At 38.8% G+C, this 247,858-nt stretch overlaps 1 protein-coding gene across 1 annotated transcript; it reads right to left on the bottom strand.

The window, feature by feature from the left end:
- Positions 1–6,316: 6,316 nt before the first annotated feature.
- On the bottom strand, positions 6,317–217,501 carry Ets65A (DNA-binding protein D-ETS-3). Its single transcript, XM_067792498.1, is given in 9 exon segments — positions 6,317–9,162; positions 9,304–9,512; positions 51,934–52,123; positions 88,353–88,400; positions 100,331–100,414; positions 111,072–111,122; positions 193,207–193,299; positions 216,831–217,168; positions 217,241–217,501. Coding segments are annotated over 9 exon segments (2,211 nt in total). The 5' UTR covers positions 217,474–217,501; the 3' UTR covers positions 6,317–8,197.
- Between the last annotated feature and the right edge of the window lie 30,357 nt (positions 217,502–247,858).

Here is a 247,858-nt window from a genome sequence, read left to right as displayed (position 1 = left end):
CTTATCTAATGATGCACGCAATTTTTTATTTCATTATATTAGATGCAGATTAATGATTACTGTTTTGAAATTATTTTGATCATACATTTATTTTTCAATATTGACAAATATACATTAATTAAATTTAAGTTTAAAATTGATTTTTTAGCTGCTAATAATAACTGCGCATACACCCACACATACATTCATAACTCTACGACTAGCAACTTTCTTGTTATTATTTTTTTTAAATTTATTATACAATAAGATATGAACAGACATTTAAAAACACACAAAAATATAATTTTGTTTTTCTTTTTTAGCTTACATTAAGCGCTCTCTGTATTATTTTACATTTCTTATGATTTATTAAAACCAATAAAATTCTTTATTTTTATATATATGTATATATTAATGGATGTCATATATTACACATATTCGTCTATCACAGTCCACCACTTTAAGATAAACATACTAAATATTAGCTGTGTTTTTTTTTTTTACATGTATATACATATGCAGTTAAACCTTATATGTACTGCTAAGTGCATAACTTTATCTACACTTATGAAATAGTTGCGCAGAAAATTAGTACTGCTCAGTTTCAGTATGCATTATACTCAGTTGCAATTGAAATGTCTCTCTTCATGTTATCTTTGCATTATTCCTCATTTCTATGATCAATTTTATGATCACTGCCGCGAGTCTTCAAAAATTGCCACTAGATGGATCATCTAATTATTATCTAAGTGATGATAAGCGTTTTTTTACCCGCAAATGTAGATGTATATACATGTAAAAAACACGGATATTTTTTATTTATTTATTATTTTTAATTCTAATTTAAAATTATAGACAGTGATACAAAAGTATAACAAACAAGTAAGGAAGGCTAAGTTCGGGTGTAACCGAACATTACATACTCAGTTGAGAGCTGCGGAGACAAAGTAAGGGAAAATCACCATTTAGCAAAATGAACCTAGGGTAGATCTGGAATGGGTTTGTATGACATGGGTATCAAATGGAAGGTATTAAAGAGTATTTTAAGAGGAAGTGGGCCATAGTTCTATAGATAGACGCCATTTAGGCATATCGCCATAAAGGTCGACCAGGCCTGACTCTAGAATTTGTGTGTACGATATGGGTATCAAACGAAAGGTGTTAATAAGTGTTTTAAAAGGGAGTGGGCCTTAGTTCTATAGGTGGACGCCTTTTCGGAATATCGTTATAAAAGTGGACCAGGGGTGCCTCTGGAATGTGTTTGTATGACATGGGTATCAAATGGAAGGTATTAAAGAGTATTTTAAGAGGAAGTGGGCCATAGTTCTATAGATGAACGCCATTTAGGGATATCGCCATAAACGTGGACCAGGCCTGACTCTAGAATTTGTTTGTACGATATGGGTATCAAATGAAAGGTGTTAATGAGTATTTTAAAAAGAAGTGGGCCTTAGTTCTATATGTGGACGCCTTTTTGAGATATCGCCATAAACGTGGACCAGGGGTGACTCTAGAATGTGTTTGTACGATATGGGTATCAAATTAAAGGTATTAATGAGGGTTTTAAAAGGGAGTGGCCCTTAGTTATATATGTGAAGGCGTTTTCGCGATATCGTCCAAAATGTGGACCAGGGTGATCCAGAACATCATCTGTCGGGTACCGCTAATTTATTTATATATGTAATACCACGAACATTATTCCTTCCAAGATTCCAAGGGCTTTTGATTTCGCCCTGCAAACTTTTTCGTTTCCTTCTACTTAATATGGTAGGTGTCACACCCTTTTTACCAAGTTTTTTTCTAAAGTTATATTTTGCGTCAATATACCAATATAATTACCATGTTTCATCCCTTTTTTCGTATTTGGCATATAATTATGGCATTTTTTTCATTTTTCGTAATTTTCGATATCGAAAAAGTGGGCGTGGTCATAGTCGGATTTCGGCCATTTTTTACACCAATACAAAGTGAGTTCAGATAAGTACGTGAACTGAGTTTAGTAAATATATATCGATTTTTGTTCAAGTTATCGTGTTAGCGGCCGAGCGGAAGGACAGACGGTCGACTGTGTATAAAAACTGTGCGTGGCTTCAACCGATTTCGCCCTTTTTTACAAAAAATAGTTATCGTCCTAGAATCTAAGCGTCTACCAAATTTCACAAGGATTGGTAAATTTTTGTGCGACTTATGGCATTAAAAGTATCCTAGACAAATTAAATGAAAAAGGGCGGAGCCACGCCCATTTTGAAATTTTCTTTTATTTTTGTATTTTGTTGCACCATATCATTACTGGAGTTGAATGTTGACATAATTTACTTATATACTGTAAAGATATTAACTTTTCTTTTAAAATTTGAATTTAAAAAAAAATTTTTTTAAAAAGTGGGCGTTGTCGTTCTGCGATTTGCTAATTTTTATTAAGCAGACATATAGTAATAAGAGTAACGTTCCTGCCAAATTTCATCATGATATCTTCAACGACTGCCAAATTACAGCTTGCAAAACTTCTAAATTACCTTCTTTTAAAAGTGGGCGGTGCCACGCCCATTGTCCAAAATTTTACTAGTTTTCTATTCTGCGTCATAAGTGCAACTCACCTACCAAGTTGCATCGCTTAATTTATATTTGGTAATGAATTATCGCACTTTTTCGATTTTTAGAAATTTTCGATATCGAAAAAGTGGGCGTGGTTATTGTCCGATATCGTTCATTTTAAATATCGATCTGAGATGAGTGCCCAGGAACCTACATACCAAATTTCATCAAGATACCTCAAAATTTACTCAAGTTATCGTGTTAACGGACAGACGGACGGACATGGCTCAATCGAATTTTTTTTTCGATTCTGATGATTTTGATTTATGGAAGTCTATATCTATCTCGATTCCTTTATACCTGTACAACCAACCGTTATCCAATCAAAGTTGAGCTCTGCTCAACTGAGTATAAAAACAACATAAGGTAATTGCAGAAGCATATGAAGCATTTTGAAGAGATTTATCTCAAAATCCACTCAATCAAATCTCCAAAACAAAATAAGTCAATCCACTCTTTCTTAGTATATCATCTTGCTTATTACCTTTTTTAAATTAAGGATGAATTAAATGTTTCAATAACAACTGCCTCTTTTTATCGGCCTGTTGATAAAGGAATTAAGGTTCGAACTCGAGCTCAAGGCCTATAACAATATTTTTTATGATAATTATTGTTTCTTAATTTTTCTATTGATGATGAAGGCTTAGCAACCTTTGAAATGTATATATCCACGTAGCTATGCAAGGCATCTTCTGTTCCAAATTAGGAAAATTATTTTTCAATTCTAGAAAAATTAAAAAACAATAATTATCATAAAAAATATTGTTATAGACAGAGTTGTTCAAAAAATTTTATATTGAAGTGCAAATCACAACACATATAAAAAATTATATACACACTGAAGCGTTCTTAAATTGAAAAAAAAAAAAAATATTATTTTAAATGTTTAAAGAATTTTGATGGTCTTCTTAGTGAATAAATTTTGAAATAAAATACCGAAGTGCTTTGGCTTCATATGGAAGTGCTTTTTCTGTACACTTTCATATGCAATTCAGACACTTTTATATGAATAGAATTTATATGTGAGGGCACATGGGGTGCTAAGACATTTAAAAAGTTAAGACTGATAAATATTTTTGTAATTATTGTATTTTGGTTCGAAATCATTTGGAATTATTGCGTTTTGGCTTGGAACTTATTCGATTCAATGAATTTTGTTGTGAATAGAACAGGTGGTTTGTTACCATTATTTCTGCGACCTTGAAAAAAATGTTTGGACCATGTGTACCATATAAGCACGCCAAAATGAATTGTATGGTTCTGCTCTAACTTTGCTTATGAGTGGTTCATTATGTAATTTTTGGAAAGTTTTCTGGCGTAGATGTTCCAGAAAGAATATTCCGAGCTGAGGTATGTGATCCTGGCCTAGGATATCGCGGTGTAAATTAAGCCATATATTTTGTGCGTATGATGATCAGTTGTAGGGTACCCGTATGTTCCTTAAGTACTCCTAAAATCGGCGTTAAGGAGTATACGTGTACTCCACTCCTAAGGTACTCCTTAAATCGACGTTAAGGAGTATACGAGTACTCCACAACTTATGCTCATTCATATATCGAGCTATCCTAATAGAAAACTTGTAACTTACAAGTTTTGCTAAGAAGGACGTATCTAATAAGCGAGCGAAGTCGTTAATAAAGTCGTATCTCAGGAGACCTGTTAAAAAAGTTGTAATGAAAAAAAAACTTATTTGTATTTAAATAACGAGACATGCTCATATTGCTTTATACAATTGTTTTTGTTATTGATATTAGAGAAAAATTGCAAAGTTTACAAACGGCGATGGTTACTAGGACATGCTTTTGAATTTTACGTCTTCACCAGCTAGCTTCTCGGGAGCTGAGTATTGAACTCGAAATCTCCAACATTCATACATAGTACTAGTGTAAAGGCACTTAGCCATGTGAATGCCCCGCTGCTAGCTTTGCAATTGGTCTCTAAGTATTGTTCTTTTGTTGCTATTCCTTTATTCGCCATTTAGGTGGATACTAATTAGTTATGCTTTTTAATCCGAATTGTGTGGAATAATTATAGGCGCGCTCAAGAGCGCAGTAATATTGGATTTATGGTGTACTGTACAGTACTTCCGCTGTTCACTATTCAGGATTACCCCGGGCCGGGCCGGGGTTTCTGAGGGGGCCCGCGGCTATGAGGTACTAAGACATTTTTTCTAATTCAGCAGAGTCTTCAGTTGTACCATGTGCAATTTTTAAGCCGAATTTCAAAAGCAACGAATATCTGCATTTCGTTTTAATATTATAGAGAAGTGTGAAAAATAAAAATCTATATATGTAAAAAGAAAGGCTAAAATGTGTGTTAGTTGGTCGCTGGTGTTTGAAGAGACGCGTCGGTCGATTTCGTTCAAGCTTTCACACAAGTTGCGTATACCTCACGCGGTGGTTACTACATAGCTTTGATTGCGATCGGCGTACAGGATCTAGAGATATAAGCCGAAAAATAGACCCGGGTACCCCTAGAATGTGTGGGTAATACGGATATCAAATGAAAGCCGTTGATAAGAGCTCTAAAGTAATTTTCATTGTGATATTCGATTTAGTCGCGTCGACCTGGCAAAACTGATAAACCTGCATGCGAATCCGAAATAAGGACATGAATTAATACCCACATACCTATTTTACCTACGTCCTATGCGATTTGCCTGAAATTTGGTATATAAATTTGCCTATGTTAATATTTACGACCCTTTTTTCCGGGAAGTAGACGGGAAACGGACAGGGACTGAGACTCGGAGTGGGACTGGGACTGTGACTAGAACAAAATGCATACCACCCTCTGGGACAGGGAATAAGGGATGAAGAAGATGAGAAGAACTTGAGACAAGGAGGAGACTGAGAAAGAGATAGAAAGAGACGAAGATGGAGATAGATGAAGCGAAAAATACGGAGGGAGTAGTGAATAAAAGGATTAAGAAAAAGAGAAGAGGGGGAGGGTAGAGTTAGACGGAAAAAAGATTATTAATATGTATGCATATAGGCCAAATTTAGGGCAGAATAACGTCTGCCGGGTCTGCTAGTACTTTATAGAAAGTGAAGTTAAGTCCCATCCATTACTCAAAAAATATTTGGGTTGCACTTATTGCGTTTTGCTTTGGAACACCTATTTATTGTGGTTTAGTTAAAATACTTTGCTAAATTTTAAGCAAACACAATGACACCTTAAATATGCTGTACGTTTTCAGCGTGTCCGGACAGGTTGTCATAGTGTTTGAGGAACTGTTACTCATGCTACACTGCTCAACAACTTCGGCGAGTATTTGGCATCCACACAAAAAGAAAACAAACATATTATTTGAGTTTAAAGTTATTTTACTCGCCCGTACAGAGTCGGATTTTTACGTTATCACCCATAAGCGCTGAAGAGCCCTACATTCTATCTTGAAAACTTTTTGAAGACCGTCCAATGACAGAAGAAATTTAAAATAGGGCATATTTATGAAAAAGTAGTTTGCGAACCAACAGCCGGGAAAAGGTTATCTTTTACTTAGCGCTCAATTCATAATGTGGGAACATTGGCCTGTTCCAAAATAATTTTACAGTCAATCGGTAAAAAATAGCGTACCAAAGTTTTATATATATATATATATATATGTATGTATATATAAAAAAAATATTGCTTAACCATTTATAACATTTTGGAATTTGGCTTAAAAAATTTAATAACTGTTAAAAAAGCACATCTTGTACAAATTAACGTAAATACTGAATGTGGAAATGGGGTAAAATTTAAATTAGCAAAGATATGTAGCAAATACAACACAGTGTTGTTGTTGTTGTGTTAACAATGCTTTACCCCATTCAATGTACATGACCACTCACAAATTGTCATCAAAGTCCTCTAACGGGAGTGTAAAGAAACTGGCTGTTTCAACAGGGGCGGACTTAAGGGAGATTGGTGTTAGAGGTGTACGTTCCACATTACAATTAAATAGCTGGTTGGTGTCATGTGGGAACACATCGCATGCAGGACATACAGTACGTATGTCGGGGTTGATTGTGGACAAGGAAGAGTTTAACCTGTTTCAGTATCCAGAACGAAGTTGGGCGCCGCCCTTGGTAGTGTGCTTTCTTCTTCTGCAAGGATGGGATATTGCATATTAATAACAAGGCTCACTGGCTCGTCCTGCTTTACCGATTCTGTGTAGATTTGACTTGGGGCCTACTTATGCTTGTCTGGATCAAACGTCTGAGTTGGCAGGTGCCGGATCTCGTCATAGTGGTTATGGATATGTTCCCTTAACCCACGTGGAGGCGGGGCTAAATCAAGCACAGTAACCAAAGCTTAGTGTTAGTGCATATGTCCATACTTTTTTGAAATAAAAATTCCTACAGCAACAAAATATTTCAGTTGACAATTCAAACTTTTTTGATTTGCATTGATTAAAATTTAAAATTATGTATCATACGAGTTTATCAGCAGCAACATTGCGTAACTGGAAATTTATTTTCGTCTCGGTTCCTTAGTTTGTGAACTAGAAATAGATACAATAGAGAAGTGAATGTAGCTAACATAAGAAGATGTCGCTCAAGTTATAATTTTTGCCTTTTGTTTTTTTTTTTCTAATCGAAGGTTTTACAACTTTTGCGCTGATAGCCACATCACGATTGATTGTAATATACATTCATAAATATATACAATCTTTTATTAGTAATAAATAATTTAACTATTACAATGTGCCAAACTTATAACTATCACTATAGATTTAGATTTAAAGGCGTCATTAGCGCAAAATATTCTTAAAATTACTTTTAATAATCTCTTAATTTTGTTAATAAAATTACGCACTAAAAAATTGTGCGCTCGATATTAATAAACTAATATTGCTGAAAATACACGAAGCACATACAAACATACATACATTCTTATGTACACAGATATACATATATATTTTTCAGTTAAACCTAAAACACTTGTTAAAATTCGATAACATAAACGCTTGCTGCTAATCTTAGCTGAAGCGGCCACAGTGGCAAAGTTAAACTCTAGTCAACCTTAACTGGAGTTTAAACTTGCACTGAAAAACCGGGCATTAGTGTTCCAAGTAAAATATGATGATAATTCAAATTAAAATCAGTACTTAATTTGCTGATAAAAGAATCTGCTTTACTTACCATAAATACTTTATATTTTCATTTACAATGCTTACTTTATCTTTTTTCCAGGAAAATCAATACTTTTAGTTATTATTGATCACAAGCATAAAACATTCATACATACTTACTACTAAGCTGATGACTCTTAAAAATTACTTTTTCTTCTTCTATTTTACTTTCATTCCTTGATTTTTACATTTACCGCTATCCACTAATCTAACCATGAACAATGTTTGTTTTGTACTCAAAATGAATATAAAATGGTGTAATACGTGAGTAATCGTTGAAATGGGGGCGGGAGTTTTAGCCTTTAGTCTTCAGCACACGAGACACAAATGAACGAATAAAATGGGGTTGCTGTTCGATTACTCCAACAAATTGCAACTGTTCATTTGTTGTTGTTGTGTGGCATGAAACAATGTTTGGTTGGCTGGTTACTCCCGCATTTGCTTGCTTGCTTTCATACATTTTTTTCCTCATCGTTATGCAAAGTCTTCAACATTGAAATGGCATCATTTCAATATCGACGGCAATCCTGTATTCATTAATCTATTGCCAACAACAATTGAATTGATATTACCACCACCCATACCCATACCCATGCCAACGCCCACGCCAACACCCACACCCAAACTACCCAAACTGCCAAAACCACTGCCTGCGCCAACGCCATGTGTTGGTGTTGCTGTTAGGGTTGCTGTTGCTAAATTCAAATTAGTATTAGCACTACTACCAATGCCACCAATAACACTATTATGATGATGATGATGGTGATGATGATGATGGTTATGTTGGTTTGTGCCACCACCACCACCACCACTACCACTTGAAGTGCTACTGCCACCGCTGCTGCCTAATGAAAGACTGCTGGTGCCACTACCGAAAGCGCTTAGACCACTTCCGCCGCCACCGCTGCCACCACCACCACACTCCAATGTCATGCCCATTGCAGAGAGTCCGAGTCCTGCATGTATGCCAATACCAATGCTATTGCTGCCACCACTGCCAAGACTACTGCCAACGCCACCGCCGCTACTGCCACTTCTGCCACTGCTGTTAATACTACCGCCGCCTCCACCACTACCACTGTTATGAACACCACTACCACCCACTGAGGTGAGACAATGCAGTGTTGCGGCGGGGTTAAGTGCAGCAGCACTGCTATTGCTACTGCTACCGCTGCCGCTACTCAAGCCGACGCTGAGTCCACTTCCTCCACCACCCATTGAACCAAGACTGTTAGCTGCGGCGGCTGCATGTGCAGCATGAGCAGCGTGTGCACTGCTGCCGTTGACGATGGCGTTACTCTCATATTAGAAGCCACCGCCAGACGATGATGGTCATGCATAATGCGGATATGAGCTGAGATGAGGCGCAACATGCGACGGTGTGACATGACCCATCGAATGTGGTTGATAGAGATTCGTAGTTGGATTGCCCCAATTACCCCATGAGGCGGCCGATGGGAATAACGAAGCTGTAATGAAAAAGCACAACGATAGAAAAATTAGAATATTTTAATTTAAAAAATAGAAAAAAGCAAACTAAAAGAAACAAAGAAACGTCTTTAAAATAAAATGAAACTAAAATAAAATTTGAAAAGAACTTTGTAAAATACCTGATGACGATGTCATACCATGGTGTGGGCTCATGAATGAACTCAGCTTGGCGCTATGATGATATGGTGACATAAACAAATCGCTTTGGTATTTGTAGGTGGGATCGCTGGCGGCGGGTTGTGTGGCTGCTGCCAAACCTTGGAAATCGAACTTATACGCATAACGTTTTCCATGGACTTTCGTCATTATATTCTTGTCATAGTAATATCTATCGGGTTAAATAAAGAGATATCGAAAGATTTAGAATATTTTTCGGTTAACAAATTTCTGCAGATTAAACTGGATTTAAAAAAGTGTTGAATCAATAAATTATCAATAATACTAAAATGAATTTGCATAAGTAATAAAAATGGATCTTAATTATTCTTAAACAGCTAACGAATTTATTATTTAAACATCAACACTATGAACCGGATAAATGAGAAGAAGCATAATAATTTATCATAAGCATTTGCTACGCTGGTTTCACAATTCCTGCAGACATCTAAATCTGGTTCAGTTTATACCCATATCATCATTCAACTGCAACAGTGAGAATTTTTGCGTTTATCAACTCATACCTCTCGGGCTTCAATTGGCCAGTGACCCGTCAAAATACTTCTCACCATTCATAGATGAGCTTTTGTGAACAAAAAAAAAAACCGCCTCCAATCAAAAGAGTTTCGCTTTTCTAAAAAAAACTTAAATTCGCCCAGCGTTTTCTCGACTTATTCGGGGTCTATCTCTCTGGAACAGACCACAGCGAAACAACGTATCCATCTGCGCCTGGTTCAAAGGTAACCATTTAGGATAAGAGATCAGCAAGACCTTTGTGGCCTGGCATTCAGACGTTCTTATTCTTAAAGCTGTTCCATTTAATGACAAGCGTCGACAGACATTTCTAGAACTACCTGGACTACCCCTAAACCGCACTCAAGATTTCACGAGGCGCTTGGTTGTCTCCTAACTTGGTAGGACTTCAAAGCAGGGACGCAAACTGTTATTCCTTTTATAATATAATTCCTTGCAAATGTATTAATTTAGGACTGTTAATATATTTGGATCAAGATAAAAATTATTTTCGGATTTTTATTACCTGGGTCCAATAGAACAAGTTAAACTCGGACTTTTAAAAATAAAAGTCCGGCTTGATAAAAAGAAACGGCTTATTTGAAAAAAAAATAATAATTTTAATTCGATAAGCCGTTTCTTTGTTATCAAGCCGGACTTTTATTTTGGCCTCAAAAAATAAAAGTCCGGATATAACTTTTATTTCCGGACTTTTATTTTTAAAAGTACGAGCTTAACTAGTTCTACCGGACTCAAAAAGTAAAAATACAGATTTTACTTTTATATGTGGTTTTTTATGGAAAATGTTCGAAAAATAAAAAGGATACATGATTCGACATTATATTGCTATAGGGATACCTGGGAACTCAAACATTTTCACCTAGGGCAACTTTTTGACCAGAACTTTTTCGACTCCGAAAAAAAAAATATTATTTTCCATCCCTGCTTGAAAGCATCCCACCGTATCCGTAATCACGGTAACTTCCGGTATAGAGAAAAGCATATATCGGTATTGGGTGCCACGGCATATGGGAATAGATGGGATTGAAACAGCGGATAAACTAGCCGAGAAGGATGCATCCCTCGCAGCTTACTCAGTAGATGTCCCAATTAGATTGGGCCAGATAAAGAGAAGATGGGGAGTGCGTGTGATCCACCAAGCGAGAAAGGCGTAGACCCAAGCGCGGGGCTGCAAAATGTCGAAAATTATGTGTATGATTTAAAACCTAAGACCAACAAAGTTACTCCTATTATTAAAAAGAGAGAGGGCTGTAGACTCAAGACGGCTATTCTGACCAGACGTTTCCTTCTGGCGTTACACGCCTTTAAATTATTCTTGGTCAGTGATATCAGATGTAGGAAGTGTGGTTTGGAGGAGGAAATGATAGAGCACGTTTCGTGCTCGTGCCCGCGCTTGCCAAGATAAGACTCCGGCTATTAGGAGTGATACAGCTACCAGCCCTAGAAGCAGCAAGTGGCATAGGTCCTAGAAAGCTTCTAGTATTTGCTTAGAGGACGGATTTATTTATAATATAAGTTATGGTTTTTGATAGGGCTTTTCAGTTCGATTGTTAAGCAAACTTCTGGTAAAACTACAGACTTATTCAGTCTATGTGACATCCTCATGGATGGACTGGTTCAATCAAACATAACCTGCGGTTGAAAGACACAGATGAGTCCAACTCCTCAGGTCACTCTTTCCAGTCCACTATCCAGTGAAAAAGTGCACGGCACTCTATGTCTGTCCTGACCTAGACCAGTACAGATTTGGTAAGTTTGCTGGAGTAGTACAAAGCTACGCTACTTTAAAGCCGATAGCTTATCAAAGACAATGCCGCTGATATAAGTTCAGCATGACAATCAACGCTAAGGTAGTTAATAAAACCCAGTGACGCCCGTTTAAAAAATAAATATATGTAAGGCGCGATAACCTCCGAAGAGATTTGACGCCGAGCTGCTTTTCCAATTTTCATAGTGCTCCTATTAATTTTTCGTACAAATTGGCGGGACGGGACCTACATGTTTTATGCTGACTCCAAACGGCATCTGCAAGCGAGATGAGTTTTCACCTATTTCTAAATTTTCGATGTTGCTTTGCCCCGGGCGTTAATCCAGAATCTTTGGCGTGATAGGCGTAGAACACTGCCACCAGACTACGAGGGCCAGCCGTTGTACTAACACTAATATTTTGGTGATTCTTGGCCTAATTAATGCGTTTCAGCAGATCATAACATCGTTGAACAGAATCGGCTTGGCTTCCTCTCGTAAAGCCAGTTAACCGCCTTTGTTTAGAATCCTCAACCATTGCAGATGATCCCCCTGAAATAGTGCCAGGCAATCGCGGCCTACCTAGTGCTATCCTGCAGATTGCCCCTCCAGCAAAAATTCATGTCCCAAATAGTTACTAAATACCTCCGTTTTCCCCATTACCGAAGAATAACAGCCAGTCCCATGACTCCTCTCACCCACCCACTTTCTCAATCTTGCAAAACATTGCATATCGTGTCCAGAAATTCGATATTTAGCCCAATGAAAGGCAATTAGTGTGGAGGATGGCCACATCAGCGGCAGGGGCTTTTCAAAGAAATTTGACGCTGCTGTTTCAACTCCGGCGTATATAATTCGTTCTAGTTATAATGCTGTAGCAATGCGTGAATATTCCCATCAATTTAGCTGTGAGCTGCTTATAATATAGTCTTCTTTGACATAAGTCGTCAACAGCAATTTTATAGATTTCACTGAATGCTTCTCTTTCCACTATCCAAAGAGACCATCTCATATAGTTCTATCTATGTACATCCATTTTTGTTCTTTGCTTGAGCTTTATTTCTCAACTTCATCCTCAGTCCAAACTATCATCGATTGGTAGAATATTAGTCTTCTGCCACAGAATTACGATATTCCGGCTGGCCCATCTTCTTACCTAGTTAACCTCGCTTACCATTCATACACAGGTCGATGTATAGCACGAGACTCGCTAATGGAGTAACGTATTAAAAATTATTTCCGACACATACTTCCTTTTCAATGAGAGCAAGGGTTTGCTCTCTTTGAACGAAATACGGTTCACGCTCAAATACAGTATCTAATCAAAATTTGCTATAAAATTATCAAATTACAAAAACAATTTGTGCCTTGAATATACTAAATTTTTCTCACACTCGCATTATTACATCAAACATATGCAATTATTTACATTTGTTCATCGGCCTGTTCATATATAAATATGTAAGGACCACAGATACAGACCTAACAGCACTATGGACCATAACATCGCCACATGATTTCAAAATCAAACCATTTTAACCCTCGCGTACATTTACATATACATAGATATGCATTGTATTTTGTTTTTGTGACGGCATTCTCTCATTGTTATTTTCAGATTGATTTATATGACTTTTTGTGAAGTAATTAAGTCACCGAGATTACTATTATGCATACAATCAATCACACTCACGTACATATTTATGCAACAACACAAATACACCCACGTTCAAATTTCTATTTGCTATGTAAATGTTGTTTCTGTAAATACGAAATGTAATAAAAATCGCCTGTAATTGCTAGAGGGTGTTACAATGCAATCAAATTACGTCTGTATGTACAAATGTGTATGTGGGTGAGTTTAGCAAAAGCAATAAGGAATGAAATAAATAGAAAAATTATTTTTGATTTGTATTTAACTTTTGAATGTAATTATTGTAATGGCAAACAGTTTACTTTTTGGACTTAAAGCAATATAGAATTATGATCTAATTATATAATTAAATTCCAGAAACTATTTACGACGAAAAATGCAGCTCCACAGGAGTTCAAATTCCCGGCGAAAAAGGGTCTGAAAATTATGTGTGCGTGACCTAAAATCGAATGCATTTTTATTAAAAATCAACCTAAAATTAGTTCAAGGAAAGTTTTACTGTTACTTCACACAACAAAAGAAATAAATATAATATAAAAAGACCTCGAATGATCCCAAAATAATCCCGAAAACAACGATTATGAAAACAATCCCGCAATGGCTTCAATTGTTTCGACACTCATCTCGACGCTCTGCCACATTAGTCGCAAAACAATCACCAAAATTATGCTGAAAACAATCCCGAAGCAGTCACTAAAGGTTCTCAAAATATTTCTAAACGGTTTTTCAAATAATACCAAAACAAATCCCAAAAGTTATACCGCTTTGATATAGAAATTATTCGAAAACAGCCTTGAAATTGTCCCTAAAACCATTCTGAAATGATCTTTGTAAAATGAAAAGAAATATAACTTGCAACCCGAAGGCATTTTACGGGTTCGAAAACTCTAAACGCAAGGTGAAAGGGTTTCCATTATCCCTGAAATTCCAAGATAATATTTCCAGCGATGATCAAGAGCTCGTCGGCTTCTTTGCGGAATTTTTCAAATCAAATTACTCTATTGAGACCAACGTTTCGCCTAATGAATACCCATACCATATTGATTCGTGTTATTCAATCAGAGCTCATTTATATCTTCAGAAGATGTATTATCTTATTTAAAAACTTTAAAAGTATCATATACATACGGTCCTGACAGGATCCCGACACACTTTCTTAAAAAATGTGCTGAAAACATTCATCAGCCGCTAACAGGTTTATTTAACTTATCTTTAATTTCCGGCGTTTTCCCAACAATGTGGAAGGAATCTTTTCTTACCCCGCTTCATAAAAATGGAAGCAGGGCTTCAATAGAAAACTACCGGGGCATAGCAAATTAATCCGCTTTCCCCAAGTTATTTGAGGATATTGTTACCCACCACCTGACATTCTCTATTTCGCCCATAATTGCAAGCTCGAAACATGGGTTCTGTAAGGGCAAATCACCTATAAACAATTTACTAGAATTTACCACCCACGTTTCTAATGGATTTAGAAAAGGCCCTCACACTGATGTAATTTACACCGATTTCAACAAAGCTTTCGACAAAGTATCATACCCATTACTTATTCATAAGCTCGGTCAACTTGGTTTTCAAGCCCGTCTTATATGTTGGATTACTTCGTACTTTGGTAATCGTACGCAAAAAGTAATCTTTAAAAATACACTTTCTGGGGTCATCAATGTTTCTCCTGGTGTTCATCGGGGCAGCCACCTTGGCCCAATTCTGTTCTTGTTGTTCATAAACGATATATCTAATACAATTAAATACTCAAAAATCTCGATGTACGCAAACGATGCACATAGGTAGATTATCAATTTTTGGGCAGCCAAAAATATTTTATTGCCTATATCTTCTTAAAACTGTTTAATAAATGAAAAATTATAATAATTTGTGTAATCAATCGGTTACATTAAAAAAATAGATATTACACTGTGTAACACTAAAAAATACCTGCGCAGTGAGGCTATTTTTCTTGTTGTACAGCAAGAAGTGTAATAACTTAGTTCTGTCTTTATCTAGGGTAAATTTTTAGTCGGTTTTATGAAAAATTATAATAATTTATGTAACTAATCGGTTATATTAGAATAAAAAATGCCTGCGCATTGAGTTAATTTTTTTTTGTTGTACTGCAACAAGGGTGTATGAAACCCTCTCTAACCCCCTATCTGCAAGTATCTGCAGCTAAATTTAATGCAGTTGGCAAGCTAATTGTGCCAAGTCCCATGTTCAAAACTAATTTTCACTTGGACGGACTTGGAAATATAACAAAACTGGTTTCGAACACCAAAATAAAAATAAAAATTTTTTTTTAACATCCTAAATAAAATAGGTTCTTTATCAATTTATAACTTTTAAAAATCACAAACATCATTAATAATGTTAGTATTTACCTGAAATATCAGAATCCATCACAATTACTCATGGCGATTCACGTTAAGACATGCGATTTCACGTAGGTTAAAAAAGAAACTATAACACGCGTTTCAGAAATAGCTAAATTCCGATTACTTGACAGCTAATACCAGGTATGCGATGGCTGGGAAGGGGTAGAATTATTGTTCCCCTGTCTATTCTTAAGCTGTGGGAGTGCTCTTTTTGTAATTCTGGCAACTTTTAGAAATTCAATTATGGCCGCCTAAATGTCTAAAATCTACCTATGTGCGATGTAAAACTTTTCAAATCATGTGCCTCGGTTGAGGAACATTCATTGCTTCAAATGGATTTAAATCACTTGGTTATCTGGTGCAATGTAAATTATATGCCGCTTAATCTCAAAAAATGTAAATTCATGTGTTTTTCTCGGAGAATTTCGCCACCAGCTTCATATAAAATTAACAACTATAGTCTAGAAACTGTAAATAATTTTATCGACTTGGGAGTAATGATGGATTCCAAACTGAGTTTCAATCTTCACATTAATGCTAAAGTGAATAAAGGCAAAGGTGTTTTTGCATTTGTTAAACGGTGGTCAAAATATTTTAACGAACCTTACATAACTAAAGCACTTTTTACAACATTAGTTAAGCCAATATTAGAATATGACTCAGCAATTTGGAATCTGCGTTATCAAGTCCATGCAGACAGTCTCGAATCAATACAAAAAGCAATTTTTACTATTTGCCTTGAGAAATTTTCAATGGGACTCTTTAACTAATCTTCCACCTTATACTAATCGATTAAAGCTTATAAATTTTCCAACTCTTGCTAGTCGAAGGGAAATGCTTGGTGTAATATTTATGACAAAACTTTTAAATGGATCAATCTCTAGCCCATTCCTTCTGAATGAAGTGAACTTTTGCGTTCCCTCTCGGACATCGAGACACTTCAAACCTCTTCCGCTGAAACAATGTAGAACGAATTTCGAACAAAATGAACCTTTTTGGCGTTTATGCCAAGATTATAACTCTCACTCAAACACATTTGATAGCTCGGACTCCATTTTTTCTATGCAAAAAGAGTGTTCTCATCTCTCTTAATAATTCATGTATAATATGTTTGCTTCTGTTCTCTTCAAGTATTACGCTTGGCTGATGAAATCTCTTCTGTAGCTGAGCAGTCTCAGATCGCGACGCATGACAAACCGCTGCCCATCAAAGACTCAGCAAGAAATAAATAAAAAATTATAGAAAGTTATTTTATCTATATATAAAGCGATCGCGTGAACAGGATTAGCCTGGTTTCATTGGACCACTTGAGGGCAGAGCGCTGCAACAACGTCCATTAAAAAAAAACTGTCAATTTATTTCCAAATTCATCCCGAAATGGTAATTAATATTACGGAAATCAAGTTCTTAGTGAAATCTCACCTTATATTGGCTACCAGTTCGGAAACGCTCTATCTTAGAATATTTTGGCGAATATTGCAGTTCGATACGTCACTATGCTGCTAGTTAATAAATGCACAACAGCATCAACAGCAAAGCTAAGAAGCGAAGAAGAAAGAGAAATAAACACACGTACATGTAATCAACTAAGATCGAAGATGACATTACTCACACATATTCACGCATGCAGCTAAATAACCAACTATGTGATACAAAATTGAGAAATAAAGAAGAAAGTGTTCGTGACGACTGTTCGCAAAAGGTGTGAGTCCGAGGACAAAGAGATGAACGAGGTAACCGAGGGTATAAAAGGAAGAGAAACATTGAATCACTTTGATTTAACACGTTTTAATTGAAGTATGCGAGTAATTAATTTGTGAAATAATACTAGCCTATTGGTGTTACAAATAAAGAACATTTTGTTATACTGAATATTTAAGTTGTTTGTTCGACAGTTTAGCGATTCAAACGTTAGGAGAATAATCAAGAAATCCTTAAATTTCCAACAATATTATTCAAAATCTCAGAATAAGTCTGAAGTACGACCTCTCTCAGAACTTTTTCATATATATGATGTTCTTTTAAAGATTCATCAGTCCTGAAATAGTTCCACAACAATCCGAAAATCAATCAGGAAACAAATTCGTATAGTGTATTAAATACTCCCAAAACGATCTCGCTATATTCACGTATATAGTCCCGCAATTATACCAATTGAGTGGCAACTTGTCAAATAGTTTTTAGTAAGTTAGCTTTACCTCAATCTCCTATCTAGCATAAAAAGATAAAGGAGGTACGACATTTTTTTTTTCTTTTTTATTAGTGAAAAGCAAGCTTAGATTTGGGACACCTCAAACTCCTATTACAACAATCAAAACAATAGCATTGGCCCCTTTTGTTCCTAACTCTGAGCTAGTATGTTCTTCAGTCATCATTTTTAATCAGGTAAATTTCATTTGCACCTCAATTTGCCTGCTTTTCTGACTGTGTTTGGTTTTTTTTTCCCTTTTCTCTTCAGCGTTTTTGTCCTTGACTTTTCCTTTTTCTCTTTCCCTTTTCTTTAATTTTCCTTTTCAGCTCCCTTTCCGTCTATCTCTATTTTCCTTCTTCGCCTCTTTCTTTTTCTTACTCTCCTTCTCCATCTCCCTCCATCTCTTTATCCCTCTATTCCTTCCTCTCTCTTCACTCACTCTCACCCTTTCCGTTCTCCTTTCTTTTTTCCCTTTTCCAAAACATTTTCAACTCTCTTTTCCGTTCCATTCCTCTTTCCGTTTACCTTTCGTTTTCCCTAACCCTTACCCATTTCTTCAACCTAACCATTCCCTCTTACTTTCTCTAACACTTTCCTTTATCCTTTCCACTTGCCTCTTCCCTCCTTTTTCTTTTTATCTTCCCCTTTCCCTTCCTTAGGCTGGCGAAAATCCTTGGGATGAACCCTCATCGAGGGTGCTGGCTGGTAATAATCACTAAAGTACACCGCTACGGGAGTGCTAGGTAAGTTCAGTGCCATTAGTGCCTTAGCTCCTCAATAGCTCTGGCATATGATAGTGGCTCTTGAACGTGGCCTCAAGGTGGGAGCCGGACCGGCGGTGTTGTGCGTTGCCGTGCCGATGGTCAGCCTGGCTGGGGGCCCCCTCAAATAGCCCAGTCGCTAACGGAGCCCTCTGGGAACCTGGCTACATCCAGTTGTAGTTAGGCCTTACTCCAGGTACGGCGGATCTCTGCCTGGGGTGGAAGACCCCATTCTCCACAAATCGTGGTATTACTTATGGATTTTAAAAACAAAAACAATTGCAACGAGGCCGGAACTCATAAAAAGCCGGAAGGGGTAACACACATCAATCTGGGAGCTCGTGCGATGCAGGGCCCCTCTACCATCCGCGGCGCGGCTATCGCGGGTGGTGTGCAAAGACTTCAGGTGGCGCCGGAGTCTTTCACATCGCCCATCGATTTCTCTAGGGGTGCTTTGGGGGCGGCGACTGAACCCTCTGCCTCTGCTAGTAACCTTCTCGGTAGGCAGTGTTCTGCCGGGGGATCTGCTAGCACGGGGGAGCGGCCCGCCCGCCTGCCTCCGGCTACGCCAACGGCGTACACCCAAAAGAGGGATAGGCCACTTCCCTCACAGATGCGCAGTAGGCATAGGCAGGTAGCTATACGAATCCTGAAAAGGATGGCAAACGTCCCTAATCTGCTCTCTATAGCGTTGCCTGGAGATGTTGATGAGTTAGGGGCGGAAATCGAGTGGGCGAAATCTATAGTGCCCGATTTTAAGAAGTCTGCTCCGGTGACGAATCAAGCCTCCGGTTCGATGGAGTTAGCGCAGAACGCTCCCAAGAGGTTTAGAGTCAAAGGCCCCTTATTCGCTGTTGTTGCTAAAAGTAACATCCTTGTGGGGGTCTTTGAATATACTCTTGAGAAGAAGCAGGTCTTCAAAGGCAAATGGGGCTGGATAAGGACCAAAATTTGCAGTCGCCTTGGTAAATGAGAACGCTGGACCTCCACCTGCTTGCAAAGAGGTGGGTTGGTACCAGGGGCAAGTTAAGTTGGTGGCCTGCGATGACCAGAAGTCGGCCGACTTATATAAAAAGGCGGTGGCTAGGTTGGGTCAGTTCTACCCTGGTGCGATGCTCAGGGCTGTAGACTTTAAGGACATCCCATCTAGGCTGAGAGATAGGGTCTGGATTCCATCGAAGCCGGATGATTGAGAGGGAGTCCTTGAGGTCATAAGGACCTTCAACCCGGAGCTATCTTGCTCTGGTTGGAGAGTCCTGAAGCTGGAGCATATCACCAAGGCGACGCGTCAGGAGATACTCCTGCTCAACAAGGAATCACACTCCGGATGGCGCTATTAAATTTGGTTTGACACAGTGAAGGTCAAGGTGTACTTCAATGATTTAAAGGTGGCCTATGATCCGGAGCTGGAGATAGAGCCTGAAAAAGCAGAGAGCGAGGAGGAAGAGGACGCAAAACCTAACAGGGTCAGTCCGGCGGATGACACGCTGGGCGGGGACGCGTCTTCGCTTTCCTCAAAAACGCTGGACAGACTCAGTGCTTATACTGGAGAGGAGCCAATGTCTGATGAACACGGCGATTCGACAGTTGTGGAGGTGGTCGGTGCTCGGCTTAGTGCGAGTCCTACAAATATACCTCCATCACTGTAAAGCAGCATCTGCTACGTTGCTGCTCCAGTTTTCCAGTGGGGCGGCTGACATAGCTTTGGGTAGTAGGGCAAAAGATATGCGGACTGAAGGCAGCAGGATTGACGTTGGTAAGTGGTGACACACGTGGGAAACCGAGAGCTTGCATCTTGGTAAGATCTAATATAAATTTTCTTTTCCTTCCTCAGTTTTGGAATGAGGATGCTACAACCTTGATGTTGACGGTCGGTGATACGGATGTTACACTGACGTCTTTCTACTTCTCCCATGATATGTCGGCTCCGACGTAGCTAGTCTGCAGGTCGGGAAGCGAAGGACCCGAACGAGTTATTTATCATAACTTTAAGATTTGCAATAGGGTTCGGTACCCACGTTTGTTACTAGAAGCAGACAGCAGGTTCTGGACGTCTCCCTGATCTCGGAGAGCGGGGAATCCTTAATAAAAAACTGGATGGTGCTTGAAGACCACTCCTTTTCGGATCATAAATTTGTCCGCTTCGACCTTGGCGGGGTGGCGCTCAGAACTGACTGGCACAGAACCCTAAAAAACACCAATTGGCATATCTATGGTGAGGAGCCTCAAACGAGGCTCTCGGGATCTAGTGTTCATATTCCCCAGAACTCTGCAGAGCTGGATAATATCGTTCACTTGTATACGAAGGCTTGCGGGGAGGCTCTTAATAAGGCCTGCCCTAGGAAGAAATCTAGGGGTAAAACCAAACCACCATGGTGGAACGCGGACCTAGACAATCTACGCAAGGCTTGTCGGAAAGCATTCAATCTTTCTAAAGCCTCCAGGGAGGCTGAAAAATGGGATGCATACAAAATGATGCTTGTGGATTATAAGAAACTGCTAAGGTCGTCGAAGAGGACCTCCTGGCGGAAGTTTTGTAGCGAAATGGAGACGGTGTCTGAGGAATTCAGGCTCAGAAAGGTGCTCTCTGGTGCTCCAAAAAGTGTCCCTGGATGCCTGCAAGGATCTGATGGGACATGGACGGATTCGGCAGAGAGCATCCTTCGCCAACTCCTGAGTACTCACTTTCTGTGCGCTAGTGATGAAGAAATAAACTGGAGGGAAACTCATACTGGCGAACCGTTTGAGGAGAAGTTCATTACTATGGCTAAAGTTAAATTGGCTATAATGTCGTTCAAGCCCTTGAAAGTACCAGGGCCAGATGGATTGGCTCCGGTACAACTCCAGCAAACAATCGAGATGAGCTCTTTGTGGTTGTATAACATCTTCAAAAGAGTTTGTGCTCCTAACCATATTCACCTTTATACCAAAATCTGGAAGGACTGGTCACGCGACCCCTAAAGAAATCAGACCGATATGTCTGACATCCTTGCAGCTGAAGACACTCGAGAGGTTAATGGACTCCACATTAAGGGAGTCCTTGGAGGAAAAGTTGTCTACATCCCAGCATGCGTATATGAAGGAGAAGTCCACGGAGACAGCCTTGCATGCAGTTGTCTCCCAGGTCGAGAAATCCTTGGTATTCAAGGAATTCACACTCATGGCCTTCCTCGACATTGAGGGAGCTTTTAACAGCGTTACTCCCTATGTGATAACTGATGCACTATCCGGCTTGAGGGCCGATTCGGGGCTAATGAAACTTGTTCAGCAGTTGCTGTTGCGAAGAAAGGTTCATGCCAACTTAGCTGGTTCAACGGTGGTCAAACACATGCGGAGAGGCACCCCGCAGGGGGGGGGGGGGGTACTTCGTTCACTTCTATGGGTTGCCACACTTAATGAACTCTTGGTTCTTCTTGAGAAGTACGGATGCAGCAAGGTATTCGCATATGCAGATGACCTCGCGCTGTTAGTTAGCGGGAAGTTTCCGCAGACACTATGCGATCTAATGTTTATAGTTTAGTTTATAGTTTATTTATTTGCCCAAACTAATATAATATTTACAGATTTCTTAGGATTTAGTTTAGTGTTATCCTAACATACCTTAGTATTTATCTAGGAGTTTAAAATTTTACATATTATTTTGTGTATATAACAATGACTTAATTGTATACAACAAAAGCTTAGCTTATGTAAATTTAAAATTAATGTTTTCCAAAAAAGGGCTAAAAAGAAATATCATTATCTGCTATTAAATGTAAAAATTGTTAGTGATTGACTATTTTATTTATGTTATTGTGTTGTTGCCACAAATTGTGCAACATTATATACAAGGTTTTGCTGGTTAACATTATACGTATTGTATCTCCTATGGTAGTAAACAACTTTGCTGTTATGATATGTAATGTTGTTTTGTTTTAATATTTTTATATACAAAGGTGATAGGTATTTTTCTCTTAGTGGTAATACTATATCATTTTGTTTCAGTACATAGTTTTGTATTAGTTCATTATCTACATATGACAAGTTGTTAACAAAGCGTTCAGATGTTTTGATCAAGAAGCTATCAATTCGCGCTATTTTGCAAGCTTTATACAAATATTTATTTGAGAATCTTTTCCTGAATGTACCCCCCGAGTACGGGTGTCGATTGATTCCACTACATATTCTTAGCATATACCTTTCAAATACGCGTAGCCTTTCCATTTGGCTGGAAGAAATATTAAACCAAATGGGATGAGCGTACGATAATATAGGCCTAATTATTTGTTTATAAATGTTAAGTTTAATATTGTTTTTTAAGCCAGCTGGACGTCTTAGCAAGTTTGCATAGCTAAAAAACATTTTTTTTTTTTGCTTTTGCAAGGATGTAGTCTAGATGTTTTTTAAAGGTAAATCTATCATCTATTACCACTCCTAAATATTTAATTTGAGTTTTTACTCTAACATTTTCTTCACCTATTTTGACTTGAGGAACATATTTTCGTGCATTTGGGTACAAGTTTTTTCGCAATCCCTTAATAATCGTGCATTCACTCTTGCGTGTGTTGATCTTTGCTTTAGCTATTTGCCTCTGAGATCCCAAAACTAAAATGTCATCTGCGTATATAAGGACTTTTATATAACAGGAATCGGGGTGAGCTTTTGTTGGTGGGCCTGGAAAGTCTGCAAGAAAGATGTTGTACAACATTGGCCCGAGCAAAGAGCCTTGTGGCACACCTGCACTTACATCTCGTATGATAGAGTTGTTGTCGTCAATGGCAACGTAGAATGATCGTTCTCTAAGATAGGTATATATCATTCTACATAAATTTTTATCAAAATTGAATTTTTTGTACATCTTATAAATTATACCTTCTATCCAAGCGGTATCAAAAGCTTTTTCAAGATCCAAACTAACGGCAATATTTGCTTGACGCCTATTCAGATTTGTACATACAAAATCAGATAGTATTGTCAAAGCATGACATGTGGAATGCGAGGGACGAAAGCCAAACTGATATTCCTTTAATATCTTTTGTTCTTCAACATGAGATTTGATTTTGTCTAGTAAGTATTCCTCCATTAGTTTGCTAATCTAATCTAATATATATTATAAATGGGAAAGTTTGGATGTTAAGATGTTTGGATGTTTGGATGTTTAGATGTTTGGATGTTTGGATGTTTGGATGTTTGGATGTTTGGATGTTTGTCCAGACGTTTGTCTTTGTGACTCAATAACGCAAGAACGGCTGGACCGATTTGGATGAAATTTTGCACACATATAGCCAATAGTCTAGAAGGATCTACTAGCTATATATTTTTCAAAAGGGGCGTGGTCCCCGCCCCCTAGGAACAGTTATATTTTAATTATTATATTTTTTCGTCTTTGCGACTGAATCACGCCAGAATGGCTACACGGATTTTGATGAAATTTGGGACACAGACAGTAGTCTACTAGCGAAATTTTTTTCGAACATGGAAAGAGGGGTGGGGGTCCCACGACCCTTCGAGAAATTATTTTTCATAATTTTTACACATTATAACTTTGCGTATACTGGCCTTCACCAATATCACAGACTCAAGGGGTCAAATAAGTCGAGGGCTTACAAAGTAAGCAGTGACACCCTCCGCCCGCCCCCCTTTATCTCCCCCTCTGGTGTAAAATCCATAAATTGTTATAACTCAATCTAAATTTTCTCCTAAATCAATAATTTTTGGTATCTGGTACATACAGAACGAGATCTAGACAATTTTGGAGGAACGATCAGTGGTCCTCTCCTCTACTCCCGCCATCCGCCCTCCATCAATTGTTTTTATTAGCACGCTTTTATTAGCTTTACCTGTATGTTTCTATCTAACTTTTTATTCGCTCCAATGCGCCTGCTGCCTTATTAACATGGTTTTATAATTAGCTTCACCTTATTTGTAATCCCGTAAGGGTCATATCGAGACCCTTCCGGGATCATTTCTGGACGGTTTTCGGGATCGGTCCGGGATTACGCCGGGGTAATTTCGGGACTTTTTCGGGACTATTTCGGGATCATTTTGGGACCCTTCCGGGATCATTTCTGTATAGTTTACGGGATCCGTCCGGGATCCCGTCGGGGTTATTTTGGAACATTTTCGGGACTATTCCGGAATCATTTCGGGACTATTTCGCGATCATTTGGGGACCCTTCCGGCATCATTTCTGGATGGTTTTCGGGATCCGTGCGGGTTCTCGTCGGGGTCATATGGGGACTTTTTCGGGATCATTTGAGGGCTCTTCCGGCATCATTTCTGGATGGTTTTCGGGATCTGTCCGGGATATCGTCGGGGTCATTTGGGGACTTTTTCGGGATCATTTGGGGGCTCTTCCGGCACCATTTCTGGATGGTTTCGGGATCCGTCCGGGATCTCGTCGGGGTCATTTGGGGACTTTTTCGGGATCATTTTGGGGCTCATCCGGCATCATTTCTGGATGGTTTTCGGGATCCGTCCGGGATCCCGTCGGGGTAATTTCGGGACTTTTTCGCGACTAATACGGGATCATTTGGGAACCCTTTCGGCATCATTTCTGGATGGTTTTCGGGATCCGTCCGGCATCCCGTCGGGGTCATTTCGGGACTTTTTCGCGAATAATACGGGATCATTTGGGAACCCTTTCGGCATCATTTCTGGATGGTTTTCGGGATCCGTCCGGGATCCCATTAGGGTAATTTCGGGACTATTAGGGGATCATTTGGGAACCTTTCCGGCATCATTTCTGGATAATTTTCGGGATCCGTCCGGGATGCCGACGAGGTCATTTCGGGACTATTTCGGGATCATTTGGGATACCTACCGGCATCATTTCTGGATGGTTTTTGGGATTCGTCCGGGATCCCGTCGTGGTCCTTTCGGGACTTTTTTTCGACTAATACGGGATCATTTGCGGACCCTTTCGGCATCATTTTTGGATAGTTGTCGGGATCCCGTCACGGTCATTTCGGGACTATTAGGGGATCATTTGAGGACCTTTCCGGCATCATTTCTGTATTGTTTTCGGAATCCTTTCGGGATCCCGTCAGGGTCATTTTGGGACTTTTTTGGGGCCAATACGGGATCATTTGGGGATCCTCTAGGGGTCGTTTCGTGACTTTTTCTGTTTTATTTCGGGATCATTTGGGGACCCTTCCGGCATAATTTCTTGATGGTTTGCCGGATCCATCAGGGTCATTTCGGGACCATTTTGGGATCATTTGGGGACCCTTCCGAGATCATTTCTGGATCCGTCCGGGATGCCGTAGGAGCCATTTCGGGATTTTTTGTTGACTTTTCCGGGATAGTTTTTGGACCCTTCCGGGATCATTTCTGGATCTGTGCGGGATCCCATCTGGGTCATTTCCGGACTATTTCGGGATCATTTTGGGATCCTTCCGGAATCATTTCTGTATGGTTTTCGCGATCCGTCGTTGATTCCCTCGGAGCCATTTCGGAACCTTTTCTGGAGTATGTCGGGGTCATTTGGGGACTTTTTCGGGATCATTTGGGGCTCTTCCGGCATCATTTCTGGATGGTTTTCGGGATCCGTGCGGGATCTCGTCGGGGTCATTTGGGGACTTTTTCGGGATCATTTGGGGGCTCTTCCGGCATCATTTCTGGATGGTTTTCGGGATCCGTCCGGGATATCGTCGGGGTCATTTGGGGACTTTTTCTGGATCATTTGGGGGCTCTTCCGGCATCATTTCTGGATGGTTTTCGGGATCCGTCCGGGATCCCATCAGGGTAATTTCGGGACTATTAGGGGATCATTTGTGGACCTTTCCGGCATCATTTCTGGATAATTTTCGGTATCCGTCCGGGATGCCGACGAGGTCATTTCGAGATTATTTCGGGATTATTTAGGATACCTACCGGCATCATTTCTGGATGGTTTTTGGGATTCGTCCGGGATCCCGTCGGGGTCATTTCGGGACTTTTTCTCGACTAATACGGGATCATTTGCGGGCCCTTTCGGCATCATTTCTAGATAGTTGTCGGGATCCGTTCGGGATCCCGTCAGGGTCTTTTCGGAACTATTGGGAGATCATTTGAGGACCTTTCCGGCATCATTTCTGGTTAGTTTTCGGGATGCTTTCCGGGTCCCATCAGGGTCATTTCGGGACTTTTTCGGCATCATTTAAGATTGGTTTTCAGGATTCGTCCGGTATCCGTCAGGGTAATTTCTGAACTTTTCCCAGACTATTTCGGGATAATTTCGGGACCCTCCCAAGATCATTTCTGGATGGATTTCGGGATCTGTCCGGGATGCCGTAAGGTCATTTTGGGACTATTAGGTGATCATTTGAGGACCTTTTCGGCATCACTTCTGGATGGTTTTCGGTATCCGCTCAGGATCCCGGCGGAATTATTGCGGGACTTTTTCGGGATCATTTGGTGTCCCTTCCGGCATCATTTCTAGCTGGTTTTTGGGATTCGTCCGGCATCCCGTCGGGTTCATTTCGGGACTTTTTCTCGACTAATACGGGATCATTTGCGGGCCCTTTCGGCATCATTTCTAGATAATTGTCGGGATCCGTTCGGGATCCCGTCAGGGTCTTTTCGGAACTATTGGGAGATCATTTGAGGACCTTTCCGGCATCATTTCTGGTTAGTTTTCGGGATGCTTTCCGGGTCCCATCAGGGTCATTTCGGGACTTTTTCGGCATCATTTAAGATTGGTTTTCAGGATTCGTCCGGTATCCGTCAGGGTAATTTCTGAACTTTTCCCAGACTATTTCGGGATAATTTCGGGACCCTCCCAAGATCATTTCTGGATGGATTTCGGGATCTGTCCGGGATGCCGTAAGGTCATTTTGGGACTATTAGGTGATCATTTGAGGACCTTTTCGGCATCACTTCTGGATGGTTTTCGGTATCCGCTCAGGATCCCGGCGGAATTATTGCGGGACTTTTTCGGGATCATTTGGTGTCCCTTCCGGCATCATTTCTAGCTGGTTTTTGGGATTCGTCCGGCATCCCGTCGGGTTCATTTCGGGACTTTTTCTCGACTAATACGGGATCATTTGCGGGCCCTTTCGGCATCATTTCTAGATAATTGTCGGGATCCGTTCGGGATCCCGTCAGGGTCTTTTCGGAACTATTAGGTGATCATTTGAGGACATTTCCGGCATCATTTCTGGATAGTTTTCGGGATCCTTTCGGGGTCCAGTCAGGGTCATTTCGGGACTTTTTCGGGATCATTTAGAGATGGCTTTCAGGATTCGTCCGGGAACCCGTCAGGGTAATTTCTGAACTTTTCCGAGACTATTTCGGGATAATTTTGGGACCTTCCCAAGATCATTTCTGGATAGATTTTGGGATCAGTCCGGGATGCCGTCAGGGTCATTTTGGTATTAGGTGATCATTTGAGGACCTTTCCGGCATCACTTCTGGATGGTTATCGGTATCCGATCAGGATCCCCTCGGAATCATTGCGGGACTTTTTCGGGATCATTTGGGGTCCCTCCCAAGATCATTTCTGGATGGATTTCGGGATCTGTCCGGGATCCCGTCAGGGTCATTTCGGGACTTCTTCGGGAATATATCGGGATCATTTCTGGATGGTTTATGGGATCCGTCCATGACCCCTTAAGGGTCATTTCGGGACTATTAAGTGATCATTTGAGGACCTTTCCGGCGTCACTTCTGGATGATTTTCGGTATCCGTTCGGGATCCCGTCGGAATCAATGCGGGACTTTTACGGAATCATTTGGGATTCCTTTCGGCATCATTTCTGGATGGTTTTCGGGATTTGTCCGGGATCCCGTCGGGGTTATTTCGGGACCTTTTCGGGGCTAATACGGGATCATTTGGGGATCCTCTAGGGGTCGTTTCGTTACTTTTTCTGTATTATTTCGGGATCATTTTGGGACCCTTTCGGCATAATTTCTTGATGGTTTGCCGGATCCATCAGGGTCATTTCGGGACTATTTTGGGATCATTTGGGGACCCTTCCGAGATCATTTCTGGATCCGTCCGGGATGCCGTAGGAACCATTTCGGAATTTTTTGTTACTTTTCCGGGATAGTTTTTGCACCCTTCCGGGATCATTTCTGGATCTGTGCGGGATCCCATCTTGGTCAATTCCGGACTATTTCGGGATCATTTTGGAATCCTTCCGGAATCATTTCTGTATGGTTTTCGCGATCCATCGTGGATCCCCTCGGAGCCATTTCGGAACTTTTTCTGGAGTTAGTCGGGATAATTTAGGGACCCTTCCTGGATATTTTCTGGATGGTTTCTGAGATCCGTCCGGGAGCCCGTCAGGGTAATTTCGGAACTTTTTCGGGACTATTTCGGGATCAATTTGGTACCCTTCAGGCATCATTTCTGTGTGGTTATCTGGATAAGTCTAGAATCGTGTCGTTGTCATTTCGGGCTTTTTTGGGACTACTTCGGGAACTTTTGGAAACACTTCCGGGGCGTTTCTGGATGGTTTTCGGGATCCGTCCGCGATAGCGTCGGGGTCATTTCGTGGCTTTTTCTGGATAATTTCGTTATCATTTTGGGATCCTATCAGGTTATCAGCTCATAAAGTTCTTTTTTTTACTCAATTACAAAAATAAAATGCATAAGACAGAAAAAAAATTTTAAACAGATAACTTTATAAGCAGGCTAACGTGAATAGCCCACATATTTCATTTTCTCCTTGCGGACGGGGCCGCGGGTAAAGGCTAGTATTGGATAAAAGTGATATTGGGCGATAGTTAGTTATAGATTTAGGGTCGGAGTTCGGCTTTGGCACACACATAATCTTAGCTGTTTTCCATTCTTTAGAAAAATACCCTATATTGTAAGATTGGTTGATTACCAAGGCAACATATTTCCAGAAAAAAGGAGGAGTTTTCTTTAGGAGAAAATTTGACACGCCATCCTCGCCGGAGCTTTTTTTATTATTTTTAAAACGCAGGCAACAGCCAATGTCATCCGCTTTTATGAACATATTGAGGTCTACATTGGACACTTGTATATTATCATGATGGGGGATTTCACCATCGGCAGTTAAATTGTTGTCGAACGTAACAATTGGGATATTACACCCACATAGTTCACTTATAGAGGTTTTAATATGTGATGCAAACTCAGCCCCACCTATGTGTTCATTTTGTTTATGAACTTTTTCAAAGAAGTGGGCAAAAATATTGACTTAATGAAAATTTTCATGTACGAGGATGGTGTCACTGTTTCCAAAATTAGGTATATCAAAATCGATATCATTGTCACAACTTATTGTTAAATCTGGAATTTGCTGTTTGGCATTTAAACCACACAGACCTTTTATTTTTCTGTAAGTTTGGCTATTCATCCGTATTTTCGCAAAATAGTTAGACCAGTATTTGTTTTCGTTCAGTTGTATTTGTTCTTTAATAATTTTAGTTAGGTTTCGAACTATAGCTGCGAGTGTGGTTTTACGTTGCGGATCAACGCATCTATGAATAGCACGGCGCAAACGCTTTTTTTTCGCAACAAGATCGAGATTATTCTGTGACAGGTTTATGAGACCAAGGTTGCGAACTTTCACCTTTGGTATCGTCCAGAGTTTATGGACGCATCCATTGCAGAATTTAAATTTGTGATACTAAAATCGATTTTTTTTCTGTGGCATTACGATTAATTGGTAAATTATATTCGATAAGTTTTTTTGAAAGCACATCATTGAATCTTTTAACATCAATTTTGTCATAATTAAACCTCTCAGCTAATTGACAATTGAGTACGTTATGATCTGACATTATATTTAATTCAATTGCGCTGTGAATGCGATCTAATGCAAACTAAGCTGAGACTGGTGGCGGACTGGACCAGGAGTAAAGCTCTTTCGGTCAATTCAGCCAAAACTGAACTGGTTTTGTTCACTAAGAAATATAAAATTCATGTGTTGCAGCTGCAGGTGCTAGTGGGTACGACCCTGGGCTTAGAGACTCTGCCAAATACCTAAGAGTAATTTTGGATAGGAAACTATCCTGGACGGAAAACGCTCACGAGCGTGCGTGGAAAGCAACGGTGGCACTGTACAGCTGTAGCGAAGCTATTGCACAAAGATGGGGACTATCGCCGGATATTAACCTAGGGCTCTATACTGCTGTGGTTTGACCAATTCTTCTGTACGGGGCTTTGTTCTGGTGGACGAGCTTAGATACAAAATCGAACCTACGAGTATTCCAAAGGGTACAAAGAAGTGCTCTAGTCTGGTGGCGGGCGCTCTACGCACCATCCCTGCGGAGGCGCTGGATACTCTTTTTGATGTGTTGACAATAGATTTAATGGCCAAGCAATGTGCGGCCTTTTCTGCTCTACGGCTGCGGGAATTATCTGGCTGGAGAGATAATGTGCTTGGCCATGCAGCCATCCTTAAGAATTTGGATTCGCCTTCGTCGGACTATTGCGCTCCGACTGCATTTTTCGATATGAAGTACGAGGTTGTTATCCCGGATAAGGATTATTGGCCGAAGGAGCCGCCGGACCTGAACGATAGGCTGCAGATATATACTGACGGCTCCAAACTGGATAAAAGGGTGGGCAGCGTGGTCTTTGCACATCAACTAGGGTGGAACATATCCTTTAGCCTACCCGATCACTGCAGCGTCTTTCAGGCGGAGGTGGATGCTATAAATGAGGCCGTTGATTACCTGAGGAATGCTGTTCACGGCTATAATAAAATTTGTAATTACTCTGACAGCCAGGCTGCACTAAAAGCGCTTGGATCGGTCACATGTTAGTCCAGGACAGTGGAGAAGTGCTGCAAATCTCTTAACGCGATCGCTGAGCAAACTTCTCTCAGTCTGGTATGGGTGCCTGGACACTCGAATATACCGGGTAATGAGATGGCTGACGAACTTGCAAGAGGGGGCACATCCGTTCGGCTTTCGTCATCCTGGAAGGGACTGCGCAAGCCGCTCGCTATCTGTAAGCTCATTTTGAAAGGGATTTTCCTTAGGGAAGCGGGTGTGAGATGGAGCAATCTTGAATCCTGCTACCATACTAAGCTCGTGCGGCCTGAAGGGAGATGCACAAGAAGTCTCCTTCTTCTTGGGAGGGGGGCATATCTCTGGTGGCTGGACCTTATAACCGGCCACATAGCAATCGGGAAGCATGCACAACGGCTGGGTCCTCCTTATAATGACTACTGCCGAAGCTGCAAAGACGAAGAGGAGATAGAAACAGTCAAGCATTTTCTGTGCGACTGTCCTGCGCTTTGCCGCAAGAGGAAGAAATCTCTCGGATCTCCCTTCTTTGACGATCTTTGTGATCTGGGTAAGTTGGAACCTAAGAAATTCGTGACGTTTGCTGAATCGACCTGTTGGTTTGAGTAGGGGAGAGATCCATGTGGTATCACAATGGCATCTTTTGGGCTTAAGAGTACTGGGGTTCGCACCGGTGGCCACTCTAACCTAACCTTCCCTTCCTTTCCTTTCTTATTACTCTTCCCCTCATCCTTCCATTTTCCAATTCACTTCCATTTTTACCATTCACTTCTTCTATACCTTTCTCTTTTTATCTCCCTCTCCTTCCCTTCTTTCCCTTGCTTTTTACGAGTTTTACCAATCTTGTCTTCTTATTGCTGTAGTTGTGAGAGTTTTTCGCACTGACTAGTCGTCCCACCCACTCTTAACCTAACAATCCGTCGTATCGTATAACTAACTTTCGCCAAAGTGTCTACTAATTCTTTCATAGCAGACTTATTTTGTTTTCTTGATTTTCCGACAGGATGGATAAATGATGTATATTTGACAAGGGATGGCGGAAAATCGTTTCAATAGACATCTTTCATAGCACTTTTATTTTCCTTAGCTTTTTAATCGTCCGCATGTCCCTTCGATTTCTGACTCTCTTCCTTTTGCCTTCGCTGTCGCTCTCCGTCTAAATATAGTCCGATCCCCTTCCCATAATTACACTCAGCTGAGCAGAGCTGACAGAGTATATTAATTTTGTTCGCATAACGGTACCCCGCAACGGCATAAAATAATCGAGATAGATATATACTTCTATGTATCAAAATGATCTGGGCGAAAAAGAAATTCATTTAGCCATGTCTGTCCGTCCGTCTGACCGTAAACACGATAACTTGAATAAATGTTGAGGTATTTTAATGAAATTTGGTATGTAAGTTCCTGGGAACTCATCTCAGGTCGCTATTTAAAATGAACGAAATTGGACTATAACCACACCCACTTTTTAGATAACAAAAATTTCGAAAAACCGGAAAATTGCGATAATTCATTACCAAATACGGATAAAGCGATGAAACTTGGTACGTGGGTTGACCTTATGACGCAGAATAGAAAATTAGTAAAATTTTGGACAATGGGCGTGGCACCACCCACTTTTAAAAGAAGGTAATTTAAAAGTTTTGCAAGCTGTGAATTGGGAGCTGAGTATGTAATGTTCCGCTACACCCGAGCTTATCCTTCCTTAATTGTTTTATTTGTTTTTCACCCATAGTAAATATCGGACTTGTCATATGTGTAATATATAGGAACCGGCGATATATCATGAGTCGAAATTTCGGAGTTAACGCAAAACTGAGTACTTAGAAAATGGCTGTTGTCTTACCATGGAAATTGCAAGGCCTTTTGGCAATCAGATTGGGTGAGATTAAAAGAAGGCAAGAGCTTCACATGATCGACCAATCAGAAAAGGCATAGAACCAAGCGCGGGTCTGCAAAGTGTCGAAGATCATGTTCAGGCCTTACAACCGTTACAGTGATAGCAGATGTAGGAGGTGCAAGCTAGAGGAGAAAACAATCGCACATCGCTTGTGCTTGTGTCCTGCTCTCGCAAAGCTATGACTCCAGCTATAAGCAGTGACACAGTTTTCCGATTTAGAAGCAAGAAATAACACAGATCCTGGAAAGCTTCTAGTATTTGTCAAGAGTACGGAGTTTTATAAAACAGGCCCTGGTTTCTGATAGAGTTTTTCAGTTTCGTTGTTGAACAAGTTTCTGGAAATACCATAGACTCATTCAGTCTATGTGAGGTCCTCACGGACCTGCCAGTTCAACCTAATCTACAAAGTGGAACTAAAAGTTTTTGTAAGCCATGCGAAGGTAGAGCTTTTCTAAGGTAATGTACATACGACTATCTGAAGCTCGTGCAAAGATTTTTATTGACAAGATTTAGTCGCTTTTGCAGACTTGTGATTTAGCGTACTATGTTAGAGGAGGTCCGAGACCAAGTGGGACTTTATAACTTGAGTTAAAATTTCAAATGTTAAAAGTCTAAAAATTGCAAACAAATGCTTGAAATAAAACCTCAGGACTACATGTTATAACAAATCCAGCTAGCAATTTCCAAAGGCACAATAATTGCGACCGAGTAGCTACGCATCGAGAAACAAAGAGCATCCAACAACAAAAATAGATGCACAAAAACTATGCAAAATGAATGAAAATGTGAATAGAATGCATTTTCAAGAAGAAAGGGAATCGTCGCAAATTGAAAAGTCTGGCAAACGATGGAGAGTACAGAAATCAATTACAAAAGCAGAGAGAAGAGAGGCAACGACAACACAAAACAGCAATTGTGTTTCGAACTTCAATCGAGTGGGACGGCCATTGAATGGACAACAAAACAAAGAATAACTGAAATGTTGCGAGTAATATTTTTTTTTTTTTTTTTTGGAAAAATGTTAACGAAATGGAGACAGCAGTGAAAAAAGAAAAACTTTTTGAACATGTATGAATAGTGTATGTCTTTCAATATTAAGGTGGTCCTAAAAAATTGTTCCATAGGATACGAAATAAAATACTGGTAAATTAATGCTTATCCGTAGTGCCTCATTCCACATTACGAAACGAACTTTCGTTTCACCTGAAAGACGAATCGTTCGTGCATTAGCAAAATATAAAAGAAGGCATGATACTATTTGATATTATTTCGCCTTCCTGTTTGATATAATCTAAAGCGGGAGTCATTGGTGCCGTATGTCGTATCGCTGTAGTCGTATCCCTAACGTAATCAGCTGTTTATCGTTACGACGGTAAACCAAAAACCAATTGGTTGGCTACGATACTGTTACGACCTTAGCGGCACCAATAATCGATTGCATTGATTCCCATAAGGTAGTCGAATCAGCTGTTATAAGGTTACCGACACGGTTACCGATAAAGCACCAATGTCTGTAGCTTAAGAAAGGCCGTACGTAAATGATAGAGAACGCCATCACTAAGAGCCTGATTATCAAGGGACACCATAATATATATGTATTTACACAGTTTGGTTGGTAACAAGTTGATTGCTCCTATATACTTGCATCCTCGTAAGTATATATATATATAAGTAATTATGTGTGTGGGGAGGTAGCCAAATTCCGGTCGAAATGAATGAACAAAATGTTGACTACAAGCACTCAGCTGAAATGCAAGCGCTACTCTCGTTATTTATTAAAAACAACAACAATAGAGGACAATGATAAAACTCTGTCAATAGTGTCGAAATCAATGAAATTCCAATAACTGGAGCTTTATTTTTCTTTTCTTTTTTTTCTTTTTAATAAAAGCATTCAATAGCTATTGGCACGAATTTAACTCCAGAACAAAAAAAAAAACAATTTTTTTTTGCAATTTCTTCCACTACCTTTATGTGCGCTGTTTCTGCTTTACTTGTAAATAGTTTTTTAAAACTTTTTTTGGTTTTTTATTTCAACGACCATCAAGCAGTCATAATAAAATTCGGCTGGCGGCGCATTCAGTTGTCATTTTATTGAGCAAAATACAATAAAAGACAAAAAACAATGAAAAGGTAGCATTAAGTAATTAAAAATAATACAAATAATGAATGTAAAATGACAGTTGGCAAATAAGAAAAAAGTCATTTTTCTCATTATGTCATTTTAACTTAATTCAGCTTCGAATAAATACATAAATCAATAAAATAATTAAAAAAAAATTTTGGTTAAACGGGTTTATTGAAAACAATATTTACATGAAGTAATAATAATACTAAAAGCTAGAAAATAATTAGTTAAGTCCTAGGTACTAGTCATCACACTCCTCATCAATCTAGGGCGTTGATCAGACAATTAAATAAAAGTGTTGGGCGCGTGAAATTTCTAAAAATGTGAGGCGTAGCATATCCTGATTAAGGTTCAGTTGGTCTTAGCTATGACTATCAATAAAAATTTTGTCTGATCAACGCCCTAGATTGATGGTGAGTGTAATGACCTACCTAATTATTTCCTAGCTTCTAATATTATTATTACTTCATGTAAGTATTGTTTTCAATAAAACCGTTTAACTAAAAATTTTTTTTTAATCTGATATTTTCAATTTTTTGTTTTTATTTAATTGCCTGTTATTTCTCATTCTATTTAGTTCATTTAGTGACTCATTATTGCAAGGACTCTTTCCTGACAATTTGTTACAATCTAAGCCCTCAATACATAATCCTTCCAAAGACTTTACTCGACTCTGCGGCCACGGATGCTTGCCCCTTCTCGAACCCCAAAATATTTTGATGTCACCTCTACAGGACTGTAGGTAATATTTGTTCCAAATATGAACCAAATCGGACCACAAGTACGATTTTTTTTAATACCTCGATCCGTGCGCCACTAGCGGCGATTTTTTCCACAGGCCGTTTTCTATTCGTGTATGTATTATGTGTTCCAAATATGAGCCAAAGCGGAACACAAATACGATTTTTTTGAATATCTCGATCCTTGCGCCGCCTAGCGGCGATTTTTTCATAGGTCGCTTTCTATTCATGTGTGAATTATGTGTTCCAAATATGATCCAAATCGGACCACATTTACGATTTTTTGAAATATTTCGATCCTTGCGCCACCTATCGGAGTTTTTTCTTCTTATAATTGCATTGTCATCGGGTTCTGAACTATATCCCAAGTTTCAAGCTTGTAGTTTATCGGAAAGTTACTTAAATTTCAGTTACAAAATTCGTACCGGCCGGCCGTCCACCCTGTCAAGTCAAGCTAAATAAAACCGTTTAAGAATAAAATTTTTAGTAATCGTTAAATTGTGCAATCAAATATTAAAATACATGATCAAGATCAAGAAAGGGTCCCTATTGGACCCCCTGAACCCAAATCAGTAGTTTTTTCAAGTTTTTTCTGTCTGTGTGTTTCGCATCAGTCAGAAACCCATGCCTAGTGTTGAGTGCAACTTTCACTACATCAGACGTGGTCTAACTTAAATTTTAGTATGTATGTTAAGCACCTAGATCTCTAGAGTCTTGAAATCCAAAACACAAATTAAAAGCCGCGATTAAGAGTTTTAACACATATTTTAAAAATTTTTGATAACTTAACCCGTCTCAATTACTTGGCCATCGTATCCACCAACGAAAAACATATTAATGAATTTATGGGGTACATTTGAGGATCGACTAGAAGTTATTTAAATTATAAAAACCTAAGATAATGTTTAAAAGATCCTAGTCGTTCCACATTCTGGATTACTAAAATCAAGGCCAAGAAGTTAGCTCGAACTACTCTTTACAAGGACATACGATCCTAAAACTATATACCATAAGCAGGGCACAATTTGTAGATGTAAACTGTGTGTGAGAATTTTAAGCTGCCCTGCCTAACATCCGTCAGGTTTTAAGATCCCAAGTAGAAAGAACTGGTTAGTGGCTTACCATATAGTCAATATAAGCTATTTGCAGCAACTCATTTCCTCTTTTTATGGTAAACATGACACAATTCTTGGTTGTGTCAGTAGTACTTCGGTAGTTTACGTAATGGAACACGTTTTAAATGGACATATCTTTGAAATATTGTCATAGATGCGAGCCTTCATTCCAGACGTAACCACAACCCAAGCAAAGATCCTATTTACATGTGAGGAGTTTTCGGTGATCGTATATTACATGCCCACCGTTATATAGATATGAAAATTTCTTTGTAGTTTGCAGTGTTGCATATATGAATGGTTTAGTCAACCAAAATGTAAGTCTTTGGCCAGACTTCGTTATATGGGCTATGGTCTTTCTGACTTCAGACAAACTAGCCTTCCTACCAGGTTCGTACGAGAGGATGAACCATTATGTGCCAATAACTGCTTCATGTGTAACTTTCACCCCAGCCATTCCTTCGTGAGAAGAATGAGGAACGGGACTTATCAGGGGCAGGGAACGGGTAAAGTGGTTCATGGATTGGTTGAAGGTCGACAGAAAGTTTGGTGGAGGGTCTATTGTGAAGACCTAAATATAAGCCGAAAGTTTTAGTTGGTTGACCACTCTAGCGCCTTCCAAGCGGAAGCTGCTGCGATTAAGGTTGCGGTGGATGAAATACTATCTAGTGCTACTACGGTTATGGAATTTAACATCTACTCTGATAGTTAAGCGATTATCAGGGTCTTGAGTTCAACTATAGTGCGATCGAGGGTGGTCTGTGAGTGATTGACCTCGCTTGCGATTGTATCGAACTATTTTATTATTAAGATTATCTGCGTCCCGGGCCTTAGTGATGTCCTGGGCAAACGGATCTCTTAACTCGCATCAGTTCAAATGAACCGGATGAAGACAGCTGTAGGTATTCTCTGGCCACTTGTGGTTTGCTACTGCATAGATGGGCCTCGAGTCAACTCAGAAAGCTCCTGCTGTACCTGTATTAGGATGATGAGGTGAAATCATCGAATCACTTTATGCTTGATTGCCCAGCCTTTGCGAGAACAAGGAGAAAGTATTTCGGTCGCGACTCACTTGCATCTCCGGAGGATTAATCCAAGGTTGAGCTCAGTCTCATTCGAAACTATATCGTTGCTACACAACTATTCTTTAAGTAGCCATACCTATGTCATCGTTATTTTATTTTATGTGCTATCACAACAGATCTGCTTCTTCAAGTGAGCTTCCCCTACCAGGGCAGCTAGCACCTAACCTAGCCTAACTTTGTACGTACTCCATAATACTTCAGAATAATTTTCTACGTTAACCTAAAATAATCCCTAAAAATTTGCAGACTTTACTTCATTTTCAAAATGTTAATTTCGCATTAAGTGATTATAAATTAACACGAGAAATAACGTTATACGAGCCTGACCCGTGCGCATCTTGCGCAACCAATATAAAAGTCTCTTATCAAATATCAACAGAAATCAGCTGTTCTGTCTTGAAGCTTGCGCTACCGTCTAGCGTATAATAGCAACTGCCGGCAATGCAGTGCAAATATACACAATAGTCCCATAGTACAAATAGTACTTCAGTTTTTTTTTAACAAATTATTTTAATAAAATATAGCTAAGCAAACGCACTACGACCAAAATTACCCAAAACTCGCTAATAGCCCGAATCTGCATCTTTACAACCAAAACTTTATTTATAGATTTGGACTCCAAATATGAGTGACACATAAAAACAGCAATTAGAAGTAATATACATGATATGATGATATGATATTATTATTATGAAGCATGACTATGATTGCTTTAAAGTATGTATTTAAATCTGCTGATATGGGGATTAACGCGACTAAGAAAAATCCTCAGGAAACTGCTTTAATGCTGTAAAATCAGCTTATTTTTTAATATTTGCTCAAAATTATCGAAATCAATATCACAATTGACCAGTTCCACAGCCAATTTGTTGAATACACAAATAAACAAAAAAACAAAAAACTATGCACCCAATTCCCTTTAAAAGCTTTGCAAATGATAAAAATCTTACCCAATTTACCCCTTTTAGAGTATCTTTTTGAAAAGAGAACGAGTGAAAAAAATCCTACCAATTGAGCTGTCATTTGCAATCAGTAAAAAGTAAAGCGCAGTCATACACACTTAAGCTGTGATTTGCACAAAAAAGTTGCATACAATAATCTGCACACACATGCAACAACACCAACAACAAACAAATGTAAAGTGAAAGTCCTTGCTTGCTATTCTTGTTGTCATTTCTCATACGCAAATACGCAAATAAGCCAAAGTGAGGCGCAACTGAAATTCCTGCCAATTCAAGTAGAAAAGTGCCCGAGAAAGGATGTGCAAACAAAGTGAAAAAAAATTGGTTGGAAAAGAAATTATCGTAACTTTAAAGCCAATTTGGTTGCTGTAATTTTTTGCGTTTTCTATAGTCAATTTTGCTCTTATTTTTTTCTTTTCCGTACTTAACGAAACAGCAACAATAAAGTTTTTTTTTTTTGCAAAAATCAGAATTGTCAATAATATATGCAAATGTGGTGAAGTGAAATTCTTGCTGCCAATGATTTTCAGTCAACAATCACTTTGATGTCGGAGCCAATGCCGCCCCACCTACACTAAATGCCAACAACAAGGATGCGATGACAACAATAAAGATACATCTACTACATTAATGGTGATAATGTTGCTCTTGATGATTACTCTCGGCAGATTTGATGAAGACTTTCATATATGAAAGCATGAACAGCGTTGTGCAATGCAATGCCAACATGGAATATCAAAGAGTTTGTGTTATTATTTGAAAAACCTACAGAGTTCGGGTTATTTCAAGGCTATTTCGTGGCCATATCGATAACATTTCACTATCTTCGGATTGTGACGGTATTTTTCTTGATCTAGTTTTGGATAACTTTGGGATAATTTGGGGATTATTTTCGGAACAATTTCGATATTTTTACATTTATAAGGGTTCATTTAGGCTCTAATTAGGAATTGTTTTGTGATTTTGTTGGGATGATTCAAAGACTATTGAAATGCGTTTCGAAATTTTTAATTTGTTCAATAATCGGGGACTATTTTGGGATTGTTTTTGGAACTATTTCAGGATTATTTGAAGTATGATGTTCGGACTATTCTAAGATCATTTCGGAGTTGTGTTAGGAATAATTTAAAAATGAATGATTTTAGGATAGTTTTTAATATTATTTCGAGACTATGTTTAGATTACTTGGTTATTGTTTTCAGGACTATTTTGAAATCATTTTGGGCTAGTGTAAGGATTATTTTCAAAATAATTTCGGGGCTTTTAGATGTATAAGTCTTCATTTAGGCTCTATTTCGGATCTGTTTGGGATTTCTTTGGGTTGATTCAAAGACTATTGAAACGAGTTCCAGTATTTTTATTATTATTATTATTATTTTTTTTTTTTTGAATAGTCGGGGAGTATTTTGAAATTGTTTCTGGAAATATTTTAGGATTGTGTTAAGGATGATGTTTTGACTATTCTGACAAAATTTTAGAGTTGTATTCGGAATCATTAAAGGAATAACAATTTCGGGATAATTTTCGATATTATTCCGGGACTATGTTCAGATTACTTCGGGACTGTTTTCAGGGCTGTTTTGGAATCACTTTGGGATAGTTTAAGGATTGTTTTTTAAACAAATTTGAGACTATGGGATTGTTTACGGGATCATTTCGGCTCTATTTCGGAACCCTTTCGGGACTATGTTTGGAATGATCCATCGACTATTGAGCGAAATTTCGGTTTTATTTTTGTGAATGGTTAGGACGATTTAGGGACTTTTTCGGAAACATGTCGGACCTATTGCAGAATTGTTTTAAGGATGATGTTCGAACTATTTCAGGATCATTTCGGAATTATTTTGAAATAAGTTGATTTTGAACTATTTCAGAAGAATTCTCGGCATTATTTTAGGATTAATTTCGAAACCAGGAGAACTTCGGTGTAATTTAAAGCAGCGACGAAAACTATTATTCCTTTTATAATATAATTCCTTGCAAAACTATTAATTTTGGACTTTTAATATATTTTGATTAAGATAAAAATTATTTTCCGATTATTATTACCTGAGTCCGATAGAACTAGGTAAACTCGGACTTTTAAAAATAAAAGTCCGGAAATAAAAGTTAACTAGTTCGATCGGACTCAAAAAATAAAGGTACAGATTTTACTCTTATATGTGGACTTTGATGGAAAAAGTTCGAAAATTAAAGAGGATGCATGATTCGACATGATATTGCAATAGTGATACCTGAGAACTCAAACATTTTCACCTAGGACAATTTTTGACCCGAACTTTTTCGACTCCGAAAAAAAAAAAATAATTATTATTTTCTGTCTGTAATTTAAAGGGCCATTTTCAAGTTTGTTTTGTGGTTTATATAAGGACTGTGCAGGGGCTATTCCAGAAATATCTCAGAAATGTTTTATGATTACATACGGAATCTTTTGAAACTGTTAGCGCTAGTTTCGAAATTGTTCTCGAATTCACTTTGAAATTTTTCTTCGGATATTGGAATTATTTTGATATACTTTTGGATCGCTGTACCCTACGACAATTTATTTAATAATTTAAACTCAACCTTGACCAATTGTTTTTTGTAATTGATATTAGAGAAAAATTGTAAGTTTACAAACGGCGATGGTTACTAGGACATGTTTCTGAATTTCACTTCTTCATCAGCTAGCTTTTCGGGAGCTGAGCGTTGAACTCGAATCTCCAACATTCATATCAGTGTAAACCTTTAGCTGCTAAGCCATATGAATGTCCCGTTGTTCGCTGTACAATTGGTTTCTAAGAGTTGCCTTTTTGTTTATATTCCTTTTGATCACCATGTAGGCACATACACTCTGTATGTAGTTTATTCCTAATGGTGTGGATATGATTTTTAGGCGCGTTTTTGAAAGCTTAGTAACATTTGTTCGGATTTTTATAGTATTTGTTTTTAATACTTCCGCTGTTACTATTATATCAATATGATCATATGTATTTAATTTAGCGAGCTTTGCTCATATTGCTTTATACAATGATTTTTGTAATTGATATTAGAGAAAAATTGTAAGTTTACAAACGGCGATGGTTACTAGGACATGTTTCTCAATTTCACTTCTTCGTCAGCTAGCTTTTCGGGAGCTGAGCGTTGAACTCGAATCTCCAACATTCATATCAGTGTAAACCTTTAGCTGCTAAGCCATATGAATGTCCCGTTGTTCGCTGTACAATTGGTTTCTAAGAGTTGCCTTTTTGTTTATATTCCTTTTGATCACCATGTAGGCACATACACTCTGTATGTAGTTTATTCCTAATGGTGTGGATACGATTTTTAGGCGCGTTTTTGAAAGCTTAGTAACATTTGTTCGGATTTTTATAGTATTTGTTTTTAATACTTCCGCTGTTACTATTATATCAATATGATCATATGTATTTAATTTAGCGAGCTTTGCTCATATTGCTTTATACAATGGTTTTTGTAATTGATATTACAGAAAAATTGTAAGTTTACAAACGGCGATGTTACTAGGACATGTCTCTGAATTTCACTTCTTCATCAGCTAACTTTTCGGGAGCTGAGCGTTGAACTCGAATCTCCAACATTCATATCAGTGTAAGCCTTTAGCTACTAAGTCATATGAATGTCTGGTTGTTCGCTGTACAATTGATCTCTAAGAGTTGCCTTTTTGTTTATATTCCTTTTGATCACCATGTAATTATCTGTGGTAAATAGGTCATATACATAAATCGAGGTCTAAGTAATTTCATATTTTGTATTTCTTAGGCTTGGCCCTTTAGACCTGTGTTTATATAAAAATTAGCTCACTTGACCAGAAACCCAACAGTCTAAGAATTCTTGAAAAAATGGCTGCGACCTTCGCTACAATACATTGGGTAGCTTCGCCTTAAAGCCGAACATGATTTCTTGATGGAGTATGCTCCCAAATCCCACATCCGGGCATTTGTAAAACGTAGGTAAAGAAGTTTGTCTATGTAACAAGAGGGTGGTGATTGGTAGAAATAATTTGAGTTGTAAAATATGAAGCTACAGAAGGGGTTTGCGAAGAGGGATAGTGCTCACTAGAATGGATTAATCCCCATAGGTTATGTTGAGTTAGGTTGAAGCAGGAGGAGCTCAATTGTACAACTTGAAGGTCCGTTTTGATACCACATAAAATAACGGTGACGTAAACGATAGCAAGCAAGATGTAGTGTCTAAAAAAAGATTTGTTATATTCTGAATATGAACCGCAATTTTCCAAATTTAAATCACAAATTCTTATACTTCAAGACAAATGTGATATTTTCAGCACAGATGTAAAAGTCATCAATAGAACCAATCACCTGATTTTTAAATTGACTATATATGTCTCATCTTGTAACTATTTCTATCACCCGCTGAAGATACCCGACCGTATGCACCACCATATTGAACATCCTGTTAAAACGCTGCCGAAACGTGTAATATTATCTTAAACATGCTGTCAGGCAGTTGACGGATAAGATGTCATAGTGGTTTTATACACTATGATTCTGAACTTCAATTATTATTTTCTAAATCTAAATTGGATATTAACTGCAATTCTCTGAATTTTAATTAAAAATTCTGAAACTTAATCATAAAATTCTGAATAAAAACTGAGATTTTCATAATATGAGCTGAAATTTTCTGAATAAAAATTTCTTAATATAAATTGCAATATGAACTGCTATTTTCTGAATTCAATTTTGAGGTTCTGAACTTGCATTGTAATTTTCTTAATTTAAATTGGAAAAGGTATAACGTATTGTATGGAAATTCACAACACTGTAGTTGCATCGAAGTTAAAACCAAATGTTGTCAAATCCTTGCACTGCTGTGTGTTTAGTGTTTGTAGTCAAGTAGCATATGTGAAGGAAACGATTGAGACATTAATGCATCCAACTAAGCACACAAACACATAATTACAAATATGTATGTATGCTTAAATAACTAGAAGAGAGTGAATTCAGACACTCAATTTAACTTTGATGTTTACCAAGAAATTCAAACCATCAACACTTGGTTTATATGCATGTAAATGTACTCTGAAACGTTTATGCGCCCTAAAGCATGCTTTGATTTTTTTCGCTATCATACAAAATTAACTATAGAAGCTATAACACTTGTCATCTGTTAAGCTATGCGTCTTGTCTTAAATTATGTATATCCTTCAACGTTTGTTGTTTGAGTATGTATGTGCTTCACAAAAGTGTTCGTGATTAACACTAGCACAATCAACATAACAACAATAACAAACAAAAGCTATGTTGTCATCAACTTCAGGCACACAGCATCCTTTAAAGTAAAAAAGAAAAGCCGTCAAAGTGTCTGGTCGTCGTCTTAATGCCTCATTTGAGTTGTGTAGTCATGTGTTAATGTTTGATATTAACCCTAAATCGAGACGGGCACTTTTTGTGTGCCAGGGGGTAGAAAATATTTTCTTCGCATGCCCGTGTACATATGTTTGTTTGTTTATCTTTTCAGTTTTGTTTGATTATTGGACACTTGAATGTGTCACTAAATGGCTTACTTTAATCCTTTTTTCCGCTCCTCTTTCTGTTTACTTACCAATCAATATTTCTCTTTGGGGCACTATTAGATGAATTAGCTTGCTTGCTTAGTTTTTGGTGTTCAATTTCTGTTTTCTCTTTATAACAAGTTCAGCTGTCTTTTTTGTCGCAGATTTCAGAAAATTTGAAATTTTGCAGAAATATTTATACGAAACAAAATTTTAGCATATATACGTGGCAAAACGGTTTGAAGCTTCCCACAGTAATGTCAAGTTTGATTAGGGAGAGAATTTCATTCGTATAGGTATTAATTCTTAAGACAGATTTTAAATGGACCCCAGCTTGCAAAAACAACCATATCAGCCAAAGAACACAATGAATGCTGGAAAATAGGATAATGCACGCTAATTTATAACTACCCGCTACGACGGCAGAAGTGCTTCTAAGGAGAGAGAAGTGCCACTAAACGATATCCTGCTAGAGCTTAATAAAAATGGAGTCAAAAATATAAGCATACACAGGGGTTTACTTTCCTCAATATTAAATAAAATACTTTAAAGAAGGCGGCTTCAGAGCTGTTACTGGTTAATAAAAAGAACAAAATATCATAGTTTGGACTGCTCTTTCACTTTAAAGTAGAATTAGGTGTGTGGGCATCGAGATAAACAGTAAGTTTGGCTCAATTTCCAACGGAGAATACAAAAGGCTTATATTTTACTCATGTTAAGAAACGTCAGCAGAAAATGGCGATGTTGTTGTTGTTGTATTAATGACAAAGACATTCCCCGCAGGTTTTGGGGAGTGTTATCGATGTTGATGGTCCTTTGCCGGATACAGATCCGGTACGTTCCGGTAACAAAGCACCATCACACCCTCTAGTGTCATGAGGAATTTGGGGTGGCCAGAGCCTCGCCTGCTAAACATGTGTATGATACATTCATATTTGTAACAGGATTCCCCTCACGTAGGTAAGGTTGACAATTGCATTGCGGAAGCTTTGAAGTTATAAAGCTTTGTATTCGCTAATCAACCCCTTGAATCCTCAGAAAATCGTGTTCTAAGCCCAAGAACACCACGGCTTTATGTTGTGGCCAGCCATGGACAAAAAATAATACAATATTTAAAATCATAATTCACTACATCGAGCAGCCTACAGAGGAGTAATAGGGGTACTAAGGATGTTTCCAACAGATGTAATAAACATGTTCCTTAACTAGTGTCCTTATACTCTCATGTACATGAAACTTCAGCTTGTTTGTCAATTTTTGATCAGATTATCATATGCTCCGACAAGTTTTTGACGTGATGTTCCCTGGGGACTGTAAAGTTGTAGAGGAAACAGATGAGAGCGAGATTTTGGACGAGTCCTAAATGGACTGCCGCGTGGGAGTTAGTGTCCTTTCTGAGCAACTTGAGGAGTCGCTTTAAGCCCGTCTGCCCGACTCAGATAGTAAATTCCACGCGGGAGTTCTGGATATATGGAGAGCTTACAGTCAAGCAGTGCTCAGTACACTGAACTCCCCAGTCGCAACGTCTAATACCGCCCGAAAATGCAAGAAGACACCACGCGCATATGCTCACAAGAGCATTGAGGGAAGGGAGAAAGCAGGACGCTGTTGAGGCGATAGAGATGTATCATTCATTCACATCAATAAAAAAAAAAACACTCCAAGAAATAGGGGTCTACTATTGGTACTCCTCGTACACCTGTAGCACAACCAAACAAAGATGGCTAATCCATTATAATAAGAGAACAGGAGACATAAAAAATAGGGTAAAGAAAGAGATCTTTAAACCTACTACCACAATCACGGAGTCCTGGCCGCTTGGCCTTCACGCTGAAATAAAGAAACAGTCAAGCAATACATTTGCAAATTCCCAGCTCTAGCATATATTAGGTGCTAAAATCTGGGCTCTAGATATTGTTGCAAATTCAGAAAGTTGAAAGATAACCCACTAAAGAATACTTTTTTCCAATAAGCCCCAACTCGGAAGAAGCATGGAAAATTGCAACAAATAATGAGGCGACTCTGGGAGCGATCAAAGACTCTTAAATTGTCGAGCACCAACAAAGTGGGTATCTAGATAGCTCGGAAGGTAATTTACGTTTTTTTTTTTTAAATTTTTTTTTTTTTTTAAATATTGTGGCGAATGTTGACATCACTTGGCTGTTAGTAAATAATTACGCAACAACAAAAACATGAAGCAGCCACTCTTATATACATGCCCACATTAAAGCTAGCAGCACTTATGTAGAAGGCGACGAAGAGATATCTCACACACAGACATGTGATCATCAGCCAAAGTTCTTACTCACACATATAACTAAATAACCAAGCAGGAGATACAAGAGTTCTAGAAGGTGAAATGTCTAGACCTTTGGAGAAATATTCGGACGGGGCAACAGAGAGTATAAAAGCAGCGCAAGCTGAGTAATCAGTAATCAGTTTTGATTGAGCACGATATTGGTTGTGAAATATAATTGTGAAGTACTACTCCGAAAGTAATCTAAATAAAAACCAGTTTGCAATACTGAATATTGGAGTGATTTCTTTTCGATTCGAACGTTAGCAGAAGGTGAATAAATATCACAAATTTTCAGAATTCGTTACAATATTACTTGTTTAGGAGGTTTTGTTAACCTTACTCTATCAAAATTATTCCAAGAACTTTCTAGATTGTTTTGGGATCGTTTCGGAAGTACCTTTGGACTCATTTGCCGTAAAGAACTCTCTCAGGGTTAATTTGGGCCTATTTTGCGAACACTTCAGGATCATTTCGAAGTAGATTTAGGACTATTTCATGTTCTTTCGGCATCGATTCTGGATGTGTTGAAATCATTTCCGAACCGTTTTCGAGATCGTTTTGGGACTTTTTCGGAATATTTGTGAATTTTTTTCATTTTGAGTTGGTTGGTTTTTTGTGTTCATTTTTGACTAAGAACTGTTTCGAGGTCCTTTACGACAAGTTTACGATCACTTCGTGATCCTTTTGAAATAGGAGAGCAACAGGTTAATTTCGGGGTCGTCTCGGAATTATTTTTGTGCTCATACGGGAATCATTTTGGACTTTTAAAATGCTCCCTGCCGTTTAATAATTTTATTTTTTGTTTACATAATCTCAGATACCTTGAAGTTTATCAACTTTCCCTTATATTCCTTTTTCCTCCCCTTCGAAATGACATTTTCAAACGCAATTACGCTGCACAGTGGGCATTTCGAATGCAATAAAATTTTCATATTAGTTTGAAATATTGTTTTTGTTATTATTACATTCTTTAAAACTTTATCAATGAAACTAAAACACCACAATTTTGATTTAGTAGTCGATTTCAATTCAAAAATAATGTTTCGATGAGTAATTGGATTTTTGATAGAGGGAAAACTAATGCAGTGTGTTCATACATTTGTACTGTCCATGTGTGGGTTTATTCTTTACTATTTTTATGTGCAGCAAACACAATAAGGCAAATTCTTCCATATTTTTATGACTGCAAAGGCGGAGCAGTACTTTAATGGCAATTTAGGCACTTATACTCCCCATAAATGTTTAGTAATAAAAAACTGATATATTTAGTCAGAATATAGCTATTTTGTAAGATTTTTTCCCGATTTTTTCACATTTTGTTTTTTTTTACGACTGCAGGAACTTTTGCTATTTGACCTGCCTACCAGCCCAAAATCAATCATACTAATCAGTGCTCAATTACCCAGATAAATGATGGTAAATTGGGCACATGTTAGCATTTTGACAAATACGAATAATGTACCAACAACATACTACTTTTGCTTCATGCATATTTATAAACATAAAGCTTGAACACAGCCAAAAGGTAAAAGCAATGAACATGGCATAGCAGATTTTCGAATAACTCATGCTTCAAGACGACATTATTCAGTTAAATATTCCAATCACAAACATTGATTATAATAATGTTGCTCATCACTAAGTGCTCTAATGACCGACCTTAATAAAGTGGTTGAAGCTTAGCTTTAGCTTAGCTCATTACATGCAGTACGCAGTACGTGGCCACTTGTGCGGCACAGTGATTGTTAATTAAGCACCAAAATGACAAACGAAGGAAGAAAGTGGGGTGAGTATGCACATTCGTGTGTGTGTGTGTTAGTGTGTGCAGATAGATATGCGACCGACCCCTCTGTTGAATCATTAAAAATCAACAAAGCATTAACATTTAATTTGTTCTACTTAAACCACAATAACAAATGTCTTTTTTTTAACAGGCGCATCCTTCTCATTTTCGTCTTTCACACACAAATGGGATTAGTCACAGTTGATTGCTGAGGCTTTGTGTCTTTCGAAGGACGGAGAAAAGCTTTGGTAATAAAAAATGAACAAGCTCTTGAACTTTGATGCTTTCCAACAAAATCTTCTACTCGATAAACAGCGAAATTCTCAAAGGTTAGAGAAAATTCTTAAATGGAAATGAAGCCTGTAGAAGAGGACGGAGTTGAGTCGAGTACAAGAAAATTTGTTGAGGCTGCAAGCTGCATGGGAAGGTAGGGAACGTTTGCTTCCGGTTCCTATTTTCTTTCCCGTTCATATTTCTTTTCCGGTTCCTGTTTCTTTTCCCGTTCCTATTTCTTTTTGTATTTTTTTTAATCCCCATTTCTTTTGCGGATCTGATCTCTTTATGATTCCGGCTTCTTTTCCTGTTTAGTTTTTTTTTTTTTTCTGATTCCGTCTTTATTTCCGGTTCCGGTTCCGATTTCTTTACAATTCTTTTTCCGTTTTTTCCGATTCCGGCTTCTTTTCCGGGTCCGATATCATTCCGATTCGACCTTCTTTTCAGGTTCAGATTTCCTATCCGATTCTGGTTTTCTTACCAGGTCCCGTGCCGGTTATTTTCTGATATCGATTTCTTTTCCAGTTCCAATTTCTTTTCTATTCCGGCTTCTTTTCCGGTTCCGAATTCTTTCCGGTCCCGGTTCCAAATTCTTTCTAATCCGTTTCTCTTATCTGTTACAGCTTTCACGTACCTATTTCAAGTTCTCATCCGGTACCCATCTTTTTCGGGTGTGTTTTTCAAACACTCATCATCCCGCACGGCGGTTTCCGGTTCAGTTTGTAAATTTATATCCGGTTTCAGTTTATTTTCCGGTTTCAATTTCTTTCTGATTCTGTTTCCAAAATTCTATCTGGTATCCGGTTCCTTTTGCAAACTCTTCTCCGCATATAATTTCATTTCCGGTTCCATTTCTAATTTAATAATTTTAGTTATGATTTATTTTCTGGAAACAGTTTATCTTGCGGTTATAGTTTCTTTCCCGGTTTCGTTTTCGATTTTGTTTTTTTTTTTTTTTTGATCATGAATTATTTTTCGATTCCGATATCTTTTCGGTTCTTTCCGGTTCAATTTACGATTTGTTTCCTATTATGACTTCATTTCTTATTCTGATTTCAATAACTCTTTTGGCTATGATTATTTCCCGTTCTGGTTCCAATTTCTTTTTTATACCCAGCTGTAATTGTACACAGGGTATTATAACTTTGATTGGATAACGGTTGCTTTTACAGGTATAAAAGAATCGAGATAAATATAGACTTGCATATATCAAAATCATCAGTATGGAAAAGAAATTTGATTGAGCCATGTCCGTCCGTCCGTCTGACCGTTCTTCGATCTCTCCGTTAACACGGTAACGAGATATCTTCATCAAATTTGGTACACGAGCTTATCTGCACCCAGAATAGATTGGCATTGAAAATGAGCGAAATCGGATGATAACCACGCCCACTTTTTATATATACCCCATTTTGGAAAACACAAAAACCTGATTATTTAGCAAATAATACACTTAGAATGTTGAAATTTGACGCGAGGACATTTAAAAAAAAAATCGTTTAATGGGCGCGGCACCGCCCACTTGTGATAAAATCAATTCTACAAATATTATTAATCATAAATCAAAAATCGTTAAACCTATCGTAACAAAATTCGGCAAAGAGGTTGCCTTTACTATAGGGAATGCTTTGAAGAAGAATTAACGAAATCGGTTAAGGACCACGCCCACTTTTATATAAAAGATTTTTTAAAAGGGTCGTGGACGAATAAAATAAGCTATATCGTTGCAAAAAAGAGCTTTATATCAATAAATAGGAAAAACTTAAAATTTTAGAAAATGGGCGTGGTACCGCCCCCTTTATGACTAAGCAATTTTCTATGTTTCGGGAGACATAACTCGAAGAAAAATTAGTTCGGAATAGAACCATATGTATATGTATTATTGCGCAGCCTTGTAACACTATTAAGCACACAAAACAAACAACAACAGCATTTCAAGTGTACAGCTGGGTATGTAATGCTCGGTTTCACCCGAGCTTAAACTTCCTTACTTGTTGGTTATGAACTTAATTTTCTTTTCTGATTTCGTTTTCGCTTCCGGTTCCAATTTCTTTTCCAGTTATGATATCGTTTCCTGTTCTGGATAGCGAATGCAATTAGGGAATTTCACAAATATTCAGATATCAGTCGACGAAAATATATATTAAAGTATAAATTTGTTCCATTATAGAAAGGGCCTATGGGATATAACATAGATTTTCTGCAGCTATAGCAAAGCAGCAATTGAAACTTGAACCTCTTTCATATACTGTGTCCTGTTATATCACCTAGCGGGTTATGAGGCTTTGAATACGCCCGAGGTAAGTATGCCTGTCGAAAGAGGCGACTAAAATATCCAAATGATTCAAAGAGTTATGTAGCGCAACCTTCTTCCGAGCTTCTCCAACCCAATTGTCAATCTCACCTACCCGTAGCGAATCCTGTTTCTTTAGCAGCCGAGGCTCTGGCGATCATCATGGAAGTAGGGGGGTGGGGGCTGGACGATCTAGAAGGTTTAATCGTATAAATCGTTCTCGAGATGGTCGGGCTTGTACCTTAATAATGCTTGTTACGAGAACGTATGAGATATATATATGGCAAAAGACCATAGACATCGATAACATCCCCCTAAAAGTTGTATCGCTGCAACAACAGCAACATATCACAATGGAACTTTTTGGTAACCCAACTAATATATTTTAGAGGTTTGGTTTGAGCCATGGTAAGTTGGAGCCCTTTATCATAACGCCAACTTTCTTACAACAATAGTTAATTTATATGTTTCTATTAATTTGCCTTTCTGTGCAATCCATAATCAAAGAGTAATATTCCCATATCATAATATGATGTTATTGCTCATTCAACTCACCTTAACGCACGACTCAGCTTATCATAATTCATATTCGGTTTTGATTTGCGTTCACCCCAACGTCTGGCCACCTCATCCGGATCGGTTAATTTGAATTCACCATTCGTTCCTTCCCAGGTAATACAAGCAGCATTAGTGGAATCGGAAAGTAATTCTAACAAAAATTGCCATAATTGTATTTGTCCTGAACCTGATTGAGGAAGATTGCAAAAATAAGAAAATAAAGTTATTTAATTTTGAATACGGCATCATCAAACTTATTATCCACATATGTATACGAGAACATAATAAAGTGTAGATTACAAAGATCAAAGTAAAAGAAGAGTAATGAATGAAACCGCTCAAGACCAGTACTCGACAAGTCTAAGCTTAAAAGCTTCCTTTTAGGCTTTGCCGCGTACACGGCTTTCATCGCGAATTGGGCTGTTTTTTTTTAAAGCTTCCACACCATATGTAAATTCTATTTTACCACAATTCGCCAGCCTATTTATGATTCTAATTCACGAGAAGTAAACAAATATTACAAAGTAGTTACCATTTTCGCCTACTTTTTGCAGTATTTACTTTATGCATGCTAACTCAGCATAAGCCATTTCCGTTTCCACCAACAAATGTTTTGGGGTAATTTACTTATTTTTTATTCATGTTTACAAGGATTTCGGATATCCTTTATTTAACGTACCTTTACATTATATACATACTTTCTTATACATGCATTAGGGCGTGCCTTAAATTTCAATTGTTCCCAACAAGGTAAGACTTCTTCCAGGAGTGTTCGTAAATTTTTGTTTTTTATCGGATAAAAGAAAGACATATAGCTGGAATCCCTAAGCTACGTGAATTCGCGAAACATTCCACATGAAACATGAAAGGTAAGTACATATTTCTTATATTTTCTGGGAACCTGATTACTTACTTACTTAATTGGCGCTTAACCGTCTAAACGGTTATGGCCGTCCAACAAGGCGCGCCAGTCGCTCCTTCGCTCCGCCAACCGGCGCCAATTGGTCAAACCAAGGGAGTTTAAATCGTTTTCCACCTGGTCCTTCCAACGGAGTGGGGGCCGCCCTCTACCTCTGCTTCCATAGGCGGGTTCCGATTGAAACACTTTCTTGGCCGGAGCATCATCTTTCATTCGCATAACATGGCCTAGCCAGCGCAGCCGCTGCGTTTTAATTCGCTGGCCTATGTTGATGTCTGCGTAAAGCTCGTACAGTTCATCATTAAACCTTCTTCGGTACTCGCCATCGCCAATGCGTAGAGGTCCATAAATTTTTCGAAGAACTTTTCTCTCGAACACTCCCAAAGCCGCTTCATTTGCTGTTGTCATGGTCCATGCTTCTGCCCCATATAGCAGCACGGGTACGATAAGTGCCTTGTAGAGTATGATTTTCGTTCGCCGAGAGAGGACTTTACTTTTCAATTGCGTACCTAGTCCAAAGTAGCATTTATTGGGAACCTGATTCCTTATTCTATAAAATCAAAGTTCTTTTAGAGCAAGAGTAGAGTAATCATAGCAGGTAGCACAAACGTAATCACTGTTGAAAGCACAGAAAGTGTTAAAAATTTACCGTGAGTTGGTTTTGAATTGTTCAGCAGCATACAGGAGTAATCCTTTATCTTTTGAAGTTACCTTTCTTCGTACTTAAACCTAAATATCAGAAGACGTCAACTGCGAAAGATGAAGTCTCTTAAGAATATTGCGAAGGTAGAAAAGAAGAATAACGAAGCACTGATGTGCTCTGTAGATGGGAGAATGGAGACGTTACCTGAATTTTCGACAGATATCGAGAGGTTGTTCATTTAGCAAACACAGACTCACCCATGTAATACATTGAGATTCAAGTACTTCAAATAGTTCAGTCTCGCGCCTTAAAATGCTCATACCAATCAAATATTTCACATATACATAAGTTTTGGTGTTGATTGTAGGCGTTTAGGGCTTGCGCACAGGGGTAAAAATTCTGAATATCTTTTTTGCTTTCTTTCTGCAGTTTCTTTATTTCTCCTTTTCTCTATTTTCCTTCTCCCTGTTTTTTCTTCCTCTCCATGTTTTTGTACCGCTCGACCATTCTGCCAGTCTATCCTTCATCTCTTGGCGCGATTCTTCTTCATCTCCTTCCCCCTCAATATCTATGCGCTCTCTCTTTTTTACTTGCCCCAGTTCCACTCTTCTTTTACATTTCTCCCCCTGGCTATGCCTGCCTTTTCCAATTACTCAACCTCCAGTTTTATCTCTACCCAACATCCTAGGGCAGGGTTTTTTGGAAAAGGGCTGTCCATAGGTCAATTTCACAATCAATAAGTCATTCAATGTGATTTTTTGAAAAGCATCGCATGATATAAATATGTCACATAATTGATATTAGAGAGAAATTACAAAAATTGTGATGGCTACATGCACATGCTTCCAAACTCCATTTCTTCATTCCAACTCGAAATCTAGTACATTCATACGGATGTAAAAGCAGATGCCTCTATCCATTCATACGAATGACCCTTTCCAACATTACTAGTCAAATTCTGTTGAACCCGCCTAAAAATATTCCACATAATTTGGATTAAAACATATAGTGTACATATGTACCTGATTGTGTATTAAATTAATAGCAACAAAAAAGAAAATACCTAGAGACAAATTACTAAGCATGCAGCGGGGAATTCATATGGGTGAGTGGATGGAGGCATTTGCCTTTACACCAGTATGAATGAAGGAATTTCGAGTTCAAAACTCAGCTTCCAAAAAGCTAGCTGTTGAAAAAGCCTTTCTCGCTAATTAAATACATATGCTACATAATAAAATATTTGTAGGTGGATTACTCACTCAGGCAAACATTTATATATTTATATATCTACATTGTAAATAGAAAAATAAGAAGATAAAGAGAGAACCGATCATAGTTGACAAGTGAATACAAATCCATAATGATGGTTCACTATAGACTTGGATTCAGGAACCAGCATTGCCTTTAAAACAACAATATCGGTAGTGAATTCCTTATTTTTAAACCGTTTTATTTAGCTTGACTCTGTGTAGCGACTGGCCGATTAGTACATATTTTGGAGTTCGAGGAGGGACAAGCAGGGGGGACGTGGCGCTGAGTCGAGTAAAGTGTTTGGAAGGATTATGTATTAAGGACTTAGATTGTAACAAATTGTCAGGAAAGAGTCCTTGTAATAATGAGTCACTAAATCAACTAAATAGAATGATAAATAATAGGTATGAATTTAAATAAAGACTAAAAATTGAAAATAAAATAATTTAAAAAAAATTTTTAAGTTAAACGGTTTTATTGAAAACAATACTAATATTAAGTAATAATAATAATACTAAAATCTAGAAAATAATTGGTAGGTACTAGGTACAAGTCATCACACTCCTCATCAATCTAGGGCATTGATCAGACAACTAAATAAAAGCGTTGGGCGCGTTTTTAGATTTTGGTGTGCCAATTTCATTCATTAAAAAATTCTACTTCAGCATAATAAGGTAGTTTAAATATCACCGACTTTTTTTTGTTTTTTTTTTCTTTATTAACAACTTTGATTAACAATATATAGATACATCAATTTTCTCAAAAAATATAAAATTTTGTGCGAGAAGATAATGAATACATTTTTCTCATTTTGCATCAATCAGTTGTGGCAAGAGGAAATATTCCTAATTAGAGGAGAAAATAATTTAGATTGTTCCATAAATATTTTAAGTATGTGGTTATATATATGTTTATGTACAAGGATATTTTTTATTAATTTATTTTGTAGCCTTTGTAATTCAATCAATCTTTCTTCTGAACAGCTATTCCAAATTGGGTTTAGATAATTTATTTTCGAGAGAAAGAAGGAATTGTATAGAAGCCATAGCTGCTTCTTTGGAATATTGTTACGGTTTCTATAAATGAAAAAGTTTAAGGGTATCACTTTCGTTTTTATTTTTTGAATCTGTTCATTCCAATTCAAATTTTCGCGAACCAAATATCCAGGTATTTTAATTTGTCTACTCTTGAAATAAAGTTACCGTGGTATATTATCCCAGGAAGTTCACTTTTATCAGGAATTTTTCTAAAATTGTTGAAAATGATAAACTTGGTTTTCGTCAAATTTATTTGGAGGAGGTTTCTGGCAAACCACTTTGAAATTTCTTGCAAATCTGCTTTGATATTACTTATTAATTCTTCCAGAGTATCTGTAGCATATATGAAACTACCATCATCAGCATAGAACTGTGGGACTCCGTACAGACCAAATTTTCAATACATTATTTATATAGATTATAAATAATGTTGCAGCAAGTTTGGAACCTTGTGGTACCTCTACTTTTACCACTTTTAATGTACCTTTGATCTTTCCTACTTGAATGATTTGCTTCCTATCTAGGAGAAAGTCTTGGAAGGAGCTTATAGCAGTTATGTCAAATTTAAGTTCATGGAGCTTTTGTACCACGATGTTTAAGTTTACGGGGTCAAAGGCTTTACTCAGGTCTATAGCCAGCATAGCGACATATTTTTTTAATTATCTAAATTTTCATATATGAATTCGGTGCAGTTAATGCATGCCGATAAAGTATTGGATTTTTCTACAAATCCAAATTGATATTTATCAATTATATTGTTATACCTCAGGAATGTTTTTAATCGTACTAGAACAATACTTTCAAAAATTTTGTCGATTGTCCTAAGTTTGTTAAGCCATGTGCATACCAATAAACAATCCTGTATAAGTTACTTCATATGTGCACTTATACATACACAAATGCATATCATAAGCAAATCTAAAGTTTTCTCTAACAAAAATTGCACTTTAATTCAGTTTTATGTGCTAATGCAACATTTCCTGCAATTTATGTTCCTTTTTTCTTGATTATTCTTTTTTTTTCGTATTTCTAAAACATCAAAGCGTATATTAAAATGTCAACCATTTCTCTTAAACTTGCACAACAATTTTGCAGCGGAAAATAATTTTGCAATAGAAATTCGTGCGCTAATATTTTAATTACCACCAAGTCAGGCTATTACGTGACAGGAGCATGATATAGTTATGTATGTACGTATGTACATGTGAAGGACTTACAAACAAACATAAATTTACCAAGAAAGTAGTTATTATTCACACAAATAAAGATGAATATTAGTTAGGGTAGTCCTTATACGGGTGAAATATTTTTTTATTTCTTTTTTTTTGCAGCGCACCATTTCAATTGGTTATCTATACTGAGAGACTATTTTAGTATTTTTCTGAATTTTTTAATTAATATTTAGAGTTCGCTAGCGAAGATTGAATTTTGTATGGCGCATGGTCCTTTTACGGTTCTAGTTACTATTTTACCTTTTCTAGTAACTTGCAACGATTTTGTTGTCCGAAAATAACTTAGATAAACTTTAAGGTTATAAGCAGACCTTTTGGAAAACCTACTAGAAAATTGAGTTTTCGGTTTTTTCCCTGTTTTATCACTATATCATTACGATCAGTTTTTTTTAAGTTTGACCTTCGGTAGCGACCTCTAAAAACCTTATAAAAAACGTCATCAGCATTTTTGAGTAAACAATGATTTTACGGGGTGCCCCGTTCATTTTTAAAAGTTGAGTAATAAGGACCACCCTAATGTATGCATATAAATCAAATACATATATACTTTTTTGTATAAAAATATGAAAAGAATTCCAAGAAAACATAAGTAAGTATATTTAGAAGTTCAACGGTGCGGTCATAAATTAAAAAAAAAATACTCATCAACACTTTTGAATCCTAAAAACGGTTGTGGTTGCGCTTTTGGGTTCAAATGCGCTTTTTTGAGGTGCTTTAGAGTTTGCATGTATGCTTGTGTAAATTTGCGTTAGTTTTAGAGCTCTCTTTTGCGCCAACGGTGTTTCTAAGTAGCAAAGGCCAAAAACTATTTTTTCTAGAAACAAATTATTGTGATGCAATTTATTTTAATTCCAAAGTACCTACGTTGTTTGCATCAAAGCAAAGCTTTCATAGCCCCAGTCAAATATGTTAATTTAATAATAAAACGGAAATAATTAGTTGAATTAGTTTTACTTTGATTTGTATATAATCTCATTCCAGCTATTTTACATACATACTGTAACGAATATTAGCAGCACTAAGGGATACTATCATCTCTAAGCCGATGCTAAGCAGTGACTTGATGCACATTAATAATTCAATCATTATGTTTACACATATGTACGTACACGCAGCGGAGAAGCAACGCACAAACAGATGCAGATATCTTATCTGAGATGCTCCCAAAAGAATGCAATTATAATTGGGGAAGTGTCGCCCACAAATACACGTGCATATGAGAAGCTATACACGTGCATCTGTAGTTATAATTTTATAGCAATAACTAAGTAAATTCTGGAAGCGCCTAGTAGATGCAACGAGGAAATCAAAGAGTATAAAAGGTAGCAACAGTAGAGGCGCTACAATCAGTTTGATTAATAAGCCACCTGGCGAGCAATAGTAGTGTTGTGAAGTACGTTATATTGTGAAGAACTTTAATAAAGGCCATTTTGCATTATTGAATAGTGGAGTTATTTATTCAACAGTTCAGTGATTCGAACGTTAGCAGAAGATTGCAAATAAGGGAAATTGCAGTAAATTCATTACAATACCATTGGTTGCATAAACAAATAAGCATATGTAAGGCTGTTTCAAAAGAACTAAAGCTGCTCATATTTTCAGTATACCTCAATATTTCGTTTTTTTCGATAAAATATAAGGGTCCACTTTAGAAAAGCTGGAAAAAATAACAAATCCAAGTATTTCATCGACTCGGCAAACAAAACTTACAAGTCCGTGCGTCATGCGGATGCGCCCCTAACATTTTCACTCTCATTTAAGGAAAACTTGCAGAACTACGGGCTACGTACACAAACACTAATATTTGACTTTCGGTGAGTAACATAAGTTGTGAAACGCACATATAAAAATTCAGCTTTTCATACCAAAAATATTAACTTAACCTTTATTACGATATTCCTATGCACTCTCGTACTTCACTCTCTCGCAGGTAATACGTTTATTGCTGCATATGTGCAAATAAAGTTTTTCGTTACTATATTTGAGTGAATAGTGGCTCTCATTTGTATACATATAAACTAACAGACCCGGCAGACGTTGTTCTGTTTATCTGCATAAATTTTAAGAAATTCTTACCTCTTACTCGAATTCATTCGAACAGATCGGTATCTGGTCCATTTCCCGAAAAAAAAGATTCGTAACTACTAATCTCGTCAAAGTGCGTGGGATAACTATTTATAAAATTTCAGGCAAGTGAATAGAATTTGTTCACATAAATCGGTCCCAGTTCCACTTCCAAATCGAACCGTGAATAGAATTTCTTCGTAAAGATCGTTCTCTGGTCCACTTCCCGGGAGCATTTTTTCTCTCCGTAAGAACCATCGTAATACCTCAAGGAGTCTTCTAAAGAAAAAAGAATTACCGAAATCGGTTAACCGTTCTCAATTTTTGCTCTTAAAGCACATAAACTATGGACACGTTCAGTCTTTGTGAGGTCTTTATTGACCGGCCAGTTTAAACTGACCTAGTTATATATTTAAATATTTTTCACAATTTTCTATATTATAATTGCTAACCAAATCGTACAGTCATTTCTTCAGCTACACCTTTCGGGAAATTTGACGAACGAGTAACGAATTGCTTTGCCTACATTTGAAATGGTGTTCGCTTCCCTCTATAACTTTCTTTGCTACCCTCGTCTACTCCTTCTTCCATATCTTCTTATCATTCCTGTTCTTCCCTTATTTACTTTACCCCCATTTCCTTCTCATTCTTTTTTTCAAAGCTCTATACACAATATCTAGAAGAAAATTTAATTTCACCGAGATGATAAAAAAAAAAAATAAATGTAAGGCGCGATAACCTCCGAAGAGATCTAAGGCCGAGCCTCTCTTCCAATTTGCGTCGTGCTTCTCTTGATTTTCTCTACAAATTGGCTGGACGGGACCTACATGTTTTATGCCGACTCCGAACGGCATCTGCAAGGCAGATGAGTTTTCACTGAGAGCTTTTCATGGCAGAAATACACTCGGAGCGCTTGCCAAACACTGCCGAGGGGCGACCCCGCTCAGATAAATTTTCTTCTAATTGAAAAACCTTATTTCTAAAATTTTGATGTTGCTTTGCCCGGAGTGCGAACCCATGGCATACGATGTGGCAGGCGAGCACGCTACCGTCACACCACGGTGGCCGCCACCGAGATGATTTGTTGATAGTTTTATTAGATAGTTCGTTATCATTACTGGTAAAACTGTGGTTTCTTCCGTGGGTCTTTTCCTACAAAATAATGCAGAAAACTGTTCATAAAGAACTTCCCAAAAACAAAAAGCATAGCAAACAAAGTCATTTGCGAAATATACAAAAATAAAGGACATACAAGTTTCGTTTTTGGGCTTGAAATAATTGATAAGCTCAGAAAAATTTACTATGAGTTAACTTTCTAGAATATTACGCGGGCTCTTAAGGTCGGCTTACTTTGGCGAGCGATTCACTTTTGCTCGATTCTATATGGCTTTGGCCGCGTATGTTTGTTAACGGGTCGATCTTCAAAGGAGTGCCGGCCTGAACCCTCTCCGGGAAAAGATTTATAAAGTACTAAATTCCCGGGTAGTCTTTGTTCTACCCGTGAACTGGTTTGCCTACTTTTATAAAGTAAGCCTCGCTTCCACTCTTCACTCTCTATCCATTCTTTTTTAATTTGCTTCTGAATTTCGAAACGTTTCAGGACCGTTTCTCCACTCTGATGATTTACTTAAATACTTTTTAAAGAAAGTATCGCGTACTATAGCTAGATACTACTTAACATTTTAGCTATAAAATTTCAATGCATTGCTCTTCATTTTAATATGTGAATAGATTTTTTATTCTTTTATCGTTATGGCTTCCAGCTCGTATCATGATTTGCAATTAACGCAACATTCATGATATTTGTTGGCATTATCACACATGAGTGGTGTTAAAAAGGCATGAAAGACTTAACACAAAAGCGAGTTTTCATAGATATATATATATATATATATACATACGTATTTATGTATGTGTCTATTTTTTTTATGTTCATAAACACACCCACACAGAATAGACAATATAAGATTTACACCACAATCCGCTTTCTTTTATGCTCTGCCCTTAATGTCAATGGATTTTCGGTTCATCCCTCAATGGTGCGCAAACGCAATAAAAAGCGGGGGCATGCCATGTAGGAAAGATTTGAAATGTTTGGAAATTAACAATTTGTAGATTTATTCTTGGCCCGTATCGTGTCATCTGAGATCGAGATAATCGAAAGTTGTCCAAGTCAAAAAAATTTATTAATAAGCGTAGTGTGAAAACTTTTTGTAAATATTATAGTTTTGTTAAAAAAAGTATACAGAAAACCAAACGAAGACCATATCTCAAAACATTAATTAATATTCGGTGGGATATATCTGTCATGGCGCCGTAGGGACATACGCATGGTTCACGTCTCGAAATATTGGTATACATATGTGACCCGGCCTATGAAAATGTGGCTTATGACTCAAAAAAGAAATTGCGAGAAACAGCTGTTAAAGACAAACAATGCATTTCTTCAGTTCCTTAGTAATTTTCTTCTTTTTTTTTTAGTCATCAGCCACCTTTTCATAGGCCGGGTCACATATGTATATTAGAGCGGGTCAAATTTATTGTTGAAAAGGCACATGCAGTTTCTGAATCTATGGGTCATACTGAGTAATATTGTTAATGGGACCATAGGTGTGAAATTAATTTCGAGCCTCCCTAATTTTGAAGTTTAGCATCTATCGTGACTCCCAAGTCCACAAAATAGTTTACTGATAGAAGACAAAAATTACTAATTACGCAAGAAGCTGCTGGCAAAGATCTTCGAGAGAGGGACATGAATTTGCATTTATTAAGGTTCAGCGGCATTGAATTTACGTTGCACCAATTAACTAGGCAGTTTAAATCCGCTTGCAGCAAAGGACGTTCTTCGATAGACGCATAAGACCTAAAAATTTTACATCATCAGCATACATTAAGATTTCGGAATATTTTATACTGGTACAAGTATCATTAATCAATAGCAAGAACAGAATTGGACCAAGGTGACTGCCCTGTGGGACGCCAGAGAGAACATGGATGACATTTGAAAGAGTATTTTTAAAAATAACTTTTTACGTTCGACCGCAGAGATACGACGAGATCCACTGGGTGAAACCAGGTTGCAAGCCAAGCCGATCCAGCTCGTAGATAAGTAAGGAGTGGGATACTTTGTCAAATGGGATACTTTGAAATCAGTATAAATAACATCGGTGTGAAGATTTTCTCTAAATTCATTAGAAACATGAAATGTGAATTCAAGTAGTTTTTTAATGGTAGATTTACCTTTACAGAATCCGTTTTGCGGTTCTGCAATTAAAGTAGAATGGGAAATTTTAGCTCATTGGTAACGATAGCTTCAAACAACTTTAGAATGGCCGACAAATTTGCTATTCCTCTATAGTTTTGTACACACGATCTACTACCACTTTTGGTCAGGGGTATGAGAAAAGATTCCTTCCAAGCAGAAGGAAAGATTCCACGTTTTAGGGACAGATTAAATAAATCAGTTAGAGGCGGATAAACGTGTTTAGCGCATTTTTTAAGAAAACAAGTGGGAATTAAATCAGGACCGTACTTGTAAGATTCCTTCAAAGGCTTTAAATATGAAAAAACTTGATCAGGAGATATTGCTGAAATATCAATTGTGTTAAGTGAGTTAATTTGAAATTGATATTCATTTGAAAAAGGATTAAATTCAGTGGAATAGTTGGACTTGAAAAATTGTGCGAAGAAGTTAGCAATATTTTCATCGTCGCTAGACAAATAATCCTGGTTTTTAAAGCAGAGGGAAACCCTTTAACCCTACGTTTAGAGTTCACGAAATCATAGAAGGCTTTCGGATTGCAAGTTATTTTCCATTTTATCTTACAGATATACGTATTATAGCACTTTTTGTATAATTCAAAATATTTATGACGCAAAATAGAGTACTGCAAGTAATCGGAGTGAGAGCCTGGCTTTTGAGTAATTTGAGGAAGCGCGATTTTCTGTTTTTTAAAGACTTCAACTTTTTAGTGAATCATATTTGGATTGGTTCGGTAGACATACGTTTTCGTTTAGGTACGTGCTTTTCCAAAATACCGTAAATGATGGAATAAAAGTCAGAAACATTTTTGTCAATATCTACACCGTATTTGGGCCAAGCTACTATAGATAAAATTTGATTAAGCTTCCTAAAATTAGGCTTCGCAAAGTCAAATATGAAACTAGAGTCGTATTTAGTAGCAATGCTACTCGGAGAGTTTCTTTCAAATTCGTATGCTATTTCCAGGGAAGGATGGTAAGGGTCTTCAGGTACAGTAAGAGGTTCACCTCGGCTTAGAGTACATTTTGATGTATCGTCAACAAATACCAAGTCAAGGATCCTCCCGAACATGTTAGGAATTATATTTACCTGTTTAAGGTAAAGTGTACACAAGTACTTTTCCAAAAACTTAACATGTTTTGCAATGTGAACAAGGCCTCTTATATGCCCGATCTCTTAAGGAAAACGGTGGATATTCATCTAAAATCGCCATCATCAGTGCACCACTTTTCCATTTAAAAATTATTATTTATTTAAAAAATTATTTTCTCAACTAATATTATAAATATATAAAATATATAAAGGTCATTTATTTTCAATATTTCTATCACAATTTGCTGGAAAATGTATTACACTCTGTAACAAATTACGATGTGATCCGTAACGTAAACCTTGTTTGTGATAGTTAAATAATTGTCAACTTACCTTCTTGATGATGACGCAAATATGCGTCGAAACGCGTACAAGATAAAATAAACGACTGTTTTATTTCAAAATTCGGCCGAGGAGCTCCATAACTCAATAATTAAAACTTTACAACCTGGCCCAATATAAAATAAGTAAAAATTTTCCATTCAATTGCCGATTCGATCACGGAAAACACGATATAGGCCCTGGTATCATAATTCAGGGAAAGTGGAACTATTTTCTATGATTGAATATTAGCACTTGTTAGGTATTATTCCTGCAGGGTACAAGCGCAAGAAAATGGTTATACATTCAATTTGATACCCTTTTCATCGCATTTACTTGACGTTACAAAACACTTAATTGCCAAATGATTAAGCGATTTTTGAATGAGCATACTTTAACGGGCTTGGCGTAAATAATTATGTTAGATACTCTTATGTCATTAAAGCTATTGTAACTCTTACTCAGTGATACCTCTAGTATCTCCTGAAGAAACGTATCATTAGTGTAAATCGTTTTCAAACCTCGTGAAACAACTTGAAGACTGGAGGACTTGAACTTTTTTGATTAAGTTCAGTCTCATATACTTAGTAATGGTCGGCATCGTCTGTCGAAGAAATAACATATATTATCTCCTACCTTTCGAAATAGAGATGCAAAACACAACAAACTTCGTTCTTCATACGATATCTGTCAATACTAACAAAGCAGAAAAGGGATCACACACTAAACTAAATTCGATCTGCTATAACCGTTTATAGTATGCACAATAAAAATCAAACCAAAAGAGAAAAGTACCATTGGTTTTGCATGCAACAAACACCAACATACCTTTTAATAGGAGGTGTTGTGAGCCACGCGCCTCTGGAAGGGTTTTAGCCCACTTTCACATAGTGTCTCTGCCTGATTGTTTCTATAGGGTTTGCCGGCAAAGAAAGCTCTTGGACTGATAAAAGAACGATTTCATAACTTACCTTACAGTTTTGAAACATCGAGGAATTCACTGTCAAGCAACGAAATCCCTGTGGATCAAACAGGATAATTGCAAGGCCTCATACATTTTATTGCAATATATGGATAGAAAAATAACGCGCTTCCTTCTCAGCCGAAACAAAACCGTAGTGAAGCTACTTACAGGCATATGTCACAATATTTCAGGATGAAAGGAAAAAATCGCCATTCTTCCCCTTAACTTCTGACGTCATGAATAGTGAACAAGACTACACATATTTCTGAGATAAAAATTTTTCGACAGTGTGACCAAATAGAAGTGGTTTTTGCTCTTCTACTTTCATATGAAACAAAGGATGTAGCATATTGAAGATTTATTAGGAGGTGTTTTGTTGGACATTTGTGACCCAACCCTGCTCTCACCAAGGTCAAATACAGTGACCCAAAAACTCTTCGAGTGGAGTTGTGGAAAGTTCCCATGTACGTCCTCTAACAAACACAACAAACACCAACAAACTAGCAAATATTTACAGAATACCGAATCTTCCCATTAAATTTAAGTACCGTTATTTTGGAATTTTTTTATAAAATTTGCTCAGAAGTGTGTGATCTCAGTTCAAAATAATCAAAATTAAACTCTGAGGTATACATAGAATTATTTTAGCAGAATTTTCTAGCTTGGGAAGAATATAGCTCTTATTTCTTAGTTTTTAACTTTAACAGCTATATTTTCATCTAAAGGAATTTTAGCTTCTCAGGGTTAGACGATTCCAGTTTTAGTCACCGAGATAGGTCAAAGCAAATTGGCGATGGAACTACTTTCCAGGCCGAACATCTTCGATGATCTTTTTTTTCCAGACGATAAAGCATCAAAAGCCTCAAAGTCAGCGTGGGACTTTAACGTGCACTAAAACTCATACCTTCTGTAAACCACTTCCGTCCGGTACTATCGTCAAGTAATCCATCGGGAAGTGGGTAGTAAATTGTTTAGTAAACTTAAATTTCATATCATCCCTAAGATAGAACTATATTTGTCTGTTGTAATAGCACTTGTTTCTGAACTGACAATGTCTTTGGTGAAGACGATAGTTCCCAAATAAGGAGACGAGTACTCGACTGCTTGGAATCTGCACCTATGAACATCGACCTGGCCGCTTAAGCGTGAATGAGGGGGTTTATTGTTTGAAGTCTACTTCGCCATGGGCATACTAACTGGGCACTGCTTATAAGTTAGGCCTCGTCATTAACATCGTGTGTAAGAAGTGCGAGCTGTAGGAAGAAACAATTAAGCACGTTCTTTGTTCGTGCCCTGCGCTCGCCAGATCAAGGCTCCAGCTATTAGGGCGGCAGAGTTGGCAGATCTCGAGGCGGCAGTTAAGTTATTCAGGAAAACTTCCAACATTTGCCAAGAACTCCTAGCACCTGATTGGGGCTATTCCGTTTTGTTCTCAAACAAATTCTGGTAACACTATGGACACATTCAGTCTATGTGAGGTTTTTTTGACAGGCGAGTGCAACTTAACCTAACCAATCTTTTTTTTTTTTTTTTTTTGTTATAACAATTTTCGGTCGACGCCACCAAATTCGAGTCCCGCGTCATTAAGCTTTCGTTACGTTTCGCCTTTTGTTCCTTAAATTCAATTTATATTTTTTATTTTTTTCAAAACATTGCCTTTAAAAAAATCTATATTTTCCGTCGTCATCCTGACGCAATAAAACGAGACAGGTGAAGACAGTAGTACAACAACAAAAATTTGACGGCGCTCATAATTCGGCATTGAATTTTAAAGTGGTAGGGAGGGAAAATGTTGGGTACTATTTTGCTACTTTTTTAATGACTTAGTAATGTAGTGTGCGGAAAAAAGCCAAACTCTATATATTACCTCATTGGAAACCAGTACATGAAAGAAAAAAGAGAGAAAACGAAAGAAATGGGAAGAAAAAGTGGAGGAGGTTGGATGGAAGTCGGAGAAGTGAAAGAAACAAGAGAAAGATTTAGGGTAAAAGTAAAGTAAGATCAAGAGAAACGGTTTAAGACATAGTAGTAAAAAGAATTTGACAGAAAAATTAAAAATTAGGATAAAATTAAGAGTAATAGTGACAGAAAGACTTGTATAAGAGCAAAATCGAGGAGAGTAAGAGGAAAAGCGGGAAGATTTACGAAAGAATGAAACGGAAAAGCTGAGGGGAGAGAAAATAAGAGGATGGCAATAGGAAGAGGGTTGACAGAGGAGAGGCAGTTGGAAAGATAGAGAAAGTCAGAGCAATATCTCTCGGGTTTGGTCATACGGCTGGAAGTATTTCAGTTTTGGATAAACGTTTCCAGGATTAGCTAGAGCATTAAAAAAATGTTCTGATAAGCCAAAGTTTTTTTTTGCTATAAGGTAAATCTATAAGCTCTAATTTGTTAAAGCATCGTTGGTGTAAAATCTCTGCCGTCAGCAGTATGTTTCCATATTCCTTAGTTGTGGACAATGTGATACTCTGAAGATGGATCTATTCAGTTCCAATGACAAAATATTTTTTATTTCTTTTCAGGAAAAGCAAATAAACCCTCCCACAAAAGGAAATACAGAACGCAGGAGCTATTTTTCTGCACGTGACTTCATATTTCAGAAAGGCATTAATGTAGTACTTTTTTATGATACCGAAAAAATCGATGCTGCAGCTAAGTCAGGAAGCAACACTTAAATTTATGAGGGCGAGTTTGGGTTTGTTACCCAGCCGGTTAGGGGCTTAGAATGTACCCGCGGTAGGTATGGTTGTGGTAAGAGGCGACTAAAATACAAAATTGATTCAAGCGATTTTGTAGCGCAACCCTCTCAAGGGGTTTCCAGCGCAATATATAGCTTCTCCAGCCCAATTGTCAACCTCACCTACCCGTGGCAAATCCTGATTCATTAACAGCCGAAGCTCTAGCGACCCCCAACTCCTGTTGGATCTAGGTGGTGGGAAGGGCCTAGAAGGTTTCATGTCATCATACCAAATCGTTCCCGAAATAGCGGGCTAGTACCTTTATGGTGCTTGTTACCGGAACTTACCTGATCTGCATCCGGCAAAGGGCCATCAAATTCGATAACACTCCGCAAGGCACTCCCCGCAGGCCTTATTGCTACAACAACAACAACAGCGCGACTTTTGTCAACTGTGACTCCATTTTGTAATTTGAATTCACCTGTCTGGTTTTATTGGTCTACGTAGTTAAAGTCCAACGACGTTTAGGTTTATTGTTATTCAAATAATCAAAATCATTCCTTTTCTCTTTTCCCCTATAAATTTAAGTTTCAACCATGTATATACAAAAATATAAATATCACACCAAAAACTCAAAACGTAAGTCCCCATATGCGCCGTAAGTAACGCCCATAATTTCTTTATCTCGCCCATACACTTAGTGCAATGCACTAACATACATGAATGCAGAAATAAAATTTAAATATATATTCACTTAGAAAATAAATTTAAGAAAATACATAGAATTTCATATATCACAAAAGTAAATCTGAAGAAAAGCAAGTTGCAATAATTTTCATGTTGCATGCTTAAGTGCATTTAAGTTTAATTTCAAAAAAACCAGCAACTTGCCCGAACGACAGCTTTATCTAAAGGCAAACACCAAAGCGCCTAACGGTATATGAGCTAAGCAAATGCCAAAAGCAAAGGATAGCAAACCCGAACCGGACTTTCGGTAACAAAGCGGTTCCGTGTAAAAAGGAAGCTATAATTAATCAAAAACAGCATTTTTGCCACCATCAGAACGAAAGCGCACGGCACTTAAACTCCGGAGCTGAAAATGACTTTTCACAATATAGAATTTTCATGATTATTTTGTATACATTTTTTTCACAACGAGTACTATTTTATGTGGAATGCTTTAAAAAAGGAGGCAAACTAAAATCAAGTAACACAAAACAAAAAACTTAGAGCAACTTGTAGGTCCGCTGAAGGAAGAAATGGCTCGCCATGAAAGGTAAGTCAGTTGAGCTTTCAACGGCGTGAAAAAATATAAAACTTATACAACTCTATATATGCACTTACAAGTATTGTTGTAATAGCAACAACTCTAAAAGAAGTCACGATATCTTAAAGAAACAACGACACGAATAGTTTTAGTAAGCACTACAAAAAGAAAATTGAATGTGAATAAACATAAAAGGCGAAATCGCGACATGACCACCCACTCATGCTGTCGTTCCTTCCGCACCGACAAGACAGACTGTATGTAGATCTATCAGCGTGCTTACATGAAACAACTGCGCTCAAATGAAACTATCACATATAATAAAGCTGCCTTGCAATTAAACCAACTAGTTCTAGATTGCCTAACAACTAGCTGAGCCTAGCTCAACTAGTCCCCCCAGCGGATTAGGGGGCTTAGAGTATATCGGCGGTAGGTATGCCTGTCGTAAGAGGCGACTAAAATACCAAATTGATTCAAGGGGTTGCCAGTGTAATATATAGGTTCTACAACCCAATTTTCAACCTGTATTGTTTTTTGAACAGCCGAGGCTCTGGCGACCCCAAACTCCTCATGGATCGAGGGGGTGGGAGGGCGGTTTCATGTGGTAATACCAAATTTTTCCCGAGATGGTCGGGCTAGTGGTATTGATGAGATAGCATACGAAGTGCTGTTATTTAGTTTCCCATCCAAAAGATAAAGAGTCGATGGGCGAAACCCGCAGATCTCAGCGTTCATCACTAATAACCATATCTATTGCTGTTCACCAATAGCACCTAAAACCAGTAGCCCCAAGTGAAGGACTGCCTTCACCTTTCACTTTTTCAGGAGGCTATCCCATTTAGCCTAACCTTGCCACTCCCATGTAATTTACCTTAGACTGTATTTCACATTACTTCCGATACGGAAAGGTACTACGTGTGCTCTGTGGCTACTCGCAAGCATATTATCTATGCAACTATCTTCTCATTTGGGAAGTAATATCATAAGTATCTGCCTACCATATCCCATCTTTCACTTTTTTCAACAATGTTTTGTTTACATTTGCCCGGGAATAGCTCGCCAAGCATATTCAAGTGATTTCCAGATAAATTTATAACTTCTGCAACTCGATTGTCAGCCTTCCTTTTGAATATTGTTTATTTAGCAGATAATGCTCTGGCGTCCCCAGGCTTGTCTTGGAAGGACCGGGTTGGATGACGTAGAAAGTTCAACGTGTTCATATGAAATTGTTGGCGCGATGGTCGAGCTAGTTCCTTAATGGTACCGATTTTTGGAACATACTGCATTAATATTGGGGAGTCTCCTTATCACTGCCAAGTGCCTCTTCTAGCCTCCTTCTCCGTTGAGCGAAGTGTTCGCATTAGTTAAGGGTTAGGAGTACGCTTTCGATATTTCCCATTCTGTGGGGATTGTTTTGGAAGTAACCGTGTCGGGTTAAACATTGTGTCAAATATAAATCGACGGAATTAACTACCTGGTGAATTACCCTGAAGTACTGCTGCACCACGGTCGAGGCTTTCTCAAAAAAATACCTCTATTGCTTCTAAATGGAAACGTGTGAGAACGATTCGACACTTTTCGTGTTTCAAAGCATCCGCCCAAGTTACTGAATTACGTCAAAAGAGGTTGAAATTCAAAAATCATGCGATGTCACTTTTTCCTCATGCCTTTGGTCATAAATCGACTCAGATCAGCTATAGGCAGCCTTCATTTGAAGTTGTGAGCAGTCATACAGACAACACTGCCCATCACCTGCTAAATCAATGCTGAGCCAGCTCACACTTACGTAATGCTTTTATGACAGCAGCTCCATCGACTGGGAAGCAACATGTTTTGTGGCATGGCAAACGAAGGAGACTATCGGAAATAACATTCTTAGTACCAAACTCTGAGCTACTCTGTCTGTTATGTTCACATTATTACATACGTTAAATACCGGTCTCTCAGGTAGTCTAGCGGAAACTGGAAGGAACGTTCTGATCCCTCTCGCATTTCATCTCATGTGGCTGATTTAAAAACACTTTTGACATCCACCGAGATCAATAAGGCTATCCTTGATTACGCCTGTCACTTGTGCAATGGCATATTTCATGGAGTGCCTCCTCCGGACTTCATGCTAACCTCTTATAATGCAGTGAGGCGCTGCTTCAGAAGGGTCTCCTTTACTTACCGGCTGCAGTGTTCAGTTTTTACAGTTCGCAGAGAGATGACGGATATAATTTTTTCTTCGGAATGAGAACTGCCCATTTAGTGAAAAACATGTTTGCTACCCTGATTGCTTCCACGAGTATTCTGTCAAGCCCTGGGGCCATTTTATATTTCATGCTACACAAGGCTGTATTAAGCTATTGTTTATGGGATGGTTCCTCTTTCCCGCCAAGTGCTTTCTATTGCGTGCACTACTTTGCTTGATGGTAGCACCGACAGCTTTCTTCTCTCCTATATGCTCCGGACTTTTCGGAAGCCTCATTCTTTCCATGCTCGCTTGTTGCTTGTTTTTACATCCAAGTGGCATAACTTCAGCCAGCCGTTCCACCGCTATACTTATTTCTTTTCTTTCCGCGTGCCAAGAGGATGGAGTTATTTAAAAGTCCTTGCATCTGATTGCGGTTCTTCCGTTTGGTCGTCAAACAATATCTGGTAACATTATGGACTCAGCCTATTAGAGGTCTTTATTAACCGGCCAGTTCAACCTAACCTTCCATTCCGTGTAGACATTGCAAGCGTGTCGATATAGGTTAAACATCAGGGATCCCCTAGTACAGATGCGGAATAGAACCATTTACCTGCTATGAATCCAATATTCGTGCTTTCGACATCTGTGGGATAGTTGGTAAAAGCTGATGTTATTTGATTCACTGCCACAGAAAGACTCTCAAAGCAGCAGCGTTTGTCAATAAGCTATATAGGAAATTAAAACCTTAATTCCGGTCATTGATATTCTACGCTCTGACGCTCTCAACTAAATTATGGCGTAACCAAAATAGCTGGCGCTACTTGTTAACAAACCGCCCAAATCACTTAGGCGGTTAAACGCCAATTAATGATGTGACGATATCAAAAGAAATGGAATGCATAGGTTCCGTTAAAGTCCTTGATACAAAAAAATAGGTTAATTTTGACTACATCGAACGCATAGATAGATGGTAAGCTACTTCAGCGGGAAAAAATCTCTAGGTCTTGGAGATATTCTTGATACTATAATATTTTACAAAGTATTTGACACATATTTGAACATTTTGGAACTAGTCTCATCTCAGTTGACACATTCCAGCTGTAAACTAGTATTCCTTCTAGCCCGTTTGTTGCTTCCAATGAAGAGTACGCACTCAACGTCCATGTACCCACATTAAACCACAAGCACATAGACGTATCCAGCGCTTCACATGGTTACAATTTAACTGTCGCGCCGGAAAATGGTGGGCGCGATAGGACATTTTTATGCTAATTTCACTTGCTGCGGGAAGAGAAATTTACAACAATTTTACATACATACAAACAAAAATGGCGTTTGTCATACATTTATTACACTTGGCTGGTGAAAGTATGGATTTTTCGTAAACAATCTGACATACATATCTGCATAAGAACATTCGACTTTACAGCTCAAGCACGAATGACTAACGGTGTGGTGTTGTGTATTTGGCGTCGACGCCAAAGCTTTTGCTCAGTAGTTTGGTTAGGTGGCTGGGGGTCAGCCATTTGCAGTTGTGGTTCATGGTTGTAAAGGTTATGCAAAATAAGGTCAACATATGCCAAGCAGTCAGCCAGTTTATTTTCTTACCTATAAATATTTAACATTTTATTTATATATTTTTTTTGTTGTTGGTGTCGACTGTTGGATAAAAAACGAAATAAAAGTGGGGCATTTGAATTCTTTAAGTTTTTTTTTTATGCTTAAATTTCAAGCTTTGTCTAACTCTTTTCTGCTTGAGCACTTCATTTTGGCGATGACAGGCTAATTTGAAGAGAAAAAAGAACACGATTTTCTTTTACCAATTTTTGTAGAGCAAGGGGGTGCATTATTTTTCCTCGATCTCGTTCCGAGCCGATTCGGATTCTAAGTACGTATTATGATGTACAAAAACCAAACGTCTAAAGTCGCTTACGCCTCAAGTCACTTTTGAACCTGCAAACACGATTCACTATAAATTAACCTACTTAAAGAATCTTCCTAATATTTCGCACAAATACAAAAATAGCTTCTAGGGTGCAGAAATATACATCGGATATCGCTCCAGTCTGCAATAGTACTCAAACAACTATTCGTTTTTTTGAACAATTCCTCTATGAGAAAAGAACATTGTAAGCAGGGCCGTGGAGAGAAAATCCGGGCCCGATACTAAACAATTTACGGGCCCCCTTTAAAAAATCGGTGCAGTGAAATAACTCCAAAATGCAATAAAAAAAAAAAAAAAAAAATTAAATAACTCCCAAATATTTTCCAAACAAATTGGGACTTATTTCATTATGAAATAGCTCCCAATTCATTGGGACTTATTTCATAATTTTTGCTGGTATTTATTTCATAATGAAATAACTCCCAAATGAAATAATCCCCAATAAAATTTCTTTGGGAGTTATTTCATAATTTTTTGAGATTGGGAGTTATTTCATTTTTGTTGGGAGTTATTTCATTTTCTTAAAAATACAATTTTATCAAACTTTGACGTTCTTCTAACAGTTTCTATGGGTCGGCTATACAGTAAGGGACCAATTGGTTTTATTCGTAAACCAAAGGGGTTTGAACTTTGAAATTTTGCACATAGGTTCTCAGTGAGTTCCCCAACGAGAATCAGTAAGTAATTTTTAATTGTTATTAACAATATTTAACTAGTAATTAGTAGTTAAAGTTACCATGGTATAACTATCACTTTCTATCTACATACGCACAATTTCACAAGAATTTTATACATAAGTACACTTTATAATGTTTATAAAATCACAATCAACTATTTTCATTTGTTTAAATTTGCGTATTTTTGTAAAATTTAATGATTTATTTGTTTACTTTCCGCGAGCACAAGCATAGAGCCATTTTATCTAATTCACTGCTTGCTTGGTGGTACCAGATGCTTCTAATTGTTCCAACGAATGAAACATTTTTAAATAGTACCAACGAGGAAAATGGACCTTTTTCATTCAACTCTATTTATTTATTTTACAAAAAAATAGAAAATTTGGAATAAAAAATCGCGCGACGCACAGTAATTATGCGTAGAACACCTTTCTGCATAAGCGGCCTTCGGCCGCGCTTATAAAAAATAACCCTGTGCTACGCCATGCCAAGTCCGGATGTGTGGTATAACCGCGGCTACCGCCACGGTGATGTCCTTCTGCGTAGTACAGCCTTCTGCCACGGTTATCCCACACACCCGGACTTGCCATGGCATAGCCCAGGGTTATTTTTTATAATCGCGGCCGAAGGCCGCGTATGCAGAAAGGTGTTTATGCAGACTTGTTCCTTTTATTTTTTACTTTTAATAAATTATGTTAATTTCATAAAAAAATTCGATTTTTTAAAATAAATTACGTTTACTTCGACACTATTTCAAGTTTCATTTCAAATTTTGATTTGGGATTTATTTCATTTTTTTTTTTGACTTGTGGTTTCATTATGAAATAACTAGCAAATATTGGGAGTTATTTCATTTCCTTCTTTGGGAGTTAATTCATTTATTAAAGTTGGGAGTTATTTCATTTTTATTGGGAGTTATTTTACTGCACCTGCAAAATCCACCAATACATTTGATTATTTTGGATTACATCAAAAAAAAAATTTACAACATCAACTAAATGATTTTTGGACTAAGAGCTGAAAATAAAATTAGCAGAGAATATTTACTATTTATACTGCTTTATTGTAACGTAGAAATAAAATTCTCTTTTAACAGCCACATATTGCTTCAAATAATCTTTTCTAGTTATTTGGTAATATTTTACTACATTTCTGATAAATTTAATGATGATTATAAATTTTAATTACTCAATATAGAAGGTTCGGATATCAAAGGGAGGGTTTTCTTGCTTTTTTCGCTGCAAAATTTTTTATAACATCAAAATTTAACTGTCCTGCCAAAACAGATTCAACACAAAGCGTGACAAGTCCTGAAACTCGCTCTTGAGATAAACACGATCTATGAAAGCTTTTGATTCTTGCGAAGCGAGACGCCTTTTCAGGAAGAAAAAAGCAGAAGCAGAAAGGCGTGAGTGCGAGGAGTTTGAGCTGCTAACCACCAGGAATAACGTCCGAAAATTTTACCAAAAAATACGGCAACAGACGGAAGGTTTTAAGACCGGGGCAAACTCCTGTAGGAACGAAAAGGGCGACCTTGTAACTGATGTCCAGAGAGTGCTTAGATTACGGAGGGAACACTTCTCTGTTCTCCTAAATGGAGGCAGCAATTCACCGCGCAAAGATGAAGAAGCCGATGCCGCAATCGATGATGATGGAATATGTGTCCCCCGCCCGATTATGACGAAGTTAGAATAGCAATAACCAGATTGAAAAACAACAAGACCGTGGGCGCTGATGGATTGCCTGCGGAGCTATTCAAGTACGGCGGCGAGGAGTTGGTAAGGCGCATGCAGCAGCTTCTTAGCAAAATATGGGCGGAAGAGTGCATGCGCGACGGTTGGAATCTAAGTTTTCTTTGCCCAGTCCACAAGAAGGGGGATACTGCAAAATTCACCAACTATCGTGGAATCAGCCTTCTGAATATCGCATATAAGGTCCTTTCAAGTGTATTGTGCGAAAGATTGAAGCCCACCGTGAACCGGCTGATTGGATCTTATCAGTGCGGCTTGAGACCTGGTAAATCTACCATCGACCAGATTTTCACAATGCGCCAAATCTTGGAAAAAACCTGTGAAAAAAGAATCGACACACATCACCTCTTCGTCGACTGTAAAGCCGCCTTCGACAGCAGGAAAAGGAGCTACCCATATGCCGCTATGTCTGAATTTGGTTTCCCCGCAAAACTTATACGGCTGTGCAAAATGACGTTGAGCAACACCATCAGCTCAGTCAGAAATGGGAAGGACCTCTCCGAGCCGTTCGAAACTAAACGAGGTTTCAGACAGGGTCGCCCCCTATCGTGCGATTTCTTTAGTTTGATGCTGGAGAAAATTATACTAGCTGAAGAACTTAACCGCACTGGAACAATATACTATAAAAGCGCGCAATTACTGGAATATGCTGATGACATTGATATCATCGGCCTAGACACCCGCGCTGTTAGTTCTGCTTACTCCAAACTGGAAAAAGAAGCGGTAAAGATGGGTTTGGTGGTGAATGAGGACAAAACGAAGTACCTGCTGTCATCGAGCATAGAGTCGGCGCATATGCGCCTTGGCAACCACGCTACTGTTGGCAGCCATAATTTCGAAATAGAAAAAGACTTCGTTTATTTGGGAAACAGCATCAACACTAGCAACAACTTCAGCACTGAAATCCAGCGAAGAATCAATCTTGCCAATAAATGCTACTTTGGACTAGGTGGGAAAAAGAAAAGTAAAGTCCTCTCTCGGAGAACGAAAATCATACTCTACAAGTCACTTATCGTACCCGTCCTGCTATATGGGGCAGAAGCATGAACCATGACAACAGCAGATGAAGCGGCTTTGGGAGCGTTCGAAAGAAAAGTTCTTCGAAAGATTTATGGACCACGCGTTGGCGATGGCGAGTACCGAAGAAGATTTAATGATGAGCTGTACGAGCTATACGCAGACATCAACATTGTCCGGCGAATTAAACCGCAGCGGCTGCGCTGGCTAGGCCATGTTATGCGAATGAAAGATGATGTTCCGGCCAAGAAAGTGTTTCTATCGGAACCCGCCTATGGAAGCAGAGGTAGAGGGCGGCCCCCACTCCATTGGAAGGACCAGGTGGAAAACGATTTAAACTCCCTTGGTGTGACCAATTGGCGCCGGTTGGCGGAGCGAAGGAGCGACTGGTGCGCCTTGTTTGACGGCCATAACCATTTAGACGGTTAAGCGCCAATTAAGTAAGTAAGTAAGTAAGGTATGCCTATCGTAAGAGGCGGCTAAAATACCAGATTCAAGGGGTTGTGCAGCGCAACCTTTTCAGGTTGCCACCGCAATATATAGCCTCTCCAAACCCAATTGTCAAACTCACCTTCGAGCGCCGAATCCCGTTTCACTAACAGACGAGGCTCTGCCGACCCCAAACTCCTCATGGAACTTGGGGGTGGGGAGGGAGGGATGGCCTGAAGGTTTAATGTGGCCATATGAAACGTTCCCGAGATGGTCGGGCTAGCACTTTAATGGAGCTGTGTTACCGGAGCGTACTGGATCTGTATCCGACAGGAGACCATCACATCGATAAAACTCCCCAAAGCCTTCGGGGGGTAACCTTATCGCTACAACAACAACAACAGGTATAGTGCAAAAGATACGTAAAGCAACATAAATGTTGGAGAAAATTGTATACAGATTTGGAACATAGATGGCATTTAGCAAATCCAATGGCGACAGACCTTTATCAAAATTTGCTTCGTTAATGTGTTTCAAGTGAATTATTTCGCATTCTTGAGAAACGTCCGACTTGTATTTTTCGACTAACTTTGCTGCGCTCGCCCGAACTGTAGTTTCATCCATGTCTTCAAATTACCACAAAAAGGAAAACTTCTCGTTCAAATTTCTCATAGCTGCAAATCGTTCAGCAATGCCAGCGATTACCGAATCAACGATCACCAATAATGTATTGTTCTTAAAATCAGACTATGGATCATCCGTAATCATCTCATTTCCATTATCTTCAAAACGTCTTTTGGGTTTTCTCTTTCGAATGTCCGGAAACTTTGGCGAGATGTTCAATTGAATAGCACCTGTTTTGCATTTGTCTAAAATTGTTTCCCACTGGTTCCTGATCAACTTCAAATCAGCTAATAAGGCATCTAGATGTCGGACCTCAACATCTATGGTGGCGTCTCCAGCTTGCTTTTATTGCGCTTATTGCTTGCTGATTGCCTCAATTCTAGCCGACGAGTGTCTCAAATACTGTGAAGAGAGCTCGGTACATTTTTTTTGAGGATGCCCCATCGTTGTGGACTGGTGCTGAAAATAGTAAAACATTTTTGCACAATTCAAAAGAAAGTAATTGCAGCCGTACAACATTCTGCAGCATCAATACCACATAAATTGAGACTATGGGTTGCACAAGGCGAGTAATCAGCTTTCGAGTTTTTGTCGAGAATGTGACGTTGTGCTCCGTTGTAAGCTCCTTTCATATTGGCGCCGTTATCGTACCCTAGTGCACGACCATCTTTTAATGGGATTTCATGTTTACTTAGAGTATGGCAAATTAAATCAGCGATTTCCTGACCAGTTTTTTTGCGTTGATCTAATATAGTTTCTATTAACTCGTTCTAAATGCCTGGGGAAAGATAGTGAACTTGTAAACGTTTGTGCTGCTGTTGTGAAATCCTAATTTTCTCCAAATGATCTCTAACTATCGAATAATAATGGCTTGTGAGTTCTAAGATGCCCAAAAAAAGTCCATTGTTTCGTTCACCAAGATATATACTTTCGCCTCTGAAAGCTAGGCCTCTTTCAGCCACAAATAAAATAGCGTTTAAAATTCTATATAAAATTTCTTTCCACTTTTGAGTTTCAGTGATTAGCTGTTCACTGATAAGTGTATCAATTGTAGCCTCCTTTTGAATTAGATTTTGCAAAGATCGCCATTGAATATAACATTTAATGTGATCTTGAGTATTTTCGTGTGCTGGCAGTTTATCATATAGCTTCTTCCACGCCTGGAATTTCGAATATCCGCCAGGACAACAAATTTTAAGTCGATTTGAAGTATTGGTGCTTAACAGATGACATGGCAGGCAATAAAAAGCATTGATACTGGCATTCCACACCAACCGGTCACGCTCCACTTTCTCTCCATTTGGCAAGATTCTGTTTAACAACGAGGTAGGAAATGTCTAGTCATGACGACAACGTGGAAAAATAACAGGACACTTTTGATGATCTCGACGAATTATTTCGTTGACTTCTTCAGATCGCAAAAACTCATTATTCACGGTACCGATGTCGAAGTCGTTTAAATAATCTGGACTTTGATACAGAGTTGCTGGTATTGTTGGAAGACTTTTTGAAGATGAAACTTCATCAGTGTCACCACGAAACATTACGATTTCGAATTCATATAAACATACAATTTTGTTTGATGTTTTTATTGTCTCCTCAGGCCCAGAAAAAAAATCATTATCAATATTCGTTGCTTTTGAAATTCGGCTTAAAATTTGCACATGGAATAACTAAAGACTGACCTGAATTAAAAAAAAAATGTCTTAGTACCTCCAAATCGCGGGCCTCCTGAGAAACCCCGGGCCCGGGGGGAATCCCCCCATCACCCCCCTCTTGACGGGCATGATTGTAAGCCATTATCATCATCATTAATTGACGAAAATATTGCCAGCTATCCCTGTTTCACGATATCTGACGCCAATTGGGAGCACCGAAAGGAGTCTGCCTCCATCAGCCTCTCCCAACTCAGCGGAAGCATCACCCTTCTTTGTTTCAAAACTGCGATGACGATTGGAATATTTCCATTCCCGGAGCGTCTTGGTCCACACGGATACAACGTGACCTAGAAAGCGAAGCCTGTGTGCTTTTTTTCATACAGTTTATCATTATACCTCTTTTGGTTCTCGACGTTGACATCAACGACAGCACCATAAATCTTCAGGAAAATTTTTCCCTAAAACACACCAGGAGATGATCATTTCATATTCTCTCGACTCCGAGTCATACATCAGGACAGATATGATGTGCGAGTTGTAGAGGATGAGTTTTGCTCGTCGAGGGTGGACTTAACTTTTCAATTGGTTCCTCAACCAAAGTACCACCTGCTGGAAAGAGTTTTTCTTTGTTTGATTTTTAAGCTGACATTGTCTTCGCTGGTAATGCTGCAGATAAACGAAGTCCTTTACAGTTTCGAATTGATATCCGTCAACAGTGACGCAAGTATTTCGTCTTGTTCTCGTTTAACGCTAGACCTACATTTTGTTGCCTCTTTATCTATTAGAAAGACCAACAGTTGTACGCTCTTAAAATAGATTGTGCCATCATGGTGCCATTCTGCTTCTGGAATTACGTTCTCCAGTATAAGGTTAAATAGATCGCAGGAGAGGGAGTCGCCTTGTCTGAAGACTCGAATGGTTTGAAAGTCTCGAAGGAGTCCTTCCCAATCTTTACGGAGCTGGTAGCGTTGCTAAACTTTATTTGGCAGAGCCCAATTGATTTTGCAACGAGCCTAAAATCAGGCAAAGCAGCATACAAGCAACTTCCTTTCGTGCTGTAAAAGGCTTCTTTGAAGCAAGCAAAAATATGGTGGGTGTCGTCATTGCAGCATTTTAAAGAGCCGATCTATGGTAGATTTAACTAGACTGAAGCCGCACTGAAACGGTCTAATCAGTTCGTTTACTTCAGGTTTGTGTTCCGCACAGTACGGTAGACACGGCTTGCGGGACCACCTTTCATGTGGGTTGGGCGGTGCAAACTAAAATCCAATTTGGATAGATACGTTCATCCAACCTTATTTTGCATGGTCTTTACCAAATCTTCGCCTCCGTGCTCTAAGAGCTCCGCGGGTATTAAGTAATTTCATGGTACCTTGTTATTCTTTAGCAGGGATATTGCCATTCTCACTTTGTCAAAGTCAGGTGCCTGACCATGTTTTCCGGTATCGGACCTTAAAGTATCGGATTCAGCGCCTCCCTAGTTAGAAATTAACAAAAGTGTTCTCTTTAGGGTCAATAACTCAAGTAAAAGGATTTTTCTGTTGAAATTAAGGCAGTATGCTGCTAGCTTGAAGGGAATTCAGTAGCTAGCTATACAAAGTTCTGGTTCGGAATTAGACTAAAGTTCTGAATAAGTAATAGCTCGTTAGTAACTGGATTTTCTCCAGTTATAAAATCGACAGTTTGGATTTCTATATTTTATATTTAACATATATTCGAGAAATAGGCCACCAACAAAAAAACTCCCACCAGCTTTAGGGACCTTCGCCATTTGCCTATGAGTATGCTTTTTTTTCTCACACTTTCCCATCGGTTTGAAACTCTCGAAAAAGGGGATAACATCGTACTAGAAGCAACATGCATGTAGAATTTCGGTCCTGCACGGAACCAACGAAATAGTACCAAGAAAAAAACTAGGTCATAGCTGCAAATTTTAATGCTTGTTCCGAACTATCGAAAAAGTGCCAATGTACGACTAGCTCTAAAGTGAAAATTTCTATCTAGAAAAAGAAAAGGTAATGCAGCGGGGCAATTTCCCCCACGTAGGAAATCCCCATGTAAAATTCGCTAGTTGAAAGCTTGTAAAAAAGATAGATAGCGAACTAGTAGTGGCTCCGAATGCATTAGAAGCTCCCTACAGGGTATATTTTAAGAACATTCGACGTTTATTTGCTAGGAAATACATTCCACTGTTGGTGGAACTTAATGATGCATAGTTTAAGAGAGTACGTCTTACACAACAGAAATGCACTTATAGAATTATGTGAGCGGATTCTATCATAGAACTTAATTTTTCAGGGTTTAAGCGTGTCAGAGTCAAACATTTCATACAAATCGCTTTAACTAACCACTACCTGACTGCGAATGATGTGCAAGATTAATGTTTTACATGGTACCACGCCCTATGCAACCACGCTCACAAGTTATTACATTTATTATTTCCAAAATAAAAAGGCATACGTTATGAATTTATAATGAACTTAAAATATATAACATTAACACTTTATTTCAATCACAAAATACAATTAGCTGATGACAGCAACAATACGATACACAACGTAATCAGCTATAGCTAAAAAACCATTAAATAATAAACGTAAGTAAGATTTAACCCCTTTCATGTAATATACCGAACTTCTGCCCAATGTTCATTGGTGTATGAAAACTAAAAGCAAAAGAATTGAAAACAACACTTTCTCACAAAAGTCAAATGATAAATTTCTAGATCACGTGCGCTAGATTTGTGCAAAATCAAAAAAAGAAAAACACAGGCAAGCAATAAAAATATGATAATTTCTCAAATGCGGAAGAATGACAAGAAGCGAATGTGGCACAGACATAAGCAAGCAAACTATTCGGGATACACCCCTTTTGCAATATAAATGTACATATATAAAGCGGCTAAATAGGGATCGCACACCGCTATAAAGGACTATTAGAGGCATACTTTAAGGTAAAACCAGGGATTGCAAATAGCTGTTTTTTAAAAATTTGAATGAAATTATAATGCAATATACATATTTACATAAGAACAACACCAATTCGTTCCATATTAGTTTTGTTGGATTAGTTTTTTATAAAAAACTTTATTTAAGTTCTTTGCTTTGCTCGGAAAAATTTTTTTTTATTGAGTATTTTTGTTTCGCTGGGAAAATAACAAATCGTTTACTGAGTGGAATATCAACCTATATATATATTGATGATTAGCTGTTGTGTTCAGAAAAAATTCGGAGATTGTGGGTTATTAAACCGCATTCTGAAATCGGGTGTTTTCGAAACAAATTCTGAAATATGACGTTATTGAAACGTTTGTTGAGATAGCAATTTTTGAAAAAAAACTCCAAAATAGGGCGTTATACAAAAGTTTTACCAGAGAGCGCGTTTTTGAGAAGACAGCCGATATAGGTTGATATTCCACTCAGCAGTCGAAATACTTTTGGAGTTTTTTATTTCTCTAGAAAAGTAATTGTTAGTTTTTGAGTTTAATTATTTTGTTTGAAAAGTAACAGTTATAATTGAGATCCCTATTTTAGTCGAAAAATAAGTGTTTTCGATTTTTTTGTTTCGCTTAGGAAAAATAATAATTTTCGATAAAATTTTTTGAAAAAAGTATTAATTTTTGATTAATTTTTTATTGCGCTCCCAAATTCGTGTTTGTTTAATGTTGTTGTTGTTGTAGCAATGCTTCGCCCCACCTAACAGCCGCGACCGATCACAAATTGATTGATGACAATCCTCTAACGGGAGTCCAAGGAAACTTGCTGTTTCTACAGGGATGGACTATAGGGAAAGGGGTGTTAGAGGCGTTGGTTCCACATTATAATTAAAAAGATGGTTGGTGTCATGTGGGGACACATTGCAAGCGGGGCATACATTTTGTATGTCGGGGTTGATTCTGGATAGGTAAGAGTTTAAACTGTTACAGTATCCAGAACGAAGTTGAGCAAGAGTGACACGCGTTTCCCTGGGCAGTATGCGTTCCTCTTCCGCAAGTTTTGGATACTTTTCTTTGAGTACTGGATTCACCGGGCAATTCCCGGCATAAAGGTCCGACGCCTGTTTATAGAGTTCACCAAGGACTTTCTTGTGTTTTTTCGCTTCATACGGCTGAGTTCTCAGGTGCCGTATTTCCTCAAAATGCTTGCGGAGATGACTTGTTAAGCCTATAGGCGGTGCAGGTTCATCAATCAGATGTCTGTTGGGATGCTCAGGTTTCTGGGTATTCAACAGGAACTGTTTGGTCAGCATCTCATTTCTCTGTCTGATGGGGAGTATTCTCGCCTCATTATGCAGATGGTGTTCTGGGGACATAAGAAGAAAGCACGTGGCAATTCTGAGAGCAGTATTTTGGCAGGCCTGTAGCTTCTTCCAGTGGGTAATTTTTAGGCTTGGCGACCATATGGGTGACGCGTAGCACGTAATCGGCTGGCTAATTGCTTTGTATGTAGTCATGAGCGTTTCTTTATCTTTTCCCCAGGTACTGCCAGCGCGGGATTTGAGGATTTTGTTACGGCTCTGAATTCTCGGAACAATTGCGGCTGCGTGCTCACCAAAATGTAGATCCTGATCAATCGCCACACCCAAGATTTTGGGGTGTAGGACAGTCGGTAGCGTAGTGCCATCGACGTGGATGTTCAAAATGGTCGACATTTGGGACGTCCATGTTGTAAATAAGGTCGCGGAAGATTTAGTCATGAGATAATGCCAGGTTTCGCGAGGCGAAAAAACTGGAGAGATCAGGGAGGTAGCCGTTTATTTTAATGCATAGATCATCGATCTTTGGGCCTGGGCCTGTGGCTATTAATGTGCAGTCATCGGCGTAGGATTATGACTCCTTCCGGTGGTGAAGATAGCTTAGATATGTAGAAATTAAACAAAAGTGGGGATAGGGCACCACCCTGTGGCACCCCTTGTTTAATTCTCCTTGGTTTTGATGTTTTGTTTCTAAATTGCACCGATGCCTGCCGACCACCCAGATAATTTGCGGTCCACCTTTTAAGACATGGGGGAAGGATAGACCCTTCCAGGTCTTGCAGTAACGAGCCATGGTTGACCGTATCAAAAGCTTTTGATAGGTCTAGCGCTACGAGTACTGTTCTATGGTGGGGGTATTGATTTAAACCGCAATTTATCTGGGTGCTAATGGCATTTAGCGCGGTGGTAGTGCTATGGAGTTTTCTGAAGCCATGCTGATGAGAGGCTAGCTGCAAATTTGCTTGGGAATAAGGGAGCAAAATGGCTTCAAGCGTCTTTGCCACTGGCGATAGGAGAGATATCGGACGATACGACTCTCCTATGTTAGCTGGTTTCCCAGGCTTTAGTAGCGGGACCACCTTGGCCATTTTCCATTTCTCGGGTATGACAAAGGTGGAAGGAGACAGGTTGAAGACATGCGCTTAATATTTGAAACCCTCTTCCCCTAGGCTTTTAAGCATCGGCATGGCTATGCCGTCTGGGCCCACTGCTTTGGATGGTTTAGCGCGACCAATGGCGTCCTCAACCTCTTTTGCGGTGATGGTGATTGGTGACGCGCTCAATTTGTGTTTATATGCGTGTCTATTGGCCCTCCATCTATCTTTGTCGACCATAGAATGCATTATATATTGTCGGCAGAAAGCGCTCGCGCATTTTTTTCGCATCCGACAGCACTTTGTCGTCAAAGGCGATGGAAACTTTGTCTTTGTGCTTATTCGGATTCGATAGGGACTTTACGGTGGACCAAAGTTTACCCACACCGGTAGGTGCTCCTCCCATTTCGCCCGCTTGTGTTCGTCCACAAGCAATCTGATGCGTTGGTTTATATCCCTTATTTGGGGGTCGCCTGGATCAAGCTGTCTTATAAGGTCACGTTCTCTCGCTAAGTTTGCGGCCTCCGCCGGGAAGTGGGGCCGATTTCGGGAATTATCCCGGCGGGAATGAAACGTGCCGAGGCGGATTCAATGACCTTACGGAAGGCACGCTCCCCTTGGCTGGCGTCAGTCGGGATAGGGAGGGCAGCAAAGAGGTTGTCTGTAAAAGATTTATATTCTTCCCACTTTCCTTTTTTGAAGTTTATGAAAGTGCGTTTTTCGGTGACGATGAAGTCGGCGATGCACTCGAGCGAAATAAGTATAGGCAGGTGGTCGGATGCCAATGTTACCATCGGCTGCCAGTTGACGCAGTTTACGAGTTCTGCGCTCACGATTGAGATATCTGGCGAACTGTGACAGCTTCCTACCATACGTGTGGGGGCGTCTCCGTTTATTGTGCAGAACGTCGTTTCTTCTATTTAATCCGCCAACAACTCACCCCTACTGTCCGCCCGCAAGTTTGAGTGCCATAGATCGTGATAGGCATTGAAATCGCCTGAGATAATGCGATTGTTGCCAGTGAGTAAGGCTCTGATATTAGGGCGGTATCCACTGGGGCAACAGGTGGCAGGAGGGATGTAGATGTTGATGATTTCTAGGTTTGCATCGCCTGACCGGAGAGATAGGCCTTGACGTTCTAAGACATTGTCCCTGCGGTCGATGCCAGGATCAAATATATAATATTGCACGGAGTGGTGTATGATAAACGCAAGGCCGCCTCCATTTCCGCTCTCGCGGTCTTTCCTGTGGACATTATACCCAGAGCAGGTCTGCAATGCAGATCTTGCTGTGAGTTTAGTCTCTTGAATCGCAGCAATGCGGATGTTGTGCCGCTTCATGAAATCGACTATCTCCGTAATCTTCCTAGTTAGTCCATTACAGTTTAACTGCAGAATTCGGAAGTGCAAAAGGGGAGACGCCGCCACTCTGGGGGTAAGTGACGGGTGACTGCGCCTGGGTTGTGGAAGGCCAGGACGCAATTGCTGTTGTGGCCCTGGGACTGGGCGTCCTTGGGCAAAGATTGGGGTACTCGGATGATTTGGGTTTGCGACCTTTGCAACATGGCGCGATGAAACCCGTCGGGGGGTTGCCGTCGCGGAGACCAGAACATCTAGGAAATTGGCACCACCCAAGGCAGGAGCTGCATTGGGCGGATGTCGCAAACATATATATTCTGTGATGGCAAACGGTGCAAACGGAGGTAGGAACTAAGAGTCTGTTTCCCTGACTTACACGATTGCTGCCGGAAAAAAAAAAGGGGGGGGGGGGGGAGAAGACGGGGGCAGGGGCTGATGCTCAGCATTGCTACCGATTCTACTACGAAGGTAGTAGTTGTGAGTGGTAGCAGCTGTTTGACTTGTTGGCGCCGTGGGACGCGAGCAGCAGCGGGTACTTGTTGTAGCTTGCCGAGCAGCGGGGCTGCTGGAAGGTAGTGGGGGTGCGCTTAGGCGTAGACTACGGGACGCCCTTGGGCATGAACAGCAAGGAGCCACAAAAGATTTATAAAAGTTACGTGGACGTCGGGTTTTGGGATCAAGCCCAGAACAACCTGTCCGATGTAACCATCCCTTACACGAGACACACTGAACAGAGTATGACCGTCCTAAAAAGATTCTTTTCCGGCAGATGCAGCAAAACCAATTCTCAGGACCGGGGTCAGGAGACGGACCCGGATTGGATTCGATGCCTTCCCGGAGTAAGAGAATATGGAGCAGTCCTGCTGCAAGGAGCTGCTGGGGGGATGACAATTTGTGGGAGGGCCGCAACAAATTAAATGGGGTTACACTGAAATGACAGTCCTTGGTCGGGAAAAATCCCGAGTCGCTCCGGTACATGTCGAAAATTACAACTTTTTTTTGAGTTTCTAGTTCGCTCGAAAAATAAGCGTCATACTTCAAGTTCTTCTATTTGGCTCGGAAAATAACAGTTATTTTTCGAAATAATGGTTTTTTTGGAGTTTTTCTTTCTATCAGAAAATAAGAAGTTTTTTTTGGAATTTTTAAAATTTTTTATTTTGCTCGAAAAATTATCAATAATTTTTGAACTTTTTACTTCACTCGGAAAATAAGAGTGAGTTCTCGAATCCTATTATTAGAGTGAGTATCTCTTCGAGTTCTATTCTTTGGATAGGAAAATAAGAGTTATATTTCAAGCTGTTTATGTCGCTCGGAAAACGAGAGCAGTTTTTCCAGGTTTTCTTAGTTTTTTTTTCTTACGGAGAATAATAATAATTTTTCAGTACATTTTGATTTTTATTATTTCGCTCAAAAAACAAGAGTTATCTGTAAAATATTTCTTTCTCTCGAAAAATAACACCCTTTTATTTTATTATTTCGCTCGGGATAGGTATTTGTCGATTTTTTCCTCAGAAAATTTCATTTTCATTAGCAAACATTTATACTTCATATACCGGTCTTTTTATCCAAGATACTTAAATTAGAGCGAAAAAAAAAAAAAGACTCGAAAGTCAATTTTTATATTCCGAGTGGGAAAAGATAATCATAAAATAATTATTAAGGCTCACTTGCAGAACTGTTTGAAACAGGGCTTAACCCCTTATAAGAGCTAACTCAGCGTTAAAAAGAAAACTTGCTGTTCTGCAAGTGTCCTATAAAGCAGATTTTATAATAAAACTATTATCTGTTGTGTTCCCTGAGATAAACACCTTGGCAGGACGGCCAGCATGCGCTACAATACGAACACACACACACACGCATTTATGCACAACAAGCGCACAATTCCAAACTACAAGGGTAACTCGCATAATTTGTAGCTGCGCCAAGCTATAATTAATTCAAAAGTTTTCAAAGGCACAAGGATTTCTACCTACACCAGATAGAGAGACAGACAGCAGGGGGCGCTTACCGTAAGACAATAACTTTTGAGTGATAAAAATCACACATTCGCTTTGGTTGCACCTAACATAAACGGGATTTGCATTCTGTTTTTTTTTTTTTTTGTTTTTGTTTTGAGGCTGGTTTCTGTTTTCAGCTGCAAAGTTTAATTTACTTGACTTCAATGCATTTTCATTATCTTGGCTCATGTATGTATGCATATGTATATATGTACTCATTACACGTGTATGAGCAAAAATATATGCATATGTAAATGAGCAGGTATCGCACGAATTTTTCATAATAATATGTTGCAAGTGAATTTTAAGTAGCTTTTCCAAAAACTTTATTACTCATACACAACGCAAAGTCAAACGCAGCGACCTGCTTCATGTGGGGGTTTAAACTCCCCTTTTGAATCGAGCTACTGTAATATAGTGGTGCACTTGCGAGTAACTTTTTCAAAAAGTTGCTGCGCACGTGCACACTTGACAGCCGCTTGACATTTTAAGTTGTCATTTTGAAGTGTGTTCAAAATTGTTGTTGAGCGTGCGTGCGCCAATTTAATCTCAACACCTGCATCTTTATGCTTAAATGATTCGAAAAGAAATATTAGAAATACTATTAAAAAGCAGTCGGCTAATAATATCGGGTTATTTGTATGCATATCTTTGTTAACGCTTAAATATATTTAGAGTAGTTTCTATGTGCTCTAAAGCCACTTACCAGAGCTGGCGAGTCGACTGCTGGTTGGTCCAAACATTTGATATGGATCTGTAAAGAAATAAATTTATAAATATAGTGAACATTTCATTTGCATATTTTGTGGACACTAACAAAGAGAGTATTGTATAAATAAAATTTGTATTCCAAATTCCAAACTACTATTTAGATACTGTGGTGAACGTTTTCATCACTAGGCTGTTAGTAAATAATCATGCAACAACAAAAACATTAAAGCAATCCACACTTGTGTACATGAACACATCAATCATCATTTATAGACGTACATAGAAGGCGACGAAGAGATAACTCACTCACATACATGTAGTCATCAGCCGAAGTTTTTATTCACACATACACAAGCATATAGCTCAATTACAAAGCAGGAGATACAAGAGTTCTAGAAGACGAAACGTCTAGGCCTTAGTAGAAATATGCGGACGAGGCCACAGAGAGTATAAAAGCAGCGCAGGCTGGCGAATGATTAATCAGTTTTGATTTAAGCACGCTATTGGTTGTGAAGTATAATTGTGAAGTACTACTCCCAAAGTAACTTAAATAAAGATCAGTTTGCACTACTGAATATTGGAGTTATTTATTCGACAGTTCAGCGATTCGAACATTAGCAGAAGGTTTCAAATAAGCGGAATTTTCCCTAACTTCGTTACAATATAAACATTAAAATAAGTATCTACCATTTATAAAGCAACTAACCGATATTTACATATCGCAGACTTAGATCAAAACAGCGATCAACTCAAAAGGTGACGTCGAACTAGCGTCAATTGAAATTAATCCGCTGAAATTCAAAAGAAAATTAACGTCAGAATCATGCAAGAATCAAAGTCATAGACATTAGTTCTCTTTACAAAAGCGTATTAATGTCAGAAAAATTGTTTCTCTGATTTGACATTAATTCTTTCTGCAAAAGCGAATCAATGTCAAAACTTATTATGGATACCACCACGGATCTTTAGAATAAATGTCACACAAATTTTAATTCCAAATATTTGTTGTCTATAACAATAAGATCAAACCTTTTTTTTAACATTAATTATTAAAATAAAAAAGTGCCGCAATTAAAATTTGAAGTAAAAAATCGTGCCATTTTTAATTCCAAACTTTCTTCTCATATTACGATACCATATTAAGATATTTTTTGAAAAAATTCCACAAATTAAAAATCGCGCGATTTATTATTACAATTTTCTACTGCGGCGCTTTTCATAAAGTATGGAGATTAAAGCAAATAAATAATTGTATAAATTAAAAATTGCTCAAACTAAATGTTTTCATACATTTAAAGGAATAAGGGCAACACCCCCTTAACTCATACAAATAGACAACATTGGTTAATTCGTTGTAGTTCTTTAAATAGAACAAAAGCAACAATACCGGTTTCTTTGAAACCGCCTTATCAACGAACAACTTAAACACATGATTACATACGAAGTATATACTGTGCAAAAAGAAGAGAATTTGCAAAGAAGGCAATTGGGATAGAGTTTACAACAACTAAGGCATGACGTGGCTGAATGCGTTTTGTAACACTTCAACCATCGTAGGAGTGCGGGTTCAAATCCCACTCCCGGGAGAAAAGGCTTTGAAGAGATTTACAAGGTATAATCGTAGGAGCTGTCGCCTTGTCCGTCCTGATGTCACGTTATTTAAACTTTTCCCAAATAATTAAAAAAAAAATAAATTTTCCCAGCTCAACGCCAGATTTGGACTTACAACCGCAACGTAAGTTTTTGCGTGGGCGGCGTTTAATAGTCCCAAAGCGTACTTAAGTAAATTGACATTACTTCTCTTTCGGATTAGGAATTAGTATCATTGAAATTAATTCTCTTTCAAAAGCGCCTTAATGTCAATATACGTTAGTTCCATTGAAACTATTACACGTCACCACTCAAAATATTGCAATGTTCAGAAAACGCGAACATCTTGCTGCCTTCCCCATATGCGCCCATGCGGTTTTATTTTTTATCCAGTCTTTTTTCGCTATATTTTCTCGGTAGGTATTGAATTGTGAAGCCCGGTGCTACTCATAAATTAAAAATTTTAGATTTTTGAGTTAGATCCCTTTTTATCTAGTTGTACGATAGATGCATTAAAACTTCGCAATGTGCGAATCAACTAAGCATGGATAACACTACGCGAACCAATTCTGTCAAGAAAAGAAATGCGCTCGAACAAAATGAGAAAAAGTGCCAAGAATAACAGTGTACTGATAAGACACCGCTGTGCTGCCTTTATAAAACACCAAAAAGTGGCCAAGGGGCCTAGTCATAAGATTTCACTATAATCCAGAGGCCCGGAGGATAGAGGAGTCAAAAACCACTCTACTGGCAGTCGGACCAGTACCAGAAGGATTTAACGCATCGTGTTTTTTGGTCTCAAAATTACCCAGTGCCAAAACTGATAACAATATGTGTTATTCGAAAACGGGGTGTTATATATGTCGGCTTGTGCTAGAGCACCAGCACCATAAAAATTTAGTTATTACCAGAGATTTTGAAAGAAAAGGAAGACCGAAACCGTCAAAAAGTTTTAAAATAAATTATCCCCTCTATTTTTCTTCTTCTCTCTGTCGTCCAATTTTCCTTCGATTTTATATATCGCCCAACTCATTTTTTATCCTGCACATTATTTAGAGTTTTATAACTTTGACTGGATAACGGTATTACGTAATGGCATTAAGGCATCGAGATACATATTAAAATTATCAGCATCGAAAAAAGTTTTGATTGAGCCGTGTCCATTCTCCTTATGAAATTTAACAAAATCGGTTGGCAACTTCGCCCACTGTTCACAAAAATCGATATCGAATTTTCGAAACATGGAGAAAATGCTACAATGCACTACCGATAAAGTGACGAAAATTTATACGTGGGTTGACTTTATGACAAAAAATAGAAATTTGTTAAAATTTTGGATAACGGACGTGGCACCGCTCTTATTTAGTAAAAGAAAACTTAAAATGTATGCAAGCCGTAAATTAAAAGTACTTGAAGATAAAATACAAATTGCTTCAAATAAATGATTTCGTACATTTAAAAGCAATGAGGGCAATCCCCGCTTAATTCATACAGATATCCTGTTGAAATTTGCCATGGAGGTTTTCGTTGTTGTTACACATATACTGTGTTAATATTAACAACATCAGTTTGGCGACCATGCCCTTATGGTAACATAAAATACAATACCTTTAGGGTATATAATTTAAGTTCTGTTCTGCCATTACTCTGGTCTATCTGCATGACTTCTAAGAAGTTTTTAACCCTTACTCTCCCTTCCCGTTTCTTCCCCTTATCCTTGTCATTTGATTCACTCCTCCATCTGCCTTCTATTTCTCTGCGTCACTTTCGCCCTCTTCGTCTTTTTCCACGCCATCTGTCCCTGTCCCTATATTTTCGTCTAACTCTATCTCTTTCCCAGTCTCTCTCTTCTTCCCTCTTTTCTCTTCTCTATACATATTCTTCTTCTACATCTCTTATCCCAGTCCCAGTCCCAATCGGTTCCTGGTCCACTTCCCGAAAAAAAATGCCGTAAATACTAATCTAGGCAAAGGGCTACTTGCTTACTTACCTAATTGCCGCTTAACCGTCTAAACAGTTATGGCCGTCCAAAAAGGGCTACTTATATGGCAAATTTCAGGCAAATCGGAGCGTGAATAGAGTTTGTTCCATAGATTTGTCCCTTGTCCAAACTTCACAGGAACACTCCGGGTGCTAATATCGTTTAATACTCGTAACATTTCTCTTTAAATGTAACCTTAATATATATTAGAGGGAACAGAGCTGGGTATATAATATGTGGCGTCGCCTGAACCTGGTTTATATATTTATTGACTTATATATTTTGATTTCCCTTAGGTGACAGGGGTGCGGCATGTAACATAAATTTATTAGCCGCCAAGTAATCTTTTAATGCTCTAAGCTTGAGACGTTTTCGGCCTAATGATGTTTAAGGCAAAATTCTTTAAAAAAAAAATATCTAGGACTATTTACAATTAATTTGTGCAAAATAATCGATTAATTTAAACAAGTGCTTACTCGTTGCAATCATTGTACAAGACTGATTGAAGAGAGAGAAATAGGAAAAGGGGCTGAAGATAGACTTAGTAAGACTTAGTTTACATAACGAGATTATTTTCATTTTCGTACTTAACTCCTAAACGTTAATTATATAACAAGATATCCCATAAAATGTTTCCCCTCGATAATCGGTAGTTACAGAACAAATTTTAGAGATGTGGATTTTTTTCATAGAAAAAGTTCCACCTGTAGAGTGTAATCTCTAATTGGCAGCACAAAGAATCGTGAAATTCTACAAAAATAATCTAGTTCCCAGGGATGGAAAACATGTAAACCCATAGATTATATATGGACGATTTATTTTAGATTAAGGCATTCGTAAGCGTTGTAAAAGGCCTTTAATATAACGCAACTGCACGCTCCTTAGTCTATAGTTTTCTAAACTTTGATATTGTTGAGTCCATGGAAATGTTAGAATTATGCTCAACGACTGTAAAACATAATTTTACTCTCCTCACTTCACGGACCCATTGTTGCCTCTATATGCCGGTACTGCAATAATATCTCAGTAGAGTTGTTTATTTGTTTGTTTTTTTTTTCTGAAAAATTATTATACCTTTCATGAACATGAAATGGTATATTAACTTTGGTTCGACGTTTGTAACATTGAGAAATATAGAAGATAGACTCACCATTAAGTATACCATTAAGTACACGATTTTGGTCATTCCTGCCGCAATTTAGAAAGCATAAACGTGAAACTCGGCGATATATGTTTTAATATATCATAGAAGATTTCATGAAAAAATCACTTTGATCGGAGCTATATAGAGTATATATCCCATACAACCGATCGTTCAGATAGAAATACTTTTGGCAATTTCTCCCTCAATTTCCAATATAAAAACGTTAAACTTGGTGATATATATTCTAATATATCATATATATTTCTTATCTTATACATCCGATTATTTGGAGATTACGAACGGGATAAGTTTATTGTTCAGCCCTATTCATGAAAGGTATGAAGTCTACGGCACAGCCGAAGACAGTCCCGTCCTTACTTGTTTTTTACTTACCACCATTCCGGTGTGGGCGGTAAACTCTTCCGATTTGTTTTAACAAAATATAAAAGCCCTTGCAAGCATTTGGCACGTGTATAAGTGTACTTATGTGTGCTTGGAATAGCACAATATTGATACGAATTCTGAGAGTTTTGTAATGCTGGAATGCTGGATGGACACTCGGTAGTTACCTAAATGTATTTTTAAAATTCAAAACTTAAGTGTCATATGCCATACTTATGGGTGCTTGAAAGTTTTTAGTGCCTTATGTAATAATATGAGGGAACATTTTTCGAGAGTTTACGTAACGGTCGTTTGATGAATATGCATGTAAATTTGTAACTGCTTAGATTTTTTAGGTGGCATAAAATCGTTGAGTATTTATATATTACATATCCTGTTGTAACCACTCTCAAGTAAACAAAAGGCACTCATTTGCGGAAAGTTGCCCAAAGACTTCATTAAGCTTACATTACCGTTGCGACGACAGACGTTTTGGAAATATGCATATGCCAGTGATGTATTTAGGCTGTTACATAAATACCGGAAAACAACTGCATTTATTAAGTAAATGCAATAATGACAAAACCAACCAACAATTCGTTAATGCCTGCAACTTATGTACATACATATGTTACCCAACATAAAAGTTACGAGGTACATACAAGATGATGAAGTTCCACAGCTTCAGGAAGGTTACATTTCCTGGTTGCTTATGCGCTGAGATGTTATACATTTACTTCTATTTATTATAATATTTAACCACATATATGTAGCTTCAGTTTTACTCAACTTGAGCAGCTTTTTTTAGCAGACACGTTTCTGCCTATTAGAGGCGGCCTGTCAATCTTACGCCCTATCAGAATACAATGCATTTTATTTGTTCCTGTATCCATATCTGTCTAGTCGTGCGTAATGAATCGCTAATATCATATACATTTTTATGAACACATTCCCAACCTCAGTGCCTTCAATCTTGTTGGCTAGAATACTGTGCACTATTCTTAGCAATGGTTTTATTGTATCCTTTTTTTCATAAGGAAATGTGATTATTAGACAGGGTCTCGGAAAATTTTATTAAATTTTTTTATCTTTGGCAGTGCACTCGAAATTACTGGTTTTTATAACATCCAATTTAAAGAGTTTATATGTCATTATTTTGGTCTTAAAAAGCTCAGCATCTCCTTCTTCTTATGACCCTTTGGTTACTGTACTCGACTTCGTAAATGCCGATACGAGAAGCTTACTTAAAGAGTTTGAAACTAGTTTAAAAGCATACGGCTTCTAATATCAAATAATCAAGCTACAAAAAAACTTTTTACAAGGATCAAAAGAAACGCCTATTTCAAAAACAGTTTTCCGAGACCTTCTCAACATAAGCTTTAAGTTTCGACCAAGTCTAATGTGTATTCAGCCTTATGGTTCAGTAGCGGTTTCAGCTCGTTGGAAGGTCAGCAATTACTATTGGCCACTTATAACTGTCCTACATTTATGTATTTTGTTTTTTACTCAGCTGAGCAGAGCTCACAGAGTATATTCATTTTGTTCGCATAACGGTAATCCCTAACGGCATAAACTAATAGAGATAGATATAGACTTCACCACGCGCACTTTTTCGATATCGAAAATTAGGGAAAATTAAAAAATGCCATAATTCTATACCAAATACGAAAAGGGATGAAATATGGTGATTGGATTGGTTTTTTGACGCAAAATATAACTTTGGAAAAAACTTTTTAAAATGGGTGTGACACCTACCATATTAATTAGAAGAAAATGAAAAAGTTCTGCAGGGAGAAATCAGAAGCCCTTGGAATCATCCAATACTGGCCGTGGTATTAGATATATAAATAAATTAGCGGTACCCGACAGATGATGTTCTGGGTCACCCTGGTCCACATTTTGGTCGATATCTCGAAGACGCCTTCACATATACAATTAAGGGCCACTGCCTTTTAAAAGCCTCATTAATACCTTTAATTTGATACCCATATCGTACAAGCATATTCTAGAGTCACCCCTGGTCCACTTTTATGGCGATGTCTCGAAAATGCGCCCACCTATTGAACTATGGCCCACTCCCTTCTAAAATACTCTTTATTACCTTCCATTTGATACCAATGTCATAGAAGCACATTCCAGGATTACCTTAGGTTCATTTTCCTACTTGTTCATTTTCCCTTATTTTGTCTCCAAAGCTCTCTGCTGAGTATGTAATGTTCGGTTACACCCGAACTTAGCCTTCCTTACTTGTTAATTTTTAAAGCTTTCAACCTTGCGCCTTGTGTTTTCTTAGTGAAGCTGTAAGTATAATATCACCAAAGTAAGGTGTTCTTCTGTCTTTTCAGCTATATTTTGAAGGATATTTTCCATAAGCTAAGGCAACACTAAAGCCCGACTGAATTTGGAATCGCTAATGATATTCCAAATTTAAGCAAACTGCTTGTAGTTTGAATGCAAGATTCTTTCATCGGCGAGCAGCATGACGAGAATTTGAAGAGTAGCTCGACCTAGATCTACTCGGAGACAAATCGCGCCAAGTATTTATTTTATAAATTTAAGATTCTTTCATTTTAAAAGAAATTCTCTAAATATCTGCATTCGAGTGCCTTTTGCGCTTTTTTCGCAATGATTATTGTCACCGAGCTCTCAGCTGTGCTGTGCGGTTTGAGTATTTTTCTTACCGACAACCTACTTCAAATTCGATTGCGAGTCCCATTCATGGTTCAAATATTCAAAATATCTCGATCCGTGCACAAGCAAGCGTAGTTTTTCCAACGTAATTCTGCAGAGTCACCGAGCTTTGAAATATTCTCAAAGTTTTAAGTATCTTACTTACGGGGATGTTTCCTTAAAGTCGTTCGCATCGATTTTAAGTGCGACGAGTGGTCATTGTTTGGAGTATAATCCGCCGACAGCCGTGGTGTTGTGGTATCGTGCTCCGCCTACCACACCGAAGATCCTGGGTTCGCGCCCCGGACAAAGCAGCATCAAAAATTTACAAACAAGCTTTTTCAACTGGAAGAAAATGTGTCCAAGTTTCGCCCCTTGGCAGTGATTTGGCAAGCACGCCGAGTCTATTTCTGCCATGAAAAACTTCTCATCTGACATGCATATGCCGTTCGGAGTCGGCATAAAATATGTAGGTCCCGTCCCGCCAATTTACAGGAAAAATTAAAAGGAGCACGACGCAAATATAAATGTGCTGAACCTTCGCAGTCAGAAAAAATCACGGAATTTCATAAGATATTACAACCCCAACCTTCCGTCTTATAAGTGGAGGGTCCTCATGGCAGAGTACTCCGTAGATGCCCGTCGATAAGTACTGATTGCACTTGTTGTAGAGTTCCATTGGCGCCTCTGTTGTTGTTGTTGTAGAGTAAATTAAAAATGTAAGGCATTCTTGCCTTCATTGCCAATCTCTCAGCATGCCTTCATATCTCTCAGGTATTCAGTGGATCAGAAAACCTCGAAAGCATCATCCTAAGCCTGGCGGACTCATACACCGTTTTAAGTTTTTGCTCATAACTACGGCCACCTCTCATGAAACCCTTAGAAATCGTTACAACCTTAATCCGCCACTGGTACCCTCACATACACTCTCATGTCTCAGTTGTCGCGCTTTTAGTTTACTTACTAGCTTTTAGCGCGTGTGTCATATTGGCATCCTCGACACGCGTACGTCTTTAAAGCATTTCAACACATGCAATATATGTATGTATGATTTTTTTTTTTCTTATTCATATTTGTTACAAAAAAATCAAAATGCATTGAACGTCAATTTTGACATGCCCGCCACCACAAATGAATACATAACCACACATACATAAATAGTATATGTAACTTTTTATAACTCGCTTTTTGTAGCGATTTCAAAATCACTTCATTGCGCTTGCCACGCTTTGATAACCAGCTTCCCTTAGTTTTAATAATATGGCCAGCTAACTGGTATTTACTCGACAGCTAGTCGCACAGTAGTCAAAACAGCATACAAAATATAAACTTTAGTTGGGAGTTATAGACCCCATGTAAAAAAGGCGAGCAGTCGCTCGGACTTACGACGTGAAGTCACTTAAACTCGCAGTTGCCTAATCACCACAGATAGTTCGCAAATTAACGATTTTCCCTATTTCTTAGCAGGATTTATGTGGTCTATGAGGTTTGCAAGCATCAATTCGCCTTAAACTTCCAAGTAAAATAAGCCTTGGCAAAAGCTCCTTTTTTATGCGTGGGTCCCAATATCTTTAGTCTAGAAACCAAACCACAATATTTTACGTTTGATAGCTACGGCAATGAAACGTTCGATCAATATATCATAAAATATACAACCTATATCTTGCCTCGATGTCCAAGCATTATCGCCGTAATATTATACTGTTGTACCCAATTTTCAAACAACGGTTGGTGCTATGCTGCCGCACCGGAAATTTCGAACCCTAGTGGCACTCTACCGGCATTTTAATGCACTTCCTCTTGAAATAAATTATTTGGGTATTACAATTTTGGTAATATTATGGACACATTCAATATATGTGTGGTCCTTATGGAGGGACAATTCAATCTAAACTTGTCCAGTATTCGCACCCGAATTTAAGCAGGAAGTAATGGATATTGTCGATGGGATGGCCGACAACTATCCCCTCTGACAGTAGTAGACTGAAGGGAAGTACTCATTTGGGCAGTGAACTCGGTAACAGATTCACGGTTGAGTCGAAGCTGGAAAGGAAGTTTGCTTTGGGGGTTTCGGTTGGTCAAGCTACGCAATGATAGTACAATATTTCAAAGGTAGTTGGCGTGATAAAGATTGCAGAGGTGGGACTGTGTCCAAAGATACCTTACTTACTTACTTTAGTGGTGCTTAGCGACTTAAACGGCTATGGCCGTCTAACAACTCACGCCACTCGCTCCTTCTTTGAGTTAACTGGTGCTAATTGGTCACACCCAGGAAATTCAAATCGTTTCCCACCCGGTCCTTCCAGCGGAGCGGGTTCCGATAAAAAATAATTTGTTAGCTGGAACATCATCTTTCATTTGTATATCATGGCCTAGCCAGCGTAGCCGCTGCATTTTAATTCGCTAAGAGTGATTCTTCGCAGGATTTAAGAGTTGATGTTGTTGCGTGTATTAATGCTGGTTCCCATATAAACGAAGTCTATCACTATTTCGAAATTATGGTTGCCAACAGCAGCGTGGTTACCAAGGTGCAAATGTGCAAATGCGCTGGCCCTTTGCTCGATGACAACAGGTACTTTGTTTTATCCTAATTCACCCTCAAACCCATCTTTTCCGCTTCTTTTTCCAGTTTGCTGTACGCAGATGGGGCGATGATATTATTGAATTAGCACCGACATGTATAAGTGAAAGCATTCGCAACTCTAGAGGATATAAGAAACGCACGTTACTGTGATCGCAAAAATTGATCTCCAGTTTTAACCTCCAGCGGGTTGGAGGGCTTAGAATATACCCGCGTTAGGCATGCCTGTCGTAAGAGACGGCTAATGGATCTAGGAGTGGGATGGCGATATGGCGTAGAAGGTTTTATGTTTCATGTTTCTTCATTACTAAATCGTTCCCAAGATGGTCGGGCTAGTACATTAATGGTGAAATGTACCGGATTTGCATCCGGCAAAGGATCATCAACATCGATAACACTCCCCAAAGCCTTCGGGTAGTGCCCTTATCGATACAACAACAACAACATTTCCAGTATTAATAAAATGACCGGAAGGTTTTCAAACTTAAGAGTTTTTGGCTTCTGTCGATTTGGATTTCGCTTTGAACAGAAGTACGCCGAACTTTGGCACAATATTTCTCTTATTGTGTTCTTGGTTAATGAAACAATTTTGTCTTGTCCAATTAAGGGCCATTTTTCCAAGGGAAATCGATGTAATACAAATCAACGTTCAACCCTGTCTGAAAATCAATTCCACACAACGCGCTTATCAGTGGTTTTTGGACCTCAAAATATGAAGAACTGAACTGAATTTTTGAGGGAAAGTTCTCTATTCATGAGATGGTAGGTGCATATATTTGGATATTAGAAATTCTAAAATTCGCCACTATATCCATATTTTATCCACTCCAATACCACTGTTCTCCGTCTCTTCACATATTACATTCAAAGCTTCGGACACACTAATTGAGAACGTTTTATGGCGTTTCAATTGTTTAATTTCAGGATTCCTGCGACGTTTTCTTTTATTATTTGATTTCTGTTTTCAAAATATCGCATTGTATATTTCATTTTGTTTGCGCTTTAAATGCTTGTGAAGTAGCGAATTTTGGCTTGATTCGTTACTACGCCAGCCTCAAAACGGTCGCTTTTATTGCTTACACAATGGAAGTTTCATTGTTTTTGTACGAGTTTAGTATTTGTTTCTATATATTTTTTACATTTTCGAGTATTTGGGCACACTTTAAAGTGAAGTGTTTTACCTTGCGCACAATTGAACACATCCAAATACAATAGTTACCCAATGTGCGTATGTGGTAAAGTGTTGTTGTCGTCCTGTCGCTGGTTTTTTTTGTTCGTTTCATTACTTCTCTCTATGTCAATGTCGTTTTGATTTCGCGTACATTGAAGCGAAAACACACGCGTCACAAATGGACTTTGTTCGTTTTGTACAGCTTTTAAAGTATTTTTTAAAGTACCACGTATTTGTTTCTGTTGCTTTTTTTGTTTTTTACCACTGAGTGCCACTCGTAGTATTTGTATGCCTCAATGCGTAATAAGGAGTTCGCTTAAAGTAATACCACAGCATAACAAAGAATGTTTCAGGGTAGTTTATGTCATATTTTAAAGGGTTTCATTCGTCACAGCTTTGCCGTGAATTATTGCAAAGGAATTCATTCGTAATAATGGTTTTATTTTTTTACTCACCAGGCTGTCTGAGATGTGAGTGCGGATCAAGTGATGACTTTCCAACGCTTACGCCTACACTACTTAACGCATTTGAGCCGTAGCCTGAAAAATAAAGGAAATTACAAATTATTTGTTTCGGTTTTAATTGTCTATTAATATTATACATTTTGAAGTGGGCTTAGAAAACACAGTAGTTTTGACCAAAATTTACAATTTTTTTTTAAGTTTAATTCATTTTATTTAATTTTATTATATTAATTAATGTTAGTTGATGTACTTTTAAAAGACTATTGTCTTACATGTACAACAGCTGTTTGTTGTTAAATAAATAAATAGATAAATAAATAATATACAACGTAGCCAGTGTAAAGGCCAAGCCACAATGAAGTTTTTCATACGTTTCAACGTAATCGTATGCATGTTAGTAACTTAGCAGTAATCACGCAAGATGTTGCGTTTGTAAATATTGTGGCGAATATTTGCATTTCTAACATCACTATGCTGTTAGTAAACAAACACAACAACAGTAAGCGATTTACACACATACATAGAAGGCAATGAAGAACAGCTTGAAGCGAAGATATTATTTCACATACACATATGCAGTCAGCAGATAAGAGCGAAGATGAAAGAGAAACACTCCGTGATGTGTATCATCAGCTAAGAGCAGACGCTGTTACTCACACATGTACATGCATATAGCTAGAAGAAAGCCACAAACTACAGATATACATGTATATAGCTTAATAACCAAGTTTGCACACAAACCAACAAAAAGGTTAGAAAACGATTAGAAGACGAATCGAATTCTAATGTGTTTCTCTAAGGTAGAAGGTTAGAGGACGATTTACGAAACTGTCGCGAATTATAGCGTTCTCGACAAAAAGGACACTTCGTTCTCGATATCGAGAAAATGGTTAGAATTCTGAACGAATTCTAACATCAATTGCTAATGAGTTTCTAATGAGAATTTTTAAGTGATGCGCACTTAAGTTCAGTTATTTAAAATCAGCGAAATTTTCATATTTTCATTATATCAGATACTTTTATTTGGTTATAAGCTTATAAATAAAAATAAAATAGAATAATTCAAAATCCTATCGTATGTTTCACAGTTTTCAGTACTTGTTATTGTGTTGGAATTTTCGCTTCCACTTATTTCCTCAGGATTGAGCTCGGCATTGGTTTGAGGTACGGATGAGGAAGCGTTTTCTTCATGCCATTCAAATAGCCCTTCAATAATGGGCTCGCTTTCCCTTTTTAACTTTCTTGGAATCATTTTCACTTACTAGTATTTATTATTATAAATAAAAAAAACTTATTTCTCAGCTTATAATATTTCCACAAAACGTTTCACTATTTAAATTTTTTTTTTTTTTGTATAACACTATGATTGATCATGTCGTGCGAATAATCTATAACTGTGACAATAATCATAATATCGCATTTCTAGTGTTATTCGAATCGTTTCACAGTCGAATTCTAATCTAGTTGTCTACCCTAGTTTTCGATTCGAAATGCATTAGAGAACTACATTAGAATTCTAATGTAAAACTACAATATTTCTCTAACGTTAGAAACTGTGTTTGCTGGGAACTGTTCCAGAAGGCAAAATCGTGAAAAGTCTAGACCTTAGGGAAAATAGATGAACGAGGCTAGCTAAGAATATGAAAGCAGCGCGGTGCAGGTGATAATCAATCAGTTTTTATTTTAACATGCTGTCGTGAAATACGCTATAATTGTAATTGTGAAGTACTACTCCCAAAGTAGTCTGCATAAAGAACGTTTTGTTATACTGATTATTTGAGTTATTTATTCGACTGTTCAGGGATTCGAACGTTAACAGAAGCTGCAAAATAGTTATCAGGAATTTCCCAAAACTCGTTACCATATTAAGGAATTTCAGATTTGGCAATTGAATTTTATTACAAGAAAAATACTTGCTAATATATTTTGTTTCTTATTCTTTTGTTAAAATGCTGTTTTTAATTGTGAAAAACGTTAGAGAAGTACCCAAGGTGGGAAAAATGATTTTATTTATTAAGTATGAAAAATGATTTTATTTATATGATGAAAAAGTTGAAGATTACAAAAATTTTTTTATGCCTAATGGCGCTAGAGTGGCTCGATCTGACGTTCTCCATAAAAATACGTACAATCTACTCATCACGCATAAGAATGCGTTATACGTGTCTATATAAAAAACTGCTGTAACTGTAACTGTAATGAGGCTTTAAGCGCGGCAAAAGCTGTGTTTTTTTACATGTATATACATATGCACATAAAATTTGTTTGGCCTGCTAAGTGTGTAACTTCATCTATAGTTGTGAAATTACTGCGCAGAAAATTATGACTGCTAAATTTCAGTATGCATTATACTCAGTTGCATCTGAAATGGTTTAGCGAGTTATTTAACTATTGCTGCTAGTCTATAATAATAATTGCCGCTAGACGGATTTCCTAAACATTATCTAAGTGTAGATCAGCGTTTTTTACCCGCAAATGTAGATGTATATACAAGTAAAAAAAGCACGGCCAATGTTTGCTGGGTTGGCGCTACACGGCTAATATTACCCTCGTAACAAAACGAATGAAAATTTTCGCTCAAACGAGCTAAAAAAATTTATCCGAAATATACCCAAATACTAAGAACTTGGAGCTTTTATAACTCTTTTTTTCATGAACCTACGAACTGCTACAACTCAAACGACAACTTGAGCCCAAGATAACGAAAGCTACATATACACTTGTATGAAGGAACCAAGATAACAACGAAAGTGTCACTGAATATGAGGTATAGAGGTGTAGATGAATGGAAGACAACTAGGCAACCAAGGATGTAGGAAATACAGACATCATCCAATCCATTCCCATATATAGACTATAATTGAATTTGGAGTTCTTCCGCTCCCTCTGCTTCTTAATACGGGTGAATCGAAAGTAATACTTACACGGCCAGAGCATATTCATCAATGCATATATAGCCTATTATTGAACCTCCTTCGATGGACACAGTTGTCGTCACGGTGGTGATCAAGGGAAATTGCCAAAGCTTTTGCTAAAATACCTTTTGACTAAAAGTGTGCGTTTCCGTCGAGTTTTGGTGTATCATGAAATTCTGGAAGTTTATTTATCAGGAATAAATCGGCATTGATAGGATCCCATTCGTCCGTAGACTTTTGAATTCTTTAAGAAGGCTGATTCCAGGTTAATAAACTTGACTTGCGTATTGGTACTACGATTTGGCAGAGCATACCAAAACTCCAATTTGTTCTCGGCCGACCATACTTTTGTTAGGCTTCGGTGTACATTCTGTATGAACTTTCCACAAGCTGGATAGGTGGTCCTGTTTCTGCGGATTTTTTATATTTTTTAGCGGGGATATATCTTTTCCCAATTCGTCATATCTGGGCGGTGGAATGTATTTTCCGTCATCGAGGAGTTCGATAACGGGATTGTCGTCTTCCCCGCTATCTAGCTATGAAAGGAAGTGTTCTCTCCATAACACTTTGGGTTTTTTGGTTACCAGTTCCTCATTATGAGTAGTGCAGATTATCTAGAAATGCAGACCCAAGAAAGCGGTGCCGTGTGCCACTTAGTGCCACGCAGTTGCAGATGAGGTGAACCACCGTTTCCTCCTCCTCATTCTTTTATATCGACGATAAGGGGCTCCTAATCTTTATGCATGCCTACCAATAAGACAATGACCAGTCAGTGTCCCTAAAAGTGTGGAAAATGTATCCCTACTTAAGCTGCGCACATGATGGGATCTTTTAGGATCCCATTTTGGCCAGTTTTTTTCCGGCAATGGCAAGAGGCATACCTGAACGTTCTTGGCTAAGACGAATCTAGAAGTTTCCCTCGTTTCCTATTGTCCAGGGACCCATGTGAGGTGTACACGGTTTTGTTGAACCATCTCTTGAAGATATCTGCGACAGTTTATTGTTAGTTTAGAATTAGACAAGTAGGAGCCAAGAGATTTTATGGCAGCCTGGCTATCGCTGAAAAGAAAGATTTCTTTGCCGACATAGTGTGTTCCTATCGTAGCGGCTTCCATGAGCGTTGAATCTTCTGCCCGGCATATGCTGCAGTAATCGGGTAGCTTGAAGGAGAGCTCGGGGTTAAGGTTCCTCGAGTATACTCCATATCCGATTCTACCGTTTAGCTAAGACCCGTCGGGGTGTATGAAAATGCTGCCGTCAACAGCAAGGCACCTATCCGACTCACTCTAATCATTCATACTGGGAATATTTATCGTAAAGATGGTTGGCCCAACTGTTGCGGTCGCACAGCGATCCATGCTAGGAGGAAGAAAACTGTATTTGTTTAGTAAATTAGAGTGTCCTGTGGTATTCTTGTTCCAACAGGACAACTCCCTTAAGCGAAGGGCTGAAGTTGCCGCCGCCCGATAACCAGCTAGATCCAATATAAGGATGTCAAAAATGATCTGAACAGCTTCGCTGGGCTTTGTTCTTAGGTCACCGCTTATGCTGATCATGGTAGATTTGTTTAGGTTTGACGCCTTGCTCAAAGCTGACCACCACACGATTATACCGTCAAGCAGCATGGGTCGGATAATCACGGTACAAATCCATCTGGATATGTTGGGGGTGAGTCTCCATTTTTGCCAATGGCTCTTTTGCACGTGTATAATACAATGTATGTTCTCTTTTGTCGCTGAATGACGTTGTCCTTGCAGTTAAGCTTTTTGTCCAGAACTACACAATTTAGTTTTGATAGGTTTACTGTAGATACTAGCCGGATCCGTCAAACTCACCAATAATCAGATGTCTGATGGATCAGACGCTTTGGAACGTAGATGATGTTTTACAACCTCTACCTCTGGGTTTGGTAGTGATAAAATTAAATATCTGATAAAAATTGCAAGAACAACCACAGCTAAACTACAACAAACCCGCTCTTTATCCAGTAACATAAGCAAATTTAAAATCCCGTATCAATTTTCAAATCAAACGCAGAATACCCTTCAAGCTTACAACGTATTTATCACCAAATTATGAGTGACAGCTTAAGATGTAACCTCAAGGCTAATATTTTTACCAACCACAGACCTATCACTGAAATCCTTAGCACCATCAAATACCCTTTTCGTGTTTTATTCGATACCCTTCACATGAATTTAACAAAAGCAGTGATTCTTCGGTAAGAGTAAATTTTTTTCGTTTAACAGATTTTGATTACAAAGCGATGAAACAATGCCTGAAGCGATTCAATTTAAAATTGTTCCAGAACGCAACAGTGCGAAAGAAAAACGTACAAAAACAAAAACATAAACAATATGCATGGATAGCAAATAACACCGTAAGCAACAGAACAATGAAAGCGTGTTGCCAAAAAAATAATGATAACAACAAAAACACAAAATGAGAAAACCAAATGTGACAAAAGTAGGCGCTTTAGAAATTACACCCACAGGCGATGGTATACAACTGTGACAACAACAAACAATAACACGGTTGGGTGGGGATTTTTGTTTTTCTATTTTCGTTGTCACTTTACGTGAGTACAAATTTACACAGACGTCAAACCAAAAAAGCGCAATCACTGCCAACTTCAAGTGACAACGAAATAACAACAACAGCCATGTATGTGTTTGTGTGAAAGCGCTGGCGTTACGAATTGGTGTGATGTGGTATGACAGTAATGTCGTTGATGAGGTCCTTTGTGATGCCACTCAAACGAATGCAAAAACAATCCACACATTAATGGAGCGCATGCAGGCAGAGCGAGGTGAGAGATGGGAATAGATGATGCTGAAGACAAACTTTTTAAGCTTTGGGTTCCTTTGAATGGAAGTATATATAAGAAAAGTTTGAATGTGAGTTTTAGGCAAAGAGCCAAAAACCCGGCAAGACATATTGCAATGAAGGGAACACTTACTATGAACAAGTCCGAAGAACTTAGATGAAGCGTCTTGAGGAGTTGGAAGAAATCTAAAGCTGAATGGGTTTAGCTTTTTGCTCAACTCTCTCCTAAGTGTTACGAGGATGACAGCCAGACCTGACATAATTTAAACCCGACTTTGTTAAACATTTTTTAGTCAAGCTCTAGATCATTGAAGCAATGAATCTTGCACTGAACATAGCGTGCTGTTTTCAAAAGTGGAAAAAAACTTGTCAGAAGCAATCCTTATTTTTACCGGTGTACACTGTTGCTTTTAATGTAACTGCAAAGCCACAGTATTATAGAAGTCCGAAGCCACTACTACTTATACTCAGTTCTCGAGACCTAAATTGGAGGGATGAAAAAAGGATAATGATCATAAATTTGATTGACCTCATGACTTCTTCAAATAGCCACAAGGTAAATTAAAATTATGACCAACAGAAAACGGCACTGAAGATGGTACAGTCAGATGACAAAGGATTGATGAAAAACTTTATAAGTAGCAGGAAATTGAGTTTATGGCCATTCTTCCTAATGGCTCTTGATCTTACTTCACTCAACCGCAAACGTCAGCTTGATCCAGCACTTATTCAGGGTAGGACAGAACAAAACACGGAAAAAGTCCACCATCAACTCCTAAGTCATCAAAGCCCCTGGCGTTTACTTTGTCAATATATGGTTTAACAGGAACTAGGAATATTCGACATTTGGTGGGCTAATATTACGGCACCATACATTTTAGATGAAAGGATGGGTGTTAGCTCTGTACGGCAGGTGAGACTGCGGCCAAGTTTTTAGATTGCTGGCAACATCTTTAATTTGTGCTATCCCTGTTTCGCGATACATGACGCCAATTGGGAGTCAGAAGGAAGATCAAATCTTCGAGCTCACTGAAAGTCTCTCACTCCGTTTCCAAATACGGGTGTCGTGGGAAACACCTGTTCCGCCGAAGAGTTGGCGTCAATTCTACTTACTTTATTTATATCTGCGTAAAGCTAACACATCTCTTCATTATATCTAATTTGATATATGTACGAAATTTTCGGTATTATTTTCGCACCTTTGGTGTGGTTAAAGCCTGGTTCGACCACCCTAGCAAAGGTCCTGGGTTGAAGTCCCGGGCAAAGCAGCATAAGAAATTTAGAAACAGTTTTTATAAGCTTTTCTTTGAATATTTGTCTTCCTTACAGCTGCCGCTCAGTGTCGACATAAAATATATAGGTCCCGTCCCTACAGTTTATGTCTAGACTCTTTCAGACAGCTCCATTTTTGTGTTCAGGATCACTTTGGGAATATTTCGGAAGCATTTCGGAATTGTTTTCAGGACAATTTCTAAATTATTTTTGAGCAGTTTCTAGATCACTTTGAAATTATTTAAGGACCATTGCGGAGTTACTTCCAGATGACTCGTGAATCTTTTGGAATCATTTCGCAATTATTTTAGGGATCAATTTTGAGATCTTTATTTTTGCTTTTAAATAACCACGAGACTTTTTCGTCATAATTTCGTGAGTTGTTCCGGATCATGGCGCGACCATAATCGGGACTATTTCGGGATTGTTTTCTAGATAAGTTTCGATAATTTGAGAACAATTCTAGGGATCATCAGGGACAATATCGAAATCGCCCCCGGACCTTTTTTCATACTGGCTCATTTCTGGGTTCAGTCTAATAATTTTATTTGATTATCACTTCGGAACCATTTTCTGAACAAGTTTTAAATCATTTGGGGACAATTCTGGGATCATCTGGGTCTAGCTCGAATTTGGCACTGGGACACATTTTTCGTGTGGTTTCAACTCTATATCCATTCCATCTGCATGAGCTTGGAGATAATTTCGGGACTATTTCAGGCTTGTTTTCTGGACAAGTTTTGGGACATTCTGAGACAGTTCTGGGGTTATCAGGGACTTTGTGGGAATCGCCCCTTGCAACACTTTTTCTATATTGTTTCAACTCTGTGCCCATTCCACCGGCATGAGCTTCGAGATGATTTCGGAGCTATTACACGATCGTTTTCTGTATAAGTTTTAAGTAATTTGGAAAACATTCTGAGATCATTTCGGGACTATTATCTAGGAATCGCGAAGCATGGGCTTCGAAATAGTTGTCGGATATTTCGATATTCTTTCTGAATAAGTCTTAGATCATTTGTGGAACATTTTAGGATAATTTCGGGACTATCTCGAAATCACCCCCTGTGAGCACTTATTTTATATCGTCACAACTCTGAGCCCGTTCGACCCAGACGCAAAGTATTCCTTATGAGGGCCAGATCGAGCTCCCGGCATTGCTGAAAAAGTAGCCAATTCACAGACTAGAAATAATATTAAAATTTGCAACTCAGCATAATTTTATAATTTATTTTCTTCGTGCTGACGGAGCGGAAAGTAAATACTAGTTTTTGTGGGACTTACAGCTGAATTCAGTAAGCCGTCTCTAGTCACTATTAGAGACTATCTGGGGTGAAACTCACGTTTGAGACAATTTGCCATTCTGTAACTTGTCTCGCGTCTCCAGCCTCACAAAAGCAATCACTAATTTGTGAGCTAGGCCGGGGCAGATCACAAACGTGAAAATTTCAGAAAAAGTATGAAAATTATTTGCGAAAAACGCTTAAAATATATTCTTTTTATTCCTCAAATTAAAATAAGCATAGGAAAAATTAAAAAACAGAAAATACTTAAAAGAAACATCGATATGTGGCGCCACTGAGATTCGAACCTACACACTTTGGGATTTTCTATAAAAATTGTGAACGGCATCTTAGCAAGCTCAGCCACAATATCACCTAACTTTGTGTTGACAAAAAGCAATGCTATATTATTTGTTCAATGTATGAGTAAATTGTCATTTTGGTGAATTTCGTTGATATGGTGAATTGTTTTTGTGACTTTCGTTTACTGAATACCGAAATCATCTCAAGTCACAAAAATTGTCTCTTAAGGAAAATCTCAAATTTAGAGACTTGAGATGAGACTGAATTACAGAATTCAGCCGTTAATATCAGAAGACAAGTTTTTTTGGAATATCGACTGCCAAATTAGAAAGGTGTCTAAAAATCAGAAACCTCAGTCATACCATTTTTTAGAGCACCCCTGCCATTTTTGTTATGATAATTTTGTGATTTCTTTTGAAATTTTGCGCAAAATCATTTTCATTGAACCGCAAACAAAACAGATTAGCCAATTTACATGGGTTGTGTGTATACATTCGTACAAACATATTACATATTCAAAGTGTCAATATGTTAACCTCACCCAATTCATGTTTCACTAAATGCCAATCATTAAACCATGAAAGAACCCTCATTCTATTTTGTATGCATAATGTCTGTCCCACCTTTCACTGTTAGTGCGCATTACGCATAAGTATGTATGTAAGTCTATACCTAAAAATGTACCTTCATGTTTTTGGTTATCATTACAATTTATTACGATTTCTTTTTAACCAGCCAATTCATTCGAGTAAACATATATTATTTGTTGTTATTGATTGTCGATTTGTTTAAATTGTACGCTTGAGTGAACTTATTGAAGGGTATTGCTGAATATATTCAAACATTAAACAACAAGAAATAAGCATGTATGTGTGTGTAAATACAAAAACACACATTCATTTAACACTGTTGAAAAGTCTGGGGTAGAAGGGTATAACCATTTGAGCATATTAATGCCACTTTAAAAGTTACCCGGCAGAGAAATATAACCGTATTGATAAGGAGTTGTAAGTTTATATGCATAGTTATGACTCATACTTCCTGCAGGGCCTATGATCTTAAGTTTACATATGTACATTTGTAAGTGCTTTTAAATTGGTATATATGATTAGGCAACGCCTTTTATGTGCGTGTTCAAAGGACAAATCGAACACAAGAAATAATTTTCACACCTTCAAGTTATCATTCGCATGAAAATGCATTTTACCTCAAAGGAATAAGTGTATAAATAGTAATAGGGTGAACCAAAAATACATGTTTTTAACTTTTCATGTTCATATACATACTCAACACGCTTTGTGCATGATAGAAATCTCAATATATTAAAATTCGCCTATCATAAGCGCGTAACTACAAGTATAGATTATTACTTAAGGAGCCACCCTAATGCGCACAAATATAACATATTTATACGCTGAGATATTCTCAATTTTGTATGTACCAATGATAGATGACGAAAGATTTAACTGCTGAAAAAACTTTAACCTGGCCACTTAAAATTTTTCGAGTGAATTTTTAAAAAATTGTAAGTACTTTGAAACAATTTTATTGAGATGGTTTGAAAAAGTTCATATGTATTAGCAAAATGGGATAAAGCAAATGTTACTAAGGTTTTCATGTATTTTCCGATTTACATCCATACTGTGGCGAATGTTGACATCACTATATTGTTGGTAAATAATCACAACAACAAAAACAGCAAGCAGTCACACTTATGTACAAGGCAACGAAGTCTAAAGCATAGAAAATATATCACATACACATATGTAGTCATCAGATAAGAGAAGTTGTTACTCACACATGCACACGCATATAGCTAACTAACCAAGCAGGAAATATAACTGTTCTAGAAGGTGAAACGTCTAGACCTTGCGCGAACGAGGCAACAGAGAGTATGAAAGCAGAGCAAGCTGAGGAATCATTAATCAGTTTGGTTTAAACACGCAAACTAATAGTTGTGAAGTATAATTGTGAAGTACTGCGCCCAAAGTAGACTAAATGAAGACCATTTTGAAATACTGTATATTGGATTTATTAATTTGACAGCTCAGCGTTAGTAGAAGGTGCATAATTATCAAAAATCCCCAGAATTCGCTACAATACTTTTAAAGTTTAAACAAAGATGCTACTTACCTTGCGACTGCGAAGAGCTATGTGATCCCCAAGAGGATTTGTACGAAGAATCTGCAATAGAAATTAAATATTTTTAAGATTTAAATCAATCATTCGTGTGGTTATAGGTTTGACAAAAAACATTAGAATGCGCTGCCTGGATAATGAAAGATTGTGACAATCAAAAAAGTTGTCTCAAATTTTATCAAAATTCAAGTACACTGAAGCCTGGGCCCGTATAACATTTTTCGATCAATGACTGAAAGCGATTTCCACTCAAGCGATAACTATGCAACTTTCAAACTATTTCTACAAACTATATTAAGATGAGAATCTAACGAGTCTTATTCGTTGCTAGTTTACATTCGATCTACCATTTTAGAGCGGTTGTGAGTTAAAAATAAACTTCGATACGGGCCCTCCTCTCGCTTAACGTAAGAAATCGTAACTCAATAAATAAGCTACTTTTTTGGAAGATATCCGAAAAAGAAAGGAAGTGTATATATGTATATACATATATGTTTTTCCCCGACTTCTTTCGTAAGAGGGATCAAAAAACTTAATTAAGTACTTTCATAAAAACTGTAATAAACAATACCATTAATTTGGTTAAAATTTTGTTCGACTATGATCTTTTATTTAATAGCAGGCCTGCGGTGTTAGAAATTTGACGACTCGAGCTTGAATCTCACTCGATGAAAATATTATTTTTAATTTGAAAATATAAAGATATCTGAAGAGACCTTTCGCAGGGTCGAAATACATATAATATCAGTCAGAGTGTTAAATTCCTTTAAGTTTCTCCATCATAATAAAAATTTAATAAGAGTTATTATTGTGAATACGTCTAAAACTCTTTAAACTTACGAATTTAATTTGTTCGACTTTGGCATTTAACGTTTTGTGTGATATTATCCCAAAATGAGCGGACCAGGACGACTTAATTTTTTTTTTTTTATTTTCCTACTTTTTAGTGCAAAGTAACGGAGCTGCGTACCACGAAGGAGTAAAAATTTGGTTGGCATAAACCTTTAAGCAAATTTTGTTTAAAAAGTGAGCCTGGTTGACAATCGGTTTTGCTCAGTTCTAGATTTAAAACCAAGAAAAATTCTTCTGCCATGTCGCAAAATTATATAAACGGCTTTTGAATTACGGTTTTACAATTTTTATACTCAGCTGAGCAGAGCTCACAGAGTATATTAACCTTGCTCGCATAACGGTAAGCCGTAACGGCATAAACTAATCAATATAGATATACACTTCTATATATCAAAATGATCTGGGCGAAAAAAGAAAATCATTTAGCCATGTCCGTCCATCCTGTCCGTCCGTCTTTAAACACGATAACTTGAGTAACTTGTGAGGTATCTTGATAAAATTTGGTATGTAGGTTCCTGGGCACTCATCTGAGATCGCGAAATCGGACCATAACCACGCCCACTTTTTCGATATCGAAAATTTCGAAAAACCGGAAAAGTGCGATAATTCATTACCAAAGACGGATAAAGCGATGAAACTTGGTAGGTGAGTTTAACTTATGACGCAGAATAGAAAATTAGTAAAATTTTGGGCAACGGGCGTGGCATCGCTTACTTTTAAAAGAAGGTAATTTCAAAGATTTGCAAACTGTAATTTGGCAGTCGTGGAAGATATCATGATGAAATTTGGCAGAAACGTTACTCTTCTTACTATATGTGAGCTAAGTAAAAATTAGCAAAATCGGATTACGAACACGCCCACTTTTAAAAAAAAAATTTTTTTAAAGTCAAATTTTAAGAAAAAATATATAAGTAAATTATTAATTATTATAAGTAAATTATGTCAACATTCAACTTCAGTAATCATATGGTGCAACAAAATACAAAAATAAAAGAAAACTTCAAAATGGGCGTGGCTCCGCCATTTTTCATTTAATTCGTCTAGAATACTTTTAATGTCGAACAAACATTTACCAATCCTTGTGAAATTTGGTAGGGGCATAGATTTTATGACGTTAACTGTTTTCTGTGATAATTGGCGAAATCGGTTGAAGCCACGCCCAGTTTTTATACACAGTCGTCCGTCTGCCCTTCCGCTCAGCTTTTAACAGAATAACTTGAGCGAAAATCGATATATCTTTACTAATCTTAGTTCACGTACTTATCTGAACTCACTTTATTTGGTACTAAAAATGGGCGAAATTTCACTATGACGACGCCCACTTTTTCGATATCAAAATTTACGAAAAATGAAAAAAATGCCACAATTCTATACCAAATATGAAAAAAGAAATTAAACATGGTAATTGGATTGGTTTATTGACGCAAAATATAACTTTACAAAAAACTTTGTAAAATGGGTGTGACACCTACCATATTAAGTAGAAGAAAATGAAAAAGTTCTGCAGGGCGAAATCAAAAGCCCTTGGAATCTTGACAGGAATACTGTTCGTGGTATTACATATATATAAATAAATTAGCGGTACCCGAAAGATGATGGTCCACATTTTGGTCGATATCTCGAAAACGCCTTCACATATGCAACTAAGGGCTACTCCCTTTTAATCCCTAATTAATACTTTTAATTTGATACCCATATCGTACAAACACATTCTTGAGTCACCCCTGGTCCACCTTTATGGCGATATCTCGAAAAGGCGTCCACCTATAGAACTAAGGCCCACTAGGTTTTAAATAATCACTAACACCTTTCATTTGATATCCATATCATACAACACACATTCTAGAGTTACCCCTGGTCCACCTTAATGGCGTTATCCTCAAATGGCGTCTACCTATAGAACTATGGCCCACTCCCTTTTAAAATACTTTTTAATATCTTCCATTTGAAACCCATGTCATACAAACACATTCCAGTGTTACCCTAGGTTAATTTTGCTAAATGGTGATTTTACTTATTTTGTCTCGAAAGCTCTCAGCTTAGTATGTAATGTTCGGTTACACCCGAACTTAGCCTCCCTTACTTGTTTTTTATTTCTTTGAATTAATGTGGGCCGTGCCATACCAATGTTGCAAAGTTCTACTAATTTTCAAGTTTATCAGTATTAGTTAAGGTATTGTTCAAGGTTTTCAAAGTTTCGGATATAAAACAAGTAGACGCTGTTATAATCTGTTTTCGTACAAATATATTTCAATGCAAATATATTTTTAGTTTAAATAACCTCGTGTGACAAGATTCGTGAAGGTATCTCAATTTTTACTCAAGCAAATGCGTTAACAGTGCTTTGAACAAATTTTGCTACAACTGGTAGATAATTGTTCTATTTAGAGAATTAATAATATGGTGAAGACATTAACTAAACAAAAGGTGGAACCACGTGCATTAAAAAAAAAGTTTTATTACTCGTAACTGGGTCCATCACATTACTTCTGAGGCGAAATATCAATATAATTTAAGTAGTTATATACCCTACAGATATGTGGACAATTCACAAGAGTGTCGTATTGATGTAAAATTTTAAGATTTGTGTTGTTTCCATGGTTTGCATTAATAAATTTTATAAGAGCATACCACATGCGGCGAATATGAGACCTTCTGAGTTGCCTAATTGAATTATTGTAATTATAGACTTAAAAAAAATTTTTTTTTTCAAACCAATTTTTGCTAGTTCTCACATTTCAACATGATATCTTTAACAAATTTTTATTAACAGTTTGCAAAATTTTAAAATTTTTGTTTTTAAATGTTTGTGGTGCCATGACCATTTTCCAAAGTTTTATCAAGCTTCTATTTTAAATCATAAGCAGGGCTGCCGGAATTGTTACTTTCGTGCCAAAACTAGTCCTTTAAAAACGATTTGGTAAGTTGGTACGTTGTTTTTGATTTTGGTATTTTTCCTAGAAAGCGATTATTTACTTATTTTAATCTAATCGCAAAGCCATCGATGTTCGAAAACATCGACTCTCAGTGCGAACTCCGCGAAGTTTATTTTTAATTTGTTATCTTTGCCGCATAGCTCTGCAGCTGCAGAAAGAAAGTTTTCATCGCTTAGACTTTTAAAAACAAAACTTAGAAATAGTTTAGGAGATAAGACCATCCATAATATTATGGTTTGTAAGGAGTTAGTTAGAAATTAAATGCATTATGTATGGTCTGCTGAAACAGACTATAAACATATAAAATAGGTAGTTCATGCTACAAGAAAACAAGTAAAGAAAGCTAAGTTCGGGTGTAACCTAACATTACATACTCAGCTGAGAGCTTTGGAGACAAAATAAGGGAAAACCACCATTTAGGTAAATGAACCTAGGGTAACCATGGAATCTGTTTGTATGGCATGGGTATCAAATTAAAGATGTTAATGAGTATTTTAAAAGGGAGTGGGGTGGACGCCTTTTCGAGATATCGCCATAAAAGTGGACTAGGGGTGACTCTAGAATGTGTTTGTACGTTATCGGCATCAAATTAAAGGTATTAATGAGGGTTTTAAAAGGGGGTGGCCCTTAGTTGTATATGTGAAGGCTTTTTCGAGATATTGACCAAAATGTGGACCAGGGTGACCCAGAACATCTTCTGTCGGGTACCGCTAATTTATTTATATATGTAATACCACGAACAGTATTCCTGCCAAGATTCCAAGGGATTTTGATTTCGCCCTGCAGAACTGTTTCATTTTCTTCTACTACCATATGGTAGGTGTCACACCCATTTTACAAAATTTTTTCTAAAGTTATATTTTGCGTCAATAAACTAATCCAATTACCATGTTTCATCCCTTTTTCCATATTTGATATAGAATTATGGCATTTTTTTCATTTTTCGTAATTTTCGATATCGAAAAAGTGGGCGTGGTCATAGTCCGATTTCGGCCATTTTTTATACCAAGATAAAGTGAGTTCAGATAAGTACGTGAACTGAGTTTAGTAAAGATATATCGTTTTTTGCGCAACTTATCGTGTTAATGGCCGAGTGGAAGGACAGAAGGTTGACTGTATATAAAAACTGGGCGCAGCTTCAACCGATTTCGCCCGTTTTCACAGAAAACAGTTAGCGTCTAGAATCTATGCCCCTACCAGATTTCAGAAGGATTGGTAAATTTTTGTTCGACTTGTGGCATTAAAAGTATTCTAGACAAACTAAATTAAAAAGGGTGGAGCCACGCCCATTAACAAAGCGTTAACGACCGCAACCAGGCTCGGTGCTTCGGGGCAGCTTGAGCGCCGACCATATGGCCATAGTAGTATAGCGTCATCAATCACAAGACGAACATACTACATGATTCCCTATCTGCGCTTCGAGGGAGATCTTAAGGCCACAATAGAGGTGGACGGTTGGCGCAAGGGTGCGCAAATGGCGGACGAGGCGAAACATGTGTACACCGATGGTTCCAAAGTAGTGGAAGGAGTAGGGTCTGCGGTATACTGCGCTGATCCGGAAATAAGCAGATCCTACAGGCTGCCGGATTACTGTAGCGTTTTCCAAGCGGAAATATTAGCCGTAACCAAAGCAGTAGAAACCCTGGAAGAGAATAACTTAAGCTGCAACCGTGTTAACTTTTATATTGACAGTCAAGCAGCAATTAAGGCAATAATCTCGCCTAGCACAGCATCTAAATGCGTGTTAGAGTCTAAGCAGTCTCTGGAGAGAATCGGGACAGGGAGAAGCATACATCTATATTGGGTCCCAGGGCATATGGGAATAGATGGAAATAAAAAAGCGGACAAACTAGCTAAAAAGGGCGCATCCCTTGAAGCTTGCTCCGTAGATGTCCCAATTAGATTGGGCGAGATTAAGCGAAGGCGAGAGGTGCACATGATCGACCAAGCAGGAAAGGCGTGGGTTCAAGCGCGGGGCTGTAAAGTGTCGAAGATTATGTGTAGGTCTTACAACCTTAGACTAACACAGTTGCTCCTATCATTAAAAAGAGAGGACTGTAGACTCATGACGGGTATTCTGACTGGACACTGCCTTCTGGCGTCACATGCCTTTAAACTAGGCTTGGTCAGTGATAGCAGATGTAGGAAGTGCGGGTTGGAGGAGGAAACGATCGAGCACGTTCTGTGCTCGTGCCCTGCACTTGCCAGACTAAGACTCCAGCTATTAGGAGTGATACAGCTGTCAGATCTAGAAGCAGCAAGTGGCTTAAGTCCTAGGAAACTTCTAGTATTTGCCACGAAGACGGAGTTATTTTATAACATAGGTCCTGGTTTTTGATAGGGTTTTTCAGTTTGGTCGTTAAAACAAACTTCTGGTAACACTACGGACTCAATCAGTCTATGTGAGGTCCTCATGGACCGGCCAGTTCAACCTACCTACCTTTGTATTTTGTTGCACCATATCATTACTGGAGTTGAATGTTGACATAAAGTAAAGATATATAATTTTTTGTTAAAATTTGACTTTTAAAAGAATTTTTTTTAAAAAGTAGGCGTGTTCTCCATCCGATTTTGCTAATTTTTATTTAGCACATATATAGTAATAGTGGTAACGCTCCTGCCAAATTTCATCATGATATCTTCAACGACTGCCAAATTACAGCTACCAAAACTTTAAAATTACCTTCTTTTAAAAGTGGGCGGTGCCACGCCCATTGTCCAAAATTTTACTAATTTTCTATTCTGCGTCAAAAGGTCAACCCACCTACCAAGTTTCATCGCTTTATCCGTCTTTGGAAATAAAGTATCGCACTTTTTCGTTTTTTCGAAATTTTCGATATCGAAAAAGTGGGCGTGGTTGTCATCCGATTTCGTTCATTTTAAATAACAATCTGAGATGAGAGCCCAGGAATCTACATACCAAATTTCATCAAGATAGCTCAAAATTTACGCAATTATCGTGTTTACGGACGGACGGACAAAGTTAATATACTCTGTGAGCTCTGCTCAGCTGAGTATAAAAACATTAAAATATCTGATATATTTAAGAAAATGTTCACTTTTGAACTCAGTATTGAAATTTTAGTTCCTTTTAATTTTTGCATTTCAAGCTTTAATATGTTAAATAATTTTCCTTTAAATTATATATACATATATTTAATAAAGTTAGTTTAAGTTGTATACATATGTTTTGTTTCTTTTTGAAAATAATAAATGATAAAGAAACCATTTGTCTTTTAATACTGCGAAAGAATTTTTTTGGTACTCTCAAAAGCCTTTTGGTATGTTTTTTGGTACAAAAAAATATGTGAGTGGCAGCCCTGTTCATAAGGTCAACCTGCTTTTAAAGTTTCATCAACTCATCATCCCGTGGTAAATAATTAAGGTATTTTTTGCTTTTCGAAAATTTCGATATCGAAAAATGTGTATTTTTATCGGTCAGTTTTGCTCAGTCTCATAACTAATTTATTCTCACTTCAGAAAAGCCAATATCCCATCTTTTGAGTTATCGGGTTAACGGACAGACGCTCGCTCCTTGCACTCAGTACAAATTTGAGCACCACGAAAATCTCCTCAAGTCAAACACGAAGTATTTTTACGTAGGCTCAACCATTTCTAAGTTACAGAGTGGAAAGCACAAGCAAATGCTCGAACTTTTCATCGTCCTAGATAACTCATTAATGGAGCGAATTCGGGTGCGAGAAATTTTGCGAAAATCCAAATTTTGTTATCTTTGACCTTGAAGAATGCTTATAAACCGAAAATATGTCTGTAGAATTCAAATGTTACACATTTACATGGATATTTACAATGATAGGAACGTTCCATTCCAACACTTTTTTTTTGGTATAACAACTATAGTAGGGAGGTTCCATGAGAAAGGGAACCTGGGTGCGTAAATAATTTTTCTTATAAAACTGGGGATAGTGTGGATTTGCATCAATGTTGTAACAACGTTCAATAAACTTTAAAATTATAAATCTAATCTTAAATTTAACTTTCAATACCTTTTTTTTACTCCTAAAATGCTGACCTTACAATTTCAATTAGGTTAAAATAGCTGGTTTTTAAAAAGCAGTCAAAAAATTTGTGGTTTAAAACTCTGGCGATTAACAACAAAAATAAATAACGTTACTCATCTTTATTGAGTGAAACTGATTTAAATACTAATTTATAAAGCCCTGTATTCTTATTTAGATGTATCGAACAGTATTAGCTGTGTCCCACCCGTGACAAAAAAAGTCGAAAGTTGTTATCCCCAATTTTGCAAGTCGTTCTATTATTTCATATTCGTTATACAATGTTTAAAACTCATTTTAGGTATAACCAACAATTCTCTTTTGGCTTCATTGAAGTTGTTTAGGAATTATTCAACAATGAAATATGTCCCACCCGTGACATGTACGCAGAAACATTTGTTGAAAATAAATAGGCATTGCTAATATGCTATATAAACGTCATAGAGATATCAAATAATTAATAGGTCCAGTAGAAATTTTAGGCAAAATACGACGTCCATGAAGTTGGTTTTTTCATGGCCCTTGAATCTGAGTCAAAGCCTTAGAATGTAAAAGCTTTTAGAATTTTTCATAACTCAAATTTATATAGCATATCGTCGCCCGCTTTTCAAAAGCATGAATGTGCCAAAAGGAAAATGTTGGGAAATTGAGTTTCAAAGTTTATTGCTCCCTAAAAATTAGAAGAATTAGTTTCTAATGTAAAAGTGTATCTATATATTATATTCACACTATGCTCTTTCAACTGAGATAATTGCTCTACTTGCATCACTTCTATTATCCGAGATTTAGCACATTCATTTTTCTGGCACAACACAAATTTTAAAAACTGATCTAATTTTTTGTTAACACAGCTATACAAAAACATCAAAAGTAGTCGAATCAGGTAATGCGACTAATGTTTTTTATACACTTTGTCCTTTAGTTTTGATTCGGCAAGAGGCAACGGCTTCGAATAAGCCGGTTTACCTTCAATTAAACAACGACCTTTTCTCGGATATTCAGCTATTAAAAATTTTTCATCGGTATAATTTTTTTTGAGGAATACATTATACAGCTCATCTTTTGTGTATTTCAAAAAAAAAAAAATAAAATAAAAAAATAATAAACTAGCATATATATCGCATGGGTAGTTTTATAGCTCCCTAGGTAAAATAATTATAAATAAATAAATCGTCATACAATTGTATGTGAACCTCGAAAAGTTTTGGGGAGTTACGACACCCTCTAATAGTATGTGCCCAACTTTCAGGCACGTATACCGGAACATTCAAACATACGAATGTGTGCTGTTCTTACTTTTTTTTTTTTCAAAAATTGTTGAGCCTTATCAACAATGTGTCATACAAACAGGAAAATCATTACCTTGTTGCCCAGCAAGAAACATGAATGCGCCACATTCATTTTTCTGGCTCAACTTTGTGTGATTTAATTACACATTCGCGAAAATGGCACTGCAAATTATTGGGGTCTCCATGTGCGTAGGAAACTCTAGATTTATGTAGAACCTAGAGAATCTAAAGGGTAATATAACGAGGTCTATAACGCAAGGTCGAAGAATTGCACATTCATGCTTCTGGTTAATGGGCGACGATATGAAATGATTCCATGACGTAAACCATATTTTTAACCTTTGCAATACTTTATTTTTTTTAACAAGTTCATTAAATGCTTTTAATTCGAACATGTCCCACCCGTGACATTTATGTTTTAGGTTTTAGCATTGAAACTATTTAAAAAAAACATTACTATTTTAACGAAAATTTGTCTCCGATTGAGCATGTGTTTCAACCTATCTGTTAGAACCAGAAATCTCCAGGTGCTTTTTTCACAATGATTCAGCAAAAATGTAATATTGCGTACGACAGTGGCACCTGTGACGATGGAACATCCCAGTATGCATTTGATCAAAAACTTTCTTTTGTTATAAACGACATTCTAATTCAATTACAAAAATTTTCTGGAAGCGGTACACAGATACTTTATAGCAATCTAAAGTTGCTGTCCGGACGTTCTGAAAACGTACCGCATATTTGAGGTGACAATATTTTTTTAGAATTTAGCGTTGCAACGCTTGCAAAAATTAGGTATTTTGAAAACATCTCAAGCTTCAACACCAACTTCTAAAGGTAGTTTATTTTATGAATTTGGCGAAACATAGTGCTTTCTTAACAAATATATGGATAAACTAATTTTTTTACTACCTTTATATCCATATTATGAACAATTTGTAAAAGCTTGCCAAAAAAAAAAGATTTCTTGTAACTTCGTATGTTTGATTAACCTTTAATAACTTCCAAATAAGCCAAGTAATTTGGCCAATGTTAGTGGACAACATATGCGTCTTTCGATTAAAACTTCTACGGAAACACCCATATCAAAGTTTTAATTCTGTGCTAGGATAAATAATCTAAGAAAAATATCAATCAGAATAAAGTCGTTTAGTTTTATTTAGTTTTATAGAGTATAGCATCCCACTCACCTGCAAATAACATTGAGAAATTGCTAAAACTTCCCGTCGAACGTGACAAATAATCGGCTGAAGTTTTAATGTCAAGCATCATGGCACCTTAACGTGAAAGAGCAGCGGCAATTTTTGCCTTATGAAATGCACCGCCGACGGCTGTGCAGTGCAAATGCACAGATTTACTTTCACTTGACGGGGATTTTTATTATTAAGTTTTTTTTTTCGAATAACAGTTAAATACGATAGCACTATTACTCAAAAACACGCATACATCGAATTTAAATTAATCTTGCTAATAGCAATCATTTAAAAAGTACAAATTAGTCTATGTGCTATGCAAAAAATGTTTTTCTAAACCAATTAATACACTTGTGTGCAATTAGAAAGCAGCGAAATTTGTATATTAGAGAACACGCTTTCACGCCAAACCGCAACAAAGTAAATATTTTAAATGTTTTTTTTTTCTTTGTGTGATTGTGTTGGTCACACCGGAAGGTAATAACACCGGAGACTAACAATTTTGTCAATGACTGCGTCGCTGTTGCCGTCGCTTTTTTTTTAGCACACCCAAACGCACACACTTGAATGTATGTTATAACAATAAAAACGTTTATGAAAAAAAATGTTAGACAGGAATTGCCGTAACCGACACTCCTTCAATTAAATTTATTTTAAATGTTACGACTCGCAATCACTGAATGTGAATTATATGTACAACAACAACATACATACATATTTATGAAAATGGGCATTTGTGACTACGCTAAGCAATGCCTTACACACACAAATATGTGCACGCCTAAAACGCAAGAGCCGTGCTGGGCTCGCTGGTCTCTTGCTGCCTTGATTTGGCACTCAATGCGGCGGAAGAGGAAAAGGAACGGGAAAAGTGACGATCGGAACCGGTTACCGTTACCGGACACCTCGACTTCCGGACAACTTTGGATGCGCTGCCTGCCTACTGCTGCCGCTGCTGCTTTTGTTTGAATGCTGCCTATGCGACGGAAATTATTTATATTGAGCACTAAAAGTGTTTGTTTTTTTTTTTCTAAGAAACAGTTTATTAGTTTTTTTGTGTAGATTTTTTTCTTCAAGAAATATTTTTTTAAGAACGTTTTTTCAAAAAAATTTAAAATTTTTAAGTTTTTTTTTTATAAAAACATTAAAGTTAAGCAAGTCTTGTGCACTTTACTTTTTTCTCGGTTTATAGTCAGTTTACACCTGTGGCTATTTGAACGCCTAAAAGTATATTATGAATTACGTAAACTACAAGTTTTTATCAAACACATACACACTATGTGATTCGTTATTCAGTTTTTGCTTTTATATTTTGCTCAATGCATATATTAGCACGTTCGTCTTTATTACACCGGGTTGCGTCCGATCTGTGGCACGGCAACGTAACAATTGATTTCATTCCGTCGCCAAATCGCGCATATCCTGCCCAGTTACCGGACTCTGCTGCAGTCAATGTATATATTTGCAGCAGCAGAACACCGTAGCAACCCTCTGCTCTTGCATATACAAACGCCAACATACCAACCTTAATTGAATGCATGCAATGCGCCTAAGAATAGACTACATAACTAACATAAGGGTGAGTGCGCGGATATAGTGGTTGTGGGTTGATTGGTGGGCATGTTGCACTGTTTCTATGTTTGTTTGTATGTATGTGTGTATAGCACCCACCTACAGGTTGCGCAGCTGGCATTTCGATTTCATTGCCTTAATCATCAAGCTTTAGGGGTGATTTTCGTGCTTGTTGCAATTGTTGCACACACACATATAAACAAGCCTCTATGCTCTAAAGCTATTATAAAACAACAAAAACATGAAACATCCATATTAATAGCAATACTAATACAAAGACAAATTTATTACTAACACAAACACAAGTTTATTACTAACCCATTCATATACTACAACCATTTTCCTTTGACAAACCAATCAGCGCCAAGACAAGGTGTGGCTTACATATACTAGTACACTTATAAAAAGAGACTTACACACACTCATACAGTTAGGCGCACACAATTTTGTTGCTTTCATCCAAACGCAAGAAACGAGCTTTCCAAATGCTGCTACGCATCAATGAATTGACGAGAGCCTCAAACTTATGCAATAAAGTTGATATGCAAAGCGTAAGTGAGCGTAGGAGAGTAAGAGAGACAAGGAGAGAGAGCTTTGTGTGTGTATCTGTGTTCATCGGTCGTGTGCGAATAGTCAGCAGGATATGTGGGCAGGAAGAAAGGAAACGCACAAGGAAAATAGTCGGAAATTTTTGCCAAATTATTGAAAAACATACAAATTAATAAAAAATAATAAAGAAGATATATTTATTCATGCATATATAAAAGATTGTGATATGCAAAACTTTTCACCGTTGTATCGGTCTGTCAACGTGATTGTTTATATAATTGGCGGACATGACCAGATGATGTTACCACTTAATTTTGTTCGGCTTAGAATAGAACTTTTATGAATAAAATGGAGCTTAAAAAAGAGGTCTTCCAAAGTAGAATTCACTTACAGCCCTTTGACAGAATTCATACTTTGACTTATAAAAAATAGCAGTAACATTAGGCTTCTATTCTTTTGGGACGTGTTTAAAATTTTTATTCCCACTTTTCTTCTTGTGACCTAAAATTCTATCGGGAAAACAAGTTTTTTATTTAAATTTTTAACCATCTCTAGTTAAGCCAGAATTTAACTGGTGGAAAGCAATCCCTCAGATAGCTTCATTTGACATTTTTTGTTTTCACCAATACAGGGGACCATACTCCAGTAAAATCCATAATTGAGGGGAGTAATCCGGAAAAAACCTATTATGAAAAAACCAATAAAACAGCTGACTTTTGTTTACACTTTTTTCTTTTCCTTATTTGTATCGTATTTGAATACGTCCGGTATTGATTAAGAATAATTTAACTAAAAATATTTTTACTTTCATTTGGTTTCAAAGAATTCAGAGTAGTAAAAGGGTCAGAAAGGTCTCCGTTTTACAACGGCATATCAATCTCAAAGGTCCAGGCCTTGTTAAGTCCAGTAGTAGGTAAAAAGCGGGCAAGTCTTGGAATTTAATACAAGCAGCTGAAAACTTGCATACGCTTTTATTTTGGCACTCTCGCAAAAATTCGCAAATATCTCACTTCCTATTCGATATGAATCGAAACATCATAATTTTTTATTGATGAGGTAATTATATTATTTTGTATAGAAGATAGCTTAATATTGTAGGTCATATTTGCTTGCTACGCTGTCAACTGCGTTAGTTACATATCTCAAATTGACATTTAGAGTAATTTATAAATAAGTATATGTGGTTTGAACAAGTTTATATAATTAACCGATAAAATTAAAGACTGATTTCACGTAAGTAAGTATGTATTGAGTTCTACCTATTCAAGTGATAATCGTGGTAACTTTTGCTGTTAATGTGTTATTCTATGGTTTACAAATCATAATTATAATTATGTCATAAGAGAATTTTAACTAGCCTCTTGAAGTCGATCATATTAACACATATCTTAACATTATCAGGCAGTTTATTAAACAATCTTACACCAAACTACCGAATAGAATTTGTGTTCCTTTGCGTTTAGAAATACCAACTCCTTATATTCAATGTGTTTCTGAATTGATATGTTGGATTCTATGTGAAGTTTAGGTCAAGATTATATTTTACTAGATTATTTTTGATTTTGAAAACAAGTATCAAAGCTTGCAAGATGATGTGATTTTTGATATCTAGTCTATCTTCATATAGACTAATTGTAGGAGTAATTTTTTGGCAGTAATAGAATATTTTGTAATATTTGTAACTCGCTTATTTTGTTATCTGCGCACCGGCTCCAAATTAAGTTTATATATGCTATTCGAGATATGAAATATGCATCGTAAAGTAATCAGAGTTGCTTTCTGGGTATATTATTTCTACCTTTAAGTTTTAGTTTTAGTGCGTTATTTATGTAGATTATGAATAATGTTTCCGCTAGTTTTGAAAACCCGTTTCAATTTCTATAGTAGAGCTTCTAATATTATTCATTTTTACGAACTTTTTTCTTTTTCTTAAAAAAATTTTAAATATTTTTAGTTCCTTGCCTTTCAACGATAAATCAGCCAACTTCCGAACCATTATTTCTGGATTGATTGAATCGAAAGCCTTCGATAAATCTATTGCTAATAGAGAAACGTAATTCTTTTTATCAAGGTTTTCATATATGAGTTCTGTGCACGATAAGCATGCTGCCATTGTATTTGAGCTCTCCACAAAGCCGAAATGGTTTTTATCAATTATCTCATTTTGAGTCAGAAATTGTTTGAGACGGTTACGTGGTATGCTTTCAAATATTTTATCGATGGTGCTAAGTTTGGTTATGGGCCGGTAGTTTGAGCACAATTCCTTAGTTCCTCCTTTATGTACAGGAACCACTGAGCCAATCATAAGCTCATCCGGATACTGGCCTGACCGAAAACAATCGTTAATAAATTTGCTGATCGCACCAGCAAGATCATCTTTATATTTTTTCATAAATTTCGCAGAGATTCCATCTGTGCCATTGGCGGACTTCACATTCAAACTATCTATCGCTTTTGTTACTTCTAGGGTATTACACTCTGCTAAAGTGAATGGATATCTCATATTATTTGTTGTATTGCCTATGAAGTTGCTTCTATCATTAAAAAGAGAGGACTGTAGACTCATGACGGGTATTCTGACTGGACACTGCCTTCTGGCTTCACATGCCTTTAAATTAGGCTTGGTCAGTGATAGCAGATGTAGGAAGTGCGGGTTGGAGGAGGACACGATCGAGCACGTTCTATGCTCGTGCCCTGCACTTGCCAGGCTAAGACTCCAGCTATTAGGATTGATACAGCTGTCAGATCTAGAAGCAGCAAGTGGCTTAAGTCCTAGAAAGCTTCTAGTATTTCCCAAGAGGACGGAGTTATTTTATAACATAGGTCCTGGTTTTGGTAGGGTTTTTCAGTTTGGTCGTTAAAACAAACTTCTGGTAACACTACGGACTCAATCATTCTATGTGAGGTCCTCATGGACCGGCCAGTTCAACCTAATCTAACCTAACCTGAAGTTTATTATATCTGGCATTTCAACAACTGCGATAAAGTATTCATTGAGATTATTAGCAATTTATAATAGTTTTTTTTATGTATAATTTGGCCGATATCAGTAACATTTTCAATTTTCTTTCCATAAATAATTTCCTTTATAATTGACCAAGTTTTATTTCCCAAATGTATGTTTTCTGTTATTTTATTGCAATAGTATTGTTTTTTCAAATAGTTGATCATGTTTCGAACTTTGATTTATAGGGAGTTATACTGACTTTCAAAAAAGAGGTTGTTCCTATACTTTATTTTCATTTTATAATACTTATTTTTATTTCTAATCATGTTAGCAACTTCTGAATTCATCCAAGAATGCCTGCAGTTATCTCTTTATTTTTTTTTTTTTTTTCTTTTTTTACGTATTACTATAGTTTTTTTTTTTTAATATTTCAAAGGATACAAAAAAAAAAGTGAAGTATACCACACACGCCTAACTGTTACACTTACGGTGTTTTCTTTTCTGAACAAATTTTCCCTCATGTCGCACTTTTAAATTTTAACTTTTGACCTAACTCACTTGACTCTCTTCAAAGGGGCTGATTTTGTAGGTAAAACTACGCTTTTCTTATTCAATGAAGAGTATTTCATAAAAGAAAGAAACAAACTTCAGGGAGAGCTTGCTGGGTCCCTGAGCACAGCGGTAATGAAGGGAATGAACTCGCAGATGAGATAGCTAGGAAAGGTTCCGATTTCGACAAAAGTGAAGTGGACAGCTCCGTCCGACCACCGCTCGGTTATCTCCTTGGAAGAATCAAGGAATGTGAGTACAGAGCAACGGACTTGCTAAGGACCAACAGGGTTGACTGCGAAGTCGCAAGGTCCTTATGGCCATGCTTGGATAGTAAAGGCACCAGCTGCTTTCTCAAACTGAGGAGGGGATACTTACGGGTGTCATCACAGTTTATTGTGCTATCGCACCAATGCTCCGACGGTGGCGAATACCAACAAGCTCCCTCTGCAGAAGCTGTCAGAATGAGGAGGAAGAGGATTCGATCTACCACTTTCTCTGCCGATTTCCGGGCTTCAAAGAAGAAGGCTCAGATTTCTGGGCGCACGGTTCTTCGACAGCCTGGCAGTGGTTGGAAAGGCGGACGTCTCTCTTGTTCTTGGGTTCATCAGGGAAAGCAAGTGGCGCATTGGGGACCACTAGGCGGTAATGGGGTATACGAATGTGCTGCCACCCTGTACTTATTGAGGGCAAAAATGTCTCCGAGTGGAAGTATGGGTAATACCCACGCACGCCCTCTTATCCTAACCTAACCTAACCTAACCTATGGGAGAGCTGACTAGCAACAGATAAGACATTATTTTCAAAAAAGAACACGTCATAAGATACTTTTGAAGAATGTGCTAGTTATCATCCGATGCACGCTAATCGTGTTCTTTCGGTGGGTTTATGACCTAATTTCAATTTAAAAAATCCTGAAATAAAGAATCTCGAAACACATAGTCCAGACGCAACCGAAACCCCACCAATTATAATCCAGACACGACAAGATCCCTAACATACATAATATCGATAACACAAAATCTGTATTTTGGAAAGGCCGCATTTTTTCTTATCGGAATTTTTTTTTTTAATTTTCGAGATACTGAAAAGACGCATCTATAAGGTGCAACCTTTTAAAATTTTGATACACATTTTTCATTTCCAAGCGAAAATAAAATACTATATATATCATACTTAGAGTCCTAAATATTATTAGGCTAAATATTAGTAGGCTATAAAAGAATAACTAGATGTTATGTGGACCCTAATAAATAAATATTTTCATTACCTAGCACTTACAAAGCAGCAAACACAACGTCAACAGCCAACTGAGCCAAAGAGTCTCTCAGTCGCGCTACTTAGAAGTAAGCATGTGGTGGGCTCTTTAGTGGGTGACAAACGAAGCAACAAGGACGGATGTATTATCCACTTCCTTTTTCCTTCCACCAAACACAAGGATATTACCGTTTCGTCGTCATTGTCGCCGTTATACACCACACCACTCACTCTCTCACACTTAGACTGGTGTATAATAAATATACAAATTTGACGCTCCACAAACTCTTGACGCCGCACAACTCTCTTTCGCACGCTCAGATGTAGGCTAGCTCTTTTTTGCATTGTAAATTGCATGAAACTTGCTTTGCGTTGACTAACAAAATGAGAAGCGTGGTGTAATATAAAAGTTTGGTGATACAGCGGTGTTATAAGGGTGTATCTACAAGAATATTTGTAAGCCAAATACATACACACCCTTATCATAGAGCACTGGTGTGGCAACTACTAAGGTGCTTATAATGTTATTTTCAAACAAACTATTGAGAATCTAAGCAGCCTGAAAGTCACAACGCAGGGGTGTAAAGTGTGGGTGGAGTGCCTAAAATGATTAGGATGGCAGGGTGTGGTGCAGTTCAAGGCAGTCTGGCGACACTGTACTACATTATTTTTATTTTTTATAGCTTCCTTAAGAATTTATGCTTGTGTATTTCTGTGTGTGTTCGCGCAATGTTTGTTGTTGAGTTTGCTGAGCAAGTGGGAGCTTTCAATGAATGCCAACGAATATGATTACGAATGACTTCTACGCACACTGATGCTAAAATATGATAGAGGAAGGAATAGTTAAGTGGTGCTCACTCATACCGCAAATTCTTGCTGCTTGTAGCTTAACACACTGAGGCACATAAATACATAGATTGATTGTGGCATGCACTAGGGCACATAGGGATGTAGGTGTGTGTATAAAGTCATTAGCAACGCCTGTAAATTAAGTTTTTGAATATACACATAGTCGCATATAGAAATCCAACACATTTTTGATGTTATTTGCAAGCGGCAGAGGGAACGCAATTCAGGAACATATATACATACATACACACATACTTGCTATAAAGGTATCTAGATAGTTTCCAAACTTTGGTATAAACTATATGTTGATGAATACTTTACATGCTGTTTTAAAAGCAGAAACCCTGCAAGAAATTATATTCACAAAATAAGAAATAAACACAAATTTTTCTACCTTTCATATATTTCCACTGCCTCGTCTGCGGGGACTCTTCCGCATAAGATATGTCTGTCTTAAGAGTACTAACGTCTAAATCTCACAACCAGATTATGTGCTGGACTTGAGATTGAGACATGAAATAAAATAATTAAAAAAAATATTTAAGTTAAACGGTTTTATTAAAAACAATACTAACATTGAGTAATAATAATAGTAAAAGCTAGAAAAAAAATTCGGTAGGTCCTAGGTACTAATCATCGCACTCCTCATCAATTTAGGGTGTTGATCAAGCAAGTAAATAAAAGCTTTGGGCGCGTGAAATTTCTAAATATGTGAGGCGTGGCATGACCTTATTAAGGGTCAGTTGGTCTTACTTATGACCATCAATAGAAATTGATGGTGAAGCTTGCAACGCTTTTATTTAATTGTCTGATCAACACCCTAAATTGATGAGGAGTGCGATGATTAGTACCTAGGACCTACCGAATTTTTTTCTTGCTTTTAGTATTACTATTACTTAATGTAAATATTGTTTTCAATAAAAAAATTTAATTTAACAATTGTTTCTTTTTAATTATTTTATTTTCAAGTTTTTAGTCTTTATTTAGTTCCCTATTATTTCTCATTGCAATTAATTCATTTAGCGACTCATTATTACAAGAATCTTTCCTGACAATTTGTTGCAATCTAAGTCCTCAATACATAATACTTCCAAAGACTTTACTCGACTCAGCGTCATGTATGCTTGTCCCAAAGTATTTTGATGTCACATCTACCGGACTCTATGTAATATTTGTTCCAAATATGAGCCAAATCGGACCACAAATACGATATTTTTAAATATTTCGATCCATGCGCCACCTATTGGAGTTTTTTATCTTATCATTGCATTGTCATCGGATTCTGAACTATATTTCAAGTTTCAAGTTTGTAGCTTATCGGGAAGTTACTTAAATTTTTTATTACAAAATTCGTAAACAACGGCTGGCCGCTCGCTACACAGAGTCAACGTTAATAAAACCGCTTAAAAACGCAAATACTTTAAAGACTATAACTTCAGGATTTGTACATTGAATGTCCTGGTCCTCTCAGGAAAATATACCGATAGCCAACTAGTTGATGATAGGAGAAAAGACCTTTCGATATCCTTCAACAGTAGAAATAAGGAGAGAAACGCAAGTCTTAGTCCTAGTGTTGGTTTTGTTGTTGAAGGGTAACTGCTCCACTAAGTACTCACAGCTGACAAAAAGCGTTTTGCCACAATATATGCCGCTTTCGACATGGAGAAAGACTCTTTCTATGAAAAATCTAAAGTTCAAATCATGCTTGGACAGTTTAACGTCAGTGTGGGCACGGATGAGATACTTGTACCTACAGTCGGATAAATCTGCTTACAACAATCCAAACAGCTGGAGGTTACTTTAACTCGGCGCAGAATAGATCCAGTGGTCTGGATGTGTGCACTTTACTTAAACCAATATCGATTCGCACCATTAAGCGCATCCTACTCTCTGCAGCGAAGAAAGTCATCGCAGTGACTTGGCCAAAGTTTTACGTTGTTAAGTTCCTTACAAAAAAGGGTGATGACTTCAAGTCAGCTCTCATACAACGAGCTTCAGATGCTAGTAATTTCGGAGGAATGACAATGGTCGGGCGACTGGTTGAAGGTTCTTGAAATCTACGGGAAAAGGAATTACACAAACCTCGCCAATTAACGCAAAGTCGCTTGCGGTTTGTTCATTTAAAGTTCGTAAAACAGTGCGGCTTTAGGCATGGTAAATTTTCTACTGAAAGCATTTTAATAATATTTGGATATCCGAGTACCGAGTACCGAGTGCATCGACACGAAACATCTTTCTAGCGGCTTCAAAGATGTTGCCTATACAGTATAGTCGGAAAGTATTAGAACAAGTCCAGATTGAAAATGGTCAAGCGAAAGGAGATATCCATAGAAATATGAACCCAAATCATTATTTTGCCTAAAACAGGAAAAACTATAGAGAAATAGCCAAAATTTTGAAAATATCTCTGTGTTCAGTTCATACGGCCATTAAAGATATCGGGAAACTGGACAAAATACTAACAGAAAATGATCTGGTCGACCAAGAAAGACAAATCAAAGAATCGACAACAAAATATATGCCAGAAGAAAGGCCAATCGACAGAAATCTGCATCATAACTTCATGTTGAAATCAATGAAGACTTAGATTCACCAATATCGCCCTCCACAGTCAAAGGACGGCGTAAAGAAAAATGTATGATTGGACGCATTGCTGTCAGAAAGCCACTTCTACGGCCAGTAAATAAACAGAAAAGACTGAAGTTAGCTCAAGAACATATTGACTGGACGATTGATCAAAGGAAATCAGTTTTATGATCAGACGAATCAATATTCGAACTTACCGGTAGCCATGGGTGCCAATATGTTCGCAGTAAAGTCAATGAAAGACTCAAAGCAGATTGCATTGTGCCTACTGTGAAACATGGCGGGGTGATGGATATTCCAAAACCATGTAATACCATCTGGTTTTAATTTGATTGGTGGTGGATTCATTTGCCAACAAGACAACGATCCCAAACATACATCAAAGCTTTTTACGTCTTATTTGGAACGAAAAAAAGGCGCAGGTGATCTTGATACAATGGAGTGGCCCCCAAAATCCCCCGATTTAAATTCCATCGAGCTATTGTGGGAAGAATTATATCGACGTGTGAGAGATCTAACAAGGCTTCCTGACCTCTGGGTTTGTTTGATCAAAGCAAAAGGTGGAGATGTTCATGAAATTCGCTTTAAGTAACATACTAATCGTTTTCTTATAAATTTTGATGGAACTTTCACTAAAATCCATTAAAAATGTCTTCGGATCATAGAACTACTTTCAATGAACAAAACTACTGCGAATATGTCACTAATATTTTAATAAATGATACGATAAACTGACGATACAACTTTTTGTATCTTGTTCTAATACTTTCTGACTGTACTGTATGTTGTTGTGTCTGAAGTTGAGTTCCCTGATGAGTTTATAAGACTTTGCTAAATTAGGTTGAGTTTGACGATTGGCTCGAAATTGATGGGGAATAGTCGCTCGATAAAGATGCTTCTTTTCGGATTATAGCGAAGCTCAATCCGGCAAAAGGTCGACCCACTTTCAGGGATTATCTTCATCGTTGGCATAATATTAACAAGAAAGATTTCGCTGAATAAGTTATGTTTAGCAAATGGATGAAGAAACTTGTTCACAGAAAGTACTCCTTTCTACTCTCCTATTTGAAATATCTGGAAGAAAGACCTCCACTAAGTTGTGAAGATGCCAGTTGATGCCACAAATTGGCGTCAATTATATCTAAACAGAGATGGTTGGCTTGACTTGTTATACCACGGCCAACATCTCCTGGGTGGTTGGGTGCCAATTAAAGTGAAAAAATGGCTGGGCTCACGAGCCGTCCAATTATGGACTGTGTTGGGGTACGGAGTCCTTTGAAACTTTGCTTCCAATCCGAACGAAAATATATTCGTGTCATTTCAAAAATTGCCTGCTAATCATAGTTATGTATTTATGTAGTATTTAGAATTTTAGATATGCAACAAATTTGTTTATACTGTACAGAAATCCATACCTACACCTACATTATATATATATGTATATATATATTGTCAGAGTCACTTGTTTTGTATCATTTACACTTCGTAGTGCAAAATTCATTTCAACATCATGATGCAGTCGTCCATGTGAAAGGAAATGAAAAGTGTGGGGTATTTAATTAATTTTTGAGCTCATTGAAAAAGTGAAAAAAACAAAACAGGCACACTTTGAAACATGCCTAGCAGCAGCAGATATAAAAAACAACAATAAAAGCTGAAAGACAAACTTTTTCCAAACGTCAAAAGCAATCTCTTTATGAAGCATACTTTTAGAGTAGCGCCACCCAAAATGTTTTAACTCCAACAACAAGCAGCCATAATTTTGTTGGTGCAGCTGATGGATGTCAATATTTTTGTAAGTAACGGGTGAGTCGCTTAGACTTTTCTAATTTTCTGAAAATAAATCATGGTGACGAAATATTTTTTATTGCTTTTATTGCTCTATAATAGCAGCATGTAGCGGCCACCGTGGTGTGATGGTAGCGTACTCCGCCTACCACTCCGTATGCCCTGGGTTCGCACCCCGGGCAAAGCAACATCAAAATTTTAGAAATAAGGTTTTTAAATTAGAAGAAAATTTTTCTAAGCGGGGTCGCCCCTCGGCAGTGTTTGGCAAGCGCTCCGGGTGTATTTCTGCCATGAAAAGCTCTCAGCGAAAACTCACCTGCCTTGCAGATGCCGTTCGGGGTCAGCATAAAACAAGTAGGTCCCGTCCGGCCAATTTGTAGGGAAAATCAAGAGGAGCACGACGCAAATTGGAAGAGAAGCTCGGCCTTAGATCTCTTCGGAGGTTATCGCGCCTTACATTTATTTTTTTGTAATAGTAGCATGTAAGTCCCACCAAGTATTGGTTTGTCAAAAATAAGAGGCTGTTCAAATTTTTATTAAACCATTACTGAACCGGTTGATTTTCTTTGTGCCATTATTATTTGCAACTAATACTTCTTTTGAAATTTTTGCACCATTTTTTTTTTAACCGGATGTAAAATTAAAGGTTTTGAAAATTTAAAGAAACATCACCGTGTACAAAAAATAACCGGTTCGGATCTAATAAAGTAAACGGCTCCAAAACGTTGAATCAGATCAATTGTTTTTGTTTTATCGGCCATTTGATAAAGAATTCCAGGTTCGATTCGAGCTTAAGGCTTATATTTAGGCTGGAACTTTCAAGCACTGCAATAATTTAGGAAACAGCTGTCAAAACTGTGCGATCGAGTCGATTTGAAAACCTAAATTGTTTATTTCTGCTAAGAAAATAATAAAAATATGGGAAATTTGGTATTTTTGATGCGTTTTCACGCTTAAAAAGAATAGAGGTCAATTAGGGTCCGCGGTAAGTACCTATCCCAAGATAGCAGTTCAAGAAAATACAGTGACTCCGTGCGCAATGACCTTTTCCACAATCTCGAATTCAATACTGTGATGTTGGTACGCCTCCAATAACTTATTTAGGGCAATTAGTGCAATTGGCTGCCATACATATATGTTCAGATTGCGGTCCATATTTGAGAAGGATCCAATTCTTGTGTCGCCAACATCAGCTTGAGCTCACCATCACGTACAATCGATCGGACATTAATCGCAACAGTGATCATCGCTCTATGATCTGTGATTTACTTAAATTGAACGGACAAGAGCCATTTATTTGCATATACAATATTGAAAAATCAATATTTTTGTTTTTGAAATTTTACATTTGAATTTAGGTTGAAAAATATGCTCATAAAAATTCTAAATTCTTATTTTGCACTGCCAGTAATTTAGGTTTTTTCTCTATTTGGGTAGAAATTAAGGTCAACTCGCAATCAACCTTAATATTTTTTAATTTTTCTATAATTGAAAAGTTATTTTTTAATTTTGGCATAGAAGATAGAACATTTTTCAGACACCTGTCATACCTACGCAGATAGATTCATTTCGAAGGCAGGTGCCTGAAAAATTTTCTATCTTCTATTCCAAAATTAAAAAATTGTTTTTCAATTATAGAAAAATTCAAAAGAAATCAGTAATTATCTTAAAAGTTATTGTCATAGGCCTTCAGCTCGAATCGAACTCGGAATCATTCAATCATATCTTTTTATTTCTTTTAATCGGGTTCTTTGTTTTAAAAACTAACCTGTTATTTTTTGTATACGGTTACTTTTCAGTACATTTTTCCAAATTTTGTACTTTTTAGAAGTGATATATTTTCTTCTGTAACTCTTTTTGAATTGGCTACTTTTTAGAAGCGGTTACTCGCTTGCAGCCTATTACTTTTTTCTTTTCTTTCTTTTGGAGTTCTTTAGAGTTGGCTCAAAAACTCAACTTTTTGAAGCCGGAAACGTTTGGTTTTTTTCTAAATATATACTTTTAAAGACCTATTTCTTTCTTAGAACCGATTAGCTTCTCAGTTATAGTAACTTTTTTAAACTCTTAGACTTATTGTAACCGGTTAAATTTTCACAACTGGTTACTTATTTGGAGACTAGGACACAAAATAGGGTAGAAGCTTTAACATCTTTTCGCTTATGAAACTCTAACTTTCTTGAAAACTTGGACCTTTCGACAGCTATCCACTTTTTTAGACCTTTTTCTTTTTTAGAATTCCAACTTTTTTTAAACAAAGGCCTTTTGAAATCTAGTCACTGCTTTGAACCATTGTTCTTTTTTAGAACTCGAATCTTACTTAAAAACTCATAATTTATATGTTTTTGAAATCCTGACTTCTTTACCCTTTTCCTTTTTTAGAACTCAAACTTTTTTTGAAAATTTAGACTTTTTGTAAGCCATCCACTTTTTTGAGCACTTTTCCTTTTTCAGAGCTCGAAACTATTTTTTAAACTTTAACGTTCTTAAAACCACCCACTTGTTGAATGCTTTCCCTTTTCTAGAACTCCAACTTTTTTTCAAAACTACATTGTTTCAAATAAGGTCTCTTATTTGAAATACTCTTTCCGATTAGAATTCCAATTTTTTTGGAAAACTCGCACCTTTTGAAACCCACCCCCTTTCTTTTTTAAGAATTTCCCTTTTTTATAATTCGAACTTTTTTAAAACACATTTTTTTATCTAATCCCGTTTTTGAATCTATTTACTTTGTAACATTGATAACTTTTACAACATTTTTTAGCCTTTCCCTTTTTTGGAACTCAAATATTTTTTTAGGACTAACTTTTTTTTTCCAATTATGTAGAATTAAAAAGTCCTTTTTCTAAACGAGGGCCTCAGCTTTATTTATGGACTTTTCCAAATCGATCTTCTTTTTTTTTAAACCTTCCCTTTTCGAAACTCGAGTTTTTTGGAACTCCATTTTTTGAAATCTAGTCAATTTTCTAAATACTTTTCCTTTTTTAGAACACGCGCTTTTTCTGAAAACTTTGTCTTTTCGAAAACCATGTACTTTTTCAAATCGATTACTTTTTTAAATATATATTTTTTTTTCAGAACTATTTGCTCTTTAACACGCTTATATTAGCTTCACTTGCATGTTTGTAACTCTCTAGCTAGGCGCGCTAAGAGACCCATCTAGCGGCAATTATTGAAGAAGGAAGCAGTTAAATAAGACGCTACAAAACGAGTTGTGCTTAATAGCGGAGACACGAACCTCTGTGTCTGTGCTACGGCGTGTTCTTTATTTTTCATACCCAGATGTACTTGTACACAGGGTATTATAACTTTGATTGGATAACGGTTGGTTGTACAAGTATAAATGAATCGAGATAGATATAGACTTCCATATATCAAAATCATCAGATTCGAAAAAAAATTTGATTGAGCCATGTCCGTCCGTCCATCTGTCCGTCTGCCCGTTAACACGATAACTTGGGTAAATATTGAGATATCTTCACCAAACTTTGTACACGAGCTTATCTGGACCCGGAATAGATTGGTATTGAAAATAAGCGAAATCGGATGATAACCACGCCCACTTTTTATACATGCAACATTTTGGAAAACACAAAAAACTTGATTATTTAGTAAATAATACACCTAGAATGTTGAAAGTTTACGTGTACTCTGATATTGAGACTCTTGATAAAAATTTGAAAAAATGTTGAAAGTGGGCGTGGCAGAGCCCACTTGTGATAAAATCAATTTTACAAATATTATTAATCATAAATCAAAAATCGTTAAACCTATCGTAATAAAATTCGGCAGAGCTTTCCTTTGCTATAAGGAATGCTTTTTCAGAAAAATTAATTAAATCGGTTAAGGACCACGCCCACTTTTACATAAAAGATTTTTAAAAGGTCGTGGACGAATAAGATGAGCTATATCTTTGCAAAAAAGAGCTTTATATCAATGGTATTTCATTTCCCAAGTGGATTAATAACAATAAATAGGAAAAAATTCAATTTTAAAAAATGGGCGTGGCACTGCCCCTTTTATGACTAAGCAGTTTTCTATGTTTCGGGAGCCGTAATTCGAAGAAAAATTAACGAATCATAATAAAATTGGGTACACAAATTTTCGCTATAGTAGAAAATATTTCTGGTAAAAATGGACGGGATCGGTTAAAGACCACGGCAACTTGGATATAAAACAAGCCTAAAAGGGTCGTGGACGAATAAAATAAGCTACATCTTTGCAAAAAAGAGCTTTATATCAATGGTATTTCATTTCCCAAGTGGATTTATAACAATAAATAGGAGAAACTTCAGATTTTAAAAAATCGGCATGGCACCACCCCTTTAATGACTAAGCAATTTTCTATGTTTCCGTAGCCATAACTCGAAGAAAAATTAGTTCAGAATAGAACCATATGTATATGTATTATTGCGCATCCTTGTAACACTATTAAGCACACAAAACAAACAACAACAGCATCTCAAGTGTACAGCTGGGTATGTAATGTTCGGTTTCACCCGAACTTAGACTTCCTTACTTGTTTAAACTATGTTTATTAGTTTAAATTGATTTTTTATTTGCTGTTTTGAAACTGATTAATCTTTCAAAATCGGTAACTTTTTTGAACCGCGTCCTTTCTTATTTTACTTTTACAAAACCGAACACTTTCTTTGCAAGCGATTTTTTTTTAAATTTTTATCATATAATATAATACTTTTTAACATCAATTTGTAAAAGTAAAAAGTTGGGTATTTTGTGCAGAGGAAGTTATGAAGACCCCTGGAAACCTAGAAGTTTTTCCCTGAAACAATTTTTTAATGAAACAACTTGGATTTTAAAAACACGTAATATATATAATCAAAATTCAAAAACAGCCCTAAATTGATCACCCTTTATGTATGTATATGTACTAAAGCAGAACGTAAATTAAACTTGTGCACACTTGAAATTTTCACATTTTATAAACACAAGTACAAGAAGAAAAGAAAGCTCAAGAGGAGCAACGAGGAAAAGAAGAAATCTATAAAGTACAACAAATTGTTGCCGAAGTTTAATTTAGCATTTGTTTGTCGTTGCGTGAATTTGCTTTAAAATGTTACTCATACGCCATGGCGTGCAATTAAAGTCGAACTTTCTATTGTGGGTGTGTAAAATAAAAACGTTTTGAGGGGCGGCAATGTGAGCTCAGCATGAGTAAATAATTTATAGACAAATTTAGTTGGTATCTTTGTAAATTTGAAAAAGTAGATTGCATAGATCGTATAGTCAAACCTGCAAAATGTCTGAATAATAATACATTTTTAGTAGCGATGCAGAGAGTGTGTAAAGGGAAAATAATGTCTAGGGCGTTGTATGCTAATTACCAACACATTTACAATATAAATGTGTGCTAATATAGCAGAAGACTTACACCCAATAACTAAGCTGTCAATGCTGTAATTACGGAAAATTTAGTTTATTTATTTTAGTATCTACTTCATATTGCATACCCAGTTGAAATAAATTGTACGCATACGGGATATATGTATGCTAAATGCATGAAAAAGTATGTATTTAAGATTCATATCTTTTAAATTGAAAATATGTTTATTCATACAAGAAGTATGCGTGCTGTATTAGTGTAAAAGTATGAACAATTCATTGGTACCCGAGTGGAAAAAGTTTTATGTATGCATTTTGTATCAAAGATCGTATGTTTGTAAAAAAATACACATTACTGAATTTTGAATTTTTTTCAGCACTTATATTATTTAGGACTCTTTGCTTTCTCTTAATTATCCTGGAAATTTTATTTGTATTTATGAAATGTGTGTACTTCAAACAATCCGTTTTTCGAAAAACATGAATAACTGATGAGATATGCGGTAACTTGGAGCAATAACCTTGGATTATTACTAGGATTGATGACGACCGCCGACCGTATGACCCAGGATACTTTGCCGCCATCGAACGGTTGTGAATACAATTTTCAGGATAGTAAGGTTCGACCAAACCGGTACGAAGTATGCGTGTATAACTGGTCCATATATGTAACCCGATTTAATGGCTTCAAATTGCAGCATTTCTGAACATATTTTTTTTTTAATTATTTTTATGTTTTATGTTATTAATATTTTTGTTATATACATATGTAGAACAAATCCCTATTGATTAATGCGGGGATAGTGCTTTGGTACTTATGAAACATACTGTGGCGAATATCAGTAGTTTTATACATCACTAGGCTGCTACAAATAAATGCACAACAACAATAAAACGCGCAGTCACAAGAAGGCATGTTCATGAAAAGTCTAGACCTTAGCAGAAGTAGATGAACGGAGATAATTGAGAGTATAAAAGCATCGTGGTGCAAGCGATAATTAATCAGTTTGATTTAAACACGCTATTAGTGAAGTATAGTTGTATTTATGAAGTAGAACTTCCACAAAGTTGTCTAAATAAAGACCATTTTGCAATACTGAATATTGGAGTTATTTATTAGAAAGTTCAGCGATTCGAACGTTAGAAGCAGGTGTAAATTATCAGGAACTCCCGAAATGTCGTTACAATACATATGGATGTATACATGTCTTTCTAGTATTTTTGTATGCATTCAGCATTAATACAACCAGAAGCATGGAGAATTAGTTACTAAGGGAGTAATGGAGTATGCTTGCTCCCTGAGAAACAACACTTATTAAAAAGTAATGAACGTGCATTTGTTCTGGCAAGCATACATAGTTCCAATTCATTCCTCCAATATGCATGCATCTACAACTGGCTACTTATCACTGAACATTTTCTATTTATTTTATTTGTTGTGGGTGGTAAACAAATATGCCTCCAGTTCTACTCTTTCCCGCACACTCTCTCTAAACACTATTAGCACATACCACCCCTTGTATCCGCCCATGCATGCTGCGTGTTGATTATTTGACACGAAAAGTCAACGAGACATAAACGCAAACATCATTGCTCGCTTTGGACTCAACCAACTGACATAGCTAATGTTTGGTCATAGTCACGAGACCTCAATGTTATAAATTTGTTTATTGGGTAATCACGTATGTGATGCCAGGTTGTAAATTAGTTAAATTTGGTAGTTCGGCGATATAAAGGTTAACTAAAGCACGCAATATGATGACTGACATCTTTTCAATCGATTTTTAGGATATCGAAGGAGCCCCGGTGAGCTTAGGTTTCCAAGAGGGTCTGGTTGAATTCATTAACAAACTTTTGCGCGAAATATTATCGGTGAGGAGTGGAGTGAAACTACAATCGTCAGGGTAGTATGCGGAGTCAGAGAGGGTGTACTGTCTCCTCCGTTTTGGTTTGTGGTAGTAAACCAGCTTACGAGCTGGAAGTCCTGGTGGGAGTTAATTTCAAGATAGCCTCTACAAAGTACTTGCTTTCAAAACTCCCTGGGATAAGGGACTAACATGTGTACTTTAGAATGGCATTAAATATCCAAAAATAATAATGAACAGAATACTCAATACTGAGGAGACAAGGCTAAGAAGGCCTTGATCGCCATGGACTGCTGTGAAGAGCAATCGGCAAGAAGTTTAATATAATCGATCACTACAATGTTTTCCAAGCGAAATCCGCCGCAATTGCGGATACGCAGAATGGGATTGTAACCAGTGCTACAACCATAAGAAAATTTAAAATTCACTTGAATAGCCAAACCCAACCCAAGCATTTAGTTCGACTGTGACGCTGTGAAAATGGACATGTGATGCCTAAGGTTGAACGCAGTTTCCCAAGATAAGCTTAATCTATTGAACTGGATGGCTGTAGGGCATTCTTAGTTCCGCTGGTCGCCTGTAATCTGCTTTGGTTAATACAACAATAAGAAAACGCAGGCATACACTTCCTTTTATAGGATAACTACATCCTTTTTTTGTAGAAATGGATAAGAGCCGGTCTGGCTAAACATTTAACTCACTCACTTATTTTGCCTTGGTGATTGAGGTTCTAATGTGTCAGTGTCTAATAGGTGTGAATGCAGTTTGTCACAAGGTATTGGAAAAACCTTCCTGGTGCAGCTTCATTTAGGAGGTTGAGATGGGTTTCTTGTGAATATTCATTTTTTTCTAGGACTTGGCGGATGTATTTCTGTTTCAGTCTACTCTCTCCTTATGGGCTAGCAAAAAAAGCAGTGGGCTATCCTGGGCTAACCTTGCACCGTAAAAATAATCATTTGTGGGTGAGCTATCATGGGCTAACCTTGATCAAGCAAACCACAGGTGGATTTTTTCTAAGGGGCTAATTTCTGAAGTTGTTTTGATATGAGTTGTCGCATAACTCAAAATTTTTCCTCCCAACCGAGATATTTTTTAGAGACACTTCTTCAACTTCTTTTATCACAACCCCTAAGGTGAAGTCAGAACCAACCAAGTAACCAATATCATAACCCAGTTAATCTCACATTCATACATATTCACATTACACATGTGTGTGTCAACTTATTTTTCCTTCCTTCATTATTTGGTCAGTCGTTATCTTGATTGTACGACCGTTTTAATAATAAGAAACGCAATCAGCGAACGATTTGTTTTCTTAAGCAACACACATTGACTTTTACATTGCATCAATATAATGCTTGCAATTTGATATAAATAAATAAGTTTGTATGTATTTGTGCGCTACTGCCATTGCTGCACTAAATCAACAATAAGCATCAACTATTATTATACAATAACAAAAACAAAAGCAAAGCTAAATTCATGAATTGACAATGCTTGCCTCTAGGAAAAGATGCTAGTTCGAGGATTGCAGCGTAATAGAAGCACTCTTAAGTCAACATAAGTACCTTTTACACGAAAGAAAATTACAAATTGGAAATTCTTTCCTTCTCTAGTTAATGCAGACCCTGCCAAATCCCGTAATAACTTCTTAACAGCACTTCTACTGTTACGAGGGAAGAAAGAGCGAATTATCTTATAGCAGGCTGAGCGGTGCCAAGCCCAGTGGAGCTCAGGGTTCAGACCGTCAGATCACCACATCCTCTTGACTGAAGGTGCGGTCTGGTGGGCAACGGGATAATTTTAGCGTTACGAATCTCCAAGGTAGATGGCATCTATCCAGCGTTTGTACAGTAGAGGAAGGCACTGCTCACGTTTACGTTAACAGGAAAGACAATTTCGCAGTTGCCTAAATCACACGAGTGTAAAGAAGAGCAAGCGAAGTTTTGATACCCCAAATAGAAAATAGTACTTCTCGACGAAATCTTTCGCACCAATGGAACCAATGGAGTAAATCGTTGAAATTGAAAAACGCCAATCACATCTTCCTCAAAAATGCTTAGAAATGCTTGTTCAGAGGCACTTCCGTGTAGCAACATAAAGAAACTGAGATAAAACACAAACTCATAAAATTTCGAAAGGACAATATTAAAAATATATTAAAACTAGAGAAAAGATTAAAAATATAGTTAAGTGCGAAAATGTTTATTGACCTACATTATGGTACGACTCGAAGCCATCAGAAGGCATCAGAGTAGGAATCTTTGTCCCCAAAACCAATATTACTCTGCCAGTGCATCGATTTACAAGCATTTTTCAGAAGAAAATAGTGACCATCCTAAAAATTTCCTTTCCCGGCATACGCAGCAAAACCATTCCTCAGGACCGCGTTCAGGTGTAGGTGCCGGATTGCGTTCGATACTTTCCCGGAGCAGGAGAGTATGGTGCAGTCCCGCTGCAAGGAGTTGCTAGGAGGATGACAATTTGTAGGAGGGACGCAACAAACTAAATGGGGTTACACTGAAATTACAGCCCTTGGGCGGGAAAAATCCCGAGTCGCTCCGGTACATAGAACCGTCTGCCTTGGGAAGCGTAAACGTACAAAATGTATGTCCCGCTTGCAATGTATCCCTACATTAAACCGACCATCTCTTCAATTGTATTGTGGAACCAACGCCTCTAACACTCCGGTCATTATGGTCCACCCCTGTTGAAACAGTAAGTTTCCTTGGACTCCGGTAACAGGAAATTGATGACAATTTGTGATTGGTCGCACCTATCGGATGGGCCGAAGCACTGCTACAACAACAACAACAACGGAGGAAAATAGTCGCTTTTAATCTGTGGTCAGAGATGAAATTTCCTCGGTTGCGATTCAAACCTTTATGAGCCCCACTAACAGTCCATACCATCATCCTTCTGGCTTGGCTACCATGTTAAAGTTTGGTGGATAGAAATAAGAAATCTGACAGCAGAAAAGAAAGCAGATGAACACTATGGAGGACATTGCATATACGTCTAACGGTTCTGAAATCTTTGAGTGAGGACTTCATATAGACTTATTGAGTCCATAGTATTGCGATCTAAGGGTAATAAGTCTACTTATATCGACCGAATATGACCGTGTATTGTACTCTAGTTAGTCCCAGTCCTTAACCAAACATTATTGTCACAAGATTTCCATTCCCTGTAAGGTTTCTTCCCTTTTTTCTTTTCAAAGTGTTTATGTGCGTGTAGAGCATTTTTTTTGTTGTTACAACAACACGTGGCCATTAATGACGTATGAATGATGTAACACGCGATTGGCACGTGCCGTTCCATGTACCACCAGCTAACACTACTTACTGGAACACACCTACTGCTGTTCTTTTCTTGAATATTTGTACACACTTTATATATACATAAGTATACATATATTTACATGAGTACTCATACATATTTATTTTTTGGTACTTTATTGAGGGCATAGCTTTGATTACAGCCTTGATTACGCTTTTTGCCAACGTTAGCAATGCTCTTTTTTTTTTTGTTAGAATGTTACGAGTTAGATTTATAGGTGACTTAATGCGCAAATTCTTGCGTAAATATTTATATATGATGCTTTTGGGTATTTGGTGTCGTTGCGGATAAAAATGCAATAATGCGAATTTGTGAATGACAGCTACTGATTTCCGCTTTTAAGTTGATGCTGTTCTTTGGCTAGGTTTAAAATATTATAACACACCGCAGTGCAGTATATTTACTTACCTACTTTCTTGAATGTGCGGAAGACATAGCATAATGTCGCATGGCATCAAATAACCACGCATATAATGTCCAAACGCAACAAAAGCTTAACATAGCACAACATCTTTTAATATAACATAATATAACATAACACAACATAACATAGCATTACATAACATAGCATAACATAACAGAGCAAAACATAACATAATATAGCCTAGAAATATTACAGTTTAAATTTATATTATTATTTCCACTTACATACCATAACACAATACTGCATAAAGTAACATAATGTAACGAATTTACTTGCAATTCCTCTTATTTGCAATCCTCTGCTAAGTTCGTATCACTAAACTGTTGAATAAATAACTCCAATATTGAATAATGGAAAAATGGCCTTTATTAAAGTATTTCACAATAACACTTATACTTTGCAATTAGCTGGCTTAATAACCAAACTGATAGCTTAAATGAAACTGACTTTCAAAATAATACTGCTATTGCTCGCTAGATATCATCTTAATCGAAACTCAAATCAAACTGAATTACAGCGCCTCTACATCTGTCGCCTTGTATACTCTTTGGTTTCCTCGTTCGCATCTTCTAGACGCTTCCAGAATCTACTAGTCCAGTAGCTCTCAAACTTCTCAGCTGTAACTACAATTGCACAATTTTATAGTTTTTCTCATTGCATACTTATAGGAGTATCTCAGATATATGCATGTATTTGTGCATTGACTCTCTGCTGCTCGTACACGTACATGGTACATATATGTAGAAGCAGTTATTGTTTCGTTTATGTAGAAACATGATGATTGAATTATTGATGTGCATTCACGTCACTGCTTGGCATCGGCTTAGAGCTGGCAGCACTCCTTAGTTTTGCTAATATTCGTAACAATAATATAAAATAACCGCAAAGCATAACACAACATAAATAACATAAAACACATTACGCCATAGGCTAACACTCATGTCGCCCAACGTGACACACAAAAAGAGAAATAAAGTGGGTCGAAACAATCTTCACTCATGAAAGTAGAGTATATTGTAACGAATTTAGGGAAATCCTGGTTATGTTGCACCTTCTGCTAACGTTCGTATCGCTGAACTGTCGAAGAAATAACTCCAGTATTCAGTATTGCAATATGGCCTTCATTTAGTCTACTTTGTACTAATTATACTTCAATATCACGTACTTCACAAAAGTGTGTTTAAATCAAACTGATTAGTCATTCCTCAGCTTGCGCTGCTTTTTTACTCTCTGTTGCCTCGTCCGCATATTTCTCCTAAGGTCGAAACGTTTCACCTTCTAGAACTGTTATATCTCCTGCTTGGTAATTGAGGTATATTTGTGTGTATGTGTGAGTAACAACTTCGGATGATGACTACATGTGTGTGTGTGAGATATCTCTTCACATGAACTAAAATCCCTAGTTCTGTATCAATTCTTCTGTGGATGAGCTGTTTTTGGATGAACTTCACTAGGCACTAGTCACACCTAATTGGAGAACGAGAACATGTAATGTTTCACTGCCCTCGTTTTCTCAGCGAAAGACTCTTCATTGGGCCACTTGAGGGCAGTGCGCTGACCTAACGTCCAATAAAAAGAAAATCAAATTATTCATACCTACTTGATGAGTAAAGCGCTTTCATAGCTAGTGTCGTCTGGCTAGCTGAGAACTAGATGACTCCCACTCTCTCAGCTCTGGCTTGGGCCCTATTCCAGTTAGTATTAGTGAAAGATAATAGCTTTGAGCAGCGAGGCAGCTCTAGTCCGTGCTCTCCCAGTTCTCCTTATAAATGGCCTCCCCGCCGAACAATACTTTGCCATAGAAAACTGTTCCTCGAAAAGCAGGCACAGCTTAAACGGTTGCCGTCCCGAAACTCTCCAACTCGCCCGTTGTTAGAATTACTCACACCGACCCCGTAACTATGCCGTCCGTCGTATACTAAAAAATTAAGATACATCGCTCCCAACACTCTTGTTGGGAAAAGCTGCTCTCCTACTAACATATCAAGCCATGTGGATGTGTGTATCTTTTATTCAGTTTTCAGGTTTCAGGTACCTGTACTGGACCAAGCTCGTGTCTCCCAAAGCAGCTGCATTTTAATCATTTTAAGGGTGCAGTGAAGCAAGAAAGCCCAAACAGACATAAACGAGATTTGGTGGCCGCCGTGGTGTCTTGATAGCGTTCTCTGCCTACCACACTGAAAGTATCGGATTCAAGTCCCTGGAAAAACACTCCGATTGTACATATTTATGACATGGTAAGATTCTCAGTGAAAACTTATCTACCTCGCCGCTGCCGCTCGGAGTAGGATAAAAAATGTAGGTCTCTTCCGCCAATTTCTAATAAAAAACAAAAAGGAGCACGACGCCAGTTAGAAAAGAAGCTCGCCCTGAACCTCCTCGGGGTGAATCACGTGAAGCATTTATATTTTTTTCTTTCTAAGTCATAAATTCATAACTGCTCTGAAATCCCAAACATTTTATTGCGCTTGCTTGCAGAGGTACAAAATTTTTAAACCTGGTGAAACTAGCAAAAACTAGTTGAGTTCTGTAAGACTAAAATGGCCCAAATAGAAAAATATGGTGATGCAAACGGTACTGTCGTGTAGCTCGACACATATCTAGCAAAGGACTGCTTATATTCGTAAAAGGGATAGGAGCCCTTACACACCCTTGAAATCCGTAACTTTTTAAAGCGAATCTACATACTTTGATATGTGATATCGGGTATGTGTGGATCATATGGGTCTACGCAATTTAATAAATGTGGGCAGTGTCACCCCCTTCATAGTGGCAAAAGTTTTTTTTACTCGATATTAATTTTCGACTATATGACTTAGACCAAAAGTATTTAAAGTTTTAAAGCGAATCTATATATATATATATATAGATCGTAGTCAAATGAAATGTGGAAAAGTTAGCATTATCACCTACCTCCTTCCTCCGCTTAGCACTTTTTATATAAATCGTTATAATTCTGAGTCTAATTGACCCAAAACAATGGTGTTTGGCGTGCATAGATCGAAGTCTACACAATTGTGAAACATTGAGTATTTGCCTGTTCCCAACACCTCCTGTCTAACTGTTAACTCTGAGTGTGGGCATTTCGATATTGTTGCAACGCGATCATTTCGGTATTATTTTTGGATTGCATTCGTGATACCTTTCGAATCATTACGGGACTGTTTCGGACCATTTCAATGTCATTTGGGAAATATCTCTGGATATTTTCGGAATCATCTTCAGAACATTTCAGATATGTTTTTAGTTGATTTCATTTCGCGATTATTCTGCAACCTTTTTGGGACAATTTTGGGATTTTCGCGGATCATTTTGATAGCACTTTGAGATCATTTTATAATCATTTCGGGATTAATTAAACGACAATTTCTAATCTATTTCGACACTATTCTATTGTTATGTCTTTGATCATTTCAGGGCTATCTCCGCAAACTTTTGAGTTTGTTTTGAGCTTATTCCGCCAAGTAATTTTGGTTAACTAAAACTGTTACTGAAGGTATACTTACGAAACCACATATCGACGAACCTACGAAAACTAGCAGTTTCAAATGTTTTTACATTGAACTCCTTTTCAAAAAATTTTAAAAAGTGCTAGTTTTCGTATGGCACATCGATACATACATGTGTACAAGATATATAAGATCAGGCACCTTTCTAACTTCAAAATAAAACCCAAAAATGCTTCTAAAACGCTTTCCTCCTCAAAAGCACGCTCTCACACAGCTTTTCAGGAAAAATTAACATTTTCCCACACTAAATATATTCCGCTATCATAGCAGTAACCCTCCCACCAAAAAGATTTTGTTACACAAACAAATTACCAAAAGTATGCGACCTTCAACATATTGTGGCCGTCGCATTGTCACAGTGCAAGAAAACAATACAACCGATAATTGCACAATTGCTTGCGACAAAATTTACCGATGCAGCACCCTTTTGGCCTACAATTACAATAACTATTTAACTTGAGAACAAATAAATATTAGCGTGTTGTAAAAAATATAGAAAATAATGTCAATGTTGCCCTGTTTGTGACTTTTTTGTTGTTGTGAAATTAATTTGTGGCACAATAAGTTTCACACACTCTCAAAAAATGCAGTATAAATATCGCGTTGTGAAAAAACGGAATTGCGTGGAAATTGAAAAGTCAAGGGGTATTTAAAAACTGATAATAACATACATATGTACATAAACACACACATGCGCATACCTATGTATTTGTTGTCAAATCAAACCCACCCCTACACTTAAATGACAATGACAACACTGTGCCGTGACAAACAGCAAACAAACAATTAACATTGCAATATAAGACAACGAATTCAGGTTGACTGCAGCGGTTTGATGTCTGAGTTGACTATTGCCTGTTGACTGGTGTCTGCCATGCGCCTCTGTTGCAGGGGTGACAGGCACGATATTGACGGTGCTACCAGTTGAGTTCACGTGTCAAATGCTATAAATTACTGCGGTTACGACGCGCCAAAGACAAGTAATGCACTGCACTCGATATATTTGCTACGACATATACTTACACGTATGTATGTGTATGTACATACATATGTTCTCAGCAAAAAAACTAAGGCATGCATTCATATGACATGCGTACTCTGCTTCAAAATCGACAAAAAAGGCAAATTGTCGACAGGCCATGGCCACTGCCAATTGCGCAGATTGACTTTGTTATATTAACTATATTTGATGGCATACATACAGATGCAAGGGCGTATACCGGAGTGCACAATTGGGGGTCGTTACCCTTCCATTGCCCTTCCATAGGCCAATCAACTGGTTTACTACTGCTTGGGGATTGGACGACTTATGTATGACTTGCAGAGTGATATTTCTATATTTGCAAAAACCAGCCTATCGCATGATTCAAGATAAAGGGGGTCGACGCGCACTAAAACCAAACAGTGGATAATCATATTTAAATCGTAAAATTATAGCTACATATATGCACCGAAATATATGATTTTGTGTCTAAATAGGTCGGGGTCCAAGCAAGTAACCAGTGCCTCATCTGTTCTTTAAATTCCATATAACCTAGGCACAATTTGACTTCATTCGTTCATTGATTACCACGTAACAGCCTTAGCTGTTGGCCATTTCGTAACAAGTCAAGCCATTTGTCCCTGTTTCGGGACACCTTGTGCCTATTGGGAGCACCAAGCGAGGTCACTTCTTTTTCCACCTACCTCTCCCAACACATTGATAGTCTCCCTTCCAGCTCCTCTAAATGACGGTGTCAATCGAAATACTTTTTTGGTCGGAGCGTTTTCATTCAATCGCATAACATGACCTATCTAGTGTAGACTTTAGACCTACTCAGTTCACAGCATTACATGATGGCAATAGTTCTTCTCCATTCGGTTTCTAAGCAGGCATTGTTTTCGGTATTGATAATTTCAACCAATTTGTGGCCAGAAAGAGTAAACGTCTGTTGCCGCACAAGAGTAAATGTGTGTTTTGTACTGACTTCCTTGGATTTCTGGATACCTCTATATACAGGCGAAGAGTACTGGTAGCCAGCTGAACTTTGAGTTCGCTATAGCTATCCACGTCTGATTCGAATCTACCCATTCTGTTTTAAAGGTACGTGTGACAGTTACTTGAGATATTACTATGCCTCAGAACATATATGATTTTTATCATAAAATAATTCGAATCAATCGTACTCTGGTCTGACATTATCCACCCCCACCCTCGATTGAACCACAGGCGATCTATGACCGGTATTTTTATGATTTGACTTTACAGCTACGCAAAGTGGAGTACAGTTAAAATAAACATAGAGGCTCCATCTTTTATCTTCGTTGATAGGTTTATGTCCAATATAATTTCTAGATATTTATCACAAATTGTAAGTACGAATAAAGGAGTACAGTAGGAAGGTACCTTATGCCACCTCGTAAAAAAATAACACTTTAAATGTCTCGAAACTTACCCGAAAGTGTTTATCCTAAAGCTCTGCTCTCTCGATAGAACGGTACCTACCTATTTTATGCTGACTTCGAACTGCATTTGCAAAGCAGACTTTTTAGAAATACACTTGGAGTGTTTTCCAAATCACTGCCGACATACTATCTCTGCTTTTCCGGGGACTTGGCTACACCCTGCCGACCAACCTCTTCAAGTAAACCTAAAAATTATCCTGCCAATTCCGCATTTCTCTTGGTTCACTTCTTTATTAGCCCCACCATCATCATTTTCATAGTAATCATCATGCTCACACAATTCTGGTATCATCATAGTTATATATTTTCTTCGTTCCCGTCTTCCGTACCGACATATGCTACTTTTATGTTCAGTCTCTTTTGCTAATTTTATAACAGGGTGTATAATTGGTAAAAATTGTGCAATTTTGATATTCTTTTCTCGTTTCTTACGTGCCCTGAATCTCCGTTTAGGTTGTTCTGATATGGCTTATATTCACTCATTAAATCTTTCCTTAGGGTACTGCGAGCCAAAAACTACAGTGAGCAAACATTTTCTTTGAAATATAAATTATTTGGTTATCTTTGCTGTTCTTACCCCAAAACTTTGCAGAACTTCTTAGTTTGTAAAATTCGTTTCAATTTTATTATGTTGTTGTTGCTTTTGTAGCGACAAATAAACTCCCCGAAGGCCTTGGGGTGTTTTATCGATGTTGATGGTCCTTTTGCGGATGCAGATCTGGTACGTTCCGATAACAAGCACCATAAAGTACTAGCTCGATCTCGGGAACGATTTGGTATGGCCACATGCAACCTTCTAGGTCATACCGCCCTCCCACCCCTTAGATCCATCAGAAGTTCGGGGTCGCCAGAGCCTCGGCTGTTTATGAAACAGGATTTGCCACGGGTAGGTGAGGTTGACAATTGGGTTGTAGAAGTTATATATTGCGCTGGCAACGCCCTGAATCAATTTTATTTTAGTCGCTCCTTATGACAAGCATACCTACCGAGGGTCCCATTATATGATCGGAACTTATAATAACACACTGTCAAAACTGAAAACCAATTAAAGTTATAATCTCATAGTTTAGCAGGATAATTTCGAAATAATCTCTACCCCACTCTTCATCGAAGGCTGCCTACCACCCTGCCCATAAATATACAAGAAAGTAATTGTGTTTGCAGAGTTTCCCAATAATGGAAATGTTTTTATATTACCTGACGCTTACCGCCTTTCCCTTACCAAAATGACGCTTTACGCTTCCCACGCTCTAAATTAAGCAAACGCATGTACATATGTAAGTTTTTATGTGAAACCGAATTTGACTTTGTCATTCTTGTATGCTTAAAGAATATATGAAACATTTTCATTATTCTGTGATGTCTTCATTAACACACAATCTCATCATGTGGTACATTAGAAAGAGGGTTTGCACGCTCCAGAAGGAGACAGCAGCAATATATTGCAGTGACGTCATTATGGACTATAATAAAATTACGAATATACTCACATAACTAACTTCAAATGGATTCAGTTTCTGACAAAATCGCCAAACTCGGTATTTTGAAACATACGAAGCAAACAAATATTTTCGTGGCATACCTTTTATGGTTTACCATGAAGGCGGGACAAGTCTGCATGACTAAGTGTTTGATAATGTATTATTATAAATTTAATTTTAAATGTTGTTTTGATACTTTTTGATAGAAATGAGAAGACAAGATTTAATTTCGCTTTATCCTTAGACGCGTTTCGACGTTCTAATGCTTTCCTCAGCAGTCTGAGTAGGACAATTATCCCTGAGGAAGACGGGAGGGCGTCGCAACGCCTAGGAGAGAAAAATAATAATGTGATTTTATCCATATTTAGACTTAATTTAAAAACAGGTTTATGATTTATAAAAAAAGCGACTACTGAACTGCCAAATCCACGCACTGTAGAGACTTACATCTTGATTTGGTTATGAAACGCGTAGCAGAGCTAAGATAAAACGAGTAGATGAGAATTTAATAGCATAAATGCTCTCTTAATAGTACAATGGGTCTCGTGCATCAAACATTTTCTTATACTTTTCAAGAAATCGTATGGTCATTGCACAGTCATTGGTGCTCCTCCACTATTCTGCTTTTTTTCTTAATGTTTCCTTTAGCTGGCATTAGGTGCACGCTGGTTATTCCTTAATTTCTATTCGCTGAACCCCTGAGTGTCAGCTTAGCAGCCATCTCATTCCTTACGATTACCGTGGTCACAGATAATGTATATTTCTAGAGTGTCAATGCACACACCTACTAACTTTGAGCTAGTATTTTTGTGTTTCTGGCTCTCAGAGAAAGTATAGCACACCTAGATCAATAGAAGCTAAATCAAAAATCTGAAATTTTGAAGTTATGGGTACTTCCGTGCCCCCTAATGAAATAACAATTTACTAATACCTCCACTAGTCAGTGATAAAAAGCCTTGTAAAAATAAAAATTACATTGGCGCATATAGGAGAGGAAGTCAGTTTTTCAGTTGTTTTTAACATTACGATTTATTGAGTTGGTCACTGTTTTTATCTAAATGTGCGATGTGTACCTCAGCAGTTATGTTGCTATCCCCAAGTAATTTGCCGGCATGCCAAACTGCGCGGACGTTTTCTTGAAACCCACTTCAATATGATGAATTTTTAAGTGTACGAAAAATCTCCAGCGAATCCCCACACCTGAGCCCGTCTTCCCGCGCCGACGGTGTTATGAACTGCAATCGTGCCTCTCTTCCACACATTCCTACATCAAATGGATAAAGGATACTACCTTTCCCTAATTAATATCCCTCCATCACGAAGATTCCTTAAGTCTCAGTACGGTTTTTGCCAATGTTTGGCGTATATGGAAGTCGGTGTTGGTATGAGATGAGAGCTTATTGTGTCTTGGAACACTTGAGGCAAACCTCTATTGGACCAACGAACTGGTCAGGTTGTTGTTGTTCCGAAGGGCTCACCATTGTAGAGCCATAGGTCAATACTGGTCGCACCCTCTCTTACGCCAAATTATCGGCATCAGCCCCCATCTGAACTTCGATTTATAAGCTTTCAAGGCAAAACAAGCCTTTTGTACCCTTGCCATTTGTCTTTTCCGCTCCTTATACCCTTTACTTACTATTTTGAATTTTATCGTGTCAGATTTAAACTTCTTGAAAGCGCCTTTCACATTACTTGAGCAGTCAGTGGAAATTGTATCTGAAGATAAGACTTCTCCATTGCTAACACTATATCATATGGATCTGTCTCGGTGGTCTTGTCTTTGGACGTTGTGGGTGCTTCATTTTTAGCTTTAGTTGCTAAGTGATACTATTTTTTAACGGAAGCAAAACGATGAATTGTAGAATAGCAGCTTCCTGAAATGGTGTACAAGCTTAATCTCCTCTTAATCTCAAAGGGTTCTCCAAACTTACTTACTTAATTGGAGCTTAACGGTTTAAACGGTTATGGCCGTCCAACAAGGTGCGCCAGTCGCTCCTTCTCTCTGCCAACCAGTGCCAATCGGTCACACTAGGGGAGTTCAAATCGTTTTCCACCTGATCCTTCCAACGGAGTGGGGGCCGCCCTCTACCTCTGCTTCCATAGGCGGGTTCCGATAGAAACACTTTCTTAGCCGGAGCGTCATGTTTCATTCGCATAACATGGCCTAGCCATCGCAGCCGCTGCGTTTTAATTCGCTGGACTATGTTGATGTCTGCTCGTACAGCTCATCGTTAAATCTTCTTCGGTACTCGCCACCGCCAACGCATAGAGGTCCATAAATCTTTCGAAGAACTTTTCTCTCGAACACTCCCAGAGCCGCTTCATCTGATGTTGTCATCGTCCATGCTTCTGGCCCATATAGCAGGACGGGTACGATAAGTGACTTGTAGAGTATGATTTTCGTTTGCCGAAAGAGGACTTTACTTTTCAATTGCCTACCTAGTCCAAAGTAGCATTTATTGGCAAGAGTGATTCTTCGCTGTATTTCAGAGCTGATGTTGTTGCTGGTGTTGATGCTGGTTCCCAAATAAGCGAAGTCTTTTACGAAAATTATGGCTGCCAACAGTAGCATGGTTGCCAAGGCGCATATGCGCTGACTCTTTGCTCGATGACAGCAGGTACTTCGTTTTGTCCTCATTCACCATCAAACCCATCTTTACCGCTTCTTTTTCCAGTTTGGAGTAAGCAGAACTAACGGCGTGGGTGTTTAGGCCGATGATATCAATATCATCAGCATACGCCAATAATTGCACGCTTTTATAGAATATTATTGCAAAGAGGGTCCTCTAAAGCTCATTTGTTTTTAATGATAGGTATTTTGACTGAATATTGCATTAGAAGACACGAGAGGTCTTGATAATCAACTATTCGAATAATCGATTATTACCAATTACCAAAAATATTTGCTAAAATAATTAATTGTTACTAATAGAGTTGTAATTTGCGTTCGATTAAGTAAAGATTGGGTTTTTCGAATAGTTTTTAATGCGCTCTGCGATTCGTAAAGACGCTGTGAAGTTATCTTTATCTATCTGGAGGTCAAATATTTTGGGATGTTCTTTTTTGGTATCCTCGAAACTAGAAAATAAGTTTCGTACGCAGCTACGTTTCGAAAAACCTTTTGCAGCAAACAATTGCAATTTTTTAATACGCGAAAATATGGAGTTTACGAAACTGTCAGTATTCAAAAATTACAGTTACTTGATTGCATGTTAGGCATGGTGGAATACCCAGGTGAGGTAAGCCGTCAATTGTCTCGCTCTAAATTCTTCTTTGTTCTGTCATTCCGCTATCTAAAAATGTTTCACCAATGTGGTCCCCGAAAAAGTGTCGTTTTTTTTTTTTTGCATTTTTCAGCAGTAAAATATGGTAGTTTTAGTACTTTTTATCACATAAACTAGTAGATGAATATCGATCGGCCTTTACTGTATTTAATTACAGAGATTCATCATTGGTATATCTTTGGCGTTGGCTTCCATAAGTAAGGCCGTAATAACCTATTACGTCCATGTTGTTGATATTTCCATTATATATAAATTAAAACAGGTATTTGTTAAAACAAACTATTTGTATTCACGTCATATCCAACAAGGATTTTCACCTGTGCAGCCCTACTGAAGACTTTCGAGAAATGTTTTTGTCATTCATGCCTCAAGAACACCAAAACTGTCGTTTACACCTTATTTATCTAAAACCTTCGCTAAAACAATGCATTTCTAAATATAGTTACAGAAAATTGTAACTCACTGTTGTTGTTTTGCCCTAAAAATCAGACCACTAAGATAAGAGGAATTTTACAGTTATGGATTGTAATTTAGAATATATTGTCACGGATATTACCACCCCTAAGTTATCCCATCACTAAGGCGATGCTAAGGCCATGCCAAGCAGTATTTACGTTAATAATCAAATCAAGTATACACATATATAAGGCAGCCCAGAGAGATGTCACACACAGATGCATTTACTTATACGGCTATGTGCGCGCGAGAGACTGTAAACTACAAACATTCACATCAATAATTCAATCTTTATGTGTTTACATAAACGAATAAATAATTGCGTCTACACATATGTACGTATACGAGCAGCGGAGCGGCAATGCACAAACACATGCATATATCTTATCTCAGTGGTCACAAGAGAGGGCAATAATTTGTGCACGTAGTTGTGGCTGGCGATTTTGTAGCCGAAACAACTAGTAACTTCTGGAAATCGAAGAGCCTAGAAGTATGCAGCGTAAACTATAAAAGCGGTGCAGGCGAGTAAGAAGTAATTCAGTTTGATTTGAGTTGTCAAGCAGTTTGATTAAGACGATATCTAGCGAGCAATAGCAGTGCTATTTTGAATAGTAGAGTTTCATTGAGCTATCAATCAGTGTGGTTATTAAGCAAGCTATTCGTTGCACAGTTTGTTATTGTGAAGTACTTTAATAAAGGCCATTTTGCATTATTACAAATTGGAGTTATTTATTCAACAGTTTAGTGATTCGAACTTAGCAGAGGATTACAAATAAGAGGATTTACAAGCAAATTCGTTACAATTGGTGTCAGAAGAGGAATTGTTGAATAAATTCCAAAGGACAACAAGGACATGGCAAAGTTCGGTGAATTGAAGAGCCAGCAACTAAAGAAGGAGTTGGAGACCCGTGGATTGAATACAAGCGGCGTTAAACTTGAACTTCAGGCCCGGCTACGAGAGGCAATGGAAGCAGAAGGAATTGATGTGGAAGAGCATGTCTTTCATCTTGATAGCGAGGAGACAACAAAAATTGAAGAGAAAAACGAAACATCGCAGACGGTTACCAGTACAGACTTGAACATGATTTTAGCTGCAATATCTGCTCAAACATCGACAGTGTCATCTCAACTGGCAGAACAGCAAACATATATGGAATCGCAGGAGAACCGACTAACATCGAAGATTGAAGCACAACTTGAAGAACAGAAGACGTATATGGTATCCCAACTGGAGTCGCAGGAAACCCGTATAACATCCAAGATGGAAACGCAATTGGACGAACAGAAGACATATATGGCATCCCAACTGGAATCGCAGGAGACACGCATAACATCAAAGATGGAAGAACAAGAAGAGCGCTTATCATTACAGGTGGCACAAATGTCTTCACAGTTAGAAGCACAGGAAGCAAGGGTAACATCAAAGCTGGAAGCGCAGGATGCAAAAATCGCTCAATTTCAGGCAGAAGTCGATGATTTGAAGGGTCGTATGGAGCAGTTACAATTAAATCGTCCAGCAGTTTCAGCGAGTAATCCAAAGGTAAAAACACCATCCTTTGACGGTTCTGTTCCTTTCCAGGTCTTTAAGCTACAGTTTGAGAAGACCGCAGCAGTGAACAACTGGAATGTGGAAGATAAAGTTGCCGCGCTCTTCGTAGCATTGAAAGGACCAGCTGCCGAAATCTTACAGACTATTCCAGAGTACGAACGGAACAGTTATGACGCATTGATGGCTGCTGTAGAACGACGTTATGGAAGCGAGCATAGAAAACAGATATTCCAAATTGAGTTGCAAAACCGCTACCAAAAAGCAAATGAGACATTGCAGGAATTTGCTTCAGATGTTGAAAGGTTGGCTCATCTCGCAAATGCGGACGCACCCGTGGAATACACCGAGAGGGTAAAAATCCAGAGTTTTATAAATGGCATACGAGACGTAGAAACGAAGCGAGCTACATACGCGAACCCAAAACTGACATTTGCTGAAACGGTATCACATGCATTGACTCAGGAAACTGCCTCCCTATTAAGTAAACCAGCATATAAGGCTCATCGTGTAGAAGTAGAAAGGCCAGAATGGGTAGACACAATTTTGGAAGCACTGAAGGGATCACAACAGAAAAATGCCGGAGTTATTAAATGTTTCAAGTGCGGCAACCCAGGTCATATTGCACGACATTGCAGCACCGGTCCCAATAGCTCCAACAATGTGGGTGGCCGTAAACGCAGAGCTGAAGGAGATGAGCAAATCTCCAAGTCCACTCAATCGTTAAACTAAAGCGAGTCAGCCGCAAGGGGCGACAGCTGGCTCCCTCAATTGAATGCCCCATAATCTCTATCTCACAAATTGGAAGAAGGTCAAACAATCTTACTGTCGGAGGACATGTGGATGGAAAGGAACGTTTACTGACTGTAGATACGGGTGCATCTCATTCCATCTTTCGAGCGGATTTAGTCAACAAGAAGATAACACCATTGCATGGAGCAAGATTGCGTACAGCCACTGGAGAAGACAGCACGGTTCTAGGAGAAGTATCATGTGAAGTCGCAATTGGGAACGTCACGGTAGTACACAATTTTATAGTGGCAGAGATTTTTGATGAAATCATAATTGGAGTGGACTTCTTAATCGACCAGGGCATCAAGATCGACATGCAAAGCAAGACGATGCGATATAAGAACATGGATGTACCACTTAATTACGGCTACGAGAGAGGCTACAGCAGTAAACGAGTGTTGGTGGAAGAGAGTCAGCGAATACCACCAAAATCCGAAGCAGTCATCTGGGCAAAGGTTGATGGAGATTGTGGGACAAACAAATTGTTGGTTGTCGAAGCAGCAAACAAATCAGCACTGAACATACTAGTAGGAAAAACCCTGGCTATGACAAACCAAGATGGACGTGTTCCAGTAAGAGTACTCAATGAGTTCAATTCACCACTCAAACTGACTAAAGGAGCTATTTTGGGAAGATGCCAAGAGGCTGAAGTAGTTATTAACTGTGAACAGCTCCAGGAACACGTTTCAGCTAGTAATACTAATCTTTCAAATGACATCACGGCATGGACGCAGGGGCTAGAGGAAGCATATCAGAGTAAGGCAAAACAACTGCTCCTAAAGTACGCGAACATATTTGACCAGGATGGTTCTAAACCAGGCCGCACCAACGTTGTGAAACATCAAATTGACACTGGAGATGCGAGGCCGATCCGTCAAGCTCCACGTAGTGTTCCACTGGCGAAGCGGCAAGTTGTGAGTCAAATTATACAAGAAATGAGCGACAGCGGCGTCATCGAACCATCAGCTAGTCCCTGGAGCTCACCGGTAGTACTTGTAAAGAAGAAGGATGGAAAAATGAGCGATTTGAACCAACTCCGACGATTTTGATTTGACAATTTTCAGATAAAAATAAGAGCTACATTTTCGGGTTTAAAGAAAAACCTAATAATATTTTTTTCCTGCTTGTATTTTCCGCTTTAGACTTATCTCACTTGCAGTCGGTCATATATAACTTCTAGTTCAAAGTGACTAACCCCAATAAACCAAGCCACCCTTTCACTTTGTCAATGTAATAACCATAAATTTTGTTATCGACACGCCTATAGACTTTGGCTTAGACTTAAAATGTACAAATACTATATACTGATGCATACATATACATATGAATAATTCCTTGGCAACTTTCTCTTTTTTTTTGTTGTACTGACAAAATCTCATAGACACATAAATCGCATTGACAAGTAAATTGCGCTCAAATGGTCAACAAATATTTATTGGTCACTTCAGGTTCTAACCAACAGACGATCTAATATTACTGTGAAGGGGTAAAAAGAGATGAGGTGTCATTTGAAGCTAATGGCAAATCTATATACGAGTATGTAGTGATATGTGAAATGGCAATAAGGATTTGTACGCGTTGACTGTTGCGCGCGTCGGCAATGCGGTTTATCAGCCGGAGACGTTTCGACAGCGTTACCTCCGGTTGGAAGTTCCGTTTCCGCTTTTGAGGTAAACGGTGTATAGAAAAAAAATTGCATATGCCTACGTGTGCATAGAGCTGTGTAGGTATATTCGAGGCACACACATGTATGTACATATGTTAGTTAATATGTCAACAGGCGCTTATAAATTTTAAGCGAATTGATTGAATAAAAGGAGATTTTATGAAACGTCTTAATGAATTACAACTTTACCAACCGTTTTTGAAAAATGTCTTTTCTAGATCAAAACTAAATAAAAATTTTATTGCAATGGCGTATTTTTTCATATTTCTTCATCATATTTTATACCCAGCTGTAAATCCACCTTACTGCTATAAAGTAATTCGGATAGATCCATCCGACTATCTACATACCTGTTCGTCCGCTGATACTGTAACTTCAGGCAAAATCAAAATATTTTTACCCAATGTAGAACACGGACTAATTTGTCTGCAGACTAGATTGGAAATGGACTCAATAAGATGCACACTTTTTCGATATCGAAAATTTCGTAAATAGAAAAAATGGAATTATTTATTAAAAAATTACGATTAAGAGGCGAAAATAGGTGAAATCAAAATACAATCACGGACGTTTTCGATATCGAATGTTTCGAAAAATTTTAAGTATGTGAAAATTCAATAAAAAAAACTCCGGTGAAGAGGCGAACCTGGCAATAAATTAAATTAATGATAAAAGGTACACATTTCATGAAATTTTGACAAGAGTTCGCAGCACCGCCACTTCAAAAAAATTTAATTTAGATTTTAATCAAAATTTGTTAGTTATCGTGCTTAAATTATGTAGGTAGGGTAGAAACTAGTTCACGTCAATTGTATAGGCCTAACCTTAACAAATTTTGCCATATCTATATGGCGAGAAAATTTCTTTAATGATGGAAACTATGATGGAAACTGTTTATTGTGACAATTGGCAAAATCGGTTGGGAAGTCACGCCCACTTTTCATTCTCCAGATTCCATCAGTCCTTCCCACCCCCTAACATAGTAATTATATCAAAAATGGAAATATAATCACAAAATTTAGTACACGAATCTATCTTAAGCCATATTGATACTAAAAATTTGTTAAATCAGATAACTTTTTCGATATCGAAAACTCCGAATATACCAAAAAAGTGGACCAATAAATGCCGAGAAAGTAGTCAAAATTTGCTAGTGGATTGATTCTATAATGAAAAACACAAGTTTAGTACTATCTTCGAAATAGGACTCCTCACATTTAAAAGCTTTGCAAGTCGTAAATCAAAAAACCTTTGAAATCCATTAGAAATTTCTTAGATGCATTGTTCTTGTTCGTATATATAGACTTGAGCCAGATCGGAAATTAAAAGTCTAATCCTACAAAATGATCACTACTTTTATGATTTGTGACTGAAATATCCCGATATTTCACCTCTGTAGTGAAATAGACAGTAGGAAAATTTAAAAAATTCTGAAAATAGGCGTGTCCCTGGCTCTCTTTCAGTTAATTTCTCAAAAACACCATTAAAGACTTAAAAGGAAAAATAAATACAGCCTGCGATATACATCCTAAAAGATCTAGGCCCAAATTCTCTTCAAATTTCTGTCGTGTCACTTTTAAATTTTTCCTACAAATCGCCGGGACAGAACTACAGGCGCGAGCAGAACAAAAGCTGTAGCAATTTTTATCAAATTTCGTTAATTAAATTCTTTGTTTTCTTATTTTTGATATTTTAAGAAAAACTTCTGCTATTTTTTTAACTGAAATAATGCAAACCAATCTCACAAGCGTTTCGAATTCGAAAATTCAAGAAAACTTCAAGTTTTTATCTGGAAGTCTCTAAATTTTTTTTAGTAGTCAGTTTTATACCCAAATGTATTTTAGTGCAATGAATTTCACGTAATAAAAAAAAAATGTAAGGCCCGATAACCTCCGAAGAGATGATAAGCCGAGCTCTCTTCCAATTTGCGTCGTGCTCCTTTTAGTTTTTCCTACAAATTGGTATTACGGTACCTACTTGTTTAATGCCGACTCCGAACGGCATCTGCAAGGCAGATGAGTTTTCACTGAGAAGCTTTTCATGTCATAAATACACTCGGAGTGCTGGCCAAACACTGTCGAGGGGTGACCCCGCTTAACAAAATTTTGTTCATATTAATTTGGACAAATTTTTAGTTAAGTTTGTGGTTATTGGAGCTTTTCGGCCGATAATTTCAAGACAAAACACAAGTTTTTCTTTTTCTCCTACGCGTTTCGATGGGTATTTTCCATCTTCCTCAGGGAGGCTGTATATTTTAACATAAAAATATAAACATAAAACAAAACAAACATTAACATTTTTAACAATGAAAACTTTAAAAAAACTTGTTTCTAAAGTTTTGATGTTGCTTTGCCCGGGGCGTGAACTCAATATCTTCGGTGTGATAGGCGGAGCACGGCACCATCACACGACGGTGGCCGACTAATATAGGTGTTTCCAAATTCGCACTGGTTTTCGACAGTTTTTTTTTTTTTTGTTGCGAGGGTGCTTCAGATGTTCTTTTATAAACAAAAAAAATTCGCATGTAGTTATAGAAGAGAGTCCAAAACAACCTTCAAATTTCGAAAAACCATATGAACTTTATACTAAAAGAAACTCAAAACTTCCATATAATTTTTTCGGAAACTCATTTATATTGGTTTATATAGCTTCAGTTATAAAATTAATAGACTTTTTTTCTTAAAATATTGAAAATAAAAAGTAGAAAAATTTAGTGCACGAAACTACTACTTTTCTGTTCACTGCTGTACATGCTTTATGCCGACTCCGAACGGCTTCTTCGGGCAGATCAATTTTCGTTGAGAGGCTTTCCATGGCATGGTAAATGAGCTCGCTGCCGGCACAACACGGCGGTTGAACAAAAACCCACCGATCCTAAGAAAATTTGATAAAAACATTTGGCAATTCACAAGGTCTCCTATTCGCTGTATGTACTATGCATTAATCAAATTTTATATTGGAAACCATGGAAACAACACAAATCTTAAAATTTTACTCTTATGAATTACCCAATTGTTTTTATGGCGAAAATGTTTCTTGCCTCTTAAAACAAGTTTATTTCATCTTTCCCATAAAATCTCTCTTAAATATATGTATATGTGTGAGCAAACAGCTGGGTACATAGCGCTCAGTTTCGCTCGAGCTCAAACATTCTTACTTCTACATTTTGGGCTTTTGATTCTATGTCTTGAACCCTGCTTTTATCTTGAATTTTCCAAAAAGAATTTACTCCAAATTTCATTTACTGTTACACCACACCCATCTACGTAATTTAATTTCCGGCCCGCTCAATAGAAATTTCAAATACAATTTACGAATTGAGTGGGGTGGCCCACCGGCAAAACTCGATTCCGCACAGCAGTCAGCAATCTGCAAATCGTAAATTAATATTCCAACACACACATACATACCCATTCACTACATTAACACATCATAACAATTCCAAACAGTATTTGGATTTTAATAAACTTCCAATTATATAAACGTAAATGGCATAATGTAAGTAAAAATATTTAACCGATAATCATCAGGCGGTGCAATCATCGGTGACATCATCGTCCTCCTGACGAACCATCGACTTATGTACCAGTAGCGGCGTAACTGTAACATTTGCAGATGATTTAAGCATTAAGCTGCCAACAGCTGCTCATACTTACGACGTTTGCAAATTTAAAGATTTGTACATATGGACATATCAAATATATCACAGCATGAAATTATCTAACAGCAGGCCTTTTGGAGTTGGGCAAATTTAGCAACCAAAATTGTCAAGATTTAAATTTAAAATCGTTTACCCTTTCCACTCAGCTCAACCTCATCTTTTAGGTTTATTGTTGCTTTACAGCTTTCATGTAAACTTGAAAGGGCAATGAACACTTTCAGCGAATCGCGAGTTGTGTCGCTTGCAATTGTTTTTGAGTTGAGAGACCCGAATTTTCGCGGTCGTTTTGTTTTGCAGCATCAGGGCTGAGAGCAGGGAATATTCTTAAATTATATGGAGATATGTTCTGCACATAATTGAACCAAATTTGTATAGCACCTAGGGAGGCGTCGTATAAAGTCAAAGGTCATAAATGTTTAAACTTTGGAACTTTTTTAGATTCGCGGAAACTTTCCTCAACTCATCCCATATATAAGTCTGATGGCCGCAATGATATCAGCAACTACAGACCTTTGGGTAAACAGGAAACTCCGACTAATATTTTCAATGACATTATTCAGCGTAGACTGTCAACACCTTGAAAGAGTTGCGCTTCACAACCTTTTGAATCCCAAAAAACATTTTTGTCAATTATCAGTTTGAGATATATTTGAGAATCAGTCCATTTGTCACATTTCAAACGTAAGTTTTCAAATGCATTTCAAATAACCGTTGATAGCATTCTCAAGCTAAAAGGCACATTTTTAATATGGAATTTTTCCTTATTTTCAAATTGAGAATTTTTGGATTCTCAACTTTTTCTCAAACGAGAATAAAGCGGAACGAAATGGAATCCACTGGTAAGCAAATTTATAATTTGCCTCACTTCACTTTTAACTCGTTTAGATCTATGCATAATGTAGTACAATATCACTTAACATTATTAAAATATATAAATACTTCCTTATTTTTTCACTTTACGTACAATTTCACTTAACAAAATCGCTTGTTTACATTTCCAGCTAAAGTATGCAAATTAGAGATCGACGATTTATCAACGGCACTATCGACGACACTATCGATAGCATTGATGTAAAATAAGCATGTTGTACTATGTTTTATTTTATTTTTGGGTTTCATGAACAGTTATTATGTACTTTAAAATTGGCACAAAAATTATTCACATTATTATTAACGAAAATATTCTATGATGTCGATGGTTTTCAACCAGAATGGAACGAAATGCAAGTATATCTCAAACCATAATCAAGTTGAAGAACAACGTTTGAGAAAAAGTTGAGAGAATATTTAGCTTCAAATGATTAATAGTGCTGAATATCAACTGAGAATTAATGTTTCTCAAACATTTGAGAGAAAAAATTTTCAAGTATGTCTCAAATTATACTCAAGTTTAAGATCAACGTTTGAGAAAAAGTCGAGAAAATATTTTGTTTCACAAGATAATTAATGTTGAATATCAAACTAAGAATCAATGTTTTCTCAAACATTTGAGATTTTTGTTTTCAGTGTTTGTTGGGATCGTGTGGGTATGTTATTCACATCTTAAGATAGGCATACCTGCCACGGGCACATCCCCTAATCCGCTTGGGCAGGCTCCTTGTATTCGCTATCGACATACCTCTAGCTCATCCTGCGTATTGTTTGTCATATACTCGTTTGCTTCGACTTCGGATTTTTATCGGTTTATAATCTGCCCGTCCACTAGTTATGAGAAACTCACAGCTTCACGATTGATATTGTAAAAGCGCTATTGAAAAAGCTATAAAGACGGATACACACCGCAGGCAAATGCGTCAGTCAAGGACACAGTTAAAGGCACATGCTGCGGTTAGTACGGCCTATTACCTATGACTTAGGGGCAGTTTAATTTACGGCTTCGAAATCGTTTAGGCTCAATCTGCCTTTTCCTTTCCTTTGAAGCTGTACTCTTATTCATACTTTCATTGTTACTCACATTATCTTCTTATTTTTTTAGCCTTCGTTGCTTTCACATTCCCTTCTCTCATTCTCTTCTTTCATTCCCTCGTACTCTTCCTTTCCCTACCACATTAACTGTCCATATACTTTTTCATGTTCTTCCTGTCTAATTTTCATCACCTTGCCCACGTTACCTCCTCACCCGCCCCCCCCCCCCCCCCCTAATCCCATTTTAACTTACTTCTTTTTCGATTCGTCTCCCCCTTCTTACTCTTCCTATTCACCTTCCTCTCCATTGCTCTCCTCTTCTCTCTTTCACTTTTCCCTTCGCATTCCTCTTCCCCTACTTTCTGTGGCGATACCTCACAGCAACCTCTAGCATCCCTAATACCAAAGCTCATAGCAAAAACATACATAAATAATTATATAACTATAAAAGTTGTAATTTCAATGTCTATTTCTACTAACTCATAAATATGTATGTAGGTATGTATTTGCTTTAAATATCCGCAAAACAATATCTAAGGATTGGTGTTCTTGTTGGCACCACATGCACCGCTAAAGCTAAAATTTAATTCAAATTTTGTATGCGTTCCTTTTTTTGACATAACGGGCATACAAACATAGATATGTTAACAAAGATACAAGCTTCGTTTTTAATTTTTATGTTATTTACTTTTTAAATAATGCTGCATGCCATAGAGCTACTAAAATTTTATAACATATTTGGGTGCCAAATTTGTCTTGTCATTTTTCGCGCACTGACGCGTTTAGCTTGTTGGCGCGTCTGTTACTGAATTTGGTGGCTGTGATACAATTTAAATTTGCGACTTCGTACTTTTGATATATTAAAGAAATGATCTTTGATCCTTTAATTGTTTATAACTTTTATGAAGATGAAATGGTGATAGGAGCTTTTGTCCAGAGCTATCAATAAGTATTACTGCTTTTATCAGAGAAAAGTGGATTTAGGCAGTTCTCAAATAAGCTTATCAATATTTGAGATATCTCACTGAAATTTCATGTTCCATTCATCATTTATAGGAACTATACTAATTATCCCTCACTCAACCGATTCATCAGAATTCCCTCATTTCTCTCACTTTTAAAAAAGCCCAGGCTTAATATTTCGTGAAAATTTTACAAATATGACTCTTAGGATTTTCTGATATAATCACGCATTCACCATCTTCGGTTAACGCTTACACATTATCCAACAGATCTTCGAATGAATTCTGTCAAATCAGGTGTCAGCTAGCCCTCAGATCGAATGCATTTGTAGCTTTAAAATAAAAATAAAAAATAATTGTAAGGCGCGATAACCTCCGAAGACATTTGAGGCCGAGCTTCTCTTCCAATTTGCGTCATGCTCCTCTGGCATCTGCAAGGCAGAAATACACTCGGTGTGCTTGACAAACACCGCCGAGGGGCGACCCCGAATAGAAAAACTTTCTTCCAATTGCAAAAACGTGTTTCTAAATTTTTTATGTAGCTTTGCCCGGGGCGTGAACCCAGGGTCTTCGGTGTGTTGGGCGAAGCACGCTACCATCACACCACGGCGGTAGCTTTACTCTTGCTTTTAGTTGTTTGATTTTCTTCTTTCCTTTCTTATTATCTCATTTTCTACTTCCCCATCCTCCCATCTCTTTCTGTTTTCTTTTTCTTATTCTTGTAGAGATAAAAACACTCTCTGAATGTTTTGGGGAGCATTTACGATGATGATCCTCTTTTTTGCGAATTGTGATCCGATTTGTTCCAAAAATTATCACCATTAACTCATTAGTCCCATCATCTTGGGAATAATTTGATATCACCACGTCAAAGATTGCAAGACTATGGATTTTAGGGGGCTCCTCCGCAAGGCATGCGTAATGCAGGAGTATTATAAGTCGTTTAAGGCGCTGCGCTAATCTCTTTCGATTTTCCCTTTCACTTCCTTCTTTTTGATTTGTAAACATATTTGCCCACGGTGTGGGGAAATCAAGAATATAAGTCTAAGGTAAGTGTAAGCGTAAGCGTGATCTCTGGAAGTTATATACTATATTAGGGAATACAGAACCGAAGCATAAGTATAGCCACTAAACTGTAGCTAAATGTGGGAACAATGTACGTGGTAGAGTTTATATGAGCGAAATGAGACAGTAAATCCAATAAAGGAAATCCAATCAAAGGAAAGGGAAAAGAAAAGGAGGGAAGAGGAAAGGAAAGATTTGAAGTCAAAGACCAAAGCAGGAACCGAACCTGAGGCCGTGTTATCAAAATTTTATGTACGTGTTAATTGGTTGTTATCGACGGAATATGAACTTATTATTCATTTCTAGTCGGCGAGTTATTTGTTTGTTAGTATTATAAGTTGGCAATCGCTAAAAAAAAGTTTATAAATGAGTTGCCGATTATATTCGAGGAATAATCGATTTGCTATGCCACCGATTATTCATCAAAAAAGGATCGCTGCAATAATACAAAGTTATCGCCTTGTCATCAAAAATTTATCGGTTTATTATCAAAAAGTAATGAAAAATGTGTTATCAATTTGTTACCAAAAAGTTATCGTAGTGTTACCAATTGATTATCGGCGTGTTATCAGTTTGTTATCGACAGCTCCTCGATTTGTTATGAAAAAAGTATCCAAAAACTTGAATATATAATCCATGACACATTTGTAATCCGACGATAGCAAGCAGATGAGCAATAAAAAAATCCAAACAATAACTTGTCGATATCGGGTTTTACCGATGAAGCTCTTCTCAAAAAGCTCTAAACGATATATTGCTGGTTAAATTACCTCTGTGTGATTTCACTTCAACCCCTGGGTGAGCCTTTTGTAACTTAAAAACACAAGTTTTCTAGATGTATGCCTGCCTTTTTACACATCGATTATCACGAGTATTTGGTATTCAAACCTTCTTTTTTTATTCCATTCCTTCTCTTTCCCTATTTTAATTCCCCTATAAATGTTCACTTATCATGCCACTTCTCTTTGGCGCCTACTCTTTTCTACTTGTAATTTTTCTTCCTCATCTCACACTGCTAACTAACATTCGTTTTTCGATTACCTGCACCTGCACTTTATCCTTTATTCTTTTTCTTTTTATAAGCCTTTCCCTTCCTCTTCTTCCCGCTCTCGTCAAATGCCTTTCGTTTTCCGCAATAGACTATTTTACTCAACGTCCCTTTACTTTATTTTTGTACTCCTTCATCCTTTTTTATTAACCTTTCCCTTCCCATTCTTCCTTATCTTGGCAAATCCTCGGTCTCTTTCGTTTTCAGAAATATCCTATTTTTTCGCCTCCACTTTATCTTTTTATACTCAGTTGAGCACAGCTAAAGGTATGTTGATGAAATTTGGTATGTAGGTTCCTGGGCACTCATCTCAGATCACTATTTAAAATGAACGATATCGGATAATAACCACGCCCACTTTTTCGATATCGAAAATTTCGAAAAATCGAAAAAGTGCGATAATTCATTACCAAATACGGATTAAGCGATGAAACTTGGTAGGTGAGTTGAACTTATGACGCAGAATAGAAAAATTTTGGACAATGGGCGTGGCACCGCCTACTTTTAAAAGAAGGTAATTTAGAAGTTTTGCAAGCTGTAATTTGGCAGTCGTTGAAGATATCATGATGAAATTTGGCAGGAACGTTACTCCTGTTACTATATGTATGCTTAATAAAAACTAGCAAAATCGGAGAATGACCACGCCCACTTTAAAAAAAAATTTTTTTTTAATTCAAATTTTAAAAGAAAAGTTAATATCTTTACAGTATATAAGTAAATTATGTCAACATTCAACTCCAGTAATGATATGTTGCAACAAAATACAAAAATAAAAGAAATTTTCAAAATGGGCGTGGCTCCGCCCTTTTTCATTTAATTTGTCTAGGATACTTTTAATGCCATAAGTCGAACAAAAATTTACGAATCCTTGTGAAATTTGGTAGAGGCTTAGATTCTAGGACGATAACTGTTTTCTGTAAAAAAGGGCGAAATCGGTTGAAGCTACGCCCAGTTTTTATACACAGTCGACCGTCTGTCCTTCCGCTCGGCCATTAACATGATAACTTGAGCAAAAATCGATATATCTTTACTAAACTCAGTTCACGTACTTATCTGAACTCACTTTGTATTGGTGTAAAAAATGGCCGAAATCCGACTATGACCACGCCAACTTTTTCGATATCGAAAATTACGAAAAAAGGGATGAAACATGGTAATTGTATTGGTCTATTGACGCAAAATATAACTTTGGAAAAAACTTGGTAAAATGGGTGTGACACCTACCATATTAAGTAGAAGAAAATGAAAAAGTTTTGCAGGACGAAATCAAAAGCCCTTGGAATCTTGGAAGGAATACTGTTCGTGGTATTACATATATAAATAAATTAGCGGTACCCGACAGATGATGTTCTGGATCACCCTGGTCCACATTTTGGTCGATATCTCGAAAACGCCTTCACATATACAACTAAGGGCCACTCCGTTTTAAAACCCTCATTAATACCTTTAATTTGATACCCATATCGTACAAACGCATTCTAGAGTCAACCCTGCAGCGGAATTCACTAACTTATAACGATGCGATTTGTCGAGATTTTAATTAACGATTTTGTCGCTTGCCTTATCGATTGTGCTATTCACTAACTTGGTTTAACGAATCGAAATAAATTACATTTAAATTTCGTTTTAATAGTAGAAAGGTGGCAGCACAGCTTAACGAAACCTAAAAAATACGAAAAGCACAAAAGGAGTGCCAAAAATAAATAAATTCCGCATACTAACTGCTTTTAAAAGTTTTTACATATTTTAACAAATGGTAAGTAAATGCGGTATTAATTTTTTTTTCTCTGTTGATATCGCAGTTATTCTTGTACCCCTTAATTGACCATCAAGTTTAGAAATAATATCATGAGCCAAGTCTAGGGTTAGTCGGTACAGCTTTAGAAACTCCGTTGCATTAAAGTGGAATGGGTCATCTACTTCTCTATGAACCACCGGCGATGGATTCTTCATTTTGTGATAAAACGTACGCCAAGTACTCAAATGCCATTTGATTTATAAATAAAGCAGCTTTTCGTGTTTGAAAGTATTTAATTAAAGTTCCGATTTTCTTTTTTAACTAAAATTGCCAGAAATATTAATATCGTGATTTTTAACGCAGCCAATTTACTTGCCGTTTATTTAACGACACAGCTGATCGTCGATAAACGAATATCGATACAAAATAGTTGCTGAATAACAAAATCGTTATAGGTATCGATTCGCAAATAAAGCGATGGCAAATGTCGTTAAAAAAGTTAGTGAATTCCACCACTGGTCCACTTTTATAACGATATTCCGAAAAGGCGTCCACATATAGAACTAAGGCCCACGCCCTCTTAAAATCCTCATTAACACCTTTCATTTGATACTCATATCGTACAAACAAATTCTAGAGTCGCCCCTGGTCCATCTTTATGGCAATATCTCGAAAAGGCGTCCATCTATAGAACTTAACCCACGCCCTTCTAAAATACTTATTAATACCTTTCATTTGATACCCATATCGTACAAAATAAATTCTAGAGTCACCCTTGGCCAACCTTTATGGCGATATCTCGAAAAGGTGTCCACATATAGAACTAAGGCCCACGCCCTCTTAAAATCCTCATTAACACCTTTTTCGTACAAACAAATTCTAGAGTCGCCCCTGGTCCATCTTTATGGCAATATCTCGAAAAGACGTCCATCTATAGAACTTAACCCACGCCCTTCTAAAATACTCATTAATACCTTTCATTTGATACCCATATCGTACAAACAAATTCTAGAGTCAGGCCTGGTACACCTTTATGGCGATATCCCTAAATGGCGTCCATCTATAGAACTATGGCCCACTTCCTCTTAAAATACTCTTTAATACCTTCCATTTGATACACATGTCATACAAACACATTCCAGGGTAACCCTAGGTTATTTTTGCAACTTGGTGATTTTCCATTACTTTGTCTCCACAGCTCTCAACTGAGTATGTAATGTCCGATTACACCCTTACTTTGGCTCCACCCTTCTACTCCTACTCTCTTTTATCTCTTCTTGTACTTTATTTGCGTCTTCCCTTCCCATCTTTCATTCTCCCTTCACTCTATCGCTTTTTCTAATCATTATCTTCCCCCTTCCCATTTCTTTTCTCTCACGTTCCCTACTGCCCTCTCCTTTGCCTTTTGCTTTTCGTTTCACTCACCCATTTGCCGGGTATGTTCTTTGACTATACTTAGTTTAAGGACATAAGGCGAAATCTTTAAAAATTTACTTTAGACAGTATTGGGTGTACGTTCCTTAAAGATAAAGGAGTATGAAGTTTTGGGAAAGACGATGGCGTAGTTCTTTAAAGAAAAAATTGTAGGTCACCATATCTTCGAAAGAATGTCGGTTCCTGAAAGAGCGTGGCGCCTTTCATATTTCTTAAACTTCATACTACTATATCTTTAATATATCTGTATATAATACAGTTTAAAAGTTTTCCCCTTTGTCCCAACCCCTCGCCCCAAATATTACGAACATTTTTCTTGGCTTGGAAAATTATCTCTTGAAATTTGCGAAATTGCTCTAAGGGCTGATAATTTCAGACTACGAACTTAGTATAGAGTTGGTGCACAGTTTTTTGAGACTCCACGCTTAGGTTAGGTAGAACTGGCCGGTCAATAAAGACCTCATATAGCCTGAATGTGTCCATAGTGATACCAGAATTTGTTTGACGACCAAACGGAAGAATCCCAACCAAGTTAAAAAATAACTCCGCCCTTTTTGCAAATTTTTCTAGGGCCTTTCTTAATTGCTGCCTCAAATCTGCCAACTCTGCTGCTCCTTATTACTGGAACTTCGACCTGGCGAGCGCAGGACACGAACACAGAACTTGCTCAATCGTTTCTTCCTGCAGCTCGCACTTCCTACACCTGCTGTTAATTACAAAACCTAACTTATTAGAATGTGACACCAGAAGGCAGAGCTCAGTTAATATGCCCATCGCGCGCCTTAAGTCTTCTCTCTTCAGATATATGAGTAACTTTGTGAGTCTACTATCGTAGGCTTTGTACATGATCTTAGAAATTTTGCAGCCCGCACTTTTGTCCACGCCTTTTCTGCTTGTTGGATCATATGCAGGATTTTTCCCAAACGGATTGGGACATCTATTGTCATTTCAGCGAGTATTACACCCTCCTTTGCCAACTTATCGGCTTTTTTGTTACCTTCTATCCTTTTATGAACGGGAACCCAGTATGCTTCTTTGCATGCCAGAACACTGATTGATAAAGTATTGTGTGAGAATATTGCCTACATCGTCGCCTGAATATCAATATATGTACTGACGCGACTGCAGCTTAAGCACGCTTCCTCCAGAACTTCTGCTTCTTTCTTCAAGTCTATAACTTGCGCCTGAAAGGCGCTGCAGTAATCTGGCAGCCAGTAGAATCTACTTATTTCTGTATCGCCGCAGTAAACAGCAGACCAGACAATTTCCATTAATTTGGAACAATCCGCATACACATGTATAGTCTGTTCTGCAATTTCTGCACCCTAGCACCAACTCTCCGGCTCAATTGTGGCCCAAGATCTCTTTCGAAGCGCAGACACGGGAACATATTTTTCGTTTGCCCGACATTAGATGGCGCTATACTGCTATGGTCATAGGGCCTGCACTCAAACTGCCCCGAAACCTTAAGCCTTGTTGCAGTTGCTAACGCGATGTTGTTCGCGTTTAGGTCTGCAAGCGTTCGAGACTCCAAACTACATACATAAAGGCTTAGCAGTTTAAATATTTATCCAATCATTCTCAAGTCCATTGTTAAGGTTTACAAATAAGATGTGGATCAGCTGTTCGTTCACAGCTGTGCTCACCTGACCATAATGCTTGTTCTACCTCATATTTTGTGGAGGCTATTCGGCAGTGTTGTATACTCTGTAGTACTTTTTTCGCGAATAACTTTTGAACGGGTCGAAAAACTTGACTTCCGCGTTTGGACTCTTAATGTTTATATAACTACGCGTCTTTAGATACCCTATTCTACGACTTCTGTAAAATTTTCGATAGGTCGCATAAAATGCACTATATATTTCATACTAAAAGTGTCTGTAAAAATTTGCCATCACTGAAACCCATATCTGAAATTTCGCCCCCTTTTTCGCTAATTATTGCATCCCTGCGTCGATACCGATGGCAGGCAGCCACAGCAGTTTTGACCTTCGTTCAGTGTCAAACGGCGCAGTGTTAAGGTCTAAATATACTTACAGCGCATTGCATGACAAAACAGTACATAGCATGTGAAACATAGAACTTATTATAATTTGCGTAGCATACATAGACTATCGCTGATAAGGGCAAACACACACACAAATTAAGTTAGTACATAAAATATACGCAAACACCATGAACCAACAAACAGATCCCGCATTAAAAAATTAGAGAACAAAAAATCACAGTTGGCTGTGAAATAAATTTTCTCGGCGTGATGTCACGATTTTGACAACATTGTAACGAATTTTACTTGCAAATCCTCTTATTTGCCCTTCTGCTAAGTTCGAATCTATAAACTGTTGAATAAATAACTCCAATATTGAATAATGGAAAAAGGCCTTTATTAAAGTACTTCACAATGACACTCAAACTGTGCAACGAATAGCTTGCTTAATAACCAAACTGATTGATAGCTCAAATGAAACTCTTCTATTCAAAATAATACTGGTCTTGCTCGCTAGATAGCGTCTTAATCGAAATCTCAAATCAAACTGAATTCCAGCGCCTCTACAATTGCCGCCTTTTGATTTCAACCTTCGCATCTTCTAGGCGCTTCGGGAATCTACTAGTCCAGCAGCTCTCAAACTTCTCAGCTGTAACTACAATTGCACAATTTTATAGTTTTTCTCATTGCATACTTATAAGAGTATCTCAGATATATGCATGTGTTTGTGCATTGACTCTCCGCTGCTCTTGTACGTACATGGTACATATGTGTAGACGCAATTATTGTTTCGTTTATGTAGATATATAATGATTGATCTATGGATGTGAATTCACGTCACTGCTTACCATCGGCTTAGAGACGATAGCATCGCTCAGTGCTGCTAACATTCGTTACACTGCCCTCCACCTAAGTCTGATCGTCCCGATCAGACAAATTTCCCGATCTAAATGTTGCCAGCCTTTCCAAATGGTCCACTTTCATTTTGGTTCGTGGTTAACCGATGGTTTGTATGCGGTACACTACATCGTTGATCCTTTTTACAACTTTGTATGGGCCTTCCCAATTACACTGCAATTTCGGGGACAAACCTTTTTTACGTTGTGGGTTGTATAACAGCACCAAATATCCTTCCTGAAAACCTTCTGAATTAATTGCTTTATCGTATCTGGCTTTCATCTTGTCACTCATAATCTTTGTTCGTTGCCTTATCAGATCATGTATTTCTCTTAGCTCTTCTTCCAAATCACTAGTGGATTTCATGACATTTCTCTCCGCATTGGCATCTATCCCAAACTTCAAATGAGCTGGCAGTCTAAGGTCATTGCCAAAAATTACTTTTGCAGGGGTTTGGACCGTTGCCTCATGCACTGCTGATCGGTAAGCCATCAAGAATAATGGTGTGCGGGTATCCCACTCTTTATGGTACTTGTCTACTACTTTCCTTAAGTAGTTCTATTGAATCGTTCTACCATACCATCGGATTGAGGATGCAATGCAGTTGTTCGTGTTTTTCGAATGCCCAATGATTTACACATTTCCTGGAACACAGCTGATTCGAAATTTCTGCCTTGGTCAGAATGTAACTCCATTGGTACACCATACCTTGCAACCCAATCGTTTACAAACACTTCTGCTACCGTTTCCGCTTTTTGATTTAGGATTGGGTGTACCTCTGGCCATTTGCTGAAATAATCCATAAATACCAGTACATATTTGTTTCCGCCGTTGCTAGTAGGAAATGGACCGGCGACATCCATAGCGATCGTTTCAAATAGCTCACCTGAGTTATATTGCTTCATCTGGCCATGACTTCGGGTTCTGAGCGCTTTTGCTCTGCTGCAAATCTCGCAGTTCGCAATCCACTCAGTGACCGACTGACGGCAACCAACCCAATAGAATCTCCGTTTAATCTTCTCGAGCGTCTTCTTGATTCCAAGATGACCTCCACTTGGACCATTATGCAGCTCGCTAGCACGTCAGGAATCCTCTTTCTGGGAACAACTATCAGTTTCTTCTTGCATTTACCATCCTCACTCTCCCATACTCGATGAAGGCAACCGAATATCAATTCTAAACTGTTCTACTGTGCCCAATATGACTTCGCAATGGGACTCTCTGCTGACATCTCTTCTCTGTTTGGTCTTTCATTTCGTTCGAGCCCTTGCATAACACGTAACAGATCTGTATCTTCTAGCTGACACTTTCTTAGCTGTTCCTTGTCCCATTCATCTGTCCATGTTATAGTCATTAGCCGGATATCTATAATGTCTTCTTTAGCCTCGGCTTTTGAACAGTGCTTGCATTCCAAAACACATGGTCTTCGTGACATTGCATCGGCATTTCCATGGGTACTACCTTTTCGATGCTCAATGGAAAAGTCATAGCTTTGTAGCCGCTCGATCCACCGTGCCAATTGTCCTTCCGGATTACGGAACTGCAGAAGCCATTTTAAGGCTGCGTGATCTGTCCTGACACGGAATCGCTGGCCGTAGAGGTATTTGTGAAAATGTTTAACGCACTCAACCAATGCCAACAGCTCTCTCCGCGTAACGCATTAGTTCGTCTCTGGTTTTCCAATCGAACGGCTGTAATATGCAACTACCTTCTCCTGTCCATCGACCAGTTGTGATAAAACGCCTCCTATAGCATATCCACTCGCATCTGTATCTAGAATAAATGTTGCTCCTGGAATCGGATATGCTAACATTGGGACAGTGCACAAACGCTCCTTCAATGTTTGGAAAGCCACTTCTTGCTCCTTCTTCCAATCAAAAGCTTTATTTTTTCTTGTAAGCTCAAGGAGGCTATGGGCTCCGCTGGAAAAATTTGGTACAAATCGGCGGTAATATGTGCACAGCCCAAGGAAACTTCTTAATGCATGTAGGTTCTGTGGTCTTGGCCAATCCTTTACAGCCTCTATCTTTTCGTTCGCAGTGCAGAGGTCATCTGTCGTTACCTTGTGACCGAAATAATTTACTTCCTTTTTAAACAGCGCACACTTTTTATACTCAGTTGAGCAGAGCTCACAGAGTATATTAACTTTGATTGGACAACGGTTGGTTGTACAGATATAAAGGAATCGAGATAGATATAGACTTCCATATATCAAAATCATCAGCATCGAAAAAAAATTCGATTGAGCCATGTCCGTCCGTCCGTCCGACGAAAAAAGGGATGAAACATGGTAATTGTATTGGTCTATTGACGCAAAATATAACTTTAGAAAAAAACTTGGTAAAATGGGCGTGACACTTACCATATTAAGTAGAAGAAAATGAAAAAGTTTTGCGGGCGAAATCAAAAGCCCTTGGAATCTTGGAAGGAATACTGTTCGTGGTATTACATATATAAATAAATTAGCGGTACCCGACAGATGATGTTCTGGATCACCCTGGTCCACATTTTGGTCGATATCTTGAAAACGCCTTCACATATACAACTAAGGGCCACTCCCTTTTAAAACCCTCATTAATACCTTTAATTTGATACCCATATCGTACAAACGCATTCTAGAGTCACCCCTGGTCCACCTTTATGGCGATATCCCGAAAAGGCGTCCACCCATAGAACTAAGGCCCACTCCCTTTTAAAACCCTTATTAACACCTTTCGTTTGATACCCATATTGTACAAACGCATTCTAGAGTCACCCCTGGTCCACGTTTATGTCGATATCCCGAAAAGGCGTCCACCCATAGAACTAAGGCCCACTCCCTTTTAAAACACTTATTAACACCTTTCGTTTGATACCCATATTGTACAAACGCATTCTAGAGTCAACCCAGGTCCACTTTTATAACGATATTCCGAAAAGGCGTCCACATATAGAACTAAGGCCCACGCCCTCTTAAAATACTCATTAACACCTTTCATTTGATACTCATATCGTACAAACAAATTCTAGAGTCACCCCTGGTCCATCTTTATGGCGATATCTCGAAAAGGCGTCCATCTATAGAACTTAGGCCCACGCCCTTTTAAAATACTCATTAATACCTTTCAGTTGATACCCATATCGTACAAAATAAATTCTAGAGTCACCCCTGGTCCACCTTTATGGCGATATCTCGAAAAGACGTCCACCTATAGAACTTAGGCCCACTCCCTTTTAAAATTGTCATTAACACATTTCATTTGATACCCATATCGTACAAACAAATTCTAGAGTCAGGCCTGGTCCACGTTTATGGCGATATCCCTAAATGGCGTCCATCTATATAACTATGGCCCACTTCCTCTTAAAATACTCTTTAATACCTTCCATTTGATACACATGTTATACAAACACATTCCAGGGTTACCTTAGGTTCTTTTTACAACATGGTGATTTTCCTTTACTTTGTCTCCACAGCTCTCAACTGAGTATGTAATGTTCGGTTGCACCCGAACTTAGCCTTTCTTACTTGTTGGGACTTAACTTCAGACCAGCGCCAGCTATTCTTTGGAAAACTTCCTCCAAGTTCCTAAGATGTTCATCAAAATTCTTGCCCAATACGATGATGTCGTCCAGGTACACCAAGCATGTTTTCTAATGTAGTCCTTTCAGTACCTGGTCCTTGAGTCTCTCAAAAGTAGCTGGTGCATTACAAAGTCCAAAAGGCATCACTCTAAATTGCCAAAACCATCACCGACACTGAAGGCTGTTTTCCCTTTATCTTCCTCCTTCACCTCCACTTGCCAGTAGCCGCTTTTCAAGTCCAGCGTGGAAAACCATTTCGTACCAGATAGCGAGTCCAGAGTGTCGTCAATTCTTGGCAATGTGTAGCTATTCTTTTTCGTTACATCATTCAACGTCCGGTAGTCCACGCAAAACCTCATTTTTGCATCCTTCTTCTTTACAAGTACTACCAGTGAACTCCATGGACTAGCGATGGTTCGATGACGCCGCTGTCGCTCATTTCTTGAATGATTTGACTCACAACTTCCCGCTTCGCCAGTGGAACAATACGTGGAGCTTGACGGATCGGTCTCGCATCTCCAGTGTCAATTTGATGTTTCACAACGTTGGTGCGGCCTGGTTTAGAACCATCCTGGTCAAATATGTTCGCGTACTTTAGAAGCAGTTGTTTTGCCTTACTCTGATATGCTTCCTCTAGCCCTTGCCTCCATGCCGTGATGTCATTTGAAAGATCAGTATTACTAGCTGAAACGTGTTCCTGGAGCTGTTCACAGTTAATAACTACTTCAGCCTCTTGGCATCTTCCCAAAATAGCCACTTTAGTCAGTTTGAGTGGTGACTTGAACTCATTGAGTACTCTTGCCGGAATACGTCCATCTTATTTTGTCATAGCCAGGATTTTTCCTACAAGTATGTTTAGTGGTGATTTATTTGCTGCTTCGACAACCCACAATTTGTTTGTTCCACAATCTCCATCAACCTTTGCCCAGATGACTGCTTCTGATTTTGGTGGTATTTGCTGACTCTCTTCCACCAGCACTCGTTTACTGCTGTAGCCTCTCTTGTAGCCGAAATTATGTGGTTCATCCATGTTCTTATATCGCATCATCTTGCTTTGTATGTCGATCTTGATGCCCTGGTCGATTAAGAAGTCCACTCCAATTATGATTTCATCAACAATCTCTGCCACTATAAAATTGTGTACTACCGTGACGTTCCCGATTGCGACTTCACATGATACTTCTCCTAGAACCGTGCTGTCTTCTCCAGTGGCTGTACGCAATCTTGCTCCATGCAATGGTCTTATCTTCTTGTTGACTAAATCCGCTCGAATAATGGAATGGGATGCACCCGTATCTACAGTCAGTAAACGTTCCTTTCCATCCACATGTCCTCCGACAGTAAGATTGTTTGACCTTCTTCCAATTTGTGAGATAGAGATTATGTGGCATTCAATTGAGGGAGCCAGCTGTCTCCCCTTGCGGCTGACTCGCTTTAGTTTAACGATTGAGTGGACTTGGAGATTTGCTCATCTCCTTCAGCTCTGTGTTTACGGCCGCCCACGTTGTTGGAGCTATTGACCCCGGTGCTGCAATGTCGTGCAATATGACCTGGGTTGCCGCACTTGAAACATTTAATAACTCCGGCATTTTTCTGTTGTGATCCCTTCAGTGCTTCCAAAATTGTGTCTACCCAATCTGGTCTTTCCACTTCAACACGATGAGGCTTGTATGCTGGTTTAATCAATAGTGAGGCCGTTTCCTGAGTCAATGCATGTGATACCGTTTCAGCAAATGTCAGCTTTGGGTTTGCGTATGTAGCTCGCTTCGTTTCCGCGTCCCGCATGCCATTAATAAAACTCTGGATTTTTACCCTCTCGGTGTATTCCACGCATTTTCGAGATGAGCCAACCTTTCAACATCCGAGGCAAACTCCTGCAAAGTCTCATTCGCTCTTTGGTTACGGTTTTGCAACTCAATTTGGAATATCTGTTTCCTATGCTCGCTTCCATAACGTCGTTCTACAGCAGCCATCAATGCTTCATAACTGTTCCGTTCGTACTCTGGAATCGTCTGTAAGATTTCCGCCGCAGGCCCTTTCAATGCCACGAACAGTGCAGCAACTTTATCTTCCGCATTCCAGTTGTTCACTGCTGCGGTCTTCTCAAACTGTAGCTTGAAGACCTGGAAAGGAACAGAACCGTCAAATGATGGTGTTTTTACCTTTGGATTGCTTGCTGAAACAACTGAGCGGTTTAGTTGTAACTGCTCCATACGACCTTTTAACGCTTTTATTTCGGCATCAATTTTGTCCTCGAGTTGTAAAGTTTTTGCATCCTGCTCTTCCAGTTTCACAAAGAGCTGCGATGATACATGTTCCGAAATTTGTGCCGACATTTCAGATATACGTGCCTCTTGCGCTTCCAGTTGAGATGCCAAATATGTCTTCTGTTCTTCCAATTGTGATGTTATACGGGTTTCCTGCGATTTCAGTTAGGATACCATATACGTCTTCTGTTCTTCCAGTTGTGAAGAAATGTGTGTTTCCTGTGCTTCAATCTTCGATGTTATACGGTTCTCCTGCGATTCTAGTTGTGATGCCATATATGTCTTCTGCTCTTCCATTTGTGACGACATTTCTGACATTTGCGACGACATTGATGCTACTGTCGATGTTTGTGCAGATATTGCAGCCAATATCATGTTCAAGTCTGTGCTGGTAACCGTCTGCGATGTTTCGTTTTTCTCTTCAATTTTTGTTGTCTCCTCGCCATCAAGATGAAAGACATACTCTTCCACATCAATTCCTTCTGCTTCCATTGCCTCTCGTAGCCGTGCCTGAAGTTCAAGTTTAACGCCGCTTGTATTCAATCCACGGCTCTCCAACTCCTTCTTTAGTTGCTGGATCTTCAATTCACTGAACTTTGCCATGTCCTTGTTGTCCTCTGGAATTTATTCAACAATTCCTCTCCTGACACCAATTGTAACGAATTTTACTTACAAATCCTCTTATTTGCCCTTCTGCTAAGTTCGAATCACTAAACTGTTGAATAAATAACTCCAATATTGAATAATGGAAAAATGGCCTTTATTAAAGTACTTCACAATGACACTTAAACTGTGCAACGAATAGCTTGCTTAATAACCAAACTGATTGATAGCTCAAATGAAACTCTTCTATTCAAAATAATACTGCTCTTGCTCGCTAGATAGCGTCTTAATCGAAATCTCAAATCAAACTGAATTCCAGCACCTCTACAATTGCCGCCTTTTATACTCTTTGATTTCAACCTTCGCATCTTCTAGGCGCTTCGGGAATCTACTAGTCCAGCAGCTCTCAAACTTCTCAGCTGTAACTACAATTGCACAATTTTATAGTTTTTCTCATTGCATACTTATAGGAGTATCTCAGATATATGCATGTGTTTGTGCATTGATTCTCCGCTGCTCGTATACGAACATGGTACATATGTGTAGACGCAATTATTGTTTCGTTTATGTAGATACATAATGATTGATCTATGGATGTGAATTCACGTCACTGCTTAGCATCGGCTTAGAGACGATAGCATCGCTCAGTGCTGCTAACATTCGTTACAATATGTTTCATTGCTGACTCAGTGTTCAGACTTTATTCCAATCGGATTATTTTGTTCCGCTTTGTCCTCCTACAACATTTTTTTATCTCAAAGGTTTATTTGGGTCGAGTTGAAAACTAAATAGTATTACTACCTAATATCTTTTGGTTGAAGTTTTTATTGTATACGTATGAAAAGCTGATTGTTTATAAGTGACGATTGGATAAAATGACGTGAATTCATTGTTTGTGTCTTAAGATATGTTTCTTCAAATTTTACTCACAGTTTTTGTAGTTTTTTCGTACAGAATGAGAAAAGAAGGAGTAAAATGTAAGCAAAAAATGTGTCCGGGCGCGATCTGTAAATTCTGAGAAAACTCAACATGCAGTTCTTCTTAAAGTTTTACATAAAACATGAAGCAAGTTGAGTCAGTGAAGTCAGTTAACCCTGTTTTGCGATAACAGTCGCCTATTGAGAGCACCAAGCGAGGTCAAATTTTCCTCCAACGGTCTTTCCCAACTCAGTGAAGGTTTTCTCTTTCCTCTGTTTACAAACTGCCGGAGAGTATTAGTTCATCCGCATAACATGCCCTAGCTAGCGAAACCTTTGGATTTTCAATCGCTAAATTATCGTCGTGTCTACGTAAAGCTCATATAGCTCATCATTACACCTCCTTCGATACTCGCCGTCGACATCACGGATAGGACTATAAACCTTCCGGAGAACTTTTCTCTCGAATATTCCTAGAGCCATCTTATCTTCTCTCGACACCTTCCATGATTCCAAGCCATACATTAGGACAGGTATGATGAGTGACTTGTAGAGCGAGAATTTTGTTTGTTGAGAGAGGACTTTGCTTTTCAATTGCCTAAAGAAGCACTTGGTGGTAAGAGTTATTCTCCTTTTGATTTTTAGGCCGGCATCGTTTTTGCTTTTAATGCTGCTTCCCAAATGAATGAAATCCTTCACAGTCTCGAATTTATATCCGTCAACAGTGACGTGGCTACAAAGCCACGATGACAGCAAGTACTTCGTCTTGTCCAAATTTACTGCAAGACCTACTTTTTTTTGCTTCTTTATCTTATACCAACTCTTCACCTACATGTTTGAACAGCCCGGCGGGTATCCCGTCATTACTTGGCACCTTGTGATTTTTTACCCGTGATATTGGATGCCGGGGAGTGTTTTTCATCATCGGCGATCGGGGTATCGGGTTCGTCTTCCCCCACACTCTGTACGTCAGTTACCAGGTCGCTATTATCATTCCTACAGGAATCTGCCCGGTCTTGAAACCTACTGTCATTAAAAGAGCATGAAATATATATGGTAAACCGAAAATAAAAATAATAATTTTTTCGCGATAAATATCTGGGGAGATAGAATGTGGTATGTTAATGGGAGCATTAATTGGTCATCCTACACATTTTAGGCCGACTCCATGTGCATCTGATAAGGCAGATAACTTTTTTGCTGAGAAACGTTTCATGGCAAAAAAACAATCGAAAGGTTTGCCAAGCCACCAATCAATTTGATGTTAGTTGTTCGCCCGCTTTCAAAAAGGCAGAAAAAATATACTTCGAAAATTAACTTGTACTCCGGCGTAGTCGTTTACTCAGGTAACAGTTTTAAATACTCCGAACACTGTTAGTGAAACATGAGAGAAATGTAACAAATCGAAAATTTTCAAAAACGCTACATCATCAAACTTTTTTTTTTCAAATTCGATTACAAATACAACAATTCCGGAATGCGAGATCTTGGCTCATTCGATTATGCGCAAACACAATCAAGCACTATGGTTTACTCTGAGAGTGATGCTCATTTTGCCACTATTTGCAATAACAAACTTAAATCAAAATTAAACAGACTTTCATGCAATGCAATGCACTGCGTAGTCTAATCAAGTACACGCAAATCCCATTGAACAGATATTGTTTGTGAGAGCCCTGTGTGTGCCCTACTATGCTATGTAAGTATAATTGACTCCCTAGAAAGCTGGCTTCTTAATTTTAGACACAATTTTGCTCCACACCTTATGAAAGCTTACAAAATCAACCTACAGCATATATGAAGTTGAAATTTATTGCATACAAAAACATTTTCCATATTGTTTCCATCAGCAATAAAGCCAACAAAATCAAAGTGAATGTACCTAAAACTTACACATGAATCATCCACATCATATCTACAACAAAAACTAAACCAATAACATTATCTACAAAATCAACATGACATGATTTATGATAGCAAGTCGGGTGCAATCTCGGACACTCACTACTTTTTCTCTTACCACAAACACTAACATACACACACATGCGTAACTCTAAACGCTTGGCACTGTAACGACCTGCACCACGCTAACACGCACCGTCAAGCACCAAATCACCAAATCACCAACTTGTGAAGGCAAACGAGCAATAAAACTAAACCAAAAAGGTCCCAAGGGATGATAATGACTTTGGGAAAGAAGAAAAAAAAACACGTTAAGTCAATTGAGTTTTATAGGGGAGAGCGAAAAACTAGTGAACTGCGAAAAGGGCCATGCATAAAAATATTTACAAATATAATAAAAATTCATATGAAAACATCTACACACACACATTCATATACACATATGAGGTTTACATGCGTAGCATATTCTTTTTTTTCTTTTGATGGCAACAGTGAGAAGCAAGGCTGGATGGTCATTAATATTTTTCATACCAAATGTGAGAAAATTTTTCGCTGTGAACTATGAAAATAGCCAGTTTAGAAGTTTCGCTATGGAAATATGAACTATTTGTTTGGGAAAAACTTTTCTCGATTTCCACGATGGCCGGTCAAAGTTCAATAATGTTTGATGTTATGATGCCAAATGTTAAAATAACTTTCAAATAGATACTTCTGACTACCCCTGGACTGCTTTTACCAAACGCAAGCAATTTTAAAATTTTAATCCATAAAAAAATTAGGTAAGAATGGTCAAAAAAAGTTGCCTCTAACAGGTCCTTTTCTCCTTCACCTGATCTAATACACTCGCCCTCTCTCTTTTCTTTTCCCACTAAGTTCCCACTTCTATCTCTAATACTGTTTCCACTCCAACTTTCTCTTCTATTCAAACTTCGGTTCCTACTTCCTGTCCCACTCCTGTTTCAGCTTCAGTCGCACTCCCTCTCCCACCCTAACTGCTTCATAGAGTAAATCTCTCCACCAAATATTGTATATCTTTTACAAAATTTTATAAAACTTAATGCCTGAGATGCGAAAGCGCCTAATTTTCCAGCATACCGACAGCCTCATTTTTGATTCAGAGGATGTAATGTCGAGCGAGCTATCTTTCGATTTCTTGTAGGTATATTTAGGTTCTGATGCTAAAACTGGGAGGATCCATATCTTAGCCTTACATTTGAAGGCCTGGAACATCTCGATTCTGGTATTTTCAGGACGCGTTACAATTATTTCAGTTCATCAAAATGGGAATAAATTGGACCATCCCGCTGAACGAACTATGGTAGAGGTACATTTGATTAGGTTCACATCATTATTTTCCTTGCACTGAGCTCCCTTATTATAAAAGTCCCCCTTCCCCACTTAAGCCTCTTAAAAGTGGTTTTGTCGCTTTTAACAGATGACTGCCGGAAAGAAGCCCTTCGGAGCTTTGAATCCTCAATCCAGCTGCAGATCCACGCAGGATTTCGCAGCAAAATATTTGTCAGAAAAAATAAACCAGTTTCATTGCCTCGCGGATACATGCCAAGCTCTTTTCCTACCTCTGCCTCGTTTCCTTTTCAACTCTATATCTTTGTGACGACTGACGGACGGCTTCTTAGCCGAGCTTACTGACTGCACGCTTCGGCAAGATGCCTGCTACAGTGAGATTTATAACATCTTTAATAGCGCCAACTTCCACTTTGAATACATAACAATAATCGGATAACTAAATAACCAGCCATACCCTACGATTTCAACCAATCTGTGAAGCAATTAACTAGTTCACTGCCCTAAATGAGTCCTTCCTCCCAGTCCTCTTTCGAGGAAATGACAGTGTTGACACTTGCATTGGAGATATTGTTCGATTCATAATAGTCTGTCCTATCTGGGATAAAGTCTAACACTACGGACTCATTCAATCTATGTGAAGTCCTCATGGACCGGCCAGTTCAACCTAACCTGGAATGAAGTCAAAGCTAAATAAAATAATCAAATAAAATGCTGGAGTGAACAAAGAAAGAGAGCGCATATCCCATATCTGAAATCTGATCAACCAACGGGCTACAAACGTGTTGACATATGGTATGTATGACATTCAATGCTAAATAAGGCACAGCACTGCATAGAATTGATTCGCCTTGACAACCATTTCATTAAGACAGTGTACAAGTATTGGCTTATGCGAATGAAAGATGACGCTCCGGCCAAGAAAGTGTTTCTATCGGAACCCGCCTATGGAAACAGAGGTAGAGGGCGGCCCCCACTCCGTTGGAAGGACCACGTGGAAAACGATTTAAACTCCCTTGGTGTGACCAATTGGCGCCGATTCGCAGAGAGGAGGAGCGACTGGCGCGCCTTGTTGGACGGCCATAACCGTTTAAACGGTTAAGCGCCAATTAAGTAAGTAAGTAACAAGTCTTGGCTAAACTTCACCTTTCCTATCGGCGACCTGCAACAGTACGTGGCAACCCACGTCTTTCTATTCTCACATTGGACCTTCGAGAAAGTTCCCTGTTCAAAATATTCTCCTTACCGGAACGAAACAGAGATATTGCCCCAATCAAGGAAGCCTTAAAAGAAGTATATCACACTGTAATGAATTTAGGGAAATTCCGCTTATTCCAAACCTTCTGCTAACGTTCGAATCGCTAGACTGTTGAATAAATAACTCCAATGTAAAATGGTCTTTATTAGACTACTTTGAGAGTACTTCACAATAACTCTTACTTCAGAACTAATTGCGTGTTTAAATCAAACTGCTTAGTCATGCCTCAGCTTGCGCTGCTTTTATACTCTCGGTTTCCTCTTTCACCCATTTCTCCTAAGGTTTAGTAATTTCGTGAACTTCATGCTTGGTTACCAACCATATACATGTATATTTGTAGTTTGTAGCTATATGCGTGTGTATATGTGAGTACTACGTCGGCAGATGATGACATGCGTTTGGGAGTATCTCTCCGCTGGCTTGTATGCATGTGTGTAAAAGACGACTGATTTGTTTACGTACATACGATTGGCTGCTTAGTATCGGCTTAGTGATGGTAGTATTGCTTAGAGATGGTAATAATCGTCACAATATGTATTTCCTTTCTTTTCAGATTCAGCCAATCAACAAGACTGAGCACGTCTAGCAAAACACTTTAAGTTGCGTGGGAATAATGCCAGCCGGACTCCAGATACTTGTAGACTTTGAAATAATAAATGGCATTACCGTAGGTGGACATTTGTTACTGCAGTGCCAAGAATCGCCGGAGGTGCAGGTCGACGTCCTTGCGTAAAAAGTGCATCTGGTTAGTGATCGTTCACTAAGAGTATGGAGGTTTTCTAGCTGCTCAATATAGTAGAAACGGAATCTTCTCCGCAAATCCCGTTTGGCTATCCATAATTCATATTTCAAAATCCCCAAATCCAACTTCTAGAGCTCCCAGTCCGAGGGTTGCTTCCTGGCCCTTTTGAAGCGCCGCTTGAAAATCCAAGATCGACACGAGTTACCGTCCAACGTGGGGACTTTTTTATACCTATTGAAAAATAGGCTTATGGATGATCTTAATTATATTGCTTTAATCAAAGTATGAAATTTTTCACATAACATCACTTTACTGATATTTAGTAATTCCTGCTCATAAATCTCAAAAAAAAACCTTTTAAGCACATTGCAACAACTCACATAAATTTCTGCGCAATCACGCTGTCACTAAGTAATTCGCACACGAGCTCTCACATTCCACTTCAACAAATCAATTCACCTTAATTTATTACTCATATGCACATTTTTATTAATTGTTGTACATTTTGTTTTATGCCCACACAAAGCTCTCATCAAGATTTCCACATTTTCCCACGAAAACCAATTCACCAGCTAATGCAACCAATTCGAGCAACCAACGAACCAATCAACCCCCTTTTTCGTACTCGTGTTCGCGTGCCAGCTTGCCTTACAATTGAGTTTTGATCATTTTATATGATCTCGTCGATTAGCTACATTGTTCCAGAACAATATGTTTGAAGCGCCGGCGCTAATGCCATAAATGACAACAACAACAACAAAGTAATAGCAGTAGCATCATGCTATCTAATGTGACTTACAAAGAATGTTCGTGTGCGTGTGTTTACGCTTATGCCAAACTCTATTTTGACTTCTTTTGGGGTGTTTCAGCTCCGTGCATAAAGTCAACTGTCACTGAACGTCTGTTTCATGCCATTTTTAATAGGATTAGCGCTGAAGTGCACTTAAGTGTATGATGCTGTGTTAATATGTTGTTGTAGTGTTGTTGTGATTTTTTGCTTGTATGTTTACAGTAGCAATGTGTTAATCAAATCAACTTGACAATTGTTTACAAACTTTCCCACTGTACTGCCCCGCTGTGTGTCCACGCGTTGAGCTATCTGCCGCTCGTACGTACTTACATTAAGTCCGTCAAAAATACTCAAAATAATCCACACTCTCATCGAGTTCCTCTATTGATATTCACGCACTTGAAGTGGCTTTCAGGGGGATTATTATAATCGGCGATTAGTTTAGCTTAACTACTTAATGACATCATTGATACATATCGATTTGCTGATGAGAATCTCAACTGCTTTCTAAAATCTCTTACTAAATAATGTTAATCATTTACAAACGTCATACTCATTACTTAATTATGTAATTGGGAATTGGTAATTAGCTTCGAGATTGTGATCGTTAAGTGAGTTAAATCACAGAAGCGACTATTAGTTATTTAGTATAAAGAAAGGTATGCAACGGTGCAGGAATTGCCGGAATAATAACCAGAATATTAACTGGAAACAATGATGAAATAGTTTTCAGCAGCCTACAGGTTCTTCAGTGCATTTCGTGTATTGGTAGACCCGAAGCTTGTCACACCACTGTCGTACCAACGCACTCCAGACATCGAATGAGGACGCCAAGGACTAGCATGCAGGAGAGAATTCATCTTTGGAATATCAGCCAGGTGCGGTTAGACTGTTGTTGTTATTGTTTTATCAGTGCTTCAAATACGGCCCCACGCGACACCAATTGTAATATGCAACCAGCGCCTGTAACACCCAAATCTCTTAGGACCAACCCTGTTGAAGCTGCAAGTTCCTTGTTCTCCCGTTAGAGGATTTTGATGACGATTTGTTAAACATCTCACCTATTGAATGAAGCGAATGACTGCTGCAACAACAAGAATGGTTACTTTTGTATGAATTAAGCGAGGATTGCCCTTATTGTTTTAAATGTATGAGAACATTTATTTGAAGCAATTTTTAATTTTATAATTTACTAGCAGATCCGGCAACGTCTGCCGTTCTGCCCTAAATTTGGTTTATCTGCATACATTTTAATAAGCTTTTTCCGTCTAACTCTGCCCTCGCCCCTTTAAACTTTTCCTAATCTTTGTATTCACTCCTCCCTCCGTATTTTTCGCTTCATCTATCTCCATCTTCGTCCCATTCTATCTCTTTCTCAGTCCCCTTCTCTCTTTTCTCTTCTCTTAAGTTTTTCTAATTCTTCTTCATATCTTATTGCCAGTCCCAGAGGGTGGTATGTAATTTGTTCCAGTCTTATTCCGAGTCTCAGTCCCAGTCCCACTCCGAGTCTCAGCCCCAGTCTCAGTCTCAGTCCTAGTCCTAATCACAGTCCCAGTCCGTCTCTGGTCTACTTCCCGGAAAAAAGCATCGTAAATACTAGTATAGGCAAATTTATATACCAAATTTCTGGCAAATCGAATAGGACGTTAGTAAATAGGTATGTGGGTATTATTAATTCATGTCTCTATTTCGGCTTCGCATGCATATTTATCATTTTTGCCAGGTTGATGCGACTAAATCGAATATCACAATGAAAATTACCTTAAAGCTCTCAGCAACAGCTTTCATTTGATATCCATAATACATACACATTCTAGGGATATCCGGGTCCATGTTTTGGCCTATATCTCCAGACCCAATAGGTATGAAAACTACCCTGTACTATAGCACTCATCAACAGCTTCAATTTGATACCCATAATGTAAAAACACACCCTATTGTTACCCTGATCCATGTTTTTGCCTATATCTCGAGACCCTAGTCACTAATAGGTATGAAAACTACCCTGTACTAAAGCACTCATTAACAGCTATCATTTGATATCCATATTGTATAAACACATTCTAGGGGTGCCCGGGACCACGTTTTGGCCTATATCTCGAGACCCTAGTCACCAATAGGTATGAAAACTACCCTGTACTAAATCACCCATCAACAGCTTTCATTTGATATCCATATTGTATAAACACATTCTAGGGGTGCCCGGGTCCACGTTTTGGCCTATATCTCGAGACCCTAGTCACCAATAAGTATGAAAACTACCCTGTACTAAAGCACTCATCAACAGCTTTCATTTGATATCCATATTGTATAAACACATTCTAGGGGTGCCCGGGTCCACGTTTTGGCCTATATCTCGAGACCCTAGTCACCAATAGGTATGAAAACTACCCTGTACTAAAGCACTCATCAACAGCTTTCATTTGATATCCATATTGTATAAACACATTCTAGGGGTGCCCGGGTCCACGTTTTGGCCTATATCTCGAGACCCTAGTCACCCAGGGGTACGAAAAATACCCAGTATCAAAGTACTCCTAAACAGCTTCCATTTGATACCCATATTGTACAAACACATCTCAGGATTACCCAGGTCCACGTTTTGATCTCAAGACCTCAGCCAGAATGGGATAAAAGGTATCCTATGTCCGTTTCCTGATTCTAAGCTACCTCTCCACCAATTTTCAGCTAAATCGGTTAATCCGTTCTTGAGTTATGCGTAGTGTAACTAACACTACTGTGTTTTATATATATAGATTTAATAATTTCGGAAAATTTTTGATCAACGTGACACGTTACGACCTATACAGCACTGGTATTTACTTACTTTATGGAGGGTGGAGCTGTGTGTAGAAGTCCATGAAAGTGGGGGAAAGCTTCTGCCCGCCATTCATCTGGGAATGTCCAGAGCGATTCTTTGCATGCGGTTCAAGCAGCTCACTACTTCCGGTCGCTTGCGGCCGGATGTTTACTGGAGAGCTAATTTGAGAAGGCGACAACCTGGCTAGACCACTTTTGCATAATCAGTTTAAGGACTAGTTGGGGGATCTTTCATCGGCAGCGTCTGTCCACTACGAAGTGCGGCTGCAAGCGGACCTATGCCTTGGATCAAGCGGCTCGCTATATAAATGTGCATATAATATGTTCATCCCCGCTGAGCGGGTTGTACGTTGGGCTTCCGGCCCGCCACTGCAAACCATACTTGAATGAAAAACTCAACAAAGCCTCGGAGAACTAGGTCGGCAAATGAAGATCCGCCTCAACGTCAGTTGCAGGGGTTTTTTTGTGAACGCCTCTCTCTAGTATGCATAAGGTAAACCATTATGGGCAGCTTTATGCAGACAGAATTTAGAATAATGAAAAAATAGCCTGAAAATGACGTCAGCAAAATTATAATATCAAATAAGCTCCATCCCCCTAGAGATAAGGATTAACACAGCATAAAAAAAAAAACAAACCACTCAGACAGATGAGAATAATATCCCAGAAAATATCAACTTGGAACCATTCAATGAAGAACAGCTCAAACCATCCCTGTGTAGTAAGAATCCTGTAAAGGACTTGATTGCTGTTGAGGCAATTAGGCTAACTGCAAATGACTGCCAGGAGCTTTTATTGCACATGTACTACAAGCACTTCCAATCAATGATCTTCCCCGATGAAAGGCAGCAAGGTAGTTTGTTATTTCTAATCACATGGAAGAACCAAGTCTCGGCCATCTCTTTGATCATTTTGTGAATCCGCGTCAAACTGCGGCCATTGAGGTGTCGCTTAACCGTCAAGCGATTTTGGCCGTTTTGTAACAAGTCGCCCAAACTATTCCTGCTTCGCGATAACTGACGTCAATTGGGAGCACCACCTGCGCCTACCCTTTTCCTCTTCTTTCAAATGCGAGTGTCAATGAAAATATTTCTTGGCAGGAGCGTCTCTGTCAATTCGCATAACTTGACCTAGCCAGCGAAACTTTTAAACTCCACCACTTCAAAAGACATATCATCTTCTCTCGATAACGTTGATTTTTCTAAACCATACATTAGGAGAGGTATGATGAGCGACTTGTAGAGCATGACTTTTGTTTGTCGAGAGGTGGATTTTACTTTTCAATTACCAACTCTGTCCAAAAAGCACTTCTTTGCGAGAGTTACGCTGAACATCAAAAATGCTTTTAACTCAGCCAGATTTGATAACAGGATAGAAGCACAAGAACGGTCTTAAAAGGTACCGAAATATCTGATCCCCTGAGAGCCTACCTTATCCACAGGTATCCAAAGTATAAGGTTAAAGAAAGGTGCAAATAGCTCGCGGAGCATCACAAGTTTGAATGACACTCACTCGTTCTTGCACGGACATGCCAGAAATCACCCTCCCTATCGCTTCCACTGTTAATGAGACTGCCAGTACAACAGCAGGACTGTGCGCTTGCAGATCATAAACTAAACCATGTTATGCAGTTGGCATTATCAGAAACGGAGAGAAAAAAAGAGGCCAATCTGCACTATGATTAATATAATGATGGTTAGGCTAGGCAACACATTTTTAGGAGCCCGCGAAGGGGTTATGCTCACTTTAACAGGTTTTTTCTGGAACACTACCGATAACATCGTTCGCTGAGGAAAGAAAGGATGTCTTGATATATTTGAAGCGGTTATATACCTCTCCAGACGAGTACCTCACCCAATTCTTAAGCATATACTGTTACTTCTATACATATCTGCATTGGTTAGGAAATATTAAAAACTTGAATAACTTTCCTTGAATATGATTAATTCGCTTAACAACGAAGGAGGATAGAATTGTCACATTGCTACCTTTCACCAGGCAGTGTCATCAAAAATACTTCTCACCATACTATAAGATAGATTCCTAGCCCGTTATTGTGAGAGTGGTTCTGTTTGTATCACTGTATATTAGAGCGGGTCAAATTTATTGTTAAAAAGGTACATCTAATTTCTGAATCTAATTTTGTTAGAAAATTTTATATAAAATTTTCTCACTTGATTAGGGAGGCTCGAAATGCATTTCAGACCTATGGTCCCATGGGCAATATTACTCAGTATGACCCATAGATTCAGAAACTGGATGTGCACCTGAAGTTTTTAAGTTCAAACCGAGGCTCAAAGTCGATGGTGAACAATATACCCTAAAGTGTCCATTTTCCCTCTGCAAATCTTTCAAGAGAACATTAATGAAAGGACTTCTTTTCGAAATCATTTCTTTTCGCAGCTGCCATATTCTTAGGTTATTTAGACATTGTTTTTGTTATTGGCTAGTGTTTGTATCAACCCTTAACTTGACGCACTCTATCGCCTTATTCGTGCAACATACGAGTTTTATTGTTTGAATGGTGATTGTCTCAACTGTGCTATAAAAAGCTGCACAAAACCGGCTATAAAACTTTCGCAGGTGAGCTTATTAGTACACAATTTGACATAAATGAATGTATTTGGTTTTAATCTATGCTTTTATAATCGTGTGATTTATTATTGCAGGAAAATTATATTCTTGTGAGAAGAAATAGTGCATAAAATATCCTATAGATGAGTGAACTTACCGCTTAAACATTTGCTCAAGCTACGATGATTCTCACTACTCGTACTAACGGCATGCGGCGTGGATGAGGACGAACATACTGAGGACGCTTTTTCTGTAAGAGCAAAGAAAAAAGGCGTAAGTGTCAAATACTCATGAAGTTTGATGTGCAAGCGTTCGTGTACGTTAGGATGGTTAGGTTAGGTTGAACTCGCAGGTCAATAAAACCCCCCAGTGCGTTAGTGAGCTCAGAATATACACGGGCAGGTATGCATGTCGTAAGAGGCCACTAAAATACCAAATTGATTTAAGGGGTTGTGTAAAGCAACCCTTTCAAGGTGTTGCCAGCGCCAAATATAGCTTCTCCAACCCAATTGTCAACCTCACGTACCCGTGGCGTACTGTTACTTTAACAACCGAGGCTCTGTCGACCCAAAGTTCCTCATCGATCTAGGGTTGGGAGGGTGGTATAGCCTTGAATGTCTCATGTGATCACAATAAATCGTTTCCGAGAAGGTAGGTGCCTTAATGGTGCTTGTTGTCGGAACATACCGGATCTGCATCCGGAAAAGGACCACCAACATGGATAGCACTCCCCAAGTCCTTCGAGGATTGTCCTTATCGGTACAATAACAACAACAACTTCACATAAACTGAATGTGTCCATAGTGTTACCAGAAATTGTTTGACGACTAAACGTAAGAGCCCCAATCAGATGGCAAGTCATATGTTATAGAATAACTCCGTCCTCCTACTGGAGATCGGTCAACTCTGCCGCCCGCACTAGCTGGAGTCTTGATCTGGCGAGCGTAGTGAATGGACACAGAACGTGCTCAACCATTTCTTCCTGCAGCTCGCATTTCCTACTAGGCTTGGTCAGTGATCGCAGCGATCGGTCACGTTCTGCGCTCGTGCCCTGCGCTTGCCAGGCTAAGACTACAGCTACTAGGAGTGATACAGCTGTCAGATCTAGGGGCAGGAAGTGGCTTAAGTCCTAGGAAGCTTCTAGTATTTGCCAAGAGGACGGAGTTATTTTATAACATAGGTCCTGGTTTTTATGTGAGGTTCTCGTGGACCGGCCAGTTCAACCTAACCTAACCTCACACTTCATACATCTGCTGTTATTGACGAGGTCTAACTTATAAGTATTTGACGCCAGAAGGCAGTATTCAGTTAGCTTGTCCATCGTGAGCCTTACGTATTCACTCTTCAGAGGTATGAATCACTTTGTGAGTCTTATATCGTAGGTTTTGCACATGGTCTTAGAAACTTTGCAGCTCTGCGCTTCTGTCTACACATTTCGTACTTTATGGATCACATGCAACTCCTGTATCATTTTGATTTCTCCCAAACGGATTGAACTTCACATAAACTGAATGTGTCCATAGTGTTACCAGAAATTGTTTGACGACTAAACGTAAGAACCCCAATCAGATGGCAAGTCATATGTTATAGAATAACTCCGTCCTCCTACTGGAGATCGGTCAACTCTGCCGCCCGCACTAGCTGGAGTCTTGATCTGGCGAGCGTAGTGAATGGACACAGAACGTGCTCAACCATTTCTTCCTGCAGCTCGCATTTCCTACTAGGCTTGGTCAGTGATAGCAGCGATCGAGCACGTTCTGCGCTCGTGCCCTGCGCTTGCCAGGCTAAGACTACAGCTACTAGGAGTGATACAGCTGTCAGATCTAGGGGCAGGAAGTGGCTTAAGTCCTAGGAAGCTTCTAGTATTTGCCAAGAGGACGGAGTTATTTTATAACATAGGTCCTGGTTTTTGATATGGTTTTTGAGTTTGGCCGTTAACACAAACTTCTGGTAACACTACGAACTCAATCAGTATATGTGAGGTTCTCGTGGACCGGCCAGTTCAACCTAACCTAACCTCACACTTCATACATCTGCTGTTATTGACGAGGTCTAACTTATAAGTATTTGACGCCAGAAGGCAGTATTCAGTTAGCTTGTCCATCGTGAGCCTTACGTATTCACTCTTCAGAGGTATGAATCGCTTTGTGAGTCTTATATCGTAGGTTTTGCACATGGTCTTAGAAACTTTGCAGCTCTGCGCTTCTGTCTACACATTTCGTACTTTATGGATCATATGCAACTCCTGTATCATTTTGATTTCTCCCAAACGGATTGGAACGTTACCTTCTATCCCTTTATGACCGGGAACCTACTACAGATGTTTGGTCCGGTTTGGGCGAAGTTTTTCCAATACTCCTTTATACAGAACTCTTTCGAAGCTCAGGCATGGCGATATTTTTTGCCATTAGGTCTGCAGGTAGACTGGGTTGAATAAAAAAGCAATAAAAGGCCGCCCCTAAATTTGAAGGCTAAGTTGTGAGGTTCTCGAGAATTTTTGCGTTTTTTGTTGTAATTGGTTACTTGACAACCGATTTCTATACATCTTTCAAACAGCTTTTTGAGCTCTCAAATCGTTTTCATAGAGTGTTGTTCGTTAAGATAACAACACATCTATTCTAAAATTGGAATGGCAAACAATTGAGTTACAACAAAAACCAAATTCAGCTGTTCCCCTTTTTCGGTATTTGCTCCAAATTGCAGTCTAATGTTTGCTCGGATAACCAATGTTTTCCAGTTAACATAAGTAAGGTTCTTGTTTTGATTCAATCCGATTTTTGTTCCGGCTTTCGCTTTGATTTGTGCCAGTTTCGTTTCTACTTTCGGTGCAAATTCGGTTTCCGTTCCGGTTCCGGTGCTGGGTGCTGTTACAGTTACTGTTCAAATTCGGTTTACGTTGCAAACCTGGATACAGCTTCGGTTTTGGTTCTTTTCCCGGTGAGAGAATTGGATTCAGTCTGGTTTCGATTGCGAACCAGGTTTCGGATCTTATTTGTGACTTACAAATCGATTCCGATATATGTAATATATGTAAATGTTGATTTATGTTAATCGCCACGATTCCGGTTTTGGATTGGTGTCACTTGAAGTGTGACCTTGGGTTTAAAATTCAATTTCGTTTTCAGTTACCGCTTTCGCTTCGGTTGGGGTTATCGTTAATCCATTTTTCACATTGCGCTTCACTTATGAACTATTCACCCCTCGCGTTTCTGGTTACGGTTCTAATTTTATCCGATTAATATACCGACTTCGCTCTGTTTTCCGTTACGTTATCGGGTTTCTCCTAAAACTGTTTTGTTTTCGTCCCAATTCTGGCTTTGCTAACCGTTTAAAAACGATTCCTGGTTTCAATTTCAGTTTGGGTATGGCATCGGTTCGTTTCCTGATTGCGATACGTACATGCTTGGTTCTAGTTTCGGCTTTGAGTTCCATCCAATTAATCTTCCGTTTAAGGTTTCAACATCCGTATCCTGTAAATTTTGTATTGGTTTTGGTCCCCGTTCCAGTTTGATTTCGGCTTTGGTGTTGGATTTTGTCTCCATTTCTGGCTGGTCTCAGTAAAGGTTCACGATTCAATTTCTGTCCCATTTCAATTCTAGTTCATTTTGGGCTCGTGCTTCATTCCATTTTCGATTTCCGTTCCTGTTTCAGTTCTGGTTTCCGTGTCGGCTTTGGGACGGTCTTAAAACATTTTCGACTCGGGTTTTGGTTCAGATTTCTTCTTCGGTTTTGGTTCGGTTTCGATGAAGGTGTCGATTGCAGTTTCAGCTCCGAAATCGACTTCGGTTTCAGTTTCTATTCGATTTCGGTTGTGGATTCGCTTTCACTCTGGTTTTATCCAGGTCTCGTTCCCGGTTGCGATTTCGGCTTCGCTCTTATTTTTATATCGTGTGATTCGAACTAGCTCAGCTTCCTCGGTTGTTGATTCGATTTTGCTCTGGTTTTCATTCCGGTCGGGATTTTGTTTCGCTCTAATTTTGATCTTGTTTCTGTCCCGCTTGCGATTAAGGTTTCAGTTCCGGTATCAGTTTTGACGTCGTTCTGACATTTGTTCTGTTTTCCGTTTCTCGTTTCTGTCTCAGTTTCTCGATAAGGTTCCAGGTTCAGTTCCAGGTCCAATTTCGGTCCCTTTCAATTCTAGTTCCGGTTTCGGTTTCGATTTGCGTTCGTGTCTCAGTTTGGGTCTGGTTTCATTTCGATTTCCATTTCAGTTTCGGTCCGGTTTAAATTCCGGTTCAGTTTGGGTTTCCGTTCCGATTTCCGTTTCGGTTTCGATTAAGGTGCCAATTACGGTTTCAGTTCCAGGCTCGACGTCGGTGCCTGCTTCATTTTCTGTTCGGTTTCGTCTGTGGGTTCGGTTTCGCTCGGGTTTTCCCCCGGTCTTGTTCCCGGTTGCTATTCCGGTTTCGCTAGGATTTCGGTATCGCTTCGTTCCGACTTACCCAGCTTCATCAGTTGTGGATTGGCTTTCGTTCGGGTTTTCATCCCGGTCTCGTTCCCGGTTGCGATTTCGGTTTCGCATTGATTTAGATCTTGTTTCTTTCCCACTAGCGGTTTCAGTCCTGGTATCAATTTTGAAGTTGGTTGTGCTGTGGTTTTGTTTTAGGTACCGGTTTTTGTTATAGTTTCTTACAGTTCCTAAGCTGCTCCCTCTCTTCCTTTAACTTGTTTCCATTTCTCTCCTTCTTTTCCATTTGTTTTTCTTTACTCCCTTATCGTTAAATGACTAGGTTTTTGATTTCGTTCATATCAGCTCAACAATATACATTGTGGTGGGGCAACACTTTAATCTGCATTCTTACTTATTTACCTAATTAATAGGCGCTTAACCGTTTAAATGGTTATGGCCTTCCAACAAAGCGCGCCAGTCGCTCCTTCTCTCTGTCAACCGACGCCAATTGGTAACACCAAGGGAGTTAAATCGTTTTCCACCTGGTTCCCTCAACGAAGTGGGGGCCACCCTCTACCTCTGCTTCCATAGGTGGGTTCCGATAGAAACACTTTCTTGGCCGGAGTATGATCTTTCATTCGCATAACATGGCCAAGCCAGCGCAGCCGCTGCGTTTTAACTCGCTGGACTATGTTCATGTCTGCGTATAGCTCGTACAGCTCATCATTAAATCTTCTTCGGTACTCGCCATCGCCAACGCGTAGAGGTCCATAAATCTTTCCAATAACTTTTTCCTCGAACCTTCCCAGAGGCCGCTTCATCTGCTGTTGTCATATGCTATGTCCATGCTTCTGCACCATATAGCAGAACGGGTACGATAAGTGACTTGTAGAGTATGATTTTAGTTTGCCGAGAGAGGACTTTACTTTTCAATTGCCTACCTATCCCGAAGTAGCATTTATTCGCATGAGTGATTCTTCGCTGGATTTTAGAGCCGATGTTCTTGCTAGTGTTGATGCTGGTTCCCAAATAAAGGAAGTCTTACTATTTCGAAATTAATATACATTTTAGATTCCCCATACTGTGAGCATATATCAAAAAAAGTTGACCACTACAAAAGTTCTTTAATTAGAACAATTAGAAGAAAGAACAGATGACGACTTTTTCGAAAAAGAGTAAACAAATTATTATAATTATTTTCATTTTGTGGCTGAACTGCAGTTTTACAAACACACACACGCACCCTTTCATATTCGTCACATCATACATATATCACGGTCTACCGAATTTCAAGTATCTAATTTTTCTCACAAAAAATCTCTTCATAAGTCGACTTCGCTCGCGGATGGCATAAATTATCAACATCATTATTGTCTGCCGAGATAATTGTCACATAATCAGAGCAATTATTTATGGATTTTGATATTGACAATTTCAAAGCAATCCCTATACCAGCTACATGCAAGCGCAGAAAGGGTGAAAAAGCAAGAGGGGATGAGATAGAGAACCAACCGGAAACGTGTAATGTACCGAAAAGCATAGCGAAACGAGCAAAACACCAAACGAATCACTGGAATTCAATTATTGATAGCTGAACAAAATTTTTGCAAACTCGGTAAATTGTAGGGGTGGAGCTTTGATGTCCTTTTGAAGCCCTTACCAAATTCTTATTGCTGTTTTCTTTGATATAGCATGGCATGTTTAATTGGCGTAAATCTTTGTTTTGATATAAACAAACTCAAGATTAAAATGTTAAAATTGGGCCAGCTATGAATAAAGAAAAATTTTGAATGTATGTTAGTATGTGTGTCCATGTTTTTCTTATATGGCATATTGCGTTACGCTCAAGTAGCTGCTACATACGCGTGCGTGCGTACGGCCATCGATGAATGGGATTGTAGCGTGACACAATGAAATGTTGCTAATATATCGGCAAAGTATCTCACGTTTGGTGCGGCTATGAATTGGCACAAAGATGCTGGCACAATGGTACATGCACGCGTTTGCTAATGGATGGCATAAAAGCCATAAATACTTTGAATGTGAAAAGCATCGAGTAGCGAAAAAAAATCTGGATTGATAAGTGGCATGCAAAAATACTATATATTGAATTATTTGTGATTTTTGTTTTAAAAAAATTATGCAATTTCTAGATCCCGCTCGAGGAGCCGTTACCAATGTCTGAGAACGAGCACCATAGCCCTCGATTACTTGTATGTGATGGAAAGGACTTTATGACTGGATCTACACTTTTTCACGCCAAAAGACGGCATCGAACAAAAACTGCGGATGTCAATGGGCCCAGTGAGGGAGCGACAGAGAAAAAAAGTGGAAGAGGGTACGAAACAGGGAGCCATGGTCAACCTAACCGAGGCAGAAGAAACGGGACCAAAATAGTTCGCCGATAAGAACTCTTTTAGAGTGATTACAAAATCAAGATCATTATAGTGCGAAGAACGATCTTAATGTGAATCTACCCTTTTCCGTTCCATAAGAAGACCTCGAGGTATCGATGACCATGAAGTGCCAATGTCAGTGATTTCAGTGAAGGAGCGAAAACGAGTCCGTGCAGAGAAAGAAAGAGAAATAGCATACGAAGCAAAGAGAGTTAGGTAGCGTTCCAACAGTAGCGGCCTTATAAATTGTCCAAGGCTTAGCAACGGTGGTCGAACCAACAGAGGCCGAAGAAACAGGACCAAGGAAACTCGCTGGCAAGATCTTTGGTGTATTCAGCCCCCGGCGCTGCAGCTTGTATGAGAAGGAAGAAGCTATTGGCCGCATAAAGAGGCATCGGTCATTTTAAGGTGATGGGCCTGCTGTTAAGAGGCGGAAGGCACACATTTCCAAAGCCACGAACCTAGCTAGCTTTTTTGAAAACATATGAACTTTTAAAGGCACTTTCGCATACGCAATGATAGCAAAATTTTAGTATGGAATGTAGACGCCTGGCACAAAGTCGTATAACAAGGCGCCTCAACTACTCCGAAAGCTGTACTTCGGTAGATGTGGGAAGTCGTAATATGCCAACGAGAGACTAATCGGATGAAGTAGGCGTTAAGCCGAAAGGAGGTTATCCGGCTTTCTCAGTAAAGCTAAAAAGGGGTTAAGGCTATGACTCCGGCTGTACCCGAAGTCCAGAATAACGTGCACAGCACTCAATGACCGTGGCGTCGCCTTTGGTCACCTTGACAGCGCCAAGTAAGGTGGTAGTTGTTCGCTACCTCTGAAGGTAAGGCACAAACACTCTTTAACAACTCATAAACAATGCGACTCTTCCAGCTAATTGCCAACACAGTGAAGTGGGCTCAAACGCAATCCTCCCTACATTTCAGGATGATTTGTTTATTGCGGATTTAAATACCTATCCTTTTTCCTCCTTGGATAAAAATTGATTGGGCCATAAAATTGTATACTCAAAAACGTTTGGGAACACCAAATGAAAAATAGAATTTTCAAATTTTTTACGAAACACTTGTGCAATCGGTCTGTAAATTTTCAGTTCCAAATTCATAGAAGTTTATTCTTTAAACATCGAATATTAAAAAGCGAAGAATTGACGAAGTTTGAAAAAAAGGTACCACTATTATTTCTTTTCGCTGCTATATATCTCTACTTTCACAAAGGTGAACATGCCCAGTAGGAAATCATCACTTTCTGATCCCGGACATTTTCAAAACAAAATAAATGAACTTTTTAAACACTTATGACTTCGCAAATGATTTTCCGTCGTCCCTCGTCATCGTTCAAATATAGATCGATTATCCAGTGTTCGGCCGGGGTGCGTCGGATCCTTGCGAGAGGTAGGTGGGCGCACCGGGGTCGATCTCAATAAGCGGGTTGAAAATAAGAATAAGAAAATACGAGATTTCTCATTATAATAGATGTGATTTATTGGGTAAATATATAAATAGCTAGGTTACAATATTACCCAAATAAACGCAACAATACGGCAGCTGGTTGGCTGCTCTGAAATCCAAGAGGCCGGTTGTATCGCCGGCGACAACCGTTGGCCCGAAAAAATCTTCCATTTGAAGGGGTAAGTCACCCACGCATAAACGCCGACATGCATGTGCAAGAGTGCTGACAAAAACACACATACACGTGCATGTACCTGCGTGTGGCGGTGATGGTGTGGGTGGCTATAAGTTACGATCGAGTATCGAATTGCAGAGTTGCATTAGGGGGGTCGCAATCAGATGCGGTAAAGTTAGGGATCCTGCCTAAACATCCAGCACGTCAGAAAATCAACAAAACAGAATGAGTAGATTGTTTTATCATTTTCTTAAATTTTTCAATGACTGCGTTATCTCTACACTATTTTCCAATTGGGTATGCATGTATTGCAAACATACATATTTGCGTGTATTTGTGTTTTGTGCGGGTGACTGCATTCTAAACAAAAGCAAAAAAGACAAAGAAGAAAGAAATTCCATCTTTACAATTTCTGCAATTATTTTCATTGGAAAGAAAAATAATGAGTTACGCATGAGAGATTCTTTTCAAGCAAGCCAAGCATAGCGCATCAACGTATACTCGCATATATACAATTCACATACAACTATATACATATGTGTACATTATGTGTAACGAGCTTTACAAAAGCCTGAGCTTGAGTGATATTTACTAGACTGGGTTGGTCGCCAGTCACATATTTGGTTTTTAATTATTTGGCAAATTGAGAACCATACTTTAAGGGGCTACAACTGAGTTAGCGGAGCATATTTTATGGCGCTACAATCAAGTTAGCGGTCAAAATTATTTTAAAACCACACCAAATCTCAAAAGGACATTTGAAGGAAATATAGAATTTCTCAAGGCCATAATAAGGGTTATCAAATAACTAAGTAATAATGAAAAAGCGAGAGTGACAAGTAATCGCGAAGCTCAAACTGTAAACATGTAGTTCTGTTTTCAGCTCTTTTTGGAATGACCTTGAAACCATTTAATAGCAAATGCTGGATCTACTACAATATCAGCGAGGCTATCTGCGGGGACATTATGGGTCTGCTTCGGCACTATTCCGGAACTATTTGCGAAACTACTTTGGTTGTTTTTCGAAATTATGTCGTGAAATTTTACAGCAATTTCGATATAATTTCAGGGCTATTGGATAACAGATTCATCAGATTGTCGTTAACAACCTACATCGAGAGTTGTGAGCGCCACCCCTTCCAGAGGTAGCTAGCTCAATTTATAGCATCTCCGTGGCTAATCCTGTTTCTTTTGCAGGCTAGACTCTGGCGACCACAAAATCCTCTACTAAGGAGGAGCTTGATGACTTTGAGGGTTCCTAGTTGTCATATGAAATCATATCAAATTAAAGAAGTTATCGTCTCTTTAAAAAAAATGTAAGGTGCGATAACCTCCGAAGAGATCTACGTCCGAGCTTCTCTTCCAACTTGCGTCGTGCTCCTATTTCTTTTTTTATACAAATTGGCGGGATGGGACCTACTTGTTTTATGCCGACTCCGAACGACATCTGCAAGGCAGATGAGTTTTCACTGAGAGCTTTTCATGGCGGAAATACACTCGGAGTGCTTGCCAAACACTGCCGAGGGGCAACCCCGCTTAGAAAAATTGTCTTCTAATTGAAAAAACTTGTTTCTAAAGTTTTTGATGGTCCTTTTCCCGGGGTGTGGTAGGCGGATCATGCTACCATTACACCACGGTGGCCGCCGTCTGTTAGCGTATTATCGATAGCGAAATGATCGTTATCGGTGTGTTATCGCCGAGCCATCGAAATTTTATTGGTTTCTTATCGGGTTGTTACCGACGTTTTTTAGGGTATCTGTTTCACAACAAATTATTGAGCAGCGGATAACATTGTTATGGATAACCAAGTGATCACACTTCCATGAGAAGTCGATAACTTATCGATAATAAACTTATAACTCGTGGATAGCACCTCTATAACGCTATGATAATAAATCGGTAACACTCAGATGAGAAATCGATAATTCTTCTATAACATATCGATATCATTTCGATAACAAATCAACAACAATTGGATAACGAACCGATAACTCGTCTTTAAGAAATTGCTAACCTGTCAAAAACAAACCAATGACTCATCAATAACATTTGTTACAAAATTTATAACACTTCGATAACAAATCGATAACTAGTCTACACCTCATCGATAACACGCCTTTAACAAACCAGTAACAAGTGTATAATAAGACGATAACTTTTAGAAAGGAAGGGGTGGCAATCCCATAAGCCAATGATAAAAAACCGAGAACTCATCGATAACATTTGTTATTGGCTCTTCTTATTCACTCTTCGCTAACATATCGGTAAAACGCCGTCCAGTTTGTGTTCAGATTTCGGTTACGGTTCCCTTTTTGCATATCACTCCCACACATTATGCCCACACCTATACTACACTTAAATTCTGGATCACCCCATGCCATGAGCAAAGATGCTTACACATCAAACCCCATTTCGGCAGATAGAAAATATAAAAACAATTTTCCGAAACCCTGCCTACAAACCCCCAAAAATATAGCGGCGGCATTTTGCAATTTTTTTTTCGGATCAGTCTAATACTTACTCTTTCAAGCATAGCTATATGTATTTTTATTCTAGCGGCATGAGATAACTTTACCTTAACGAAAACCAAGTCAACAAGCAAGCTTACAAGAATAAGAACAACAACAACACAGCTCAAGCGATAACAATAATAATGATCATAAAAATACACAAAAAGGATTCGCCAACATAATAAAATGAAAGCTCCAAAGCACCAACATACACAATCAAACAAATGAAAATGTCAAAGGTTAAACGCATGGACATATACATGCGTACATTTGTATGCGTGTACGCCTTTGTAGCACAACCATTTTGAAAATGAACTTTTCTTTTTTTGCTCATTTGTGTGGGTGAACTTTTATTATTTTCCAGAGCATAAACTTCTTCTTCGGGGAATCTTTAGGTACCGTTTGCAGGAGCTACCATAAAAGCCATACAATAATCCGTACCAGCAAGGCAACCAACGTAGCGAAACATGAGAAAAAGGTTGAAAATAAACAAAATACCAACCCAGAAATGTTATCCCTTGTAAGCACATAAATATACATATACATATCTACTTATTCATCTTTCCTTTCAAAATTCCGCCTCTTTACTTTCAGATTTGCTTTTGTATGAAGTGTGACACCCCTGCAATTTGCAAAAATTATCATAAGCGACGAATGGGTAAGGAAATATTTACCAGCGCCCAAGTAAAAACAGCAGAAAAAGCATAAACTCAAAGTTTCGAAAACTGTTAATTATATAACGTGTTGTGAGTTGGACTTAAAATAGGGGAGAATCCTGTTACTATATGAAAGCATATGTTAAGTTATAGGAGATCTAATCTGATCACAGGGATTCACGATGAAACAGTATCCACTATCATTTAATAAGCCTGCGATCCTAGAACGGTGGTGTGGTACCAGAAGATTGTGTATCTATCCTAATAAACTGTCCTAGTACCTTTTACCCGGAGACGAAAGCTATTCAAGCCAGAGCCACTCCTGGGTGGCACCAAACTCTGATTTTCAATGGAAGTAAAATAACTAGGGGTTATTGTCCAGAACCCTCACTTGGATTACCCTTCTGTATGCTATCTTAAATAAAGCAACAAGAGATTTTTTGGCCGGCACTTCACTTATTGGCAAAATATTGATCTCCCAAATGGGATACTGTTGTGAAGCCAAGAGTCACCTTTGTTTCCTTAGTTTGGTGGCCGAGGACCACGCATAGTACAGCAAAAAAAAATTATCAAACTGCATTAGGATAATAGGCATGCGTTGGCGTAGTGGGTGCGATGAGAAGGTATACTGCTGATTGTACTTAGTGGGAAAATATGTTTTCCCCATTTTTAAAGAGAAAGAGACAAAACTTGTTGCACTAAGACTTTAAAATATTTCTAAGCTAAAGAGCGGAAGCATGGCAGGACACATGAAGGGAATGAGAAAATCCAAAGAAAATCCCAAGTTGTTGTTGATGTTGTAGCGATTGGGCCACTCCCCGATGGCTCTGGGGAGTGTTATCGATGTTGAGGATCCTTTGCCGGATACAGATCCGGTTCGTTTCGGTAAAAAGCACCATTAAGCTACTAGCCCAACCATCTCGGAGACGATTTGGTATGACCACATGAAATCTTCTAGGACATAAACCCCCAAGATCTATGAGGAACTTGGGGTCGCCAGAGCATCGGCTGTTAAAGAAATGATTCGCCACAGGCAGATGAGGCTGAAAATTGGGTTGGAGAAGCTATATACACTAGACCTGCCTCTGGGGTATTCTAAGCCCCCTAACCCGCTGGGGTTTAGAAAATCCCTTAATGCAGCTTCGTAACGCAATGGCCCCTATGGCCAGAACCCCATAGCATTTTAAAGTATCCATTATGGACAGAACTCTTTGGGATACAGGGAATTCATATACTGACCCTGACTCAAAGGTGTGGTTAACGGTTGGATCAAAATTTGATGACGGAAAATCGGGAACAGGTATCTATGGGCCAAACTTCAAGAAATCGATACTAATGGGATGCAACCCTACTATTTTTCAGGCAGGAATAAATGCAAGAGAAGTTTGTGTCAGATAATGTCTACGAAAGGCGAGGTGTATCTCCATAGGTAAGACAACCAGCAGCCTTACATGCCTTACAGTCTTGCACAAATACTTTTGAGCTAATGAATTAATGCATTGCAGTTTTAAAGGATCAGGATTTTTACGCTACCGGGCATCAGAGACATGCAAGTGATGATCAGGGAGACTACTTAGCCAAGCCAGGGAACACATAAATAACTGGAAAGGAAAGGAGTTCAGACAACACTGGATTGAATGTCCAGGGCAAAGACAGGCCAAATTTCGAACGAAACGGCGTCCTTATAACCGAGTCCTCAGATTATAGAGGGAACACCTCTTTGCCCTCTTAAATGAAGGCAGCGATAAATCACCAAGCAAGCTGATGTACCAGAGTTCACACTCGAATATCATGGAGATAATGATCCCTCACCCGAGCATGATCAGGTATGAATAGCAATTTCCCAAGTTTAAAACAACGAGACTATATAAATACGTCGGCGAGAAGTTAGTTAAGCAAATGCATCAACTTCTTTGCAACAATTTGTTCGGGCGCCTCAGAATTGCAATCGAAGTGGCTCCACAAGTATGGCGATCGTTGTGTCATTGCGCTAAAGATTAGAGTTCTACATGGACCGGTTTATTCGAACTTATACGTGCGGCGTTAGTGGTACGTCTTCATCCTCTTGTATTTCTACTACTTTGGTTACCGCTACTAGTTTCTTCGAAAATACACTACAGCTGCATGAATGCAAGTTTTCCATAACCCTGCACCAAGTCTTTATACTTGATGTGACGTCAAGATATCTATCAAAACACAGGCGCGCGATGACGTAGTTTGTATGCCCAATATTAGATTGCGCTATACCACTTAGGCAGTATGGTCTGCCGTCACTTTTGTAAAGTGGTTCTCGTTCCGGGCTACTTCTCTAGCTCAAATCTATTAGGTATAGCAAGCAAGCCCATATCAGTCTTTTCCACATAGGTGCTTCACCCGGCGTTAGAAGCCGAGGCCTGTGCATCCTAGAACGTCCGAACCATTACACCATGAGTTAAAAGGGCATTATGATCAGTTTTTTAATAATCATCATCCACAGAGGAGGAAGTAATGCTCCTCCCATCAGCGGGTTTCTACTCGCTTGGCTATTCGAGGCTACATATAGCCCGAAAGGAAAGTAGTCTTCTTCAAGTAGCAGGTTTCCACCGATTTGGCCTACTTTCATACATCTCTAGTGCAACTGATTATAAAACGATTGAGCACCAGTAAAAGACCATAAAGTCGCCAAAGCGTATATTCACCACTCACTTCCCCCTAACAAATAAGCACCGCACCGCAAGTTAAGTTTACGCTAACTCGCATTACCATCCATAGCTTCAACTTTCAGTGGACAGTTTTTGGTTGAACTTTTTTTTTAAATGCCAATTTTTATTATTTATTACCACACTGATAACTTTCTTCTTCCACTTTTCGTTTGACAGAATTTTCGGCACAAAGAAAAAACGCCAACCGCACAAACCTTTTGTCCTCAAATGGGACAGCAAGTTGCTTACTCTGAAGCTGCGTTGTTAATTTGCAAGGCAAAGCTTTCTCTTTTAGTCAATGCTTGCTTTACCTCTCCTGTCCCTTAGCAAGGAATCAGACAATACTTTATAATTTCCACTCAAACTGGTATGCGTTGATGAATTTATGAGGAATTTATTTAAATCAAAGGCTATATATTTTTTACTTGACTTAAAGGAAGGGTTATATCTTCTTTCTTTTATTCTTGTGTCGTGCTTTAAGTATATTCTAATTGCCAGGGTTGAATGTTATCTATATCTATAATCTTTAATTCTTATAAAATAAAATTGCTTAATATCGTTGTATGCCCATCACTTCACACAGAATGTTCCGATTTTAAAACGGTTTTTTGAATTTGAAAGTTTAGCTACGTAAGATGGACATTTTCAATATAATTTAAAAGTATTTATAATAAGGACGTGGCAAAATGTAGTAAAACCAATCATAAACTTTTTGTTTACACAGCCACAACTCAAAAACGGATGAATCGATTTTAAAACTGCTTCTTTGCATTTAAACTTTGAAATATTTACCTTCCTTTTGCATCAAAAAAATACTTGATTCCTTTCTGGTATGGGCAAGTTTTTAAACAAAGGTAGGACTTTTCCGAAACAATGCGGTGCGTGCGTTTGTTCGGTGTGAACTGAGCGATCAAAGTTGCTTTGAGTGGGGCATTCACAACATCACATTATGGATACATACAAAGCATTCGCTAGCGTTATTTAACGTCGGGAGTACATTTATAGATATGCATGGATATTGTATGTATGCATTTTCATTTCATAACAGTTTGACATATGTAAGTATGTATGTATGTACATATTTATGCGTGTTGACAAGTTAATGCAACATAAGAATGGTTAAGAATGTATACATCTCTTCAAAAGTACACCTTCCTTAAAAATTTCAAACATTTCTTTTAAATTCTTAAACAAAAGTTACATTTTTTGGTATGTTTGCATTTAATCTATCAAAATCTATATATGTATGTTTGTATGCAGCTTATGAGTTGCGAAACCACTCCGCCAATTTTATTCAAATTCGCAGGGTCGCTTCACAGCAACGCGAAGAGTGTTCTTTTGGTGAAATGAACCAGGGACGGATCTATTCGAACAAACTCTATACAAAGTTCGATTTGCTTGAAATTTGTTATATAGGTACATAATAACTCTTTGCCTAGACTTTTCCCCGGGAAATAGACCAGGAACCAACTGGGACTGGGACTAGGACTGCGACTGGGAATAACGGATGGAGAAGAATAGGAAGAACTATAGAGCAGAGAAAGGAGGGAAGGAGAAAGAGATAGAGTTTGACGAAGATAGTAGATACCCTTTAAGCGTTAGAGTCCGAGGGAAGTTCAAGGAAATTTACAGTTGCAATAGGGCTGGACCAGAGAAACATCATGGGTGTAAGAGTTGTTTGTTCAGCATTGTAATTGAAAATATGATTGATAGTATGTGGAGACACATCACATGCAATACATACATTGCGTATGTCGGGATTGTGCCAGATTGGCACGCGCCTTTCATAGAAGTCTGCTTGTTTCAGCTGCTAATTCCGGATATTTGAAATTGAGAACAGGATTTGCTGGGTATTTGTCGGCATTGGACTTTGCCGAATCTTTGTGGATGGCTTTGAGGGCCTTTTAATGGCTATTTTTGCTCAAACGACTGTTGTTGTTGTATTTTTGTTATTGTATTAACGACAAAGGCATTGCCCGAAGGTTTTAGCGAGTGTTATCGATGTTGATGGTCCTTGTAACAAAGCACTATTAAGGTACTGATTTATACGACCGCCTTCTAGGCCATCCCGCTCCTACCACCTAGTTCCATGAGGACTTGTTGTAGCCAGAGCTTCGCCTGCTAAATATGTGTATGATACATTGATATTTGTAACAGGATTCACCTCGCGTAGGTGAGGTTGACAATTGGGTTGCGGAAGCTTTGAAGCTATAAAGCTTTGTGTTGGGCTTGTCAACCCTTTGAATCCCTAACCAAACGGCTGAATTCTTGTATGCGGATTTCTATAGAGTGCTTGCGGAAATTACTCCTTATGTCACTGGGAGGCGAGGCGTCTTAAATTAGATAACTGATAGAATGCATAGGTGTTTTGAGTATCTAACAGAAACTAAGCATTTCGTTTCTCATCCTTTATGTGAAATATTGCCGCCGCACTGTGAAGACGATATTCTGGAGAAATAAGAAGACATCCCATGGTAGTTGGGAGCGCGGTGTTTTGATAGACATGCAGTTTCCTCCAATGTCTTTCTTTGAGACTCGTTGACTTTTTCGGAAACTGAGTAGGCAATTGAAAAGTAAAGTCCTTTCTCGAAGAGAAAAAATCACGCTCTTCTATTCTTACATCACACCTTTCCTGATGTCGGAATCATGCACTATGTCGAGAGAAAATTGAATAGCTCTTACTCAAGAAAAAATTTATCTGGAAGATAGATGGTGATGTACATGATTGTAATGGTATATAGCGAAGGAGGTTGTATTTATTTGATATGATTAATTTATGAGCTTTTACGCAGTCCTGAACATAGTGTAACGAAGGAAAGCTCAAGCAAGGCTTTAGCTGGCTAGGTCATGCTATGATAATGAGTGAAGACGCTTCCTCTCAGAAACTATTGATACCGGCATCCATATTTGGAAGCAGAGAAAAGGGTGACATCCACTAATGATGTAGGAATAGATGACGGACTTGATCACGAAACAATGAAAGTCGACGGTACTTGTCACGAAACAGCCAAAATCGGTCAGGTGCTTAAGCGCCAATAAATAATGATGATGAGATTCTTTAGAATTTTCATGACACGCTAGCTGATTCTCTTAGGAAATTCGCTCTTTTTTTAAATCGACTCGCAATACAAAACAGTAATTTGCACTCAAAGGACCCTGTTAGAGCAACTTAATATAACTAAGTTTTGTGTGATTTCCAAACCTTGTTGATTACATTTGATATACATATGAACTCAATAAAACTGAATAAGATATCAAACACACTAATTTGCATACATAACAGAAATTTTTTAGATAATAAAATAAATTGTGTAACACAATCGAAGGTGCTAAACCGCGAGCTGTCACGCCTAACGCTCGGCTAAATAGACAATCCTCTGTATTAAATATATGTGACACATATGTACAGTTGAACATTTATCCGTATTATATACCACGGTTGCCCCTTTTGGTCTATTTGGACCAAAAATGGTCCTTTCCAACGCCATTTGGTCCGCTGGTTCCTTTTTTTCAATTTTGTTCCTTTTTAGGCAGTAGCCACGATTTTGGTACTCTTCTTTTTATACCTTTCATGAACATGAAATGGTATATTAACTTTGGTCCGATGTTTATAACGTTGAGAAATATAGAAGATAGACTCTTCATTAAGTATACCGAATTGATCAGGGCGACGAACTGAGTTGATATAGCCGTGTCCGTCTGTCCGTCCGTCTGTCTGTTTGAACGCAAACTAGTCCCTCAAATTTTGAGATATCTCAATGAAATTTGGCACAAGGATGTATATTTGTATTATATTAGACATTTGTCAGATCCGATAGGATCGGATCCCTTTAACGTATATCTGCCATACAACCGCAATCTAATAATCATTTCGATCGGAGCTATATATAATGTATATCCCATACAACCGATTGTTCAGATAAGGGGGTTTTTTGCCATTTCTTTATTTTATATTTATCTTAAAAATCGTTTAGGTTTGTACATCTGTTCATTATATATTTCTTATCTTATACATCCGATTATTTGGAGATTACGAACGGGATAAGATTATTATTCAGCCCCATTCATGAAAGGTATGAAGTCTTCGGCACAGCCGAAGACAGTCCCGTCCTTACTTGTTTTTACTTAGGTAAACACCACTGCTCTCAACATTTGGCACACTTTCATTAACTCACATATAATTTTCAATTTACTTGCATAGAATTCTTACCACACTCAAAAAAAAGTTATCATCAAGGCGATGCCATCTAGGCATCAATGTGCAATTTTTGCTTATCTTTTTTTCGTCATCAATGATCTTATGTTATTGACATTTTCGAAATATTAGTTTGATAATTGTATTTGTCAAGTTAATAGACTACATACAAATGTAATGCTCAATGCTTAAATGTTATCATAATGAAACTAGGAAATTTATACAGTTATCATTCTGATACATTTTAAGGGCGAATCAAATATTTTCCATGGGCAAATCAATAGTCAAGATACAAAATTGATACTTTTAAATATACTTTTTATACTATTTGTCGTTGCATTGATACCACGAAAATGATACCGTTTATAGTTTCATTTTTGCACATCGTGTATTAAAATGATAGCGATACTTTTTTTTTTTTTTGAGTGCACAAAAATTGCAAAGCCAATAAAATACAGCAGAATTAGGCATCTATAATAATAGCATTAACAAAACTGCTTCGAAGAATTGATTGGTTTCATTTATAATTTAAGAGCTTTGTCAAAAACATTACATTCAAAATGTTTGGTTGGTAAAAGACATAGATTTATCCTAGAAATGTGAAAATGTAATATATAAAATTACACTTTATTTTTGTTTGCGCAGTTTGAATTAAAGCATAGTCTTAGTAAAATTTTGTATAGGAAACTATGGAATCATCCTAAAATTTTATATTTTATAACGAATACGTCACTCTTGTGAATTGCGGAACTGATGCTGTCTCAATAAAATAAAACATAAAATTTGGTCCTTTTTCTTGAGATTTGTCCTTTTTCGATGAATTTTGGTCCCAAATGAAAACATGGTGTGGCAACCTTACTACATACCCATAGTTTGTTTGAATATTCATCAACTTGGAAAGAGAGTTGACCACTTGTGTTATTGTTGTCCATAACGGTTGAAAGCTCTAAGTCAGTCCGTGAGGTATGCGAGGACACACATCGAAGGAACGGCTTTACCTTTTTTTATTGTCATAAACTCATGCCAACAAAAGAAAGATAGTGAGGTGGATTTTACGCTTAACAAACACACAAACCCATGCTTATATGGCTTTAAGCTTTAAAGTATCCTTTTTCATATCCTTTCATATCTTTCGGCCAATTTGTATAGTCTGCTTTGTATCTCGCCAAAACAAGTTAAGTGATTTTGTAAGTAAAATTTTTATTTTTTTATTTTTATTTTTTAGTTGACTTTCTTGTTAATGTCAGTAAGCGCCACAAATAGACATATCAAAAGTGAAGTGCATATTTATCTAAGACATTTAAGTTGTTTAGGTATTTCAAAATGTGAAATGTCCGTGTTATGCGCGGTTTGCATGTTTGGCTCAAATTCATCACAAAAATTTAACAAAAAAATATTGCAATATAATGATGTTTTTACAATTTTGGCAGCAAATGTGGTCAGCAGTCGACCTTCGAGTGGCCTGTTCATATGAGCAAAACGAAAAAAAAATTAGGAATATTTTAACCAGACAAAATAAATTGAAATAAGTAAACTACGTACAAGTAAAATTTGTGGAAATTCAATTAGCAAAATATGATCCTGCCAATTTTTGTTACTTTAGAAATCTCTTAGAGCAGAAAACAAATAAAAAATATGACACAAATCAGATTTGCCTATATAAATAAGAAACAAGTAAGGGTGACAATGGCTTCGGCCATGCCGCAGACTTCATACCATTCATGAATAAAGTTGGGCAAAGTTATATCCGAATAAGCGGCATTTGGAGAAATTTTAAGCTTCTGGTTTTTGAAACGGGGCAGAAATTTTGAAAAGCTTCTTAGCTGAACAATCGTTTGTATGGGACGTATGCTATATATATGGCTGAACTCTACGACTTTTTCAGAAAACAACATGTGTCAAATATGAAAGCCTTTAGTGAAATGTGAAGCTTTTATCTGATCAATAGAGGAAGATATAACAAAAAAGATTCTTTTATGAAAAATCGTTTGTATGGGGAATATATGCTATAGTGGCCCAATCCGGCTGATTCCGAAAAATATCTCGACGATTTTTTCAAACAACAATGTGACCCATATATGAAAGTATTTGGCGAAATTTGCAGCTTCTAGCTGTTAAAATGTGTATGAAACTGCGAAAACTGTCTTATCTTAACAATCGCTTCTATGGGATATATGCTATATATACGACCGATCTCTACGACTTTTTCAGAAAACAATATGTGTCAAATACGAAAGCATTTAGTGAAATTTGAAGCTTCTATCTGATCAATTCAGGAAGATATAACAAAAAAGAGTCTTTTATGAAAAATCGGTTGTATGGGGGATATATGCTATAGTGGTCCGATCTGGTTGATTTCGCCAAATATCTCATCGAACAGCAAAATATATTTGCGCTGACCAAATTTCATCAAGATATGTATATCAAAAATCGAGAGACTAGATTGCGTTCAAACAGACAGACGGACCGACGAACATTTCTAATTCAACTCTTTCTGATCAATCCTTGCTTATTCTTGGGTCTACTTTTCTTCTTCAAGCACTTAAAACTTTGAGATTCGTGACAAAGGGGCGTCGTGCTCCTTTTAATTTTTCCTACAAATTGACAGGACGGAGCCTACACGCCCCAGCCTAAACATGATTTTATTCATTAGAATCCCGAATATACTCATTTAGAATAAAGTTTGTTCGAAAGACCATATGCATAGTATGCACTTCTGGAAATATGGGCAGTGCCAACCCTTTTTCTTTTAGGAAAATGCCTTTGAGAAAAATTATGATTTGATATATCATCGAAAATGTTCCAATACTTGCTATAGTGATTCTATCTAACAGGGACATGAGTAGGAGAGGAAGAGGAAAATGAAGAATAGGTGGAAGATATCTGCTAGCGAAGTTGGCATGAAAGATGATGAAGCTAAGGTGGGGCACAGAGAGAGAAAGCGAGAGGAGAAAAATGTTTTCATGAAATGGAATGGAAGATGGTTAAGAGAAGGAGTACTGGGAAGGAAGAAAGAGAAAGATAAGAAGTGGAGCATGCAGAAAATGAAAAGGTGGGTAAAGGAAAAGAAAGTGGTAGGGCAGTGGAAAGGGAGTTCGAAAGGACGAAGAGCAATAAGAAGAGGAAGAGAAAGGGTATTGAAATGAAAAGATAGAGATTCAAGTAAAGGGAAAGGCAGAACTTATTTTGTTAAATGATGTATATTTTCCGTCATCCCTTGTCAAATTTGGTTTCGAGACAAACCAGTTTCGGCATTGTACCATCATCAGAAAATTATTTCGAGAAAGGAAAGGAGCGAATGAAGGAAGCCATATGGCAACACAGGAGAAGTGTAAGAAATAGTGCAAGGCGGAGTGCAAGGTAAAGCAAGACGAAGAGAATGAAGACGGAAAACCGGAAGAAAAAATCAGGGACAGAATATAAATTGTAATGTAATGTATATTTAAAGAGATGAAGATAGGGAGGAAGTGTGAGAATGAAACTAAAGGAAAAGGAGAAATGGGAAGGGAAGAGTGAAATAGAGTGGTTAAGAAAGAGGTAGAGGGCTGGGAAAAAGGCTAGGAAGAAAAAAATAAGTTGGAAAATGAAAGAAAAGAAATTATCGTAGGTGAAACGTGAGCAAATATACATACATACATGACCACCGCTCACCTGGGTAATACGTAACCGAAGAAGTTTGCCGGACAGGCGTTTGCGTTGACCAGCAACTAATTCTACCACAGTACTGTTGCTTCAAAGCTGTCTCAATTGAATGAATGGCATCTACTCGGTGAACCTTTAACTTCTAGAACTCAATGAGATATTCTGCAAAGCCTTCCCAATCTCAACAAAGTAATTAAAAGGTCCGCACGGTCATCATCTCTGCCACAAGTCAGTCTATTTTGTCAGGCTGCACTTTCAGGATGGGAATAAGGGACCCAAGTGTGTAACAAACAGATATGAAAAGCAGCAGAAACTGGCTTAAATGAAGGAGCACATATGGACATATACGAAATGTTTTGGTGGGAAAATGTATGGCTAATTGTTAAAGCTTTGTCCAAACTGATTCAATAACACAGGCCGACAAGAAATTTGATCATATACCAGACCATACTTTCCGAAAGGTTTTCGATGCGCTGAATTCAAATCTGGACGCAGAATTGCTCTGTCACGTCAGGATTTTGAGATATCCTAACCTAAATGTGCAAAAAACACCGTTATTGGCTATTTTTGAGGTTATATATAAACGACAGCACACATAGGATCTTAAAGAAGAAGTATTTCTCTTACGAATGGCGTTGAGTTTGCTCAAGTATCTTTTTTTCGCTAAGATAGAGCAATTTAAAGTTTATAAATTTGCCAATTTTCCTATAGCTGAAAAACCACTGAATTAACGTAGGTATGATGCTCTTTCCAAATCAATGCCGAGGGGAGACCAAGCTTTTAAAAACATTCTTCTATTTGAAAAAACTTGTTTCTTAAATTTTGATGTTGCTTTGCCCGGTGTGTGAACCCAGGCGGAGCACGCCCTCACTACACCACGACGGTCGCGATTATTGATACAGTACGTTCCGGAAGTTATCACTGTAAAGTTGCCCGACCTTCTCGTTAACAATTTGATTTGACCACGTCGAACTTTCTAAGTCATCCGAAACCTCCCTTCCGGAAATAACTTAAAGTCGTGAGATTCTCGCCTGTTAATACATTCATATGTAGATATATATAGATAAAAACTATCGTAAAGAGGTGGAGGCACCAGTGTATTCGACGGCATGGGACATTCTAAATTAACAAATTTGTGTTTTTAATATGCTTTTCGTTTGGACTAGCTCGTTAAGCTTATGCTGACATCCGGTATTGCCACTTTTGAAATCGAGAATTGGCACCCCTCAACGAAACTGGAACTGAAGCTACAACGTTTAACTGAGATATCGAAAGGACTTACCATTCAGCACTTACCAAGGGCATTAACTCCAAACAATATGTTTTCGGGTAGAAGTGTACGCCCTCTCAACCTCGCCTAACCCACTCGAAATATTGGGTGTCCTGTCAGGTCGTCAATAATTACATAATCGATACTCTTTATGCTTATAAATTTCTATTTGTAAATTCCGTTCGATTCTTGTATGCCCTCATAAACCACCATTACGTGACATTTGCCAGCACCAACGGGTATAAATGAACATTTAAAGTGATGTGCTTTTAAAAGCTTTATATATGCATATTTTGCTAGGAAATTTGCTTCCTGTCCTTAGTAAATATTATTTTGTATTAAATTTCATTCATCCTTTCCTTGAGCTCTCAATAAATAAATGCTTCCTTTAAAATTTTAACTTACCTCTTGATTTGCCTTCCACCCCGCCAACCGAGTCTAAGGCGCCTGGTGTAAGCGACTGTGGCGCACTACTCGCACTGATGGCACCATGCTGAGAGACGGGCGAACAGCCAGTAGCCGGTTGTAAGCTGTCCAAACGATAACGTTGACCCGTTGTGGCCGATGAGACGGAGGTAATGCAATTGCCATTCAACACTAAACTCGGCGTGCTCGCCACCGAATTGCCGCTTAAACCGCCGCTATTGTGTACAATGCCAAGGCAATTGCCGCCATTCGACGATTGTACATTGGGCAATGAGTCGCCAAGTGTATCGCTGAGACGTTGCGTTGAGTAGATGTCGCTAGAGTACAAAAAAATATATAATTTGAGTTTTTATTTAAATTGATGTAGAATTTTAACTACAAATACCAACCTGAACGCACTCGTTGCTCCAAAGAACCCACTTCGATCTTGTAGCGCCGCTTTCGCTTTTTCAACACTTTGTTTCAATTGTTCGAATGTGGACTGATGAAATCGATATGTGGACCAATCTGGAGAGCATTGACCAAGCGTCAGACAATCTTCAGTCTTCACTTGCGCCATCGTAGGCGGTGAGACGCGCTTCAGATCTAGCGCTGTTTGATATGAACACGAATTCTCATACATTGTGGCGGGGTAAGTGTGTGCTGCTGGTTCTGCGCTTACGTAGCTGCAATTTTGGGGCGACAATTGCTGATGGTGTTCAAAGTGTTGCTGATATGGCGATTGCCCTGGCAGTGGCGGAGCAATTTCTGTCCACTTGAGTCTGCATGAAAAATAAATAGAAATAAGAGAAACTAAAACTTTACTGGGAAAGTTATAGGTAAAGATTTTCTATCGTCTGTGAGAATTTTCCTCTGCCTTCATATTAACGTTAGCACGCTTCCTTCTCTACCACCGACATGATCATAAGACCGTGCTTAACCTCCCAAATGGGACTAAGAAATAACGCACGAAATCTCTACGCCGATTGTAAACCCCAAGTTGATCAAGTCTTCCTCCACCATAAAGAAAGATCTATAGAAGAGTTCCGACTCCTTGCAAGAACTAAACCGCTCCCAGCCTTTACAAAGCTGGTTTGCAAATCATCTATTTAGGAACAGATTGTAGGTGGCTCACAACGTACCTGACCACACATACTTTCAACCTAATAGATTTACGTTTCGCAGTTCCCGGGATTATTGAGCGTTACCCATATTATTTTCATCCTACAATAGCTCGAGGTAACCGCAGCCAGTTTTAAGCATATCCCAATCAACCTCGATCGTTCAACTTTTGCTCGCTACTTACTTACTTAATTGGCGCTTAACCGTCTGAACGGTTATGGCCGGAAATAAATGTAAGGCGCGATAACATCCGAAGAGATCTAAGGCCGAGCTTCTCTTCCAATTTGCGTCGTGCTCCTCTTGATTTTCCCTACAAATTGGCCGGACGGGACCTACATGTTTTATGCCGACTCCGAACGGCATCTGCAAGGCAGATGAGTTTTCACTGAGAGCTCTTCATGGCAGAAATACACCCGGAGCGCTTGCCAAACACTGCCGAGGGGCAACCCCGCTTAGACAAATTTTCTTCTAATTGAAAAACATTATTTCTAAAATTTTGATGTTGCTTTGCCCAGGGTGTGAACCCAGGGCATACGGTGTGGTAGGCGGAGCACGCTACCATCACACCACGGTGGCCGCCATCTTTTGCTCGTGCATGTATTTAATTTCCGTAGGATCCCCGCGGCCTTACCCTACTTAAAACCCGCTTAGCAAACGCCACAGCGATCTGGAAACTTGAATATGCGGCTTACATCGGGCGAGACCACCAATTCATAAAGTCAGCGTGCCAGCTCCTGCCGATAGATCAACTGCAGCTATACAAGGTTTGTCCTATTATTCGCAAAAAATTTCCAGGACAGCTTAAGCACCACTACTTTGTCGAGATATTCGTCCCAATCCTATAATTGCAGCTGTACACTCACAAGGGCAGCTATAAAGCGGGGATCTTGTATGTTAAGAAACGAGTACAGCATTGGCAGGTTTGAAGAATGGAGGGCAGTTTTCTTTGGCCTGCTTTTGCTGCACTTGCCCGGACAAGAATTGTGATAATCATAAAACACCTCCAATTGTTTTTTGAAATAAGTAAATAAGATGGAAATGGGGTAGATGGAAATGGAATAAATGGAGAGAAAAAGACGGAGAAAAATAAAAAGGCACATGGAGATAAGATAAATGAATAGAGAGGGGAGAATTTAAATATAGAGCTAAGGGAAGGTAGAGAGAAAGGGGTACAGAAAGACGGAAAGCGGGAAGAAGTGAATGATAACGAATGGAATAAAGTGGTAAAAGAGTATATTGCAGAAACGGAAAGTGAGAGAGTGAAATATAGAGAAGAAGGAGGAGTACAAGGGAAGAAGAAAGATAGTAGCTTGCGAAACAAAAAAATGAGAGAGGGTAAGACGGAGAAAAATGGGGAGGAGATAAAGAGTATTTAAAAGGATGAAAGACCCTCAATTAACAGTGAACAATTGCATAACTTCAAAATAATATTTGTGAACAAGCATTAACACTAAAATCAATATCAGCTCTGAAATCCAGCAAATAAGTGCTACTTTGGACTAGGTAGGCAATTCAAAAGTAAAGTCATCTCTCTATCTCTCTCAACGAAAATCATGCTCTACAAGTTACTTATCGTACCCGTCTTGCTATATATTGCAGAAATGGACCATAAAAACATCAGATGAAGCGGCTCTTTGAGTATTCGAGAGAAAAGTTCTTCTGAAGATTTATGGACCTCTACGCGTTGGCGACGGCGAGTACTGAAGAAGATTTAGCGAAGAGCTGTACGAGCTATACGCAGACATCAACATATTCCAGCGAATTAAAACGCAGCGGCTGCGTTGGCTAGGCCATGTTATGCGAATGAAAGATGACGCTCCGGCTAAGAAAGTGTTTCTATAGGATCCCGCCTATGGAAGCAGAGGAAGAGGGTGGCCCCACTCCGCTGAAAGGACCAGGTGGAAAACGATTTAAACTCCCATGCTGTGACCAATTGATGCCAGTTGGCAGAGGGAAGATGCGATTGGACGGCCATAGCCGTTTAAACAGTTAAGCGCCAATTAAGTAAAAAACCAAATTTTGGGATACGGGCGTGGCTCCTACTTTTAATAGAAGAAAATTAAAAAGTTTCTGAAGCCATTAATCAGAAGCCGTATAATTTTTCAGAATTATGGTTCTTAGTATTGTAACGAATTTACTGAAATTCCGCTTATTCCAAATCTTCTGCTAACGTTCGAATCACTAAACTGTTGAATAAATAACTCCAATATAATATTGAATAATGCAAAAATGGTCTTTATTAGACTACTTGAAAATAACACTTATACTTCGCAACTGATAGCTTGCTTAAATCAAACTTATTGTCATGCCTCTACTGTTGCCGCTTTTATACTCTTCGATTGCCTCGTTCCATACTTCTAGGCATTTCCAGAATTTACTTAGTTAATAAATAAATAAATGTAAGGCGCGATAACCTCCGAAGAGATCTAATGCCGAGCTTCTCTTCCAATTTGCTTCGTGCTCCTCTTGCTTTTCCTTACAAATTGGCCGGACGGGACCTACATGTTTTATGCCGACTCCGAACGGCATCTGCAAGGCAGATTAGTTTTCACTGAGAACTTTTCATGGCAGAAATACACCCGGAGCGCTTGCCAAACACTGCCGAGGGGCGATCCCACTTAGAAAAATTTTCTTCTAATTGAGAAACATCATTTCTAAAATTTTGATGTTGCTTTTCCTGGGGTGTGAACCCAGGGCATACGGTATGGTAGGCGGAGCACGCTACCATCACACCACGGTGGCCGCATTAGTTACTGCTATAAAATTATAACTACAGATGCACGTGTATAGCTTCTCATATGCGCGTGTATATGTGAGTGACACTTTCACAGACAATTGCTTACTTTTGGGAGCATCTCAGATAAGATATGTGCATGTTTTTGTGCGTCTCTTCTCCGCTGCGTGCACGTACATATGTGTAAATATAATGATTGATTCGTTTATGTAGATACAAGTGACTGCCTGCTTTATTGTTGTTGTGGCTTCATTTACTTAGCATCAGGCTAGTGATGTGAGTATCACTTAGTGTCACTAATATTCGTCACAGTATTATATTTAGATCTGAGAAAAATTCTTTATATCACCCTCACTTTTTGCTCCAAAATCCTGGCTCAAATATCTACTATTATTGTTTTTAATTTTTAAGTTATTTTTGTTTAACAAAAACTGGTTGTTTTAATAATATTGTGTGCTAAATATTGCACAATCTTATCCCTTCACATTTTCAAATTCTCACCTCATTTCACATTCGAACGTCATTGAAGCTCATGCAAAGAACACAAATATTTGTTTTTAAAGCGCTTTTTAATAACAATTTTTCATACACAAATGTCTGGGCTTCAAATTATGACTGCAATTATTTCAAAATTTAAATTGCACCTTCAATTGCAAAATGCTTGTATGGCTATGTATTTAGCTATGCTATTTACTGCACTGCTCGAAAAATCTTTATGTACCCCCACATACATAACTACATACATATGATAAATGGTTTTTATAAAATAGATAGTGCATATGCACACTCACACATGCATACAAAGCAAAAGTCAAAGCTACACATAAATGCGAGTAATTTATAAACATAATTAACAGCAATTTTCATTCATTACTCCCCCATCATAAATAAACCATAATTACATTGGCTTGTGCGTAGCATAGTTATGTACAACCCCTCCATACATACATACATATGTATAAGTGTATGTATATAAAGTGAGGGTTCGTTTGCAAAATAATTATGCAGCTATTAAATATAGTAAAATTAAATTGATATTCCATTTCAGGGAGATATGTAAATTGATTCACAAATTAATGAAAAGCTGCATGTATATACATACATATCAAGCTATAAATACCGCGCTTTTTAAGAAGGGATTTCAGGTACGAGTAGTTAGAGGATCGATTGGTCCTGGAATATTTACATTCGAAGGATACGTAAAATGCCTGGAGATATTTTTAATGCCTCACTATCTGGGAATAATATCAATGGGGATTACGCGAAAAATTAAATTATTTGGATTATGCGGACGATATACGTCTCCTGTCGCATTCTTTTACTGGTATTAAAATGAAGATCGATAAGATAATAGAAAACGCGAGCAAAGTAGCACTGAAAATAAACGTAAAGAAAACTAAGCTAATGCGGCTCCAAACATAAAACACGCAGGATCTGACAGTTCTGCTCGGCGATATAACCGAAACTATTGAACATTTTTCTCAGTTCTGTTATCTGGGAAGTAGAGTAGCTAGTGATGGCGGAGCTGAAATTGATGTAAGCTCACGAATAGCTAAGGCCTGGGTGGCGTTTCAAAAACTGAGAAAAGTATGGCGATCTAGCACACTCAGATGGCAATAAACTTAAAATATTCAACAGCAACGTGAAGTCGGTGCTACGAAACGTGGAAAGTGACGGAACTCATCAGCAGTAAACTACAGGTGTTCGTGAACAAATGCTTGCGCACAATATGCCGTATATTCTGGCCCAACATTATTTTAAATAATAATCTTTTAAGACTGACGAACACTGAGCTGATTCAAACAACCATAAAGAAAAGAAAATCGCAATGGATCGGCCATATACTAAGAAAAAGCTAACCATGTATAACAAAAAGGGGGCTTGACTGGAACCCACAAGGAACTCGGCGGAGGGGACGATCCCGGACGACAGGGTCGTGCTGGAAGGGTCGTGGAGAGAGGTCAAAATACTAGCCCATAACAGAACTCGGTGGAGAGAACTCGTTTTTGCCCTATGCTCCTAAAGGAGCGATATCTGTTTTTATAATTTAATTAACAGAAATGTCAAAGATAGGTATCAAGGAAATAAAACAAAAATCTGGGAAATGGTTCAACCGATTTCATTAAAATGTGGTCCATAGATAGTCTATAACATTATAAGAATTTTAACCTATGTGCCTTTATGTCTTATGAGGGTTACTACCTATTTTAACTATTTTTTCAATTTAACAAGCTATTTCAATATGGGCACCAAAAGTATTTTAAAATTAAATATTTGTAGGTGTAGTTGCTACCTAAGGTAATCATCTAATACTTTTGTTTCTATTTCTTTAAAAATACGCCGCTCTATCGTAAACGGCTCATCCCTACCTACGCAGCGTATCGCGCTGCTTGACTTTCTATCTAGGCTTTGCCACTGAAGATTTCAAATCTTTTCTAGATATACCAATATAACAGCCATTGTGAAGTTGGGGTAGCATGCTCGACCACCACACCCAATGTTCTGGGTTAACCGTTCGGCCAAAGCCAATTCAAAATCTTTAGAAAACGTTTTTTTAATTAGAAAAAAGGTTGTGGAGTCGCCCTCGGCGGTAATTTGACAAGCACTGAAGGTAAATTTCTGCCATGAAAAGCTTCTTAACGAAAATTCATCTGCCTACAGATGCCGTTCAGCAACGGCATTAATCATGTAAGTTAATTCCAGCCAATTTGTAGGAATAATTAAAAAGTATCATGCCGCAAATTGGAAGAAGAAAAGCTCGGCCTAAATATCCTTGAAAGGTATATCTGGCCTTGTGGTCTTGGCAAATTTCCCATATAGAAGCTCAAAAAAGTTTCGAAATGGTATCGACAAATATTTCGAATTGATTCCGGATTTCGAGGAAAGTGTCGAAATGATACAGATTTTATACCGAAAATAATACCTAAACGATCATGGGATTGTCGCTAAATGGCTAGCAAATAATCTTTAACTGATCCTGAGCTTGTCTCAAAAATCACGCAAAAATTATTCAGTTATAGTTCCGAAACTGTTCCGAAATAATGCTGAAATAATTCGAATCGATGTCGATGATAATGCTTAAATGATCCCAAAACTATTACGAATTGATACCAAAAGTAGTCCCAAAATGGTTCCCAAATGATCTAAAATTGGTCGCGATCCTGAAGCTAACCCGAAACAGTCCCAAAAATCATGAAGAAGTAATCGTGAAATCATTCAGGGATAGTGCCGAAAAATAAATAAATGTATCCCAAAAACAATCCCCAATTCATCCAGCAATTAATCCGAAGCTATTACGAAATTTATCCAAATTGGACGTGAAACTATCCATAAAAAAACTGGAAAAAACGACGAAATCATCCATGGTACCGGAACGGTCCCAAACAGACCCAAAATTATCCTTAAAGCGAAATGATCCTAAAACCACGATTGGAATTGATGCGGGAAATAATACTTAAATGATTGGAAAATACTTTCGGAGCTATTCTCGAAATAATTCTAAAATGATTCCGAAACCATTCTGAATTGACACCGAGAGTAATCCCAAAATAATTTCGAAATGAGTCCCAAATAATCTATAACTGATCGCGATCTTGACATCAACCCGAAACAGTCCAAAAATCATCCAAAAATAATCGTGAAATCATTGAGGGATAGTCCTGACACTATAGCGGGATATTTCTTAACCATCCCACGTGATCTGGAAATTAATATCAAACAGATTGCGATCTTCAAACTAACCGTAAATTTACCAAAACGCTATCGAAGTCATTCAAAAACAATCCCGAAATTACGCAGAGATCGTCCCAAAATGATAGCGAAATGATCGAAAATCAATCCGAAGTTACTCTGAAATTTTGCCGTATCGGCCTTGAAAATATCCATAAAACAACATCGAAATAATAACGAAATGATCTGAAACAGTACCAAAATAGTCTCGAAGTAGCACAAAAATAATCCCAAAATAGTTATAAAGTGCACTCGAAAAAAATTCCGGGCTATCGCGAAATCGTCGAGAATTCATCGAAAACTGTTGAAATGATTGGAAGTTAGTTCGAACATAAGCATCCTAAAAGCGATTCAAAATAATAACGAAATAGTCCCAAACCAATCCCGAAAACAATGGGGAAATTGTACAGAGCGAGTTAAGATAGTTCCGAAGTCATCCTTAAAACAAACTCAGAATGATACTTAATTAGTTTGGAAAATGACCTCCCTTAATATGACTCATATACCAAATATCGCGCTTTGATGTAACCAAGTTGAAGTTTAACCCAAATCTCTGCAAAATTTCAACCGTACGATCCAACTAGTTTCGGAGACAAAGCTTTTCCATGTTTACCAGAATTACTTTCTGTGTAATAAATTTAGTATCCATAGGTCAATCTTGCTTTGAGTTATGGCTCCTAAAACGTTTGAAAATGACTCGTCCTCTTCTAAATTTTAAAAATACTCGATTTGAAGTAAGTTGCTATGCAGACAGACCAATAAAGGAAACTATAGTACTAGTTATCTACCACATTTGTCCCGTTGATTTAATTTCATATTATTAAACTAACAGAATCGCATATATCTTACGCGTTTCATATTTTGGTTACCTGTCAGCTGCCATGGCTTACTAAATAATTATTTGCTATATTATTGCTACAGTTATAGTCATAATTTTGTTGTTGTTACTATTGCATAAATTATGCGTATAATTTATGGGTTTTCCGAATTTACGGCATAATTGTAATGCGTAGGTGAATGCTTTATCCTGTTTGTATGCCGGTGAATTATCCTTACTGCTCAATGCATCTTCTATATCACTGTATATATGTATGTATATTACTAAATGGGCAAGTAGTTATTTACATAAATACTCATTTACGTACTCTGCAGATCACAAAGGCTTTACTTTATTTCTATGTTTTCATAACAATTTTTTCTATTATAAGAATGTACGTAAAACGTGACTTCAAATATTTATCCACTCAATATTTTGTTCGCAACTATTTTAGCGTAAATTTCTATTTCAGCTGGTCAGTCAGTGCAGTAAATAAGTCAACCCCACCACCCACATTTACTGCACTTCGAGCAATTTATAGTGAACGCTAAATTTCTGAATGGCTAAATTCGATTCACATTCACATACTCACATATTCACACAAATCACTTGAATTCGAGACAAAAGCAGATGCAATGCGTACAATGGGGTATCTTGTATCCGTTGAGTGCTTTTCATATAAGGTTTAACGTTTTTGACTTCCCTACATGAATTTGCATATGAAGCCATGGGCACATATGTCTGTGTGTGTATGTTACATGTTTGCAAGTCTGTTTGCCCAATTTGTTTGTTGTTGTTCATATTCAAATTTACTTGTCCTCTAGATATCATCGGATGTTGGGAGTAGTTTGATTTATGCCGTTAAAATGCATATTGCTTCTAAGGCTAACTCTCAGTAAAACAAGCAACTTAAAAAATAATGGAACTAAGTGTTAAGGTGTTTGTTAATTTGTAGTTGTGAACCGTACTTGCGTCAATTGACTTTAACTCTCTTTCGAGCATGCACTTAATATCATTGACCTTAAGTCTCTTTCAAAAGAAAAAAATCCGTGAGTACCAAGTATTCACTGATGTGTAAACAAATAGGTCTACGTGTGGAAGCAAATTTGTTTAAGTGAACTAGAAACTTTACCAGAAACAAAAAGTTTCGTGTTTTTTCAGAAGAGCTTCGTCGGCTTCTTATCGGTTATTATCGATTTATTATTGATGGCAAATTACTATTGATTTGTTATCAGCTTGTCATCGACTTTTTAGGATTCTTATCGGCTTTTTGTCGAAGGGTTACACGTGAGGAGTTCTGTAAAAAACGCAATAAATACACATACAATTTTTTCCGGATTTTGATAACTTCATATTCTCCTTTCCAATATATTCAAGATACCAACTGAAAAGTATAAGGATAAGGTATAAAAAAAATTATGTAAACGCAAGAACCTCTGAAGAGATTTTAGGCCGAGCTTCTCTTCCAATTTGCGTCCTGCTCCTTTTTAATTTTTCTCACAAATTGGCGGGACGGAACCTACTTGTTTTATGCCAACTCCGAACAGCATCTGCAAGGCAGATGAGTTTTCGCTGAGAGCTTTTCATGGCAGAAATACAACAAGGTATCACCTACTAAAAATTCACATTGAAAAGTTGTATTGTATTAAGACACTACATTTTTTTATTATACATACTAGCCTTTACCCGCGGCCCCGTCCGCAAGGAGAAAATAAAATATATGTGCTATTCACGTTAGCCTGCTTATCAAGTTGTCTGTTTAAAAATTTTTTCTGTCAATGTATTTTATTTTTTAATACAGTAAAAAAAAGAACTAACTGAGCTGATGGGCACGCTTACATGAATAGTACAATACACTTTTTTCGAATTAAAAAAAATACATTTTGTTTCTAAGTTAAATTAATTGATATGACAGGGGTGAAATAATTACTACTCATAGAACAAAGGAGTGAAACTACAATTAGCTAAAACCAAAAAGAAGTTTTTAAATGAAAGCAGTGTTGCTTTTTCGGGTATTTAGTTGGTTAAAATATTACAAAAATTTTAATTATAGTTGTAATAGTTCGTTACAGGATTCATTTAAAAATAGAACGAAAAAGCTGTGATATATTAAAGATAAAACATACCGAATTTTAATTACGAATAATTTGCCGTAAATCCACGGCCATGTGTGCTGAATTACCGGTTTCGAAGAGACCTAAAATGATCCCGGAAGTGTCCCTAAATGACACCAAATAGTCACGAAATGATGCCGACGGGATCCTGGACAAATCTCGAAAACTATCCAGAAATGATGCCGGAAGGGTCCCAGAATAATCCCGAAGTAGTCACGAAAAGTCCCGAAATGACCCTGACGGGATCCCGGACGGATCCCGAAAACCATCCAGATTTGATTCCTGAACGGTCCGCAAATGATCCCGATATAGTCCGAAAAAACTCTGACGGGATCCCGGACAAATCCAGAAAATCGCCCAGAAATTATCCCGGAGGAGTCCCAAAATGATTCCGAAATAGTAGTCACGAAAAAGGCCCGAAATGACCCTGACGGGATCCCGAAAACCATCCAGAAATGACTCTGGAGGGATCCCCAAATGATCCCGGAAAAGTCCACAAACCAACCAGAATTGATCTCTGAAGGTTCCGCAAATGATCCCGAAATAGTCCCGAAAGTCACGAAAAACTCAGACCCATCCCGAAAATCATGAAGAAATTATCCTGGAAGGGTCCCAAAATTACCCCGAAATAACTCCGACGGGATCCCGGACAGATCCCGAAAATCATCCAGAACTGAGCTCTGAAACGTCCGCAAATAATCCAGAAATAGTCCGGAAAAAGTCCCGAAAAAACTCCGTCGGGATCCCGGACAGATCCCGGAAATCACCCAGAAATTATGCCGGAGGGGTCCCAAAATGATTCCGAAATAGTCCCGAAAAAGTCCCGAAATGACCTTGAGGGGATCCCAGACCGATACCGAAAACCATCCAGAATTGATCTCTAAAGGGTCCGCAATTTATCCCAGATAAAGTCGCGAAAAAACTACGAAGGGATCCCGAACAGATCCCGAAAATCATAGAGAAATTATCCCGTAAGGGTCCCAAAATGATCCCGAAATAGTCCCGAAAAGGCGCGAAATAACCCTGACGGGATCCCGGACGGATCCCGAAAACCACCCAGAAATGATCTTTAAGGGCATCTGACCCCGAAATAGTCGTGAAAAAATCCCGAAATTACCCCTACGGGATCCCGAAAACCATCCAGAAATTATACCTGAAGGATCCCCAAATGATCCAAGAACAGTCTCGAAATTCCCTGACATTTTCCCGAAAAAGTAAAAAAATAAACCCGACGGGATCTCGGACGGATCCCGAAAACGATCCAGAAATGATGCCGGAAGGGACCCCAAATGATCCCGAAAAATTCCCGAAATTCCCCCGATGGGATCCCGGACGGATCCCGGACCATACAGAAATGATGCCGGTTGGTACCCCAAAATGATCCCGAAATAGGCCAGAAATGACCCCGTCGGGATCCCGGACGGATCCCCAAAAGTATACAGAAATGATGCTGGAAGGTGAAATGATCCCCTTAAAGAAAGATGAAAAATGAAATGATCCCCTTATAGTTCCGAAATGATCCTGACGGGATTCCCGACGGATCCCGGAAACTATCCAGAAATGATGCCGGAAAGGTTCCCAAGTTATCCCCAAATAGTCCCGAAATTACCCTGACGGTATCCCCGACGGATCACGAAAACCATCCGGAAATGATGGCGAAAGGGTCCCCAAATGATCCCGCATTAGTCGCGGGTTCCGAAATTACCCTGACGGGATCCCCGAAGGATCCCGGAAACTATCCAGAAATGATGCCGGAAAGGTTCCCAAGGTATCCCCAAATAGTCCCGAAATTACCCTGACGGTGTCCCGGACGGATACCGAAAACCATATAGAAAAGTGGCTGGAAGATACCCCAAATGACCACGAAAAAGTCCTGAAATGATCCAGACGGGATCCCGGACGAATCCTGAAAACTATCCATCTAGGTACCCCAAATGATCCCGAAATAGACCCGAAATGACCCCGCCGGGATCACGGGCGGATCCCGAAAAAGTCCTGAAATGACCCCGACGGGATCCCGTACGGATCCCGAAAATCATCCAGAAATGATGAAGGTAGGTACCCAAATGATCCCGAATTAGTCCCGAAATGATCCCGACGGGATCCCGGACGGATCCCGAAAACCAACCAGAAATGATGCCGGTAGGTACCCCAAATGGTCCCGATATGACCCGTCGGGATCCCGCACGGATCCCTAAAACTATCCAGAAATGATGCCGGAAAGGTCCCCAAATAACCCCCTAATAGTCCCGAAATTACGCCGACGGAATCCCGGACGGATCCGGAAACCATCCAGAAATGATGCCGGAGGAGACCCAAAATGATCCAGCTAAAGTCCCAAAATGACCCCGACAGGGTCCCGGACGGATCCCGTAAACCATCCAGAAATGATGCCGGTAGGTACCCCAAATGGTCCCGATATGACCCCGTCGGGATCCCGAACGGATCCCTAAAACTATCCAGAAATGATGCCGAAAGGGTCACCAAATGATCCTGTATTAGTCGAGAAAAAGTTCCGAAATGACTCCGACGGGATCCCGGATGGATCCCGAAAACCATCTAGAAATGATGCCGGAAGAGACCCCAAATGATCCCGCAGAGGTCCCAAAATGACCCCGACAGGATCCCGGACGGATCCCGAAAACCATCCAGAAATGATGCCGGAGGAGACCCCAAATGATCCCGCTAAAGTCCCAAAATGACCCCGACAGGATCCCGGACGGATCCCGAAAACCATCCAGAAATGATGCCGGAGGAGACCCCAAATGATCCCGCAGAGGTCCCCAAATGACCCCGAGAGGATACCGGACGGATCTCGTAAACCATCCAGAAATGATGCCGGAAGAGACCCCAAATGATCCCGCAAAAGTCCCAAAATGACCCCGACAGGATCCCGGAAGGATCCCGAAAACCATCCAGAAATGATGCCGGGAGAGACCCCAAATGATCTCGCAAAAGTCCCAAAATGACCCCGACAGGATCCCGGATGGATCCCGTAAACCATCCAGAAATGATGCCGGAAGAGAACCCAAATGATCCCGCAAAAGTCCCAAAATGACCCGACAGGATCCCGGACGGATCCCGTAAACCATCCAGAAATGATGCCGGAAGAGACCCCAAATGATCCCGCAAAAGTCCCAAAATGACCCCGACAGGATCCCGGACGGATCCCGAAAACCATACAGAAATGATGCCGGAAGAGACCCCAAATGATCCCGCAAAAGTCTCAAAATGACCCCGACAGGATCCCGGACGGATCCTGTAAACCATCCAGAAATGATGCTGGAAGAGACCCCAAATTATCCCGCAAAAGTCCCAAAATGACCCCGACAGGATCCCGGACGGATCCCGAAAACCATCCAGAAATGATGCCGGAGGAGACCCCAAATGATCCCGCTAAAGTCCCAAAATGACCCCGACAGGGTCCCGGACGGATCCCGTAAACCATCCAGAAATGATGCCGGAAGAGACCCCAAATGATCTCGCAAAAGTCCAAAAATGACCCCGACAGGATCCCGGACGGATCTCGTAAACCATCCAGAAATGATGCCGGAAGAGACCCCAAATGATCCCGCAAAAGTCCCAAAATGACCCCGACAGGATCCCGGACGGATCCCGAAAACCATCCAGAAATGATGCCGGAATGGACCCCAAATGGTCCCGAAATGACACCGACGGGATCCCGGACGGATACCGAAAACCATCCAGAAATGATGCCGGCAGGTACCCCAAATTATCCCGAAATAGTCCCGAAATGACCCTGACGGGATCGCGGACGGATTCCGAAAACCATCCAGAAATGATGCCGATAAGGTCCCCAAATGATCCTGTATTAGTCGAGAAAAAATTCCAAAATGACTCCGACGGGATCCCGGACGGATCCCGAAAACCATCTAGAATTGATAGCGGAAGGTACCCCAAATGATGCCGAAATAGTCCCGAAATGACATCGACGGGATCCCGGACGGAACCCGAAAACCATCCAGAAATGATGCCGGAGGAGACCCCAAATGATCCCGCTAAAGACCCAAAATGACCCCGACAGGGTCCCGGACGGATCCCGTAAACCATCCAGAAATGATGCCGGAAGAGACCCCAAATGATCCCGCAAAAGTCCCAAAATGACCCCGACAGGATCCCGGACGGATCCCGTAAACCATCCAGAAATGATGTCGGAAGAGACCCCAAATGATCCCGCAAAAGTCCCAAAATGACCCCGACAGGATCCCGGACGGATCCCGAAAACCATCCAGAAATGATGTCGTGAGAGACCCCAAATGATCCCGCAAAAGTCCCAAAATGACCCCGACAGGATCCCGGACGGATCCCGTAAAGCATCCAGAAATGATGCCGGAAGAGACCCCTAATGATCCCGCAAAAGTCCCAAAATGACCCCGACAGGATCCCGGACGGATCCCGTAAACCATCCAGAAATGATGACGGAGGAGACCCCAAATGATCCCGCTAAAGTCCCAACATGACACCGACAGGGTCCTGGACGGATCCCGTAAACCATCCAGAAATGATGCCGGAAGAGACCCCAAATGATCCCGCAAAAGTCCCAAAATGACCCCGACAGGATCCCGGACGGATCCCGTAAACCATCCAGAAATGATGCCGGAGGAGACCCCAAATGATCCCGCTAAAGTCCCAAAATGACCGCGACAGGATCCCGGACGGATCCCGTAAACCATCCAGAAATGATGCCGGAAGAGACCCCAAATGATCCCGCAAAAGTCCCAAAATGACCCCGACAGGATCCCGGACGGATCCCGTAAACCATCCCGAAATGATGCCGGAAGAGACCCCAAATGATCCCGCAAAAGTGCCAAAATGACCGCGACAGGATCCCGGACGGATCCCGTAAACCATCCAGAAATGATGCCGGAAGAGACCCCAAATGATCCCGCAAAAGTCCCAAAATGACCCCGACAGGATCCCGGACGGATCCCGTAAACCATCCAGAAATGATGCCGGAGGAGACCCCAAATGATCCCGCAAAAGTCTCAAAATGACCCCGACAGGATCCCGGACGGATCCCGAAAACCATCCAGAAATGATGCTGGAAGAGACCCCAAATGATCCCGAAAAAGTCCCAAAATGACCCCGACAGGATCCCGGACGGATCCCGTAAACCATCCAGAAATGATGCCGGAGGAGACCCCAAATGATCCCGCTAAAGTCCCAAAATGACCCCGACAGGGTCCCGGACGGATCCCGTAAACCATCCAGAAATGATGCCGGAAGAGACCCCAAATGATCCCGCAAAAGTCCCAAAATGACCCCGACAGGATCCCGGACGGATCCCGTAAACCATCCAGAAATGATGCCGGAAGAGCCCCAAATGATCCCGCAAAAGTCCCAAAATGACGCCGACGGGATCCCGGACGGATCCCGTAAACCATCCAGAAATGATGCCGGAAGAGACCCCAAATGATCCCGCAAAAGTCCCAAAATGACCCCGACAGGATCCCGGACGGATCCCGTAAACCATCCAGAAATGATGCCGGAAGAGACCCCAAATGATCCCGCAAAAGTCCCAAAATGACCCCGACAGGATCCCGGACGGATCCCGTAAACCATCCAGAAATGATCCCGCAAAAGTCCCAAAATGACGCCGACGGGATCCCGGACGGATCCCGTAAACCATCCAGAAATGATGCCGGAAGAGACCCCAAATGATCCCGCAAAAGTCCCAAAATGACGCCGACGGGATCCCGGATGGATCCCTAAAACCATCCAGGAATGATTACGGAAAGGACCAAAACTGACCCCGAAAAAGTCCAGTAATGATCCCGGAAACCATCAAGAATTTATCTCTCGAAGGTACGCAAATGATCCCGAAAGTACCCCGACGGGATCCCGGACGGATCCCGAAAACCATCCAGAAATGATGCCGGAAGGGTCCCCAAATGATCGCGAAATAGTCCCGAAATGATTCCGGAATTGTCCCGAAAATGTCCCAAAATAACCCCGACGGGATCCCGGACGGATCCCGAAAACTATACAGAAATGATCCCGGAAGGGTCCCAAAATGATCCCGAAATAGTCCCGAAAAAGTCCCGAAATTACCCCGGCGTAATCCCGGACCGATCCCGAAAACCATCCAGAAATGATCCCGGAGGGTCTCGATATGACCCTTACGGGATTACAAATAAGGTGAAGCTAATTATAAAACCATGTTAATAAGGCAGCAGGCGCATTGGAGCGAATAAAAAGTTACATAGAAACATACAGGTAAAGCTAATAAAAGCGTGCTAATAAAAACAATTGATGGAGGGCGGATGGCGGGAGTAGAGGAGAGGACCACTGATCGTTCCTCCAAAATTGTCTAGATCTCGTTCTGTATGTACCAGATACCAAAAACTATTGATTTAGGAGAAAATTTATATTGAGTTATAACAATTTATAGATTTTACACCAGAGGGGGATAAAGGGGGGTGGGCGGGCGGAGGGTGTCACTGCTTACTTTGTAAGCCCTCGACTTATTTGACCCCTTGAGTCTGTGATATTGGTGAAGGCCAGTATACGTAAAGTTATAATGTGTAAAAATTATTGAAAAATAACTTCTCGAAGGGGTTGTGGGACCCCCACCCCCCTTTCCATGTTCGAAAAAAATTTCGCTAGTAGACTACTGTCTGTGTCCCAAATTTCATCAAAATCCGTGTAGCCATTCTGGCGTGATTCAGTCGCAAAGACGGAAAAATATAATAATTAAAATATAACTGTTCCTAGGGGGCGGGGACCACGCCCCTTTTCAAAAATATATAGTTAGTAGATCCTTCTAGACTATTGGCTATATGTGTGCAAAATTTCATCCAAATCGGTCCAGCCGTTCTTGCGTGATTGAGTCACAAAGACAAACGTCTGGACAAACATCCAAACATCCAAACATCCAAACATCCAAACATCTTCACATCCAAACTTTGCCATTTATAATATACTAGCCTTTACCCGCGGCCCCGTCCGCAAGGAGATAATGAAATATGTGGGCTATTCACGTTAGCCTGCTTATAAAGTTATATGTTTAAACATTTTTTTTCTGTCTAATGCATTTTATTTTTGTAATTGAGTAAAAAAAAGAACTTTATGAGCTGATAACCTGATAGGATCCCAAAATGATAACGAAATTATCCAGAAAAAGCCACGAAATGACCCCGACGCTATCGCGGACGGATCCCGAAAACCATCCAGAAACGCCCCGTAAGTGTCTCCAAAAGTTCCCGAAGTAGTCCCAAAAAAACCTGAAATGACAACGACACGATTCTAGACTTATACAGAGAACCACACAGAAATGATCCCTGAAGGGTACCAAATTGATCCCGAAATAGTCCCGAAAAAGTTCCGAAATTACCCTGACGGGCTCCCAGACGGATCTCAAAACCCATCCTGGAAGGGTTCCTAAATTATCCCGACATAGTCCAGAAAAAGCTCCGAAAAAGTTCCGAAATGACCCCGAGGGATCCACAACAGATAGCGAAAACCATAAAGAAATGATTCCGGAAGGGTCCCAAAATGATTCCGAAATAGGCCGAAAATGACCCCGATGGAATCCCGCACGGATCCAAATGTGATCCCGGAAGGGTTTCAAAACTATCCCGAAAAATTAACAAAAAAATCTCAAAATGAATCTTACGGCATCCTGGACGGATCCAGAAATGATCCAAACATGGTCCCGAAATGACCCTGATGGATCCGGCAAACGATCAAGAATTGATGCCGGCAGGGTCCTCAAATGATCCCGAAATAATACAGATAAAGTCATGGAATGACCCCTAAATGGTCCCCAAATGATCCCGAAATAGTCCCGAAAAAGTCCCGAAATTACCCTGATGGGTTCCCGTACAGATCCCGAAATCCATCCAGAAGTGATGCCGGAAGGGTCCAAAAATGATCCCTTATTGTCCCCGAAAAAGCCCCTAAATGACCCCGACGGGATCCCGGACGGATCCCCAAAACTATCTAGAAATGATGAAGGAAGGTACCCAAAATGATTCCGAAAAAGTCGTGAAATAACCCCGACGGAATTCCGGACGGATCCCGAAAACCATCCAGAAATGATCCCGAAATAGTCCCGAAGAAGTTCCGAAATGTCCCTGACGGGATCTCAAACGGCCCCCTAACTGACCCCGCCGGGATCCCGGACAGATCCCGAAATCCATTCAGGAATAATTAGGGCCCAAAATGATTCTGAAATAGTTTCGGAAAAGTCCACAAATTACCCTGACGGGATCCCGGACGAATCCTGAAAACCATGCTTAAATGATCCCGAAAAAGTTCCGAAATGACCCCGACGGGATCTCGGACGGATCCCCAAAACTATCTAGTAATGATGATGGAAGGTACCCAAAATTATTCCGAAAAAGTCCTGAAATAACCCCGACAGGATCCCGGACAAATCCCGAAAACCATCCAGAAATGATGCCGGAAGGAATCCCAAATGATTCCGTAAAAGTCCCGCATTGATTCCGACGGGATCCCGAACGGATACCGAAAATCATCCAGAAGTGATGCCGGAAAGGTCCTCAAATGATCACCTAATAGTCCCGAAATGACCCTTAAGGGGTCATGGACGGATCCCATAAACCATCCAGAAATGATCCCGATATAGTCCCGAAGAAGTCCCGAAATGACCCTGACGGGATCTTGAGCGCACCCCTAAATGACCCTGACGGGATCCCGGACAGATCCCGAAATCCATCCAGAAATGATCTTGGGAGGGACCCCAAATGATCCCGAAAAAGTCCCGCAATGATTCTGAGGGGATCCTGATCGGATACCGAAAACCATCCAGAAGCGATGCCGGAAAGGTCCTCAAATGATCACCTAATACCAAAATGACCCTGACGGCATCCCGGACTGATCCCAAAATCCATCCAGAAATGATCTTGGGAAGGTCCCAAAATTATCCCGAAATAGTCTCGGAAAAGTTCAGAAATTACCCTGACGGGTTCCCGGACGAATCCTGAAAGCCATCTCTAAATGATCCCGAAAAAGTCCCGAAATGACCCTGACTGGACCCCGAAAGGATCCCGAAAACTATCCAGAAATGATGCCGGAAATGTCCTCAAATGATCACCTAATAGTTCCGAAAAGACCCTGACGGGATCCCGAACGGATCCCGACAACTATCTAGAAATGATGCCGAAAGGGCCCGCAAATGATCCCGTATTAGTCGAGAAAAAGTCCCGAAATGAACCCGACGGGATGCCGGACGAATCCCAAAAACCATCCAGAAATGATGTCGGAAGGGACCCCAATGATCCCGAAAAAGTCCCGCAATTATTCCGACGGGAATCTGAACGGATACCGAAAACCATCCAGAAGTGATGCCGGAACGGTCCTCAAATGATCACCTAATAGTCCCAAAATGACCCTGACGGCATCCCGGACAGATCCCGAAATCCATCCAGAAATGATCTTGGGAGGGTCCCAAAATTATACCGAAATAGTCTGGGAAAGTCCAGAAATTACCCTGACGGATCCCGGACGAATCCTGAAAACCAATCTTAAATGATGCCGAAAAAGTCCCGAAATGACCCTGATGGGACCCGGAAAGGATCCCGAAAACTAACCAGAAATGATGCCGGAAAGGTCCTCAAATGATCGCCCAATAGTTCCGAAAAGACCCTGACGGGTTCCCGAACGAATCCTGAAAGCCATCCTTAAATGATCCCGAAAAAGCCCCGAAATGACCCTGACGGGATCCCGAAGGATTCCAGAAACTATCCAGAAATGATCCGAAAGGTCCTCAAATGATCCCCTAATAGTTCCGAAATGACCGTGACGGGATCCCGAACGGATCCCGACAACTATCCAGAAATTATGCCGAAAGGGTCCGCAAATGATCCCGTATTAGTCGAGAAAAAGTCCCGAAATGACGATATCCCGGACGGATCCCGAAAACCATCCAGAAATGATGCCGGAAGAGCCCCCAAATGATCCCGAAAAAGTCCCCAAATGACCCCGACGAGATCCCGCACGGATCCCGAAAACCATCCAGAAATGATGCCGGAAGAGCCCCAAATGATCCCGAAAAAGTCCCCAAATGACTCCGACATACTCCAGAAAAGGTTCCGAAATGGCTCCGAGGGAATCAACGACGGATCGCGAAAACCATACAGAAATGATTCCGGAAGGATCCCAAAATGATCCCGAAATAGTCCGGAAATGACCCAGATGGGATCCCGCACAGATCCAGAAATGATCCCAGAAGGGTCCAAAAACTATCCCGGAAAAGTAACAAAAAATCCCGAAATGGCTCCTACGGCATCCCGGACGGATCCAGAAATGATCTCGGAAGGGTCCCCAAATGATCCCAAAATGGTCCCGAAATGACCCTGATGGATCCGGCAAACCATCAATAAATTATGCCGGAAGGGTCCCCAAATGATCCCGAAATAAAACAGAAAAAGTCACGAAACGACCCCTAGAGGATCACCAAATGATCCCGTATTAGCCCCGAAAAAGTCCCAAAATGACCCTGACGGGATCCCGAAAGATTCTGAAAACAATACAGAAATGATGCCGGAAAGGTCTTCAAATGATCCCATAATAGTCCCGAAATGACCGTGACGGGATCCCGACAACTATCCAGAAATGATGCCGAAAGGGTTCGCAAATGATCCCGTATTAGTCGAAAAAAAGTCCCGAAAGGACCACGACGGGATCCCGGACGAATCCCAAAAACCATACAGAAATGATGCCGGTAGGTATCCCAAATTATCCCGAAATAGTCCCGAAATGACCTCGTCGGCATCCCGGACGGATCCCGAAAATTATCCAGAAATGATGCCGGAAAGGTTCCCAAATGATCCCCTAATAGTCCCGAAATTACCCTAATGGGATCCCGGACGGATCCCGAAAACCATCCAGAAATGGTGCCGAAAGGGTTCCCAAATGATCCCGTATTAGTCGCGAAAAAGTCCCGAAATGACCCCGACGGCATCCCGGACGTATCCCGAAAACCATCCAGAAATGATGCCGAAAGGGTTCCCAAATGATCCCGTATTAGTTGCGAAAAAGTCCCGAAATGACCCCGACGGGATCCCGGACGGATCCCGAAAACCATCCAGAAATGATGCCGGATGAGCCCCAAAATGATCCCGAAAAAGTCCCCAAATGACCCCGACGAGATCCCGGACGGATCCCGAAAACCATCCAGAAATGATGACGGCAGAGCCCCCAAATGATCCCGAAAAAGTCCCCAAATGACCCCGACGATATCCCGGACGGATCCCGAAAACCATCCAGAAATGATGCCGGAAGAGCCCCCAAATAATCCCGAAAAAGTCCCCATATGACCCCGACGACATCCCGCACGGATCCCGAAAACCATCCAGAAATGATGCCGGAAGGGTCCCCAAATGATCGCGAAATAGTCCCGAAATGATTCCGGAATAGTCCCAAAAATGTTCCAAAATAACCCCGACGGGATCCCGGACGGATCCCGTAAACTATACAGAAATGATCCCGGAAGGGTCCCAAAATGATCCCGAAATAGTCCCGAAAAAGTCCCGAAATTACTCCGGCTTAATCCCGGACCGATCCCGAAAACCATCCAGAAATGATCCCGGAAGGGTCTCGATATGACCCTTACGGTATTACAAATAAGGTGAAGCTAATTATAAAACCATGTTAATAAGGCAGCAGGAGCATTGGAGCGAATAAAAAGTTAGATAGAAACATACAGGTAAAGCTAATAAAAGCGTGCTAATAAAAACAATTGATGGAGGGCGGATGGCGGGAGTAGAGGAGAGGACCACTGATCGTTCCTCCAAAATTGTCTAGATCTCGTTCTGTATGTACCAGATACCAAAAACTATTGATTTAGGAGAAAATTTAGATTGAGTTATAACAATTTATGGATTTTACACCAGAGGGGGAGATAAAGGGGGGCGGGCGGAGGGTGTCACTGCTTACTTTGTAAGCCCTCGACTTATTTGACCCCTTGAGTCTGTGATATTGGTGAAGGCCAGTATACGTAAAGTTATAATGTGTAAAAATTATGAAAAATAATTTCTCGAAGGGGTCGTGGGACCCCCACCCCTCTTTCCATGTTCGAAAAAAATTTCGCTAGTAGACTACTGTCTGTGTCCCAAATTTCATCAAAATCCGTGTAGCCATTCTGGCGTGATTCAGTCGCAAAGACGAAAAAATATAATAATTAAATTATAACTGTTCCTAGGGGGCGGGGACCACGCCCCGTTTGAAAAATATATAGCTAGTAGATCCTTCTAGACTATTGGCTATATGTGTACAAAATTTCATCCAAATCGGTCCAGCCGTTCTTGCGTTATTGAGTCACAAAGACAAACGTCTGGACAAACATCCAAACATCCAAACATCCAAACATCCAAACATCCAAACATCCAAACATCCAAACATCCAAACATCTTAACATCCAAACATCCAAACATCTTAACATCCAAACTTTCCCATTTATAATATATATTAGATACTAGCCTTTACCCGCGGCCCCGTCCGCAAGGAGAAAATGAAATATGTGGGCTATTCACATTAGCCTGCTTATAAAGTTATCTGTTTAAAATTTTTTTTCTGTCTAATGCATTTTATTTTTGTAATTGAGTAAAAAAAAGAACTTTATGAGCTGATAACCTGATAGGATCCCAAAATGATAACGAAATTATCCAGAAAAAGCCACGAAATGACCCCGACGCTATCGCGGACGGATCCCGAAAACCATCCAGAAACGCCCCGGAAGTGTTTCCAAAAGTTCCCGAAGTAGTCCGAAAAAAACCCGAAATGACAACGACACGATTCTAGACTTATCCAGATAACCACACAGAAATGATGCCTGAAGGGTACCAAATTGATCCCGAAATAGTCCCGAAAAAGTTCCGAAATTACCCTGACGGACTCCCGGACGGATCTCAGAAACCATCCAGAAAATATCCAGGAAGGGTCCCTAAATTATCCCGACTAACTCCAGAAAAAGTTCCGAAATGGCTCCGAGGGGATCCACGATGGATCGCGAAAACCATACAGAAATGATTCCGGAAGGATTCCAAAATGATCCCGAAATAGTCCGGAATTGACCCAGATTGGATCCCGCACAGATCCAGAAATGATCCCGGAAGGGTGCAAAAACTATCCCGGAAAAGTAACAAAAAATCCCGAAATAGCTCCTACGGCATCCCGGACGGATCCAGAAATGATCTCGGAAGGGTCCCAAAATGATCCCAAAATGGTCCCGAAATGACCCTGATGGATTCGGCAAACCATCAAGAAATTATGCCGAAAGGGTCCCAAAATGATCCCGAAATAATACAGAAAAAGTCACGAAACGACCCCTAGAGGATCCCCAAATGATCCCGTATTAGCCCCGAAAAGGTCCCGAAATAACCCCGACGGGATCCCGGACAAATCCCGAAAACCATCCAGAAATGATGCCGGAAGGAATCCCAAATGATTCCGTAAAAGTCCCGCATTGATTCCGACGGGATCCCGAACGGATACCGAAAATCATCCAGAAGTGATGCCGGAAAGGTCCTCAAATGATCACCTAATAGTCCTGAAATGACCCTTAAGGGGTCATGGACGGATCCCATAAACCATCCAGAAATAATCCCGATATATTCCCGAAGAATTCCGGAAATGACCCTGACGGGATCTCGAACGCACCCCTAAATGACCCTGACGGGATCCCGGACAGATCCCGAAATCCATCCAGAAATGATCTTGGGAGGGACCCCAAATGATCCCGAAAAAGTCCCGCAATGATTCCGAGGGGATCCTGATCGGATACCGATAACCATCCAGAAGTGATGCCGGAAAGGTCCTCAAATGATCACCTAATACCAAAATGACCCTGACGGCATCCCGGACTGATCCCAAAATCCATCTAGAAATGATCTTGGGAAGGTCCCAAAATTATCCCGAAATAGTCTCGGAAAAGTTCAGAAATTACCCTGACGGGTTCCCGGACGAATCCTGAAAGCCATCTCTAAATGATCCCGAAAAAGTCCCGAAATGACCCTGACTGGACCACGAAAGGATCCCGAAAACTATCCAGAAATTATGCCGGAAATGTCCTCAAATGATCACCTAATAGTTCCGAAAAGACCCTGACGGGATCCCTAACGGATCCCGACAACTATCTAGAAATGATGCCGAAAGGGCCTGCAAATGATCCCGTATTAGTCGAGAAAAAGTCCCGAAATGAACCCGACGGGATGCCGGACGAATCCCAAAAACCAGCCAGAAATGATGCCGGAAGGGACACCAAATGATCCCGAAAAAGTCCCGCAATAATTCCGACGGGATCCTGAGCGGATACCGAAAACCATCCAGAAGTGATGCCGAAAAGGTCCTCAAATGATCACCTAATAGTCCCAAAATGACCCTGACGGCATCCCGGACAGATCCCGAAATCCATTCAGAAATGATCTTGGGAGGGTCCCAAAATTATCCCGAAATAGTCTGGGAAAAGTCCAGAAATTACCCTGACGGATACCGGACGAATCCTGAAAACCAATCTTAAATGATGCCGAAAAAGTCCCGAAATGACCCTGATGGGACCCGGAAAGGATCCCGAAAACTAACCAGAAATGATGCCGGAAAGGTCCTCAAATGATCTCCCAATAGTTCCGAAAAGACCCTGACGGGATCCTGAACGGATCCCGACAACTATCCAGAAATGATACCGAAAGGGCCCGCAAATGATCCCGTATTAGTCGAGAAAAAGTCCCGAAATGACCCCGACGGGATGCCGCACGAATCCCAAAAACCATCCAGAAATGATTTTGGAAGGGACCCCAATGATCCCGAAAAAGTCCCGCAATTATTCCGACGGGAATCTGAACGGATACCGAAAACCATCCAGAAGTGATGCCGGAACGGTCCTCAAATGCTCACCTAATAGTCCCAAAATGACCCTGAGGGCATCCCGGACAAATCCCGAAATCCATCCAGAAATGATCTTGGGAAGGTCCCAAAATGAGCCCGAAATAGTCTCGGAAAAGTCCAGAAATTACCCTGACGGGTTCCCGGACGAATCCTGAAAGCCATCCTTAAATGATCCCGAAAAAGCCCCGAAATGACCCTGACGGGATCCCGAAAGGATTCCAAAAACTATCCAGAAATGATGCCGGAAAGGTCCTCAAATTATCCCCTAATAGTTCCGAAATGACCGTGACGGGATCCCGAACGGATCCCGACAACTATCCAGAAATTATGCCGAAAGGGTCCGCAAATGATCACGTATTAGTCGAGAAAAAGTCCCGAAATGACCCCGACGGGATCCCGGACGAATCCCAAAAACCATCCAGAAATGATGCTGGTAGGTATCCCAAATGATCCCGAAATAATCCCGAAATGACCTCGTCGGCATCCCGGACGGATACCGAAAATTATCCAGAAATGATGCCGGAAAGGTCCACAAATGATCCCCTAATAGTCCCGAAATTACCCTGATGGGATCCCGGACGGATCCCGAAAACCATCCAGAAATGATGCCGGAAGAGCCCCCAAATGATCCCGAAAAAGTCCCCAAATGACCCCGACGATATCCCGGACGGATCCCGAAAACCATCCAGAAATGATGCCGGAAGAGCCCCCAAATGATCCCGAAAAAGTCCCCAAATGACCCCGACGAGATCCCGCACGGATCCCGAAAACCATCCAGAAATGATGCCGGAAGAGCCCCAAATGATCCCGAAAAAGTCCCCAAATGACCCCCACATACTCCAGAAAAGGTTCCGAAATGGCTCCGAGGGAATCAACGACGGATCGCGAAAACCATACAGAAATGATTCCGGAAGGATCCCAAAATGATCCCGAAATAGTCCGGAAATGACCCAGATGGGATCCCGCACAGATCCAGAAATGATCCCGGAAGGGTCCAAAAACTATCCCGGAAAAGTAACAAAAAATCCCGAAATGGCTCCTACGGCATCCCGGACGGATCCAGAAATGATCTCGGAAGGGTCCCCAAATGATCCCAAAATGGTCCCGAAATGACCCTGATGGATCCGGCAAACCATCAAGAAATTATGCCGGAAGGGTCCCCAAATGATCCCGAAATAAAACAGAAAAAGTCACGAAACGACCCCTAGAGGATCCCCAAATGATCCCGTATTAGCCCCAAAAAAGTCCCAAAATGACCCTGACGGGATCCCGAAAGGATTCCGAAAACAATACAGAAATGATGCCGGAAAGGTCCTCAAATTATCCCCTAATAGTCCCGAAATGACCTCGTCGGCATCCCGGACGGATCCCGAAAATTATCCAGAAATGATGCCGGAAAGGTTCCCAAATGATCCCCTAATAGTCCCGAAATTACCCTAATGGGATCCCGAACGGATCCCGAAAACCATCCAGAAATGATGCAGAAAGGGTTCCCAAATGATCCCGTATTAGTCGAGAAAAAGTGCCGAAATGACCCCGACGGGATGCCGGACGGATCCCGAAAACCATCCAGAAATGATGCCGAAAGGGTTCCGAAATGATCCCGTATTAGGCGCGAAAAAGTCCCGAAATGACCCCGACGGGATCCCGGACGGATCCCGAAAACCATCCAGAAATGATGCCGGATGAGCCCCAAAATGATCCCGAAAAAGTCCCCAAATGACCCCGACGAGATCCCCGACGGATCCCGAAAACCATCCAGAAATGATGCCTGAAGAGCCCCCAAATGATCCCGAAAAAGTCCCCAAATGACCCCGACGATATCCCGGACGGATCCCGAAAACCATCCAGAAATGATGCCGGGAGAGCCCTCAAATGATCCCGAAAAAGTCCCCATATGACCCCGACGAGATCCCGCACGGATCCCGAAAACCATCCAGAAATGATGCCGGAAGGGTCCCCAAATGATCGCGAAATAGTCCCGAAATGATTCCGGAATAGTCCCGAAAATGTTCCAAAATAACCCCGACGGGATCCCGGACGGATCCCGTAAACTATACAGAAATGATCCCGGAAGGGTCCCAAAATGATCCCGAAATAGTCCCGAAAAAGTCCCGAAATTACACCGGCGTAATCCCGGACCGATCCCGAAAACCATCCAGAAATGATCCCGGAAGGGTCTCGATATGACCCTTACGGGATTACAAATAAGGTGAAGCTAATTATAAAACCATGTTAATAAGGCAGCAGGCGCATTGGAGCGAATAAAAAGTTAGATAGAAACATACAGGTAAAGCTAATAAAAGCGTGCTAATAAAAACAATTGATGGAGGGCGGATGGCGGGAGTAGAGGAGAGGACCACTGATCGTTCCTCCAAAATTGTCTAGATCTCGTTCTGTATGTACCAGATACCAAAAACTATTGATTTAGGAGAAAATTTAGATTGAGTTATAACAATTTATTGATTTTACACCAGAGTGGGAGATAAAGGGGGGCGGGCGGAGGGTGTCACTGCTTACTTTGTAAGCCCTCGACTTATTTGACCCCTTGAGTCTGTGATATTGGTGAAGGCCAGTATACGTAAAGTTATAATGTGTAAAAATTATGAAAAATAATTTCTCGAAGGGTCGTGGGACCCCCACCGCTCTTTCCATGTTCGAAAAAAATTTCGCTAGTAGACTACTGTCTGTGTCCCAAATTTCATCAAAATCCGTGTAGCCATTCTGGCGTGATTCAGTCGCAAAGACGAAAAAATATAATAATTAAATTATAACTGTTCCTAGGGGGCGGGGACCACGCCCCTTTTGAAAAATATATAGCTAGTAGATCCTTCTAGACTATTGGCTATATGTGTGCAAAATTTCATCCAAATCGGTCCAGCCGTTCTTGCGTTATTGAGTCACAAAGACAAACGTCTGGACAAACATCCAAACATCCAAACATCCAAACATCCAAACATCCAAACATCCAAACATCCAAACATCTAAACATCCAAACATCCAAACATCCAAACATCTTAACATCCAAACTTTCCCATTTATAATATATATTAGATTAGATTAGATTGTAACGAATATACTGAAATTCTGCTTATTCCAAATCTTCTACTAACGTTCGTATCGCTGTCAATGCCAGTGTTTCTCTCGCAGGTACTTTTGATTTCGCTTTATTTGGCCCATTCGATCCATCAACCTTTACCTTTGACTTTCGTGGTCTTTGTCGAGTCTTCTCCACCAGTACTCGATTACTGCTGAACCCTTTCTCCAAACTAAAGTTAAAAGGTATATCCTGGTTCTTATAGCGCATAATCTTTCTCCGCATATCGATCCTGATGTCATGGTCAACTAAGAAGTCCACTCCCAATATGACTTCATCAACAATCTCCGCCACACTGAATTTGTGTAGAACCATGACCTTTCCAATTAATACCTCACATACCACTTCTCCTTGGACTTGGTTATACTCGCCAGTGACCGTACGCAACCTTGCTCCAGGTAATGGGTTTACTCTCCTATTGACCAAATCAGATCGGATTAAGGAAAGAGATGCGCCCGTATCTACAGTCAGTATACGTTCTTTGCCATCGACATTCCCTCTGACGGTAACAGTGCTTGATTTCCTTCCAATTTGCGACACAGATATCACAGGACATTCAATAGCTGGGGCAAGTTTTCGATCTTTACATCTGACTCACTCTTGCTTATCTCCTCCAGCTTTGCGTTTACGGCACCCAAGTTGGAACTACCAGGACCGTTGCTGCAATGACGAGCAATGTGACCTGGGTTTCCGCACTTCAAACATTTGATTGCATCATTATTTTTCTGTTGCGTTCCCTGTAAAGCTTCCAAAATTGTGTCCACCCAATCTGGCCTTTCCATTTCCACGAGATGAGCTTTGTATGCGCGCTTACTCAAAACCGATGCTGTTTCTTGAGTCAGTGCATGGGATATCGTTTCTGCGAATTTGGGTTTTGGGTTTGCATATGTCTCTCGCTTCGTTTCTACGTCCCGTATGCCATTTATAAAACTCTGAATTTTTACCCTCTCGGTGTACTCCACGGGTGCGGCCGCATTTTCCAAATGAGCCAACCTTTCAACATCCGAAGCAACTCTCGCAAAGTCTCATTAGCTTTTTGGTAACGGTTTTGCAATTCTATTTGATATATCTCTTTCCTGTGTTCGCTTCCATACCGTTGTTCTACAGCAGTAATCAATGCGTCATAACTTTTCCGTTCGTACTCTAGAATAGTCTGTAAGATTTCGGCAGCTGGTCCTTTCAATGCTACGAAGAGTGCAGCAACTTTATCTTCAGCATTCCAGTTGTTCACTGTTGTGGTCTTCTCAAATTGTAGCTTAAAGACCTGGAAAGGAACAGAACCGTCAAAGGATGGTGTTTTTACCTTTGGATTACTCGTTGAAACTACTGGGCGATTTAGTTGCAACTGCTCGATACGTCCTCTCAAAGCATCCACCTCGGCCTCAATTTTTTCCTCAAACAGTAAAATTTTTGTATCTTGCGCCTCCAACTTCGAGGAGATACGTTCTTCTTGTTATTCCAGTTGAGCAGAGATCTGCGATGATATCTGCGCTGAAATTTGCGCTGACATCTCGGATTTTCGTGCCTCTTGTGCTTCAATCTTCGCTGTTATACGGTTATTCTGTGATTCTAGTTGAGATGAAATTTGCGACGACATTTCGGATGTACGTGTCTCCTGTGCTTCCATCTTCGATGTTATACGGTTCTCCTGAGATTCCAGTTGAGATGCCATTGTCGATGATACTGCAGCCAAAATCGTGTTCAAGTCTGTGCTCGTAACTGTCTGCGATGTTTCATTTCTCTCTTTAATTTTTATTGGTTCCTTGCCATCAAGAGGAAAGACATACTCTTCCACGTTCATTCCCTCTAATTCCATTGCCTTTCGTAGTCGTGCCTGAAGTTCGAGTTTATTGCCGGTTGTATTCAATCCACGGCTTTCCAACTCCTTCTTCAGTTGCTGGATCTTCAATTCACTCCACTTTGCCATGTCCAAGTTGTATTCGAAGTCTTCGAAATTTATTCAACAATTCCTCTTCTTGTTGTCAATTGTAACGAATTTAGTGCAATTCCGCTTATTCCAAATCTTCTACTAACGGTCGTATCGCTAAACTGTTGAATAAATAACTCCAATATTCAATGATGCAAAATGGCTTTTATTAAAGTACTTTACAATAACACTGATACTTCAAAACCAATAGCTTGCTTAAACGAAACTGATTGTCATGCCTCTACTTTTGCTGCCTTTTATACTCTGTGATTTCTCGTTCGCATACTTCTAGGAGCTTCCATTTCTAGAATTTACTAGTCGGTGATCAGCTATAAAATTATTAAGTTTATAGCTTCTCATATGCGCGTGTATATGTGAGCACAATTATAATTGTCTACTTTTGGGAGCATCTCAGATAAGATATCTGCATGTGTTTGTGCGTCTCTTCTCCGCTGCGTGTACGTACATAATTGTAGACATAATGATTGATTTATTGATGAGCATGCTAGCACTGCTTAGCATCGGCTTAGAGATGATAGTATCCCTTAGTGTTGCTAATACTCGTCACAATATGTAATTTATAAATTTTCCCGGACCTATTCTATTGTAATTATTGCGTT

This window comes from Eurosta solidaginis, chromosome 5, assembly GCF_040869045.1.
Source record: "Eurosta solidaginis isolate ZX-2024a chromosome 5, ASM4086904v1, whole genome shotgun sequence".
NCBI classification, from domain to species: Eukaryota; Metazoa; Arthropoda; class Insecta; order Diptera; family Tephritidae; genus Eurosta; species Eurosta solidaginis.
Note: the sequence above shows the minus strand (reverse complement) of the source record. Positions and strands in the feature narration are given on the sequence as shown.